At 37.5% G+C, this 247,201-nt stretch overlaps 16 protein-coding genes across 23 annotated transcripts; 7 read left to right on the top strand and 9 right to left on the bottom strand.

Moving 5' to 3' along the window:
- Nucleotides 1-8,644: 8,644 nt before the first annotated feature.
- On the bottom strand, nucleotides 8,645-62,683 carry LOC131949799 (mRNA-decapping enzyme 1A). The gene is made up of 14 exons (XM_059311761.1): nucleotides 62,559-62,683; nucleotides 61,820-62,008; nucleotides 53,802-53,842; nucleotides 27,502-27,644; nucleotides 25,984-26,047; nucleotides 25,453-25,594; nucleotides 24,285-24,342; nucleotides 23,202-23,325; nucleotides 20,458-20,587; nucleotides 20,053-20,257; nucleotides 19,740-19,930; nucleotides 18,849-18,891; nucleotides 9,907-10,004; nucleotides 8,645-9,681 (listed from the first exon to the last, which is right to left on the bottom strand). The coding sequence occupies exons 2-14, from the start codon at nucleotides 61,940-61,942 to the stop codon at nucleotides 9,604-9,606; spliced, it is 1,440 nt and encodes a 479-aa protein (XP_059167744.1). The 5' UTR covers nucleotides 61,943-62,008; nucleotides 62,559-62,683; the 3' UTR covers nucleotides 8,645-9,603.
- Nucleotides 62,191-144,534, top strand: LOC131949797 (muscle calcium channel subunit alpha-1). 7 transcript variants are annotated; one of them, XM_059311756.1, is made up of 47 exons: nucleotides 62,191-62,535; nucleotides 65,123-65,534; nucleotides 65,953-66,058; nucleotides 68,576-68,715; nucleotides 94,935-95,041; nucleotides 97,285-97,455; nucleotides 97,963-98,153; nucleotides 100,776-100,879; nucleotides 101,723-101,838; nucleotides 103,030-103,086; nucleotides 105,386-105,473; nucleotides 106,365-106,525; nucleotides 106,711-106,936; nucleotides 107,316-107,523; nucleotides 107,978-108,098; nucleotides 108,207-108,358; nucleotides 109,006-109,097; nucleotides 109,176-109,273; nucleotides 109,709-109,913; nucleotides 110,167-110,356; nucleotides 110,602-110,708; nucleotides 110,860-110,947; nucleotides 111,158-111,265; nucleotides 111,579-111,631; nucleotides 111,831-111,977; nucleotides 112,277-112,478; nucleotides 112,853-113,011; nucleotides 113,756-113,866; nucleotides 114,131-114,214; nucleotides 116,179-116,193; nucleotides 118,758-118,880; nucleotides 119,377-119,442; nucleotides 119,879-120,157; nucleotides 120,412-120,539; nucleotides 120,762-120,858; nucleotides 121,516-121,720; nucleotides 122,970-123,100; nucleotides 123,365-123,475; nucleotides 133,751-133,915; nucleotides 134,559-134,665; nucleotides 134,952-135,215; nucleotides 136,493-136,670; nucleotides 137,141-137,201; nucleotides 137,581-137,631; nucleotides 139,292-139,461; nucleotides 139,917-140,186; nucleotides 143,494-144,534. In XM_059311756.1, the coding sequence occupies exons 1-47, from the start codon at nucleotides 62,517-62,519 to the stop codon at nucleotides 143,497-143,499; spliced, it is 6,450 nt and encodes a 2,149-aa protein (XP_059167739.1). In that variant the 5' UTR covers nucleotides 62,191-62,516; the 3' UTR covers nucleotides 143,500-144,534. The 7 variants fall into 7 exon arrangements, with proteins under 7 accessions (XP_059167739.1, XP_059167740.1, XP_059167736.1 ...); XM_059311757.1 differs by lacking the exon at nucleotides 143,494-144,534 and adding an exon at nucleotides 140,626-142,410; XM_059311753.1 differs by lacking the exon at nucleotides 143,494-144,534 and having other exon boundaries at nucleotides 139,917-142,410.
- Nucleotides 144,535-147,723: 3,189 nt separating this feature from the next.
- On the bottom strand, nucleotides 147,724-149,953 carry LOC131949806 (serine/threonine-protein kinase Nek1-like). Its single transcript, XM_059311788.1, has 4 exons — nucleotides 149,864-149,953; nucleotides 149,531-149,626; nucleotides 148,482-148,595; nucleotides 147,724-148,175 (listed from the first exon to the last, which is right to left on the bottom strand). Exons 1-4 carry the CDS (start codon nucleotides 149,903-149,905, stop codon nucleotides 147,966-147,968), a joined length of 462 nt encoding a protein of 153 aa, XP_059167771.1. The 5' UTR covers nucleotides 149,906-149,953; the 3' UTR covers nucleotides 147,724-147,965.
- LOC131949780 (uncharacterized) lies at nucleotides 149,954-151,935 on the bottom strand. The gene is made up of 5 exons (XM_059311728.1): nucleotides 151,847-151,935; nucleotides 151,457-151,550; nucleotides 150,507-150,755; nucleotides 150,321-150,421; nucleotides 149,954-149,960 (listed from the first exon to the last, which is right to left on the bottom strand). Exons 2-5 carry the CDS (start codon nucleotides 151,535-151,537, stop codon nucleotides 149,954-149,956), a joined length of 438 nt encoding a protein of 145 aa, XP_059167711.1. The 5' UTR covers nucleotides 151,538-151,550; nucleotides 151,847-151,935.
- Nucleotides 151,936-156,757: 4,822 nt separating this feature from the next.
- On the bottom strand, nucleotides 156,758-162,783 carry LOC131949801 (uncharacterized). The gene is made up of 8 exons (XM_059311763.1): nucleotides 162,747-162,783; nucleotides 162,285-162,377; nucleotides 160,663-160,950; nucleotides 160,324-160,424; nucleotides 160,004-160,109; nucleotides 158,533-158,628; nucleotides 157,340-157,453; nucleotides 156,758-157,260 (listed from the first exon to the last, which is right to left on the bottom strand). Exons 2-8 carry the CDS (start codon nucleotides 162,363-162,365, stop codon nucleotides 157,105-157,107), a joined length of 942 nt encoding a protein of 313 aa, XP_059167746.1. The 5' UTR covers nucleotides 162,366-162,377; nucleotides 162,747-162,783; the 3' UTR covers nucleotides 156,758-157,104.
- Nucleotides 162,784-166,510: 3,727 nt separating this feature from the next.
- LOC131949811 (serine/threonine-protein kinase PLK2) lies at nucleotides 166,511-171,490 on the bottom strand. Its single transcript, XM_059311795.1, has 8 exons — nucleotides 171,399-171,490; nucleotides 170,428-170,530; nucleotides 169,356-169,637; nucleotides 168,593-168,693; nucleotides 167,709-167,814; nucleotides 167,257-167,352; nucleotides 166,869-166,976; nucleotides 166,511-166,663 (listed from the first exon to the last, which is right to left on the bottom strand). Exons 2-8 carry the CDS (start codon nucleotides 170,506-170,508, stop codon nucleotides 166,511-166,513), a joined length of 927 nt encoding a protein of 308 aa, XP_059167778.1. The 5' UTR covers nucleotides 170,509-170,530; nucleotides 171,399-171,490.
- Nucleotides 171,491-173,574: 2,084 nt separating this feature from the next.
- On the bottom strand, nucleotides 173,575-182,125 carry LOC131949795 (serine/threonine-protein kinase Nek3). The gene is made up of 7 exons (XM_059311751.1): nucleotides 181,699-182,125; nucleotides 180,316-180,561; nucleotides 179,964-180,064; nucleotides 179,025-179,130; nucleotides 177,950-178,045; nucleotides 174,758-174,874; nucleotides 173,575-174,507 (listed from the first exon to the last, which is right to left on the bottom strand). The coding sequence occupies exons 1-7, from the start codon at nucleotides 181,783-181,785 to the stop codon at nucleotides 174,361-174,363; spliced, it is 900 nt and encodes a 299-aa protein (XP_059167734.1). The 5' UTR covers nucleotides 181,786-182,125; the 3' UTR covers nucleotides 173,575-174,360.
- Nucleotides 182,126-182,793: 668 nt separating this feature from the next.
- LOC131949813 (serine/threonine-protein kinase nekl-2) lies at nucleotides 182,794-189,230 on the bottom strand. Of its 2 annotated transcripts, XM_059311799.1 has the most exons (11): nucleotides 188,955-189,230; nucleotides 188,207-188,334; nucleotides 187,370-187,639; nucleotides 186,520-186,620; nucleotides 186,013-186,109; nucleotides 185,453-185,560; nucleotides 185,226-185,339; nucleotides 184,633-184,990; nucleotides 184,272-184,354; nucleotides 183,949-184,054; nucleotides 182,794-183,844 (listed from the first exon to the last, which is right to left on the bottom strand). In XM_059311799.1, the coding sequence occupies exons 2-10, from the start codon at nucleotides 188,285-188,287 to the stop codon at nucleotides 183,953-183,955; spliced, it is 1,314 nt and encodes a 437-aa protein (XP_059167782.1). In that variant the 5' UTR covers nucleotides 188,288-188,334; nucleotides 188,955-189,230; the 3' UTR covers nucleotides 182,794-183,844; nucleotides 183,949-183,952. The 2 variants fall into 2 exon arrangements, with proteins under 2 accessions (XP_059167782.1, XP_059167783.1); XM_059311800.1 differs by lacking the exon at nucleotides 188,955-189,230 and having other exon boundaries at nucleotides 188,207-188,362.
- Nucleotides 189,231-198,918: 9,688 nt separating this feature from the next.
- Nucleotides 198,919-200,379, bottom strand: LOC131949796 (caveolin-1-like). The gene is made up of 2 exons (XM_059311752.1): nucleotides 200,208-200,379; nucleotides 198,919-199,688 (listed from the first exon to the last, which is right to left on the bottom strand). Exons 1-2 carry the CDS (start codon nucleotides 200,265-200,267, stop codon nucleotides 199,350-199,352), a joined length of 399 nt encoding a protein of 132 aa, XP_059167735.1. The 5' UTR covers nucleotides 200,268-200,379; the 3' UTR covers nucleotides 198,919-199,349.
- A 1,604-nt stretch (nucleotides 200,380-201,983) lies between these two features.
- LOC131949794 (caveolin-1-like) lies at nucleotides 201,984-203,873 on the bottom strand. Its single transcript, XM_059311750.1, has 2 exons — nucleotides 203,727-203,873; nucleotides 201,984-202,744 (listed from the first exon to the last, which is right to left on the bottom strand). Exons 1-2 carry the CDS (start codon nucleotides 203,784-203,786, stop codon nucleotides 202,406-202,408), a joined length of 399 nt encoding a protein of 132 aa, XP_059167733.1. The 5' UTR covers nucleotides 203,787-203,873; the 3' UTR covers nucleotides 201,984-202,405.
- A 4,639-nt stretch (nucleotides 203,874-208,512) lies between these two features.
- On the top strand, nucleotides 208,513-212,441 carry LOC131949808 (caveolin-3). The gene is made up of 2 exons (XM_059311790.1): nucleotides 208,513-208,780; nucleotides 211,526-212,441. Exons 1-2 carry the CDS (start codon nucleotides 208,721-208,723, stop codon nucleotides 211,862-211,864), a joined length of 399 nt encoding a protein of 132 aa, XP_059167773.1. The 5' UTR covers nucleotides 208,513-208,720; the 3' UTR covers nucleotides 211,865-212,441.
- Nucleotides 212,442-214,962: 2,521 nt separating this feature from the next.
- LOC131949807 (caveolin-1) lies at nucleotides 214,963-218,022 on the top strand. The gene is made up of 2 exons (XM_059311789.1): nucleotides 214,963-215,187; nucleotides 217,139-218,022. The coding sequence occupies exons 1-2, from the start codon at nucleotides 215,128-215,130 to the stop codon at nucleotides 217,475-217,477; spliced, it is 399 nt and encodes a 132-aa protein (XP_059167772.1). The 5' UTR covers nucleotides 214,963-215,127; the 3' UTR covers nucleotides 217,478-218,022.
- A 3,641-nt stretch (nucleotides 218,023-221,663) lies between these two features.
- On the top strand, nucleotides 221,664-223,033 carry LOC131949802 (caveolin-1-like). Its single transcript, XM_059311764.1, has 2 exons — nucleotides 221,664-221,823; nucleotides 222,419-223,033. The coding sequence occupies exons 1-2, from the start codon at nucleotides 221,764-221,766 to the stop codon at nucleotides 222,755-222,757; spliced, it is 399 nt and encodes a 132-aa protein (XP_059167747.1). The 5' UTR covers nucleotides 221,664-221,763; the 3' UTR covers nucleotides 222,758-223,033.
- Nucleotides 223,034-229,028: 5,995 nt separating this feature from the next.
- LOC131949781 (caveolin-1) lies at nucleotides 229,029-231,154 on the top strand. Its single transcript, XM_059311729.1, has 2 exons — nucleotides 229,029-229,307; nucleotides 230,353-231,154. The coding sequence occupies exons 1-2, from the start codon at nucleotides 229,248-229,250 to the stop codon at nucleotides 230,689-230,691; spliced, it is 399 nt and encodes a 132-aa protein (XP_059167712.1). The 5' UTR covers nucleotides 229,029-229,247; the 3' UTR covers nucleotides 230,692-231,154.
- A 1,812-nt stretch (nucleotides 231,155-232,966) lies between these two features.
- On the top strand, nucleotides 232,967-235,873 carry LOC131949782 (caveolin-1). The gene is made up of 2 exons (XM_059311730.1): nucleotides 232,967-233,206; nucleotides 233,539-235,873. The coding sequence occupies exons 1-2, from the start codon at nucleotides 233,147-233,149 to the stop codon at nucleotides 233,875-233,877; spliced, it is 399 nt and encodes a 132-aa protein (XP_059167713.1). The 5' UTR covers nucleotides 232,967-233,146; the 3' UTR covers nucleotides 233,878-235,873.
- A 2,048-nt stretch (nucleotides 235,874-237,921) lies between these two features.
- On the top strand, nucleotides 237,922-240,030 carry LOC131949784 (caveolin-1-like). Its single transcript, XM_059311731.1, has 2 exons — nucleotides 237,922-238,071; nucleotides 238,674-240,030. Exons 1-2 carry the CDS (start codon nucleotides 238,009-238,011, stop codon nucleotides 239,010-239,012), a joined length of 402 nt encoding a protein of 133 aa, XP_059167714.1. The 5' UTR covers nucleotides 237,922-238,008; the 3' UTR covers nucleotides 239,013-240,030.
- The last annotated feature ends 7,171 nt before the right edge of the window (nucleotides 240,031-247,201 follow it).

A 247,201-nucleotide genomic window follows, 5' to 3' on the forward strand; every position in this document is an offset into this window, starting at 1 on the left:
AACGATATCGCGATTTCATAACATTGGCACATCATTACACACACATATTACAACAACTGACGTCACAAGCACATCATTACACATGTATTTTCTGGTATGGATTTATGAGCTGGAACTAGCCAGTGTAGCGAATCCGAGTACTATCTGCCGATGCTGAAAGATCAACAGTAATAAATCATTCTGTGGTATCGATTACAAATGCTGGCAGCATAAGAGTGGCGTCGATACCTACTTAATATTCAATGACGGTTTCTCCGTTCGTTTTTCGGTTAGTCTTGGGATTAGTGGGGGGGGGGGGGGGAAGGGGGCTGGTGTAGTGGATTTGTGAACTGGTGGAGTTGAGTGGTGGAGTGGTGGACTAGTTACTGAGGTCCTCAACATCGTCTTACAAAAAAGTGTTCAGATATAACCAAGTGACTTGACGGCAGACGTGAGAACTATCAGTTATCTCCCATCTTTTGTTACAGTTGTCTCGAATTTTATTTATTTATAGTGACATATTGAAAGTTCAAGTCAAATATCAGACAATTCTAAGATCTGCACGTGCGACAAACGGCCTTGAACTCTTACCCCTCATACTGTATTCTGCCATGCTTAATTCATAACAAAATGGCAGCCATGTCTTGGAGCAGGTCTGTCTTGTAGCAGGTCTGTCTTGTAGCAGGCGTGAGAGCAGGTTTGTTTTGTAGCAGGTCTGAGAGCAGGTCTGAGAGCAGGTCTGTCTTGTAGCAGGTCTGTCTTGGAGCAGGTCTGTCTTGGAGCAGGTCTGTCTTGTAGCAGGTCTGTCTTGGAGCAGGTCTATCTTGGAGCAGGTCTGTCTTGGAGCAGGTCTGTCTTGGAGCAGGTCTGTCTTGTAGCAAGTCTGTCTTGGAGCAGGTCTGTCTTGTAGCAGGTCTGTCTTGTAGCAGGTCTGTCTTGTAGCAGGTCTGTCTTGTAGCAGGTCTGTCTTGTAGCAGGTCTGTCTTGTAGCAGGTCTGTCTGAGGTTAAGTCGTGTTCTTAGCACCAAGACATCGCCATTCCTCGCACTGAATAAGCCGTGTAGGATGACATACTGGGGCAATCCATGTCTAGGCTTCACGTGTTCAATTGGCAATTATTGATATGACCTCCAAGGTCAGATGAATGACCCCTGGGTTAGATCTAGTACACTTGTTGACCTTGACCGTTAAATCACCCACAATTTTGTTTACCTCGATCTCTTCGAACACACACAAGCACACACACACACTGCCAACGTAACACAAGACCTCTTGTCTAGTTTTTGCCAGTTTGGCAACCAGCGCTTCTCTGTACACGAACTGCCTGGCATAATTGGCCAGAACTCTGGCGAAATGTCGGCCATGTTCTGTAGCGTCAGTTAATCAAGAAGTTACCCCGCCCCTTCTCAACAACGATACGACCAGTGGCTGGACTAACTGTCTAACATTGACATTATCTGTCTAGCATTGACAGTATCACTCTAACCTTGACAGTATCTGTCTAACCTTGACAGTACTTGTCTAACATGTGTCTATTGTTTAATTTCAAACTGAATTGATTAAACCAAAACTAATGATTTCTGTGACGTCTAGGATATGTTTTTACTTAAACTTTTTTATATACTTACCTACCCATTTAAAGGGTCAAACCTATAAGTCATATTATTGTTTGTATCGGGGGGGGGGGGGGGATACTCTATGGGTTTTGGTCGCTACATAAAGAGAAGGTACAACATAAAGAGATGGGTACAACATAAAGAGATGGGTACAACATAAAGAGAAGGTACAACATAAAGAGATGGTACATCATAAAGAGATGGCTGTGTACAACATAAAGAGATGGTACAACATAGAGAGATGGGTACAACATAAAGAGATGGGTACAACATAAAGAGATGGTACATCATAAAGAGATGGTACAACATAAAATAAGGTACAACATAAATAGATGGGTACAACATAAAGAGATGGGTACAACATAAAGAGAAGGTACAACATAAAGAGATGGTACAACATAAAGAGATGGTTGGGTACAACATAAAGAGATGGTTGGGTATAACATAAAGAGATGGTACAACATAAAGAGATGGTACATCATAAAGAGATGGTACATCATAAAGAGATGGTTGGGTACATCATAAAGAGATGGCTGTGTACAACATAAAGAGATGGTACAACATAAAGAGATGGTACAACATAAAGAGATGGTACAACATAAAGAGATGGTACAACATAAAGAGATGATGCAACATAAAGAGATGGTACATCATAAAGAGATGGTACAACATAAAGAGATGGTACAACATAAAGAGATGGTACAACATAAAGAGATGGTACAACATAAAGAGATGGTACAAAATAAAGAGATGGTACATCATAAAGAGATGGTACATCATAAAGAGATGGTTGTGTACAACATAAAGAGATAGGTACAACATAAAGAGATGGTACATCATAAAGAGATGGTACATCATAAAGAGATGGTTGGGTACAACATAAAGAGATGATACAACATAAAGAGATGGTTGGGTACAACATAAAGAGATGGTTGGGTACAACATAAAGAGATAGGTACAACATAAAGAGATGGTACAACATAAAGAGATGGTACAACATAGAGAGATGGTACAACATAAAGAGATGATACAACATAAAGAGATGGTACAACATAGAGAGATGGTACAACATAGAGAGATGGGTACAAGATATAGAGATGGTACAGCATAAAGAGATGGTACAAGATATAGAGATGGGTACAGCATGACAATAGGCTGACCTGTTAAATCACTCATCAGCTGTACACTGATTGTTTCCTGAAATTGCAATTAATTAGCCCTTATAATACCTAGCCCCACCCCTTTCAACCATACATACTTGTATATCCTGCCGTTAGCCCTTATAATACCTAGCCCCCCCCCCCCCTTTTTCAACCATACATACTTTTATATCCTGCCGTTAGCCCTTATAATACCTACCCCCCCCCCCCCTTTTTCAACCATACATACTTGTATATCCTGCCGTTAGCCCTTATAGCAATGCCCTGCCTGCACCTCCCCCCCGTATGTTTCTTGCCCTTTAACGGTGTTTTGTTAATGATCAAATTGGATGCAGGGCCAGTTGTTGAAACTATTTCCGTCACTTCTAATCAATAACAACAGGCCGACTACCCGCTGTTTCCTATTGTTGTTGCTCATTAGATGAACGCGAGGTGTGAGGGTGTGTAGGTGTGAGGGTGTGTAGGTGTGAAAGTGTGCGTGTACCCAACCTTTAGGTGACACTTCACCTCTTTGTGTGACTTACCTGCCACCAACAAACACCTCACCTTGTCCCTACCTTCTTACCTACCCATATACACCTGGACGCCTAACCGTGTCCCTACCTCCCCATGTAAACATCTGAACGCCTTACATTGTACCTACTTTCTTACCTCCCCGTGTAAACACCTCCATGTCTAGGATCTTATTTACCCCCCCCCCCCCCCACCCATCCCCCCCCCCCCCTTCCAAAAATCAATGTGTCGATCCGCACCAGCTAACGATGATGAACCTGTCTCAAGCTCGCGCCTTCAGGGTCACAGTGACCCCCCTTGACACAGCCGACTAAAAATGGAGGCTACAGAGATCCAAACGTTTGGTCTCAGTGGACCGAGTTTTTCTGTTTGTTTATCACGTTTGGCTTCTAATCTCCCAGGCTAAACCTAAAGCAGGTCTGTGGCTTTAGGCTAGCTAACTAGCCAGTGTATAGCTACCTGCAGCTAACTAGCCAGTTAGCCAGTGTATGGCTACCTGCAGCTAACTAGCCAGTTAGTTAGTGTATGACTACCTGCAGCTAACAAGCCAGTTAGCCAGTGTATGGCTACCTGCAGCTAACTAGCCAGTTAGCCAGTGTATAGCTACCTACAGCAGACAACATAAGCTAGAGCTAATTAGCGTAAGCTTGCTGAGAAAGCCAAGTCGCTGGCAAAACTTACTAATGGGTTAGAAAAGTTGAAACATTATTTTAAAACAACGGTTCAACAACAGAGAACAGTTCAAGCCAAAGGGGGTCTAGTATAAAAATGTCATCTGGATTTAAACTATCTTGGTGTAGGCAGGGAGGACACACACGCCGTCTCCTACATGATAAATCCTGACCTAATGGCTGTCACGATTTCTTTTCCTGGTCGGTAGGAATTAAGCATACCAATGTAGGAATCAAGCAGACCAATGTAGGGTAGGGATCAAGCAGACAAATGTAGGAATCAAGCAGACAAATGTAGGAATCAAGCAGACAAATGTAGGAATCAAGCAGACAAATGTAGGAATCAAGCAGACAAATGTAGGAATCAAGCAGACAAATGTAGGAATCAAGCGGATCTATGTAGGAATCAAGCAGACAAATGTAGGAATTAAGCAGACAAATGTAGGAATTAAGCATACCAATGTAGGAATCAAGCAGACAAATGTAGGAATCAAGCAGACAAATGTAGGAATCAAGCAGACAAATGTAGGAATCAAGCAGACAAATGTAGGAATCAAGCAGACAAATGTAGGAATCAAGCAGACAAATGTAGGAATCAAGCAGACCAATGTAGGAATCAAGCGGATCTATGTAGGAATCAAGCAGACATAAGGAGGAATCAAGCAGATCTATGTAGGAATCAAGCGGATCTATGTAGGAATCAAGCATACCAATGTAGGAATCAAGCATACCAATGTAGGAATCAAGCATACCAATGTAGGAATCAAGCATACCAATGTAGGAATCAAGCAGACATAAGGAGGAATCAAGCAGATCTATGTAGGAATCAAGCATACCAATGTAGGAATAAAGCAGTTCTCTGTATGAATTAAGCATACCTATGTAGGAATTAAGCATACCTATGTAGGAATCAAGCAGACCTATGAGGAAACCTTCATGTCTCCAGATAGGTGTGAAAACGTAGTCTTGTTGAGACTGATGTGTGGTGTGGATTGATTACCATGAGACATATATACGCGGCTAATGCTATAGTTATAGTATTGTGGTAAAACAAACTATTTGGAAGAAACGTAAATCCCAGTGACTGCGGTGTGCTAATAATATAACCCAACCAATGCAATCGTCTGGTAAACAGCATCATACACTAGTCTGACCTACAACAAACGGCGTTCAACAATTGGGTGTATTGTTTGGTTGTCGGCCTCTAGTGGGTCAACCTTTTCCTACCCCCCCCCCCCCCCTTTACTATTAGCCTTTTATCCATGTCGGCTGATCTTGTGGGTAGTGAAGAGATTAGTGAGGTTTCAACTTGGTGGAAATACTGCGACGTGTTGTGGAGATCAAAGGCAGACAATTTCAATGGCCGTTTAGCGCTACAGCGGAATGAAATAATAACAAGACTGTAGAACACAATCTGTATATTGTAAGATTGAACTGGACAGAACATAGCATATAAACCGGCAGAAGATTTAACATAACAACACAGTCTGGCTTGCAAGATTTAACATAACAACACAGTCTGGCTTGCAAGATTTAACATTAAACAAATGTTAACTACATCCTCAATTTATGTGTGGTTTGTGTTTATTTTTTACAACTGACATTTCTCCCAACAATCGTATAAGTAAGAGACAAAAAATGACGTTTTGTCTAACAACAAACGATAAAAATTGACGTTTTTGTCAACAATGTCCCAGTCTGTAAAATACTCCCTTCTCTTATCACCAATGAAAACTTATAAAATCTCGGACCACACGGTAGATTTACAAAAACCCAAGTACGTTAGGACAGCTATCAAGGCTTCCATTTCTTCTGTCAATTACAAAGTGTCACATGACAGCTCAGTGTAATGAAAAAGTAAGAACTGCACATGGACGTGAGGCACCATGTAGAGAAAAGTAGGCCAGGCAGGTCATGTCATCAAAATGTAGGGCAGTTCCTGACTTGGCTCTTATCGAATAGAGCTCAGAACATTTATTTTAGTGACATGTCATTTCGTTCAATAAAAACGCCCTCATCCACTTTTTGAATACATCGATCAAAGGGAGGCTACTCTCAGAAATACAAACAATAGAAGCTCCAAAGTTATTTTCCATTTATGTTGGACATTTTAAATTATTTTTAAGGTAGATTCTATATAGATCTAGATCTTTAATTCTATATGTAAAAATTCAAAAGGTAATTATTTAATTTCAGTTTTTAAAAAAATCAGGGTTACCAAAATCAGAAATTACGAATTATAAGTGAGTTTACACGGAGATTAGCGAGATTTAGATAAATTATATATAGCATAGGCCTAATTTTTTTTTTTAAATTTTACTATTTTTCTTTATTATTTAATGATATAATAAATTATTGCAAGATTTTTTGACCAGAATTGAGTCACTCAATACTTTTATAGAGAGGGCATTATTAATAAAAAAAACCCCACCTGAACAATTATTTAAAAATGCACTTAACTATAAAAAGAAATAGAACAATCAAAATCTAATGTAATAAATTCTAATAGTAATATAATTAATTTGTCAATAAAAATGTTCTAAAAAAATTAATAAGAGATCACCCAGACCTAATTATAATCTTTATAAGTTTATTCTTATAAATAAATTGATTCTATAGTTTTAGTTCTTTTAAAAGCTTATAATATAATTTATATAGATTCTATTGGTTTTTATAATTTTTTCCTACCTACTTTACAATATCTAAGAATTGCAAAGTGTAATAAGTAATAGATCTAGATCTAGCTTCTAGTACCTACCATTTTGATTCTCTCCTTTCAGAGCTTTCTGATGTAAGCTGGACACCCTGACTAATTGCTTTAAATTTACTTTAACCCTTTATTTACGGAATTATGTTCTGAATGAGATTTTTACTTAAACAATGTGTTACTATATTGCTTTTGGCACATTCAAAGCATGTATCGAAGGAAATTTCGTTTCATAAATTTTTAATGGCCCAAACAGATATTGGTACTTATAAGTACCGTCAGTAAACTAGGACATTTTTTTTTCAAAAATTTTTTTTTTACAAAACAGGAACAAACGATACAATTTATTAACTAATAACATGGCAATCATTATAACAATCACTTTTTGTAATTTTCACACATAAATACAGCACAAAAGTATATTTTGAGTACGATTTTTACTGGATTTTCTATCGGAACACATCTTAGACCTCAAACACAGCAAAAGTAGTCGTCATGTCATGCTCCCTCAATCTTGTCTGTGGTCTTTCTAGTGTTGCAACGGTTGCCGGAATGAATATGCTTTTGCTGGAAGCTTCCAATAACTAGTACAATCAGCCGCATAAACAAACAAAAGCCTAGTCATTCAGCACACAACTACTAGAAATACTAATATAATTATAGCCTACTATAATGTTATGACAAGTCTACACTACAGTGCAAAGTTCATAAATAGAATTGAGCTCAATGTGTTTTGGAAGAAGTAGTGGATTACTCTTTTCTGTTTACTGATTAAAATTTACCTTATAGATCTATACTATATGCAGAAGTATGGACTATTACTAGTCTACAGGTTTACATTATGTAAATGCTAGTTGTTGTAGGCAAGACAGTTTATTGCAGTAAATATAACTAACAAATTAAATCTTACAACCTGAACTAGGCTTTGGTATACAAATGAAGTATACTAAACCTTATAAACGAGCCTGCAACTGATATCTTTATTTTTGTTATTTTTTTACTACTAGCAATGAACATGTAATTACAATATTTCTTAGGTAAACCATATGCAAACCTTCTTATAAATGTGTAAATATCATTTTTGAGTACATTTCGATAAGTAATTATCAAGACAATATTTATGTAACTCCACCTAACAAATCTGCAATTTTCAAAAAATCCTAAAAAAAATGACCGTGTGCCCTGACGGTACTTATAAGTCCACTTGTAAACATCGATCTAATACAAAGACAATTTGATTAAAATTGTATAACTAGAAGTTAAACGCGTTTGCCTGACTATTGAAGGTGCCAATAAAAAATATTTGGGGTTGAAAACTTGAAAAAAAGGTAAAACAAAGGGAAATCAAGAACGTATGTGAGAAATGTACAGAAAAATTGTGAACTACCGATATAGCAAGACATTGAAAATAGCGCCACACCAGTAATTTTCAAAAAAACACTGATACCTCCGACTACCGGCGACTCAGGGGAGATAATACTATAAAATACATCAATAATTTTTAAAATTCGTATTTAATTTAATATAATACAGGCACTTAATTAAAGTGGTACTTATAAGTACCGTCAGTAGATAAAGGGTTAAAACCAATCAGTGGCCTATGGTAGCTTTAGTCAACAGCTTTATCTACCTCCTCTCACAGAAGATGGTAAACATTCTTGTATACCAGCTTCCACAGCCAACCACTTATTAAATAATAGTTTACTTTACAGTAGTTTACTTTATTAACAGCAATGTCTGTTTACTTAAAAACCAGATTACACTGAATTATAAGAGACACACTTATTATAAGAAGTCACTCCACTAGAAATAAGTGAACAGTGGGCTAAAAGATTAGACAGTTATCCCATAAATAAATCATGTGTTATCTAGTTTTAATGCAAATCCTATATTAAGACTGATGTTGAATTCTTGCTCTATTACTGCTATTCAAACATTTTTCTCAAAACTTTCCTGAGATTTGAGAAAACAAAATAAAATTCCACAAAAACACAGATAGAAATTGACTACATGACATTTATTGGCACAAATCACAACATGGTAAACATTTGTAAAATTTAATTCCGCAACTTTACATTCATATAAATAATATTCTCCCCATGAAGACTGTGCTTAACATTGATGAACCTTTCAACAATATCACAGAGCCAGAAGGGGTTAAGCTCAAGACCCTTACACTGAATAGCAGTAGGTTTCAACAGCAACAAATGCATTAGTTACACATCAATGTTGATATTGTAACACCAGTTTAAAAAAATTTCATTGACGTTAACCCAGTACCATGCACCAATCACACAGAACTTGTAGCACCAATCACACAAAAAGAACTTGTTGCACTAATCACACAGAGCATGTAGCAACAATCACACACCAAACAGAACTTGTAGCACAAATCACACACCAAACAGAACTTGTAGCACAAATCATACACCAAACAGAACTTATAGCACAAATCACACAGAACCTGTTGCACCAATAGTCACACATTATGTGTTGCATTAATCACTCACATGAATGGCATAAGTTGCACCAATCACTCACAGTCAGAATTACTTGCACCATCACTCACAAAGACAGAAATAATTGCACTAATCACTCACATGACTGACAAAATGAACTTATCTTACACAGGTATCCCGACAATTCCATGAAAACACATTTGTTATTCTATTGTTCTATGCAAGGGTAAAATGGCACCTCTTTAGTGTTTGTATAAAAAGTGTTCCAGCTGTGACAATAAAAATGTTGCGTGAGCCCAGGCAACCTGACCACACCACTGAATGCTGTATGGCACCTGAACACAACTGTGGTACTGAGACTGCTAGTCCAATAAATTAAAGATGGAGCTCTACCAATTTAGTCCTGATCACCAGCTGGGTGACCAGTGTGATGACCCAACAGTGAAGGTAGGTTGACCAGATGGTGATGTAGGCCTATATGTTGCAACCTGACCTGTGCTACAACTTGTTGCCAGTGGCAGCATGAAAACTCTCTAAGTACGCAGCATGTAGTGTGCTCACAAAATTACTATCATTCTGTGGAGGAGTAAAATGTCAGTTGCTGCAGAACAGGCTGTAAATTATCAAATTAATTTTTAATATTTTTTTTTAAAAGTCAATTTTCTATCTAGAAGTAATATACTACAGTTGTAAGATGCAACACTATTAAATTGTTGATTGTTTTAAAATGAGCAAACTGTAAATTACTTTGATAAGATGTAACATAGCCTGTTGTTTTAAAATGAGCAAACTGTAAATTACTTTAATAAGATGTAACATAGCCTGTTGGAGCTGGTCTCTAGTGAGTGGAGCTAGACCTGACGAGGGTGGTGGAGTCATGGCATCTTGGAAAGGGCGATCTAAGACATACAACAGTTGAAGTCATCAAAGCTTTCAAATAATGGTCAACTTGGATTAAAGCTTTAACAATGTTTCATGTCTGACTCCTATCAATAAAATCTAAGTTACTAAGATAAGGGAGATAACACCTAGCAACCTTAATTTGAAAATTTGTAACAATATGTTTATTGCTTGCAAATTTATTAAAAATCACAAAATGTACTTGAGAAAAATTAAGATATTAAACTTAAATAAAAAATATAGTTTGATATGTTGTTACGGGCTTAATCAGTGGTGTAATTACAACTCAGCAAATCTATGGGTGACATCATGTACCTACCAAAGTTAAATCTATGGGTGGCATCATGTACCTACCAAAGTTAAATCTATGGGTGGCATCATATACCTACCAAAGTTAAATCTATGTGTGTCATCATGTACCTACCAAAGTTAAATCTATGGGTGGCATCATGTACCTACCAAAGTTAAATCTATGGGTGGCATCATGTACCTACCAAAGTTAAATCTATGGGTGGCATCATCTACCTAGTCTACCACAGACAGCCTAAGTAACCAAAGTTAAATCTACGGGTGGCATCATATACCTACAAAAGTTAAATCTATGGGTGGCATCATGTACCTACCACAGTTAAATCTATGGGTGGCATCATGTACCTACCAAAGTTAAATCTATGGGTGGCATCATGTACCAAAGTTAAATCTATGGCTGTCATCATGTACCTACCAAAGTTAAATCTATGGGTGGCATCATGTACCTACCAAAGTTAAATCTATGGGTGGCATCATGTACCTACCACAGTTAAATCTACGGGTGGCATCATGTACCTACCAAAGTTAAATCTATGGGTGTCATCATCTACCTACCAAAGTTAAATCTATGGGTGGCATCATATACCTACAAAAGTTAAATCTATGGGTGGCATCATGTACCTACCAAAGTTAAATCTATGGGTGGCATCATGTACCTACCAAAGTTAAATCTATGGGTGGCATCATGTACCAAAGTTAAATCTATGGGTGGCATCATATACCTACCAAAGTTAAATCTATGGGTGGCACCATGTACCTACCAAAGTTAAATCTATGGGTGGCATCATGTACCTACCAAAGTTAAATCTATGGGTGGCATCATGTACCTACCAAAGTTAAATCTATGGGTGACATCATATACCTACCAAAGTTAAATCTATGGGTGGCATCATATACCTACCAAAGTTAAATCTATGGGTGGCATCATGTACCTACCAAAGTTAAATCTATGGGTGGCATCATGTACCTACCAAAGTTAAATCTATGGGTGGCATCATGTACCTACCAAAGTTAAATCTATGGGTGGCATCATGTACCTACCAAAGTTAAATCTATGGGTGGCATCATGTACCTACCAAAGTTAAATCTATGGGTGACATCATATACCTACCAAAGTTAAATCTATGGGTGGCATCATATACCTACCAAAGTTAAATCTATGGGTGGCATCATGTACCTACCAAAGTTAAATCTATGGGTGGCATCATGTACCTACCAAAGTTAAATCTATGGGTGGCATCATGTACCTACCAAAGTTAAATCTATGGGTGGCATCATGTACCTACCAAAGTTAAATCTATGGGTGGCATCATGTACCAACCAAAGTTAAATCTATGGGTGGCATCATGTACCTACCAAAGTTAAATCTATGGGTGGCATCATGTACCTACCAAAGTTAAATCTATGGGTGGCATCATGTACCTACCAAAGTTAAATCTATGGGTGGCATCATGTACCTACCAAAGTTAAATCTATGGCTGTCATCATGTACCTACCAAAGTTAAATCTATGGGTGGCATCATGTACCTACGAAAGTTAAATCTATGGGTGGCATCATGTACCTACCAAAGTTAAATCTATGGGTGGCATCATGTACCTACCAAAGTTAAATCTATGGGTGGCATCATGTACCTACCAAAGTTAAATCTATGGGTGGCATCATATACCTACCAAAGTTAAATCTATGGGTGGCATCATGTACCTACCAAAGTTAAATCTATGGGTGGCATCATGTACCAACCAAAGTTAAATCTATGGGTGGCATCATGTACCTACCAAAGTTAAATCTATGGGTGGCATCATGTACCTACCAAAGTTAAATCTATGGGTGGCATCATATACCTACCAAAGTTAAATCTATGGGTGGCATCATGTACCTACCAAAGTTAAATCTATGGGTGGCATCATGTACCTACCAAAGTTAAATCTATGGGTGGCATCATATACCTACCAAAGTTAAATCTATGGGTGGCATCATGTACCTACCAAAGTTAAATCTATGGGTGGCATCATGTACCAACCAAAGTTAAATCTATGGGTGGCATCATGTACCAACCAAAGTTAAATCTATGGGTGGCATCATGTACCTACCAAAGTTAAATCTATGGGTGGCATCATGTACCTACCAAAGTTAAATCTATGGGTGGCATCATGTACCAACCAAAGTTAAATCTATGGGTGGCATCATCTACCTAGTCTACCACAGACAGCCTAAGTAACCAAAGTTAAATCTACGGGTGGCATCATATACCTACAAAAGTTAAATCTATGGGTGGCATCATGTACCTACCACAGTTAAATCTACGGGTGGCATCATGTACCTACCAAAGTTAAATCTATGGGTGGCATCATGTACCAAAGTTAAATCTATGGCTGTCATCATGTACCTACCAAAGTTAAATCTATGGGTGGCATCATGTACCTACCAAAGTTAAATCTATGGGTGGCATCATGTACCTACCAAAGTTAAATCTATGGGTGGCATCATGTACCTACCAAAGATAAATCTATGGGTGGCATCATATACCTACCAAAGTTAAATCTATGGGTGGCATCATGTACCTACCAAAGTTAAATCTATGGGTGGCATCATGTACCTACCAAAGTTAAATCTATGGGTGGCATCATATACCTACCAAAGTTAAATCTATGGGTGGCATCATATACCTACCAAAGTTAAATCTATGGGTGGCATCATGTACCTACCAAAGTTAAATCTATGGGTGGCATCATGTACCAAAGTTAAATCTATGGCTGTCATCATGTACCTACCAAAGTTAAATCTATGGGTGGCATCATGTACCTACCAAAGTTAAATCTATGGGTGGCATCATGTACCTACCAAAGTTAAATCTATGGGTGGCATCATATACCTACCAAAGTTAAATCTATGGGTGGCATCATGTACCTACCAAAGTTAAATCTATGGGTGGCATCATGTACCTACCAAAGTTAAATCTATGGGTGGCATCATATACCTACCAAAGTTAAATCTATGGGTGGCATCATGTACCTACCAAAGTTAAATCTATGGGTGACATCATGTACCTACCAAAGTTAAATCTATGGGTGGCATCATGTACCAAAGTTAAATCTATGGGTGGCATCATGTACCTACCAAAGTTAAATCTATGGGTGGCATCATGTACCTACCAAAGTTAAATCTATGGGTGGCATCATGTACCAAAGTTAAATCTATGGGTGGCATCATGTACCTACCAAAGTTAAATCTATGGGTGGCATCATGTACCTACCAAAGTTAAATCTATGGGTGGCATCATGTACCTACCAAAGTTAAATCTATGGGTGGCATCATGTACCTACCAAAGTTAAATCTATGGGTGGCATCATATACCTACCAAAGTTAAATCTATGGGTGGCATCATATACCTACCAAAGTTAAATCTATGGGTGGCATCATGTACCTACCAAAGTTAAATCTATGGGTGGCATCATGTACCTACCAAAGTTAAATCTATGGGTGGCATCATGTACCTACCAAAGTTAAATCTATGGGTGGCATCATCTACCTACCAAAGTTAAATCTATGGGTGGCATCATGTACCTACCAAAGTTAAATCTATGGGTGGCATCATGTGCCTACCAAAGTTAAATCTATGGGTGGCATCATGTACCTACCAAAGTTAAATCTATGGGTGGCACCATGTACCTACCAAAGTTAAATCTATGGGTGGCACCATGTACCTACCAAAGTTAAATCTATGGGTGGCATCATGTACCTACCAAAGTTAAATCTATGGGTGGCATCATGTACCTACCAAAGTTAAATCTATGGGTGGCATCATGTACCTACCAAAGTTAAATCTATGGGTGGCATCATGTACCTACCAAAGTTAAATCTATGGGTGGCATCATGTACCAACCAAAGTTAAATCTATGGGTGGCATCATGTACCTACCAAAGTTAAATCTATGGGTGGCATCATGTACCTACCAAAGTTAAATCTATGGGTGACATCATATACCTACCAAAGTTAAATCTATGGGTGGCATCATATACCTACCAAAGTTAAATCTATGGGTGGCATCATGTACCTACCAAAGTTAAATCTATGGGTGGCATCATGTACCTACCAAAGTTAAATCTATGGGTGGCATCATGTACCTACCAAAGTTAAATCTATGGGTGGCATCATGTACCTACCAAAGTTAAATCTATGGGTGGCATCATGTACCAACCAAAGTTAAATCTATGGGTGGCATCATGTACCTACCAAAGTTAAATCTATGGGTGGCATCATGTACCTACCAAAGTTAAATCTATGGGTGGCATCATGTACCTACCAAAGTTAAATCTATGGGTGGCATCATGTACCTACCAAAGTTAAATCTATGGCTGTCATCATGTACCTACCAAAGTTAAATCTATGGGTGGCATCATGTACCTACGAAAGTTAAATCTATGGGTGGCATCATGTACCTACCAAAGTTAAATCTATGGGTGGCATCATGTACCTACCAAAGTTAAATCTATGGGTGGCATCATGTACCTACCAAAGTTAAATCTATGGGTGGCATCATATACCTACCAAAGTTAAATCTATGGGTGGCATCATGTACCTACCAAAGTTAAATCTATGGGTGGCATCATGTACCAACCAAAGTTAAATCTATGGGTGGCATCATGTACCTACCAAAGTTAAATCTATGGGTGGCATCATGTACCTACCAAAGTTAAATCTATGGGTGGCATCATATACCTACCAAAGTTAAATCTATGGGTGGCATCATGTACCTACCAAAGTTAAATCTATGGGTGGCATCATGTACCTACCAAAGTTAAATCTATGGGTGGCATCATATACCTACCAAAGTTAAATCTATGGGTGGCATCATGTACCTACCAAAGTTAAATCTATGGGTGGCATCATGTACCAACCAAAGTTAAATCTATGGGTGGCATCATGTACCAACCAAAGTTAAATCTATGGGTGGCATCATGTACCTACCAAAGTTAAATCTATGGGTGGCATCATGTACCTACCAAAGTTAAATCTATGGGTGGCATCATGTACCAACCAAAGTTAAATCTATGGGTGGCATCATCTACCTAGTCTACCACAGACAGCCTAAGTAACCAAAGTTAAATCTACGGGTGGCATCATATACCTACAAAAGTTAAATCTATGGGTGGCATCATGTACCTACCACAGTTAAATCTACGGGTGGCATCATGTACCTACCAAAGTTAAATCTATGGGTGGCATCATGTACCAAAGTTAAATCTATGGCTGTCATCATGTACCTACCAAAGTTAAATCTATGGGTGGCATCATGTACCTACCAAAGTTAAATCTATGGGTGGCATCATGTACCTACCAAAGTTAAATCTATGGGTGGCATCATGTACCTACCAAAGATAAATCTATGGGTGGCATCATATACCTACCAAAGTTAAATCTATGGGTGGCATCATGTACCTACCAAAGTTAAATCTATGGGTGGCATCATGTACCTACCAAAGTTAAATCTATGGGTGGCATCATATACCTACCAAAGTTAAATCTATGGGTGGCATCATATACCTACCAAAGTTAAATCTATGGGTGGCATCATGTACCTACCAAAGTTAAATCTATGGGTGGCATCATGTACCAAAGTTAAATCTATGGCTGTCATCATGTACCTACCAAAGTTAAATCTATGGGTGGCATCATGTACCTACCAAAGTTAAATCTATGGGTGGCATCATGTACCTACCAAAGTTAAATCTATGGGTGGCATCATATACCTACCAAAGTTAAATCTATGGGTGGCATCATGTACCTACCAAAGTTAAATCTATGGGTGGCATCATGTACCTACCAAAGTTAAATCTATGGGTGGCATCATATACCTACCAAAGTTAAATCTATGGGTGGCATCATGTACCTACCAAAGTTAAATCTATGGGTGACATCATGTACCTACCAAAGTTAAATCTATGGGTGGCATCATGTACCAAAGTTAAATCTATGGGTGGCATCATGTACCTACCAAAGTTAAATCTATGGGTGGCATCATGTACCTACCAAAGTTAAATCTATGGGTGGCATCATGTACCAAAGTTAAATCTATGGGTGGCATCATGTACCTACCAAAGTTAAATCTATGGGTGGCATCATGTACCTACCAAAGTTAAATCTATGGGTGGCATCATGTACCTACCAAAGTTAAATCTATGGGTGGCATCATGTACCTACCAAAGTTAAATCTATGGGTGGCATCATATACCTACCAAAGTTAAATCTATGGGTGGCATCATATACCTACCAAAGTTAAATCTATGGGTGGCATCATGTACCTACCAAAGTTAAATCTATGGGTGGCATCATGTACCTACCAAAGTTAAATCTATGGGTGGCATCATGTACCTACCAAAGTTAAATCTATGGGTGGCATCATCTACCTACCAAAGTTAAATCTATGGGTGGCATCATGTACCTACCAAAGTTAAATCTATGGGTGGCATCATGTGCCTACCAAAGTTAAATCTATGGGTGGCATCATGTACCTACCAAAGTTAAATCTATGGGTGGCACCATGTACCTACCAAAGTTAAATCTATGGGTGGCACCATGTACCTACCAAAGTTAAATCTATGGGTGGCATCATGTACCTACCAAAGTTAAATCTATGGGTGGCATCATGTACCTACCAAAGTTAAATCTATGGGTGGCATCATGTACCTACCAAAGTTAAATCTATGGGTGGCATCATGTACCAACCAAAGTTAAATCTATGGGTGGCATCATGTACCTACCAAAGTTAAATCTATGGCTGTCATCATGTACCTACCAAAGTTAAATCTATGGGTGGCATCATGTACCTACCAAAGTTAAATCTATGGGTGGCATCATATACCTACCAAAGTTAAATCTATGGGTGGCATCATGTACCTACCAAAGTTAAATCTATGGGTGACATCATGTACCTACCAAAGTTAAATCTATGGGTGGCATCATATACCTACCAAAGTTAAATCTATGGGTGGCATCATATACCTACCAAAGTTAAATCTATGGGTGGCATCATGTACCTACCAAAGTTAAATCTATGGGTGGCATCATGTACCTACCAAAGTTAAATCTATGGGTGGCATCATGTACCTACCAAAGTTAAATCTATGGGTGGCATCATGTACCTACCAAAGTTAAATCTATGGGTGGCATCATGTACCTACCAAAGTTAAATCTATGGGTGGCATCATGTACCTACCAAAGTTAAATCTATGGGTGGCATCATGTACCTACCAAAGTTAAATCTATGGGTGGCACCATGTACCTACCAAAGTTAAATCTATGGGTGGCATCATATACCTACCAAAGTTAAATCTATGGGTGGCATCATGTACCTATCAAAGTTAAATCTATGGGTGGCATCATGTACCTACCAAAGTTAAATCTATGGGTGGCATCATGTACCTACCAAAGTTAAATCTACGGGTGGCATCATGTACCTACCAAAGTTAAATCTATGGGTGGCATCATGTACCTACCAAAGTTAAATCTACGGGTGGCATCATGTACCTACCAAAGTTAAATCTATGGGTGGCATCATGTACCTACCAAAGTTAAATCTATGGGTGGCATCATGTACCTACCAAAGTTAAATCTATGGGTGGCATCATGTACCTACCAAAGTTAAATCTATGGGTGACATCATGTACCTACCAAAGTTAAATCTATGGGTGGCATCATGTACCAAAGTTAAATCTATGGGTTGTATCATGTACCTACCAAAGTTAAATCTATGGGTGGCATCATGTACCTACCAAAGTTAAATCTATGGGTGGCATCATGTACCAACCAAAGTTAAATCTATGGGTGGCATCATCTACCTAGTCTACCACAGACAGCCTAAGTAACCAAAGTTAAATCTACGGGTGGCATCATATACCTACAAAAGTTAAATCTATGGGTGGCATCATGTACCTACCACAGTTAAATCTACGGGTGGCATCATGTACCTACCAAAGTTAAATCTATGGCTGTCATCATGTACCTACCAAAGTTAAATCTATGGGTGGCATCATGTACCTACCAAAGTTAAATCTATGGGTGGCATCATGTACCTACCACAGTTAAATCTACGGGTGGCATCATGTACCTACCAAAGTTAAATCTATGGGTGTCAATATCTACCTACCAAAGTTAAATCTATGGGTGGCATCATATACCTACCAAAGTTAAATCTATGGGTGGCATCATGTACCTACCAAAGTTAAATCTATGGGTGGCATCATGTACCTACAAAAGTTAAATCTATGGGTGGCATCATGTACCTACCAAAGTTAAATCTATGGCTGTCATCATGTACCTACCAAAGTTAAATCTATGGGTGGCATCATGTACCTACCAAAGTTAAATCTATGGGTGGCATCATATACCTACCAAAGTTAAATCTATGGGTGGCATCATGTACCTACCAAAGTTAAATCTATGGGTGGCATCATGTACCTACCAAAGTTAAATCTATGGGTGGCATCATGTACCTACCAAAGTTAAATCTATGGGTGACATCATGTAGACTTACCTAAAAAAGCTTGTGGGGTCAGCAGGGCTGTAAAGGCTGGAGGCTGTAACAAATAGGATTTGTTGAGTAATTTTAACACAACTAGCTATAGCACAATTTTAACACAACTAGTTAGTGTACAATTTTAACACAACTAGCTAGTGTACAATTTTAACACAACTAGCTATAGCACAATTTTAACACAACTAGCTATAGCACAATTTTAACACAAATAGCTTTAGCACAATTTTAACACAACTAGCTATAGCACAATTTTAACACCACTAGCTAGTGTACAATTTTAACACAACTAGCTATAGCACAATTTTAACACAACTAGCTATAGCACAATTGTAACACAACGAGCTATTGTACAGTTTTAACACTACCATATATAGCACAATTTTAACACAACTAGCTATTGTATAATTTCAACACTATCAAATATTGCACACCTTTAACACAAGTACATAGTGTAATAGTTTAACACAACTAGCTATTGAAAAATGTTAACAGAATAATTTAAGACCTAGGACTACACTTTTAACTTTTTAGCTTTTATAATTCTTAACTTCTAATTTTTGAGACACTTAGAACAATTATAAACATTACAGAAGATAATAAGTTCTCCATGTAGAAATAATAAGTTAGGTGAAAACTAGACATTCATAAAACTTTAACTATTTCCCCCATTAAATTTATTATGTACTCATGTTGATGAATGTTTAACAGCTTTTATAACTAGTATACTGTTTATAATTGTAGAATCAATGGCACCCAGTCATTACTTCCCTTAGTCTTTGCCCTTACATTTTTTAAATTGGCCAAGTCTAGCTAAGTCAAGTTTGTAAACAACTCCAATAAGACCTAACAATGTAGCAGCTAAACTAATGGTCTAATGTGGGTGAGTACCGATTTAGATTTTCCAAGACTTGGATCCAGGTCGCTGGGTTTGAGCATGATAGGAAATAAAGCAGAGTTGTCTTTCTTCTTGTCTCCATGGATGTCCTCAGCCAATGGGGCGTCTGGCATGGCAGGGTAGCTCTCACACTGGCTGGCTGCGGCCACTGGTATAAATCCTCTGTTGGTGCCAAATTTGGGGTCTTCAGATTCAACAACAGTTCAATTAGTTTCATCTACTTGGTCAGTTCAATGTAAAGGAGTTATAGATATACTATGGCATCAACTAGACAACATGACCGGTCAATATGTGGTTACCTCTCACCTTGCATGTTAATGAGTTTTTTCACAGCCGCTGCCCCATCTGATGTCAGACTGCTGCCCTTATCCCCACTGTCCCCTTCAACACCCAGTGACTTGATGGACTGCTTGGCTGCACCTTGCCGCAAGAGCTGCATCAGATCAATGCCACCTTCAGTCTGGTGTCCACCTGGTGAGTGGCCAGAGTTACCAGCACTTCCTCCACCTCCCTGGGGAGGTTACAAGGTTCTCACATTGTCTCTCTATACATCAAGACATTCATCAGAGGTACAGTTCACATCAAATACCCAATAGGACACAGTGTAATGCTAGTTAAGTAAAAGGATGTTGATGCTCACACATAAAACCAACTTAGGGCTGCAAGTAAAAGCCAAAGGTTAAACATGAACAAATACAAATGTAGATGTACCTTTAATCTCTTGTGCTCCTCCTCTATATGCTGTTTCTCTATTTCCTCCACTGTTTTAGATGAAATCAGTTTGAGTATTGGATGTCTGTTATCTACAGGCTGGGCCTCAACCTCTGCTACTGACAAGGATCTGAGAAAAGGCATCACTTAAGTTTAAACTAGACAGGCAGTCAGGACATTTGCAGGAGTTTAAACTAGACAGGCAGTCAGGACATTTGTAGGAGTTTAAACTAGACAGGCAGTCAGGACATTTGTAGGAGTTTAAACTAGACAGGCAGTCAGGACATTTGTAGGAGTTTAAACTAGACAGGCAGTCAGGACATTTGTAGGAGTTTAAACTAGGCATACAGCAATGAGTTTGGTGGTGTGTGACCTGTACTAATACAAGACATTCATCCATCTGGATAAGTCCATTAACATTTTGTGTGGCTGTCATTGGTTGACAGCCCCCCCCCCCCCCATTTCTGACAAGTCATGACTTACAAAGGTGTGTTATTTAAACTGTTATTTATGGTGGCTTATGTTTCTTTAGAATTAGATCACACATTTTCCACCAAATAAAATAAATGTGCAAAGATCCTTAAATTATTATGCTTTTATTCAATAGCAAGAACAAACAATTTTTTCCCTTAGTAAAGCATACCTAAATGTGCATGTATTAGATACAGACTTGCCTAAATGTGCATGTATTAGATATAGACTTGCAGTATTTAGGATGGTTGAACAACCAGCCACTCACTAGACCTACTTTTCTTTCTATATATTTCTAGAAACAGACTAGGCACCAAGTTCATTGATTTAAATCATTAGTAGTATGTGGTTGCAATCTTGTCATTTTTTGTTATTTAGTCTGATAGTAGTGATAGGCTGGGTAGATATTGGAGCAGAAAGCTACACATCACAAGTTTAATTATAAAACTGTTGTGTTACAACAAGGGTCTCCAAACTTTTCAGCCCGAGGGCCGCATTATTTAACTATCAAATATCAGTTCAGGGGCCAGAGTCTCTTCAAGACATCTCTTCGGGGTGTACCGTTCCCCCCTTAACGAAATATAATTTATATAGAAATATATAAAAATTTCAAGTGTCGTTGCCCCCCCCCCCCCCGAGGAAAAAGTCTGAAAGAAGCACTGTCGGTGGCCAAAATCACACTCGAGGTCCAAGTTTGCTCTCAAATTGTTCTTCGCATATTTCAATCTTGAAAATATTTGTTCACACAGGTATCTTGTTCCAAAATTTGAAAGGTACTTTGATGTGAAAGTTTTAATATTAGGAAAATCTTGCTTTTGCAAAAACTTATAAAAACCTTCCCTTCTTTGACCATGTCTCTAATGACGTCCAGCTGCAGTTCATCTGGGCAGCAGGCCACATTTGCTTCAAATGCGTTTTGAAACAGTCTCACTTTTTTCTGCCTTTGAATCCAAGTCAAAAAACCACTACTGAAACTGCAGCTTAAAGTCTTTGATGAGCTCGTATGCAAATGACTTTGGGAACAGTGGTTGCTTCAGCCTAAAGACCTTGCACTACTGAGAGTGTGTAAGTTGTTGGCTTGTACTTGTTCCAAAAACATGACAATTTGAGATCTGAAAGCCTTTGGGTGGTTGTATAGATCAGAAACTAAATTTCCATCTCTTGTAGTTTTAGGTTCAGAAAATTTAAATGACTAGTTATGTTTGCAGCAGAGGCCAATTTTTATACCCACTCTTCATCAGACATTAAGTACATCAGCTTGTGGCTTGCCTTTACTTTCAAGGAAGTCCCTTATTTCCTTTCTTAACTCAAATACTCTGCTCAGAAAAATTTCTCGCAAATTAGCCATCTTACTGCTGTGAAATATGGTAAATTTTGCGATTCTGTGTTTCTATCTTTTAACATGTCTCTGAACTATCAATATTCTCTCCGGTAACAGTGCCATACATTCTATGTAGTGAAGCCAGCTCTTGTGTTATGTTTATGTCTTCATCCACACCTCTAATGAACATAAGCAGTTGAGATGTGGAACAGCTGTCCAGCATCTGATCCATTACAATTAAAAAATTGCCAAACTTGCTTGTATTTTCGCTATTTGAGTCACGATGTTTTCACAGTTGTCTGCAACCCGGCGGGCAATGATATTTGCACCCAAAGCCACATTTTCAAATTGTTTTGAATTTTCTGGGCATAGTTTCTCAGCCACCTCTAACAAACATTTATTCAGCGACAAAAAGATCGCCGCGGACCGGATTAGAGGACCTCTCTGGCCTCATCTGGCCCGCGGTTTGGAGACCCCTGTGTTACACCAAAAGCTCAAGTTCAAAGAAAAATAATTCTTCAAACAAAACTAATTTTCACCAGTAAGAAAAAGAAACAGATTTAAATATTATAAAACTAGTGACTAGCTTGAGATGAAGACCAATTAAGGCCACTTCCCATTGTCCACCATGCATTTAAATGGAAGGAAATACAGCAAATGACATTCCATGAGAGCTATGTTTGACTAATAATTACAGTTAGCATTGCTCGCTTCAGGAACAGAGCTTTATACTGATATCCATTTAATAACAAACAGTTTTCATAAAATGGCATTTTTTGGGTACAAATTAAGATAATTGAGCTTGGTATCACAACAATATCAACAAAAAAAAACAAACAAACAACAAATATTGTTTTTTAATTATTCATGCTTTTGAACAATTAATGAAAACAACTAAAATCACATGTAAATCCTTACTAAAAACTACGCAGTATAATAAAACAACAGCTACCTTCCAAATACAGGATGTTTAGGTGTGTCTGTTGCAGTATCCACCATTCCAGCTTTGGCACTGTGTAGATTAACTGTTCGGAACAAGTCAGCTAAGGAGATCTGTGACATACCCGAGGCATCGCCTAAAACAGAGCACATTTCTAGACACCATTACAACAGAGCACATTTCTAGACACCATTACAACAGAGCACATTTCTAGACACCATTACAACAGAGCACATTTCTAGACACCATTAAAACTGAGCACATTTCTAGACACCATTACAACAGAGCACATTTCTAGACACCATTACAACAGAGCACATTTCTAGACACCATTACAACAGAGCACATTTCTAGACACCATTAAAACAGAGCACATTTCTAGACACCATTACACCAGAGCACATTTCTAGACACCATTAAAACAGAGCACATTTCTAGACACCATTACAACAGAGCACATTTCTAGACACCATTACAACAGAGCACATTTCTAGACACCATTACAACAGAGCACATTTCTAGACACCATTAAAACTGAGCACATTTCTAGACACCATTACAACAGAGCACATTTCTAGACACCATTACAACAGAGCACATTTCTAGACACCATTACAACAGAGCACATTTCTAGACACCATTAAAACAGAGCACATTTCTAGACACCATTACACCAGAGCACATTTCTAGACACCATTAAAACAGAGCACATTTCTAGACACCATTACAACAGAGCACATTTCTAGACACCATTACAACAGAGCACATTTCTAGACACCATTAAATTGAAAGCAGTATACTTTATTCATGAAACAAGTTAAATTTACAAATAGAAAGATGTGATTTTGCTATTAAGTGGCCAGTCTAATGTGACATTTTGTCAATCTATGTAATTGTACACACTATTTTTAAAATTAGATTCATTAATATCTTAGTCATAAAAATCTGGAGAAGCAATGAATGCACTGGTAGTGGGTAATGTAATGTACCTCTCACGACTGGTTGTGGGCAATGTAAGGTATCACCAATGGTGGTGGGTAATGTAATGTATCACCACTGGTAGTGAGAATGTAAGAACAAATATTAAGGTCTCACCACTAGGATGCTTGATAGGCCTAGGATCTGTCTGTTCGTATGTGGCCCCATGTTCTTGCTGCAGACAATCAAGGAATAAATCACCTATCACAAGCATTGATAAGACTGTTATACAACACACACAGGTAACCTAGAGCAATGGGAGATAGCCCAGCAGATCAAAGCCCACAAGATATAAGACTGTCATACAACACACACAGGTAACCTATGGCAATGGGAGATAGCCCAGCAGATCAAAGCCCACAAGATATAAGACTGTCATACAACACACACAGGTAACCTAGAGCACGGGGAGATAGCCCAGCAGATCAAAGCCCACAAGATATAAGACTGTCATACAACACACACACAGGTAACCTAGGGCAATGGGAGATAGCCCAGCAGATCAAAGCCCACAAGATATAAGACTGTCATACAACACACACAGGTAACCTAGAGCACGGGGAGATAGCCCAGCAGATCAAAGCCCACAAGATATAAGACTGTCATACAACACACACACAGGTAACCTATGGCAATGGGAGATAGCCCAGCAGATCAAAGCCCACAAGATATAAGACTGTCATACAACACACACAGGTAACCTAGAGCAATGGGAGATAGCCCAGCAGATCAAAGCCCACAAGATATAAGACTGTCATACAACACACACAGGTAACCTAGAGCAATGGGAGATAGCCCAGCAGATCAAAGCCCACAAGATATAAGACTGTCATACAACCCACACAGGTAACCTAGAGCAATGGGAGATAGCCCAGCAGATCAAAGCCCGCAAGATATAAGACTGTCATACAACACACACAGGTAACCTAGAGCACGGGGAGATAGCCCAGCAGATCAAAGCCCGCAAGATATAAGACTGTCATACAACACACACAGGTAACCTAGAGCAATGGGAGATAGCCCAGCAGATCAAAGCCCACAAGATATAAGACTGTCATACAACCCACACAGGTAACCTAGAGCAATGGGAGATAGCCCAGCAGATCAAAGCCCACAAGACAGACAGCCCATGACAAACTATTACAATTAAACGACACTTATGATAGAACTACACTCAAGTTCTTTTCCATTCATACTTAATAAGTTAATAACTGTTCTTTTCTTCCATTATTTCAAGAATAGCTTGATCCTACTGTACATATTTCATACAACACACTTGACTTACATCATATGTTTTTTGAGCATTTGTTAATAAACTTAAAATATTTTGACCAGCTTCAACAGATTTGCCTTCCAGGCACCGGGCAGACACTCCATCCATGTTAGAACATTTTTCTTCACCTCGACCAGACACCTCACGCAGAATTCTAAACACCAATACAGATGTTTTAGCACAATTTGATTACACTTATTTGTTACAGGGTTAGTATTGAACAATTTTGTAGTAAGATCTATCAAAAATCTACTGCAGCATGTAGCAATGACTTCATTAAATGACTTTATCAAATGACTTCAGCTAATGCAGCAATTATAAAATGGAGAAAACAACAGCAGGAGGAATATATGTAATTAAAGAAGTCATTGGGAAAACCAAACTTTGAATTTTTTCTGTCAGCCTTAAACTAAAAGAAGTCATTGAGAAGCCAACCTTTACATTTTTTTCTGTCAGCCTTAAACTAAAAGAAGTCATTGAGAAACCAACCTTTACATTTTTTTCTGTCAGCCTTATACAAAAATATGTCATTAAGAAACCCACCTTTGAATTTTTTCAGTCAGCCTTATACATTCTCCAGTATCAACAAACCAAATGCCTAAAATAGCTGTGGAAGAAAAATGAACATTTTTAATATAAAAACGATTGAAAGCAAGCTTGAAAAATGAACACCTCTAAACAAGTGTGAACTGTTTGTTAGCTTTGTGCCATTGGCAAGTTGCCTTGGTTAGAGCTTAGAGTGGCAGAAAACATGTCATGTTAGCAGCTAGCACTAGAACAGTCTTGATCATTTTACACTGGATAAACTGGGGGAAACCTTCAGCTGGTCAACATATGACTGGCAAAAAGTATAGACAACAGAGAAACATTTAAACAAATGGGTTAATAGGAAAATATGTCTTCATCAGTAACTACAACAAGTAGTATTTACAATAGGCAGACAAAACAGTATTTTTAATAGACACGGTAGTTAACAGGATTAATATTTAACTGACCAAGGATGAAAGCTGTTCTTCTGAGCGTGTACAAGCTAGAAGCAACTCATTGTTGAAAGAGTGAAATACTTTGAAACACAAGGGATCACCATCTGGCAGGCGGGTGACTTCTATACAGCAACTAAATGTATTGTTAATTCAAGCCACTCAGGTCTACCTGGTCTACAAGAGTGGCGGCCTGGCACACATTAGCATCTGTAGGGTGCACTACACAAGTTACTGGGTGCTACTACACTAGACTACAGGCTAACACAGGATACAATGGCCACATCTAACAACACTTTATACTGTTTGATACACACATGAATATTCTTTTTTTTTTTTTAAATAAAAAATAATTGTGTGTGTTTGATAAAAGATATATTGTGTACCTATTCAGTACTTTATATTTGCAAGTACTCTGTGTTTGAATTATATATAGTTACACTATTTAAATTAATGGTCACATCTTAATACTATACTTGTCTAATACATGTTTTGAACATTAAATATGGCACCTCACACCATGACATATATGACACCACACACCAATTCATGTATGACACCACATCATGACATGTATGAAAGCAGACACTATATCATGACATGTATGACACCACACATCACTTCATGCAGAGGCATAGCAAGAGGGGGCAGAGCGTGTGGACAGCACAGCGTGACACCATTTAGGGGGATGACACCACGAAGTGCTGCACTGGGCGACACCCGACATAGCGACACCACTGACTTCATGTATGATGCCACACACCATGACATGCATGAAAGCACACAGCAATACAACCACACCTTTACATGTTTGGCACCACAAACCACTGCATGACACCACACACCACTGCATGACATCACACACCACTGCATGACACCACTAAAGCACACCCCTGCATGACACCACACACCACTGCATGACACCATTAAAGCACACCACTGCGTGACACCACTAAAGCACACCACTAAAGCACACCACTGCATGACACCACTGCAAGACACCACTAAAGCACACCACTGCATGACACCACTAAAGCACACCACTGCATGACACCAGTAAAGCACAATACATATGACTTACCATCTTCCAGATCATCTGAGAGTTTCTTAAAGAGGAGGAATGGAGTATTGAGATGGAATTCAACCTGGTTGGTCAAAGGTTGAACAAGGTTATTTAGATCTTTCCTATTGAGTATCATCAAACCATAGGAGGGGCTTGCTGATCTAAAGGAAAAAAAACATCAATCATTTATGTGTGTTGACAAAACTTAACAGTATGTGATGAAGACCACACACTAGTGTTTAGAAGATCCATCTTAAAAATGTTTGATAAGTTTATTTGTGTATCACTTATCTACTTCTTTCATATGTTCAGTGTATTAACCTGTCTTTAATTTATTGTTATTCTAAGTTAATGGACAGTCATAGCTTAAGTTTAGTACCGGCTATATAATTTCAAGCTTTCAGAGAGTCTAGAATTCTTTGATTAAAGTTTGTTTCCTACATCTAAACTTTGTTTTTGACTGTCTAACAATAACAAAACAATTTTGTTTATTTCTGCCACTTGCCTATGTGCTAAACTACACACATGTCTAGCAATGTGAAGGTTGCTGGTTGCCAACATAAAGTTATTATGTTGAGCTAAGAGATTAAATACACAATATAGTTGGTAATTTGTATCTGTATATATAAAATAAGATGCTTACAGATATGCAACAAGCTTTAAGATAATATCTCCTTCAACGGAATTGAAACCAATCTAGTTTTTTTGAGGTAATCAGTAAACTAACATTTTGTCTTACATGGGGTGATAGTTATAGTTAGCAAGAGTAAAAAATGTAGAACAGTCAACATCAGGTAGATTGCTATCTGGTAGAGTGGTGCTACTTGTCATGTGGCTATATGGTGTGTGGTGCTACTTGTCATGTGGCTATGTGGTAGAGTGGTGCTACTTGTCATGTGGCTATATGGTGTGTGGTGCTACTTGTCATGTGGCTATATGGTGTGTGGTGCTACTTGTCATGTGGCTACCTGGTGTGTGGTGCATGATGCTACCTGGTGTGTGGTGCTACTTGTCATGTGGCTACCTGGTGTGTGGTGCTACTTGTCATGTGGCTACCTGGTGTGTGGTGCTACTTGTCATGTGGCTACCTGGTGTGTGGTGCTACTTGTCATGTGGCTACCTGGTGTGTGGTGCTACTTGTCATGTGGCTACATGGTGTGTGGTGCTACTTGTCATGTGGCTACCTGGTGTGTGGTGCATGATGCTACCTGGTGTGTGGTGCTACTTGTCATGTGGCTACCTGGTGTGTGGTGCTACTTGTCATGTGGCTACCTGGTGTGTGGTGCTACTTGTCATGTGGCTACCTGGTGTGTGGTGCTACTTGTCATGTGGCTATGTGGTAGAGTAGTGCTACTTGTCATGTGGCTACCTGGTGTGTGGTGCTACTTGTCATGTGGCTATGTGGTAGAGTAGTGCTACTTGTCATGTGGCTATATGGTGTGTGGTGCTACTTGTCATGTGGCTACATGGTGTGTGGTGCTACTTGTCATGTGGCTACCTGGTGTGTGGTGCTACTTGTCATGTGGCTACCTGGTGTGTGGTGCTACTTGTCATGTGGCTACCTGGTGTGTGGTGCTACTTGTCATGTGGCTACCTGGTGTGTGGTGCTACTTGTCATGTGGCTACCTGGTGTGTGGTGCTACTTCATGTGGCTACATGGTGTGTGGTGCTACTTGTCATGTGGCCACCTGGTGTGTGGTGCTACTTGTCATGTGGCCACCTGGTGTGTGGTGCTACTTGTCATGTGGCTACCTGGTGTGTGGTGCATGATGCTACCTGGTGTGTGGTGCTACTTGTCATGTGGCTACCTGGTGTGTGGTGCTACTTGTCATGTGGCTACCTGGTGTGTGGTGCTACTTGTCATGTGGCTACCTGGTGTGTGGTGCTACTTGTCATGTGGCTATGTGGTAGAGTAGTGCTACTTGTCATGTGGCTACCTGGTGTGTGGTGCTACTTGTCATGTGGCTATGTGGTAGAGTAGTGCTACTTGTCATGTGGCTATATGGTGTGTGGTGCTACTTGTCATGTGGCTATATGGTGTGTGGTGCTACTTGTCATGTGGCTACCTGGTGTGTGGTGCTACTTGTCATGAGGCTACCTGGTGTGTGGTGCTACCTGGCATGTGGCTACCCATGTCTTAAATCTAGACCACTCTGTGTAGCTGTAGATCAAGCAGTATGGTTTGTCAGTTCAACAAAAGGTCACAGATTACAACAGTAGAAAATAGCTCCAGTTGTAGAGTTGGAGGAATGGAGCTCAACCAAAGTGTGAGCTAACCAACCCATGTGTGAGCGAACCAACCAAGCACCAGTGTGAGCTAACCAACCAAACACAAGTGTGAGCTATCCTACCCAACCCAAGTAAGGGATAAACAACCTGAAAGTGGGCTAACCAACACAACACACTTGTGAGCTAACCAACCAAACACAAGTGTGAGCTAACCAACCCAACACAAGTGTGAGCTAACCAACACAAGTGTGAGCTAACCAACCCAACCCAAGTGTGAGCTAACCAACCCAACCCAAGTGTGAGCTAACCAACACAAGTGTGAGCTAACCAACCCAAGTGTGAGCTAACCAACCCAAGTGTGAGCTAACCAACTCAAGTGTGAGCTAACCAACCCAACCCAAGTGTGAGCTAACCAACACAAGTGTGAGCTAACCAACCCAACCCAAGAGTGAGCTAACCAACACAAGTGTGAGCTAACCAACCCAACCCAAGTGTGAGCTAACCAACACAAGTGTGAGCTAACCAACCCAAGTGTGAGCTAACCAACCCAACTCAAGTGTGAGCTAACCAACCCAACCCAAGTGTGAGCTAACCAACACAACTCAAGTGTGAGCTAACCAACCCAAGTGTGAGCTAACCAACCCAACCCAAGTGTGAGCTAACCAACACAAGTGTGAGCTAACCAACCCAAGTGTGAGCTAACCAACCCAACTCAAGTGTGAGCTAACCAACCCAACCCAAGTGTGAGCTAACCAACCCAACTCAAGTGTGAGCTAACCAACCCAAGTGTGAGCTAACCAACCCAACCCAAGTGTGAGCTAACCAACCCAACCCAAGTGTGAGCTAACCAACCCAACCCAAGTGTGAGCTAACCAACCCAACCCAAGTGTGAGCTAACCAACCCAACCCAAGTGTGAGCTAACCAACCCAACCCAAGTGTGAGCTAAACAACTAGTTGGGTGGCACTGTGAACTAACCAAAGCAATGTAAGCCTTTAATTCCTAGTTGGGTGTCAAGAAAATAAACCCACAGATGGTTACAGGTGGTACAGGTATATGTTTGGTGCACTGCTCAGTCTGTTGGGTGCTGGTACATGGCCCAGTCTATTGGGTGCTTGTACATGGTCTAGTGGGTGCTGGTACATGGCCCAGTCTATTGGGTGCTGGTACATGGTCTATTGGGTGCTGGTACATGGCCCAGTCTATTGGGTGCTGGTACATGGTCTATTGGGTGCTGGTACATGGCTCAGTCTATAGGGTGCTGGTACATGGCCCAGTCTATAGGGTGCTGGTACATGGCCCAGTCTATCGGGTGCTGGTACATGGCCCAGTCTATTGGGTGCTGGTACATGGTCTATTGGGTGCTGGTACATGGTCTATTGGGTGCTGGTACATGGCTCAGTCTATAGGGTGCTGGTACATGGCCCAGTCTATAGGGTGCTGGTACATGGCCCAGTCTATTGGGTGCTGGTACATGGCCCAGTCTATTGGGTGCTGGTACATGGCCCAGTCTATTGGGTGCTGGTACATGGCCCAGTCTATTGGGTGCTGGTACATGGCCCAGTCTATTGGGTGCTGGTACATGGCCCAGTCTATTGGGTGCTGGTACATGGCCCAGTCTATTGGGTGCTGGTACATGGTCTATTGGGTGCTGGTACATGGCCCAGTCTATTGGGTGCTGGTACATGGTCTATTGGGTGCTGGTACATGGCCCAGTCTAATGGGTGCTGGTACATGGCCCAGTCTATTGGGTGCTGGTACATGGCCCAGTCTATTGGGTGCTGGTACATGGTCTATTGGGTGCTGGTACATGGACCAGTCTATTGGGTGCTGGTACATGGCCCAGTCTATTGGGTGCTGGTACATGGCCCAGTCTATTGGGTGCTGGTACATGGTCTAGTGGGTGCTGGTACATGGCCCAGTCTAATGGGTGCTGGTACATGGCCCAGTCTATTGGGTGCTGGTACATGGTCTAGTGGGTGCTGGTACATGGCCCAGTCTAATGGGTGCTGGTACATGGCCCAGTCTATTGGGTGCTGGTACATGGTCTAGTGGGTGCTGGTACATGGCCTATTGGGTGCTGGTACATGGCCCAGTCTAATGGGTGCTGGTACATGGCCCAGTCTATTGGGTGCTGGTACATGGCCCAGTCTATTGGGTGCTGGTACATGGCCCAGTCTATTGGGTGCTGGTACATGGTCTAGTGGGTGCTGGTACATGGCCCAGTCTAATGGGTGCTGGTACATGGCCCAGTCTAATGGGTGCTGGTACATGGCCCAGTCTATTGGGTGCTGGTACATGGCCCAGTCTATTGGGTGCTGGTACATGGCCCAGTCTATTGGGTGCTGGTACATGGTCTATTGGGTGCTGGTACATGGCCCAGTCTAATGGGTGCTGGTACATGGCCCAGTCTATTGGGTGCTGGTACATGGCCCAGTCTATTGGGTGCTGGTACATGGCCCAGTCTATTGGGTGCTGGTACATGGTCTATTGGGTGCTGGTACACGGTCTATTGGGTGCTGGTACATGGCCCAGTCTATTGGGTGCTGGTACATGGCCCAGTCTATTGGGTGCTGGTACATGGTCTAGTGGGTGCTGGTACATGGCCCAGTCTAATGGGTGCTGGTACATGGCCCAGTCTAATGGGTGCTGGTACATGGCCCAGTCTAGTGGGTGCTGGTACATGGCCCAGTCTATTGGGTGCTGGTACATGGCCCAGTCTATTGGGTGCTGGTACATGGCCTATTGGGTGCTGGTACATGGCCCAGTCTAGTGGGTGCTGGTACATGGCCCAGTCTAGTGGGTGCTGGTACATGGCCCAGTCTATTGGGTGCTGGTACATGGCCCAGTCTATTGGGTGCTGGTACATGGTCTATTGGGTGCTGGTACATGGCCCAGTCTATTGGGTGCTGGTACATGGTCTAGTGGGTGCTGGTACATGGCCCAGTCTAATGGGTGCTGGTACATGGCCCAGTCTAGTGGGTGCTGGTACATGGCCCAGTCTAGTGGGTGCTGGTACATGGTCTATTGGGTGCTGGTACACGGTCTATTGGGTGCTGGTACATGGTCTATTGGGTGCTGGTACATGGCCCAGTCTATTGGGTGCTGGTACATGGCCCAGTCTATTGGGTGCTGATTCATGGGCTATTGGGTGCTGGTACATGGCCCAGTCTATTGGGTGCTGGTACATGGTCTATTGGGTGCTGGTACATGGTCTATTGGGTGCTGGTACATGGTCTATTGGGTGCTGGTACATGGACCAGTCTAATGGGTGCTGGTACATGGTCTATTGGGTGCTGGTACATGGCCCAGTCTAATGGGTGCTGGTACATGGCCCAGTCTATTGGGTGCTGGTACATGGCCCAGTCTATTGGGTGCTGGTACATGGTCTATTGGGTGCTGGTACATGGTCTATTGGGTGCTGGTACATGGACCAGTCTAATGGGTGCTGGTACATGGTCTATTGGGTGCTGGTACATGGTCTATTGGGTGCTGGTACATGGTCTATTGGGTGCTGGTACATGGTCTATTGGGTGCTGGTACATGGACCAGTCTAATGGGTGCTGGTACATGGTCTATTGGGTGCTGGTACATGGTCTATTGGGTGCTGGTACATGGTCTATTGGGTGCTGGTACATGGTCTATTGGGTGCTGGTACATGGTCTATTGGGTGCTGGTACATGGGCTATTGGGTGCTGGTACATGGTCTATTGGGTGCTGGTACATGGTCTATTGGGTGCTGGTACATGGACCAGTCTAATGGGTGCTGGTACATGGTCTATTGGGTGCTGGTACATGGCCCAGTCTAATGGGTGCTGGTACATGGCCCAGTCTATTGGGTGCTGGTACATGGCCCAGTCTAATGGGTGCTGGTACATGGCCCAGTCTATTGGGTGCTGGTACATGGCCCAGTCTATTGGGTGCTGGTACATGGCCCAGTCTATTGGGTGCTGGTACATGGTCTATTGGGTACACTAAACCATGTACACAAGCCACGTGAAGAACCCACTATCCCGACAAGCACACATTACTTTCTGCCCACAACCCTGTTTCTTTAACAGAATTGAACCCGTGATGTCCACCAACCTTGAGACCTAACCTTCCATTGATTTAATAAACTGTACACGTGTAGTTGAATTGTTTGAGCAGCCAATGAGAAAAAAACTAAAGCTTGTTTGAACGAACCGATAGGTTTCGAGAGACAGAGATGACATGCACACATCAGGCAGCAGCTGATGAACCGGTGAAAGCAAAGGTAGCAACGGGCGAGTGAGCGCAGGGGAAAAACTTGGGACGACGTAAACAATTGTTGGCCCAGAAACCCGCCCAGAGTTGCCAACGTTTGAGGCCACTTAGGTAGAGCTTCACTTAGGCAAGTGCTGCTAGAGACAAACTATCCTAGTCAACAATTAACAAAGATAAACAGGTCCAAACAGACCAGCAACCTTAAGGTATCCGTTACTTCAGGCGCTTGTCTCCGTTACTTTACTTGACTGTCTCCGTTACTTTACTTTAGCCGACTGTCTCCGTTACTTTACTTTAGCCGACTGTCTCCGTTACTTTACATTAGCCGACTGTCTCCGTTATTGTCAAATGCGTGCAGCAGTTTTTCCTTGGAAATGAAACCCTTCAATCAGTGTTCGTGTATGATCGTCACGCTTGTGAGGGTACGACAATTGAACTTGTGACAACCACTAACGCAAGCTTCTTCAGCCTGTAAGGCAGCCGTTGACTCACTCACTCACACACACTGCTAAAATCGTCTAGGTCTGGCCACAGGAAGAAAACGAGTGTACGCTTCCAATCCAAACTCTGAATACAGCCAGCAAGTACAGACAGACGGCACGCAGCCCCACCAAAGATGTGGATTATTTCAAACAGAAACTCAGCCTTGTTGTTGTTTATGCTGAAGCGTTCAACGATCAGCAAACATTTCTAGCAGACGCTCGTCAGCTGGGGCCACACTTTTCACTCATTTATTCCAACGGCTCATATTTTATTCATATTTCACCAAGAGCCACTCTGTCTGTTGATGTTGTGGTCAGATTTTGTCATTTCATTTGGACCTACTTAAATACAGCATTTTCGTTTTAACTTTCTAAATAAATCACTTCCTATTTTTAATGTAATTAAATATTAAACAGTTTAGGATAACTAAATTCAATAACAAAATGGAAGATCACTATTAGTCTGGTGGCGGTGTTGTCTTGACGATGTTTCACACCTGAAAGTCGGCCACAAACTTTTATATTGGGCAAAAAATGCTTAACTTTGCGGGCTACCTAGAGAACCATGAAGCAAATGTTTTAGTTATGTGGGGGGTATTAACTTAATGTAAAATATAAGAATGTCTCTAATCGTTCATTAAATATTAAAACTATAGTGTGCAATGTTTTTGCCAGCTTCTATTTAATGCACACACGCAACCTTGAGGTGGAGGTTTGGGTAAGGGTTAAAGGTACCAAAATACAGACCTACACTCTTGTGACCAGTAAATGGTCAGATGGTTGTCAGCTGTGGTCACCACTAAATGGTCAGATGGTTGTCAGCTGTGGTCACCACTAAATGGTCAGATGGTTGTCAGCTATTGTCACCACTAAATGGTCAGATGGTTGTCAGCTATTGTCACCACTAAATGGTCAGATGGTTGTCAGCTATTGTCACCACTAAATGGTCAGATGGTTGTCAGCTATTGTCACCACTAAATGGTCAGATGGTTGTCAGCTATTGTCACCACTAAATGGTCAGATGGTTGACCACCACTAAAGCTACCCAGTAAATACACACTTTATTGGCAGGGTCATCAGTGCAGAGATCACGTGATGAGCACATGGAAGTACACTTCTATAGCCCGGAGACATGGCCAAGTCATGGTGGCCCGTCTTAAGGAGGCATGGCCAACGCGTGGTGGCCCACCTTAAGAAGGCATGGCCAAGTCATGGTGGCCCGTCTTAAGGAGACATGGCCAAGTCATGGTGGCCCACCTTAAGGAGACATGGCCAAGTCATGGTGGCCCACCTTAAGGAGACATGACCTAGTCACAGTGGCCCGCCTTAAGGAGACATGGCCAAGTCATGGTGGCCCGCCTTAAGGAGACATGACCTAGTCACAGTGGCCCGTTTTAAGCCATGTTCTAGCCACAGTTGACGACGGCGCTAAGCCTGAAACTATAACTTTGAGTTGTCTGTTGAGCTCCCAGTAAATCAAATCTCCCCACACACTACAGGCGAACACAAGGTCTCAACTAAGTGTATTGAGCAAATGCCACTACAGCAACATGTGGCAGTATTGACGCCCAAAGAAAAGTACTGACAACCTGGGCTTTAGTGTGTGAGTTGATTTTAAATAAAATGTTTGCATTAAGACACCACCCAGTTGTATACATTAAATATGTGTGTATACATACACATACTCACAAGTATATACTTATATACACAGAAAAATAAAATAAATGTATAAATTTACACACAGAAAAATATACACACACAAACATAAACACACACACATGCATATATATATATATATATATATATATATATATATATATATATATATATATATATATATATATATATATATATATATAAGCATACACACGCATATAAGCATACAAACAGACAAATTAAAAACACAGAAATGTAAAAACGTTCAACACTAGCTTACATGAAGTTATCATTTGATACCGATAATTTAAAAAAAAAAAGATTCCTAAAAGTGTAAAGGGAAGGGGAGGCCGGCGATCTGTGCTGTGCTATATGTGTCGAGAAAAGCGCAGAACGTAGAGGTGTGTTTTGTGTGAGTAGGTAGGTAGGGAACAAGTGGCTTACCAAGTTAGACAATACATGTGCTGCATTCATTCATCTATTCGTCCTTTTATTCGTTAGTCTCTCACTAGTGCAGTTGGAATATAACCATTTATCTTTAAAATTAATTGTGGACTATTCTATTGTGCATTTCTTAATCATCAGCCGTAACAGGATAATTAATCCGGACTAATTTGTGGGGGTAAGAAACGTTTTCTTCTCTACAACTGTAACACACCTGCTCATATTCTTGTCGCAGACACCGGCCACATCAATATGATAATAGGTAGCAGGTATACATTTTTATATAAGAAACATTATTGCACTATTTTAATTATTAGGTGCTACACAGTTTAAAGATGCACGTTTCACAAACATGACAGTACTGTAATGCTCCACGTATTACAATTTAGCAGTTTAATGCTCCTTGTTCAACAATTTTGACACAGTAGTGAACCATGGTAATGAGCCGTGATGTAATGTACAGGTAGACATTTTAATTAGCCGTACCCTTCCAGGAGAGGGTCAGATCAATTGACCCCAGTACCAGATGATTGAGCTACACGCCAATATGAGAGCTCGGGTCAGTCTATCGGGCGATAGAGAACAATCAGCGCCAAATCCAGGCTACGCTTATTGAAGAGAGCAACAGAGTTGTGCATTATTGAAGAGCCGAGTGTGATTCTTCGTGCCACGCCGGCCACACGTCCAAGCACACCTTTGACCAGCCACTGAATTAATCATACACACAGCAGGCCGACTCAATCAAGTCCTCCCCAACCAATCCTTACACCTGAGTTTACTCAACCACATTCAGACACCCCTAGCACCATTATGGGTCATTTACAAAACGATTTCGCTAGGAAGTCAAGCAAATAATTGGGCGAGTAAAAATATAAGTGTCAGAAACAATATCCAAGTGTGAGATATACAATAACCCCCCCCCCCCCCCCCGATGTAAGCTTAACAGCACACAAGTCCTAAAGACAAGGGGAGCTAAACAAAAATCCCAGTACTCAATTATTACAAAAATATGTTCAATTATTAGATCTGTCATCAATGGGTTCTTAAACAAACTATTCATATATATATATATATATATATATATATATATATATATATATATATATATATATATATATATATATATATATATGCATGCAACAATAGCTGTATCAGCAGCACGTCGAGAGCGTATCTTACAATTGGTCTAGATCTGTCAGGCTTCTAATGTCTGCGTACTGTCACCTCTCACGGTGGGCAGCTAAAAGATTGCACTTGATGAGAACAAAGACACGAAACATTCATGATACGAAGCACACGGACCTTTGGTATCTCCAGTTGGACGATCATGTACGCCAGTTGTGTCATGATAAAACTGCCGTTAGACACTAGTTGGTTTCTGGGGTACCAGTGTATAAAGTGGCCAAAGAAGAACCAACATGACCAGTCATAGACGGCAACATCACAACAATGTTTCTACACCTGAGCTACACTGGTCCACCGGTCCGAAGACTTTGGAAAGGGCCTACTAGAGCACAATGTTAGCATAGGCTAACTCAATGACCGGATGGAAGTACAGCCTTGTTTTGTACCTGCAACAGCTGTATTTAAGCGTACAAGCATTACAGCACTATTTCAAGAGACGTGTTAGATATGTAAAGAGATGTGTTAGATATGTAAAGAGACGTGTTAGATGTGTAAAGAGACATGTTAGATATGTAAAGAGACATGTTAGATGTGTAAAGAGACATATAAGATGTGTAAAGAGACGTGTTAGATATGTAAAGAGACATGTTAGATGTGTAAAGAGACGTGTTAGATGTGTAAAGTGACGTGTTAGATATGTAGAGAGACATGTTAGATATGTAAAGAGACATGTTAGATTTGTAAAGAGACGTGTTAGATATGTAAAGAGACGTGTTAGATATGTAAAGAGACGTGTCAGATATGTAAAGAGACGTGTTAGATATGTAAAAAGACATGTTAGATATGTAAAGAGACATGTTAGACATGTAAAGAGACATGATAGATATGTAAAGAGACGTGTTAGATATGTAAAGAAACGTGTTAGATATGTAAAGAGACATGTTAGACATGTAAAGAGACGTGCTAGATATGTAAAGAGACGTGTTAGTTATGTAGAGAAACAACACTGTTATGTTACGACTGTTAATACAGCCGCAAGATGCTAAGAGATGTTTTACATAGCCTATGTATAAAAAAACAGCGTCAAATACTAAGTAGCTATATCCAAGATCCAGCAAAGCCCAGCTAAATTAGAATTGGCACTGCACATACAACAAAACTTTAAAAACAAACTAATGCATAAAAATATTAAATAGGCCAATAAGTATAAATGCCTACGAATACAGCAGAGCAATCAATAAAAAGCCCACTAAAATCAATAATACGCCACAATAGAGAAAACCTATATCAATCTACATGTAATTCTACGCCGCCACAAGGAAAAGCTTAACAAAATTCATGTTTCAATATCATGAAATGAGAACAAAAGCATGGGAAACTTGCAGCTATTAGCTTGTTGTAAGATACAATATGAGAACAGGAGCATGGGAAACTTGCAGCTATTAGCTTGTTGTAAGATACAATATGAGAACAGGAGCATGGGAAACTTGCAGCTATTAGCTTGTTGTAAGATACAATATAAAAACACCGTGACCAGGTGGAGGAGCTAAGTATAGCTCACGGGCCAGTTGTTGAAGTGATACATTTAGATATGTAAAGCCAGTTGTTGAGGTGATAAATTTAGATATGTAAAGCCAGTTGTTGAGTTGATACATTTAGATATGTAAAGCCAGTTGTTGAGGTGATACATTTAGATATGTAAAGCCAGTTGTTGAGGTGATACATTTAGATATGTAAAGCCAGTTGTTGAGGTGATACATTTAGATACGTAAAGCCAGTTGTTGAGGTGATACATTTAGATATGTAAAGCCAGATGAGGTGATTTTTATTTATGTAATTCATTTAAAAAGGCTAGACAGAAGTGTCATTGTTTGTGTCTAAGCTACGTCTGGAGAACCTCTGTTAACTATCTACACCCCACCATGCTACACTCACTGTACTACTCCCTGCTATGCTACACCCCACGGCACTACTCCCTGCTATGCTACACCCCACGGCACTACTCCCTGCTATGCTACACCCCACGGCACTACTCCCTGCTATGCTACACCCCACGGCACTAGACCCCAATATGCTACACCCCGCTATGCTACACCCCACAGCGCTAGACCTCGCTATGCTACACCCCACGGCACTAGACCCCAATATGCTACACCCCGCTATGCTACACCCCACAGCGCTAGACCTCGCTATGCTACACCCCACAGCGCTAGACCTCGCTATGCTACACCCCACGGCACTAGACCCCAATATGCTACACCACACTATGCTACACCTCGCTATGCTACACCCCACTATGCTACACCCCACGGCACTAGACCCCAATATGCTACACCACACTATGCTACACCTCGCTATGCTACACCCCACAGCGCTAGACCTCGCTATGCTACACCCCACAGCGCTACACCTCGCTATGCTACACCCCACAGCGCTAGACCTCGCTATGCTACACCCCACTCTAATACATGTAGGTAGGCTAGCAACAACAGAATGATACCATTTGCTAGGGTAAGATAAAACGATACGATAGTCTGTCTTCGCCTTGGTAATTGTACAGCTTGACCTTGCGATAGTTTGTTGCTAACTACAGCCTTCATTTCCAGGCGGGGAGATAGGTCATTAATGTTTGTGCTTATTTTCCCCATCAACACAGCCAGTAAGGTTAACAACCATTTTTTTCTTATGTAGGTTAGAATCTAGGAGCACACGCCGCTCAACGTTGGCAGCTTATGCTAACACAAAGTTGAGCATCCACAATACAGCTGTATATGCCGGTGGGAGGGGGCTCGCCACTTTTTACTGGTGGGGGGGGGGGGGGGGGGGGCTCGCCACTTTTTACTGGGGGGGGGGGGGTAGGCTTGGGGTGGGGGTGTGACTTAAGCTTTAAACAAGATGTGGGTGACTAAGCTTCATTCGGGATCTGGGCTCCAAGCTTTACGGGGGACCAGGGCACCCGAGTTGTATACAGGGCGCCAATACTTTCAGCAAAGTATCAAACGATTGCACACAGCAAAACAGTAAAACTCGGTAAATGCTATGCTTACAACAGGTAAAATCAAATTAAACCCCCACCCCAAGAAAAACTCGCGGCTGTAAAATGAATATTCATAGTGTTAATAAAAAGCTGTAAGAAGTAGAACACTATGAAATGTACGGCAATAATGGGCGGCACCCCACAAGCGGGATGAACATACCGCACCACTTAGTACACTTCTTTAATCCACTTGATAACCTCCAATAGATTTTTAATGGGCACGTGGCCCTCGTGGTTGTAGTCAGCGTGGTCTACCTACAGGCATGGGCTGACGAAACGTTTACAACCAAACAACACCTGTATTACACAAGACACCAAGGTGCTTATCTGGGCTTGTACAACACAGAGGTGCCTATCTGGGCTTGTACAACACCATGGTGCCTATCTGGGCTTGTACAACACCATGGTGCCTATCTGGGCTTGTACAACACCATGGTGCCTATATGGGCTTGTACGACACCATGGTGCCTATCTGGGCTAGTACAACACCATGGTGCCTATCTGGGCTTGTACAACACCATGGTGCCTATCTGGGCTTGCACGACACCATGGTGCCTATCTGGGCTTGTACAACACCATGGTGCCTATATGGGCTTGTACAACACAGAGGTGCCTATCTGGGCTTGTACAATACCATAGTGCCTATCTGGGCTTGTACAATACCATGGTGCCTATCTGGGCTTGTACAACACAGAGGTGCCTATCTGGGCTTGTACAACACAGAGGTGCCTATCTGGGCTTGTACAACACAGAGGTGCCTATCTGGGCTTGTACAATACCATAGTGCCTATCTGGGCTTGTACAACACCATGGTGCCTATCTGGGCTTGTACAATACCATAGTGCCTATCTGGGCTTGTACAACACAGAGGTGCCTATCTGGGCTTGTACAACACCATAGTGCCTATCTGGGCTTGTACGACACCATGGTGCCTATCTGGGCTTGTACAACACCAAGGTGCATATCTGGGCTTGTACAACACCATGGTGCCTATCTGGGCTTGTACAACACCAAGGTGCCTATCTGGGCTTGTACCACACAGAGGTGCCTATCTGGGCTTGTACAATACCATAGTGCCTATCTGGGCTTGTACAACACCATGGTGCCTATCTGGGCTTGTACAATACCATAGTGCCTATCTGGGCTTGTACAACACAGAGGTGCCTATCTGGGCTTGTACAACACCATAGTGCCTATCTGGGCTTGTACGACACCATGGTGCCTATCTGGGCTTGTACAACACCATGGTGCCTATCTGGGCTTGTACAACACCAAGGGGCCTATCTGGGCTTGTACAACACCATGGTGCCTATCTGGGCTTGTACAACACAGAGGTGCCTATCTGGGCTTGTACAATACCATGGTGCCTATCTGGGCTTGTACAATACCATAGTGCCTATCTGGGCTTGTACAATACCATGGTGCCTATCTGGGCTTGTACAACACCAAGGTGCCTATCTGGGCTTGTACAACACCATGGTGCCTATATGGGCTTGTACAACACCAAGGTGCCTATCTGGGCTTGTACAACACCAAGGTGCCTATCTGGGCTTGTACAACACCATGGTGCCTATATGGGCTTGTACAACACCAAGGTGCCTATCTGGGCTTGTACAACACAGAGGTGCCTATCTGGGCTTGTACAACACAGAGGTGCCTATCTGGGCTTGTACAATACCATAGTGCCTATCTGGGCTTGTACAATACCATAGTGCCTATCTGGGCTTGTACAACACCAAGGTGCCTATCTGGGCTTGTACAACACCATGGTGCCTATCTGGGCTTGTATAACACCATGGTGCCTATCTGGGCTTGTTCAAGAAATACCGAATCGCCTATCAGGGCTTAAACAAATAAAAAAATCAAGGGGCCCATGAATCCGTTATCTACCTACCTGTCTATGAATAAACATTTACATATACAGAGATATGGGGGGGGGGGGGGGAGAATGGGAGCCTGGTAATGCTCACGTATATATATATATATATATATATATATATATATATATATACCTCCACACACACATACCATCATATGTATTATTTGTCTAAAATGACACAACTTTCAACGTTAAATGAGATTACTCAGGTAACTAATTTAACCTCTAACCCAGTGCTCAAAATGTGTGCATTTATTTAACAAAAAGCAGATGAAGTTCGGCTGCTTAGCGAGCTACTTGTGTTTTGTTTGGAGAAAGCCACTGCATAACGCTTATACCGTAGGTAGAGCCGTACAGCTTTATGCCGAATGGACAGTATTCCCCCTTCGGACTTGGGCAAAATGTAAAAGTTTAATGTTAAAGGTAGAATGCTATGATTACTATGAACAAGATGCAAGCATAAGCGTATCACGTTTTGACCGATCAAATCGAACGACCCAAGCAAGGGTCATCCAGTTATGACTTTCACAAAAGTGTGGGTTTTTAAACCCCACCCCCATGTGGACGTCCAAAAAAACCTTGTAAACCTGTCAAAATCTTCCATGTACTCATTCATTTATTGTATATATTATAACCATCGAAATGCTAGACATGGTTATTCAATATAGGGAATTTTTTTTTTCGGTAATGTCTATTATCATGTCTAAATGATTTTAAGTAGAACAGAGAATATGTTGATAAAATAAATAGTAGGTTTTATAAGCGCTTGATTTATTTTAATATTTTCTTATCACAAAAAAAAAAGCAAAATATTATTTAACATTTATTTTTGCATGAAGAGAAAAGTGGGTGGACGTATATTTGTGCACTTGCACTACTTGTAGGATGTATATTAACAATTATACCATTTAGGAAGCGTGGCCTACAGGTAGAGCGCTATACTGCTAACCCGAAAGTCTTGAGTTCGAACCCGGGTTCAAGTCAATAAAACCTCACTGGATCCACCCAGCTCTGACATGTACCTAACTCACATTAAGCAAACCAAAGGCGGCTGGGCATAGTGCCGACCACACTGCCCCTTTCATCCACCCAGCTCTGATGGGTACCTAACTCACATTAGGCAAACCAAAGGCGGCTGGGCATAGTGCTGACCACACTGCCCCTTTCATACGCCGAGGTCACAGAAACAGGTGAACATGTGCCCCATGGACTGTCAGGTTAGAAAAGGGAACTGCACTTAGTTTGAGTCGCGAGGCCAACTAAGGTCCCTGACCTCTACTTCTATTTACTTAGTTCTACATGACTCTTCCAGAAATGTCACGTCACACTCCTGGAGGGGGGAGAGAAGGTTCCAACTTTTGTAACGTGTGACGAGATGGGGGGGGGGGGGTACGGAAAGTGTAACGACACTTTAGCAACAATGGTAGAATTCCACGTTGTTTAACTCTTTATGTATTGTGTAATGCAAATTGATCAGCATTATTTTAGAAACAAAATCTATGTTTAAAAACAACAAAAAAAGTATAATTTGTGGGGTGATGTCTGATGTTAGCAGGTGGAGTTCTCGCTTTTTGTACCAATGGAGAGAGTAGTGACATCTCGTCAAAGGATGATCCAAGTGTACCGTTAAACAGGATTTTTTTTTTAACACGAGCATTACGAGTTCTAATTTTGTTTTAGAAAATATAAGAATAACATTTAAAACTGCAGACGTCCACTTAGACCGACCACTCCGCCTCCCCCATTTCAGTCCATACGTCTCCACAAAAAGCGATTCTCCCCACCCCCTCTATCATAATTGGATAACATCAAAGAATACGTATAGCTGTATATTCTGGATGCAAATACAATACAAAATTTAGGCATAAACGTAACGTGATTTAACGATCGAATCGCAGCTAACGACCCTAAAAGAATACGCGTGGTTATGTATTCTACCACTCAGGGGATTATTCCAAATGCCAGGGACGGGCACAGACTGCTCATCTCCACAGTGCGTCCATTATCATGAGACTGAATTCTAGCAGTCACACGCAGGACAATGGCGCCAAGCTGCGCAGTCAATGCCCGAATGATAGGTAGATAAACCATGGTATTAGTTCCACTGAGATGACATAGTTCCACTGAGATGACGTGTGCACCAAACTATGTTACAGCAAGCTGCTAAATGTAGTGTGACTGTAAAATGTAGTGTGACGGTAACATGTAGTGTGACTGTAAGTTGTAACATGTAGTGTGACTGTAACATGTAGTGTGACTATAAAATGTAGTGTGACTGTAGCAAGTAATGTGAGTGTAGCATCTGTGACGGCAAATGTAGTGTGACTGTAGCATCTAATGTGACGGCAAATGTAGTGTGACTGTAGCAACTAATGTGACTGTAGCAACTAATGTGACTGTAGCATCTAATGTGACTGAGATCAAGTTGAAATGTTTGATCACCCCACGATGAAGTGATTGGTCTGTGTGATTAACAATACACGAGTGCACTTTCCGGCGCTGGTCTTTCACTCTACACAGCAAAAAACTTTGACGACTTTCTAAAGGGGGAGGCTAACGGTGGGTGGGGTGGATACAATCACAATGGGTAGTCCATGTGTCAAAAAATTCATTAACACCCCCTCTTGTGGCATTAAATTCACCCCCACCCCCTCACAAAACTAAATGACCACATATAAACATTGACTATTAGCTTAAATACTTAACACTAACATGAACCTAGTAAGATAAACGTTTGATGATGTAACTACTAAAATGTTTATGCCTGTTTGAGTTGAAATTTGAATAAAATAATGGGGGGGGGGGGGGGAAGAGATATGAACGGTGGGGGATTGGAAGCTGTGGGACGGGACTTAGATGAGGCATCAGAAAAAAAAACATGAACAGTTGGCTAGGCAATGAGCAACACCTAGCTGCCCTGAGAAAACCCAAAACTTATTTAAGTAGGGCTGCACGCCGCAACTGCCACATGTAACATTTCATTAATTCATACAGCTCAAAATAAAATAAACGATCATAAAAATGTACTTGAAATTGGGTATGACGACAAACGAGAGACCAGATGTTACATAATTAATTCAACATAACGAAGCCAGCGTCAAGCGTGTAGCTCGCGTGTGTACACGGCCCGCGCATGCCGGGTTGAGACCTACACCTCTCGAGAGGTTTTATGTCATATGTTTACAACTAGCTTTAACCCTCTCAACCCCCCGGCACATTTTTTGTTTCCGTCGTCCCCCTCTAGGTTGGCTAATACTTGTATATCCAGCGGCTCGACTTCTTCACGCCACTATCATATAGGTAGAGACAACAAGCTAGAGTAGATATAGTGTTCTAATCGAGTGTGCGATGGTTGCCTTATTACCTGTGCCATGGTTCCAATATTAATAGGTAAAAAGTATGGAAGAGATGTTACGTGGGCACACGTTTGTGCACAGAGACGTCTAGACCTGTGCTATTATAGGCTGGAGTAGTACTCGGCTCATTCTGTGGCTTCAAGCTAACGGCTCACATAGAAAGATATGGTCCCGGTAAAACTCAAGTGTAATCATCTTAACGATTACCGCCTCGCCATGTCGCAAATTAAAGATAACCCCGCAGCCTCCCTAAACTTTCACAGCGATATACGTTTTATTGCACTTTTTAAACTAGCATCTCTTCTCAAGCTTTTAAATCACACACGCAGTTAACATAAACAATAGGAACTTACCAACATGGCAGATGATGAACGCCAAAAACTTCAAGCAACCACTTGAGGCGTTTGAAAGTTTAAAAATCTATAGCCCTATTAGGAAGGATGGCTGAGTAAAACGCCAACCAAGTGTAGCGACCAACCAACACCGTGACTATTGATTTACAAATCCCCCTGTGCGGCTCTAAGGCCTGTTCTCCATGTGGCTATAAGGTAGATTTCCGATCTGATAGAGAAATGTATTGGAGGAGTTGATCAAACATAAGGTCACCATCAGCTTGAGGAGAGCAAGGGAAAGCTGCAGCTAGCCCCGGATAACATTGGGCACATGCAACTACTTCCTCTACACATCAAACACATCGCTATCAATCTAACACTTGTTTTTAATTTCCAGGACTCAGGGAGAGTAGTGTGCATTTCTTACAACAATCAGTAGTGGACTTGAACAGTAAACAAGTACAAGAATGGATTTAACTCTTTTGCGGTAAGTCCGTTCTTCAGTAGATGACAAAATCCTATACATTACAATAATCTAACAAACACGTTGAATGTCAAACCGCTCTTAAGATGAACGTGGGAGCATGTGTGCGACGGGAACATTTGTACTAAAATAAAATGTATTTAAAAATCACGTTTTATATCAAAGCTCAGGAACTAAATAAAGCCATTTTAACCCTCTTTAAGGATTTGTTAAAGACACGATGTAACCCACAGAAAGGAGTTGCGAGTCTCATTAAAAGCCCCCCCCCCCCCACCCCACAATACACACATTTAAAACAAAGTGATACGTTCTCTACCGGTTTGTTTGTTAAATTAACCATCAACGTATTACTAAAACAAAATGGCTTCAGTTTTAGACCACCCATTGGCAAACGCATTAAACTAGATTAAAAAAACAACAACAATTAAACAACATGTAGCGACCTGGGCTATGTTAAACAAAACACGAAGTCACACGTGGCCATCATAGATCAGATATGTGCGCAATAGATTTAAATAACATTAGATTGTCTTGTATATGAAAATTGTGGGCCCGTTATTTAACGGGCCTTCATACTACTTTTCAACTAGTACGCACTGTTTTTTTAACTAACACGCGAGCCTTTAAAATAATGGGCGCTAGATAAAAAATTCATGTGTGAATAAAAGATAAAGGCAAGGCAATACTTCTATGCAACATCAAACAACTCATTTACTTTCTGTTTGACACCGTACTTGAATATTTGTCTATTTGTGTCTCGAATGGCTGCAAAGTAAAAAAAAAAAAAACAACTCACGGATACATTTAATATCTGCCTTTCTGCTCTGTATAATAAAGCTGAATATAATAAAAACCAGTTACTTTAATATTAAGGCCATTAATTGTTACAACTGTCGCAGTCATCACCGTATGCAGATATACGGGAGTTGATATTGGACTTTCCGAACAAATAAACAACCCACATCGACAAATAGTGATCGTCTTACAAACTGGGGGAGAAAAGATTGTTTGGTTTTTTAACATATCCCATTGAGAGATTTGACTGAATTAACCTGGATAAAAATTACACGCACCAAGTGTCGAAGAGGGGACGTCCTTCTTTAAGCAGTATTTGCTTTTGGCTAAAAACTCACAATGTATTGCTGTACGATGGAGGCTATCTATAGTATATTATCATCGATTATGATTAGCAGTCAGTCGGTCGGATCGAGGTAGCATATGGTGCAGATGGCAACAGTAAGTGAATGCATCATAGCTTTCAAGACGGCCAGCTAACTCAAGTGTTTTCTAGGCCAGAGCGAAAATAGTTATTTAAAAACCCAAACTGGCAATTAATGAACCTATACATGTATAAGGAGTGCAGTCTTAGATGGCAAAGATCTTTTAAACAAGCCAGTGGAGGAACAGTCCAAACTGGCAAAGATCTTTTAGACGTGCCAGGGGAACAGTCCATTCTTCTTCTTCTTCGTTCTTAATTTTTAGTGTTGGAAGGGATCGAGCCTTATCTGCCAGAGGGTTTGAACTCGCGACTTTTTTTTCGAATTTATCAACCATGAGCTTTTTGCCGACTCGACCACGCCTCCATCACAATTAAGGATAAGTGTCAACTGGTTATGCGCCATTGAGGCCATTGACTCCGATTTCAGCCAGCTTTTCTTTTTGGATTTGCTTCCATAGCCTTTGTCCAACCAAGAACAAACTACAAGGCAGCCGTTGTTTGATTTTGGAGTTGTCTCTCCTAGAAGAGTGGCTGTCCCCAGCTAACGAGCCTCATCTGCCCGATGGTTCGAACTCGAGACTTTTCGGTTTAGCAACCATGAGCTTCACCGACTCGACCGAGCCGGACCCTGGAACAGTCCAGACTTGTAAAGATCTTTTAGACGTACCAGGGGAACAGTCCAAACTGGCAAAGATAATTTAGGTGTGCCATGGGGAGGAACAGTCCAAACTGGCAATGTTTTAAAAAAAATAGATTTAAAAGGCTGTATGAACTAATTATCAGTTATCATGTTAAAGTATAGGGGGATAGCACCAACTGCACACAAAAAACATGGCACTTCAGTCTTTTTTTTTCTACTAAACAAAATAGCTGAACACTACTTTAAAAAAAAATACCAACTCGACATAGTATAAATATTTGATTAATTGGAAATATAAAAAAATATTATTTGTGTAGTGTATGACTTACACATTTTTGAGGTGCATAAAAATTATAAACTAGCAAAAATCTTAACAACTCTTGACTGCATTATTAATGTGACAGCAACATCTAATATGACTATATCATCTAATGTGACTATAACATGTAGTGTTATTATAACATGTAGTGTTATTATAACATGTAGTGTGATTATAACATGAAACGTGACTATAGCATCTAATATGACTGTAGCATCTAATATGACTTAAGATGTGTGACTAACATGTGTGACTATACCATCTAATATGACAGTAGCATCTAATATGACAGTAGCATCTAGTATGACTGTAACATGTAGTGTGACTGCAACATGTAGTCCTACAGTACACATACTCCTCTAATGGAGCCCTCTATCACAGCTTCGTGGTATTGTACTGACCATAATTTTAGTTAACAGGCAACTAATCTAAAACAAGTGTAGCTCTTACAAACAAAAGTTAGTGTAACAGGCTAAATTTGTAGTGAATTTGTAGTGAATGACTAACCAAGGTAACAGACAAAAGCTGTAGTGAATGACTAACTAGACTAAGTTAGAGTGCATGACTCACAAAGGTAACAGGCTAAAGTAGAGAAAAAGGCCAGAGAAAAAGCATGATTAATAAAGGTCAGAAGCCAAAGTAATAGAGAAGGACTACAACAGGCAATGTGTTTAAGCTGAAGAGACTAACCAACAGATATCAATCAATGCAATAAGCCTGCAAATTCAGACACAGGGTCAACTTTCTCAAACTGGACTCATAACCCACCAAAGGTCAAAAAGCACCCTTCCCCAATCCCTAAAACCTGTCTGAACTAAAGTGCACAAGTTTACCACAACATTAATGTCATATGTCCTAAATGGAAAAGTATCATTCAAAATCAACTACGATGGAAGTGAAATATCTTTCATAAACATTTCCTATATTAAAAAAATGCAGATTTCTTTTAATTTTTACACCTTAGGCACCCCTCTACCTGAACAGGTGATAGATATGTAGGTCGTGTATGGGGAAAACACAGCGCTAATAGGTTATCATGCACCGGCAATCAGTTGATGCATGCATTGGTGTTATACATCTACAGTAGGCAAGTGTAGACATACATCTACAGTAGGCAAGGCTAGACATACATCTACAGTAAGCAAATGTAAACATGCATCTACAGTAGGCAAATGTAGACATGCATCTACAGTAGGCAAATGTAGACATGCATCTACAGTAGGCAAGTGTAGACATACATCTACAGTAGGCAAGGCTAGACATACATCTACAGTAAGCAAATGTAAACATGCATCTACAGTAGGCAAATGTAGACATGCATCTACAGTAGGCAAATGTAGACATGCATCTACAGTAGGCAAATGTAAAATTACATCTACAGTAGGCCACAGAAGACATGTTATGTATCTAGGGAAGGCCACTTTATACATGTAATACAACTACAGGCCACTGTAGACATACATCTTCAGTAGGCCAGTGTAGCCATTTATCTCCAGTAGGCCACAGTAGATATGTTATATATCTACAGTAGGCCAGTGTAGACAGTTTAGAATGTATCTGATGGATAGGTCCAGTAGATCCATATCCTGATTTGATCTATGGAAAAGATGTAAGACACTGACTGATTTTACTTTAGCACAAAACATGTCTAAAACAAAGTCAGGTGGCATCCATGTTAGTTTTCCTCCCTGTCTGATGTACAGACAAGACATGATATATATATATCTGGAAATAATCATTTTAATTATCGGGGCCCATTTTTACGAGGGCAATAAGTATTTATGTATTAATATAGCTAGTTCCAAATATAAATTAAAGCTAAAAATCAATAACTCTTACAACAAAAAAAATAACAACTGGGCAGAACAACCATAAATCAAACCCCAATCTGTTTAACTTTATAGTGGGTTACCTGCATACACCTTATACACCTGTACTCAGCAAGCTACCTGCTCTAAAAATATTAGCCACCAGGACTTTGCTCACCCCTAGCCATAGGGATGGCATTTATCACATTTTGAAACAGCAGGGACCAAAGCTACATGTAGCTGTCAGCTAACATTTACCACATGTATGTATCGATGTCAGTTAACATGTAACTCAAAAAAAAAATGTTCACATCTAGTAATTAGTTGCTTTATAAATTATATCCTTACCACCCTTAATGCATGGCAGAAGTAAACTTAAGTTTATACTTACAATTAAACTTCCACTATTGATCCTAATTGATTAGTGGCAATCTGTTACACTTTACAGGAAACTACACTATACACAAGTTCATAATCTATTAATGCCATACTTCCCTTGGTAGAAATTAGTCTTCTTTTATAATATTTTCTTTGTTTACAATTTTTGTTTCCAATTTATTTAAAAATGACAACGCCAAACAAAAAATCTAACCAACTGACAGTTTTCAAAGTTTGTTACTGATTGCATCTGTCAAACAAATCCTCTAACTTGAAAAGTATAAATACTTTTTTTCAAGCTTCAGAGGAAAACAGAACAAATTTTGATTTGCATAAAACTTAGTTATGGCAAAGCACCTGCCATATAGGTAGCTAGTTCAGATTTTCAGTAGTTTACTTGACAATACAGATTTCCAAGATTTCCATAGGAAAACGGACTGTCTACAACACAAACCAATCTCTCACTAAGCCCAGCAACCTCCATTTAACCACTAATGCATCTCTTCACCACAAATGACAGCCTCTTCTCACACCACAAATCATGCCCATTCCCTCTAGGTCACCTATTTATGACATCCATGCAAGAAGGAGTGCACCATCTGCATCCCCTGAATATTTACATTAGTCAACAAAACACCAAAATAATTCAGTTTATTGGTTGTTGTTTTTTGTTGTTTAAACTAAAATTTGTTTTATATTTTGGCTGACAATATAATGTGAAAATATTTTAGGTAGTCCATGCTGATAAATGAATAAAATAATGAACTTCAAATCTAGTTTTGGAAGATTTGCCTAACATATCCAATTAAAAAATTGACAAGATTGTTGGAATCTAATTCTAATAGAAATAGCGAATATATTGTTAAAGCTAAAGACCATTGAAAATAATGCATTATAATGCATTAAACTTTTCAATCTAATATATAAAGCTCAATTCTGTATGTAAAAATACATGTTTGTCGTTGACATACTTAGATGGATTAAAGTGTTAGACTATTATCGTGCGCATTTGTCTAAATTTATGAGTTAAAAAATTACTATTGAAAGTGTTGGGAAATAATTTTCATTTTTCAAACTGATAGTAATAATTGTCGGCATGTTCATTAAACACAATTTAAAAAAAATATCATCTTTTACAAAAATTCTAATTATGTCTTTATTTAGTCCTATAGCACTTACTTCCCTTTGATAAATTAGGAAAACACAATTACTTCCCTTTATAAAACCATTGCATTAGTGGAAAAGAATTTACTTTTTATTACTTTGTTTTTGTGTTTTGGGAAAAAAAATAATTACATAATTAGCGGGGATTGATCAAGTGCAAATGTTGTAGGTATTTTACGGATAAGCTTGGAGTATTATAATTGTTCATTAAATTGAAACAGGCGCGTTCGTTTAAGTGAGTTCAAAAGACTATGAATAAGTTGGGGTACAATAGTCGTTCATTAAGCTAAAACAGGTGATTTCGCCCCGGGCGTTTATGTTCGCGTTAGTGTTTTCTTTGTGTTTAGGTGGGTTTGCGTTAGTGGTTGCGTTTTGATTTGGTTCGTTTTTGTTCTTTCTTTTTTCGTTTTTGTTTGTGTTTTTTTCTTTGGGTTTGTATTTGTGTTTTTGGTTGGTTTTGCGTTTGGATTTGGTTGGTTTTCATTTGCTTTTTCGTTGTTTTGTTTGTGTTGGTATTGGTGTTTGTGGTTGGGTTTGTTGTTAAGTTTTTGTTTTCGTTTGCTTTTTTGTTTGTTTTTTCTTTGTGTTTGTATTGGTGTTTGTGGTTGTGGTTGGGTTTGTTGTTAGGTTTTTGTTTTCGTTTGTATTTGTAATTATGTTAGCGTTATGTTTGCGTTTTGTTTGGTTGTGGTTTGGGTGGGCAATGCCGGGTTTATGATGATTACTAAACACACAATGAGTGGCTATTTTTTTTTACAGTGAAAGCTAAAGGTAAAGTACTCTGATTTAATTGTTAATGTGCCTTTTTAAATTCAAATACGTCTTGTATTTTTAGCACCATTTTTAAATAACAAATTACATTAAATTTATACATTTTTCTCTCTGAATAAACAGTTTAAAAATCTACACATATTGCAGAATATCTGATCTTGACTTGTGATATTGACAACTATGTGTGCATAAATAAATATACACACACACACACAGGCCTATGAATGTGTCAGTGTCACAGGAAGGTCCAGTGAGTTTTAGTAGAATAGAGATAAGGTGTGTGCCAAACTTTTATATTTTACAAGCACAATATAAATCAAAGAAAAACTAAATCTTATTTAAAGACTGCAGCTTGCACAAAATAATTCACTCAAATAATTGGAGCACACATGAATATTTTTGCAGCATTGTTATCATAAACAACAGAAAATTTTTAACAATTTGTTTCATTTCAACTCCATTACTTTTTCTTATTACTAGTTATTGTTACTAGTTATTATATTACAAAGCCACTAGCTTTGTAAAATAACATGTTAACAAATTAGATATTCAATATTATTTAATTTAAAAACTAAAATGTATTTATTTAACTAAAGACAGAAATATCAGTTTCCATAAAGATGTAACTATACAAACACATCATGTGTATGCTCAAAGGAAACCATCCACAAAATGTTATACTTGATTTATTCTACAGATAGCCTCCCTTGTGAAGAAACTATTGCACACACAAAAGAATTTCTAAACTTACCTTCTATACACAAACAGAGAGCCTTCAATATCAGTAACACTCTGGGGAAAAAAGGATTTTTAAATTTAATACATATTTGACAGCCAATGTTGGTTTAAAATTAGTCAACTTTACATGTGTAGTAGAAAAAAGTATCTAATTAAATACATTAAAATGCATAACCATTGGAGCATAAATAAATTACATTTTATTTTACTTTTCTAAAAAAAAAGGTATTTATTTTCTAATGTATGTTTGAAAATGAATCCAGTCTAAATAAGCCAAAAAGGTAAAACTACAAAAGACATAACATGATACAGTAGTGATCTGATAATTTGTTCAGTATTCACTAAGTGTATCCTTTACACAGAGAGGCTTATTAATAAACTTAGTTGTTTATTTTTAGTCAGAGCTTTTATACACTGCTGTACATTGTCAATAATAGGAAACAGATTTCTCTTAATGATTGAAACAGTTGAATGTTACAAATCAAGATTTTAGGATAATATAGCAAAGAAAGATAACCCATGATAAAATTATCTTGTGTAGTAGCTAATTGCTTATCCTTGCATTGCAAAGAAATAATAAATTCTTTAAATATATTTTGTAAATCAAGAAACATATCTTATTACAAACAGTATCACTATTATTATTAAATACCTTATATAATTATTATGATTATGAATTTTCATAATTTAGTAATTTTAAAATATCAATCTATAAGATAATAGAGCAAGCAGAATTCAGTTCAGTAATAACAAAAAATAAACGTTCTCGAATATTCTTATATGAAACAACAGGGGATGACAACTCGGGATATAGACATGATTTTTAATCTATTTTAAATACTTAAACTTTTTAAAAATAGAATAAAATCTCGTAGAAAAAAGAATTGCACACCAAGTAAATACCAAACAAAATGTGCATAATAGTGCGGAATATTAAAGTACTTTATAAATTCACACGCGTTTTTGAGAAATCAGAAATAGCGTAAATTACTACTTTCGGTAAGCAGAAGTTACTCAAAATTTGATAGATGGCAGAGAATTAGATCTTTTGTATGTGAAATTTCATTTATATATCTGAAATAGTGCTCAAGTTATAGGCGTTTGAAAAATACAAAGTAGTAAAAGTCCCACTTCTGGTTATGGGAAATCGCTCAAAAGTTTATATGGATTTACGATTTTGATATAATACTTATATATGAAGTTTCATTAACCTAGCTGTATCGGTACTCAAGTTATTGTGTTAACACACACACAGACAAGATTGCAAAACTATCTTTTTCTGAATGAAACGGAATTTATATAGAAAATATATACTTAACAGTGCTGTCGTCCCCCCACCCCCCCCCCCCAAAAAAAAAATTCAAGTGCACCCACAGAGAAAAAATGTTTGGAAGAAACACTGGACGTGTGGACGTGAAACAATTTAGACATGCACTGATGTAATGAAATCAAATTAGTTTTTTATGGTTTTGAGATAAGTGACTTTTTAAATTATACAGGTATTATGTAATTCATTTTTATTTTTACTTTTGGTCATCAAGTCAGTAGAATATATTTAGCATTTGTTTTAAATCCAAAACCCCAGATCTACCAAATGATAAAAGTTAAGTATATATATATTATATACACAAAGAGACAAAGTGTAAGTATAGCATATAAATAGATTATAACTTAGTTTATGTGCACTGCATCAATCATTTAAAATTTCTTTAAAACACTTAACACACCTGAAAAATTGAACATTAACCTCAGAGTTAAAATATATGTTACGAGCCGGCCCGCGGCGTAACATACGCCGCTATTTAGTTGTTTCTAATTTTCAATAATTCATAATTTGTGAATTCGACAGTACCAACGCTGACACTGAAAATATTTCTTTAAAACACTATAAGTAGCTCGTTAAGGACCATAACCCCCCCCCCTCCCCCCCCTACGTTTAAAATCGTTGGCTCTGCTTGTAAACATTTAGAGTGAACACAGCTCACTAAAACCATGTAGGGGTGGGGAGGTAGGGAGAGCGTTTGCAGCTTGTTTTCTAACGGCTCGAAGAGGAGAATTATATATATATAGATTCCAATAACTTATTATTTAAATTGAAAGAAAAGAAAACCATGAAATGCCTAAAAGGAACAATATTTAAGTTGTGTCCCTTTAAAAATCAGATTACAAGCAGTAATAGGAAATACAATAAATTATGCTACATCTTGAATAAAGATAAAAAACAACTTAAAATATTTCTGTTTTATATTTTAAGTAGTTTTTGTATTAGTGCTGTTGATTAATTTAATTTTAAAATTTTAATTTATACAGAAGTGATTTGGTGATGTCTTATTTGATTACCTGATCCACACACGTTGCGAAAATGCCCCAAAAAAAAACCCATCAGTTTTCAAAATTTCAATTCAAACATAACCAGTGAATAATAGACCCATACTTAAACCACCAGCTACCAATTTAGAGGACTTTAGCTTGTTTTAGACTAAATTAATAATTTATTATTACTCAAAGCCATGGCACTGCACACATTTCCATTACAACCCTATTATATCACCCTTATGGTATCATGGAATAAAAAAAAAGGTTTTGGTGACGGTCTTATAAAAAAACAGCTGATATTTTTTTCTTTTTTTTGAGACTGATAAACCTGATAATGCTCCACTTACTCGCTTATTTTTGTACCTACTCTGTTGATATTTTAAAAGTTCTATTATTTTAAATGTAACCTCATTAATTAAGCCTTCATACTCCAAAGCAAATTTTAAAATTTCCCAACCCTGCCACCTATAGTTTGTTTTGATAACATGTAAAAACCTCAGTTTTGTTAGGTGTTGGTAAATTGAGAGACGCAAAATGGCGAGGCAGTAGTAAATTGCAAGAAGGGTGCGAAAACCGCCTGTCACATAACATTTTTGTCGCACATCCTACCACCACCCGATACTTACAATGGGTCAGGGTAAAATGCAAACGTGTAAAAGTTCCCTTCTCAAACCTGAAGTGAAGTAGAGTTCACTTGTTTCTGTGACCTTTGCTTACGAAGAGATGGTGTGGTCAGCATCATGCCCAGCCGCCTTTACTTTCCCTAATGTGAGTTAGGTACCCATCAGAGTTGGGTGGACTCAGGGACAGTCTACTGACTTGAACCCGGATTCTAACTCGAGACTTACGAGTTAGCAGTCCAGCTCTCTACCCCTCTCTAAAACACACCCAATTTATAACAAACTTTGATTCATATTTCAAAGAAGTTTAGTTTGTACTGTTTTAACCTCAAATATTCTGTCGCTAGACATGCTGATGATTTATCAACTTCTTTTATGTGGAACACTGAAGCCACCCAATATATCACCTTAGATAGATTCGCTGCAGCTGCAAACATAATGTATTGTTCCAAAGAAATTTTGTATTATTACCACCGCCCATGAATAATTTTTTCATCATATAAATATCAATTTTGTTGATTTTTATAATTGTTTATAATGACTTTCAAAAATTTGTAATGCGTCGTCTGTTTAAAGACGCCGATTCGAAGCACAGCAGAGCGGTTCAGTCGGACAGTGGTGGGTGCGCCATGTTTAGATTTGCGGATCACTTCAAAATCAAAGTCTATAGACGTCCTTATTATAGGGCCTTATAGGACATATCATACATATAAATAAACGTTGAGATTTCAGGATTACAGTTCAGGATTCAAATTAAAAATTGGTCCATAAACAGCCCAAATAACTTAGTTTAACTTTGCAGTCCGATATCTTTGAAAGTATCTTTGAAAGTATTCAACCTAGTTTGACCATGAACCCTGAGCATTATACGAGTACATTTAATAAATTTTTCTACCAGCATTTGCCGTTCTAGTACAAAAATTCGAAGAGTCCATAGACTCAAAATAACACCCTCCTTTTAAAAAGGCGAGAAAGCCTCCGCCCTAACTGGCACGTCACCATGAAGTGCGGCGAAGGGTAAAATTCAATCTGAGATTTCTTCTACGTCTAAAATAATACAGAAATCAAACTTATACAGTTTAAAGGTTGTTCAATTATGAGACAAATGATGCATAACATATTAACATAAACAAAAAAAATCATGCAAAAATAATGTTGAACATGCAGGGGGCAGGGAAAAGCGATTTGTCCCATTTTTTCGACAGCCGCACTGGCTTGGCTAATGCATAGCATTTTGTTCTTGCAATTTCGGGTTTAGCAATTTACCAACACCCCATATTGCCAGTGGAAAAAGTATAGTATATCTAAGAAAGTCCCTGAAACTGAAACTAAGTAGAAAATCTTTGAAAGTCATTTGTCCCGTGTGTAAACAGTAAAGTTGTTATAAATGGGCCCCACCTCCAGGTTTGTGAGGGATACTAGATCTAGTCTACTAATTTTTTTAGTTTTTGAATGGTAGATTTTCCTGAGCTAATTCTGTGTAAATTTTTACCAAAATGCCTTACAAAACGACTGACATGGGCTAGATTCAAATATAATCTAGAGTGAAGTTCCACGCGCTGTAAAAACCATGATGCTGCTATCGTCTGTTAATGGCTTCGTATAATATTTGTTCTGATGTTTTATACAAAACTACCAATATCTGCTGTACACATGTCCATTTCTAAATATCTCCAGGTCAATGTCTTTTGTTTTTGTGATGACTCAAGGGACGCAACTATAATAATCATAACACAAGGGACGGTACAATCACTAACAAGACATAACGTAACATTTGCTTATACATGCTTGTATGTAGTGACACAAACTAGATCTAGAAGAAGTGAATGATCGAAATAATTTATAACAACAGAAAAATTTAGAAACTATTTAGATTCTAGACTTAGCTTCAAGCTTGAAATATAGAGCATCTAGTCTAGCCCAAGTCGTTGGTGAAGCAGTGAGGGTAAACCACCCTAATCCTTACCCAAACTGCGGCCACCCCAATTTCACCTCTCAGGTTGCTTTAATAGTAGTATTTCTCTCTAACTTGGATGCGTGGTCGGTTGCTAACAACAATATGGCGCCCGGACCGGCCGGCTGATTTCCGGTGATTTTTCGGCCAAATTCCAGAGACCTTCAACTAATTACATTTAAAAATGTTTACCACGCGCAAAATGGCGGGATTTCCGTGTCATAACAACAAACCATAAGTGGCAGGGTTAGATATGCCAGAAAAGCATTTTAAAATTTGGTTTGGAGAACGGAGGCTAAATTCAAAAGTTGGTTTCATTAAAATTAATAGAATTTAAAAAATATCAACAGTGTAGGTACAGAAATGAGCGAGAACGTAAAGCATTATTAGTTTTATCAGTCTATGAAAAAAGAAATCAAATATTGTGAGCTGTTTTTTTATAAGACCGGCGTCCATATCACAACCAATTTATTTTTATTTTTTAAAAACCACGTGACCGCTATTTGGTGATCACTAGTGAGGAACTCTTGTGCATGGAGTCTAACCTGATTTGTGGTTTTCTTTAGCTTCAAGCTTAAGAAGAGTTGTCATGGAGAGATGTGTTGGACATGGTAGTGATTGACAATAAATATTAAATTAACTAATTTAGTTCAAAACGAACTAAAAACTCCAAAGTTAGTGCCTAATGGATTAAATATGGATGTCTATTATTCAGTGGTCATGTTTAAATTGATAATTGCGTAAATTCTAGATTTAGTGAGAAAAACTATTTAATAGCCTTAGCTATAGTATTTACAGGGTCCCGCACATATGTAGAAGCTATTTACTAGTCTGGCGCATTGCTTAGATGGCAGGATTGACCTCTGACCCTGAAACGTCACGCATCGTTTTCTGACGGTTTTTCCGTTTATTTTAGGGGTCCCATCCACGACAAATGAAAAAACTGTTTATATCGCAAATTCTCATCATTATTTTAATGCAAATTGCTAATAAAATGGATAATATGCCTTAGAATGCCAGAAAAAATCGCAAGATTCGTGTTTGTAAATAATGAGAGGATTTCTAGTGGAGCACTCTCCGTAAAAACTGAACCGCCGCCAAAAACGACCGACTAACGGGGAAAACGGCTCGACTAACTGTACATTAATATATAATTGATATATTTATCATGTATATTTACAGTATTTTTGATTACTTTTTCTAAAATCTTCCTCGAGGATGAGGTACCCACGCTGACATTTCTATCCGCTATTTTAAGTATCATGACGTCATTGTTACGCTAGTTGCCAGACTGAAACAACTAGTTTTTGTTTTTTACGGAATGAACTGTTAAGTCTAGTATTTTAATTATAAATCAATTGTAGCATGTGTGGAAAAAGTAAAATTATAGACATTATTATTGTATTAGTAATTTTATTAGTATATTGATTTTTCCTTCACTGTGGGCCGACCGTTGCTGCATTCGTGACCGGTGGTTGACCTCGTCAACGCCGCGTGGCCTATTCGTTTATATAATCAGTGTTGCTCGTTCAGTGGCCTTTTTCATAGCTAGGCCTAATTACGGGCGATTTTTAGACTTAATTGATTGGCCGTTAGCCTTTTTCATTGCTGCGTATTGTAAAAAATGCTCGTTCAGCGGCCTTTTTTTTGGCGCTAAATAATCTGTTTACGGGCATTTTAAGCGTTTATTTATTTATTTTTTTAAGCTAGACGTAGATCTAGTTTAAAAAATATTTTTTTTATACAGCTGGCTGTCTAGCATGCCTGATATCCGAACTTAAAAAAAAAATGACCGAACTAAAAAAAATGACCAGAAGTAGGGAAGTAGGTCACTTTTTCAATTTGCTTGAAGAAGAGGGGGGGGGGGGGGGAGAGAGAAGTGAAGACACCGACCATCTCGTGTACGCGTGTTCATTCTATGACGTGTACTGTAGGCCTGCTGAAGTCACGGTGACCCCGCGATCGTGGTGGGATTTTTCATCCACAGGATAGTAAACATAAGCAAGCAATCACGCGAGTGACGATGTTTGGAGATTTTATTTTTTAAAAAAAATCACATACGTCATGTTTTCAAGATGAAAAAAATGTAATGTAAAAAAAAAAAGACACTAATACCATGTATGAACCTCAGCTGCCACACTGTTGACTCAATATAATGTGATTGAGTGTAAAATGTATTTGCATTTATAAACTATCTTAACTATTACTATCATATTATTTTATGCATATTTATTATTTAAAATTAGAATTTGAAATAAAAATATTTATTATGGTCGTTTGATTTATGTAGGTGTTCATTATTTCTTAAAATGGTATGAATAAAATGTAGAGTAGAATTTAATAAATAATAAAATAACTAGATCTAAGTTTTATTATCAACCAGTTGCTTTTTGTTATTTTCCGGTGAGTAAATGACCTAAGCTGACGCAATTACCATGGCGGGAATTAAAAGCTCGTGCACACAAGTTCACGGCGTCATGTTATGCCGGTCCAGGAGCAAGATTCTTGTTTTGTCATTCATTTTCCATTCTAGCTAAATTTTCAAATTCTCTTTTTTCTCGTCAACCGAATAAGCTAGATATTTAAATGTGGTGTCAAATGTTCTCTTAAGGGGTAAGGAACTTAATGGTGTATTTGAAATAACAGAATATTTTATTTTAAAAAATCCATAATTCAACCTACTATTTACAGTTAACCTAATTATAAAAAGCTTTGATTGGTTGGTTTTATTCGTCTCATCCCGGACCTAGTGTTTGCATCCGGGGAACTGGGATCACCGGCTGTCGTCATACCTCAACTTAAAAATTTAAAAACTTGTCTTCCAGAAGGAGAAAACAAAAGAATTTGACCTGGATAGATTTAGAAATGGACATGCGGACAGCAGATACCGGTAGTTTGTAATAAAACATCCAAACAATTATTATACAAAGCAATGAACAGACGATGACCGCTTCGTGGCTTGACCGCGCAGATGAAATCTACTCTAGATAAGATCGAGATTTACTCACAGTTACAGACAGTAGCATAGCCTGCTGCTAGCCAGCTAACAACTCGAATTCTGATCTCTAGCTAGCCCAAACGTCCAGTCTAATGAAAATGATTTTTTTCAAAAGCAGGTTTAATTACATAAAAATATTTTACCCATTTCGACATCTGTTGTGAAAACTTGTAGAGAGTAACTTTCACAGCTTTGTCGATAATTTCCGTTATGTACGGATCTCTTTGCTGTAATGCAGCTAGATTCATACGGCTTTCTTCCGCCATGTTGGCTTCTATACATGGCGCAGCAAATTCTGAGCGGGCTGCTATTTCCTCTTGCCTTGCAAAACCCTAAACAAAAATTAAAACAAGTACCCAAAAATTTCCATTTTAATTTTACATTGTTTTAATTACAAAACCTGCCTTATAATCAATCGTTATATAATTTACATTTTACCGTAAACACTAAAGAAAATGCCTTCCAAAACGTACCGCTAATCTATTTAAATCGTTTTTATTATGCGGCTAGGCTGCAATAAAGGACGGGCGTGCGGTTAATCCCGTATCAAATCTAGTTACATTCACTATTTATTTTAAGTGTGCAGTTGTGTTATTAAAATCTTGTTTTGTAATAAACATGAAGTGATTTTCCAAAGCTTACGAGACATTGTATCGATCGCATCAGAAACTTTGATAAAATAAAACTTATTGAAGAACGAGTCGGAATAGTGATGCCCGGATGCAAGATGGAATATATTCTTCGTCAATTTATTTAAGATTTTATCTTTGTGAAAATGGATGAAATAATGAGATAAAAATAAATTCTGTTTAGGAACAACCCCTTATCTGGTTCCTAATAATGGCGAATTCGCCAACAGGTTTGTATAATTAATACACTTACTATGTTTAGATATGGTCAAGTTACACGGGTCTGCTTGTTCTCGACGTGAGTACCGATACACATGAACATACCAAACGTGAGTCGAGTGACCCTCGGCTCACAAGTTAGCGAGCCAGTTTGACAGCAATTTAAAGTATGGAATTTAAAAGTACGTTTTGAAATATGAAAAATTAACTTCACGTGTGTCTTTTGTAATTTAAAAGGACCTGTAGTTATTTTATGGAATGAGGTTAAACGTGTATTTTTAAATATTGATTTTGATTTATTAATGGCGTTGGCTAGGCAGACGTGTGGTTTTCTAGACCAACTAGGTCAGTCACCTTTTTAACGTATTTCAAAAATAATGTGTATCCGAACTTTTTTTCCCTCTCAATTGTTTAAAAACCTATCACTAGATCCATGTGCTTTTGTTTAGCACTGGTTTAGTTTACATTTCATTAAAATTAAAATGTAACTAAGCACGGTCAACCTTATAAATGGAAGAAAATCATCCAAGCTGGCATTGTGATTGTTCTATAAAAAAGGGACCATGACAATACAACACAACACAAATGGGGTGGGTTGGTGGTTTATCCTTTTGTTTTATTTTAGGCCTATATATATATATATATATATATATATATATATATATATATATAGGCCTATATATATATATATATATATATATATATATATGGGGTGTAGTCCTGGTATAGGAGCATTGTCTTAGACCCTATAGCACTTTATTTTCTTTATCTTTATTTTTGTAAACATTTTGCCTTCTAGAATGAGTAGATGAACAGTTCAAGACACATACATATTTTAAAGATGTCATGAATGATTTTCCCCTAAAACTACATGTGATTATCCTGTGTGTGTGAGGGGAGAGGGGTTATGATAGCGGTGGTTTAAGAAATGAAAATGGTTTGGGAGAAGGGCATGATTTCTATCAAGCATCTCTCCAGGGCACTGCTTCCTCCCCTAAACAAAATAAAAAAAATACATAGGCCTCCTTTATCCTGTGATTTTATAAAGTGTGTCATCTTCGCCCCCATCCCCCCCCCCCCCCACCCCCGTTTCATATGCCAAAAGATATGATCTAAGGAATTGTTTTAGGCCCATATAAAACAATTAATTGCTGTTGTGGTGACCAGATGACTTTGTTTACTGAGTGGTGACCAGATGACTTTGTTCACTAAGTGGTGACCAGATGACTTTGTTCACTGAGTGGTGACCAGATGACTTTGTTCACTGAGTGGTGACCAGATGACTTTGTTCACTGAGTGGTGATCATATGACTTTGTTCACTGAGTGGTGACCAGATGACTTTGTTCACTGAGTGGTGACCAGATGACTTTGTTCACTGAGTGGTGACCATATGACTTTGTTCACTGAGTGGTGACCAGATGACTTTGTTCACTGTGTGGTGACCAGATGACTTTGTTCACTGAGTGGTGACCAGATGACTTTGTTCACTAAGTGGTGACCAGATGACTTTGTTCACTAAGTGGTGACAAGATGACTTTGTTCACTGAGTGGTGCCACAATTTTCTGCTGTGAAACAGTTAATCTACGTAGGTCAGACTTATCCTTTTTCAAAAATGCTCAAAAGTGTGCATTGTTTGACCAAAAATAAATCTACATAACTATCCAAATAGGATACATTTTATTTATTCAAAACTGATTATTTTTATATTGTAATTTTATAAAGTTGTTTTTTACTTTCATAATAGCTGGAGTATTTAAGGTTTCCCAATACAACAAAATATAGTTGTATCTAAAAGCACATTGCTTTTGTATTGTATTGACAAAAAATGATAGTTAATGTTTTATAATGTTATTCTCCCGTACATAATATTTTATTAAATACAAAGTAATCTAAAATTGCTTTCTCATAGAAACACAGCAAATATATCCTTTTAAGTTAAAAAAAAAGTATTTTAAAACTAAAACTGTAGAATCATCATATTATATCTGTTAAGTTATATTAAGTTAAGTTAAGATCATGTTTGTACAATTTTTAATACAAAAATCAATGCTTTATAATGAAACATTATTTAACCTGGGTCCCAACAATTTCCAAAAGGCCTCTATTTTATATATATATATATATATATATATATATATATATATATATATATATATATATATATATATATATATGTATGTATATATATGTATATTTATATTTTAATTATTTAATAAAGCTGATTTTTGTGATTAAGATTCATTAGAAAATGGTGTTTACATTTAATTCCAATATATCAGAGTTAGCTGTTTTACAAGATGTGAGAATAGAAAAATAAAAGAGATGAAAGTAAACGTTTGAGCTGTTATAAAATAATTATTTTAATTTAATTGTTGTTACCATCGTTTAAATATAATTTTTTCAGTAGTATGAATTTGTTCTGATTGAACTCAAGCTTAGTATTGTTTTTGCTTAAGGATTTGAAACTTATGTTGACTTGATATAAGAGCTAGTCTGAGAATAAAGATATGCACTATATGCACTAAATATAAGAAGACCTATGTTACGATTAGCTTCTTCATCATGGAAATACTTAATTTTTCCGTCTCTTTCTCAGGGGTCAACCATGATCAGCCACCTGGTCCCAAACGAGAGATTGGTGGAGGAGGGGGACACAGTCCAAGTAGATCTGTCAACTCACCTCCAAAGCCAGTTGGTGGTGGGGGAGGTGGTGAAGACCCTGGGGGAGGAGCTGGAGGCGGCTCTGGATATAAACCTCTTGGTCCCCAGAATACATCAGCGGTCGCTAGTGTTGTTGGTGGCCTTGCTTTGAATACAACAGACTCAGGTAGAGCTTTAAGCACCGGCTGGAGTACAGCCCTTGCTGCAGCTCAAGGAGCGGCCACTGTACGAAAGCGAGCCAACATGAGGAAACAACAAAACCAAAATGTTCGCCCTGCGCGGGCGCTCTTTTGTATGACTTTGAAAAATCCTATACGCAAATTTTGTATACAAGTTGCAGAATACAAATATCCTTTTTTTTAAAAAATAGAGATTTTATCAAATCCAGAATTTTAAAAGCATTTAAATTTTATTGTTTGTGGTTATTTAAGCATATCTGTTGATGTTTCTTTTTAAATTTTATTGTTTGTGGTTATTTAGGCATATCTGTTGATGTTTCTTTTTAAATTTTATTGTTTGTGGTTATTTAGGCCTATCTGTTGATGTTTCTTTTTAAAAAAAAATTGTTTTATTGAGTTGTTATTGTGTTTTGTACACTACCATAATTACAGCTTCCGTTGTTTTTTTTTATGCTAGTGACAACTTATTTAATATGGCAATCTTCTATTAATTATCATCTGATATTTAGGTTTTACAATTACCAATTTAAAATGATTAATGACTTTACTAGACACATTCATACATCATTTCCTTAATTAAAATTACAGCATTTGAGTTTTTGGTATTGATCACCATTTTTTCTAATTGTGTTGCTCTTGCTATTTATACACCATACCCCCAAGGTGATTCTAATTATGTCAACTCTGCTCTAGTAAGTATTTTTGTAATAAATGCATGCCTCACATAGATTCATGCAACTGTATATCTTTATCTGTCTTACTGCACTTAGCATCTTTTTAGATCAGTGAAAGTTGTTTAAATTTGCTGATATCATAAGCTATGTTGAATTAGTGTTCAGATAATTAAAGTAATTAAAAAATTCAATGGGTTAATAACACAGCTTCTAATTGCACACATTTCTATGTGCATTATAAAGTCAGTATAATTTATTACATGATATCCCATAGTTTATTGATAAATCAGGCAGTACTCTGTGGCTAATGTAAGAGGATTAATTATATATCCAGAAGGAATCAGAAAGTTGTTTATTTAAAAAAATCATCAGGTATAAAAATGAGAAAAAAAATATTTGAAGACAGATTAATTATAGTTGCTGCTGAATAAATAAGAAAATAATTTTTCTCATGAGCTGATTCTTATGATTGTCCCATAAATAATTCTTACTCCTTTCCCCTATCAACTTATTTCTTCTTAGTTTCATGAACACATTTTGTTTGTCATTCAATGAACATATAATGTTTGCATTCTTCTCTGTCCCACCACCAAATTCTTCTCTGTCCCACCACCAAAATCTTCTCTGTCTCACCACCAAAATCTTCTTTGTCTCACCTTCCAAAATCTTCTCTGTCCCACCACCAAATTCTTCTCTGTCCCACCACCAAATTCTTCTCTGTCCCACCACCAAATTCTTCTGTCTCACCACCAAAATCTTCTCTGTCCCACCACCAAATTCTTCTGTCTCACCACCAAAATCTTCTCTGTCCCACCACCAAATTCCTCTCTGTCCCACCACCAAATTCTTCTCTATCCCAACAACTGTCTCACCACCAAAATCTTCTCTGTCCCACCACCAAAATCTTCTCTGTCTCACCACCAAAATCTTCTCTGTCCCACCACCAAATTCTTCTCTGTCCCAACAACTGTCCCACCACCAAATTCTTCTCTGTCTTACCACCAAATTCTTCTCTGTCCCAACAACTGTCCCACCACCAAAATCTTCTCTGTCCCACCACCAAAATCATCTCTGTCTCACCACCAAAATCTTCTCTGTCTCACCACCAAATTCTTCTCTGTCCCACCACCAAAATCTTCTCTGTCCCACCACCAAAATCTTCTCTGTCTCACCACCAAAATCTTCTCTGTCCCACCACCAAATTCTTCTCTGTCTCACCACCAAATTCTTCTCTGTCCCAACAACTGTCCCACCACCAAAATCTTCTCTGTCCCACTACCAAAATTTTCTCTGTCCCACTACCAAAATTTTCTCTGTCCCAACAACTGTCCCACCACCAAAATCCTCTCTGTCCCAACAACTGTCCCACCACCAAAATCTTCTCTGTCCCACCACCAAAATCTTCTCTGTCCCACCACCAAAATCTTCTCTGTCCCACCACCAAAATCTTCTCTGTCCCACCACCAAAATCTTCTCTGTCCCACCACCAAAATCTTCTCTGTCTCACCACCAAATTCTTCTCTGTCTCACCACCAAAATCTTCTCTGTCCCACCACTAAATTCTTCTCTGTCTGTGTGGGTGGGGTAGAAGAAACACCAGTTGTGAGGGTGCAAGTTGAAAAAACCGCTGCTCCACCAAATGTGATACTGGCAGTTTTACCACCAAATGTAATGCAGGGTTGTAGAAAGTTTGATTCTATACAATCAGTAATCGTAATGCTACGTAATGAGCATGCGGTATATATTCTTCCTTCGGGGGTCGCCTCGTCTTTTGTACGCATGGTACAGTGTGGAATCAACACAAAAGGTCCAATTCAATATTATACAGTTCTTTATTTACACATGGCATCGACTCGTACCCTAACTACGCCTGACTGTCTACTAACACTATCTAACTAATACTAACACTTGATTTCTCCCTACACACTTCAATGACAAACTCTGACACTATATTTAATTTCAACTTCTACGTCTCTCCCCTAGCGTTACCTCTGTCTGACTGCTGACCCACGCTTCAGTGGTCATCTGACCGTCCAACGTGACCGGTCGTCTCCTGTAATTCTATTGGTCTACCTAACTACTCTGTTTCTGCTAACTTCTGTGTGACCTATATGACGTAAACTTGCGTCATCACACTGTCCCAAAACCAAAATCTTCTGTCCCCACCCAGTGGCGTCGCTAGGTCGGGTGTTACCCAGTGCGGCACGTCGTGGTGTCACCCCCCCCCAAATAAACTATATATATATATATATATATATATATATATATATATATATATATATATATATATATTGTAATTTTTTGCCATGGGGTCACCCCCTAAATGGTGTCACCCGGTGCGGCCCGCACCCCTCGCCCCGCCCTCGCTACGCCTCTGGTCCCACCAACTGTCCCATCATCTGTTCCACCACCAATTCTTCTTTTTGCCGTATTAACATTCTAAAGAATAAGCTAAGACTAATTAATCTTTGTCCACACCGATTCATCCATCATCGCATAAACTGAAATAAAATGCTTACAATTTAACTTCCACAGGATGGCATTGAATATGTCTTCTTAGTGATATTCTTATTGGAGGGAATACTTAAAATTATTGCATACGGCTTTGTTATGCACCAAGGAGCATATCTACGAAATGGCTGGAATGCTTTAGATTTTACCATTGTTGTCATAGGGTAAGTATTAGCCCTGCTATTGTGTGTATTTCATTTTTTTTTTTTGAGAATGGACGTGTATATCCATAAATGACATTTCATTGAGTGTAAGAAAGTATGATGTTACACTATTACATTTTAAAACGTAATTTCTTTAACTGAATATTTGATATATAGCCTGTATAAAGATTGATCTATATACCTGTCTTGACCATTCTCCATTATTGTTGAGGGCTAAAGCTCTTTCACAAAAATATCCAAATTTGTATGTGGGGTCTGAAGCGTGACGTCAATTTTGGAGGGTATTTTGTAAGATGTTGGGGGGGGGGGGGGGGGTAAAAACGTGGAAAATACCCCCTAAAGATGGTCAGTTTATGTCAGTATCTGAGCTACAGCTAGTTTGTTACAGTGTGACTAACTAGCCCTGATGGCTTAAAAAAAAACCTGGCAAAGACATGGTGACCACAGGAAAAAAACTAAACATTCGTTCGTTGATCAGCGTGCTTTAATAATGATCATTGTGATGACAATTTATCGATTAGCGACAATGTTCTGATTTACTCCTTGTTTATTTAACTCTGCGCTTATTCATACTCTGTTCTCACACCTGTACAGTATCAGATTCTAGCATAATGGGCATTTTGAACAAAAAAAAACTTGGATTCATAACGTCAGTTAATGACTATCCCGTTACCCTACTATGCTATTGTTTCAGCTATTTGCACATCCCAGTTTTTATTTTCCGACTCCGTTTGCCTCTAGGCAGTTATCATGCTAGGAGCAAGTTATGCTTACTTGCATCTTCTGCCGGAAGTTTATAGGCCTATATTTCAGATCCCCCCACCTCTCTTTATATCTCAGGTCCAGAGGCGTAGCGACCCTTCCCGGCGCCCGGGGACAAACTTTCCATTTGCACCCCCCCCTCGAACTTTTCATTTGCACCCCCCTCACACTTTCAATTTGGCGCCCCCCTTAGGTCGGCGCCCGGGGACATATGTCCCCCCGCTCCCCTCGCTACGCCTTTGCTCAGGTCTCCCCCACCCCTCTTTATCGCAGATCTCCCCCACCCCTCTGTATATCTCAGGTCTCCCCCACCCCTCTATATCGCAGATCTCCTCCACCCCTCTGTATATCTCAGATCTCCCCCACCCTCTATATCGCAGATCATCCCACCCCTCTGTATATCTCAGGTCTCCCCCACCCCTCTATATCGCAGATCATCCCACCCCTCTGTATATCTCAGGTCTCCCCCACCCTCTATATCGCAGATCATCCCACCCCTCTGTATATCTCAGGTCTCCCCCACCCCTCTGTATATCAGATCTCCCCAACCCCTCCTACCTCTCAGATCTCCCCCAACCCTCTGTTTATCAGATCTCCCCCACCCCTCCAGCTCCGACGGCCCCCACCCCTGTGTATTGGTTGTATATCTGCCTGAAGATGAAGATAACCCACCGCTGTATTTGTTTATGTATGCGATGATACAGTTCACTTCTCAGATTCTGTTTTACAAAGTGGGGCAATTAAAGCCGACCTCAAGGAAAGCCAAGCGCTGTATTTGATAACATCCATGTTTTAGGGAACGTGAACGGAGGGTTGTACAGTTTGTTAGGGGGGGGGGGTCACCAAAGTAGTACGTGTCTAGACGGAAGGTGTGTGTGTGTGTGGTTTGCCACAGTAGTTCATGTTTAGACGTGGTAGTGTATGTTCAGATGTAGGGTGATGTCCACCATATGTCTTACATTTATTTTCCCCCAACAAGAAAATGAAAGGTAGCGAGTACACCAGCTACCATACTGCAGAAGTTCTAAGTATGGGCACCAATGTTGTGATTCCACGGCGGGCGGGTAGCGCGATCAAGCAGATAAAATCCTAATTGATTCTGTGTGTGGGAAGGTGGGAGGAAAACAATGCTCCTGATTTATCTGCTCTTGTGTGACAACCTGTCCGTAGTTATAAGTCCTGGTTTGGTTCGACTTCGGTCTTACATGGGTGTCAACGGGTTTGGAACCGGCGTAAAATATATACTGTAAAATCTAAAATCTGATACATTTTAAAGTTTGGCTATATTGTATGCTGAGGTTACTGATGTATTAAGTAAATCGATCAACGTGTGACTGTTCCTATACACCAGCACTATTCTACTTTATACTAAGGTCACGTTGAAGTTTTCGATGATGAAGCGTGTTGTATTGTGGACATGGAGAAATACGGGGCATGGTTGGGTGAGTTTATAACATGGGTGGGGGTGGGAGGGACATTACACGTGTGTGGCTATAGAAACTTGTATGTTTTAGTCTAACTCCTGAAAACAAACTGCTAAACAAGAACTAGGGCTGCTGTGTTTATTTAAAAAAAAAAATGTTTCACTTCTTAGCTGGTCTGACCTGATAGATTTTACACCTGATATAAAAGTGATCACCCAACAAACCTGATATAAAAGTGATCACACAACAAACAAAAAAGAATGTAATGGCAGTGTTTATTTAACACCCTGCATTAGATGGGCTTTTATAACTCTTCGTATGTTCGTGGTAAATTTGCAAACCCATTCAGTTGCGATTCTCTTTTGCTTTCATAGGCCACACAAACAGCTAAAATTTTATGTTTGAAAGTATTTTATGTAATCTCTGCTATTATACACACAACCAGATATACAAACCTACAGACACCCAGTTATACAAACCTACAGATACCCAGGTTTACAAACCTACAGATACCCAGGTTTACAAACCTACACACAGGTATACAAACCTACAGACACCCAGGTTTACAAACCTACAGACACCCAGGTTTACAAACCTACAGACACCCAGGTTTACAAACCTACAGACACCCAGGTTTACAAACCTACAGATACCCAGGTTTACAAACCTACACACAGGTACACAAACCTACAGACACCCAGGTTTACAAACCTACAGACACCCAGGTACACAAACCTACACACACCCAGGTATACAAACCTACACACACCCAGGTATACAAACCTACAGACACCCAGGTATACAAACCTACAGACACACAGTTATACAAACCTACAAACACCCAGGTACACAAACCTACAGACACCCAGGTATACAAACCTACAGACACCCAGATATACAAACCTGCAGACACCCAGATATACAAACCTACAGACACCCAGATATACAAACCTACAGACACACAGGTACACAAACCTACAGACACCCAGGTACACAAACCTACAGACACACAGGTACACAAACCTACACACACCCAGGTACACAAACCTACACACACCCAGGTATACAAACCTACAGACACCCAGGTATACAAACCTACAGACACCCAGGTATACAAACCTACAGACACCCAGGTACACAAACCTACACACACACAGGTATACAAACCTACAGACACCCAGGTTTACAAACCTAGAGACGCCCAGGTACACAAACCTACAGACACCCAGTTATACAAACCTACAGACACCCAGGTATACAAACCTACAGATACCCAGGTTTACAAACCTACAGACACCCAGGTTTACAAACCTACAGACACCCAGGTTTACAAACCTACAGACACCCAGGTATACAAACCTACAGACACCCAGGTACATAAACCTACAGACACCCAGATATACAAACCTAGAGACGCCCAGGTACACAAGCCGACAGACACCCAGGTGCCAGGTATACAAACCTGCAATTACCTAGGTACACATACACTTGAGCATTCAACTTTATTTTGGCGTGTTTTTTTTTCTCAACAACTTTTTAACCAGGTTTGACGCGCACTCGAACTCTCCACTACTGCGGCAGCTAATGACTAAAGCATTCAGGCCTTGCTGTTTCTGGCCTTGTTCTTATCGGTAATCACGTCTGGTATGGCCTTTACAGCGTACAGGGGAGCGGGTGTTGGTTTTGTGATTAAACTAAACATTGGCTTGGTGAAACTTGGCAATTACGGATTAACTATTTGCTTTTCGTTTATCAACACAAACAACAGTTTTATTTTTACATTGGAACAGCTGAACAGATTTACTCGAAACGATTACTGTCAAACTGTCTTTATTTGTATTGGTAAATGTTGCTTTTATTAGGCGTACACCATAATTATAGCCTGCACATCCACACAAGGGATGGGGTATGGAATGGGATGCGAAATTTCCTGGTGACACCTTGCAAGGGGTGACACCAAAACAAAATATAGAAAATTTATCTGTGTAACATTTTAAAGTTATATTTACAATAACATAAATAGGCGCAGTGTGACACCATCTGGAATAGCCGTGGCACTATATTGCCCAGATGCAGTAAATCACAAACATAATGGTTCCCAGTTTATCTCAGCGGGTGTCTACCTACCAGGGGACACTACTGCTGAGATGCACTATATATCCCAATCACATACAAAACGTAGCTCGACAGACTCGTCCGAAACTTGAATCGAACTGGGAAGAAGAAAGACACAGATGCCGGAAGTAAAATATTGGTGATAAAAAAGGGCATCTTTTATACTCTCTAGCTGTGTTTCTGTCGACTTTTTTCTCCGGAAGGGGGGGGGGGGGAAGCAGACACGGGTAGAAGTATGTATTTTCGATATTAATTCTATTTCGTTCGGGAATTGGTGAGTGGGGGGCGGTAGTCGTGCTTCGTGGTCGGGGGGGGGGGGGGGGGGGGTGGAGGTGCCACCCACGAAGAGATGCCTGAAAGAAACACTGTTCTCCAGTACATAAAAAAAACCGCATATTAAATACATTTTAATCTTCATTGCTGTGAGTTTAAAAATGTGTTTGGATAATCCTCTCGATGTAAGCCAGCACGAACCCATAAGATTGTGTCGTTTCGATTTCCGTTGGGAAGGGGGGGGGGCAAACATTTAACCTACACCTTATGCGATACTTGCATTCTACACTACGGCGTCTGGTGACCGGTGAAACGGGTGGGGCCGGGCAGTACATATGGAACCATTACATCACAGTTGACTTTTGATGGAACCATTACATCACAGTTGACTTTTGATGGAACCATTACATCACAGTTGACTTTTAGTGGAACCATTACATTACAGTTGACTTTTGATGGAACCATTACATTACAGTTGAAAACATTGCAGATTAAAACATAAAGCATCTCAAATTTTAAGTAAAAAATTTCCCTAGTTTGTAGACAATTTAAAAATAAATCATGTGTATAATAGTGACATTTGGAGTTTCAACTTAACAGAAATTATTACGTAAAATTAACGTTAATTAAACGAATGACAGTTAGTATTAATTATTCAGAAAATTAATGTTTTTAACGATTTCCTAAGAATATACTGTCCTTAGTAAATGCTGCGTGAGTCTCCCTAAGACGATATCATTGTGCTGAGAATAAAGAGAAGCTGAGACTCTAGATCACAACATCTTGCTGTTCACGCAACTTTATTCTTCGGTTTACCTGGAAAAAATTCTAACGTCTCCTGTGATCCATTTATAAGTCTACCCCCACCACACCCCCTTTTTTTTTTCTTTCTTTTCCTTTCTCCTTCCCCTGACAATAAATCACACGTATAGATGGACTCACTACAGAGTAAATACGGTAAATCTTGTTGGGCGGGCATAACTGAAATCCATGGTTAATGGTTTTTTTTTATACCGCTAACGATTACGCAACCTGTAAACGATCGCAGATTTGACACGTGGGTATTAATTGAGCCAAATTGACTCTGCGAGTCCCTACACAATGCTAGCTGTATAGACCGAACAAACTCTAATTGCTGGCAATACTGACTAAAGATAGGCTAAATACATTTGAACATGTTTATTTTCCATGAGTGCCAAACCATTCGAGCCTACTGCCTCAACTCCCAAGCCGTTGACCGCACCAACTGTCCACTCTGTTATTGACATCACCAACTGTCCACTCTGTTATTGACCGCACCAACTGTCCACTCTGTTATTGACCGCACCAACTGTCCACTCTGTTATTGACCGCACCAACTGTCCACTCTGTTATTGACCGCACCAACTGTCCACTCTGTTATTGACATCACCAACTGTCCACTCTGTTATTGACCGCACCAACTGTCCACTCTGTTATTGACCGCACCAACAGTCCACTCTGTTATTGACCGCACCAACTGTCCACTCTGTTATTGACAGCACCAACTGTCCACTCTGTTATTGACAGCACCAACTGTCCACTCTGTTATTGACCGCACCAACTGTCCACTCTGTTATTGACCGCACCAACTGTCCACTCTGTTATTGACCGCACTGTCCACTCTGTTATTGACCGCACCAACTGTCCACTCTGTTATTGACCGCACCAACTGTCCACTCTGTTATTGACCGCACCAACTGTCCACTCTGTTATTGACCGCACTGTCCACTCTGTTATTGACCGCACCAACTGTCCACTCTGTTATTGACCGCACCAACTGTCCACTCTGTTATTGACCGCACCAACTGTCCACTCTGTTATTGACCGCACCAACTGTCCACTCTGTTATTGACCGCACCAACTGTCCACTCTGTTATTGACAGCACCAACTGTCCACTCTGTTATTGACCGCACCAACTGTCCACTCTGTTATTGACCGCACCAACTGTCCACTCTGTTATTGACCGCACCAACTGTCCACTCTGTTATTGACCGCACCAACTGTCCACTCTGTTATTGACCGCACCAACTGTCCACTCTGTTATTGTCCGCACCAACTGTCCACTCTGTCCACTGGTGTCATGGTGTGGTGCTAGAATAAATCTTTGAGTTAACCAACACAAACTGGTGTCATGGTATGGTGCTAGAATAAATCGTTAACCAACACAAACTGGTGTCATGGTGTGGTGCTAGAATAAATCTTTGAGTTAACCAACACAAACTGGTGTCATGGTATGGTGCTAGAATAAATCGTTAACCAACACAAACTGGTGTCATGGTGTGGTGCTAGAATAAATCGTTAACCAACACAAACTGGTGTCATGGTGTGGTACTAGAATAAATCGTTAACCAACACAAACTGGTGTCATGGTGTGATGCTAGAATAAATCTTTAAGTTAACTAACACAAACTGGTGTCATGGTGTGGTACTAGAATAAATCGTTAACCAACACAAACTGGTGTCATGGTGTGGTGCTAGAATAAATCGTTAACCACCACAAACTGGTGTCATGGTGTGGTGCTAGAATAAATCGTTAACCAACACAAACTGGTGTCATGGTGTGGTGCTAGAATAAATCTTTGAGTTAACCAACACAAACTGGTGTCATGGTGTGGTGCTAGAATAAATCTTTAACCAACACAAACTGGTGTCATGGTGTGGTACTAGAATAAATCGTTAACCAACACAAACTGGTGTCATGGTGTGGTGCTAGAATAAATCTTTGAGTTAACCAACACAAACTGGTGTCATGGTGTGGTACTAGAATAAATCGTTAACCAACACAAACTGGTGTCATGGTGTGGTGCTAGAATAAATCGTTAACCAACACAAACTGGTGTCATGGTGTTGTGCTAGAATAAATCGTTAACCAACACAAACTGCAGCACTTGGCTGTTTCCCCGAAGCTCATGCCTCAATACGACGATGAATTATTTAGACTCAATTGAACGTGATTCAACAAGTTCGCTTGTCGGCCCTGTGTCATATCCCGGATTTATTGATTTCTCCATCGATACGTTTTTGTAGCAATAATTGTGTTTGAAGATAAAAATATTTTTAATTAACTTTTAATTGTATTAGTTAACATGTGTATGAAAGTCGCATTTTTTATCTTGTCAACAAAATAAATACCCCCACCCCCATCCTTATTACCCCCCCCCCCCCACATACAAAGTTTAATCTAAGGAAATACACATAGGTTTTTTTAAAACATCGCTACTTTATTTGTATTCAGTTTTAATTTCCAGAAAAAATAGTTATGTAATTGTGAACTCATTCCTGAATTTAAACTTCGCACACATCGCCCTTTAAAGTGGTTGTTGTTTATAGTTGTAGCGTAAAGTAAACGACAGTTTTTCTCGTTGTTCACGGGGACCGTTTTATTGCCGGCAACCGTCTGTACACGATGTAGGAATGGAGTTGATGATAACACAATAATTAGGCTGCTAATAATTTTCTCGTGCGGGGAAAAAAATACTCAATGTAGCCCGAGCAACGGGAAAACCCGCAGGGTGAATGTGTGGTGGGGGCGGAAGGAATGAGAATGTTGTCTTATTTTACCTGGCTTGCCCGAGATGTAGAAAAATGTGAACATCGTAACTCGTGCCGCTCCCCCCCCCCTACCTCACCTGAGTGTAGATACACGCATGTTTTCCTGCGCTCAAATCCTCCCGCTCCCCGCCTGTTATATAAGCCACGAATAAAACCTTTTGATAACCCTCAGTGCACGTTCATTTTAGAAGCCCGAAAGCCAATTAATAAGCCCACTAATGAGCCCAGTATTTTAGCGATAGGTCTTGTGTCCTGCTGTGTAAGCCCCTGTTGTTGCCAGACTACACAAGACGATCGTCTTGAGAGATAAACCCAAAATACTTTGTATAAACCTCACAGTCTCGTCTTATCTTAGATCCCTGTTAAAACAGTCACCCTTACCGTGCTCCACTATACCTCTGGTCCCTCTCCTATGTTCCAGTATATCTCCATGCCCGCTATGCCCTAGTATAAATGCATGCCCGATGCTTCTTTTACACACATGCCCCCATACCCCAGTATACCTACATGGCCCCCATACCCCAGTATACCAATATGTCCCCCATACCCCAGTATACCAATATGGCCCCCATACCCCAGTATACCAATATGTCCCCCATACCCCAGTATACCAATATGGCCCCCATACCCCAGTATACCAATATGGCCCCCTTACCCCAGTATACCCACACGCCCCGCCCCAGTATACTTTGATGCCCATTACCTGTAGGTATTTCCGTTGTGTCCACATAACTTCCGTGGTGAGCAGCACATTCTCTGTACACACGTTTGCACCTACATACCCCGTTTACTTTTTTATTCCTCCCGCATGTACCAACTTAGCCTCATATTAGCTCACGTTTTAGACGTTTTCTCCCTCTGTTTTATAAATACAGTATAGGCACACGTTTTAGACGTTTTCTCCCTCTGTTTTATAAATACAGTATAGACAAACGTTTTAGACGTTTTCTCCCCGTTTTATAAATACAGTATAGACAAACGTTTTAGACGTTTTCTCCCTCTGTTTTATAAATACAGTATAGACAAACCTTTAGACGTTTTCTCCCTCTGTTTTATAAATACAGTATAGACAAACCTTTAGATAGAGGGAGTTGTCTGGGATCTCTATCAGGGTTTTAACAGACTTTTTTTTTGGGGGGGGGGGGGGTGAGACACTGGTTATATATTTTCTATATAAATTATAAAATTATATATTTTTTAAATTTCGTCCTGAGGGGAGGGGGGGCGGTTGTCGTGCTCGGGGGGGGGGGGGGGGGGGAAGGGGGTGTAGTGCTCATTCCCTCACCCCCTGTCCCGAGAGAAACCAGAAACAAACTATGATCTCTACATGCCAACGCGCTAATTATTTTTATAACGCTGAAGCTTCCGGTTACACTTTTAAAAAAAACAACGCGGTATGGCTTGAGCACACAGAAAGTGAAAGTTGGTTTAAAACAAAAATAAAAACCGTTATGATAACAGACGTTAAATACTAACTGAAATAAAAAAAAAAATCTTTCTTTAAGTAAATATCCAGTCGTTACAATGTGTGATCTCATGATCGACCAACATGCATATTTTAAAAAAGAGAGTTTATTTTATTGTTTAATTTATAGTGCATTTAGAAACACGCTAATATGAAGGTTTTTAGATTTTCGTTCTTTCCTTCTATTTAGTTATGTGGATTTAAAAAAAGGAATGATAAGATAGAAATTCTTGCGTTGTCACCGGAAACGAATTTATGAGGGAAAAATGTGCTTGACCTTCAAACCCACAGACAGACTGACATTTTGCAAAAATCAGCATTTGAAGTGTAATAAGTATATATATATATATATATATATATATATATATATATATATATATATATATATATATATATATATATATATATATATATATATATATATATATATATATATATATATTATACATATAGTATGTGTGTGTATGTATAGTTAACCTTGGCTGCATGGGGGTAAAACTCGTCCTTAGAGTTGTAGATAAATGGCATCGACCGTGGTTTTGCCATTCAATGAACCAAAGACTTTTGTTTTTAACTTTATATTTAACTTGTTTTTCTCCTTTGTACTGGTTTAAAAGCCAGTAGTATAGAAAGCTAGGCTGTATTAGTGCTACCTTTCGTGGAAAGCGCTACTTGGTGTTAAGTGCTACCTCTCTTCTTGTGAATGACCACCACACTCAATGCCAAGTAAAGCAAATTGCTGGTTGTTTTTTTTAGCCATTCCAAATTTTTCTCAAGCATCCTGGAGGAACGAAGCAGAGTGGAAGAGAAAAAACGTGTTGGGAGAAAGCGTTGAAAGTGGTGATAGCTGGTAAACAAAGAGCACAACAGGAAACGCTGTTATCAATCAATAGGATTTCTTACACACTTAAACTTAAACAGGGCCTCTTTTGTTGGCGTACATCAAACACATTTAACCAAGTCAACACAACACCATATATATATATATATATATATATATATATATATATATATATATATATATATATATATATATATATATATATATATATATATATATATATATGAAATATATCACGATATCAGTTTTCTGGAGCTAACAAAATGAACTTATTATGCATGTGTGTTGAGTGTGTGTTGGAGACGTTACATCATTCTACTGTGCTCACCACAGTTGACGTGGATCACATTTTACAATGGAGTGGACGGATTAAGATTTCAGTGGAAAAATAAAACAACCCACACATCTTAAGTACGAGTATAAGGCCCGATACTATCATACCGTATCGTAAAGCCGAGTATCAACCCTTTCAATAGATGATCGTCGTATCACCATTAAATCACCAGTATCGTTCCTTCTACAAAACGATACCATCATATCGGGAGTGCCATAGAATGGACGATGCCAACCTTCTGGATTCTCCTGCCTGGACAGCGGCTAGCAGATGGACTAGGGACGGCAGCGCGGACATCAGTTAGGTCACGTGACAGGAAATAAATGTGCCGTGTCAATGTAAAGAAATCGATACCGATTTAACGTACCCACCATTCGATGACTGATAGCATCGTGAAGACGGCATAACGAGCAATTAACGGGGTTAATAGCCGCATTTAAACTGTAACGGTTAGCCGTAATGTTAAGTTGTAACGAGCACAGTTAATTAGATTGATTGTGTCTTTCAATGTTTCAATACGATTCTCCCTAAAGCTTTTACTTCAATTGATACTCCTGGGAAAATGGTAAAAAAAGTAAACAACAAAAGCCGGTGTATGTTTTCACCTCACCCCAACTATGCCTTGCCTCACGTGGCCGATGTTTACATTAAAATACCCAAGGCAGCCAACTGAAGATGTTTTGTGGTCGTCGTCTTACATCTTTCAGCCTACCCAGTCTGTTTTGTTTGCAGACTACCCACTCCTGCCGTGAGCTGATACATGGTTTTCATAAGCTCCCGCTGACGTCTGCCAGACTTGGATAGCGGGAAAAAATCGTCTGATCAGGCCTTATGTTACGTCTCGGGTCGTGTCCTCGAGGACCTTGCCGTATGTGCTGGTGCGCAGCTTGCCGAGAATAACGTTATTAATTTACAAGAAGGTGGCAGGATGTAGCGGTGTCGTCCTACCCTTGAGTCGAGCCGGGATGTTCGCATCCAGCTGTTCGTGTCTGCTCCTGAACCAACACGAGCCTATAATGTAGTGTTGGATAGGTAGGCCAAAACGAGCCTGTAGTGTTGGATAGGTAGGCTAACACGAGCCTATACCTGCTGTAGTGTTGGATAGGTCGGCTAACACGAACCTATCCTGTAGTGTTGGATACGTAGGCTGGATTCTACATGACAACACATTTTTTTGGCCGTGATACTGACCATAGCCGTAGACGTGGCTTGAAATGTTTGTATATATATATATATATATATATATATATATATATATATATATATATATATATATATATATATATATATATATATATATATATATATATATATATATATATATATATATATATATACCAATATTAATGTGTATACATGTGTGTTGATATACATAAACACATACGTACAATACACACATATATTCCATATTATTTTTGATAGCGCAAAAAATTTTATTATGATAATTACTCTTTTGAATAGAATAGAACTAGACTCGAGTGCACCCCGTCGTTGATTAGTGTGATTAATTAACGTGAAACAATTGTCATTTTGGGGGGTCAGTTGGAGATCCAAACCCCCTAACAACAATCACACATTTCCTATAGCACCCATTCACTGTACTACCATCCCTACCACCTTACATATTGCTACCGATTTCTACCAACTGCTAGCGATTGCTACCGACTAGCAACTAAGTTAAACCATGCTTTTTCTCAGGAACTTTTTAAAGGAGGTAAATGAAACAAGAAAAAAAAAACACGCTCGCTAATTTCTTTTAAGCTTAAATTATTGATTCAATTAGTTTCCCTGTAGGCTTTTACTCATTTCGATTCACTATTTAAGACCAGCGCAAACAGATAGACATTTGGAATGTGGGGTTCCATAGAACACACGACATTTGGAATGTGGGGTTCATTAGAACACACGACAGAAGACATTTGGAATGTGGGGTTCCATAGAACACACGACATTTGGAATGTGGGGTTCCATAGAACACACGACAGAAGACATTTGGAATGTGGGGTTCCATAGAACACAAGACATTTGGAATGTGGGGTTCCATAGAACACACGACAGAAGACATTTGGAATGTGGAGTTCCATAGAACACACGACAGAAGACATTTGGAATGTGGGGTTCCATAGAACACACGACACAAGACATTTGGAATGTGGGGTTCATTAGAACACACGACAGAAGACATTTGGAATGTGGAGTTCCATAGAACACACGACATTTGGAATGTGGGGTTCCATAGAACACACGACAGAAGACATTTGGAATGTGGGGTTCATTAGAACACACGACAGATAGACATTTGGAATGTGGGGTTCCATAGAACACACGACATTTGGAATGTGGGGTTCCATAGAACACACGACAGAAGACATTTGGAATGTGGGGTTCATTAGAACACACGACAGAAGACATTTGGAATGTGGGGTTCCATAGAACACACGACAGAAGACATTTGGAATGTGGGGTTCCATAGAACACACGACATTTGGAATGTGGGGTTCCATAGAACACACGACAGAAGACATTTGGAATGTGGGGTTCATTAGAACACACGACAGAAGACATTTGGAATGTGGGGTTCCATAGAACACACGACAGAAGACATTTGGAATGTGGGGTTCCATAGAACACAAGACATTTGGAATGTGGGGTTCCATAGAACACACGACAGAAGACATTTGGAATGTGGGGTTCATTAGAACACACGACACAAGACATTCGGAATGTGGGGCTTCATAGAACACACGACACAAGACATTTGGAATGTGGGGTTCCATAGAACACACGACAGAAGACATTTGGAATGTGGGGTTCCATAGAACACACGACAGAAGACATTTGGAATGTGGGGTTCCATAGAACACAAGACATTTGGAATGTGGGGTTCCATAGAACACACGACAGAAGACATTTGGAATGTGGGGTTCATTAGAACACACGACACAAGACATTTGGAATGTGGGGTTCCATAGAACACACGACACAAGACATTTGGAATGTGGGGTTCCATAGAACACAAGACATTTGGAATGTGGGGTTCCATAGAACACAAGACATTTGGAATGTGGGGTTCATTAGAACACACGACAGAAGACATTTGGAATGTGGGGTTCCATAGAACACACGACAGAAGACATTTGGAATGTGGGGTTCATTAGAACACACGACAGAAGACATTTGGAATGTGGGGTTCCATAGAACACACGACAGAAGACATTTGGAATGTGGGGTTCATTAGAACACACGACAGAAGACATTTGGAATGTGGGGTTCCATAGAACACACGACAGAAGACATTTGGAATGTGGGGTTCCATAGAACACACGACAGAAGACATTTGGAATGTGGGGTTCATTAGAACACACGACACAAGACATTTGGAATGTGGGGTTCCATAGAACACACGACAGAAGACATTTGGAATGTGGGGTTCCATAGAACACACGACAGAAGACATTTGGAATGTGGGGTTCCATAGAACACACGACAGAAGACATTTGGAATGTTTCATTCACTTTAATAAAATACACGCTAACAGACACACATTTAAAATGTTAAGTTTTTAGAACTCACGCTAACATATTTGGAATGTTTCATTTGATTTTGTGCTTTAAAAATCAACCCACCTGACCCAGCGATTTCTTCAGATTTTAAAATTTATTCTCAACTTCTGTCGTAACCAACATCAAGAGATTTGCTTAAGACGTTTCTAGCTACTGTTCCAGGCTGACCAAACCAATGTCACCATAATTAAACTGTACGGCATGCATAATTAGAGTGACCGGCATAAGCCACCTGTTTTGACACTAAAAACATGACGTGTGAGGATTAGGGCTACAGTTGCAGAGCTAGAGGTTCATTTTTTTAAAATTATTGCTAACTTTTCTTTATTGATAGAACCCGCCCAGAGACAGACAGACAGACACAGACATACCGACAGATTGTGACCTAAACAAAGGCCTGTAACAGAAATGAACACGGAGCTCTTTACGATCTGAAACATGCCAACGTGCAGGTCGGCTAATCCAACCTGTACGTGCCACCTTGCTCACACCATTTAAATTTACCTGCCATTTACCTGCCGTCTCTGGCAGGTCAGACGATCTCGTGTATCGATACGGCGGTCTAGGATAGATTGATATCGCTGTGATGGATTGGTCAAGTCATATCACGACTACTGCAGTGGTGGACGCTTGTTAGTCGCACCGGGTTGTATTGGTGCCACTAATTCAATACATTCACTCTCGCCTCATACACCAATATTTTTTGTATATATATATATATATATATATATATATATATATATATATATATATATATATATATATATATATATATATATATATATATATATAATATATATATATATGTGTGTGTGTATATATAAAATATATGTTAAAAAATTTATGACTGTATATCTTGAAGTGAGGTGATGGGGTATTTCTAAAAAAGCGTGACGTTACTGCGTTGGTTCATTAAACTGTAATTTGAAGTAAAAAAAATATTTGTAGAGGAAGTTGGGGAAAAATATTTTTGAACGAACTTCCCCCCTTGCTTAAAAAAGTACCGATTTTTAAAGTTGTGAAAAAGTTCCAGGAGAAGATAGGATGCGTTCAGGCAAAATTGTGCAGATGGGGTGTGTTCAAGTAACATTCCGGTGGAGGAGTGCTGTACGGGCAAGCATCTGGATATCGTTATCAAAGCCGCATCTTCCTGTGTGTCAGCCCTACACTCCCCATCTGATTAAAAGTTCAAAGTTTGTATAGTTGATCGAGTGTGCTGTTGGTAATGATGATCGAGTGTGCTGTTTGTAATGATGGTCGAGTGTAATGTTGGTAATGATGATCGAGTGTGCTGTTTGTAATGATGTTTTAGTGTGCCGTTTGCAATGATGATCGAGTGTAATGATTGTAATGATGTTTTAGTGTGCTGTTTGTAATGATGTTTTAGTGTGCTGTTTGTAATGATGATAGAGTGTAATGATTGTAATGATGTTTTAGTGTGCTGTTTGTAATGATGTTTTAGTGTGCTGTTTGTAATGATGATAGAGTGTGCTGTTTGTAATGATGATCGAGTGTAATGTTGGTAATGATGTTCTTTTGTGTTGTTTGTAATGATGATAGAGTGTGCTGCTTGTATTGATGTTTTAGGATGTTTGTTTATTTTGGTGTTCTATTGTGTTGTTTCTGTAGACGATCTAATGTATTGTTATTTTATAGGATTTAACGTTTGTTGGCTAAGAATGCATTAATGTAACGTATGTGATGAAAGGTTTATAAATGAGGTAGTATGGTAACGTATGTGATATGGTAATGGATGTGGCGAATGCACATATGGCCCACCAAAAAATAGCGTGGGGGGGGGTGCTAACATTAACCGCACGTGAAACAATAATCTATAACAGCAGTTATGGTTGAGGCTAATAGCATTGCTGGGGCTAATAGCTGGTAATTCTGTTTTATGTTTTGTTCACCTCGATTTTTAATGCCCGGAGTTCTGAGCTGTACACAAATTTCACCTGGATATAATGACGTCCCACCCATTGTACACTCCACCCATTGTACTGACACCCCACCCATTGTACAGACACCCCACCCATTGTACACCCCACCCATTGTACTGACACCCCACCCATTGTACTGACACCCCACCCATTGTACAGACACCCCACCCATTGTACAGACACCCCACCCATTGTACTGACACCCCACCCATTGTACACCCCACCCATTGTACACCCCTCCCATTGTACAGACACCCCACCCATTGTACAGACACCCCACCCATTGTACAGACACCCCACCCATTGTACAGACACCCCACCCATTGTACTGACACCCCACCCATTGTACAGACACCCCACCCATTGTACAGACACCCCACCCATTGTACTGACACCCCACCCATTGTACAGACACCCCACCCATTGTACTGACACCCCACCCATTGTACAGACACCCCACCCATTGTACAGACACCCCACCCATTGTACACCCCACCCATTGTACACCCCACCCATTGTACTGACACCCCACCCATTGTACAGACACCCCACCCATTGTACAGACAACCCACCCATTGTACAAACACCCCACCCATTGTACAGACACCCCACCCATTGTACAGACACCCCACCCATTGTACACCCCACCCATTGTACTGACACCCCACCCATTGTACTGACACCCCACCCATTGTACAGACACCCCACCCATTGTACTGACACCCCACCCATTGTACAGACACCCCACCCATTGTACAGACACCCCACCCATTGTACAGACACCCCACCCATTGTACACCCCACCCATTGTGCACCCCACCCATTGTACAGACACACCACCCATTGTACACTCCCCCCATTGTACACCCCACCCATTGTACACCCCACCCATTGTACACCCCACCCATTGTACACCCCACCCATTGTACACCCCACCCACTGTACACCACCCACCTACAGTCTCGAGTACGTAGACAGACAAGTCTCAGATATGCAGCCATGGGTACTCAAGAAAATTTCTTTCTTCTAAGAACTGGCACCACCACATTCTCAGACAGAAACGATGTCGGCGCCTGTGATCAATTTTTTATTTTAATTAGCCTTAATGAAGCCAGCTGAAATCTTTCACGTGCTATATATACACCGAGTAATTAATACAACGCATAAAAATATGCACCTGCTCAATCATCAAAGTGAAATCAGATTAAAATTAACTTTAACGTTCGGTTTTAGAGGAGCTGGCTCTAAGTAGGGGAGACAAGAAAACGTTCAGTGATAGATTCTGTGTAGGGGACGCTACTCTGCCTCGATAGAACCTTAATGCTCGCGTGATTTATCTCATCTAGTCATTTACATAATTCTCCATTCACATAATGCCATTACAGCTAAATGGAACTAAAGTAGTAAGAATATCGACTGAAAATACATTAAACTCTTACTCGTGACTCACACGGTTTTAAGGAGTAAGTCAAATAGAGGGTGACACACTAGGCAGGGAGTGACACACTAAGACAGGGGGTGACACACTAAGACAGGGGGTGCCACACTAATACAGGGGGTGACATACTAAGACAGGGGGTGACACACTAAGACAGGGGGTGACACACTAAGACAGGGGGTGACACACTAAGACAGGGGGTGACACACTAAGACAGAGGGTGACACACTAAGACAGAGGGTGACATACTCAGACATGGGGTGACATACCGTTATTTTGAGGTACACAGACTGTTATATTGCGGGTTATATTGATTTACTGGATCACATACCAGTTACAGAAACATTAACAAAACGTTATTATTATAATCTCTTAATTCCCTAATTTTCAATAATTTTGACCTTGCTATACTGTAGTAATTTTTATCTGGCAACTAGACGGTATCGACTTCTGGTGAATACATTGCAAGCTTCGTCATAGCTTAACAATAAAGGACTGACATCACAACAAGGGCCTGACATCACAATAAAAGCCTCACATCACAATAAAAGCCTGACATACAATAAAAGCCTGACATCACAATAAAAGCCTGACATCACAATAAAAGCCTGACATCACAATAAAAGCCTGACATCACAATAAAAGCCTGACATCACAATATGGCATGACATCACAATAAAAGCCTGACATCACAATAAAAGCCTGACATCACAATAAAAGCCTGACATCACAATAAAAGCCTGACTTCACAATATGGCATGACATCACAATAAAAGCCTGACATCACAATAATAGCCTGACATCACAACAAGGGCTGACATCACAATAAAAGCCTGACATCACAATAAAAGCCTGACATACAATAAAAGCCTGACATCACAATAATAGCCTGACATCACAACAAGGGCTGACATCACAATAAAAGCCTGACATCACAATAAAAGCCTGACATACAATAAAAGCCTGACATCACAATAAAAGCCTGACATCACAATAAAAGCCTGACATCACAATAAAAGCCTGACATCACAATAAAAGCCTGACATCACAATAAAAGCCTGACATCACAATAAAAGCCTGACATCACAATAAAAGCCTGACATCACAATAAAAGCCTGACATCACAATAAAAGCCTGACATCGCAATAAAAGCCTGACATCACAATAAAAGCCTGACATCACAATAAAGGCCTGACATCACAATAAAAGCCTGACATCACAATAAAAGCCTGACATCACAATAAAAGCCTGACATCACAATAAAAGCCTGACATCACAATAAAAGCCTGACATCACAACAAGGGCTGACATCACAATAAAAGCCTGACATCACAATAAAAGCCTGACATACAATAAGGGCATGACATACAACAAGGGCCTGAGTAGTTTGATCCCAAATTCAGCTTTATGCCTGACATCACAGTGAATCAATCCACTTTATTATTAATTCGACCAGAAATATTCCGTTGAATGTATTAGATAATCAAGTTTTTAATGGCCCCACTACGACGGAATGTTATACTGAACACGTCAACATAGAGGTTAAAACCTTCTGGCCTTTGATTATTCTGTTTCTTTCGCTTGTCTCAACAATTGAAGATTCAGTTAGCTTTTGTCAAGGAAAAGTTGGAGAGTAAATAAAAGTTGCTGGTGTCTGAGCCGTATTTACTCCCGCGGAAGCTGAGGGAAGCTAACGATAACTTGAAGCCTGGCTCTTTTGATCGATTTGACTCACCAAGTCTCCCAGACAAATCTTCGCACTCTCACATTAGTGCTGCTGTACCGGTGGGGGCGGCGCTGGTGGTGAGGGGTTTGGCCATTATTGGCTGGGGGAGATGGGGGGGGGGGGTGAAGAGTTAGGCTTTTATTGGATGTGGGGGAGTGGAGGGTTCGGCAATGATTAGGTGCGGGGGAGGGGAAGCCACTGCACTCACCCACTTGGGTATAGGTTCGAATATCAAACCGTCAGTGGCTGACGTAGTCACCAGACAGTTAACGCTGTGAGAAAGATCTCGATCTAACTGCGGTTAAACATATAGTGGCTGGTTTATTTCATTTGCAACACACATACAACACACATACCAGATGTATGGCTGAATCTTAGTGTCAGACTCTGTATCAACTTGGAGTCGGGAACCATGTTTGAACTTGTGTCTGACCAATGATATGACCCGTGTCTGACCCATTGACCCACGTTATGTCCCGTGTCTGACCCATTATACAACCCACGTTTTGACAAGTCTGATCCAGTATATGACCCACGTTATGACCCGTGTCTGACCCATTGTATAACCCACGTTATGACCCGTGTCTGATCCAGTATATGACCCACGTTATGACCCGTGTCTGACCCATTGTATAACCCACGTTATGACCCGTGTCTGACCCATTGTATAACCCACATTTGACGTGTCTGATCCAGTATATGACCCACGTTATGACCCGTGTCTGACCCATTGTATAACCCACGTTATGACCCGTGTCTGACCCATTGTATAACCCACATTTTGACCTGTTTGATCCAGTATATGACCCACGTTATGACCCGTGTCTGACCCATTGTATAACCCACGTTATGACCCGTGTCTGATCCAGTATATGACCCACGTTATGACCCGTGTCTGACCCATTGTATAACCCACGTTATGAACCGTGTCTGACCCATTGTATAACCCACATTTTGACCTGTTTGATCCAGTATATGACCCACGTTATGACCCGTGTCTGACCCATTGTATAACCCACGTTATGACCCGTGTCTGATCCAGTATATGACCCACGTTATGACCCGTGTCTGACCCATTGTATAACCCACGTTATGACCCGTGTCTGACCCATTGTATAACCCACATTTTGACCTGTTTGATCCAGTATATGACCCACGTTATGACCCGTGTCTGACCCATTGTATAACCCACGTTATGACCCGTGTCTGATCCAGTATATGACCCACGTTATGACCCGTGTCTGGCCCATTGACCCACGTTATGACCCGTGTCTGACCCATTGTATAACCCACGTTTTGACCAGTCTGATCCAGTATATGACCCACGTTATGACCCGTGTCTGACCCATCGTATGACCCACGTTTTGACCCGTCTGATCCAGTATATGACCCACATTTCGCCCATTGTCTGACTGTCTGACCCAGTTAGTGACGCACAAAGCCATTATAATCATTGGCTTTATTTAATGTAGAAAAATAACCGCCTGATTTTTAAAACCCCCCAAAACAATAAAAGGAATTTCATCAAAGCAAAATTATATTCGTTATAGACCTATTCTGTTTCATGGAAATGGTTTAGATTGCCATTCAATATAGCTTAACCGTATAGGCCTAAACATTTTGATGCAAAGTAAAAACAATTTTTTAAACACCTCGACGCGATCAAATGTATTTTGTTTGTATCGGCTTAAATTTTCAAAAATCTTTCGGCAAAATTACGAAAAATGTAGGGTTTTTTTTTAAATTATATACGGTAAAGAAAATAAATTCCGTTTCATTGGAGCAGAAGCAATTAACAAAAAAAAAAAATCTAATTTGACATGAAACAGTGATAAGGCGCACACCTTTCAAAGTGTGTATTTGAACTAAGCAACATGTGTTTTGGTACTTTATGTGGGAGTGTGTAGGAGTGAGTACTTTTTATGGTATGCGGGGGTCCTAGTGGTAAATGTGTATTCAGGGGTCCTGGTGGTAAATGTGTGGTATTCAGGGGTCCTGGTGGTAAATGTGTTGTATTCAGGGGTCCTAGTGGTAAATGTGGTGTATTCAGGGGTCCTAGTGGTAAATGTGTTGTATTCAGGGGTCCTAGTGGTAAATGTGGTGTATTCAGGGGTCCTAGTGGTAAATGTGGTGTATTCAGGGGTCCTAGTGGTAAATGTGGTGTATTCAGGGGTCCTAGTGGTAAATGTGTATTCAGGGGTCCTGGTGGTAAATGTGGTGTATTCAGGGGTCCTAGTGGTAAATGTGGTGTATTCAGGGGTCCTAGTGGTAAATGTGGTGTATTCAGGGGTCCTGGTGGTAAATGTGGTGTATTCAGGGGTCCTAGTGGTAAATGTGTATTCAGGGGTCCTGGTGGTAAATGTGGTGTATTCAGGGGTCCTAGTGGTAAATGTGTATTCAGGGGTCCTGGTGGTAAATGTGGTGTATTCAGGGGTCCTAGTGGTAAATTTGTTGTATACAGGGGTCCTGGTTGTAAATGTATGCGGGGGTCATGGTGGTAAATGTGGTACATTCAGGGGTCCTGGTGGTAAATGTGGTGCATTCAGGGGCCCTGGTGGTAAATGTGTTGTATTCAGGGGTCCTGGTGGTAAATGTATGCGGGGGTCATGGTGGTAAATGTGGTGCATTCAGGGGTCCTGGTGTCCTGTACCTAATCCTGTAACACTGAACCTAATCCTGTAACACTGAACCTAATCCTGTAACACTGAACCTAATCCTGTAACACTGAACCTAATCCTGTAACACTGAACCTAATCCTGTAACTCTGAACCTAATCCTTTAACACTGAACTTAATCCCGTAACACTGAACCTAATCCTAATCCTACCAGCCCTACCTGCAAAAAATACCACCCAAATAATACTAGATTAGATACCGATTCAACAAGTGGCACATTTTTGGCACACAACACGGTGCAGAGAGAAGTATTTCTAATGTTATAAATGTTGCTCAACATAAGGCTAAGAAGAAAAAAAAAGTGTCGAAGGGTCGGTCGACTGTCGCGAGCAGTACTTTAGCCAAATCTATCACTGGTCCAATGGTTCGCAATGTTTAGCTACGCCACAGGATGTTTAAGCTTGTGATTTCTCTGGGTGCTTGAATAATTAAACCGTTCTATAACTTTGAATTGTCAAAACCTCTACCTTGTAAGCCGGTCCAACGTCAAGCCGGTCAGAAAGCCCAACGTCAAGCCGGTCCAACGTCAAGCCGGTCAAGCCGGTCAAGCCGGTCCAACGTCAAGCCGGTTCAACGTCAAGCTGGTCAAACGTCAAGCCGGTCAACGTCAAGCCGGTTCAAACAATAATTCTTCGAGTTTTACTTCCTAACATTTTCCTCTAGACAAAAAGAATAACATGAACAATGAAACATTATTTACAAGATGTAACGTAACCGTAGGCATATGCTACCTCGGTGTTCAGTGTTTCTTCCAGACTTTTTTCTCGCGGGGGGGGGGGGGGACTTTTGAAATTTTCGGGAGGGGGGGGGGGGGGCGGTCAACATTTTTCGGGGGGGGGGGGGGGCAGTGTATGTTTACTATATAAAATCCATTTCCTTCGGGGGGGGGGGGGCGGTAGACTTTCTTCGGGATGCCTGGAAGAAACTCTGCAGATATACTCTTATTTCAGTAGGCTACCTTTCTGGGCGCATTGAAGCATGTAGAAATCTTTAATAAGTTACAGTCTTTACGTCCCGGAGAGCGATGGGGCGCGTATTACATCCTAATAGGTGGGGCGCTGAAATGTTACCGTTACACTCTAATCTTTGAGGGGTTAGAGTGGGGGGGGGGGGGTGGCAGAATGGTGTTACACTCTAACCTTTGAGGGTTTGAGGTGAGGGGGTGGCAGAATGGTGTTTGTAACCTTTGAGGGGTTGGGGTGAGTGGGGGGTGGCATAAAGTTGTATTGTTACAGCCTGATGGTTAATTCACAACGGTTGTTTTACAACCCGTTCGTTCAACACCGGATGGGTAATGTTTTCACAAACAGCATGCTAAAATAAATTGACGAGTACTTATGTTTGTACGACGAGAAGGTTTGCGTGGAAAGCTGGGTTTTTAAAAACTTAAAATATCTTTGTAAAACTTTTGACGAATTAATCTATAGAATATTAACAGTGGTATAATGTTTTATTAACGATACCATATATATATATATATATATATATATATATATATATATATATATATATATATATATATATATAGTCTTATGTCTCGCCAAAATATGAAGATGACTTTTAGCAAGAATTTGGACTGTTGCCTTCTGCGTCCTCTCCACAATACATTAACGCAACAATGCGGCACACGAACAGAGATTATCTGCTGCTCACCAGTGCACGTGCATTATTGTACGTGCTAACGTGAGCCAGGGGCGACCAAGACGCACTTGACAAGATATCAGCAACAAAGCGACGATCTAGTTTCACTGAGAGGTCTTTGCTTGTTCTGTCAAGCTATTTATAAATCTTCACCTGCCGTCTAACGCCATAAGACGTTACGTCACAATGTTCAAATGTGCCGGTTTATCAAGACTTTTTATGTATCAAGTTTTGACAACTGATGTCGTGAAACAGCAACAAATCTCACTGGGAAATGTCTTACTGTTCTCATGACTGACATTTATCAATTGTCCGTTGTCGCTGCACCACCGGTCTATTCTGTCAGATCTAAGGCGAGTCTATTCTGTCAGATCTAAGGCGAGTCTATTCTGTCAGATCTAAGGCGAGTCTAGTCTGTCAGATCTAAGGCGAGTCTAGTCTGTCAGATCTAAGGCAAGTCTATTCTGTCAGATCTAAGGCGAGTCTATTCTGTCAGATCTAAGGCGAGTCTATTCCGTCAGATCTAAGGCGAGTCTATTCCGTCAGATCTAAGGCGAGTCTATTCTGTCAGATCTTAGGCGAGTCTATTCTCTCAGCTAGCTCTAAGGCGAGTCTATTCTGTCAGATCTAAGGCGAGTCTATTCTGTCAGATCTAAGGCGAGTCTATTCTGTCAGATCTAAGGCGAGTCTATTCTGTCAGATCTAAGGCAAGTCTATTCTGTTATATCTAAGGCGAGTCTATTCTGTCAGCTAGCTATAAGACAAGTCTATTCTGTCAGATCTAAGGCAAGTCTATTCTGTCAGCTAGCTGTAAGGCAAGTCTATTCTGTCAGATCTAAGGCGAGTCTATTCTGTCAGATCTAAGGCGAGTCTATTCTGTCAGATCTAAGGCGAGTCTATTCTGTCAGATCTAAGGCGATTCTATTCTGTCAGATACATGACTAACAACAAACAGTACTGCGAGATAAACGGGGAAACTGGAAACAATGAATTGTCGGAGCCTTTTGTCGGGGCCTTTTGTCGGGGCCATTTGTCGGGGCCTTTTGTCGGGGCCGTTTTGTCACGAGCTGTATTGAGGTAGCAATTTAGTAGCGGGTCGTTTTGATAGGGTCGATTTCTTAAGTATATATCTTCAGTTCCCCATATTTATCCGCATTGTTTCCAAGTCTTGCACCATTTGTCTTTATTTTCTTTTTATCAACATTATTTTGACTAACCTCTCTAAGAGAAATAAAAGTATAGTGGTGGTGGTGTAGTGTTGGTAGAGTGGTGGTGGTGTAGTGTTGGTGGTGTAGTGTTGGTGGTGTAGTGTTGGTGGTGTAGTGGGGGTGGTGTAGTGCTTGTAGAGTGTTGGTGGTGTAGTGTTGTTAGAGTGGTGGTGGTATAGTGTTGGTAGAGTGGTGGTGGTGTAGTGGTGGTAGAGTGGTGGTGGTATAGTGGTGGTGGTGGTGTAGTGTTGGTAGAGTGGTGGTGGTGTAGTGGTGGTAGAGTGGTGGTGGTATAGTGGTGGTGGTGGTGTAGTGTTTGTGGTGTAGTGTTGGTGGTGTTGTGGTGGTTTAGTGATGGTTGGGTAGTGGTGGTGCTGTATTGGTGGTGGTGTGGTGGTGGTGTAGTGGTGGTGGTGTAATGGTAGTGCAGTGATGGTTGGGTAGTGGTTATTTGTGTAGTGGTGGACTAATGGTGGTGTAGTAGTGGTGGTGTAGTGATGGTGGTGTAGTGATGGTGGGGTATTGGTGGTGGTGTAGTGATGGTGGGGTAGCAGTAGTGTTGTGGTGGTATTGTAGTGGTGGTGTAGCAATGGTGTAGTGATGGTAGTGTAATGGTGGTTGTGTAGTGGTGGTGGTGTAGTGGTGGTGGTGTAGTGATGGTGGTGTAGTGGAGGTTTAGTAGTGGTGGGGTAATGGTTGTGGTGTAGTTGTGGTGCAGTGGTGGTGTAGTGATGGTGTAGTGGTGGTGGTGTAGTAATGGTGTTGTGTGATAGAAATCACATCAAATCCAGTGCAAACCTTAGAATCACATTAATCCAGTACAAACCTTAGAATCACATTAATCCAGTGTAAACCTTAGAATCACATTAATCCAGTGCAAACCTTAGAATCACATTAATCCAGTGCAAACCTTAGAATCACATTAATCCAGTGCAACCCTGAGAAGCACATTTATCATGTGCAACCAAAATTTATAAGCCTTCCTCTTCGTATACGCTGCTAAAATAAATGTAATAACACTGAAGTTATAATACAGTGATTTTTGAAGCTACGTTATCCCTTACATATGTAGCCATGCTGTAACATCATAAAATTGTCATTTTTTGCTGTGACAGAACTTGTGGTTTTTTTTTTTAAATTCATAATTTGTAAATGTCTTTAAAGATGTAATTCTAATGAGGTATATTATTTGCAAAAAAAAGGATGTCAATACTTAACATAATTTACCTTTTTTCCCCAGAATAATTAGTTCTGTTTTATCCCAACTTCAACTCAAGGGATTTGATGTGAAAGCTCTGAGAGCGTTCAGAGTATTGAGGCCTTTAAGACTGGTGTCTAGGGCACCAAGTAAGTTTGTTTAGTTTGTAGAGTATTGAGGCCTTTAAGACTGGTGTCTAGGGCACCAAGTAAGTTTGTTTAGTTTGTAGAGTAGGCCTTTAAGACTGGTGTCTAGGGCACCAAGTAAGTTTGTTAAGTTTGTAGAGTATTGAGGCCTTTAAGACTGGTGTCTAGGGCACCAAGTAAGTTTGTTTAGTTTGTAGAGTAGGCCTTTAAGACTGGTGTCTAGGGCACCAAGTAAGTTTGTTTAGTTTGTAGAGTATTGAGGCCTTTAAGACTGGTGTCTAGGGCACCAAGTAAGTTTGTTTAGTTTGTTTATTTTGTAGAGTATTGAGGCCTTTAAGACTGGTGTCTAGGGCACCAAGTAAGTTTGTTTAGTTTGTTTAGTTTGTAGAGTATTGAGGCCTTTAAGACTGGTGTCTAGGGCACCAAGTAAGTTTGTTTAGTTTGTTTAGTTTGTTTAGTTTGTAGAGTATTGAGGCCTTTAAGACTGGTGTCTAGGGCACCAAGTAAGTTTGTTTAGTTTGTAGAGTATTGAGGCCTTTAAGACTGGTGTCTAGGGCACCAAGTAAGTTTGTTTAGTTTGTAGAGTATTGAGGCCTTTAAGACTGGTGTCTAGGGCACCAAGTAAGTTTGTTAAGTTTGTAGAGTATTGAGGCCTTTAAGACTGGTGTCTAGGGCACCAAGTAAGTTTGTTTAGTTTGTAGAGTAGGCCTTTAAGACTGGTGTCTAGGGCACCAAGTAAGTTTGTTTAGTTTGTAGAGTATTGAGGCCTTTAAGACTGGTGTCTAGGGCACCAAGTAAGTTTGTTTAGTTTGTAGAGTAGGCCATTAAGACTGGTGTCTAGGGCACCAAGTAAGTTTGTTTAGTTTGTAGAGTATTGAGGCCTTTAAGACTGGTGTCTAGGGCACCAAGTAAGTTTGTTTAGTTTGTAGAGTATTGAGGCCTTTAAGACTGGTGTCTAGGGCACCAAGTAAGTTTGTTTAGTGTGTAGAGTAGGCCTTTAAGACTGGTGTCTAGGGCACCAAGTAAGTTTGTTTAGTTTGTAGAGTATTCAGGCCTTTAAGACTGGTGTCTAGGGCACCAAGTAAGTTTGTTTAGTTTGTAGAGTATTGAGGCCTTTAAGACTGGTGTCTAGGGCACCAAGTAAGTTTGTTTAGTTTGTAGAGTAGGCCTTTAAGACTGGTGTCTAGGGCACCAAGTAAGTTTGTTTAGTTTGTAGAGTATTGAGGCCTTTAAGACTGGTGTCTAGGGCACCAAGTAAGTTTGTTTAGTTTGTAGAGTATTGAGGCCTTTAAGACTGGTGTCTCGGGCACCAAGTAAGTTTGTTTAGTTTGTAGAGTATTGAGGCCTTTAAGACTGGTGTCTAGGGCACCAAGTAAGTTTGTTTAGTTTGTAGAGTATTGAGGCCTTTAAGACTGGTGTCTAGGGCACCAAGTAAGTTTGTTTAGTTTGTTTAGTTTGTAGAGTATTGAGGCCTTTAAGACTGATGTCTAGGGCACCAAGTAAGTTTGTTTAGTTTGTTTAGTTTGTAGAGTATTGAGGCCTTTAAGACTGGTGTCTAGGGCACCAAGTAAGTTTGTTTAGTTTGTAGAGTATTGAGGCCTTTAAGACTGGTGTCTAGGGCACCAAGTAAGTTTGTTAAGTTTGTAGAGTATTGAGGCCTTTAAGACTGGTGTCTAGGGCACCTAGTAAGTTTGTTTAGTTTGTTTAGTTTCTAGAGTATTGAGGCCTTTAAGACTGGTGTCTAGGGCACCAAGTAAGTTTGTTAAGTTTGTAGAGTATTGAGGCCTTTAAGACTGGTGTCTAGGGCACCAAGTAAGTTTCTTTAGTTTGTTTAGTTTGTTTAGTTTGTAGAGTATTGAGGCCTTTAAGACTGATGTCTAGGGCACCAAGTAAGTTTGTTTAGTTTGTTTAGTTTGTAGAGTATTGAGGCCTTTAAGACTGGTGTCTAGGGCACCAAGTAAGTTTGTTTAGTTTGTAGAGTATTGAGGCCTTTAAGACTGGTGTCTAGGGCACCAAGTAAGTTTGTTTAGTTTGTAGAGTATTGAGGCCTTTAAGACTGGTGTCTAGGGCACCCAGTAAGTTTGTTAGTTTGTAGAGTATTGAGGCCTTTAAGACTGGTGTCTAGGGCACCAAGTAAGTTTGTTAAGTTTGTAGATTATTGAGGCCTTTAAGATGGGTGTAAAGTATTGAGTTAAGTAAAAAGTGTCTAAGCAGGCAGTAAGTTTAAAGTATTGTTTCTATTCCAGGTCTCCAGGTGGTATTAAATTCCATTGTTCGTGCCATGGTTCCATTGTTACATATTGCCCTACTTGTAATATTTGTCATCATTATCTATGCTATCATTGGCCTGGAGATGTTTTATGGTAAACTGCACAAAGCTTGTTGTATAAACGAAAACATCAACATAACACATAAATGTAAGTTAAACTTCATTGTTTAGTATTTTTTTAACTCCTGGCATACATATCTTTGTTAAACTTGACCCACATGTGATATACCCTTGTTAAACTTGACCCACATGTGATATACCCTTGTTAAACTTGACCCACATGTGATAAACCCTTGTTAAACTTGACCCACATGTGATAAACCCTTGTTAAACTTGCCCCACATGTGATAAACAGTTGTTAAACTTGACCCACATGTGATAAACAGTTGTTAAACTTGACCCACATGTGATAAACCCTTGTTAAACTTGACCCACATGTGATATACCCTTGTTAAACTTGACCCACATGTGATAAACCCTTGTTAAACTTGACCCACATGTGATAAACCCTTGTTAAACTTGCCCCACATGTGATAAACAGTTGTTAAACTTGACCCACATGTGATAAACCATTGTTAAACTTGACCCACATGTGATATAATCCTTGTTAAACTTGACCCACATGTGATAAACCCTCGTTTAACTTGACCCACAGGTGAAGTAGTTGCAGAGGGCAATCGTGTGTGTGGTGGGGATTACATGTGTGAGCCTCAAGATGGAGAGACATGTGCTGATGGGTTTGAAGGGCCAAATTACGGAATCACAAACTTTGATAACTTTGGACTCTCTATGCTCACTGTCTTCCAATGTATAACAATGGAGGGCTGGACCACAGTAATGTATGATGTGAGTACATCTCTCATGATGTGAATACAACTCTCATGATGTGAGCACATCTCTCATGTTGTGAGAACATCTCTCATGATGTGAGAAGATATCTCATGATGTGAGAACATCTCTCATGTTGTGAGAGCATCTCTCATGATGTGAATACATCTCTCATGATGTGAGAACATCTCTCATGATGTGAGAAGATATCTAATGTTGTGAGAACATCTATGCTGATGTAAAAACATCTCTCATTTTGTGAGAACATCTCTCATGATGTGAGAACATCTCTCATGATGTGAGAACATCTCTCATGTTGTGAGAACATCTATCATGATGTGAGAACATCTCTCATGATGTGAGAACATCTCTCATGATGTGAATACATCTCTCATGATGTGAGAACATCTCTCATGATGTGAGAAGATATCTCATGTTGTGAGAACATCTATCCTGATGTAAGAACATCTCTCATGATGTGAGTACATCTCTCATGTTGTGAGAACATCTCTCATGTTGTGAGAACATCTCTCATGATGTGAGAACATCTCTCATTTTGTGAGAACATCTCTCATGATGTGAGAAGATATCTCATGATGTGAATACATCTCTCATGATGTGAGAACATCTCTCATGATGTGAGAAGATATCTCATGTTGTGAGAACATCTATCCTGATGTAAGAACATCTCTCATGATGTGAGTACATCTCTCATGTTGTGAGAACATCTATCATGATGTGAGAACATCTCTCATGTTGTGAGAACATCTCTCATGATGTAAGAACATCTCTCATGTTGTGAGAACATCTCTCATTATGTGAGAACATCTCTCATGATGTAAGAACATCTCTCATGTTGTGAGAAGATATCTCATGATGTAAGAACATCTATCATGATGTGAGAACATCTCTCATTTTGTGAGAACATCTCTCATGATGTAAGAACATCTCTCATGATGTAAGAACATCTATCCTGATGTAAGAAGATCTCTCGTGTTGTGAGAACATCTCTCCTGATGTAAGAACATCTATCATGATGTGAGTACATCTCTCATGATGTGAGTACATCTCTCATTATGTGAGTACATCTCTCATGATGTAAGAACATCTATCATGATGTGAGAACATCTCTCATTTTGTGAGAACATCTCTCATGATGTGAGAAGATATCTCATGTTGTGATAACATCTCTCATGATGTAAAAACATCTCTCATGATGTGAGAACATCTATCCTGATGTAAGAACATCTCTCATGATGTGAGTACATCTCTCATGATGTGAGTACATCTCTCATGTGAGAACATCTATCCTGATGTAAGAACATCTCTCATGATGTAAGAACATCTATCATGATGTGAGTACATCTCTCATGATGTGAGTACATCTCTCATTATGTGAGTACATCTCTCATGATGTATGAACATCTATCATGATGCGAGAACATCTCTCATTTTGTGAGAACATCTCTCATGATGTGAGAAGATATCTCATGTTGTGATAACATCTCTCATGATGTAAAAACATCTCTCATGATGTGAGAACATCTCTCATGATGTGAGTACATCTCTCATGTGAGAACATCTATCCTGATGTAAGAACATCTCTCATGATGTGAGATCATCTCTCATGTTTTGAGAACATCTCTCATGATGTGAGAACATCTCTCATGATGTGAGAACATCTCACATGATGTGAGAACATCTCTCATGATGTGAGAAGATATCGCATGTTGTGAGAACATCTCTCATGATGTGAGAACATCTCTCATGATGTGAAAACATCTCTCATGTTGTGAGAACATCTCTCATGATGTGACAACATCTCTCATGATGTGAGAAGATATCTCATGATGTGAGTACATCTCTCATGATGTGAGAACATCTCTCATGATGTGAGTACATCTCTCATGTTGTGAGAACATCTATCCTGATGTGAGAACATCTCTCATGATGTGACAACATCTCTCATGATGTGAGAAGATATCTCATGATGTGAGTACATCTCTCATGATGTGAGAACATCTCTCATGATGTGAGTACATCTCTCATGTGAGAACATCTATCCTGATGTAAGAACATCTCTCATGATGTGAGATCATCTCTCATGTTGTGAGAACATCTCTCATGATGTGAGAACATCTCTCATGATGTGAGAACATCTCTCATGATGTGAGAACATCTCTCATGGATGGGTTGTGTAAAGTGTTTTGGTGAATAATTATTACACTAAGCCAACTGGGTGGGCCTAAAAAACATTGTTTAGACGCTACATGAGGATTTTTGACTACTTTTCTTTCTGGAACTGCTTATCAAAATACTCAGATATGAAATTTATAAAAAAAAAACAACAACTTTGTCTTAAAGCTTTTAAATACTCCAGAAAATAAAAATTAGCATTCAATTTCCTGGTCTGTAAAGCTAAAAGCTTATGCTAATCTTGAAATATCATCTATACCCATTATTATCAACACTTATTAATATAGATTGATGAAAATAAAAGCCATGTTCCAAGATTTTTTTTACTATACAAATTTTTGCTTACAATCCTGATTATCACGAATACTTGTTGTTTTTTTTTTACGGATGCCTGCTAATTTGTTTTGTTATGTATTGATGTTTACAATTTTGTTTTTTTCATAGATAAATAATGCTATTAACAGTGACTGGCCCTGGATATATTTCATAAGTCTCATTATAATTGGCTCATTTTTTGTCCTAAACCTTGTGCTTGGTGTTCTCAGTGGGTAGGTATTTTACACTCCATAGTTAAATAAAAACTTAAGAAATATCAGTTCTCAGTGGGTAGGTATTTGACACTCCATAGTTAAATAAAAACTTAAGAAATATCCGTTCTCAGTGGGTAGGTATTTGACACTCCATAGTTAAATAAAAAATTAAGAAATATCAGTTCTCAGTGGGTAGGTATTTGACACTCCATAGTTAAATAAAAACTTAAGAAATATCCGTTCTCAGTGGGTAGGTATTTGACACTCCATAGTTAAATAAAAAATTAAGAAATATCAGTTCTCAGTGGGTAGGTATTTGACACTCCATAGTTAAATAAAAAATTAAGAAATATCAGTTCTCAGTGGGTAGGTATTTTACACTCCATAGTTAAATAAAAACTTAAGAAATATCCGTTCTCAGTGGGTAGGTATTTTACACTCCATAGTTAAATAAAAACTTAAGAAATATCAGTTCTCAGTGGGTAGGTATTTTACACTCCATACTTAAATAAAAACTTAAGAAATATCAGTTCTCAGTGGGTAGGTATTTGACACTCCATAGTTAAATAAAAACTTAAGAAATATCAGTTCTCAGTGGGTAGGTATTTGACACTCCATAGTTAAATAAAAAATTAAGAAATATCAGTTCTCAGTGGGTAGGTATTTGACACTCCATAGTTAAATAAAAAATTAAGAAATATCAGTTCTCAGTGGGTAGGTATTTTACACTCCATAGTTAAATAAAAACTTAAGAAATATCAGCAGTTTTCAATTAAAGCAGTCTTGATTCAGTGCTATTCTAATAATAAAATGTAATGAGTGATAGACTTTGTTCTGATGAAACATTTTTCTAAATGCCAGAGAGTTCTCTAAAGAAAGGGAGAAAGCAAAAGCCAGAGGTGACTTCCAGAAACTGAGGGAAAAACAGCAGTTGGAGGAAGACCTCAGGGGGTACCTGGACTGGATCACCCAAGCAGGTAAACAATTTTAGATCACTCAAGCAGGTAAACAATTTTAGATCACTCAAGCAGGTAAACAATTTTAGATCACTCAAGCAGGTAAACAATTTTAGATCACTCAAGCAGGTAAACAATTTTAGATCACTCAAGCAGGTAAACAATTTTAGATCACCCAAGCAGGTAAACAATTTTAGATCACCCAAGCAGGTAAACAATTTTAGATCACCCAAGCAGGTAAACAATTTTAGATCACCCAAGCAGGTAAACAATTTTAGATCACCCAAGCAGGTAAACAATTTTAGATCACCCAAGCAGGTAAACAATTTTAGATCACTCAAGCAGGTAAACAATTTTAGATCACCCAAGCAGGTAAACAATTTTAGATCACCCAAGCAGGTAAACAATTTTAGATCACCCAAGCAGGTAAACAATTTTAGATCACCCAAGCAGGTAAACAATTTTAGATCACCCAAGCAGGTAAACAATTTTAGATCACCCAAGCAGGTAAACAATTTTAGATCACCCAAGCAGGTAAACAATTTTAGATCACTCAAGCAGGTAAACAATTTTAGATCACCCAAGCAGGTAAACAATTTTTGATCACTCAAGCAGGTAAACAATTTTAGATCACCCAAGCAGGTAAACAATTTTAGATCACCCAAGCAGGTAAACAATTTTAGATCACCCAAGCAGGTAAACAATTTTAGATCACCCAAGCAGGTAAACAATTTTAGATCACTCAAGCAGGTAAACAATTTTAGATCACTCAAGCAGGTAAACAATTTTAGATCACCCAAGCAGGTAAACAATTTTAGATCACCCAAGCAGGTAAACAATTTTAGATCACCCAAGCAGGTAAACAATTTTAGATCACCCAAGCAGGTAAACAATTTTAGATCACCCAAGCAGGTAAACAATTTTAGATCACCCAAGCAGGTAAACAATTTTAGATCACTCAAGCAGGTAAACAATTTTAGATCACTCAAGCAGGTAAACACAAATTTAGATCAAACAGCTAAACAAACAATTTAGATCACTCAAGCAAGTGAATTAATATATGCTTGGTGTGACACATAAACAATTGAGTGATTTTAAAATTTGTTAATATGAACTTTGTGGTCAATGTTAACTAGAATGTTATTTGAACTTTAATGTCGATGTTAACTAGAATGTGAAACGAACTTTGATGTCTCACAACTTATTCTCCAGAGGATATAGATCCTGAAGTTGAAGAAGAAAATGAAGAGGGAGCAACACCGAGGCATTGTAAGTGTTTGAACATCTGACAGTATCATCGTACAAAATGGGCTCGCTAACTTCATGTACTTTACACATATCGATTACAGAACACAATTTTAAGTACTTTACAACTATTTGTAGTACACGATGGGCTCATTCATGTTAAGTACTTTACACCTATCAGTTGTAGGACACAATGGGTTCTGCCTAAGACATACAATGGGCTCTACTGCACACTTATATACTTTAGCAGTTATATACTTTAGCAAATGCCAAGATTTTCACCCATTTCATTGGTAGATAAAACTGCCAGGTAAAAATGTGCTCCTCTCATCTCATGTTATTTTAGCCAATATTTTTTTAGTTTATTCAAAGATCCTAACCCAAAACCGTGAGGTAAGCTCGCCGTGCCAACAGACAAAAGTGCTAGGAAAATAATTTGCTGAACTGCTCAGTTTATCATTTATTATCTCTCTTTTGCTTATTCTAAAGCCTGCTGGATTTTTTCCTTTGGTAAGTCTATTCTTTTCAGCTTAACTAGCTAGGTGGTTAGCACCGTGGAATGCATTGCCAGGTATACAATAGCAGCTGAGATAGCGGGCAATAATCAGTTTATATTATCAGCTATATACCTTCTCAAGTGTATTACCATATTCTTTACTATTAAAACTTATATTCATTTTATAATTCATACCTACATTTGGCATCTTTTCTATAACATTATTCTCACAAATTCTTCTAGGTGACAGCGCTAATTTTTTAAAACTTACCAAAGTGATATTTGTCACTATTCTCTTTTTATAGAACAAATGGATTTTCTTAAAACAGGTATATTTCTTTGCTATAGATATTGTAAATTAGAAACTGCTTAGAATTTAGTTTTTCCAAATGCCTAGGATAGTGTGCAAAACATCTGTTTGCAAGTCACTAAAGCTAATGAAAAAAAACAAGAAGAGGAAAAGTAATGATTTTCTCTGGTAGTTGTTTAAATCTGGATCAACAAAAATTATTTGAAAATAATGCAATTGTTGTAGTTAAAGTCAAAAGTTGAATGAGTCTTCTAGGAAGGGAAAAGGCTAGTAAGTTAATTACAGTTTCAAACAATAGATACTGCTTCATAAGTCAGATAAGAAAAATGTATTGTTAAAAGCCTTCAGTAAAGAACACAACAAAAAATGCTTAGATCTTCTGTGTTTTTAAAATATTATTACGCCCACAGTTAAATTAAAAACCTAATTCACTGATATTTCTGAGATTCTTCTGTTTTTAAAGTTGGAGCTAAGTTATTTGATCCAATTTTCAAGCCAAAGAAATACATTAGCGCTATTAGGTACCTACACCATTAAGCTATAGCTAGGCAGCGTCAAACAGTAATTTTATGAAACTCTACCTTGTGAAATCCCAAAGATTTCATTGGCATCATCTTTACTATGTAGAAAACCCACATTGTGGACCATCATTGCAATATTGCCTGAGAGATCATTCATTCATTTGCCTGGTTGTAACATATCTATTAGACTGTAACTTGTCTTACCATATCTATTAGACTGTAACTTGTCTTACCATATCTATTAGACTGTAACTTGTCCTACCATATCTATTAGACTGTATCTTGTCTTTTTCAGTTGATGAAAAGAAAAAAAAATGTAGATATTTTGTTGTAACTCTTTTTATTTTAGTTTTTAATGAAAGTTAGCAAGTTAGGAAGTCGCAGAAAGAAAGACTTGCTAGGACATGGTTAAAATGAGTTCAGCAAAACAAGTAGATTTTGTCTGTTGGCACACCTTGTATCTACTACTTTATTGACACCATTTATCAGCTATTTGACTTACTCCACACTGTACTTAACCTTTTATTTCTTTCAATTTTAATTTGAATGCTTGAATTTTATTTTAATTTCCAATGTGAACCTGTGTCATAGATTTGACTCTATGAAATAGATTGATGATCAGACTACTACTTTGTTGTTGTAATTTTTGTTTCTTAGAATCCCCCCTCCCTTTCCTTCCCTACTATAGTGAGAAGATAGTCTATGGGACCAATGTTAGCATGATCCTGGTGAATCTGGCTTACAAAAGCTGCTCAAATTTCTGCTCATCATATGGTCTTCCTGGTGTTTTTTTTTGTTGAGCTAACGAATTTCTTTTAAAAACTTTTTATTTATTTAATATTTTAAAATTTAAAACTAACAACAATTTTTTCCCTATTTTAAAATGATTTCAATGTATGCAAAGAGTGAGATGATCGTAGCGTTGTTTTTAAATAGTTTTAGAGTTTGACTGTGATACTTTAAAATAGTTTTAGAGTTTGACTGTGATACTTTCAGCTAAAATTGCAAGTGATATTGACTCAGTGGATAAGGTGGAAGAGGGAGAGAATGCTGAAGTTCAGCAGTCGTGGTTCCAGCAGAAAAGGCCAGTTATCTTAGCCTAATAACAGATACATTAAACCTACTTTAGTTATTAAAGGATACAGTTGTTATACAACTAGCTATTCATTATAAATATTAACTCTTAAAGACTGGAAGTATTTTCACATTTTACTGGAATTATTTTTTCCCTCAAGATTTTTTCATTACCTTACCACGAAACAACTTATATCTTTATATCCATTTATTTAAATCCCACACATTAGTGATATAAATTAATCATAACGAACACCCTACACACTAATACTAAATTTAGGGAACTATTTATTTATTGAAAAAGAAAATGACTAAGTTTTAAAGAAGAGAAAATTAAGTGTGGAAAAACATTCTGCTTCTATTGGGAAAATTATTGATAAAAATAATTTTTCATTAGTTCTTCTTCTCATAAAATGAAAGTATGTCTATTTTTCTGCCTGAAACATGGACTGGATAAGTATTAGAATAAATACAAAAATGTTTGGTAAATTTTGTCAATGGGCTTACGTAACTGTTTAGAGGTGGTAGCTGAATGGGATTCTGCAGTTTTAAAAAAACTTATTTTGCAAGTGCTTTTACCAAAACAATTATATAAAATACCAAATCAACCAAACTGGAAAATAATAAAAAGTAAAGACAACTGTCAATCACAGCTGGCGATAGCATGACCTAGATTTACAATTAAAAACTTAGATTGGGCAAAACAACAAATTAAATAGATAAAATGTAGTGGACACTGGGAGCATTGTTACAGTCTTAAAGAGTCAATATATAAATTTTTAAAAATTATAAATATTACTATATATACCATGACACACAAAACTGTTTAGATACCTATGTAGTTCTAGAATATCATTTAAAAAAACAACGTTTGATTACAATTTAAGATTTGTTATTGCAGGTTACATTTTCAAAAGTTGAACAGAAGATATAGGAGATTTTGTCGAAAGATAGTCAAATCACAAGCCTTTTATTGGGGAGTCATTATCCTGGTCTTTCTCAACACAGTGGTGCTCACATCAGAACACTATGGACAGCCTCCCTGGCTGGACGACTTCCAATGTGAGACTTGCTGCCTTAAAAACTTTGGTTCAACTGATGAAATATTCCCCTCCTTCCTCACCAATCACCAGCAAATTCCGTATCCGTTGGTTCTTCAGTTCTTTTTGTCCTTTTCTTCCTCACCAATCACCAACAAATTCCCTATCCCTTGGTTATTCAGTTCTTTTTGTCCTTTTCTTCCTCAGCTATAACCAACATGTTCTTCGTTGTCCTCTTCACTGCGGAGATGCTGGTCAAAATGTACAGCCTGGGTTTTCAGGGCTATTTTGTTTCACTCTTCAACCGGTTTGACAGCTTTGTAGTGGTGTGCAGCATCCTGGAGGTCATACTGCAGAAAACCGATGTCTTTCCACCACTGGGCATTTCTGTGCTCAGGTGTGCAAGGCTTCTGAGGGTATTCAAGGCCACAAGGTAGGCTGACCTCATGTTTGTCCTTGACCAGCAAATACTAAGAGTTTTAGTTTGGACCCTTCATTTATAATGTAATTCTTTTGAAATACTAAATTCTTGTAGGCCTATTTTAAAATTGACTTGACGTGGATTAAAAATAGTTCAACACCATTTTAATGTGAAATATTGATGTTTAAAAAATTAAAAGTAATAACATAAGGGGCAAGTAATTTAAATTTTGTGAATCTTTTAGCTACGATAATTGCTTATTGAAACACTCAACATTTAAAAAAAATGTAAATTATAAAAATTCAACATAAAATGTAATTATTTTCTTTTTAAATGTGCGTCTCTATTGACCCTCACCCCCAAGTTATAATAAATGAGATTTCTGCTTCAGGTACTGGTCATCCCTGAGAAATCTGGTAGCCTCCCTGTTGAACAGTATGAGATCCATTGCCAGCTTGCTGCTGCTCCTCTTCTTGTTTATTGTCATCTTTGCACTGCTGGGCATGCAACTGTTTGGTGGCAAGTTCAACTTTAAAGACAGCCCAAAGCCTCGCAGCAACTTTGACACATTCTGGCCCTCGCTGCTCACAGTCTTTCAGGTGGCTATTCACACATTCAAGACAACTATTTGTCTCTTACATACAGCAACTTTGACACATTCTGGCCCTCGCTGCTCACAGTCTTTCAGGTGGCTATTCACACATTCAAGACAACTATTTGTCTCTTACATACAGCAACTTTAACACATTCTGGCCCTCGCTGCTCACAGTCTTTCAGGTGGCTATTCACACATTCAAGACAACTATTTGTCTCTTACATACATGCTCCAAGTGGCTGCCTGTTAAGCATAAGTTATTCAAACATTATTTAACTTTTTTCTTTTATTTCTTACTTTCACAAAGGGTAGAATCATTTAAATTTTATTCTTGTTCTAAAATTATGAAAAATAAATGTGTAAGTGTAATTACATGAATTGTAAAATGTTTATTGTTTAAATAAATATTTTGTAAAATGAATATTATGTAAAATATATATTGTAAAATGAACTTGCAGATCCTTACTGGTGAAGACTGGAATGCTGTGATGTACGATGGGATTCGAGCTTATGAAGGTGTTAAATTCCCTGGAATATTAGTGTGTTTATATTTTGTTCTGCTGTTCATTATAGGTAACTGTATCCTTGACATACACACACTCACAAGTCAATTCTCTGAAATTTTTTGCATCAGCTAAGAAATGTGTAACAATTTTTTTTAGGTTTTTTTCCTTGACCAATGTCTAGATATTCTGCTAAATGTATTCTTGGCCATTGCTGTTGACAACTTGGCAGATGCTCAAAGCTTGACAGAAATTGAGGAGGAGAAAGAGGAAGAGAAGGAGAGGACCAGGTCATTAAGGCGGTCAAAGAGCAGAAGTCCAACTAAAGACCAGGAGGTAATTAACAATTAGTATCACTATGTGGATGTGGAGCGGTCTCCAACAGTAAGTGACATGGCGACCACGGATCCAGGCACGGATCAGTTACCCCCCAGTCATTACCCCCTAACCATTACTCCCTAAATAACCCCTGGATGAATTTCCATAACTCCCCCCTCCCCCACGCTATCAATCTACATATCCAGGTCATTTAGTAAGAATCTAAGAATTTTTTTTTTAAATTACGAGCAATACAATTAGTGAAATTAAAATTAATTAAATTAATTAATTTAATTAGGCTTTATTTATAATGTAACTGAAACAGTGATATTGAAAAAAAGTGGCTCCAGTGATTGTGCTGAATTTATTTTTTTCACATTTAAAATACATTTTTAATTGAAATAACTTTTGAAGTAGAATTTTGGTAACCTTTTTCTGTGATAAAAGTTGTTTGTTAATATTAGAAAACTATTATGCTATTTAATCTCATACATAATAAACTCAGACCAATTTTGTGTATATAATGCTTTTTTATAATTTTTTTTTAATCTATGTATGTATTTTAAAATAGGTGCCTTGGTTGAAAAAAGCGTCGTTCATTCGCCTAGTCATTGGAGAAGTAAAGTAGTTTTTATAGCATGGTAAATTAATTTTTTATCTTACAGGGAGGAGAAGAAGAAGGGCTGGATGTGAATGGAAATGATGAGGCTGGTGAACCCAACCACCTGAGTAGACAGCCTAGTTCAAGGAGCAGGAGGTAACTCTAGATTACTCTTGTTGATTTGGGTATCATTCTTGGAAAAATCTGGCACTCACAAGTAAAATATTCCTACAGGTCGTACAGGAAGGAGAGCACAAGCAGTGATCAGCGAAGTCACCTCAGCCCTGAGCACAATCTAAGTGGGGAGTACAGGGACACCCACACAGCCAGGGGTAAAATTCACATTCCCCAGGATTCTCATTGTTTGATACATAGTTTTATCAATACTTCGTTATAGATTCAATATTTTTTATATATGGTGTCTAAAGGTTTCATATTCTGAATTTCTGACACATGAAGAAGTACATTATTACCTACTGAACATTTTAATCTATTTCAATGACTAGATATATTATTACAGTGTTATCATTAAGAGAATTTTATAGTAATCCATGAAACTACTAATATATATATATATATAGGCCTATATATATATATATATATATATATATATATATATATATATATATATATATATATATATATATATATATATATATATATATATATATATATATATATATATATATATATATATATATATATATATTTGGAAAGTGAGTAGTAAATTATGTTACAATTTGTAATACATTTATCTGTGTTTACAGAAGATGATGAAGAGGAAAATGAAGAGGAAGTGGAAGAAGATGAAGGGACAGAGTGTACAGGTACAGAAGATGACCAAGGAGAAGAAGATGAAGATGAGTCCCCATCATCTGCCCGACCACGCAGGATGTCTGAGGTCCACATCTCCTCCCGTGTCAGGCCTATCCCACCATTCTCTTCACTCTTCATGTTTGCCCCAACCAACAAGTGAGTACTTCATTTATGTGGGACAAGGTCACATTTTATGTGGGACAAGGTCACAGAACAAGTACAACCTAAGCACAGCTGTTGTGAGATTTTATCAGTTCTACCAAATCCCCACTGAAACTCATTTTGTGCTGCACATCACACTCTCTTCTTACCTCCACACACAGAGATTTCTTACACTAAATATTAGCACTCTCCAACTACTATTTTTGTTGTAACGTTGTATACATAGAAATGTATTTTTGCTTTTCAGATTCCGAATCATCTGTCACAAAACATGTAACCATTCATATTTTGGTAATGTGGTCCTTGCCTGCATTCTGATCTCCAGTGCCATGTTAGCCGCTGAGGATCCTTTGAAAAGTGAATCGCCTAGAAATATAATTTTAAACAAATTTGATTACGTCTTTACTTCAATTTTTACCATTGAAATTATAATCAAAGTAAGCACACTTTGTTGTATTAATCATTGTTGTAAATGTTGTAAATGTTTAACTTATGACAAAAGTAATGAAAAAATGTCTAAAAAATCATTTTAACAAGTTTACATATAGCAGGGTGTTTATATTTCTCTGAACAAAAAACAAACTGGACATCAGTTACATTTTGTAGACCAGCATTTGTGTAAGATGTTATTGTCTGTACAACTGACATTGTCTCAAGTTGTGTTGAATTTTGTTTCAATTAGATCATCACCTATGGCCTTATGCTGCACAAAGGTGCATTCTGCCGCAGCTTATTCAATATTCTGGACTTACTAGTTGTGGCTGTGTCACTGATTTCCTTTCCTATAGAGTAAGTGGGTTTTCTTTTTTTAAACTTGTATAACCACAGTGCAACCTAGCCTTGTTAACTTATTTAATTCCTCTCATCACATAGTGACGTAACACTGTTAACAACTTTTGTTCATAAAATCACATAAGATTTAATTCCTCTTACCACACAGCAACCAAGCCATTTCTGTTGTGAAGATTCTCAGAGTGTTGCGAGTGTTGAGACCTCTGAGAGCTATCAACAGGGCCAAAGGACTTAAGGTTGGTACAGATCAGTTGTACAAAGGTTTAAATCCCAGAGAGAAAGTAGTTTCTTCACATGTCTAACCATGGCTTCCAGCAGCTAGATATAACAATTTTTTTCAATGTGTTCTATTAAATTACTGTTTACAATAGTTTGTGACCAAAGATTTTGTTAAAATTTTGTTTACAATAGGATGTGACCAACTGACCAAAATTTAATCTCCGCAGCATGTTGTCCAGTGTGTGATTGTGGCACTCAGGACCATCTACAACATCATGCTCGTCACATTTCTACTCAATTTCATGTTCTCTGTCATGGGGGTTCAGCTCTTTAAGGTAAATATTCTTTTATCATGTTCTCTGTCGTAAGGGTTCAGCTGTTTAAGGTAAATATTCTTTTATCATGTTCTCTGTCGTAAGAGTTCAGCTGTTTAAGGTAAATATTCTTTTATCATGTTCTCTGTCATGGGGGTTCAGCTGTTAAAAGTAAATATTCTTTTATCATAATCTCCGTCATGGGGGAACTATTTAAAGGAAATAGTTAACAAAAAACAATAGCTCCCATTAGATGCAGAAATTAACTGAGACTAGAACTTTAGATAGAACTCCTCACTTTCACCAGCTAAAATACAATTTTTTGACCTCTTAGGGCAAGTTTTATTTCTGTACAGATGAATCAAAACTAACAGAAGAGGAATGCCAGTAAGTTAAGTTTTCTACATAAGATCTGTCTCTTAAGTGGGCATTATATTATATATTTGAATGAACTTTGAAAAAGGTGATGAGTAGGTTAATGATTTGAAATAATGTTTTGCTAGTGTATCAATAAAAATTTGAAAGTTATTGAAACCTAATAAAAACATACCTGATTGCTAAATCAAAAAACCTCTTTATATTTCAGGGGTCAATTTATTAGCTTCAAAGGTGGAAATTATGATCAACCAGAGGAAAATAAGAGGGAGTGGGTTAAAAATGATTTTAACTTTGATGACGTGAGGAATGGAATGTTGACTTTGTTTACTGTTGCTACCTTTGAAGGATGGCCATCGTGAGTTTCTTTCATTGTTTTGTGTGTGCATTTGTTATTTATACCAACATTATAGTTGTATTGCTAATTTGTTATACCATTGTTTTAGTCATATTGCCAGTTTGTTATACCAATGTTTTAGTCATGTTGTCAGTTTGTTATACCAATGTTTTAGTCATATTGCCAGTTTATTATACCAATGTTTTAGTCATATTGCCAGTTTATTATACCAATGTTTAAGTCTTGTTGCCACTTTATTAAACCAATGTTTTAGTCATGTTCCCAGTTTGTTATACCAATGTTTTGATTTTTATATCCAGGTTGCTGTACAAGTCCATAGACTCCTATGATGAAGGCAAAGGTCCCATCCAGAACAACAAGCCAGCCCTAGCCATCTTTTATTTCATCTTTATCATTGTCATCGCCTTCTTCATGATGAACATATTCGTGGGTTTTGTCATTGTCACCTTCCAGAACGAGGGGGAGCAGGAGTACAAAAACTGTGAGCTGGACAAAAATCAGGTCAGTTGAGCCACATCCTTTTATAGAATAACTCTCCAGAATGAGGTGGAGCAGGAGTACAAAAACTGTGAGCCCCATTATTTTATAGAATAACTCTAGAATAACTAGAGAAAATTTTGATCAATTATAATAATAATTAAAAAAGTTATTTCAATGTTAAAAAGGTAAATAAAATCCAAGATGGCCACCACTCCCATGGCAATATTTTTTTGCCATTTTTTATTTTTCAGTTATAACTATATGCTAAGTATGATAGCATTAGGTTAAGAAATAAGCATTTTTGCTAATTTGGTACTGATCACCCGCCCATGACCTTAAAAGAGTCCAAAGTGTTTAGGATGATAACATAATAAATGTTTATTTTCTTCTTCTAGCGCAAGTGTATTGAGTTTGCTTTGAAAGTGAAACCAATCAGACGCTACATTCCAAAAGCAAGATGGCAGTACAAAATCTGGTGGTTTGTCACCTCACAAGCCTTTGAATATGGTATATTTGTGCTGATCATGACAAATACAATCACCCTCGCCATGAAGGTATTTCTATTCTCTAACCAGTTCTAATCTATGCTTTACTTATATCAAGTTTTTTACCCTAATTAGAGCCAAATGATAAATCCAAAATGCATTTATAATTTTTAAACACATGAGATATTTATCTTTATATTTTGAGATGTGAGTGTATTAGACTTGTATATAATATATACAGTTCCATAGATAGCACAACTTGCATGGTAGTGTGTCATTCACTTGTTGGTATAGACCACTTATCTTCATCTGTGAGGTTGGAGCAATTCGTGCTAAATTTCAGGAGGAAGATTTCAGCACTATCACCAGGGAAATACAATTGACAATTTCTAAGCAATGGAAAAATGTCTGTTGGCAGGGTAGCAACTGCAAGTTGAAAGCTCTACACAGAGATGTGGAATGTGTCCAAATTCTAGCTTAGATATATATAGATATAACAGAATTGTGGTGGCAGCTCCCCCTCAATTAGATCTTATGTTTGAGAGATCCACAGGATTATTACATAATCTGTCCATTTTTATTTCTTATTATGACTCAGACTGTAAAATGTAATTTTTGTGTGTTCTTATATTATAACTTTAATAAAATTATTTAAAACAAAATTCCACATGAAGACATAAAAAACAAAATAGCATAAGGCATTTACTGCAGTTTATATGATCCATTTCAAAGGTAGTTTCCAAGCTTTTTTCCTTATTGTAATGTTCTGGATTGTATCTGAAGCCTTCAGCTTATATTTGTTCTGTTCCACAGTACTATGGCCAAAGTGCAAGCTACTCAGCCGCTCTGGATTACCTTAATATTATATTCACTGGTGTTTTCACTGCAGAATTTATCCTCAAACTGGCAGCATTTAGATTCAAAGTAAGTTTACTTACAAGCAAAAGCCGAGGTGTACATTTTATCCAAATAATTGTCATAATAGATGGACCTTCTGCTCATTACACTTTACTTTGTTCTACTATTTAATTTAATACAGTTAATTTGTTCTTTATTTTAAAATATATTACATATAATGTCAAATATTTTATATTTAATAAGCCTATTTAGACATATCCTACATTAGTTGTATATACTGTTCATCATATTATAACATGAGAAACTAAAAAAAATACACTTATTCCCTAGAACTACTTTGGAGATGCTTGGAACGTTTTTGATTTCGTCATTGTGTTGGGTAGTTTTATTGACATTATCTACTCTGAACTTAGTGTAAGTATAGACAATTTTAAAAATGTCTGTGAATGTAGCTTCTGCCAACAGCAACACTATAACCCAAACATACAACCATAACATCAGGTATTGTTTTTCACCATTTGGGATCTGAAAATAACTTAAATAATAGCTTAAACAGCAACACATTGATACAGCTTTTTACTTGATCAAGCCAATCAAGAGCCTTGTAACAACTTCAAAAGAAGTTACAGAAACCTATTTTCAAATGTGACATTTGACCTGGATTTTACTCAAATAATTGGTATTAATTCGAGATACATAAAGTATTTTTAAAATATTTACATTAAATCATAACCAATGCAAGAAATGGCAAAAAAAACCCGTGTCTGTAACTAGACGTTTTCCATGTGGATACAAAGTTAGAGAAAAGAAAATTTGCAACATACAAAAGAAAACCCACATGATGTGCTTTATATAATTTTATATGCTGCTATTTGCATTTGTGGCTTCAGATACTCCAAATAAACTGTATTGAGACAACTCATGTTCACATCTGCATTATAGTCATGGCAGTAAAAAAAGACAAAAAACAATAGTAGAAAGTTTATAAACAAATCTCCAATATAACCCCAATGAAGGCAATTTTGGTCTTTGTATATGAATAAATTAAAAACATTTTAAAAACTACAATGCATACAGTTTTTAAATTATTTATATAATCAATTATTTAGTGTAACATACAGATTATTTACTAGTAATAATTATTGATAAATTCCAGAATGTTTTAAAAGCACATTACCAAATAAAAGCATTTGCATTAAAAAATCGCTTTATTTCTAAACAGGTCAATTTCATTTGTTTTATCTCCTAAAATTGTACTTATTTAGAATTTGTTTTATTACATGTGTTTTCTTTCTATCTATGACCTTTTTTGCCTGTATTCACTAATGGTTTGGTTTTATGTATGCTAACAGTTTAACCATTTTCAGCATAAATAGTTTGATCATTGTGTGCCAACAGTTTATATTCCAATGCTTGAGATTTGATACATTCTCTGCTTGTTTGTGACCGTTAATTTCAAATGCCATTTGGTCTGTGAAAAAAAACGATCCTAATTGTAACTTTATACAATGTCCATGTGTTTTCTTACAAAAATGTCTTCTTGCTGTGTTAGGTCACACCAAAATGTCTTCTTGCTGTGTTAGGTCACACCAAAATGTCTTCTTGCTGTGTTAGGTCACACCAAAATGTCTTCTTGCTGTGTTAGGTCACACCAAAATGTCTTCTTGCTGTGTTAGGTCACACCAAAATGTCTTCTTGCTGTGTTAGGTCACACCAAAATGTCTTCTTGCTGTGTAAAGTCACACAAAAATGTCTTCTTGCTGTATTAGGTCACACCAAAATGTCTTCTTGCTGTGTTAGGTCACACAAAAATGTCTTCTTGCTGTGTAAAGTCACACAAAAATGTCTTCTTGCTGTATTAAGTCCCAAAATGTCTTCTTGCTGTGTTAGGTCACACAAAAATGTCATGTAGTAGGCCACTCCAAAATGTCTTCTTGCTGTGTTAGGTCACACAAAAATGTCATGTGGTAGGTCACACCAAAATGTCTTCTTGCAGTGTTAAGTTATAAAAAAAGTGTTTTCCTACTGTTTCTTAAACAAAATTATTCTTGTCTATCCTTGTGTAACAATAATTATGATATAAAAACCATTCACCCAAACTTGATAATTTCGATTTCGTGTGCACTCATGTTTATGTGAATTGGAATGGCATTATTGAAGCTCCTATTTCATCACACCTGTCACAGTTATACAAAATAATTTTTTTTAAATTCATCCCTGTTATATAAAGGTATATGGTTTCAGAAATATTAAGTGTTTTTTAAAATCCACTTTAGACATTTTTTACTGTAATTACAGTAGCCCAAGGTAAAGGTCAGATAGGTATTGATATATCTTTAAGCCTGAAATGCTAAGCTACTCTATTCACACCCATGCAGCCAGACACTACAGCTGTAAGTAAAAAAAATACCCATCCGTCTTTGTTTACTGCTCTCATTACTTGTCCATTATTTGCTGCCTGTACAGTGTATGGTGGCATTTCTTCATCTATGGTGGAGAGAAAAAAACTATTTCAAAAGCAAGAGCTCTTTAGCCATGCATGCTGCCCTTTGACCCTCCAGACTTGCATGATTTATATTCTGCATGGGGATGGAAACTTGCTGCTAGACATTTTATTTTTCAATGTAGGACTATTTTTCTTACTGACATTTTTTTTTTTTTGCTTCATGCAAATTTAACAAATTGGAAGCTTCAAACATTTGTTTGCTTCAGCACATTGGAAGTTTTTAAATATTTTTTGCATACCTGCCTTATTAAATAGCAAAGTTAAATGATTCCCCATTTATGTATCATTCTTACTTTACTTCTATTTAGTTAGTTAAAGATCATTCAAAAGTTCCTTTGTTTTTTATTTAGAATATCTAGCAGTTTTCATCCCATGTAATTTTATTAGAGAAAATTAGCTAGTGAATTTAAAATTTCTAATTTCAAAATTCTTGTATGAAAAAAATGTGTTCAATCCACCTCTGGCTGTAAAAGTTATGGATGAAATATTTTTCTTTTTAGCTTTCCTTGTGCAACAAAGTTGTTCTTTAGTTCAAAATAAAATTCATTACATTTCAGCACCACTATTAGACAATTTATTTTGTTGAAAAATCTTTTATTTGAGCTTTGGAAGATGCTTTAGAAAGAAGCCCCCTAGAAAGAAGCATCAAAATAAAGCAAAAGACTATTTAAAATATAACATAGTCAAACTCTAAAGTATATATATCATGAAATTTTAAAATGTATTTGTCAAACCTCAGAATACAGTGCTGATATACAACAGACCAAATTTTGCTTCAATAACCAATACTATAAAAACAATAGATATAATCTATAGGAATGAAAAGGTTCATGTGAAGAGAGATGGAAATATTTCAACAAACCTGGAAAGAAGAAAGAGCAAGTTATTTTGGTCAGCTCAGCAATACATCATTAACACTTTAAGTTCCAGGTGAAAACCTGTGACATCACAAACTTGAAAACTGGTTCACTCAGCACATATTTAGTTAGAATATTTTGCTTGATTCCAAAGAAGTTGTACCAAGTTAAATCTTTATCAAAAAAACAAGTTTACATGAGTAGGCTATTAGGAGTTTTTATGTATTAAATTATTGTTTAGTTTTTAATTAATTATTTTGTAAATCTCTTGTATTTCTGTATCTTGTTTTGGTTTTCTATAGTAGTTCATCTAAATTAGTAGTTTTAGTATCTTTAACTATTCTGTCATTTATAAAGATCTAAAACAAACACAATTCTGAAGAAAACAAGTTTTGACTACAATCTAACTTCTAAAACACAGCAGCAAATAAAGCAGCGTACTCTTTACTGGTGTGAGTTGTGGAAAGGCTAAATAGAAGAGAATTGTTTAAAATTTAATTTAGTTACACGATTTACTATTTCATTTAGTAAAAAAAAAACAATAGAAACATTGATAAAAAGTATCATAGTATTTTCAAAATTGGATAATTCATGATTAGTTTAAGGTATTCTACTTATTAATAGTTAAACTCGATCTTGGCTAAAATAATTAGCATATTAATTTTTATTTGTAGTATCCCTGTCTAATTTTTTTTCAATGTATTGATGAGGCAGTTTAAATGTTGTGGGGAAAAAATTTAGTCTGTCTTTTAGGGCTACTTAGGTATAATTATTACTGTTAATGTTGTTGAAGAAATAAGCTAAAATTTAGCAGCTTATACAAAGACTGGAAACCAAATGTGGTATCTGATTCTTAACTGCTTAGAGAATAGCTTTTTCTAGCACTTTCAGAATGACATGCATGTAGCCTCCCTTTGTCATTTAGTACTAACTTAAATTGTATTGCAACATAAGCTTTGTTCAATTTCAACACTAGATCTTTATTACAATGATGCATTTTAAATACCTGGTATATATATATATATATATATATATATATATATATATATATATATATATATATATATATATATATATATATACATATATATATATTAATCACATTAAATTTATTATTTTCACCAACCTAATTTATTTTTGTAGAATATTTTGAGGAAATGTGTATGAAAAAGATACATTTTTTAAACATAATGCAATTTTTAAATGTAATAAGAGAAATTAATTAAATGAACAGTTATAATCCTCTCCAGATATTAAGCTTATAAATACAAAGAGCCATATCATTATTTTTTTCATGAAAAATATTTCAAATGTAAACTGGTGTAGAGCAATAGTACATTAATTTTTTTCTATGAAAGTAAAGTATTTTCCTAAACAAAATATCTAATGTTTTTATTGGATGCTTCATACAACTAGATCATCTAGCATAAGAATGCTTTGTTAACGTACTAAAATATTTGTTGAGTTGGAACTAATTTATTTTAAAGTTGATAGAAATGTGAATAGAAAGTTTGTTTATAACATGAGAGTTGTGTGTTTTATGCAGGTAAAATGTTTGACTTGTACTGAACGATTTGTGTCCCATTTATTTCAGCCTGGTAACAAGTTTATCAGCATTAACTTCTTCCGCCTGTTCCGTGTGATGAGGCTCATCAAGCTACTCAGTCGGGGTGAAGGGATCCGCACTCTTCTGTGGACATTCATCAAATCTTTCCAGGTAGCATCACATATGGAACTCAACACATATCTATGTAAAAAATGGGAGTTGGTTCAGGGAATTCCAATTTTTAAAATGTTCATCAATAAAATAACAGAGCAAAACAGATGTAAAAAAAAAATGCAAAAAAAGTGCTTTCAAAAATGATTCTGACTTCCTAGAAATTTCTCGGGAAAAAAGCAGAATAGAAACTTGAACCAAAACAGATTTTTATATTGGTTTTACAATCTATATATATATATATATATCAACTAATTAAACCACCTTAACAACTACAAATTGTATGATTTCTTTATAAGCTTTTGCACTGGATTTAAAAAAATAATCAGTAGCAATTTCTTTTGAGCATGAAGTAGTCCACTAGTTCTTAGTATAAAAATGAGTTCATTAAAAATAATTTAAACATTACAATTAAGAATTGCTATTTTGTTTTCACTATTCTTTGTGCTGACTTTTTGCTGAAGAAGTTTTTTTATAACTCTGTGATTTCTTACAGGCACTCCCATATGTAGCGTTACTGATTGTCATGTTGTTTTTCATCTATGCAGTTATTGGAATGCAGGTACACTAACTATATCATCTATAACATTATTTGGTGTAATTATTTTTCTTTTTTTATGTTATCTGTTTATAATGGGAGTATCACCAATTTAATTGTCACTCATGGTGAGACATTAAATTATTCAAGTGTTAAGTCCCATTATTGAAAGACAGTTCCTTCTAAATAAACTTAAAAAGTTTTTTTTTGTTTTTTATGAAAACAATTTTAATTGTAATTTTGTAATTTTGTTTTTTCTATTAATTTCATCTAATTTGTATCATTGTCTATAAACTTTCATTCAAGCTGAACAGAATGAATATTGTCAAATTTTCTATAACAGTAGATACACATTCTCTAAAAAAGTCTAAACAAAACTATTTTTATAATAACCTCATGCAGATGATTTTTCTGTTTTTATTACAATTTATTTTACTTATATCTTGTGTGTTATGTGCAGATGTTTGGCAAAATCAAGCTAGATTACAACACACAGATCCACAAAAACAACAACTTTCAAACTTTCCATCATGCTGTGCTTGTGCTGTTTCGCTCAGCAACTGGGGAATCCTGGCAGGAAATTATGCTGGCCTGCTCGGACAAGGACACCGTCTTGTGTGACCCTGGGGCAGACCAGCACAGCGAGGAGACCAACTCAACAATGAAAGTTACTCACACATGCGGGAATGACTTTGCTTATGTTTACTTCATCTCATTCTACATTCTCTGTTCTTTCTTGGTTAGTTTTTTTTTCAATTTGAGTTCAAATCAAACCTTAAAATTTCTGATGTAATTAGCTACTGTTCCTATTCAAATTTTAAAAAATCTCAAATTACTCTACACTGATAAAGTGACCATAACATCCCAGTGATAATTTGAAACACAATAATATTATCCCACTGATATTTTAGACCAGCGAAATTATCCCACTAATATTTTAAACTAACCACATTTACCAACTAGTTATTTTAAAGCTGCCAATATTTTGTGCAGATTATCAACTTGTTTGTCGCTGTCATCATGGATAACTTTGACTATTTAACTCGTGATTGGTCCATCCTCGGCCCGCACCATCTTGATGAATTTGTCCGTTTATGGTCGGAGTACGACCCTGAGGCTAAGTCAGTCAAACATTTTTTATGTGATTTTGTCAAGAAAATAAATAATTGCTTTGAGATTTTAAAATTTTACAAAAGATTAGGCCAATTATTAATTTAAGTAGATTAAAGTTTTGATACATTTGAATAACTTTCATACTTTAAAATAACTGTTGTATGTTAGAATAACTGTTGTATGTTAGAATAACTGTTGTACGTCAGAATAACTGTTGTACGTTTGAACAGAGGGAGGATCAAGCACTTGGATGTGGTGACTTTGCTAAGAAAAATATCTCCACCACTTGGCTTTGGTAAGCTCTGTCCCCACAGAGTAGCCTGTAAGGTGAGACCCTTCACTCTTTACTTTTTTTATTTATAATATTTTGTAACATGAGACCATTCACTCTTTACTTTTTTTATTTATAATATTTTGTAACATGAGACCATTCACTCTTTACTTTTTTTTATTTATAATATTTTGTAACATGAGACCATTCACTCTTTAATTTTTTTTATTTATAATATTTTGTAACATGAGACCATTCGCGCTTTACTTTTTTTTTATTTATAATATTTTGTAGCATGAGACCATTCACTCTTTACTTTTTTTTATTTATAATATTTTGTAACATGAGACCATTCGCGCTTTACTTTTTTTTATTTATAATATTTTGTAGCATGAGACCATTCTCTTTACTTTTTTTTCTTTGTAATATTTTGTAACATGAGACCATTCACTCTTTAAATTTTTAATTTATATTTTGTAGCATGCAACCATTCTCTCTTTACTTGTTTTATTTCCCAGTATTTGTAATGTTTTTATTGCTAATATTTTTCAATCAGTCACAAATCTTTAAATACATAACAATTTATTGGAAATAATATCTGAATCTAAATAATCATGCAAAATATTAAGGGTATCATCAATTAATTGCATTGCTATTGTAAATAATGAACTTGTGTGTTGTGTCCCTAACAAAGATGTCAATACATATTTCAGAGGCTGGTCAGCATGAACATGCCACTAAACAGTGACGGTACAGTGATGTTTAATGCCACCCTCTTTGCCCTGGTTAGAACCTCACTCAAAATCAAAACAGAAGGTAACATTGACACAGCCAATGAGGAGCTGAGGGCAGTCATCAAGAAAGTTTGGAAACGAACCAGTCCCAAGTTGTTAGATCAAGTTGTTCCGCCCGCAGGTAGTAAGTAGCTTAGTCAACGCATGGCAGCCTGGCACTTTGGTAGATGACTCACCCTTAGGTCACGCTGGAGCTCTCCATTAGGTCACACTGGTTTTTCAATAAACTTTAAAAAAAACCAATCAACTAGAAGTGATAAGTAAAACCAAAAAAAACCAAATTTGCTCCTATATTTATTTGCAATTAAAATGGGTGTATGTAAAAATCCTGATTGGCATTCCTCTGCAAGGGAATCCAACAGAAAATACTTAGAATATATATTTAAATATAAAGAAATTAAGTTTAAATACATTTTTAAAGAACATTGCATTGAACACATTATATTGCCATGTATTTCCAAAGGTAATGACAGAATAGTGATGGTAACCCTACATATGTAGCCAGCATTTTAACACAAAATTTTTTAGCCTCTAAATGTAGAAATGAAACAACTAGCGTGTGTGACTATGTTTTTACTTTGAGTAGATTAGCAGTGTGGTCAACACCTTCAGCCTGAACTTAACATTGAGAATGAAGTAGAAATAGAAATGTTTCCTAAATTATGTGTGGCTATGTATTTTAATCCCTCAACATTTTTTTTATATTTTTAGTTGCACTGATTTGAAATGAATTTTAGAAGTTTTATAAATTTTAACTGATGAAAAAAGATAATCTTAATTATATATTTATAATGGAATATTTTAGATTATGTAATAGGGACAGTGTAGCATATTCTTTTTTCTTTCAAATAACCCTTTTACAGTTTTTCATAAAAAAGTTTTTGCAACATTTTTTCTAATACCCACTTTTATGAAAATTAATGCATTAGATAAATTAGTAGATTTGTATTTTTTTTTACACAGTTTTACATTTGTATGAAATAGACTTATAGTTTGTTTACCTGATTATTTGAATGCACCACTGGAATGTTAGTAAAAGATACAACTGCACAATCCACTTGTTCACATTAGATTTTTAAAAAACATCTATTTTTTATTCCCTTTTAAAAAGAATGTGTAGTTGAGTTTTCAAATTTCTTTAAGTTTTTTGTAGTTTATAATTATTTGAATATTTTACATACATTGCTGTATTTAGAAACTATAAAACAATTTTAAGCATAATTAAATAATTATTAATTGTTAATAAAGCATTGATCATTAGTACATTGTAAACAATTGTGATGAGCCAAAAATTGCATTCAATCACATCTTAATGTAATTGAATGCAATTGTTCTGTGTATCTTTAACTAATAGTCGTTTGTTTGACCTGTAGGAGATGATGATGTAACAGTGGGTAAGTTCTACGCCACCTTCCTCATCCAGGACTACTTCAGACGTTTTAAGAAACGCAAGGAGCAGATGGTTAAAATACAGAAAGGTCAAGAGCATACAAATGCCTTACAGGTTAGTAGAGAAAATTTTTTTTGCATTGTCTATTTGTGCCTTTCATCTAGATTTGTATATCTGTTCATTGTCATTTGATTGTTATTTTTATAATCTACTTCCATTAGGTTTAAAAATGCATGTTTTTAAAAAAAAAAAACTATTTAGAAAGACTAAAGTTATCAGTATATATAAAAAAATGTATATTTAAAAAAATATTTTTTCTTATATGTATAAGTTGCAACCAAATATTGCTATAGTTAACTGACCTTATTTTTTGGGTAGGCTGGACTTCGAGCTGTCCATGACCTTGGCCCTGAGATCAGGCGAGCCATCTCTGGAAACCTGGACGAAGAAGAAACTCTGGACAAGGATGTGGAGGAACCCATGCACAGGGTAAATACATCATTGGGGGCTAGAGTACACCTCTATACATCATTGGGGGACTAGAGTACATCTCTATACATCATTGGGGGACTAGAGTACATCTCTATACATCATTGGGGGCTAGAGTACATCTCTATACATCATTGGGGGACTAGAGTACATCTCTATACATCATTGGGGGACTAGAGTACATCTCTATACATCATTGGGGGACTAGAGTACATCTCTATACATCATTGGGGGACTAGAGTACACCTCTATACATCATTGGGGGGCTAGGGTACATCTCTATACATCATTGGGGGACTAGAGTACATCTCTATACATCATTGGGGGCTAGAGTACACCTCTATACATCATTGGGGGACTAGAGTACATCTCTATACATCATTGGGGGACTAGAGTACATCTCTATACATCATTGGGGGCTAGAGTACATCTCTATACATCATTGGGGGACTAGAGTACATCTCTATACATCATTGGGGGACTAGAGTACATCTCTATACATCATTGGGGGACTAGAGTACATCTCTATACATCATTGGGGGACTAGAGTACACCTCTATACATCATTGGGGGACTAGAGTACATCTCTATACATCATTGGGGGGCTAGAGTACACCTCTATACATCATTGGGGGGCTAGAGTACATCTCTATACATCATTGGGGACTAGAGTACATCTCTATACATCATTGGGGGCTAGAGTACACCTCTATACATGACAGTACATCTCTATACATCATTGGGGGCTAGAGTACACCTCTATACATCATTGGGGGCTAGAGTACATCTCTATACATCATTGGGGGCTAGAGTACATCTCTATACATCATTGGGGGCTAGAGTACACCTCTATACATCATTGGGGGCTAGAGTACACCTCTATACATGACAGTACACCTCTATACATCATTGGGGGCTAGAGTACACCTCTATACATCATTGGGGGCTAGAGTACATCTCTATACATCATTGGGGGCTAGAGTACATCTCTATACATCATTGGGGGCTAGAGTACACCTCTATACATCATTGGGGGCTAGAGTACACCTCTATACATCATTGGGGGCTAGAGTACATCTCTATACATCATTGGGGGCTAGAGTACACCTCTATACATCATTGGGGGCTAGAGTACATCTCTATACATCATTGGGGGCTAGAGTACACCTCTATACATCATTGGGGGCTAGAGTACATCTCTATACATCATTGGGGGGCTAGAGTACACCTCTATACATCATTGAGGGCTAGAGTACACCTCTATACATCATTGGGGGCTAGAGTACATCTCTATACATCATTGGGGGCTAGAGTACATCTCTATACATCATTAGGGGCTAGAGTACACCTCTATACATCATTGGGGGCTAGAGTACATCTCTATACATCATTGGGGGCTAGAGTACACCTCTATACATCATTGGGGGCTAGAGTACATCTCTATACATCATTGGGGGGCTAGAGTACACCTCTATACATCATTGAGGGCTAGAGTACACCTCTATACATCATTGGGGGCTAGAGTACATCTCTATACATCATTGGGGGCTAGAGTACATCTCTATACATCATTAGGGGCTAGAGTACACCTCTATACATCATTGGGGGCTAGAGTACACCTCTATACATCATTGGGGGGCTAGAGTACACCTCTATACATCATTGGGGGCTAGAGTACATCTCTATACATCATTGGGGGGCTAGAGTACACCTCTATACATCATTGGGGGCTAGAGTACACCTCTATACATCATTGGGGGACTAGAGTACATCTCTATACATCATTGGGGGACTAGAGTACACCTCTATACATCATTGGGGGACTAGAGTACATCTCTATACATCATTGGGGGCTAGAGTACACCTCTATACATCGTTGGGGGCTAGAGTACACCTCTATACATCATTGGGGGCTAGAGTACATCTCTATACATCATTGGGGGACTAGAGTACATCTCTATACATCATTGGGGGCTAGAGTACACCTCTATACATCGTTGGGGGCTAGAGTACACCTCTATACATCATTGGGGGCTAGAGTACACCTCTATACATCATTGGGGGGTAGAGTACATCTCTATACATGACAGTACATCTCTATACATCATTGGGGGCTAGAGTACATCTCTATACATCATTGGGGGACTAGAGTACACCTCTATACATCATTGGGGGCTAGAGTACATCTCTATACATCATTGGGGGACTAGAGTACACCTCTATACATCATTGGGGGCTAGAGTACATCTCTATACATCATTGGGGGCTAGAGTACATCTCTATACATCATTGGGGGACTAGAGTACATCTCTATACATCATTGGGGGCTAGAGTACATCTCTATACATCATTGGGGGCTAGAGTACACCTCTATACATCATTGGGGGACTAGAGTACACCTCTATACATCATTAGGGGCTAGAGTACATCTCTATACATCATTGGGGGGCTAGAGTACACCTCTATACATCATTGGGGGCTAGAGTACACCTCTATACATCATTGGGGGACTAGAGTACATCTCTATACATCATTGGGGGACTAGAGTACACCTCTATACATCATTGGGGGACTAGAGTACATCTCTATACATCATTGGGGGCTAGAGTACACCTCTATACATCGTTGGGGGCTAGAGTACACCTCTATACATCATTGGGGGCTAGAGTACATCTCTATACATCATTGGGGGACTAGAGTACATCTCTATACATCATTGGGGGCTAGAGTACACCTCTATACATCGTTGGGGGCTAGAGTACACCTCTATACATCATTGGGGGCTAGAGTACACCTCTATACATCATTGGGGGGTAGAGTACATCTCTATACATGACAGTACATCTCTATACATCATTGGGGGCTAGAGTACATCTCTATACATCATTGGGGGACTAGAGTACACCTCTATACATCATTGGGGGCTAGAGTACATCTCTATACATCATTGGGGGACTAGAGTACACCTCTATACATCATTGGGGGCTAGAGTACATCTCTATACATCATTGGGGGCTAGAGTACATCTCTATACATCATTGGGGGCTAGAGTACATCTCTATACATCATTGGGGGCTAGAGTACATCTCTATACATCATTGGGGGCTAGAGTACATCTCTATACATCATTGGGGGACTAGAGTACACCTCTATACATCATTGGGGGACTAGAGTACACCTCTATACATCATTGGGGGCTAGAGTACACCTCTATACATCATTGGGGGACTAGAGTACACCTCTATACATCATTGGGGGACTAGAGTACACCTCTATACATCATTGGGGGACTAGAGTACACCTCTATACATCATTGGGGGACTAGAGTACACCTCTATACATCATTGGGGGCTAGAGTACACCTCTATACATCATTGGGGGCTAGAGTACATCTCTATACATCATTGGGGGCTAGAGTACACCTCTATACATCATTGGGGGCTAGAGTACATCTCTATACATCATTGGGGGACTAGAGTACACCTCTATACATCATTGGGGGCTAGAGTACACCTCTATACATCATTGGGGGACTAGAGTACACCTCTATACATCATTGGGGACTAGAGTACACCTCTATACATCATTGGGGGACTAGAGTACACCTCTATACATCATTGGGGGACTAGAGTACACCTCTATACATCATTGGGGGCTAGAGTACACCTCTATACATCATTGGGGGCTAGAGTACACCTCTATACATCATTGGGGGACTAGAGTACACCTCTATACATCATTGGGGGCTAGAGTACACCTCTATACATCATTGGGGGACTAGAGTACACCTCTATACATCATTGGGGGCTAGAGTACACCTCTATACATCATTGGGGGACTAGAGTACACCTCTATACATCATTGGGGGACTAGAGTACACCTCTATACATCATTGGGGGACTAGAGTACACCTCTATACATCATTGGGGACTAGAGTACACCTCTATACATCATTGGGGGACTAGAGTACATCTCTATACATCATTGGGGGCTAGAGTACACCTCTATACATCATTGGGGGACTAGAGTACACCTCTATACATCATTGGGGGACTAGAGTACACCTCTATACATCATTGGGGACTAGAGTACACCTCTATACATCATTGGGGGACTAGAGTACACCTCTATACATCATTGGGGGCTAGAGTACACCTCTATACATCATTGGGGGACTAGAGTACACCTCTATACATCATTGGGGGCTAGAGTACACCTCTATACATCATTGGGGGACTAGAGTACACCTCTATACATGACAGTACACCTCTATACATCATTGGGGGACTAGAGTACACCTCTATACATCATTGGGGGCTAGAGTACACCTCTATACATCATTGGGGACTAGAGTACACCTCTATACATCATTGGGGGCTAGAGTACATCTCTATACATCATTGGGGGCTAGAGTACATTTCTATACATCATTGGGGGCTAGAGTACATCTCTATACATCATTGGGGGCTAGAGTACACCTCTATACATGACAGTACACCTCTATACATCATTGGGGACTAGAGTACACCTCTATACATGACAGTACACCTCTATACATCATTGGGGGACTAGAGTACACCTCTATACATGACAGTACACCTCTTTACATCATTGGGGGACTAGAGTACACCTCTATACATGACAGTACACCTCTATACATCATTGGGGGACTAGAGTACACCTCTATACATGACAGTACACCTCTATACATGACAGTACATCTCTATACATCATTGGGGGGCTAGAGTACACCTCTATACATCATTGGGGGCTAGAGTACATCTCTATACATCATTGGGGGGCTAGAGTACACCTCTATACATCATTGGGGGCTAGAGTACACCTCTATACATCATTGGGGGACTAGAGTACATCTCTATACATCATTGGGGGACTAGAGTACACCTCTATACATCATTGGGGGACTAGAGTACATCTCTATACATCATTGGGGGCTAGAGTACACCTCTATACATCGTTGGGGGCTAGAGTACACCTCTATACATCATTGGGGGCTAGAGTACATCTCTATACATCATTGGGGGACTAGAGTACATCTCTATACATCATTGGGGGCTAGAGTACACCTCTATACATCGTTGGGGGCTAGAGTACACCTCTATACATCATTGGGGGCTAGAGTACACCTCTATACATCATTGGGGGGTAGAGTACATCTCTATACATGACAGTACATCTCTATACATCATTGGGGGCTAGAGTACATCTCTATACATCATTGGGGGACTAGAGTACACCTCTATACATCATTGGGGGCTAGAGTACATCTCTATACATCATTGGGGGACTAGAGTACACCTCTATACATCATTGGGGGCTAGAGTACATCTCTATACATCATTGGGGGCTAGAGTACATCTCTATACATCATTGGGGGACTAGAGTACATCTCTATACATCATTGGGGGCTAGAGTACATCTCTATACATCATTGGGGGCTAGAGTACACCTCTATACATCATTGGGGGACTAGAGTACACCTCTATACATCATTAGGGGCTAGAGTACATCTCTATACATCATTGGGGGGCTAGAGTACACCTCTATACATCATTGGGGGCTAGAGTACACCTCTATACATCATTGGGGGACTAGAGTACATCTCTATACATCATTGGGGGACTAGAGTACACCTCTATACATCATTGGGGGACTAGAGTACATCTCTATACATCATTGGGGGCTAGAGTACACCTCTATACATCGTTGGGGGCTAGAGTACACCTCTATACATCATTGGGGGCTAGAGTACATCTCTATACATCATTGGGGGACTAGAGTACATCTCTATACATCATTGGGGGCTAGAGTACACCTCTATACATCGTTGGGGGCTAGAGTACACCTCTATACATCATTGGGGGCTAGAGTACACCTCTATACATCATTGGGGGGTAGAGTACATCTCTATACATGACAGTACATCTCTATACATCATTGGGGGCTAGAGTACATCTCTATACATCATTGGGGGACTAGAGTACACCTCTATACATCATTGGGGGCTAGAGTACATCTCTATACATCATTGGGGACTAGAGTACACCTCTATACATCATTGGGGGCTAGAGTACATCTCTATACATCATTGGGGGCTAGAGTACATCTCTATACATCATTGGGGGCTAGAGTACATCTCTATACATCATTGGGGGCTAGAGTACATCTCTATACATCATTGGGGGACTAGAGTACATCTCTATACATCATTGGGGGACTAGAGTACACCTCTATACATCATTGGGGGCTAGAGTACATCTCTATACATCATTGGGGGCTAGAGTACATCTCTATACATCATTGGGGGACTAGAGTACATCTCTATACATCATTGGGGGCTAGAGTACATCTCTATACATCATTGGGGGCTAGAGTACACCTCTATACATCATTGGGGGACTAGAGTACACCTCTATACATCATTAGGGGCTAGAGTACATCTCTATACATCATTGGGGGGCTAGAGTACACCTCTATACATCATTGGGGGCTAGAGTACACCTCTATACATCATTGGGGGACTAGAGTACATCTCTATACATCATTGGGGGACTAGAGTACACCTCTATACATCATTGGGGGACTAGAGTACATCTCTATACATCATTGGGGGCTAGAGTACACCTCTATACATCGTTGGGGGCTAGAGTACACCTCTATACATCATTGGGGGCTAGAGTACATCTCTATACATCATTGGGGGACTAGAGTACATCTCTATACATCATTGGGGGCTAGAGTACACCTCTATACATCGTTGGGGGCTAGAGTACACCTCTATACATCATTGGGGGCTAGAGTACACCTCTATACATCATTGGGGGGTAGAGTACATCTCTATACATGACAGTACATCTCTATACATCATTGGGGGCTAGAGTACATCTCTATACATCATTGGGGGACTAGAGTACACCTCTATACATCATTGGGGGCTAGAGTACATCTCTATACATCATTGGGGACTAGAGTACACCTCTATACATCATTGGGGGCTAGAGTACATCTCTATACATCATTGGGGGCTAGAGTACATCTCTATACATCATTGGGGGCTAGAGTACATCTCTATACATCATTGGGGGCTAGAGTACATCTCTATACATCATTGGGGGACTAGAGTACACCTCTATACATCATTGGGGGACTAGAGTACACCTCTATACATCATTGGGGGCTAGAGTACACCTCTATACATCATTGGGGGACTAGAGTACACCTCTATACATCATTGGGGGACTAGAGTACACCTCTATACATCATTGGGGGACTAGAGTACACCTCTATACATCATTGGGGGACTAGAGTACACCTCTATACATCATTGGGGGCTAGAGTACACCTCTATACATCATTGGGGGCTAGAGTACATCTCTATACATCATTGGGGGCTAGAGTACATCTCTATACATCATTGGGGGCTAGAGTACATCTCTATACATCATTGGGGGACTAGAGTACACCTTTATACATCATTGGGGGCTAGAGTACACCTCTATACATCATTGGGGGACTAGAGTACACCTCTATACATCATTGGGGGCTAGAGTACACCTCTATACATCATTGGGGGACTAGAGTACACCTCTATACATCATTGGGGGACTAGAGTACACCTCTATACATCATTGGGGGACTAGAGTACACCTCTATACATCATTGGGGACTAGAGTACACCTCTATACATCATTGGGGGACTAGAGTACATCTCTATACATCATTGGGGGCTAGAGTACACCTCTATACATCATTGGGGGACTAGAGTACACCTCTATACATCATTGGGGGACTAGAGTACACCTCTATACATCATTGGGGACTAGAGTACACCTCTATACATCATTGGGGGACTAGAGTACACCTCTATACATCATTGGGGGCTAGAGTACACCTCTATACATCATTGGGGGCTAGAGTACACCTCTATACATCATTGGGGGACTAGAGTACACCTCTATACATCATTGGGGGCTAGAGTACACCTCTATACATCATTGGGGGACTAGAGTACACCTCTATACATCATTGGGGGCTAGAGTACACCTCTATACATCATTGGGGGACTAGAGTACACCTCTATACATCATTGGGGGACTAGAGTACACCTCTATACATCATTGGGGACTAGAGTACATCTCTATACATCATTGGGGGACTAGAGTACATCTCTATACATCATTGGGGGCTAGAGTACACCTCTATACATCATTGGGGGACTAGAGTACACCTCTATACATCATTGGGGGACTAGAGTACACCTCTATACATCATTGGGGACTAGAGTACACCTCTATACATCATTGGGGGCTAGAGTACACCTCTATACATCATTGGGGGACTAGAGTACACCTCTATACATCATTGGGGGCTAGAGTACACCTCTATACATCATTGGGGGACTAGAGTACACCTCTATACATCGTTGGGGGCTAGAGTACATTTCTATACATCATTGGGGGCTAGAGTACATCTCTATACATCATTGGGGGCTAGAGTACACCTCTATACATGACAGTACACCTCTATACATCATTGGGGACTAGAGTACACCTCTATACATGACAGTACACCTCTATACATCATTGGGGGACTAGAGTACACCTCTATACATCATTGGGGGCTAGAGTACACCTCTATACATCATTGGGGACTAGAGTACACCTCTATACATCATTGGGGGCTAGAGTACATCTCTATACATCATTGGGGGCTAGAGTACATTTCTATACATCATTGGGGGCTAGAGTACATCTCTATACATCATTGGGGGCTAGAGTACACCTCTATACATGACAGTACACCTCTATACATCATTGGGGACTAGAGTACACCTCTATACATGACAGTACACCTCTATACATCATTGGGGGACTAGAGTACACCTCTATACATGACAGTACACCTCTTTACATCATTGGGGGACTAGAGTACACCTCTATACATGACAGTACACCTCTATACATCATTGGGGGACTAGAGTACACCTCTATACATGACAGTACACCTCTATACATGACAGTACATCTCTATACATCATTGGGGGACTAGAGTACACCTTTATACATGACAGTACACCTCTATACATGACAGTACATCTCTATACATCATTGGGGGACTAGAGTACACCTCTATACATGACAGTACACCTCTATACATGACAGTACATCTCTATACATCATTGGGGGACTAGAGTACACCTCTATACATGACAGTACACCTCTATACATGACAGTACATCTCTATACATCATTGGGGGGCTAGAGTACATCTCTATACATCATTGGGGGAACTAGAGTACACCTCTATACATCATTGGGGGGCTAGAGTACACCTCTATACATCATTGGGGGGCTAGAGTACATCTCTATACATCATTGGGGGCTAGAGTACACCTCTATACATCATTGGGGGCTAGAGTACACCTCTATACATGACAGTACACCTCTATACATCATTGGGGGCTAGAGTACACCTCTATACATGACAGTACACCTCTAAACATGACAGTAAACCTCTATACATGACAGTAAAACATTACAGCACATCTCTAAACATGACAGTACACCTCTAAACATGACAGTAAACCTCTATACATGACAGTAAAACATTACAGCACATCTCTAAACATGACAGTACACCTCTAAACATGACAGTAAACCTCTATACATGACAGTAAAACATTACAGCACATCTCTAAACATGACAGTACACCTCTAAACATGACAGTAAACCTCTATACATGACAGTAAAACATTACAGCACATCTCTAAACATGACAGTACACCTCTAAACATGACAGTACATCTCTAAACATGTCAGTACACCTCCAGACATTACAGTACACCTCCAGACATTACAGTACACCTCCAGACATTACAGTACACCTCCAGACATTACAGTACACCTCCAAACATGACAGTACACCTCTATACATGACAGTACACCTCAAAACATTACAGTTCACTTCAAAATATTACAGTACACCTCAAAACATTACAGTTCACTTCAAAATATTACAGTACACCTCTAAACATTACAGTAAAGCATTACACTACACCTCTAAACATTACAGTACACCTCAAAATATTATCACACCTCTAAACATTACAGTAAAGCATTACACTACACCTCTAAAAATTACAGTACACCTCAAAATATTATCACACCTCTAAACATTACAGTTAAACATTACATTATACCTCTAAACATTACAGTACACTCTAAATTTTTTAATAAACCCTAATTTTTCCTCAGAGAAACCACTCACTCTTTGGTAGTGTTGTTAGCGCTATGGCCGGTGTGCGACCTATTCTACCCTTCTTAAACAGGACCCAGTCCTTGAAGGGTACCAAGGGACACAACACATCCAACTTGTCTCCAATCATAGCTGTCAGTACAGCAGCTACTAAAATGTTGGGGGTAGGTCATTTCATGCATTTGCTTTAGGATCTTTTGGTTTATAAATACTGTTGTTTTAGCTTGCATATTTTTAAATAGATTATTGTGTGGCCTCTTTTGTGTGAGAATGTGCAGCTTCTGGAGACATATTTTATCTATAGAAATTCAGCGTTGCCAGATTTATCATGAGTTTCAGAGAAGCAACTAATCTGACAGGACAAACAGGCTTTTTATCTCAGATTACATGAACTATTTAGTCTGAGATTGTTCATATTTTAAAACTATGAAAATGTCATCTTTTAATTTAATTTTATTTAATTTATCAATTTTTCTAAAAAAAGTGCCTTTATTTTGTATTTACACCTGTTGATGTCTATTGACAGATGAATGGCAACCTAGTCAAAAGAAAATGTGCTATGTTTTGTATTTGCAACTGTTGATGTCTATTGACAGATGGATGGCCACCTAGTCAAAAAAAAATGTGCCTTTATTTTGTATTTGCAACTGTTGATGTCTATTGACAGATGAATGGCAACCTAGTCAAAAGAAAATGTGCTATATTTTGTATTTGCAACTGTTGATGTCCATTGACAGATGAATGGCAACCTAGTCAAAAGAAAATGTGCTATATTTTGTAGTTGCAACTGTTGATGTCTATTGACAGATGAATGGCAACCTAGTCAGCTCCTGCAATCACCTGAATGAAGATTTGACTTCTCTACCCCAGACACTCATACCTAAGGCAGCTGAAGTGCCCCACAGTAAACCAGGGTACCACATGGGAATAGCTCTTCTTTTTATGGAGTTTTTATAACATCTTGACAATAAAATTTTATGTCCGTTAAAAAAATCTTTTTCATTTTTTACTTTTTGTAAAGTTTCAAAAGTTTTTTCTTGCAGTTATATTTTGATGCTTATCCTATTATCTCAGGCAAATTCTTTTAATTTTTTATATTGTTCAAATCATCAAAATTAATTATGTGTCATGTATTTTATAAATATACAAATGAAACATGTTTTTAAATCAACAATTTTGAATATTTAAAATTTTTGACAGTGAAACAACAATTAACCTTGACCTTCCTGGCGAGGGTGATAAAACTGAAGAGGAGGATGAGGATGATGACTTTGTTGATGTTGAGGAAGATCTGGCTGGAGAGGAAGTGAAGGAGCAGCGCAGGAGTGTGGTGGACACAGTTGGCTCTGGTCATCATGGGCAGTCCAATAGGATACTTGATGGTCAGCTGCCACAGTCTGTTATACCAGACAACACCAACCTCAGTCCTAGCACCAAACAGCATGGCATTTATGTGTATAGAGAGTAAGTGTTGATCTTTTTAGCTAGGTGTATAGAGAGTAAGTGTTGATCTTTTTAGCTAGGTGTATAGAGAGTAAGTCTTGATCTTTTTAGCTAGGTGTATAGAGAGTAAGTGTTGATCTTTTTAGCTAGGTGTATAGAGAGTAAGTCTTGATCTTTTTAGCTTGGTGTATAGAGAGTAAGTGTTGATCTTTTTAGCTAGTTGTATATAGAGTAAGTGTTTATCTTTTTAGCTGGGTGTGTAGAGAGTAAGTGTTGATCTTTTTAGCTGGGTGTATAGAGAGTAAGTGTTGATCTTTTTAGCTGGGTGTATAGAGTAAGTGTTGATCTTTTTAGCTAGGTGTATAGAGAGTAAGTGTTTATCTTTTTAGCTGGGTGTATAGAGAGTAAGTGTTGATCTTTTTAGCTGGGTGTATAGAGAGTAAATGTTGATCTTTTTAGCTGGGTGTATAGAGTAAGTGTTGATCTTTTTAGCTAGGTGTGTAGAGAGAAAGTGTTGATCTTTTTAGCTAGGTGTGTAGAGAGAAGTGTTTATCTTTTTAGCTAGGTGTATAGAGAGTAAGTGTTGATCTTTTTAGCTGGGTGTATAGAGAGTAAGTGTTGATCTTTTTAGCTGGGTGTATAGAGAGTAAGTGTTGATCTTTTTAGCTGGGTGTATAGAGTAAGTGTTGATCTTTTTAGCTAGGTGTGTAGAGAGAAGTGTTGATCTTTTTAGCTAGGTGTATAGAGAGTAAGTGTTGATCTTTTTAGCTAGGTGTGTAGAGAGTAAGTGTTGATCTTTTTAGCTAGGTGTGTAGAGAGTAAGTGTTGATCTTTTTAGCTAGGTTATAGAGAGTAAGTGTTGATCTTTTTAGCTAGGTGTGTAAAGAGAAGTGTTGATCTTTTTAGCTAGGTGTGTAGAGAGTAAGTGTTGATCTTTTTAGCTACGTGTGTAGAGAGTAAGTGTTTATCTTTTTAGCTAGGTTATAGAGAGTAAGTGTTGATCTTTTTAGCTAGGTGTGTATAGAGTAAGTGTTGCTCTTTTTAGCTGGGTGTATAGAGTAAGTGTTGATCTTTTTAGCTGGGTGTATAGAGTAAGTGTTGATCTTTTTAGCTTGGTTATAGAGAGTAAGTGTTGATCTTTTTAGCTAGGTGTGTAGAGAGTACATGTTGATCTTTTTAGATATGTATGTATATTTTTTTAAGGAACATTTTCTTGTATAGGCCCATTATATAAGGCAAATAAATTGAGCTAATGAGTCTGGAACAATTTACTGATGAAAATACTTGTGCTGTTGCAGTCTGCCTCAAGAAGACAGTGACTTTGAGAGGGAACACACCCCACCAACCCCACCACCACGAAGGCTGAGCAGGAAAGGCGCCTCATTCAAACTTGGGTGTATTGGTAAACAAGGAAGTGATGAAAATCCTTTGATGAGGCGGGCTGGTCAGCCCCTCAGATTTCCTAGCCAGCAACAGGTAAGGTGTTAGGTGTACACCTCCAGTGCAGGTGTGTTCTTACCTCATTAGATAACCGATTGGTTGACCTGCTTAGTTTTACCTAGCTTTGAGACCATCCAGCATGGTCCAATGGTAGCACGCTTGGCTGCTATCCCTAATCACTTGAGTTCAAACACCAGGCTAAAGTCTGTTGGACATCCCTGAGTCCACCCAGCTCTGATGGGTACCTGATATGTTATGGAAAGTAAAGGCAGCTGGGCATAGTACCAATCACACTATCACAGAAACAATGGAAATTTACTTCATCCGTCCCATGGACCCTCAGTTTTGAAAGGGCATCTTTATGATGCCTAGATAAAACTACAGTATCCTAACCCAGCTAGATAAAACTAGAAGATCACAGTGAGCTGAACGATCTAATAACGAGTGTATAAAACTAAGGAAGATCCAGCGAGATAAAACTAACTTGACTGTGTAAACATCCCCAGAGCATCACCCAGCCATCAGTGGACTCCCAGCTACCACAGCCAACAATTCATGTAACATCAGGTCAGTTCCCACACGGCTCTACTTCATTTGCTGCTCTCTTAAGATCACCAGGCCAAATTTTAGACTGAAAAATTAAAATGTTTTAAATTTCTTTGTACGCTGATTAGATCCAGGGTTTGTTATATATAGGCCTACATCTAAGATCATATACGCAGGTGATATTTTAAATCAAAGTTGTTTTTTAAATTTAGTCTTGTCATATTAAATAAAAAAAACTAATTTTATCTTAAAATGGGTAGTGTGTAAATTTTTGCTCGTAAAGATTTTTATCTTAAAATGCATAGCATTTAAATTTTTCGCTAATAACAAATTTGATCTTAAAATGGGTAGAGTAAATTATTGCTAGTAACAAATTTTGTCTGTCCATAACATGCTGCAGGTGGCCGATTGGTCAGTTTCCTGCGGAAGCTTGGCCATCGCTCCAACAGAGGTATAAATCACATGGCTGTCTATCATGTAGTCTTTGTGTGCTCTAGAGATTTTCTGTGTGTTCCGTCCATTAGAAACATCATTTATAGAGTACACATTTGGCTCACATTTTAGCATCTTTCAGATGTAACTGTTGTAGCTTGTGTTAGGACATGAGTAGGCTGCCTTTTGTATAGTATTCAAGTTTACTAAAGAAATATGCATATAGGCCAGTTAAAACTAACCAATACAATAAGAAGCAAAATAGCTTGTTAGACAAGGGTTTGGGTTATATCAGAGAGCAAGGGTTTGGGTTCTGGCAGATAGCAAGGGATTGGTTTCTGTGAGATAGGAAGGGTTTGGGTATTCACTGTTTGCAGGGTTGTTTTGTTTACACCCTGAGCTGTATTTTTAGCCGGTACCTGTGTTCTTAAATATTGTATTTGTTATGTTACACTTAACTTTTTATAAATTGGGATGAAAATGAGGTTTAAGCAGTGGATATTTTTTTTTATTAATCAGAGCTTTAATGTCACACTGGTTTGGTTTGATATTTATCATTTTCCTCCACTATTTATAAATATCCTTATATCCACCAAAATGTACTCAGATCCGCTTAAATTTTCTCAAAAGGAAAGTCAACTCATTTTCCATTAGGTAATTTCATTGTACAGCTTCCTTTGTTCAAAAAGATCTTTAAAACAAACAATAGTTGTTTTTGATTTACTCCAGATTATATTGTCATTGATAATATAATTGTAACTATAAATATACATTTTTTGCCCCTAAATTTCATGGCCCAAGATAAGGTTTTAACTACATAACAGTTTGATGGGAATCATTTTTAAGCCAGGTTCTATGGACATGTTAAACCACATATTATTTTGAATTTTGTCTTTCATGCAGCTTTTCTTATTTTCACATGAAAATGTGCTGCTAGAATTGTGTGTACATTTAGAAAACTGCTCCATCACACTGCATGCTTTGTTTACAAGTTGTGTTTAGTAATTAAACATTAGTCTAGATAAGAAATATGTTACACCAGCTACCCTAGTTGGTGTTTCACCCAAAATTTAAATATGGCATTTAAAAGCAAAACTATTAGTAGGGCTGTACTCATACTTTACTAATTTTTTATTTTAAAAATACAAAAATTAAGTTCATAAGAGCAATCTAGTTATAGAAATCAAGATGTAGTAAAACAAATCTGAATAAAATATCTGAATGTATATCATGCAGTATATAGCAGAACATTTTATTTGAGATAGCTGTCTAGAAAAATTCAGCTGGGGTTGACCATTGTCTCAATATTCAACAAATGAGCTGTTCTTGTGTTTTATATATATACTGCCATTTTTTGTTTGCTTTTCATTCAATGCAAATTATTTTATTTTTACCACAAATTGCTTGTTTTCTAAAACACCACAACACTAATTTTATGCTTAATCACTACAACATGTTTGAATACTAAATACCACAATCTCTAATCAACAATTATTACCAAAAAGCACTATATTAATTACCATAAAGTTATTTTTAAAAGCTGTTTACCCATTGTGAAAATATGTGTATCGATTAATTATGAATTGTGAATTTAGAAACTGACTAAAAAGTTTTCTAATTAACCACCCACTATGAATTGAGGAATGAAGTTAAAAATGTTCTTGTGTCTACTCCTGCAGCAGAGGAGGTGCCTCGCCACGTGGATGTCAGCTCTGACCACTCCAGTCAACCCCACCGCTCTGTTGGCCGAGGTCCCTTGATTATACCCAAAGCTGTCCAACAGCAGCACTCACTATCTCCACGACAGCTTGAGAACAGGAGAAGTAGTGCTGAAACTTTGGTAGCCAAGGTTCGTTTGATTTCACTGAAACTTTCATTCATTGGTTGGATCTTAGACCACCAGCTAATTCTTAAACAACCAACTTGATATTTGGTTTTTAAACATCATATTTACTTTTTACATAGACTAATCCAAACTTTTAAATGGATATTACCCCAAATCAGTTAAAATCAATGTAAGAAAACAACGGACTATATGTTTCATTCAGCTGTTAAAACCACACAAATAAAAAATAAATAAATTCATGCTTATTTACAAAGTTGCATTGCAGACTATTTACCTGTAACTTTGGCTCTTTGATTAAAAACTCAAGGTTAGCTCACGTTTCACAAATCAAACAACGATAATAAATCAAATATATTCATGAATCAATGACAAATTGATGGGATTAGATAATAACTGAGTTTTAAGAAAATTTTAGAAAATTGAAGTGCAGAGTTTACAATTTTTACTTGATCTCTCAGGTTCTGCAGGATGAAGGACTGAACCGCTATGTAGACCCCAAATGTTTACAACGTGAAATAGCCGAGGCCACCAACATGACAGCAGAAGAGATGAATGTAGCTGCTCGGGAGATCATCAGAAGGTCAAGGCACCTTGAGCCTGACTACTATGAATGTGAAGAAACCAGCAACGTTATACCTCGCTCTCGGCGCTCCCCTGCCAACAGACACGAGCTACAGGACAATGCTCGCTATTCCAGTCCTACCAATAACATAGACAAACATTCACTGGTAAATGTTACTTCTTTATAGCCTTGGCTGGGCAAACAGCTTGTTAGTTAAACTCTGTTGAAACAGCATTGTGTGGTGCATATTTTACAAGGCATTTGCGTGACTTACTCCTTAACACAGCATTGTGCGGCTTATGTTTAGTGCATACTTTTATCAGGATACTGCATTTACACTAATATTGGATAATTGAGTTGTTCAACTTTAATAAATACATCAACAAATGCATGAGCTATTCTTTAACCCACTTGAAATAAATTCTATTACATTTTATCATCAAACAAAAATTAAATCTATTTCTAATTGCTTGTAAATAAAGAACCATTTCATTTCTTTGTTTATAAATCTCCACAGGAGCAACCTTTTTCTTACTATCAACAAATTTTAATTTAACAAAATAGGCCCTTCTATAGAAATTGACTTGCTTACTATCCACTAACAGGCATGATACATAGAGAATGATTTGTGAGGTTCGAGAGGATTCCTGGAAACTGGTGCTACTGCTATTACTAACAGGAATGATAACTAGAGAGTGATTTGTAAGATATGAAAGGATTCCTGGAAACTGGTGCTGCTGCTATTACTACCCATACCATAGACACTTAAACAGTATTGGGTGTACCTTTCAAAGATTGTGTCACCACTCTGTACATTGTCAAATAGATTGTGTCACCATGTTCTATACAAAGTTTTATAGATTGTGTCAACCCATTTTTTGAAAGGTCAGGCAGATTGTGTTACCATACCCTGTTAAAATGACTGCAGTCTAATAAGAGTCAAGTAGCCTTGGTTAGGAGATGATTTTAATTATTGTACATACTTATCCTATTTGTTGCAATTTGTAAACAAAATAAATTGTCCCAAATTATTTTCAATGATTCAGATGATCTATCAACATTTGAAATATTCCTTGTATTTTAAAACTAAACTATTCATTTGTTGTATTTACAATCATTGATTGGCAAAATAATATACTTACCTACTATTAACTTACATTACTTAAGTTTTCTTAAAATTATTCTCATATCATTTAAAACATTTTACCTTTAAAAACATTCATGAAGATGGTTGAATGTGTTCTTTTTTTTCTGAGTTTGCTAAAAAAAAAATCTTCCAAGTTGTGATTAGCTTTCTTTGGCTCTTTCATTCCTTCAAGCCAATATAACTCATTCTTTCATTCCTTCATGCCAATATATAATTCGCCCATTCATTCTTTTGTACAAATATATATTTCACGCTTTGATTCTTTCATACATTTATATATATTTCACACTTTTATTCTCTCATGTCAATATATCTCACACACATCATTCAATACGTCAATATTCTACTTATAAATACCTTTTAAAACATTATTCTTAAAAGTTGTATATTTACTATTGCCTGGTAACCATTCATTAAAATCTGATACACTTTTCTTTTATAATTGTAAATATTTAACAGAATGAATTCTATTTTATTCTTACATTTGAATGCTCTCCCCTATTTCTCCATCTTGCGGTGATGGTATTGATGTAACACAGTATTTTATCAGTGTTGTCTTATCTTGATATCTAGTCATTTCAGTTTGGTTTATTGCTAGTATCTTTCATTGCTCATTGCTGAATCTTTTTTCTTCTTCAGCTTGCTTGATATATAAACCTAGCAGTAATAGGAAGAGCATTAGCCAATTGTAGAAGAATCTCAAGACTTTAGAGTAGTGCTAGCTATGTTCTAGAGAGTCAGGATACCTGCCCTCATTCATGTATCATTCAGTCTAAGCTTTAATTGGAAAACTGCTAACTAAATTGATTGGGTGATCCTGAGTTGACTCTAAATTAATGACATCTGGTCTTTCATGTGCATCATGGCACTTCCTGTCATGTGCATTGTGGCGCTTCCTGTTTGTGATTGTACAATACTTTAGTGCTCTAACACCAATTTTTTTAACACATAGACAACTTAGTTCTAAAGATGAAGTAGTTTTTAAATGTTATATAAGAAGATTAGTCCCCAATGTCCTGGACCAATGACTTGTATCATCTGGACACAACATGCTCCCTAGCTCCTTTGAAGCATTACCATCTCACTAATGTATGCACTTATTTTAAATGCTGTAATGTGCCTCTACCCAGCTGGACTGGGCATTTGTAGAGGTTAGAGCAGAAGTACCTGATGTACTCAGCAGACTATCATAGTACAATACATTGTTGGTCAGCTGCTAGTTCACCTGTCTTTTTGCATGTATATATATATATATATATATATATAAATATATATATATATATATATATATATATATATAAATATATATATATATATATATATATATATATATATATATATATATATATATATATATATATATATATATGTAATATTTTTCAAATTTTTCAATGCAAGCTCTATCCACTTGCCATGAATGTACCTTAAAGTTTCTGATTTGGTAATGGATGTTCCGTGTTGTACTCATCAGTCTCAGGCTGACCACCAGGCTGACCGCTGGGCGCCATTGTTTACAGTTAGTTCAAACTATTCTAATTGAATGATATTAAGATCATCATTTGCCATTTTATATCAATAATCAACAAAAATTGTTTGGTAGGTTAGCTAATTTTTGGGTTAGAGTTTTTTTAATTTAAATCTCCAAAATATTTCAGTGTAGTTTGACTGAAGTTGATAACCAATATTAACATTTGTAAGCAATCCTAGGTTTCAGTCTTCTTTTTCCTTAAAGCCTCTATATCTGGTATTTTTCTTCATCATGGACTAGATTGATCTGTGACCAAAGTGTGCATGTTAAAATTTAAGTTTTCCTAACAGATCACTACAGCATGTTGGCAACTAAACCTTTCAATGCTAGATCATGTATGCTGATGAGAGTGTATATACAATGTTGTACATATCTTACATATCTGTGTTTCTTGTGATAACCTCAGTAACATTCTGCATCTTGTGCCTTGACAGTTTTTCTACTTTACTAAACATGTACAGTTGTCCCATGGTGACAAACACTGGTTAACTCCCTTTTGTGATTGGATGATAATCTGATTCATTTCTTTAGATATGAACCCTCATATTAGGAGAAGAAACTTATTTAATGAATTACTGTAAAAGCTAAAGAATAAATAAATAATAACTTTAAATATAACACTTAATTAAAGCCAGTACAATATTGGCAGGATGTAATGAAAAAAGTTTAAGTTTGAACTTATCTTTTTCTGTGTATTCATTTTTACAGCTCAAATGAAAGTTATATTTTTGTTATGATTGTAATAGTTTGCTACAGTACACTTGATTTGAAATCCTTTCTTCTAATGACCCCATCTAGCGCTGAGCCCACAAGCTTTACCCCGAGGTTTTGATCTAGGACTTCCTGGTCCTGAATGCCAGTTGCTCAACTGGTCCTCTCTTATGGTGCACATTTGTGCAGACACACAAGATTTCAAGTTATAAACCTCCCCAATTTAAAAACAATTTTTAAAACATGTCACTCATTTAATATTGTCTTTTAAAAAAATCTAAACTTACTTTATTATGATGTAAAATACAGCATTTTTTCTTGTCAAAAACTGTTGAGTTATAGGTGAGGTTTGTCCTGGTCTAGATCCTTGTCCTAATCTAAAATGACAAGTTGTAAAGATAAGGTTGTCCTAATCTAGATGACAATTTGTGTTTGTCACATGACCAAGTCAAAATGGTCAAGTTTTTTCTGATCTAGATGGACAAGTTTTGTGCTAATCTGGATGGTCAAGTTTTGTGCTAATCTAGATGGTCAAGTTTTATGCTAATCTAGATGGACAGGTTGTGTTTGTTGTATATGGCCCTAAGTAAGGCATTAAATAGCTTTTTGAGCCTAGTTACCCTGAGACCATTATTCCCTTCTCATTAATTATTTATGCTGTTAATTTATTATTGTAGAGTGTTCTTGTGATGACGACATTGCATTTAAAAGACGATTGATAAATCTTTTCACCCACCCTAGCACTCACTTGGTGGCGCAGTATCTGCTACTTTTTTTAAAATCTCCAGCCACTGGGACCTTAGTGTTGGCCTCTGCTGTCATTTGTCTAATTACAATCTTACAATAGGAAGTTACTATAGGCCTACACTTCATACAATTGTGGACTTCAAATAATATAAATAAATTAAAATCTAGTAAATTATATCATTAGCTCCAATCAGGATGTATAAATTGGATGAAGCAGGTTTTTAAAATCTAAATTACCAATCTATTTATTTGATAATTGAGGAAGTGTGTTGAACTTGTCAAGTGATGTGTGCAATAATGTGTACAATGTGTACACAGACATCTGTTGTTGTTGGATGAGGCAATTCCATGGGAACTTGTAGGTTTACCCCCCCCCCCCCCCCCCCCATCATCAATTCCAAGGGAAGTTGTAGCTTAGCCCTCCCCCTACCGTTGTTTTTACTAGTTTGCTTTTCTTGTCAAAATATTTTTCAATTACACCAAATCTAAACAAAAACTTTTACGTAATGTATTCTATCTTATTTTAGGATATTAATTATTGTAAAAGGCATTTATGTAAATATTTTGTTTATCTGGTGGTCTCAAACTATTGAGACATTTCCAGCCAACAGAGACAAAAAATAGTGAGGGGATAAACTGCGCTTAGGCGATGTATTTTTAGTTCTTCACTGTTGTACTTGCTGTGGTTGGTTCAGACCCTAGATAGAAGGCTGTGCCTTAGATTTGTATCTATCTTGGTGGTTCTATTTTTAGTATCATGGTGATGCCAAAAGAAGAGCTCACTTTTTTATTATTTGTTGTTGTGAAAATTTATTTACACTGGAATCAATTCTTCAACTTTTGAAATGTATGTTGATTAAACTTGTGTCAACATGTTTCTTGACAAAAGAACTATTTTGTAAAAAAAACAAGTAGTATTTACCTTTTTACCCTCAATGTTTCATCTACACAATGTTTCCCTTACACAAACTGGAATAGTGCTATATTCAAATGAAATATATTTTTCCAACAAAGTGATTTCAGGATAAGTATTTAAATATAATAATATGATCTATTGTGATTATTATAAACAGAATAAATTCTAATTTTTATTTTTTAAGGAGTTCACTTTTACAAGGGGCTAAGTCAAATTTTCTTGATTGTTCTAATCAATATAAATAGATATACATTGACCGAGATATGCAGCAAGAAATCTTGTTAAAAAGACTAACCACCTTTTGCTGGTGAACTCCTGTACTCGTGGACTACCAAAACATGATATAATGATGTAGAACATTTTAATCTGTGATTTTTTTTATGCTGAAGTTTTATTCATTCTTCAGATACAATTGTGTATATTATTTAAAACAATTTTTAAAGATATTTAAACAAAGTGCAATACTGGGTATTTATTAACTTAATTTAACCCGTTTTTATACAAGTGATCTGTAGCGTTGCCAGATATTCTACTGGCTAACGGATGAAAGTGTACACATAACATTTTCAAAAAGTTTTCAATAACAATTGTGGATGCAGCTTTTCATAATAATTTAAACCCATAATATCGGACTATGTGTAGAAGTTCTGGCACAATCAATATCTATTTATAGACTAAGCTTTTGTTAAGAAACCTAACTTTAGTTTAGGATTAAGAATTTATTGCACCATAAATTGTTTATTTGGCCGGTCATTAGACAGCATATTTTTATGGTCCAGTAGTGCTGTAAGCTTTCTGTAAACATTCTACTTGCAGCACTCATATTTTTGTTTTAAAAATTGGAACTAGATTCTATCCACCAGATTTTATTCAACTGATTCTTTCTGTTTGTGCTGAGCAAACAAGTCCTTGATTATCTCCCTGTTTACCTTGAAAGTATAAACTAAACTGAGACATTGATTATCTCCCTGTTTACCTTGAAAGTATAAACTGAACTGAGAATCTGATTATCTCCGTTTACCTTGAAAGTATAAACTAAACTGAGAATCTGATTATCTCCCTGTTTACCTTGAAAGTATAAACTAAATTGAGACCTTGATTATCTCCCTGTTTACCTTGAAAGTATAAACTAAACTGAGACCTTGATCAGTCCTCCTCCCCTATTGTGGCAATATCTCTCTAACACATGGTGTTGAAACCGCCTTTTAAAACATTTTTGCACTTGAATGTTTATTATTTTACATTTAATTGCATTTCTTAAAGTGATATTGTAATCATAAATGTAGAATTTTTTTGTTTCTTCTTATTTTGTGCTTCAGATTTTTAATTATCTAGAGTGTTCAAACTTTCCAAATGAATTCTTGTCATGTATAGAAACCACTAACAATTCCTAGCCTGATTAGGTTATGCTTTAATGTCATTAGACTATTTATTTCATTTTTTATGTACATACATGAAGCTCTTGAGGATCATTTTAAATTAACAAATTTCAGAGTAACTGATTGATGAGTACACCATTTGTGTAGTCACCTTTTTATGTGCGTATGGTAGTAAACTTAATTCACGTGCCTCAAACTGACCATCTGTTTAACTTAAACTGAACTGGGTCTATTCAGAATGGACAGGTGTTCAATTCAAACTGAACAGGTGTTCACCAGGTGTGTCTGGTGTCTGGTCTGCAAGGTGTGTCTGGTCTGCCAGGTGTGTCTGGTCTGCCAGGTGTGTCTGGTCTGCCAGGTGTGTCTGGTCTGCCAGGTGTGTCTGGTCTACCAGGTGTGTCTGGTCTACCAGGTGTGTCTGGTCTGCCAGGTGTGTCTGGTCTACCAGGTGTGTCTGGTCTACCAGGTGTGTCTGGTCTGCCAGGTGTGTCTGGTCTACCAGGTGTGTCTGGTTGTGTCTGGTCTACCAGGTGTGTCTGGTTGTGTCTGGTCTACCAGGTGTGTCTGGTCTACCAGGTGTGTCTGGTCTACCAGGTGTGTCTGGTTGTGTCTGGTCTACCAGGTGTGTCTGGTTGTGTCTGGTCTACCAGGTGTGTCTGGTCTACCAGGTGTGTCTGGTTGTGTCTGGTCTACCAGGTGTGTCTGGTCTACCAGGTGTGTCTGGTTGTGTCTGGTCTACCAGGTGTGTCTGGTTTAGCTGCAGCACTCACCTGCTTTTACTTAACTGTTGTTTTAACCTCTTACTTTATTTCTCTATTATTTTAAGATGTTTAAAAATAATTTAATAATTTAATAATTTAAAATTATTAATTAATGAAACAAGTATTGCATCCAAAGCATCTCTGTGTAAATCTTGTGTTTAATAAAATAAAATTTAATTTGTATAGAATGAAAAAAATTCCAGTTTGGTGTAAAAGTAAAAATGGGACAAAACTTGCTGTGAGAATTTTTTCTTCTCTTTGCTTATCTCCCTTGCTCTCCCATGTTTTTTTTTTTTATCTACTGTCCTTGATGCCACTGGATTTGTTGACGTGCAATAAATATTTCAACAATAATATGCCCTGAACAGAATCAGAGTTTTGTCTTTCTTTATCGTTGTTCTTGTCTGATTACAAGATGTAAATTTTAAGACGAGGATGTTACATGTGAAAGTAGGCATGAACAACAAAGCATATCCAAATAAGAATAACTGGTACAAATCTGAGTCTAAGAAACGTTTTTACTACTTTCTTTTAATGTTTTATATTTAGTAGGAATTTGAAAATTAAATAAGAAGTATAATGACAAATGACCTAATGAAATAATGCACTTGTAAGTTGGCTGTTTCGTATATAGTTGTAACTGAAAGATAAAATGGCTGTGAATGAAATGACTAAAAATTATGATATGGCGATGAAGTCATCCAGTTATCGATACATTATTTGGGTTTGAAACGCCCTGCATATTTCCTGAAAGATTCACTGAATCGAACAACAACTCTTTTTGTTTTTATGTTTGCTGATGTATCTTGTAACTTCCATGCTGACTGCGTCCTCTGTTGGGACGAATGTAGCAGAACTCGTATATTCAGTCACAGCCTGACCCACAGCCTTGGCATCAATATTCAACCTTCCTATAGGTGAGTACAAATGTCGCTGATACCCTAGTCCCCTGTTGGCCAGCAAACCCTGGGAAGAATTAAAAGATTGTTATCTCGTAGACTTACAAAAAACTGCTAATTCTACAAGTTGCTTAGCGTGAAATGCGCACACACAACCCTGATAATGCTCTGCACTCAAAAACCAATGAACCTGGTGTTATCTCAAGTTTTATCTAGCAAGTTTAAATGTTAACAGACACCGCTGATGTGGTTGCCACTACAACAATATACCATCAAATACAAATAGCATAATTATGTTTTTGCCTTTGACGAAATCTGTATGAAAATTCCCCTTTAGTCAGATCAACTAAAACCTATTGAAATGTGTACTTACTAAAACACTCTGAAAGATCCACTGTGCATTAGGGCGGGTATCTTGGTTCCTGTCGAGCACGACGAATACAAGGTTTCTTGTATCGGTGCTGTAATTCACTGGCAGGCCAGGAGTCTGAGAAGGAGATAGTCAAAAGCTCTCATGTTTAACTCAAACATGAGGCATAAAATAGACATGTGTGAGGAACAAGGCATCTTTGCTACATATGAAAGCTGTCCATCGAATTGACAGGAAGAGTCAATGATTCAAGATTCTCAATAAAAATACCTTTTCCATTACGGGGTTGGCGTGGTCGAGTCGGTAAAGCTCATGGTTGCTAAACCGAAAAGTCTCGAGTTCGATCCCTCGGGCAGATGAGGCTCGTTAGCTGGGGACAGCCACTCTTCTAGGAGAGACAACTCCAAAATTAAACAACTGCTGCCTTGTAGTTTGTTCTTGGTTGGACAAAGGCTATGGAAGCAAATCCAAAAAGAAAAGCAGGCTGAAATCGGAGTCAATGGCCTCAATGGCGCATAACCAGTTGACACGTAACGCTTAATTGTGTTGGAGGCGTGGTCGAGTCGGCAAAAAGCTCATGGTTGATAAATTCGAAATAAGTCTCGAGTTCAACCCCACTGGCAGATAAATCTCGATCCCCTTCAACACTAATAATTAAGAACGAAGAAGAAGAAGACACAAAAACGAGATGTAACAACAACACAAAATAAAATAGTTCAAATAATATTTTCCAATTGTTTTATTGATAGGAACATTATGTAAACCTTGATAAAACATTGGAAATTTTAATATATAATATTTACATAAATCACCAGCCAAAATATTGAATGACATTCCTAGGTACCCTGAATGGGGGAAGGGGGGGGGGGTCTGATTTATGTGAGGAAGGGGAGGGGGTGGGGAGGTTAAAATTTAAAAAAAATTGCAATAAAAGTTGATCCTTAAGAGAATGCACGACGATGAGGTGGGAGGGAGGTGGAGGAACCAAACAAACGAAGCTGAGTTTACAACATATTCAAGTTTGGCCGTGTTTAACACAGAGAACGACTTACTGGCCCAGAAACTACTGCCAACAAATTGCCATATGTAAAGGGGGCTGTTCTGGAAAGCGTTTGATGAAACACACAGCCCAAGCTCCAGATGTCTGTCTGTAAAAACATTTACACCGTATCTATAGCTTTTAATAAGTTTATAAATAATGATGTATTTTTATTAACGTTTTCAACGATCTAATTCTAAGTTATATTACCGAGTATATTTCTTTTTAAATGTAGGTAGCTATAGTTACAAATAAATAACTCTCTTTTTACTGATCCGCGTTGCTTTAGTAATTTTTTGTCAATTTTAAAATTCTGACCTAAAGACTTGCAAAGAAGAGAGTTTACTTTTTCGTTATAGCGTTGCTCCTGCAGTACTTTTGGACTCATATAGCAAGGTGTTCCAGCAAATGTACCTCCACTCTGTGCTGTGAATTCCTACTCCCTGTCGATAAAACAAGATGTTTTCGTTACATAGCCAACTTTCTCACAATTTGTAATTTGCTATATGAGTTAGGGTTTAAAATTCTACTTATAGGCTTATACCTGAAGAAATGAAATCCGTTTGAGCATTGAGCATATGCAATAAAACATATGTAGAAAATGAGGAAGTAGGCAGTGGTTATAAAAAAAATGTTAAATTATGTCTTGGGCCACGCTTGATAATACACTGATTAGTCTATATAATCGCAATATTTTTTTAAATAGCTGAAAGTTAGCTCATGATATTGAACTTTAATGGGCCGTTTTATCTTTAACCATTGCTAGTCAGACAAGACTCACCACTTCGGTGTGAGACACTTACCTAGCAATGCCCAGATCACCAACTTTAATGTTGCTGTTTCCACCCAGGAGAATGTTGTCAGGTTTTATGTCACGGTGCATTATCTTCTCCCCGTGGAGATACTGGGGAGAGATTTGTATTTGACGATAACAATTGTAATACAGACCTCTATTAGGGAAACTAGATGTGGGATACTTAAATACACACCGTAATGGCATCAGCCATCTGGGCAAACCACAGCAGAGCCTGCTGCTCTGGTACAACACTGACGATTGCATTGGTGAGGTTGCCACGCCCACAGTACTCGAGTACCAGACACACCAAGTTGTCACCAACAAAAGCGTACTGCCCGCACTGTACGATGTAGGGATGTGACAGCCTCATCATGAGCTCAGCCTCAGCTTTCGCTTGGTTGTAATTCGTCTTTTCAGTCAGGGCAATTAGTTTAAGCGCATACTGGAAATACAATACAAAACTTCCGGTCATTAACTCGTCAGTTGTAAAGTAAGTATACAATTAAACGTAGAATTTGTATACATATGTTGGCTGGTTATTTTATTGTTATCTTTAAGTAAAATAGTTACTTCTACGGTCTAAGCATTGGATGGTGGCAGCCTTAAGGGTGGCCGCGAAAGCTGGCTTATTGTTGGCCCAGCCGATATTTTGTTTCTGTGGCCAGATGTTTATAACTGTAGCCCGAAATTTGCATCTGTGGCCTGATGTTTAAACACGTGGCCCGATGTGTGTACCAGTTGCCCGATGTTTTGTTTTCATGGCTAGGAATCTTCCGGCCGCTTGGGTGTCGAGCTAGATCGTTGTGAGTACTACTGAGTATTCATAAAAGGACTTAAACCATATTTGAATCAGTGCAAGTAGTGAAGCTAGAACTAGAAATGATAACATTTACACGTGTGATTCCGAGATTACATAGCAGTGCAAGTAGTTGTTAGAACTCACCCGGAGAAAAAAGTCTGAAAGAAACACTGATGCTGTATTGTATAATGGGTGAGAAGCGTAGTGGTGGGAGGTCTGCTTTAAGATTTATTTCTATACACACACAGAGGCACACACACACACACACATATATATATATATATATATATATATATATATATATATATATATATATATATATATATATATATAGTCAATCTTACCTCATTACCGTTCGGTACTCTTAAACGATAAACTTGTCCAAATGCACCACCGCCAAGCTTTGATAAAATTTGGTAGGACATTCTGATAGGACTACTGCAATTCAGAATTGGAAACATATAAGCCATTATAAGCCCTACTTGACCTAAGTAAAATACTTGTGTGTTTATCTATCATTTCCACGTCTATCTTATTCATTTAGCACATGCAAACATGTTACTTAACTGAAACATTAATTCGGTTATGCGTATGTAGGCTACACTTAGTATAAGTAGTTAAAGTATCGACTTTTCACTAATTTGAAAACACTGTAGGGATTGATCGATGATTCTTAATAACATGAAAAAAGTTTTTATGCTTCATTCTATTGGTTTAAAAAAAAAATAACTTACACATTAACAGCAAAACTGTGCCCGAACCTTTCCGAGTATTGTGGCTCAAACGTTCGTTATAGCCTTATTGTCTAATGCCTGAAATGGAAATGGAACAAGTATGGAAAATCTGCAGATTAACGCGGAGTCTTAAAATAGATTGTTGAGGAATTTCTTTGAACCTAAAAATAACCCAGAAACCGTGAAGTTCTGAGAAAAGAATCTATTCAACAAGGGCGGAGATGGAGGGGGGGGGGTATAATAATTCTGGCATATTTTAAATTATGATCAGACATGTTACCACAGCAAGGTGAAAAAAATGGGCTGTTAGTTATTTGCGCTATGTACTCTTAACACATTCTTAACTAATTTGGGCAGTGAGATCTTTCTTAGGTCAGATCTAAAAATAATTTCTTAAAATCCAATAATGAGTTATCTTCCGGTTAATGAAAATACCCATTAATCAACCCTTAGTCAGACATACAATAGTTACTATTATTATAGTATTGATCGCTTTAAAAAGCGTTCGACATATAGGAAATACCCGAAGCTATTAGATTTCATATAAACAATAAAATAGCCTAATTAAATAAAATGCATGAGAAAAATGTTACTAGAGGATTAAAGATCTCGGTTTTTTAATTTCGACAGATAAAATTTTGCGCATAATTAGCATAATTTTTGCCGAGACCCGTGGTCAAGAGGGTAACTAGCACCAGAAGCAGAAGTTTTCAAAACTGTTTGTAATTGTCCCTTAAGTTAAAACACCCGTGTCTTTGTTGGTGTCGATGTTGATGTCGATGTATGCACACACTTTTAAAGCACTTTTATTTGCCTACCATGTTTGTATTACATTGTGAATAGCAGTAGTAATCATGTTTAGCCTGTCGACTTAGTTGAATAAATACCTTTCACACGAACCGTGTATGCAACTATTTCAGGTTAGCCTGTCGTCATGGTTGGATAAATACCTCTGATACGAACCTTGTGTGCAACTCTGTCCAGAGTTAATCTCTCCCTTCTTTTCTATGTAACTTGCCTCATCGCGTCTACACATTTTTCTTGCACTGAGGATACCAGTTGAGGGTCTGTATTTCTCTATGGGTTTTCAGCTAAATAAATTTACGATCACACCTTTACTTTGGTGGATGTTGTCTTCAACAGTACGTTGGTATGTCCACTGCCACAGCGCTTCGTTGGTACTCGTTTGGACAGCAGATTAGTTCCGAGAAGTGTGTTGATAAGCACCTGCATTTTGATTTTGTTGGTGCAGTAGCTCTCCATATTATATCTGCACTACACAGCAAACTGGTTTTACTGTTGTGTGGAACAAGAACGGAAAAAAGTCACAGAAAAAAAGAAAAATAGTCGCTATTTTTGCTAGGAAAAAAAATCACAGAAAAAAGTCACATAGTAAAATTTTTATCGGAAAAAAAAGTCACAGAAAAAAGTTACAAAAGTGTTCTAAAAATAGTTTGATTTATTTGTTGAGAGTTGTTACATTTGGGTGGTTATAAATATAAGTGGTGATTTTTAGTAATATATCAATAAATCGTAAAAGCAATATGATTTTTAATAATAACCCGAGTTGGATTATCACAAAAAGTAAATACCTGGTAGAAAAACGAATTATTAAAAAAATGTATACACATGGTTGTGTTTTGTATGTGTTTTGCTTTTGCTGTAGGCCTTCCCTATGTCGACCTTGTCCGTCCACAGGTCCACATTGTGCATTGTTGATGTTTTACTTTAACGACATCCTTTGTACTGTGTCGACTTTTTTGCTTGATCCTGTGCTTTGTGATGTAATGACGGTGATAATTGTGGGAATTAAGGGTGGCTGAACTATTGTTGCGACCCGTTGAGGACAACAATTTAGATTAACTAGGCCTTCTTCCCATTTCACGCTGATTCAAAGTTTGTATTTTAAAAACACGATGAAAACTGAGTTGGTTGGAATATTCTACTTAATTCTATTCTATAACAGAATTAAAACCTCATTACTTCAGACTCAATAGTTTTTCGTTTGTTACCTTACAACTACAGCATTGGCACATTATATGACTAAAATATTTACATTTCATTAATTCATCGTATGTTGATTTGTACTTTCTGAAAACGCAAAGTATTAACAACTCCCATGAAAATACATATTTGTGACTTTTTTCCTTTGACTTTATTTTCTGTAACTTTTTTCCTGAGACTTTTTTACTTTCTCGTATATACGAAGTATAGAGAAAGTATTGTAATCGTGCACAAAAATCACTTGAAATTTTAACAATTTTCACCGTATTACACCTCAGTCCTTCATCACATCCGAAGTTTAGAGGACTTATTTTAATCGGGCAAAAATTATCAATCCAGATTTATCAAAACTAAGAGGTTTTATGTGTAATCCAGTCTGAAAAACCGGGCTTTGCAATTCTGTCCGTATGTCTGTGTGTGTGTGTGTGTGTGTGTCCGTGTGTAAACACGATAACTTGAGTACCGTTACAGCTAGGTTGATGAAATTTCATATATAAGTATTTTATCAAAATCGTAGATCCGTATCAACTTTTGAGCGATTTCCGATAACCGGAAGTGGTATTTTTTCTACTTTGAATTTTTCAAAAGCCTATAACTTGAGTACTATTTCAGATAGATAAATGAAATTTCACATGTAAGTATAAGATCTAATTCTCTACCTTCTGTTAAATTTTGAGTAACTTCCGTTGACCGGAAGTAGTAATTTACGCCACTTCCGATTTCTCAAAAAACTAATGTAAATTTTTAAAGTACTAATAATATTGCGCACTAGTATGCACTTTTTTATTTAGCGTTCACTTGGTGTGTAATTCTTTTGTCCACGAGATTTTATTCTATTTTTAAAACTTTAAGTATTTAAAATGGATTAAAAATCATGTCTATAGCCGAGTTCCCATCCCCTGTTATTTTATATAAAAATATTCGAGAAAGTTTAGGGGAGATCACTCCCGGTTTATTTCTTCCTGAAACCGTGTCTAAGACCCTTAAGTTAATCTACAATGAATGGTAGACCTAGACCATTGGAGCCCCCTTCCCCTTCCACTGTTTGTTGTCGACTGTTGAATCCGTTTTACCTTTTCTTTTTTATGTCTTACACCATTTATCCTTTTATATAAAACTTACCGTTCTTCTCTATATTCTCCAAATGTGTCAGATCCAGTGATCTTCTCACACATGCCAGCCCTCTTGTTGGTTAGTTCAAGCTTAAAAATCGTTGATATGAAAACTTTTAAATCCAACAACATTCTTAGGCGTGTTTGCCTGGGGTTATTTCCCGTTTCATCATTATATTTAGTAATCTTTTAAATGAAGTTGTAATAAATAGTGTATTAAGTGTATTTTAGATTAAAATTAGGTACTCTTGCGTTGTTATTTGAGACGAATGTAGCAAAAAAGTTTTAATAAAATCGATGAATTTAAAGTGGATTCAGTAAAAATCATGGCTGCCAAACCGAAAAGCCTCGAGTTCGATCCCCTGGCTAGATGAATCTCGATTACCGGGGACAGCTACTTATATAGGAGAGAAAACTCCAAAGTCAAACAACTGCTGCCTTGTAATTTGTTTTTGGAAGTAAAATCCAGAAAGAAAAGCAGGCTGAATATGGCGCATAACAGGTTCACACGAAATACTTGAATTTGTTCCGTCTAACACTGCAATTCAGAACGAACAAAAAGTAAAAAGTGGGTCAAAAACGAGTTGCAAAATTTGAGCATAAGACATGGAGTATATTTTTCCAGTTCATCTTGTTATACTACTAAGCAATTATCATTAAAATAAACTTTTCTTTTTTATCTTTCAATCGATGCTGTTTTAAAATTATTTAGTGCTTAATTATATGAGATTGTTGGGATAAATTAAAAGTATTTAAGTGTATTTTTTTTACTCCCACGTTTTCTTTAACTTGCTTTCGCGTCTGTTTGTTTGTTTGGCTCTCCAATCAAATATTGCGATCGAAATTTCGGGCACTTCCCAGTTAGCTAGCGCGCTGAAATTTTCAGGAAAGCTTTGTTTCCGATGACAATAGAATATTCAATTGTTATTATTACTAAATTGATCCATGGAAACATTTTATTGATCATTTTAGACCCCTATATATTTGTACAAAAAACGTGGGAAAAGGGACATAACCCAGTATATGTAATTTGATGAAAACAAGGTTCGGTACTTTCCCCCTTCAGGCTTACTGAGTAGTGGTCACGCGGTGTTTGTGTACAAACCTATGCAAATCTAACACAGAAGAAACGTCGATTGGAAAAGGCACGTGTTTTTTACGAGTTGTCTTCGTTTACCCAAAAAAAAGTGAATGCGAGAAGATCAAATCGATAGCAAGACAGACAAACAAACAGACAAAGACTAAAAAGTAGAAAATAATTATCATTAAAAAAGTTTTTAAAAACCCACGTTTTCTGATTGAACTAAAAAGTAGAAAATAAATGCTATACATCACAATAATGCAAGCGATCACTCTATTATAAGCGATGAAAAACGTGGGGCGCCGTGATTTTCTTACAGTTTCTAATACTGTTGACTCTCTACAAGCTCCCTAATATAAATCAATAGTATTATGTAATCAATAGTAATATAACTTTTACATCTTATATTAACAATGACCGATAAAATTTTTTTACTTCGGCGCCCCACGTTTTTCATCGCTTATAGTAGAGTGATCCCTTTCATTATTGTGATGTATAGCATTTATTTTCTACTTTTTAGTTCAATCAGAAAACGTGTTTTTTTTTAAAAACTTTTTTTAATGATAATTATAATGTGGTGAAATGGTGGGTAGATAAATACATTGTGTATAGTTTGCGATCATTTAACTTAGCTATACATTCAAACGACCAAAATGATTAACACGAATGAGATTTTAAAAATGTATTTCTACAATAACATTAGCAGGACTCCAATTTATCAACATTAAAATACCGGATAAGCCAGCACACTTTTTCCAATTCTACACGAAAATTGTGTTACATTCACCTCCCATCTTATCAATATTGTTTCCTGTTAGCTAGCCGATTTAACTCAAGTTTCTAAACTAAAATAGCTATTTATTATTTAAAAAAAAAGATTCAATTAAATATGCTAAGTTATCTGAGTCTAGGTTCCTTAAGTAATTAAAATATATTACAGTGACAATTAAAGAATTGCTTTTGATTAAATCTTCACGATAAATGGCGCAGGGCATGTGGTGTTGGGCTAACTATCGTTTGGGTTTTGTTTTTTAAAACGCCACCTCTCGTGGTGGTTTCACTTAGAGCAAGGTGCAGCGGCTGCTGTCATTCTGATGCTCTTTAGGCTCTGGGTTGTTGTATTTTTTAACAGTTTTTTTCACTTTCTCCCAGTCAACATTCGTTTCAATAAATGGCGAAAAGTTGTCCTGTGTCTCACTGTTTGTCTGCCTCATTTTCTGTAAATAATATTTAAAAGAATTTTTGTGCAAAGAATACAAAAATGATGAGCATTGAACCCAGTGTAGTTTTACTCACCCGAAGCTGAGTTAACACCTCGGTTGCACTGAGTCTTTTGGTACATTCGCTACACAACATCGATTCTATTAACTGACAGAGATCCTTATTTCCATAAACGACTGAACTCACTATCTGTCAGGATAAAATATAAAGATATTTTGGTAGACTAGATGAAAAAAATATGTTACTGTTCCACTACTAGGTAAAATTCCTTATTCCGTATGCTTTATTCAAACAGTTTAATTGACAAATAAAACTGCCATTGCGCAAAAAGCCAATTATTTTCTAAATAACAAGGTCGAGTGTTCTTGCCGATCCACTTCGCCTTTTTAAAATGACGTAAGTCTAAAATATAAATAAATCTCTCATGTATTTGAAGAACGCAGAAAACCAGATGCCACTGCAAATGAGCTAATCGCACTGACATTAGAATAATGAGAAATGCAAAAAATACAATTTCAAGACTAGGAAAACCATTAGCGTACTTGCTATATTGAATATGCACCTGCATGCAGAGGTGGATAACCTTGGTATTAAAAAAAAACAGGCACGGAATTTTTCAGTCAAGTATGATGAGATGTTGCCATTCAAATATCTGGTAATGTATTGACTTCATAATTTGAAACAATCGGTATTGGAAGCTAATATGTACAATTAAACGTAAAGATCACTTTCCTTATCAAATAAATACAGGAAATGTATTTACAAAAAGCAATGGCATTTTTTTTTCCAAAGCAGCGTCAGAACTGTGCGTGCGACTCTTGAATAACCACAATATTTTGGAGAATTTCTTACCAGGTGCATAGTAAGCGTCAGGGAAAGACCTACAAACGACTTCAGGTTTTGCTAGCCAGCGTACTATTATAATCAGCAATAATAATTCCCTTATTATAATTATTTTTCGGCTCTCTATTCTAATTTTACCCTTGTTTAATAGCGTCGTTAAATACACTTTAATTTATCGCGATTGTGTTGTACCATCTATCGCATTCAATGGTGTTTGTCTGAGCGGCTTTTCAGGATGTCTGATGAAACGTTCCAAACAGAGTGATACAGTGACACACTGAAACTGGTTGTAGATTTACTTAAAGTTATATACTTATAATTATACGAATTGTAAATTTCAAGAGTTTTCACATAACAAATAGCCCTTTAGACACATTAAAGAAATTCAGCATTTGAGAGATATATTAATTTCAGACAAAACTAACCTTTTTCTTATAAATCTTCCTAGCTTCACTGAACGTGAAAGCGGGTTCACGGTAGAAAACTTCGTAGAAAATACAACCTAAAGCCCAAATGTCAGTCTAGAATGTACAACAATTAACAAGAATTTATGATTTTATCATTAATTTGAATTTTGTTTTTACTTAACAAAGAATATTGTTGTCTTTATTTTGTTTATAAAATTACATAATCAAACTCAATTGATAGACGATAGGAAAATTGGAAATCAGCAGGATTGTATGCTTTCGCCAATTTCCTTTTGATCGCCATTAACTAGATTATGGGAATAACCGTAGACCAAACATTTGGAATTCAGTGGACCCTCACTAAACAGACAGAGGGCCTACTCATCATGTCTAGCACAAGTCAATCAAACTCTCTGAAGATGATCAGCGATTAAATCTTGGTAGAAAACACTGGTGATGAGAATTAACAACACATGGGAACTCGCACTTAAGATAAAAGGAAATGATATCGCTTCACATGGGGGGGGGGGGGGGGTAGATGCGGAAAACAAAAGCCGCATCAATAAGGCCAGGTCCGCATTCAATACCCTCGCACAACATGGACGTCAAGAGCAAAATACGATTTTTTAAATGCTAACGTGAAATTTGTTCTCTGTGGTTCTTAAAGTGAATAGAAACACAAACTAATAACAACAAGTTTCCATTAGCCGATCGCGTGAATGTCGAGTGGCCTGAGAAAATTACCAACACTATACTTTGGAAACAAATCAGTAATGTTAGTACCCTCACAGATTCAAGACAATGGACGTTTCGACCCAAGGTCTTCGTCAGCACACATGAAGACCTTGGGTAAAAACGCCCATTGTACATGAAATTGTCTTGAACTTCTGAGGATACTATCACTACCCGTTTTATTACTATTTACATAAACTTCACTGCAGCTAACCCCTGTATTTAAAAACAAAATATTGGAATAAACAAAAAAAAAACCCTATAGACAAGGGAATGTAAAAGCGCAAATGGGGAAGGATTGGGCACACAAACCAACAAACACCATCACCAGATAGAAATCCCTTAGGAAAGTAGATAGGCCAAAACCAACTTGGAAAAGATAAATTGTCAGTGCAGCACAATCAGCCAGAAAATTATGGACCTAACTTGGAGGAATCGTCCAAACCGAGCACAATAGAGAGGTGTTGTTGAGTCCTTATGCTCCACAGGAATGATAGTGACAAGGTAAAATGCCGACCACAAAATATACGCCAGCGATGTACAGACGCTGACTTAAAAATAGGCACCCCCATTTCACTTTTTCGTGGTCTTAGTTATTCATCACTTAATATCGTTGCTTGTTTTAATTAACCTCAAATTTCATTTCTGAACACGGCACCACTGTATAAAAAATGTTCGCAGGGGAAGCGGCCACCTGAATATGTCTATGCAGCCACAGGTACTGATTATAAAGGAAATATGTTTGGTACTTATGCACCTTTAAAGTGTAATCTACGTTGCTGAAAATTTCAGGTCCCATGTAACATGGCTCTTTCTGCAGACCGCCAAAAAATTTGAAAGTCCGAGCCTCGATTTCTTGTTTTCTGAGATAGAAATTTTAGAGTTTAGCAAAGTAAATATTGTACATCAATGTAATGAACATCGTTACCAACAGAATATAAAATGGTTCTGCATCAACATGATACACAAGTTTATTCACAATTTTGCGATGAAATTCATAAATTGCGATAAAATTTTGTCATTACATTACTTTTAATTTTCAATTATTTTTTTAAACGTTAAGGTTGAACAAGTTACTTTAAAACGCCAATGACTCCTAGTTTGATTTGATCAGCAGCGCTAACAAACACATTATCTGTTCGTAGGTCACGATGACAAATATTCTTTGAGTGAAGGAACTGAAAAAAAGTGATTGGTTCTAAGCTCCCTCACTGATGAAATTATTATAGTTCTTTAAGTTAATTATTTGAGTATGGGTTTGGGTTGTTGATTTATTAAATACACATGTCACGGTCTTTTACATATAGGTTTTTCACAAAAGCCAGTGCAGGGCCTGGCTGGGACGGCTAGTAAACTAAATGCTTAACTCTGTTCTTTGCTAACAGTCGAACAACACAAATTTTGAAATTGATTTACGTTTAGACCATCAGCCATTTGTGAAAACCATGACAGCATATCATTAATGTGTTTTGGTTGCAGCCGATCTTTTATTATGACTGGCAGATATGCATCGCTTATTTTATCCTTCAGAGTGCACTTGACGGGTTCCAGAAGTAGCATCAGACGCCGGTTGTCGTCAATGTGGTAACCTAGGCACCGCACGATGTGAGGGTGCTGGAGCCTGGCTATTGCCACTTCAACCCCGTCCCTGATATCACGCTCTGCCACCTCTGTCGTTGTTTTGTCCATCACCTTCAGTGTCAGCTGAAAGAAAACGAAGATAACAATTACATATACGTATCACTCACTTATAAAAAGTTAAATAATTTTTGTATCAAATTTAATACATTAACAATGATTCATGGGACCATATATATATATATATATATATATATATATATATATATATATATATATATATATATATATATATATATATATATATATATATATATATATATATATATATATATATGTGTGTGTGTGTGTGTGTGTGTGTTTGTGGCCATAGGTGTAAAAATGAATACTGCTAACTTTAGAAAATAGTGTGTCATGACAAGTTATTTAGCCACGAAAAGAAGCTACAGTAAAACCTATTTATAGAGACTATGTAAAGAAAAGTCGATCGCTTCTATAACCCATTGAAAATATTTTCACTGCCATCGTTTAAACAATTTGTAAAGGTTTTAAGAAATCCCTAAGTGGCTGTGTTCGATCTCTGCTAGGTACTGTAACTCTTTCGATAGATTAAGAGTTACACAGTTATGTTAAACTAAAATAGTCTAATCTTTTATTCTTATATGCACATGCAAGGCTGGTGATGTTGTGGGCGGGGGTGGGTTAGCTAGAAACTACAAATACTACCCCAATGTTATGAATTTGGAAGGTTTGCTTTACGTCTTAATTACAAACAACTCCAGGTTCTTAAAGTATTTTCGGAATATATAATTCTGGAGGTACTGAACTCTATTATTTTCATGCGCACTTTCACCGAACACTTCTTAATAGTTCTATCGTGAATCCTATGAATCGGTTGTGTCTTGACCGCCACCGAACCCACGAGACTGACTCGTCAAACCTCTGAGGTTTGATCGAACCCAGGTTAAGAATCACTGATATATATATATATATATATATATATATATATATATATATATATATATATATATATATATATATATATATATATATATATATATATATATATATATATATATATATATATATCACTGATATATATATATATATATATATATATATATATATATATATATATATATATATATATATATATATATATCAGTGATATATTATTTTAACCTCCTCATCACAGATTCTTCATGAACCTTATTTACTAATTTATTGATCTTTTTGCGAACGAATGATTAGCAAACTTGTTCATGGTGATTAGAAATTTCAATACAATTTAAAAGGGTTTCATTGATAAAGCATCTTTTTAATTTTTTTTATTTTATTAACACTTTATTTAATTATTTTTTTGAAGATTCAAAATACTACACAAAACCCATTGAGAAGATAGTTGTGTCGCTCAGCATTACGATTGTTGAGATACATGATGAGACATCGCTCAAACTCACCGTTCCGCTGGTGAGTGAATGCAGGTGATAAACAGATCCAAATCTACCAGCGACGAGAACTTTGTGAATCATGTAGCTCATGGTTGAATCAAGCTTCAAATGAAACAAGCAATAGGTAAGACATAATGAAGATCAATTAATAAAATGAATCCACTTTATAAATAAATAAATAAATAAATAAATGAATAAATAAATGAATATATATATATATATATATATATATATATATATATATATATATATATATATATATATATATATATATATATATATATATATATATATATATACTATATATATATATATATATATATATATATATATATATATATATATATATATATATATATATATATGTATATATATATATATGTATATATATATATATATATATATATATATATATATATATATATATATATACAAACACACACCCAAAATATTGTGGTATTTTTCACTTACCCTTTTAAGCTCAGTCAACTCAGTCAATAGGCAACGTATGTATCAAAAAAACTTGGTACTACTGGACAAACGACAGTGAAACCTAAATTGGTCTTGTTTCAATGCGATCTGCTCTTCCAGGAAAAGTCTATTCGATAAGTTATTTTTAGAGCATTACATCACAAATACTGGAAAACTAAAATAATTTTTGGGAAAATTATATTTTGATTGTAAATTATATGTATTAAATTATTACAAAAAAATACACATATTGTTTACTTTTTGTACTTTGTAATAATCAGACATTAACTTAGTCGACGCGTGAACTAGGACAAAAAGACGCTAAAAGCAAGGAGTTCTACAAGACAGTTGGCACTTGGTGATTTTAAAGCGACACACACACAGACACACACACTTACACACACTTACACTACACCACACTGCCAAACATGTACACAGACACATCATACTGACAAATACTACATTGACATACACACACACTCATATATATATATATATATATATATATATATATATATATATATATATATATATATATATATATATATATATATATATATATATATATATATACATACCCATGTACTAACTTGACACACCAGTGGCGTGACTATGCAGTAGCTCCGAGCGTCTACTCTCACAACTGTTGTGTAATGAAACTGTTATCGCTTTAAAATATAACACTTTTGCTCGCTGTCTAACCCCCCTCCCCAGTTCGCCCACCACTGCCACAGGTTGATTTCTGTTTTTAATGATGCATATAACGTCCATATGAGAAAGAAGATTTCGTTCATACTTAGTCAACACAAGAAATTAAATAGTTAGAATATTACTTTTCTTGCTTACAAATTACATTTGAATAAAATATTTACAATATTACATTTTTATTGTTTACAAATTACACTGGAATAAAATATGTTTAAAACATCATCCTCGTTTACATTAGATATTAAAACATTTTTAAAAATTTAAACCCTTTTTCGGTTGACATCTCCTGATAGTCAAAACTGTTGTGATTACATGTATATCTAAAGAAAGAACAAAGTGCATTTAAAAGCTGGTTATTGTGACGGTTTTATTTTTATATAGATCTATTTTATCTGTTTCTACATTTATTTTTTTTACTCTTTAGTATCAAGGAATTATTTTAAAAATAATACTAGGCTCGTATTTAAGTGTTAAAATCATTAAGTAGTGTTTCCATACTTATTCTTTTCATTCAGTCAATTTTAAGTCAACATTCTACACGAGCAAAAATTTGCTTTAAAACCCGATCAGTGGCTTGCTATACAATAGCTCAAAACAACAGCCATCTGCCACTAATGGGTGTCTCAGATTTGTACACAAGTGCGATCAGCTGCTCACCCAGTCTACTGAGTGATTTGGTTGCATACTTACAGCAGTGGCGTCGCTAGGTCGGGTGTCATCCGGTGCGGCACTCCATCCCGGTCGTTGACTGACTAATAATTATTGAAATATTCAACTAAACTTTTATTTCCTCTATAAATTTAGCAGTTGATTTCACCCGATATTTATCCAGAGTCGGTTATTAAAGCTGGATGTAGCATTGTGTTTTCTTTTTAGTAAGCATGTTTACGTCATAGTGTCACCCCCCTCTTGTCGTGATCGTTGATTTGTAATTAACATACTTTTTAACTCTAATAATTATCAATTTAACTAGCAAAAAGCATTTTCTTCTATTTATTTAAATTTATGGCTTAGAGTAGTCTTAATATTCATTTCTCGAGACTAATATATAATAACTTGAAAGTTTGTAATAAAACGCTCCATTTTTTGGTCAAGACTGAGTTAAAAGATTTGACTAAAAAAATTACCAAAAATATACTAACAAAAAAAACAACATCTTTAACCTAAAGAAAAGCTTGGAAAAAATGTTTGAGGTTTTTCTACTTTTAGAAATAAAGTCACAAATTTGAACACTATTTCTTCAAAAATACATCTAATCTTTTAGAAATACATTCACGATTTTGAACAATATTTACGTATCAGTACAAAAGATCTTTTAGAAAAAAATTTCACAATTTTGAACAATATTTGCGTTCAAATAATTATTACTTTTTCCTTTATATACGAAGTATAGAGAAAGTCTTGTAATCGTGCAAAAAAAAAAAATCGAGATTTTTGCAAATCTCGACGTTCTACACCTCCCTGAGTTGGAAAAACATAATTTTGCAATCTTGTCCGTATGTCTGTGTGTGTGAGTGTGTCTGTGTGTGTGTCTGTAAACACGAATAATTTGAGTACCGTTACAGCTAGGTTGATGAAATTTCACATATAAGTATCGTAGATCCGTTTCAACTTTTGAGCGATTTCCGATAACCGAAAGTGGAAATTTTTCTACTTTCAATTTTTCAAAACCTATAATTTGAGTACTATTTCAGATAGATATATGAAATTGACATGTAAGTAAAAGATCTAATTCTCCGCCTTTTGTCAAATTTTGAGTAATTTCCGTTGACCGAAAGTAGTAATGTTCGCTGTTTCCGATTTTTCAAAAAACGCATGCGAATTTATAAAGTACTAATAATATTCCACACAATTATACACATTTTGTTTTGCATTCACTTGGTGTGCAATTCTATTATCTACAAGATTCTTTTCTATTTTAAAAAGTTTAAGTAATTAAAACTGGATTAAAAATCATGTCTATTTCCCGAGTTACCATCCCCTGTTGTTTTATATGAGAATATTCGAGAAAGTTTAGGGGGAGATCACTCCCGGTTTATTTAAGTTATTGTGTAGGTCGTTCTATTGCAGCTCCCTGCCGATTGCTGTCTAGACAGGGGCGGAACTATAGTGCCGCCAGACCCCGCAATGCCCAGGCCGTTTAGGGGCCCAAAGCCGACCGTAATCAATTTTTTTTAATAGTTAAAAAATAATTTTCTTGTTAAAAAAAAACAACAGATATACTACATTAGTGATGTTCTACAGTAGCTAACAAACGCTGTTTCGTTTTAATTAAAAATAAAACATTTTCGAATTTCGAACAAGGCTGTATTGAGTATTCCATGTACGTATTTGATATATATATATATATATATATATATATATATATATATATATATATATATATATATATATATATATATATATATATATATATATATATATATATATATATATATATATATATATATGGGGCCCAAAAATATTTTTTGCGGGGTGGCCCTTTTTTTCTAGTTCCGCCACTGTGTCTAGATGTAAGTTATGTTGTAGTTCCCTGCCGATTGCTGTCTAGATTTAAGTTGTTATGTTGTAGTTCCCTGCCTCCTGCCGTCTAGATGTAAGTTATGTTGTAGTTCCCTGCCGATTGCTGTCTAGATATAAGTTGTTATGTTGTAGTTCCCTGCCGATTGCTGTCTAGATATAAGTTGTTATGTTGTAGTTCCCTGCCGATTGCTGTCTAGTTATAAGTTGTTATGTTGTAGTTCCCTGCCGATTGCTGTCTAGATATAAGTTGTTATGTTGTAGTTCCCTGCCGATTGCTGTCTAGATATAAGTTGTTATGTTGTAGTTCCCTGCCGATTGCTGTCTAGTTGTAAGTTGTTCTGTTGTAGTTCCCTGCTGATGATACACGGAAGGTGAAAGCATGTTGCAGGAAAATGTTGTAGACGGACGTATAAATCCCCTTAGATTGATGTTGTATATTATAAGATTGATGTTGTATATTATAAGATTGATGTTGTATCCTCCAAGATTGATGATGTACCTCTGTACATCCCTGACCTCCACATCTCTGAGGACTATGATATAGAGCAGCCACCTCTTTCATCCGCTCCTCTAGCAGGCCGAGGGTTGTTGTGTTTTTTCACAGCTTTCGTCACCTTCTCCCATTCAATGCTCACCTCCGAAAACGGCATGAAATCTGGTTTTTCGTATTCTGCACCTCTAAGGGACTGCAAAATAATAAGAATAATTTTCGCTCAAAGTTACTCTTTATTTATGTTTTTATTACGTGTAGAAATAAATAGGCACAACGTAAATAAATCTAAGGTCATCTGCACATCTCGTTTTCTTAAAGATGTTTTACAACAGATTTTGAATCAAATCGCTCATCACTGGTTCAACACCCCCCACCCCATCTCAGCCCAGTCTGCTTACATTAACATGTTTTACAACAGATTTGGCATCGATTCGTTGTTCCCTGTCTATCTCCAACATCTGCCCTATCAGCACGTAAACATCTCTGTAGCGGAATGCAGGCATTTTCTGGTGGGGAAACAAACAATTTTATTGGATAGTTTTTATTAACGATTTTAAAAATCAACTAAAGCACAACTACATTCAATATTATAACAAAAGAGCAAATATATTTTGAATATGTTTTATTTTGAAAGAATTGGTCGTATTCTGATATATATATATATATATATATATATATATATATATATATATATATATATATATATATATATATATATATTCTGCTATTTTAGGTGTTTAGAATTGACCTTTTTCTGCCATATTTAAATATTTTGATAGAACTGACCTTTTTCACAAAGATTTGCTTGGCCTCGCTGTAGACAAAAGCTGGTTTACCGTAAAAAACTTCGTAGAAAACACAGCCCAGACTCCAGATATCTGTCTAGACATTTAATTCTCACATTCATTCGGTGTAAAAACAATACTCTAAATTAGAATTTATTGAGACATTTTTCGGTGTGCATTATTTTGGACTTAACACAATATAGGCTGTCTTCTTAAAGTTGGTTATAATTCAAATACCATGTTATTGAAAACACCAAAAATCTTGGCTATAGTCCTGATCAGGTGGAACGGTATTATGTTATGCTTGTACAGCAAATCATTAGCCAACTTATTTATACACTGCATGGCAATATGGGCTAACCGACTCTTGTAAGGATCGGTAAGGAAAATTCCATTGTTGCTTTTGTTTGTAAATCAAAATAAACGGATAGAAGTTGTAGCTTTCAGTCTCACCTTGGACGTGTATTTTTCATTGTTAAACATCTCCGGGCCCATATAACAGGGTTCATTGAAAACTCCACCGAAAAAGTTGAAGCTTTTAGCTCGCGTTTCTTGCTTGCTGAAAATTTAAATAGATGGTTTCTAGAATTTGGGGTCTTTAGTTCGTCTTCTTCGTTCTTAATTTTAGTGTTGGAAGGGATCCCCCTCCAACGCACTTAAGGGTACGTGTCAACTGGTTAGGCACCATTGAGGCCATTGACTCCGATTTCAGCCCAAGAACAAACTAGAAGGCAGCAGTTGTTTGATTTTGGAGTTGTCTCTCCTAGAAGAGTGGCTGTCCCCAGCTAACTAGCCTCATCTGCCCGAGGGTTCGAACTCGAGACTTTTCGGTTTTTCGCAACCATGAGCTTTACCGACTGAGTGGAAAAATTAACATGACTTTACACAGGTATAAAAATGCAGATAATTTGTTTGTAAGGCAGATCTAGCCTTTGAGTTCTTTTGTTAAATAGAATATAAATTTGGGTACGGTGGAACTGTCACACAAAGCTGTGTCTAAAGTTGTGTCGTACAACATTGTGTCTCAAAATTAAGCGACACTGATATTACATCCGTTCTCCATAGTCTAACATTCATCACAACAGATTAGTCTTCAGTAATGTAAGATTACACACAATAAATTACTCTTCAGTAATGTAAGATTACACACAACAAATTACTCTTCAGTAATGTAAGATTACACACAATAAATTACTCTTCAGTAATGTAAGATCACACACAACAAATTACTCTTCAGTAATGTAAGATCACACACAACAAATTACTCTTCAGTAATGTAAGATTACACACAACAAATTACTCTTCAGTAATGTAAGATTACAAACATAACAAATTACTTAAGGAGTCCAAGATCTCCAAGTTTGACGTCATCATTCTCATCAAGAAACACGTGATCGGTACGAAGGTCACGATGACATATATTCTGCGCGTGCAAATACTGCGAAAAAAGATTATAAGCTGTATTGGGCTCCATTTGAAAGCTAGCGTTACAAGTAAGGATTATTTGAATATACATTAAATTTTAAACACAGTGGCGTCACAAGGTGGGGTGTGCGGACCACATTGAGTGACACCATCCGAGACGGTGATGACACCAAATGCCCTAAACTGTTAGTATATCATAGTCGTTGGTGGAGGGGTGACACCCTCGCATACCACACCGGGTGTCACCCGACCTAGTGACGCCCCTGATATGTGTTTGAAATAGGTTTTCGTTAGTTGAGTAAATAAATTAAATTTATCCTGCAAATTCATTCTGTTATCGCTGGGTTTTATGGGACTTATGACCTCACCTTGAATGAACACCCAGGCAATGCTACAGCTACAGGTGTTTGTGAGCACACAGGCAATGCTACAGCTACAGGTGTATGTGAGCACCCAGGCAATGCTACAGCTACAGGTGTATGTGAGCACACAGGCAATGCTACAGCTACAGGTGTATGTGAGCACACAGGCAATGCTACAGCTACAGGTGTATGTGAGCACCCAGGCAATGCTACAGCTACAGGTGTATGTGAGCACCCAGGCAATGCTACAGCTACAGGTGTATGTGAGCACCTCACCTACAGAACTAGCCACCCTAAACTCACGATGTTTTACCTGTACACCATCCGCCATCTGTGCAAACCAAAGCAGGCTCTGGTCGCGATGGGCTTGACGGAGGAGATAAAAATGGTGAAACGGCTTCTGCCTGATGGCATCTAGCAGAGAATGTTTCACTGGCTCCAGAAGTAGCAGCAGACGTCTGTGCTCGTCTATGTGGTAGGCGAAGCAGTGCTGGATGTGGATGTGGCGGAGTTTGTCGATGGCGGCCTCCACCCCGTCCCTGATGTCACGTTCACTGACATCCGTCGTCGTCTTGTCTGTGATCTTCAGAGTGTACTGCAAACATGTGCGCATGTCAATACATGTGCGCATGTCAATACATGTGCGCATGTCAATACATGTGCGCATGTCAATACATGTGCGCATGTCAATACATGTGCGTATGTCAATGGATTTGCGCATGTCAATACATGAGTATGTTAATACAAGTCCAGAGATTTGTAAAAAAAATACAGGCCATTAGCTTAGTAAAATATGGATTTATTTGTGAAGTTTTAGCAGGCGTAGCGACCCTTCCCGGCGCCCGGGGATAAACTTTCAGTTAGCATCCCCCCTCAAACTTTCGATTTGCACCCCCCTCCTCAAACTTTCGATCTGCACCCCCCCCCCTCAAACTTTCAATTTGTTTTTCCAACCCATTTTGGCGCCCCCCTAAGGTCGGCTCCCCCCCCCCCCCCCCACAAATCCATAAACAAACAAACAGACGTTGCGAACTAAATGAAAGCTTGGAACAAATGGCAGCAATCAAACTCTACACGACAGTTATCTGCTCCTTATGCCGTGTTTGATCAAGGATTTTTATTCAGTATACGTGAACATCTAAGGTGATCGTTGCCACTTAGCTATTAGCTTTGGTAATATTTAAATTTACTTTAACAACTCATTTTATATAATGTTGAGTATCTGGTATCCTTTGTGGGATTAATACTGATTTATTACAACGGAAAACGTGTTTAGTTGATCAACATGATAAAATAATCAAACACTTGGTAGCTAGGCCTACGCACACCAAAAGCGAAACTACAGTAAATATTCTATTATTCTAGGAATAAAACAACGAACTTACCAATCCGTTTCGCGGTACACCTAACTGATAGGCAGCCACAAATCTGCCTGTCCCTATAGTTTTGTGTATAATGTAGTCCATGATTTGATATGTTATATCAAGTCTGAAATTAAAATCAAGGAAAGTTACTAGACTTAAATTCGTTCAAAAGAGCATCTTACTTCAATAAAAAATAAAATTGAATTTAATAATCTTTCAAGTCAATTGCTAATTTCTAATTAGATTAAAAATTAGATTTTCTTAAGTTGTTATCGAAGAACAATATACATGCAAGGTTTGAGCGAAAGCGCTCATTAAAATTGAGTAACAATATTTGCCACAAACCAACATTGTAAAACATTCCAAATCTTATAACAAACAGACATTTTAAACTAAATAAAAGCTTATAAAAAAACAGCATTGTAAAGTAAATAAAAGCTTATAACAAACAAACAGACAATGCAAACTAAACAAAATCTTATAACAAACAGACAGTGTAAAGTAAATAAAAGCCCATTCTCAAATGGGCTTTGGCCTACTTTGTGTGATTAGAGGAAGTAAAACAAAACCCCTGTAGGAACTAACAATAGATCTGGCAAATTCTCGGTAAACTCGAGAAACAGAAACCAGTGCAAATTTACAAGCTCAAACTTGGAGAAGGGATATACTATAAGCCTACCATAACAGAATTTAACACAAAACTAAAACTTGCTTTAACTCTTGTCATAACCAAATCCACAATCCATAATCTAACCCTAAATTTAAGACTAAGCCATTACATTTATTGTAACTGGCCTAAACAAAGACATAACAGCATTGTATGTCTATAGGTAGATCTAGTAAGGCCTAGCTATAGTTTCGCGAGTGTAAAGCAACGAGAATAGCTTGGCAGTAGAAAAAAAAATAAACATTTGAAAACAAAACGAAACTAACTGTAGACAGCGACTTTGTCATAAAATTTGTAACACTAAAGTTGTAACAATTAAAATTACCGTACAGATTAGAGGCGATGTGAGTATTATACAGCTAGTTACATCAATTAGCCTAAAGCTAGCTTCAGCAATAAGTCAATGCTGCCTGTTTTCATAGTTCTTGGAAATTGGATTTCGCACATTTATTTTTAACACCTGACTAGTCATGATGACCTCTTGCCGTTAAACACACTCATGCAAGTCGAGCCCTTGTACTGTTTTGTAAAGCAGGGGGGGGGGGGTGCGGTACTGCTTGGTAAACCTCCACGGAAAGCCTCCCCCTCCCCTACCCACCACACCGGCCGAGTTCCTCACACACATAGGCCGGGGCGTAGGCAGGATTTTGTCATCTTATATATATATATATATATATATATATATATATATATATATATATATATATATATATATATATAGTTTTTCGATTTGCACAATTTTAAAATTGAATGCGACACTTGTGTACTGCTGCATATAGAGGTAACAGCGTGAGGTATCCGACATTTAAACTTTTTAAAACTAGAATAGAATCTCATAGAAAAAAAAGACTTGCGCACCAAGTGAACGGCAAACAATATGTGTATAATAATTACGGAATACTAGTACTTTGTAAATTCATATGCGTTTTTTTTAGAAAGCGGAAATAGCGTAAAGTACTACTTCCGGCCAACGGAAATAATCAAATTTGAAAGAAGGCAGAGAATTAGATCTTTTACTTACTTGTCAAATTTCATTTATCTATCTACAATAATACTTAAGTTATAGGCATTTGAGAAGTTGAAAGTAGAGTAAGTTCCACTTCCGGCTACCGGAAATTGCTGAAAAGTTGATACAGAAATACACATTTGATATAACACTTATATATGAAATTTCATCAAACTAGCTGTAATGGTACTCAAGTTATCCTGTTCACAGACATACAGACACACACAGACATACGGACAAAATTACAAAACTATGTTTTCCGACTCAGGGAGGTGTAAAACGTCAAGAATTATGAAAATCTCGATTTCGTTTTTTTTTTGCACGATTACAATTCCCCTCTATACTTCTTATAAGAGAAAAAAAAACATGTCTATCTCCCTATAGTGTAATATCTAACATGTAAAGCTCAAACGGATTCTATAGCTCTGTATGTATGTGGAAGACGGACTGACATGGGTTAGACACGTGTTATTATTTTAAATCAGTAACAGTTTAGAAGCCGCTCTTAAATGTCCTCTATGTTTACTTCTATCTTTCCGTTTGCTGACAAGTTGGGTTTATTATAATCGTATAACGGCCGTCTCTCCGGCCGGGAAGCGTTTGCTACCCTGGCTATCCTGTGAGCTTTAAAGTTTGTTTTAAACATTGCGAAAGACTATGGATAAGAAGGGTTACTATAGTCCTTCACTAAATCAAATCCAGGGCTTCCTCCGGTGCCCCGCCAGGGTGCTATTTAGCGCCCCGGTCCTTCTCGTGAGCGCAATGGCAACTAAGTTCGGTTTAAACTGTGCAATAGAATATGGATAAAAAGGGGTATTATAGTTGTTTACTAAGTTAAATCAGGTGGTTCCGCCGGCGTCCCGGTAGGCTGCGATTCTGCGCCCCGGGCAATAATGTGAGCACTATGCTTTTATGTTTGCACTTAAGTTTATGTTTATATTCTTTGCGTTTAGGTTTGTGTTAGTGTTTGCTTTTGTAATTGCGTTAGTGTTTGAATTTTCGTTTATGTTTACGTTTGCGTTTTTGTTTGCGTTAGTGTTTGCGTTTGTGTTAGTGTCTGCTTTTGTAATTGCGTTAGTGTTTGAATTTTCGTTTATGTTTACGTTTGTGTTTATTTTTATGTTTGCGTTTTTGTTTGCGTATGTGTTTGCGTTTGTTTTTGGGTTTCTGTTTTCGTTTGTGTTTGTGTTTTGGTTGTGATAGGTTTTTCAAAAAGACCAGTGCAGAGCCTGGCCGGGACGGCTGGTAAGAATATACGAAAAAGTTTAGGGGAGGTCACTCCCTCTTTATTACAGTAGTATCCAGGGGCGAAGTGGGTTACAAGAAAAATTCCCCAAGGGAAGCTATGATTGGTGGTGCAATAAGTCTATTAGTGCTTTGATTGATAAAGTTTGAGATTGAGAAATGCAAAAAAAAAAAAAAAAACAAAAAAAAAAAAAAAAAAAAAAAAACAACCTTGTATAAAAGCATTGAACGCGCTGAGACTGAAAACAGTTTTAATAGCATTGTACACTTTCTGGTTGTAATGTGGAGCTTTAGCAAGAATAAGACTTTACAGTACATATTCTAATTGTTATATAGTAATAATAACAGTGTACATTTTCTGGTTGATATGTGGAGCTTTAGCAAGAATAACATTGTACATTTTCTAATTGTTATATGGAGCTTTAGCAAGAATAACATAGTGCATTTTCTGGTTGTTATGTGATGTGGAGCTTTGGTGGCATTAGTATATTTTCATAACAAAGTAAAATAGCACACATCAGAAAAAAAAATAATAAAAATAATAGTCAAACCATCTTTTATTGCCAGTTAGATGACTAAGGTTGCTTTTTGATAACTCTTAAAGGCAAATATTTATATATCAGCTTCATGAAATCACAGCGTTTATTTTCAATTATATGACAGGAGCCATTACATGATAGGATAAGGGCCATTACATGATTGGACAAGGGGCCATTTCATGATGGAACAAGGGACATTACATCAGGGGGACAGGGGCATTACATCAGGGGACATTACATAAAATAACAGGGGGCATTACATGATGTGACAGGAGCCAATACATCAGGGGCGGGGACATTACATCAGGAGACTGGGGCTATTACATCAGGGGCCATTACATCAGGAGACAGGGGCCATTACATCAGGAGACAGGGGCCATTACATCAGGGGTCATTACATCAGGAGACAGGGGGCATTACATGATGGTACAGGAACCATTACATCAGGAGACAGGAGCCATTACATCAGGGACCATTACATCAGGAGACAGGGCCCGCTACAATAAGGAGCAACACGTTGACTTTGTCCCCACAATAACATCGTGCCTGTACTTGGCGAGGGCAGCATACACCTTCCCCCAGTCCAGGTACAGCCTGGGCAGGAATGTCACGTCTGCTGATACCACTTCCATTCCTCGGATATCCTGAAATTAGGACAAGTCGTTCACAGACACAGTGGTAATGGAAAAATGTTGAAAAATAGTTACATCCCATTTAAAATAGTTTTAAATATTTTTTTTTCCTTTTTGTCTTTACTGAAAATAAATTATTTCTATTTTAGAATTTATAAACAGATTTAGGTCTAGTAAACCAGATATATATTTAACATGAAGGTGCTCTAATCAAAACAGAATGTATAAAAACGAAACTGGCCATCTGATTTCAAAAACAAACCTTCAATGTGTCACACACTTCCGCCGCTGTACTGCGCATGCTCGGCTCAACTGCCAACATCTTGTCGATCAAATTTGATAGAGGTAAGCCATGCCGTAATGTGGATATTTTTGGATGCTGAAAAACAAAATTAAGCAATCAGCCGTTTTATTTCGTCACCCAAGGTGATAAACCAATCAACTTCAAAGTACGACAATCAATTTCTTTGAACAGTTTTACTTCTACTGTACACATCGATAAAATGTTCAGATGTTTTTCACGCTCTATTTGATGATTTTACCCCCCCCTCCCCCCGTCACACATTGTCACAAAAAGACAGATTCCCCCACCCCCAAATAACGTCACACCTCAGCCTACAACCCCCCCCCCCCCCCTCCTAAATCTTGTCTGAACTCTGTCAACATGGAGTATTTTAATCAATTTCTATCCGAATTTATTAAAACAGTTTTCTGAATGGCGAAATAACGGCTAAAATTCGTTTTCTAACACAGCTTTTTTATAAAGCAAAAGTGTGACGTCAAAGCATCTGAGCCTCCCCCCTTTATCCACACACCGTCAATAAATTACGGACTCCCCTCCCCAGAGGCGTATCCAGGTTTTCGTTGTAGGGGGAGCGAAAAGAGCAAAAAAAGGCGCCGAATTTTTACCACGTTCTATATACGTATATATATATATATATATATATATATATATATATATATATATATATATATATATATATATATATATATATAATATATATATATATATATAATTACTAGCTGTATGGCATTACTTCGCTATGATGTAAAATAAATTGAAAGTATCACTCTGAAGAAATAAGAAAAAACACACAATGTAGGCCGACAAAACAAAAATTGTATCAATCTAAACAATATATATATATATATATATATATATATATATATATATATATATATATATATATATATATATATATATATATATATATATATATATATATATATATACCAGTACATAGTACAACCAAAAACAATGAACGTAACACAATCTGTTTTGTAATTCTTGTAAAACAAGTTAATTAAAAAAGTCTAGTGACATTTATGCGCAATTTCCTTATGTTATCTAAAAATAGCTCTGACGTATAATGCTGGGGTGTGTTCAAGCTAGAAGAACGATCGGTTTGTAGGTGTTTATGTAATTTTAAAATTTGTGACCGAACGAGAGGATATTTTTGAAAACTTTTTTCGGCAATATTGTTCTAAATTACGACAGGAATCGATTGGTACATGTTTCAAGTCGCTAAGTGGTCTGGTTGCCGAGATATGGGCCAAAAACTGCATTTTTTCGAGGTTTTTTTGCTTTTCCGGGAAATACATGAAAGAAACCCGGAATTTTTATGGCCTATGCTCATTCTCGTAACTTGCTTAACATAATTGCTTTTGGAACTAGTCATCGATATTGGTTCGTTGAGGAGGAGATACGACTTAAAGCCCGGACACACATTCATCCATACATTCATTCATCCATCCATTCCCAGAAATGACGAGTTAATAAACGCAATTCTCCAGAATGGAAATTGCGCTAAAAACTCTTACATAATAATTCCTTGGAAATAATTTAAGACAAGTGAAATAGGGGAAATAATCACTCTCTTAATATAAATATGTATATATCTACACATTTAATTATAAATGTCAAAACAAATAAATAATTACTTTAGAATATAACGAAATTGTTTAACACTATTCATGTTTACAAAATGTTTTTGTCTATAAACAGAATTTAATATATCGTCATCATAAATGCTAAAGTATTACAGCATAATAAAAGTTTTTAAAATCAGAGTTGGTATAAAATCACGCTTTTCGATATAATAGAAAAACATTCGGAATAACAGCCTACATATAATTAAATATCGGTCATTTAGTTCAGATCATATATTTTAATTAACTACTGCTTCTTTGTGTTCTTTAAAGATCATTTTTTAACATAGTGATAAGTATGGGTTAGATCACTGTATTGATCACACACATTTTTACAGGTAATTGCAAAAACAATATTCATAGAGTTTTACGTTTAAAAAGCTAATTTTCCGGCGGCATGGTACTTTGGTACATTATTACGTTACATGTACTTAACAGATCAGTTCTGGGTGGGTTGAGGGGGTGGGTTCAACTTCATTCACCACTGTCCGTTTAACTTAGGTCAATTATCCAACCCAGTGTATACCTAGTTGTGACATTAATGTCGCTCTACACAATTGTGGTGGTGAGGTGTGGGGGGGGGGGGGGGAGATAACCAACTCAGAGTGAACATAGCGTCAGTTTTTAGATGGCTGTTCTAAACATACATATATATTACACAAATATATATTACACAAATATATATTACAGAAATAGATTTAAATAAGTAGAAGTGGTATTATGACAAAAATTTTTTTACAGAGGGGTCCATGGGGAGGGGGGTTGTAACTGTTTCATATAATTTGTGATCGTAATTACTATCGCCCATACTGTATGAATACTACTACTTCATCGTGATGACGTTGTTGACCTTGTCAAAATTTCCCCACCATTACGCAGTTTGCTCATAAGTAAATTTAAATAGAGGTGCCACATCAGTTGTATTTGTTTCTGTATTATATTTTTTTTTAAATTAATCACACGATTCAAACTGTATATATAAAGTAATTATGTGTGAATATTTATGTATAACATTTTCTAATTCAATTATTCGTAAGAAAATATATTATACAGTTACCTTAAACTTAACACCCCTCTTGCCAAGTGGTACTAACGTAGAGGTTTTTCTAAACATTGCAATGCATCGTGATGGTTATTTTTAGAATGGCAAACTGATGCAGCTGTTAATACGTGTTGTAAACGTAGACACTACTAGACTAGTACAATAATGCTTAATTGGTGCTTGAAAAGAAATCTTGTGATTTACATAGATGTGCCGACTAAAAATATTTTTTTAACAAATATCATTGTTTAAAACTTAGAGTTTAAAAAGTTTCCAAAAAGGCGCCACTTTGCTGAAAATGGCCAGAGGGGGAGCGGCCGCTCCCCCTGCTCCCCCCCCCCCTGCGTACGCTACTGCCCCTCCTCCCTACGAGGATGACGTCATTTATGGACGACCCCTGTCTTATTTTCAGCACGTTTCTAATTTAAAAAAAAAATTAAACATAACTTTAAGGACAACACATTGAACGTTCTTGGGACTTACGACGCCGCTTGTGATGCCTGCCAGATTGCCGTAGATAAAAGGCGCCTTTTGGCTCAAGATTTCCAGGAATATGCAGCCCAGGCTCCAGACATCTGTCTTTAATTGAAAACAAAAAGTGATGTCAACATGTAGCCTTTATGTAACATAAAATGTGACGCGAGGTAACAATTTCTAATGAGGTAGGCAACAATTTCTCATGAGGTGGGTAACAATTTCTCATGAGGTAGGTAACAGAGAGATAACACGGAACTCAAATATACACAGATCGTGTTTAAATGAGCAACATCAGAAAACTTCAAGCTGTCTGGGTGAGCTTGAGATGATACTACTACTAGTGGTCAGTACCAGTAAGATTCTTATAGTGGTTAGTATCATAAAGATTCTTACAGTGGTCATTACCACTTCGATTCTTACAGTGGTCAGTAGCACTTATCTTATTATAGTGGTCAGTATCACTGCGATTCTTACAGTGGTCAGTCACTAAGATTCTTACAGTGGTCAGTATCACTAAGATTCTTACAGTGGTCAGTAACACTATCATTCTTACATTGGTCAGTATCACTAAGATTCTTACAGTGGTCAGTATCACTGCGATTCTTACAGTGGTCAGTCACTAAGATTCTTATAGTGGTCAGTCACTAATATTCTTATAGTGGTTAGTATCACAAAGATTCTTACAGTGGTCAGTACCACCAAGATTCTTATAGTGGTCAGTATCACTAAGATTCTTACAGTGGTCAGTCACTAAGATTCTTACAGTGGTCAGTCACTAAGATTCTTACAGTGGTCAGTATCACCAAGATTCTTACAGTGGTCAGTATCACTAAGATTCTTACAGTGGTCAGTACCACTAAGATTCTTACAGTGGTCAGTCACTAAGATTCTTACAGTGGTCAGTATCACTAAGATTCTTACAGTGGTCAGTATCACTAAGATTCTTACAGTGGTCAGTACCACTAAGATTCTTACAGTGGTCAGTCACTAATATTCTTACAGTGGTCAGTCACTAAGATGCTACTAGTGCTTAGACTGACCTGCTGATCTGGACTGAAACTGAATATTATTCAAACCTTACTTTGGTTGTGTAGGGCTTGTGGTCAATGACCTCTGGCCCCAGGTAGCACGGTCTGCCGGCATTCAGTTCATAGAACATGACGGGCTTGGTCAAGTTGTCCGGTTTTCTGTGGCACGAGATTATGACGGTGTTACATACATCAACACATTCGGCCATGTTACATACATCAACACATTCGGCCATGTTACATACATCAACACATTCGGCCATGTTACATACATCAACAAATGTGGCCATGTTACATACATCAACAAATGTGGCCATGTTACATACGTCAACAAATGTGGCCATGTTACATACATCAACACATTCGGCCATGTTACATACATCAACAAATGTGGCCATGTTACATACATCAACAAATGTGGCCATGTTACATACATCAACACATTCGGCCATGTTACATACATCAACACATTCGGCCATGTTACATACATCAACACATTCGGCCATGTTACATACATCAACACATTCGGCCATGTTACATACATCAACAAATGTGGCCATGTTACATACATCAACAAATGTGGCCATGTTACATACGTCAACAAATGTGGCCATGTTACATACATCAACACATTCGGCCATGTTACATACATCAACAAATGTGGCCATGTTACATACATCAACAAATGTGGCCATGTTACATACATCAACACATTCGGCCATGTTACATACATCAACACATTCGGCCATGTTACATACATCAACACATTCGGCCATGTTACATACATCAACACATTCGGCCATGTTACATACATCAACACATTCGGCCATGTTACATACATCAACAAATGTGGCCATGTTACATACATCAACAAATGTGGCCATGTTACATACATCAACAAATGTGGCTATGTTACCAACTGTTTTACCAACACAGATAAACAAACATCGAAGCAATGAAATTGACAAGGTAGAATCAGTTGTGGCATTTACCTGACAATGGCCACTTCTCCCAACTTGATATTTCTGTCCATGTCTAGGTACACGTGATCAGTCCTAAGATGGCCGTGACATACATTCTTGGAATGTAGGAACTGGCAATATCATAGCGGTGACATGGTTTTAAGTGTATATATATATATATATATATATATATATATATATATATATATATATATATATATATATATATATTTATATATGTATATATACATATATAGACGTGTGCCCACACATGCAAATGTTGTCTACGTAGATAGTCTTGTATCGACAAATATATATTCTATTAAAGTTGTCTACACAGACAGACATTGTCTACATAAACAAAACTTGTCTGCAGGCGCACCTTGAGGCCATCGGCCATCTGAGCCAGCAGTTTAAAATCGTCGTTCCACTTAAAATTTCGTTTCTCCAGCTCATGTTGTAGTGACCACTTGACCTCCTGAAGCAGCAAGTACAACTTCCGGTCAGAGTCGAAACTGTACGAGCAACACTGCTGGACGTGGGGGTGTTTCAGGTCAAGGACAGACTCGACTTCCGCTTTCGTTTTCTCGGCGTCTGCTGTAGAGGTGTCCAGTATCTTAAGGATAAACTGGGATAAAAACAAAAAATAGTGGTTGACCAGTATCTGACAAACTGGAATAAAAGACAAAATTATCAGTGTCCAGAGTTTCTTCTAGGCATCTCTTCGAAAAAGTCTACCTCCCCCCCCCCCCCGAAATGTGGAAAAAATACTGCCAGTATCTTACGGTGTAGGCTAAAAGAGCTGATACTAAATTAAAATGCAGAGGCGTCGCGAGGGCGGGGGGGGGGGCGGACCGCACTGGGTGACACCATTTATGGGGTGACACCAAGGCAAAAAATAGCAAAATTTATAGAGAAAAATGATAATTGCGCTTAATTAAATGATAAATTCGAGCGTTAAATAGTCCTGTTAGAGGTGCAAATCGAAAGTTTTAGGGGGGTGTGCAAATCGAAAGTTTGAGGGGGGGGGGTGCAAATCGAAAATTGAAAGTTTGTCCCCGGGAAGGGTTGCTACGTCTCTGGGGGTGTGGGGGGGGGGGGGGTGACACCATTAAGTCCCGCACCGGGTGACACCCGACCTCGCTACGCCACTGACTAAATGTACAACCATTGTTAGCTCTAGGAATCTGTTCAATACACTTTGCGACCAACGTGTTTACCTATACTCTGATCGCTAAGACAAAATAATGAATATCTCCTGATTATTTTAATGCATTTAAAAGCTTGTATTTTAAAGATATAAACGTTAGTCGATACACTATTTTTTAGACTATCTGTACAATATTTAATCTTTCCAGGCCGATTGTTCCTGAATCTATTCCCCTTATGACTATACGTATAACAAGTTCGCTTAATACTCAGGCCATTAAATGTCGCTTACATTTACATCCCCTTATAAAAATCACTGTCTACGAGTGTTATCTGCCCCTGATTAACACCCGGCTGGTCTCCAACACATGTAAACAATATTCAACACTAGCTCACCTGACGGATAGAGTTATCTTTTCCTTGTTGAACAAAGTCATTTTAATACCTAACGTATTTAATATCTGAATTGATTGCACATTATTCTTGCTTTGTCATTAGAAATAAAGTTAAATGGAAAGAAATCATCCCTTTTGAAATGGGTCGAAATTAAACTTGAAGACTTGACTATAAAAAGACATCTAAGAAAACACTTGTAAAAACACCTTTAGAGACTTACCGTTCCCTGATCGTGTGTACCCAGCTGGTAAACATTGACGAACCGCCCAGTGGCCAGTTGTTTGTGAATCACGAATGGTGACGTCATATTAATCTTCTCTAGCCAACAACAACAATTATTTTAATAAAAAAAAATGAAATGTGGTCACAGGCGACCTGACGATGTGCTGGTGGCAGTGCTAGAGTTAGTCATTGCTGCAATCTTTTGGTGTCACGTGTCAAAACAAATATTTCGTCCGGCAAACTTCAATCGTAATACAAATATCAAGCTAAGTAATCACGGCGGTATACAACACAAATCATCACATCCACTAACTTATACCGACCTATCAAGTGTTCGTGTTTACTTAGAGCTATAAATAGAGCTTTATGTCGGATCGATTTGCGATCATATCGATTTATGGACGGCACTGACGTCGGCTAAATCCAATAGTTCAATGCATCATCGATAGGCCATTTAAAATAGGTTTTACTCCAACACTTTCTACACACACAGGGCCTACACAGCTCCGTCTTCTCGCCCTGCTGGATTCCATGCCATTCAGTGTTTCTTCCAGACTTTTTTCTCCCGGGGGGGGGGGGGGGGGGGGGGGTTTGGCGGACACTGTTAAAAGTATATATTTTCTACATAAATTCCATTTTCGTTCGGGGGGGGGGGGGGGAATCTCTCGAAGAGATGCCTGGAAGAAACTCTGATGCCATTTGGTGTTGATGTTCTATCCAATCTAAACAAACCGACTACAAAATACTGTAATCATAAAAAACACTAGTCTTGAATTTAATAGAATATCCTATAAGCCACTGCACATAAATGTTCTATTATAGCCCTCCAATTTTCTAGCCTATTCTTACTTTAGCAAACTGTGGGATATGTTACAGCTGTACAGTTGTGTACAATTTATTAAGTGAATAGACAGCAGGCATGCAGATTCTTTGCAGTTTTTTACTTAATGAATATGTAAATGTAATAAAGAATATGCTGTTAATATAAATGGAACTATTTTCACATTTATTTTTACTATTGTAAGTTTTGACAAAAGTAGTGAAATTGTTCTTATTGTTAGTGTAGTAAATAACAATCTCAAATGTCAACAAATGACATCAATAACAGATTTTATTTGCGAACAATTTTTATGACAATACTTAACATTTGCTACTAATACTACATAACACTTAACAAAAGAATAGTCAACAATGTTGAAGTGGTTAGATCATTCAGCTAGGACTGGCTTTGAATTGTTTGGCCATCTAATTGTATGGCCATGTAGAGCCATCTTACCTTGACCTTAGTGTGCTGCCCTATCACAAGCAGTGAGATCCCTTACTTTGGATTTAAGACAAGTTTCACTATAATAAAATTATCACAAAATTCATTCATATTTAATAGAATTGAATGATAAAAATAATTATATTTTCTTTACAAATACATTTGAAATGAGATACAAAAGGTATATTGTGTAAAATAAAAAAAATACTTTGTATAATTCCAAAAATATATCATGAAAATAAATGTTGATGTAAAAATACACCATTTGCAAGTAAACAAAACAATATTCAGATCTATTGTACTGAATCAGCATTGTATGATAACACATAAAACAGTATTTTATGATGAACATTTACATCCCATAAATCAATACCTTATGACAAACTTTTATTTGCCATCAATCAATATTTTACAATGAACTTTAATATCCCATTAATTAATATTTTGTGACAAATTTTAATATCCCATAAATCAATATTTTATGATGAACTTTTATATCCCATCAATCAATATTTTATGAAGAACTTTTATATCCCATTAATAAAACCATCTTCACCTGCGTCATGACAACTTCACTCATCTGTGTACAAGCAATGTGTGTGGTCAGTGGTCAGCACTACAACAGTATCTCAGACTGGACATCTTCATTGATCTATTTAAAGCTTTCACTTGGCAACATATTCAGCATAAATAACAAGTCAAAAAATAAATGTGTATGTCGGCTAGTTTCCCTATGACTGAAAACTTTATTCAGCATAAATTAATTAACCAGTCAAAAAATAAATGTGTATGTTGGCAAGTTTCCCTACAGCTGTAATCTTTATGCTGCTGCCAGCATACGTCAAAACACAATGTGACAATCTGTGGTACAGTTCATCATCTATAACATAAACACAATTTATTTTTACTTCTAATGGAGTTATTCAAATATTATTAAAAACAAAACAACAAATATTTCATTTTGTCATAAAATGCAGAGACTACCTGGTCACTCATTGACTCTTTTACTGAACTTGACCTTTTGGGCTCGTGTGTACAAGGTCACCAAACTCTCAGACTCAGATGTTGAATAGTTCTTCAATGATTTGTTCTAAAATAAAATTGAGATAATCATTAATCAAATGTAAAGTTCAACTAAATTAAATTTTAAAACATATAAGCCTATGTGCCACATTACTAAAAACCTAAAGAACAAAATAAATGACTCAATCATCAAATGACTGCATGTCTTGAATGTAAATAAATGCCTGAGTCATAAAATAAGTGCATGTAATGTAGACAAACATCTGTGTTCAGACTGGACTTACATTGCTGCTGTTGTTTAGAGGTTGGTGAATGTCAACATTGGGTATGGAAGCCCCAACAGTGGCCCTGTCAATTTCTGTCTTTTCTAGAAAGAAATAACAAAACATGACATTTACCCCCAAGTACCACCCCTTGCAATATTCACATCTTTTAGAATGGTTATCAAATTTATTTTTGTCAGGAAAAAAGTATATTTTTCTGGCCAAATTCAGTGAAAAATGAAATTGTTGTTACCAGGTACTCTGCTGACCAATAATTACAAACTGTTGTTTTTAGATTTTATAGTTGAATAAAATGTCAGATAAACACAATAGAAGAGTGGAAATGCAATTTTTTTGGATTGGTTCATGTAAATTACTTTACCTTTTAATTTTGTCTGTGGCAAGTCTGTTGTGTAGGAGGGAATGGTATCAGAAGTTTCTAAACTTTCAGAACTGTTTGCCTCATTTGGCTGGAAGTTTGGATAAGATTTTGATTTCTCTGCTCTGTGTTTTGAATGTTTTGGAACAGTTGACCTGGGTCTGGGCTGTGGAAGAGGCCGTGGTGCTCTTCTTACAACATTTGTGTCAGGCTGGCTTGGGAAGTTTAAAAAAGGTTGAAGGTCGTCACCCCCTGGTGAGTTCTCAAAGTCCTGCACAGCTTTACAGACCTGCATCTGGTCAATCTCAATTTTAGGGATGTCTCTGTGTGGGCCTGGGGTGTAGGCTTGGCCTTTTATTTGCTGATAGATATATATCAGATTTATTTACTTTAATTCTATTTTTTTTCTTTATAAATAGATATTTCTGATAATTTTATGTAAAAAAAGTGGGAAAAAACATTCACATTGATATACTGTTTTGTAATACATTCTAAATATGCAAGGTTAAATTTAGATTTTAAATGAAGTTATTTTAAATGCTGTAAAACTTTTGTGTGTGTAAAGAATCTAGAATGGATGTTACAGTGTAACTTACACAAACATAATATAAAACATCTGTGGCATCTGGACGTTTCTTCGGGTTTACATTTAAGATGGTTCCAACCAGCTGCCGCAGTATTGGGCTGTAAAAATCTGGCATGGCTGGAAACTGGGCCAGGAGAGAAAAATTAAGTTTGTTACTTGGTGGTAGGCTTTGGTTAGCCAGATAAAATGCAAGAATTTCATTTTAAAAAAGACAACCAAATTTTGAATCAACTTTACCTTTCCCCGAGTAATTTTGCCCATGACTTGAACCAAACTGTCTCCTTTAAATGTGGGGCTGAGGGTCATGACCTCATGGATACAGCAACCCAAGCTCCAGATATCTGTCTAAACACAAACATCAAATTGGCTTGATTTCTTTATGTTTACAGTTCCTATAACTTAGATGCCAAAAGCATGAATGATAAAATTCTATGAGGAAGAGTGACTACAGGTAGTGATTTCTTCAAGAACCAGAGTATAAAGTGGATGTCATGTATTGGGTGACTGTGACATTGTTGTTTAAGGCTATTATGGCTGATTCATGCAAATAGTAGATGTCCAACAAAATTTGATTGAGTCTCCGAACACAGAAAAAAACACAACATTAATAAAAAAATTTAAAAAGTTTATAATAAAAACTGGACTGAAACTTTTACTCTGGGGAATGTTCCTACGCTAATAAATAGATGAACTTTTTTTCACCCTAAATCTAACCTTAGAAGAATAGACAGTCAAAATCTTACCTTACAAGAATAGACAGATAAAATCTCATCTCAGAAGACTAGCCAAAATCTCACCTTAGAAGAATAGACAGAGGTCTTGAAAATCTCAGGACTCATATACAGGTAGGTGCCAATAAAGGTGTTGGCCACGGCAGCTGTGTGGGTCATCTCCCTGGGAATGTTGAAAACACCTGGCATGTTAAAGGACTGCTAGTAGCCACCCACATAAAGCACTTTACTCACAAGTCAGCAGTTAGTTAAGTGATGTATGACAAAAGTCACACAACATTAGCAAACATCAGCTGTTATAAAGGTCTCACACAACATTAGCAGAAGTCAGCTGTTATAAACATCACATACAAGATTAGCAAAAGTCAGCTGTTATAAAAGTCCCATACAACATTAGCAGAAGTAAGCTGTTATAAAAGTCACATACAAGATTAGCAGAAGTAAGCTGTTATATAAGTCACAAACAATATTAGCAAAAGTCAGCTGTTATAAAAGTCACATACAACATTAGTAAAAGTCAGCTATTATAAAAGTCACATACAACATTAGCAACAAAAGACAGCTTTTGACTACCTGGCTATTCCTAGATCCCCCAGTTTACAATTCTGCTTGTCATCCAAGTAGATATTATCTGTCTTTATGTCTCTGTGGATAACTTTACTGGCATGCAGGTACTGAAACAGTGCAAGTGGTCAATCCTAACCACAAACTTAGTGGGAATACATAGACATGCAGTTAATTGGATTACAGGGACTAATTGCATAAATAAATTGCACAGCATGTTAGTCTTCATGGCAGTTAATGGAGGATTAGTTTATTAAGCTCAACAGGATTTGCTTTATGGAATTTGTAAGACTGCCTCCACCATCATTTAAATTTGTCACAAACATGGTTATTTTATAGCAACCCCAACACAATACATTAACACTTTAGTTCTTACACATTAGAAACTAGATATAGAATATGTTGTAGGGAAATGGTATAAATATTAAAATGTTTGTAATTTGGCTTGTGTTAGATTTTAAGTAAGTATTGATTCAATCAATAAAATCTGCTGACAGTATTAATATAATCATACAAAACAATCTGCTTCAGCTTGGATTGTTTCATTGCTTGTAAATGCTCAAAGCTTTTCGCAACTAATTTATCAACTAACTGGCTGATCCATTTACTGTAAGAACATCAACTAACTGGCAGATCAACTTACTCTAAGAACATCAGCTAACTGGTAGATCAACTTAATCTAAGAACATCAGCTAACTGGCAGAACAACTTACTCTAAGAACATCAGCTAACTGGCAGAACAACTTACTCTAAGAACATCAGCTAACTGGCAGAACAACTTACTCTAAGAACATCAGCTAACTGGTAGATCAACTTACTCTAAGAACATCAACTAACTGGCAGAACAAGAACAACTTACTCTAAGAACATCAGCTAACTGACTGAGCCACATGAGAACTTTCTCCTCTGGAACATGCTCACCAAGGCTGGAGCTGTTGTTTAAATAGTTTTTCAAGGAGCCGTAACGACAAAACTCTGTGAGCAGGTACAGGTGTTTGTTGCAAAGGAAATAGGCACAGCACTGGACCAGGTGGGCGTGGCATAGTTTCATCATCAGCCTGGCCTCAGCATCAACAGACTTGTCCTCCACTTGTACAAGTTTGGTGGTGTCCACAACTTTTAAGGCATACTGTTAGACAAATCATCACCAAGAGAAGTTACAGTTTTCATTTATAGTAATATTTATGGAAAATACAAAACACATATTTAGATCCCATATAAAACTTTTTTCCAAAAACTCTGGTTCTAATTTGTGGAACAATCTTCCTAATAAAATAAACTATCTAGATCTGAAAATATATTCAAAACTAAACTTAAACAACAATTATTTAATTACCTCCCTAACTGACTGATTGCAACATTTCCCATTCATCTATTATATTCCTATTTTATCTCATTTTGTATTATAACTATGTAATATTATTTCTTTATTCCACATTTTTTAGTGCTATCTTACTACACAATTGCTTTTTTAAATGCTGTTATTACGTTGTTGTTTTGTTTATTTTAAACGGCCAATGTGAAAAAAGGCCTCAGTGCCTACTATTGTTACCGTTATTGAATAAATTCGATTACATTAAATTGAATTGATTAACTAAAAACTATTTTAAAAAGTGTAAACAAAATCATTAAATACTAATCAGGTTATTCTGATATTAAGTTATGGAGGAGCTCACAAGGCATCCACCATACTCACTTCATCACCATTTTCAACTCTTAGAAGATAAACATCACCAAAAGATCCATGGCCTAGTCTTTTTAAAATGTTGTACGTCATCAGCAACTGGCGTAAGGCCGGACCAGTGAAAAACTGAGACAAGGTTGCTGTCAACACACAAAAGTGAAAAAATAAAATAATTAAATCATTGGGATATAGGCCCCTATTCTAAATTAAAATTATCATATCTCATTACAGTAATCCGTAAGTGAATCATATTTTAATTTTATTATTTAGAGTTTTTTAAGATAGTTTTTGGATTGAGAGCAGTGTGGTTTAGTTGTATGATGCATGCTTGTAGCCCACAAGAGTACTGCATGCACGTTTGAGACTTGATGTTGTCTGCTGCCCATCAATCCCAAACCAGGGAAAGGAAGCAAAAGCCTGCCATAAGCCCAAGCCAAAGGTCTAGACCAGGGGTCGGCAACCTTTTGAAGTGGAAGAGCCAAAAGTTACAATTTTCAAAATTTCCCTGGTTTTAAAGAGCCACTAACATTTATTTATATCAAATATTTTATTTTATTATTAAGATTAGTAGTATTTGTGCAAGGAGCTGGAGAGCCGCACCTTGATATCAAAAGAGCCGCATGCGGCTCGCGAGCCGCAGGTTGCCGACCCCTGGTCTAGACTCTATTCACTATTGTAGCAGCTGGCAACTTAGGTGTTGGTAATGCTTATTTCTTCATTCCTTAAGTGACTTAAGTCATAGTGTATAGTGTATACTCACTGTGTATACTTAGTTCTAGTGGTAGATCTAGCCTCTCCTAAACTGTGACCTAAACTTACTAAACTACTAAACTAGAACTAGATCTAGATCTAGATCTATCTAGATTATTCTAGATGTCTAGAGCTCTAGCTAGTAGCTAGACTCACTAGACTAATACTACTAACTTGACTAGGTACGTAAAAGTAAAATCGTCTAAGAATAGTATTGTGAAAAAAGATGACTCCTTAAATTTTAGTAATTATTCTAGATCTCTTAGTTATAGATCTAGACTCTAGATCTAGATCTATATTAGATTACTAAGATTAGTAAAAAAAAAACCTGTGAAAAATTTAATAGATTTTCCCAAAACTAGATCTACTATGCCAGATCAAGATTTGAAAAAAACGTCAAATAACTATTTCAAATTGATTATGAACATTGATGATAGCCTACATTCAAATCATAAATACTTTTTTTTTCTCTTCTGCTAGACTAGATCTAGACTAGATCTAAAATATAACAGACCCCTTAAAAAATGCAAATTTTTAATAAGGCTAAAATATATATTGGCTAGATCTAGATCTGGACTATAACTGGTATAGCAAACTGATAGAAAAGGTACACTTAAAAAAGTATTTTAAAAAATATCGTGAATTGAAGAAGTATACTATTTGTCATTTACTATTGAATAGTTCTTATGAGTCTTTTATGACGGACAAAAATACGATATAAAGTAATTTTTATTGACTATGAAAAGTAAATTTTGGATCAATAAGAATTTGTCGAAATCTTTTAAAAAATGATTCAAGGGACACAAATCGTTATTACAAAAACAAAATTTAATGAATTATTTCCCTTACATCATATAGTGATAGTCTTACTTTCCTAGGATTTTGCGATGTAAGCTAAATGAACTAGCTTTTTTTCAGGGACATGCAGACCCTAGGTTTAAATATATATATATATATATATATATATATATATATATATATATATATATATATATATATATATATATATATATATATATATATATATATATACATATATATATACACACACACACATACTAGCGTACCTGTTCCCGTCCCCGCGCGTTGCCGCGAGAATAGAAGAATGTCCGACGAAATATATAAGAAGGGGTTCATCCATGCGTTACAAATCGTATATTCTTAGACGCGCGACCTTGTTTTCTAAAAGTGAGTTATTTAATGTAAACAATGCCTGTGCTTGGATCATAAATATCGGGACACGGGTTTCCCTACACTAACGCATGAAAACCTTGAGTGTACGTTAATCACTAACCGAAATAATGAGGTAGAACACACTTCGCTTTCCGCCCATCTGTCAGTGACGTATAGGGGCGCTCTCTGTAGCCCCCGATTACACTACAGCATAGGCTCCGCATACGGCCCCTGGGTACTTAAAACAAACATAGGCGCCATGGTGGTCACAGGATAACCCTGAGCGCCACATAGCATCCTGAAACAATGATGCAGATTGCGTCAGTCGCTAAAGTTACACACATCAACAACGTTTTTTCTTTAACACGTAGATATAGTCTACATGTGTGGGGATAAAGTCATATTTATGTGCTCAATAAAACAATCGCGTGACCTGTTCTGATCATATTCTTTGAACCTATGTTCAAGAAAAAACAACTCTTTATTATAAATTGAGCAGCAAGATTTCATGGATTATATCCCCTACATCAATACCCCTGCTCACTCTGTGTTATGTTCTGAAAATAAATAAATATATCACATTTTATAATTAGATGAATCTTTTAAAATAAAAAGTCTCATCTATTTGTCGGGCCCTATATATTTAAAAATTGATCATATGTTATGGCCAAAAGGCTGTATAACGTCCCGGTCAGAGTGATGTAAGTAATGATGGATGGGCAGTCGCCTGACAACACTATATTTATTTTTTGTTTTTGCAGGGGTACCCGGGGTATCACTTCGTGTGCGAGGGTAGGGGATGTGGGTTACGTCCACCACCCCTTCCCCGGGCAAATGATATAAATTTATAATTTATTTAGAAAAAAAGTATAATCTAAGCAGTCTACTCCCCCCCCCCTGCAAGTTTCACGTGTATTCACAGAGACAAATGTCTGAAAGAAACCATGTAGCAGTCGGGTGTGGACGAGAACTGTAGGTACAGTAGATCTAGAAGTGTAGATCTAGAAGTGTAGATCTAGAAGTGTAGATCTAGAAGTGTAGATCTAGAACTGTAGATCTAGAAGTGTAGATCTAGAAGTGTAGATCTAGAACTGTAGATCTAGAACTGTAGATCTAGAACTGTAGATCTAGAACTGTAGATCTAGAACTGTAAATCTAGAACTGTAAATCTAGAACTGTAGATCTAGAAGTGTAGATCTAGAAGTGTAGATCTAGAACTGTAGATCTAGAACTGTAGATCTAGAACTGTAGATCTAGAACTGTAAATCTAGAACTGTAAATCTAGAACTGTAGATCTAGAACTGTAGATCTAGAAGTGTAGATCTAGAACTGTAGATCTAGAAGTGTAGATCTAGAACTGTAGATCTAGAACAGTAGATCTAGAACTGTAGATCTAGAACTGTAGATCTAGAACTCAGAGTTGCCCCCCCCCCCCCCACCCCCCCGAAAAAAGTCTACCGCCCCCCCCCCCCCCCGAACGAAATGAAATTTATATAATTTATATAGAAAATATATACTTTTAAAAGTGTCCACCCCCCCCCCCCCCGAAGAAAGTCTACCGCCCCCCCCCCCCCTCCCCCCGGAAATTTCTAGTGCCCCACCCCCGGAGAAAAAAGTCTGAAAGAAACACTGCTAGAACTGTAGATCTAGAACTGTAGTAGAATCAGTAGCGTAGCGGGGGGGGGGGGGGGGGTGGGCGGGGGGTGGGCGGGGGGGGACTTATGTCCCCGGGCGCCGACCTTAGGGGCGCCAAAATGGGTTGGAAAAATAAAATGAAAGGTTGAGGGGGGTGCAAATTGAAAGTTTGAGGGGGGGGGGTGCAAATCGAAATCTTGAGGGGGGGGGTGCAAATCGAAAGTTTGAGGGAAGGGGGGGTGCAAAGTGTAGAAGTGTAGATCTATTGCTCTAGATCTCGAACTGTAGATCTAGAACTGTAGATCTAGAACTGTAGATCTAGAACTGTAGATCTAGAACTGTAGATCTAGAACTGTGGATCTAGAACTGTAGATCTAGAACTGTAGATCTAGAACAGTAGATCTAGAACTGTAGATCTAGAACTGTAGATAATAGAACTGTTGATCTAGAACTGTAAATCTAGAACAGTAGATCTAGAACTGTAGATCTAGAACTGTAGATAATAGAACTGTTGATCTAGAACTGTAGATCTAGAACTGTAGATAATAGAACTGTAGATTTAGAACTGTAGATAATAGAACTGTAGATCTAGAACTGTAGATCTAGAACTGTAGATCTAGAACTGTAGATCTAGAACTGTAGATCTATTGCTGTAGATCTCGAACTGTAGATCTCGAACTGTAGATCTCGAACTGTAGATCTAGAACTGTAGATCTTGAACTGTCAAACACAACACTTATTGAAAGGATTTCTAACACAATTGGAGATATATATACAGACACAAGAAATAAACATTTACCACTTTAAATCAAATCAAATATACAGACACAACAAATATACATTTACCTCTTTAATTAAATATAAATACAACTTTTGTCATTTAAATAATAACAAAACCACATTAATGGAACGAAACAAACAGAGATGTGCGACGGTTACACACCTTGTTCTATACTTTTATTTTATAGTTAAAAAAATTTCTAAAGGGAGATAGCTCTACAAGCCTTGCTTTACGGTAAATTTCATTTCGTTGTTTTGGGGTTAAACTCCTTTTTCATATGTGAATCGAAATATTTGAGATTTTAAATATTTTATGTTCAGTATTGATTCATTAAAAAAAAAAAAATTATGTGTGTGTGTGTGTTTAAATTTTTTTTAATAGTCTTAAGGTGTGACTCAGATTTAAGCTACATTATGATTGCTCTTTGGTACTTAAACTAATTTTGAATTTCTGTATTTCATATTTATTTTTCTAAAAAAAAAAAGTTAATAAAAAAGGGAAGTAGCCACTTGAATGTTTTTTAAAATATACATTATAAACTATCAAAAGCGTGAACACCCCCCCCCCCCCCCCACACCATGTTTGTTTTAGACGGGGGCAAAAGTATGTTCGGTTTATTGATGAAAAATTTAACAGGTTTTTACAAAAAAAATATAGTTGAAATTTTTAACAGTTCAAGTAACCCCCCCCCCCCCGGTCGTTATTTAAACAAAAATTGTTTCTTTGAAAAATGGAAGTGACGTATGGGCAAACTTGAAGCTAGCAGGTCAAATATAAACGAGACAATAAAATATTAGACGAGAATTCACCGACATTATGTAAATATAGTTTCAACATTCTTAAATGTAAGGAATATTTCTCATGTTGTTTTATTCACTCAAGCAAATATGATGTGTGTGTGTGGGGGGGGGGGGGGGTGGCTGCAGAAAGCCGAGGCCTTGGATCGAACTATGTGGTGGGGGGGGGCTTGGATCGAACTATGTGGCACAGCTAATAGCAACATAAAAACATTGGCCTTGTTATGACGACCGCTAGCAAGGTACACAAAATGGGTTCTTGCAAAATTAAAGGTAGGGCACTGGTGACGCCCGATCGCTTGCGTGAATTAGTAATACAAGTGTTTTAACTTTAGGTGGGTGAATTAGTAATACAAGTGTTTTAACTTTAGGTGGGTGAATTCATAATACACGTGTTTTAACTTTAGGTGGGTGAATTAGTAATACAAGTGTTTTAACTTTAGGTGGGTGAATTCATAATACACGTGTTTTACCTTTAGGTGGGTGAATTAGTAATACAAGTGTTTTAACTTTAGGTGGGTGAATTCATAATACACGTGTTTTACCTTTAGGTGGGTGAATTAGTAATACAAGTGTTTTAACTTTAGGTGGGTGAATTCATAATACACGTGTTTTAACTTTAGGTGGGTGAATTAGTAATACAAGTGTTTTAACTTTAGGTGGGTGAATTCATAATACACGTGTTTTAACTTTAGGTGGGTGAATTAGTAATACAAGTGTTTTAACTTTAGGTGGGTGAATTTATAAAACAAGTGTTTTAACTTTAGGTGGGTGAATTCATAATACACGTGTTTTAACTTTAGGTGGGTGAATTAGTAATACAAGGGTTTTAACTTTAGGTGGGTGAATTTATAAAACAAGTGTTTTAACTTTAGGTGGGTGTATTTATAATACACGTGTTTTAACTTTAGGTGGGTGAATTAGTAATACAAGGGTTTTAACTTTAGGTGGGTGAATTAGTAATACAAGGGTTTTAACTTTAGGTGGGTGAATTTAGAATACACGTGTTTTAACTTTAGGTGGGTGAATTTATAAAACAAGTTTTTTAACTTTAGGTGGGTGTATTCATAATACATGTGTTTTAACTTTAGGTGGGTGAATTTAGAATGCAAGTGTTTTACCTTTAGGTGGGTGAATTAGTAATATAAGTGTTTTAACTTTAGGTGGGTGAATTCAAAATACAAGTGCTTTCAAAAGCTTATAACTTGAGTAATGTTTCAGATAGATAAACGAAACTTCACAAATAAGTAAAGGATCTAACTCTCAGCTTTTGGTCGAATTTCGATTAATTTCCGTAGATTGGAAATAGTATTTTACGTTATTTCCGATTTCTCTCAAACTTGGTGCACCATTTTTTTTTTCAATGAGTTTCTATTCTATTTTAAAAAGTTTAAGTATTTAAAAATTGATTAAAAATCATGTCTATATCCACAGTTGCCATTCCCGGGTGTATTATATTAGAGTATTCGAGAAAGTTTAAGGGAGATCACTCCTTCTTTATTGCTATTGCCTAAAGTCATCTTATTTTTAGCACCAGTGTTTCTTCCAGACTTTTTTCTCCCGGGGGGGGGGGGGGGGGGCGGACACTTTCAAAAGTATATATTTTTTATATAGAAATTAGAAATTCCATTTTGTTCTGGGGGGCGGTAAACTTTGCGGGGGGGGGGGGGGGGGGGTAGGTGGTGCCTGAAGAAAACTCTGTTTAGCACTTGATGCGCTCACCACATAACTAATATATTTCACAACAATTTTAGCACATAATTCAACGATTTCTTTCTACTTATGTACTCAAACTTTAAACAGGAGAAAACCAAACTGAACAACTGGGAGGTTTATTAAACAACAACTAAAGCTTAAGGGTGTCTTGTGTACACAATTTGTACCTAACACCAGGAGCATGTTCTGATTGGCTAGCGAAAGCAGACATGATAATACAAATAGCGACACCAAATGAACACCAATAATAAAAATAGCGACACCAAATGAACACCAATAATAAAAATAGTGACACATAATGAACACCAATAATAAAAATAGCGACACCAAATGAACACCAAATGAAATAGTGAGAAGTTGGAACATCGTGCCCAATTCATAGATGGGCGATAAGTGCTAATGGATTGTTGAAGAAGTCAACTATCTATATTTGTTTTTAAGCTTCTTCATGAAAGTCAACAAAAAGTCAACACTTTTTATGTTTGTTCAGGAAAATGAACAAAAAGTTCACTGATTTTTTTCATTCTTAAAGTTAACATTTATTTTTTCATTTGTACCGCCGTCCTATTAATCACATTAGATGAAGTGGCCAATGAAATGACACCCGAGCCTGCCGTTGTTTTTCGACATAGATAAGAGGGTGGGGGAGGGGGCTAGGCAACTTGGCTGTATGTGACCAAACGCGCCGTGAATGGGCCTTACGTGTGTGAATGGGTTTTACTGCAAGTAATTAAAGAAAAATTATTTTGTCCAATTACCACCCCTGGAGCGTGACGTCAGCACCACACAGGAACGAGCCTCTGCAGTAATAGACCAATACGTCAGCAACCTTTCAACCAATTCCCCCTTCTCACCCCCTCCCCCCTTTACATTTCATATACAATAACGACTGCTGGTACTGAATACCGTTGCCACAACTCGATGACGTCACATCATAGCGACGGAACTGCAAGTGACGTCATAAATCACCTGGTTGGGTTCGGGGCCTGCTAGATAAAAAAAAATATGTTCATTACAAACTTTAAGGCACGGCGGTTTTAAACGCCAGTTAAATAATGGTTCTGTAGGCTAGTTGGATTGGTGATTGTAGACACACGTTGCTTGTAGGTAGCTAGAACCTACCACAGGTGGAGAATAACAACATGTGGGGGACTTATTTGGACCGGTGACATGGGGGGGGACTAATAAAGTACCAACCTTATGTTGGGACGTATCATAGCACCAATCTCATGTTGGAACCTATCATAGCACCAATCTCATGTTGAGACCTATCATAGCACCAACAACACTAATGGTGAATTACGTCTAGACGAATGCTTAGTTCAACCATACCATGGCGTATGACGTCGAGTATAATACTCTCGTTGTGAAAAGTCTGAACGTGGAATATTTAAAACCCTATTTATAATTTACTTGCTGTGGTTCAATAACTAGTCTTTATAACTCGCTAACTAGCTACATAATAATTGTCTGAAAAAAAAAATAAGATAAAAAGCAATAATTCTTATAGCGAATTGATGACGTTATATTGCTTTCCCAAGTGGTACAATTGGTCGGAAATGTGCAATGTGGCAACTCAAGAAAACCCATCCTAGCTTGGCTAATAAATATTTGCCTGGCAGTTCCTGGCTGGTGCGAAAATGGGTGAATATCTACAGGTTTACTAAACCAAACGTCACTCAACACTAAGCACGTGGTGATCAAACAAATGTGTATTTTAAAATATAAACTTACTAGATCTAATTATATATGTTCTCATATGTAAATTTGTGTACATTTTAAAAGTAAAATTATTAATGTATTAGAATATATTACATATAAAATCTGCGTAGACCTACTTTTTGTTTGTTAATTTCTGTAAATTTAAAAAGCAAAATGGGTGTTTGTATCAATTTTGGAGCATGGTCGATATCTTCAACGATTATCTGTATGTAATCAATTTCACATCACATTCAAGTGATTTATGATTGCTAAATTTGAAGTAATCGTCGATTTCTTACTTTCGACTGAATCGATACCAGACGAACCAAAAAATCAAAGAATCGATACGAATTCGAGCTGTTCAACTACGTCATCGCTGCCAAACATGCGCGTTTCCATGGGTGGGTCAAGGTCGTTACTATTTCGTGTGATGTGTTTGTGTTTTACAGTAACTCTCTGAAAATAGAAAAACAAACCACGACAGAAGATTTTTGTGCCAACTGTAGCAGTGGTCGATAGGAGCTGGAGTGGTATGACAACAGACAGCATGTCAGTAGTGGTATGACAACAGACAGCATGTCAGTAGTGGTATGACAACAGACAGCATGTCAGTAGTTGTATGACAACAGACAGCATGTCAGTAGTGGTATGACAACAGACAGCATGTCAGTAGTGGTATGACAACAGACAGCATGTCAGTAGTTGTATGACAACAGACAGCATGTCAGTAGTGGTATGACAACAGACAGCATGTCAGTAGTTGTATGACAACAGACAGCATGTCAGTAGTGGTATGACAACAGACAGCATGTCAGTAGTTGTATGACAACAGACAGCATGTCAGTAGTGGTATGACAACAGACAGCATGTCAGTAGTTGTATGACAACAGACAGCATGTCAGTAGTTGTATGACAACAGTCAGCATGTCATCATGCCTCCCCCCTACAACCTCCCCCATAAACCCCACTACACTCTCCCCAATAAACCCCCATAAACCCCAATACACCCTCCCGCATAAACCCTGCTACACCCTCCCCCATAAACCCCAATACAACCTCCCCCATAAACCCTACACCCTCCCCCATAAACCCCAATACACCCTCCCCCATAAACCCTACACCCTACACCCTCCCCCATAAACCCCAATACACCCTCCCCCATAAACCCCATTACACCCTCCCGCATAAACCCGCTACACCCTCCCGCATAAAATCCGCTACACCCTCCCCCATAAACCCCAATACACCCTCCCCCATAAACCCCATACACCCTCCCCCATACACCCTAATACAGCCTCCTCCATAAACCCCCTACACCCTACACCCTCCCCCATAAACCCCAATACACCTCCCCCATAAACCCCAATACACCTCCCCAATACACCCTTTAAACCACGCCGACCCTCCTAGTCGTCTTGCTTGACTGCATTCCCAGGTCAACATGGGAGTTAATTAGGGCGTGACATTTGTGGGTGGGGTCATTACCCCGGCCCTTTAATCCAGCAGCCTTTGTCTGTATCGATTGCTTTGTTCTACCTGACAGGGCAGAGGTTTTGTTTTCCTTGCTAGGTGTAACTGAAGAAGTGTTTACCATTGTATGTCTGTCTCAAGAATTTTTAAAATTGTAGGTGTGTCTCAAGAATTTTTTTACCTTAACGCGAGTCTGAATAATTTTTACTCTGTAGGTGTGTCTGAAGTGTTTTTACTTTATTGGTGTGTCTGAAGAATTTTTTACTTTGTTGGTGTGTCTGAAGAATTTTTACATTGTTGGTGTGTCTCAAGAATTTTTACATTGTATGTGTATCTGAAGAATTTTTACATTGTTGGTGTGTCTCAAGAATTTTTACATTGTATGTGTATCTGAAGATTTTTTTTTACCTTTACGCGAGTCTGAAGAATTTTTACTTTGTAGGTGTGTCTGAAGAATTTTATTTTTACCTGGTAGATGTGTTTGAAATATTTCTTAGCCGGTAGAATTGTCTGTACTTATAGTAGTTATAGTTAGGTATTTAGAGTCTTACCAACAATATAATTATTGGTTTGGTACTTGGTGGAGAGCAGTCACATAAAGCTATAGTTATAGCTCGGTATTTAGACTGAAATCTGACTGAGGACATAACGAACACTACCTATAAACATTAATTATCAAATCAAGTAAAAAGCAACATAGGTTACACAATAAAATATTATTTTAATATCACAGCCAGAATTATCTACTTATTTTGTTGAGTAGACTTTTTAAAGTCTAATACAAAAATACAAAAGTTAATACAAACATTAACATAAGGCCTTCGTGGTGGGGTGTCGTTGGTAATCACAAATTTACTTGGAAGATTTCAAATGTAAATGTTCAAAAGCGAAGAGAATATATACCAGTGTAACTGCTTTTAATATGCAATTGAAAAATATTTCTATTGGTGGAAAAAACTTTCTAAATCGATTCAGCCTGTTTAAAATTGTGTCTGTGTGTTGAAGGAATTTAGTTATTTTATATATTTATATACACTTGATATTACGTTGTACTGTTTTAAGCAAATTATAAGATAAACAGACACTTTGTTTGAATCCCTGCATCTTGTGTTCAGTATGGTCAAGGTTTTGATTATCCTGTAAGGGTAGTGACCCGGATATTGCTGAAGCAATAGCTCATGGCTTCGTAGACTGGCTGCATGTAGCATTGTATGCAGGCACTGTAGAACTTCTGGCAGCAGCCGCAGTTGATGATGTAGATCCTCATGCATGGGGTGATGAGCCAGACTTGGTAGAAGTTGACAAACGCGTATATGATGCCCCAGACCATGGCCATGGGAAGGCCACCAATGATGGCGAACAGGTTGTAGTAGAATCTCTTGCAGGTGCAGAAGCAGCAGTAGGCGCCTTTCCAGACACAGCTGAATGAGTGTCCACCATCAGGCTCTGCCAGCACGTCTTCAAAAGCAACCTGGAACCAGTTTCAGATTTTAGTAATGACAGAACCACCAACATTTAAGTCTTCCAAAAAAGCCTCGTTTCGATACAATAGGATAGGTTTTCAAGGGGTCCAATTATCTGATCAGTTTTGCGATACTAAAGGTAGTAGACCTGACCTTGAACTTGGGGCATATTTGATATGGTGTCTGCGGTCAAACATCATAGTTGTACAATAATGTTAAACCGCTTAAACTATGACATTTATCTTGAATATAATTTGACAGCTTTCTTTTTAAAATATACGTCAGGTGAATTTTATGGAACTATATCCCAAACCGTTTTTTTTTTACTTTAATATGCTCAGTTTTCTCAAATCAAAAAAAAAATATTGTACATGAATAATTTAAAGATTGAAATTTAAAAAAAAAAGTTTAAAATTAAAATAATAGAACAACAACAACAAATAAAGTATATAACCATATAACCTGTGTTTTTATTTTAAAAAATTTTGAAGTTAAGATCTGCTAGAGTTTGCAGGCAGACGACTTACCTTAACATGATCGTTGATGCTGTTCGGGTCACGGTTGATCACATCTATATCCAGCTTCATCGTGGAAGTTTAGGAGCTGTCCTAGGTTTAGAAATCTACAAGTCTGGTCTGTTCAATATCTATCCACAGTCTGGTCAATGCAAGATCTGCCTTCAGTGGATGCTGTGTTGGTTACCAGAGCTTTATATACCACTGTGTACTCTTGGCTCACCCAATCAAAAATTAAGCTAATTAAAAACATTATTTCAACAAACATAGAGACATCCCTGCCCACCCTCTCTCTTCCAACTTTAAATATAAAGCTCCACCCAGTTGTAAAAATACAATATAAAGGTGCATTGTCTTTGTGAAATTCCTGGTCATAAAAATAGAGCGGGCGTAAGGTTCTAGGTGTTGAAGACCTTAATTTTAAAAACGGGGAGTTGACGGGATTGGGTAACTTCGGCCATCAAGTCTCCCTGTATTGGTTGGATAATAACACGCGATTGGTTGGATAATTACACGCGTGGTTGGATAATTACACGTTATTACACGAACTGTTTCGCCAAAAAATGTGGGGTTGTTTTAAAAATGGCTGACACTATCTGACCATCTACAAACAATAAGGGACGCCTGATACGCACAGTGTAACTGTCTTCAATGGGGGTCGGGACAGCAGCTTATGGGGGGGGGGGGGGTAAATTAATGTATTCAACCAATATTTGGAGATTCGAACTCATTAGGCGGTAGATGTTTGAAGTAGGGGTGGTAGATATGTTTGGGGCGATCCGCTTTACCCCCCCCCCTCCCCCCCTCACGTAAAAGATCGTAATCACCCAGTGCCTCGTTAACCAGCCAATTAAGGTTTGTGGTCGTGTCATAGGACCTGTCGTTAGGGGCAAACTTGACTATGTTGATCAGTTCTTGATGCGTGTCAGCAGGCCATTTGTTTATGCATGACTTACGGCCCCTTTGCTTGCTGTTCCACAACACCATATATTAATCATGAAGACTGTGATATTAGTTATTTCTAGATTTCTTTTAGATATAGGGTATAATTCACTTTAAAAAATTAGTGGAATTAAGCATATTTCCTTTTACAGTAGTATAGATTCTCTACTTGTCTTAAAACTTTAAATTCTATAATGAAATGAAATGTTTTGAAAACAATGACTGCTGGTAGACAGAAACACGTTCTTACTGGTTGCAGTGTAAACGAAGGCCCACTACAATATATTTATTGGTTTGGTATTTAAGCATGCCCACTACAATATATTTATTGGCACGGTATTTAGGTTTGCTCCTAACAATAAGTTTATGTGTTCGGTATTTAGTCTTACCAACAATATAGTTATTGGTTCGGTATTTAGTCTTACCTTCTTCTTCTTTGTTCTAAATTTTAGTGTTGGAAAGGATCCCCTTCAACACAATTAAATATACGTGTCAACTGCTTATGCGCCATTGAGGCCATTGACTCCGATTTCAGCCTGCTTTTTCTTTTTTGATTTGCTTCCATAGTCTTTGTCCAACCAAGAACAAACTACAAGGCAGCAGTTGTTTGATTTTGGAGTTGTCTCTCATAGAAGAGTGGCTGTCCCCAGCTAATGAGCCTTATGAGCTTTACCGACCACGCCGACCCCTAGTCTTACCAACAATATAATTATTGGTTTGGTACTTGGCAGAGAGCAGTCACACAAAACTATAGTTATAGCTCGGTATTTAGACTGAAATCTGATTGAGGACATAACGAACACTACCTATAAACATTAATTACCAAATCAAGTAAAAAACAACATATGTAACACAATTAAATATTATTTTAATATCACAGCCAGACTTATCTACTTTTGTTGAGTAGATATTTTTTTAAAAGACTAAAAAGAAAAGTACAAACATAAGGTATTTGTGGTGGAGGTATCGTTGGTAATCACATTTTACTTGGTTTTTTTTTTAAATGTTCATAAGCCAAGAGAATATATACCAGTGTAACTGCTTTTAATATGCAATTGAAAAATATTTCTATTAGTGGAAAAAAACTTTCTAAATCGATTTAGTCTGTTTAAAATTGTGTCTGTGTGTTGAAGGAATTTAGTTATTATATCTATTTATTTACACTTGATATTATGTTGTACTGTTTTAACTATTTTAAGCAAATTGTAAGATAAACAGACACTTTGGTTGAGTCCCTTAGCTTGTGTTAAGTAGGGTCAAGGTTTTGTTTATCCTGTAAGGGAAGTGACCCGGATATTGCTGAAGCAATAGCTCACGGCTTCGAAGATTGGCTGCATGTAGCATTGTATGCAGGCACTGTAGAACTTCTGGCAGCAGCCGCAGTTGATGATGTAGATCCTCATGCAGGGGGTGATGATCCAGACTTGGTAGAAGTTGACCAACGAGTACATGATGCCCCAGGCCATGGCCAGCGGAAGACCAACGATAATGGCCATCAGGTTGTAGTAGAATCTCTTGCAGGTGCAGAAGCAGCAGTAGGCGCCTTTCCAGACACAGCTAAATGAGTGTCCGCCATCAGGCTCTGCCAGCACGTCTTCAAAAGCAACCTGGAACCAGTTTAAGATTTTAGTACTGATAAAACCATCAAACTATTTTTGTTAAAGACAGAACCACCAAACTATTTTTGTTAAAGACAGAACCACCCAACTTTTTTTTTGTTAAAGACAGAACAACCAAACTATTTTTGTTAAAGACAGAACCACCAAAGTATTTTGGTTAAAGACAGAACCACCAAACTTGTTTTTTGTTAAAGACAGAACCACCAAACTATTTTTGTTAAAGACAGAACCACCAAACTGTTTTTGTTAAAGACAGAACCACCAAACAGTTTTTGTTAAAGACAGAACCCCCAAAGTGTTTTTGTTAAGACAGAACCACCAAAGTATTTTTTATTAAAGACAGAACCCCCAAAGTGTTTTTGTTACCTACAGAACGATCAAATCAGTTTTTAAAATTACTGACAGAATCACCAAATTCTAACATGACCGTGCTACCAGTAAAAGAGAATGAGAAACATTTAAGTCTTCAAACAATGCCCCATTTTGATACAATAGGACAGGATGTCATAGAATTACATTATCTGATCAATTTTACGATACCAAAGGTTGTAGACCTGACCCCGACCTTGGGGCATATCTGATATATCGTCTGTGATCGTAGCTGTTGCAACACATGATAGTTGACAATATTTTTAAACCGCTTAAGTTATCGCATTTATTTTTAATATAATTTGACAGCTATTTAAAATATACGTCAGGTGAATTTTATGGAAGAAAATCCCAACCGTTATATGTTTATACGCTGAGTTTTCTCCACACAAAAAAAAAATAATCTTCTTGTACAGGAATAATAAAAAAATTGAAATGGAAAAAAGTAAAAGTTTAAAATAATAGAACAACAACAACAAACAAAAAAAAAAAAAAAAAAAAAAAAAAAAAACAAACATCAACAACACAACAAAAAGAATATAACTTTTTGTTTTTTATTTTGAAGTTAAGATCTGTTAGAGGTTGCAGGCAGACGACTTACCTTAACATGATCGTTGATGCTGTTGGGGTCACGGTTGACCAGATCTATATCCAGCTTCATCTTGGAAGATTAAGAACTTACTGTCCTAGGTTTAGAAATCTACAAGTCTGGTCAATGCAAGATCTCCCCTCAGTGGATGCTGTGTTGGTTACCAGAGCTTTATATACCACTGTTTCCTCTTGGCTCACCCAATCAAAAATTAAGCTAATTAAAAACCTCATCTCAACAGAGACATCCCTGCCCACTCCCTTCTTTTCCAACTTTAAATATAAAGCTCCACCCAGTTGTAAAAATACAAAAGAAAATTACATTGCATTTATGAAATTCCTGGCCTCAGAACAGAGGGGGTGTCGGGTCGAGGGGTTGAGGACCATAATTTTAAAAAATTGGGAGTCGAGGGGATTGGATATCTTCCGCCATCAAGTCTCCCTGTATTGGTTATTACACGAACTGTTTCGCCAAAAAAATGCGCGGGTGTCTTAAAAATGATTGACACTATCCCACCATCTACAAACAATAAAAGACGGCTGATACACACAGTGTAACTGTCTTCTATAGGAATCGTGACAGCAGCTTAAAGGGCGGGGGGTGGGGGGGGGGGGGTGGGGGTAAATTAATGTATGCAACCAATATTTGGAGACTCAAACTCATTAGGTGGTAGATGTTTGGAGTAGGGGGGGGGTAGAGATATTTGGGGCGATCCGCTTTATCTGGATACAAAGAACTTGATCACTCAACAGTGTCTGCTTAAGTGGTTTGGTCTGTCGTTAGGGTAGACTCGACTTTGTTGATTAGTTCATGATGCGTGACGGATAGCCTCTAACCAGCTGTTCCTCAATACGTTATATTAATTATCAGGGCGTAGGCGGGGGGGGGGGGGGTTGTAACCTCCCCCCCCCCCCCCATGGCCCCTCTGTAAAAAAAATGTATTGTCATAATACCACTGTTACTTATTTAAATCTATTTCTGAATAAGTATTATTGTATATGTATGTTTATGTTTATAACAGTCATCTAAAAACTGACGCTATGCGCTATGTTCACTCTGAGTTGCTTATTCCCCCCTCCCCCTTTAACCTAACCACCAGAACGGAACTGGCCGTAATTGTGTAGAGCGACATTAATGTCACACCTAGGTATACGCTAGGTAAGATAATAGACTTAAAGTGACCGGACAGTGGTGAATGAAGTTGAACCCCCCCCCCCCACCCGAACTGTAATGAGGTACCAAAGTACCATGCCGCCAGAATTATAGCTTGCGAAACAGGTAAAACTCAGTCAATATTGTTTTTGCATTTACCAGTAAAGAGGTGTGTGATCAATACAGTGATCCAACCCATACCTTATCATTATGTTACAAAATCATCTTTAAAGAACACACAAAGCAGTAGTTATTTAAAAATGTATGATCTGAACCGCAAGACCAATATTTTAATTATATGTAGGCTATTATTCACATTTTTCCACCTATTAGATGTAATGATTCTATTAAATTGAAAACTGGTTTTTACAAGCTTTAATTTCAAAATTTTCATAGACATATGTGAATATTTCCCATAGCTCGCTTGACTTAATTAATATTCCAGGAATTATTATGTCAAATTCCTTTTTTTTACAAGGATTACAAAACAGATTGTGTTGCATTCATTGTTTTTGATTGTATTGTGTGTATATTTTGTTTGTTTTTTGTTTAGAGTAATACATTGTTTTGTTTTATCGGCCTACATTATGTGTTCTTATTTCTTCAGAGTACTACTTTCAATTTATTTTACATCATAGCGAAGCAATGACATACATCTAATATATATATATATATATATATATATATATATATATATATATATATATATATATATATATATATATATATATAATCAATAGATAAATATACCACAAGTAAAAACCAAAAAAACGAAACAACAAACACACCAAATGAAACACACAACAAGCATCAAATAAACATTAAAACAGAACGCTCAACAAAACAACCTAAATGGAAAAGAAAAAAAGAAATCATGATTTATAAGAAATATATATATATATATATATATATATATATATATATATATATATATATATATATATATATATATATATATACTTGTTTAAAAAGACGTTTAAGAACTAATACTAACTACTACTAATGAAAACTAGCTAAGGTTTCGAGTAAAACACAAATTATTTACGATACTACTTCTACAATCTAAAATACTAAAATCAGTTCCTATCACTAATCTAATCCAGTGTTACCAAAAACACACATGGTACCCAACAGGGTTAAATATAGCTACAAGGAGCAATTATAGCACAACCGTGTAACAAAAACACTGTAGAGCCAACTTATCCTTCACAAAGGAATTAGCCCCCAGTCATAGGCCTACACAATCAGCGAACTAAACATATGGCATGAATAAACATACGCATTCATCTAAAGCATCAATGAAAGGAGTAACTAAGAAAATATTATCAATAAATACTTAGGTTCAATGGATGTAAAAATACATTAGTTTTAAAGTAACTAAAACTCGAAGCTCTAAAATAAACACAGAAAACTAAACCAGCTATAGTTGGGTAGGGGTCATCTATAAATCACGTCACGCTTTTATTGACGATTTTTACCTCCCCCTCCCCTCCGTCACACATCGTCACAAAAAGCCAGCCAACCTCCCCCCGTCACACATCGTCACAAAAGCCAGACCCCCCCCCCCCCCCCCCGCGAAAATGACGTCAAACCTCAACCTGCAACCACGCCCCCCTCAAAATATAAAATACGATATTTTTTGTTCCAAAAAACTGTGTCAACATAGAGTGTTTTAATCAATTCATATTACGATTTATTAGAACAGTTTTTAAAAAGGTAAATAATGGCTAAAATTTGTTTTCTAACATTGCTTTTTTATAATACAAGAGTGTGACATCTCACCATCTAAACCTCCCCCCTCCCTCACCCTCATCACACACCGTCGCAAAATTACGGACCCCCTTCCCCCTACGAGTGTGACGTCCTTTATGGACGACCCCAAACCCACAATATCAATAATAATAAAAAAATAATGATAAAATAAAACAATCACAAACACACACACACATTCACCAAAATCTAATGGCTTTTAACCCTGCCTTGGATTTAGGAACCCGACCGATCAAAATCCACATTCTCGTATGGTCAAAAAATAGTTTTAAATTTGGCCAAAAAGCGGCCACTGTTTCTTAAGGGTATGTGTTTTACAGTTACATAACCAAAGTAGAAAACAGTTAAAACAGTATGTATAGTGATGTTGCCATTAAATTTCTTAACTTTGTTTATAATTCAAAACTGCAGCTTAAAGTGAGCTTTGAAATTTTATCAACCTCTGTGTCGCCCCCGTAGGGTCGGCGCCCAGGGCGGCCACCCTCCACGCCCCCCTAGCTACGCCTCTGGTCGACAGTAGATCCACAAGCGTTCAAACAAACAATCAGGTCGTGGTGTACAACGCAGATACGTGTTACAACCAGACCACGCTACATGGGCTTCTTTTGTTTTAGTTTTAACGGTCAAATGGTATAATTTGGTACCACTTGAAGATTAGGTCCCTGCAATAATTCGGGGACAATCAGATATCAAGAGAAAACACTATCTGAACGGCTTTAATTGACACCAGATTAAAAGATCTATTGTTGCAAATGGATTTCTAAATGCTCGCTGTTTTGATAACTTTGAGGGCACATTACTTCCTTCACTGTCACTGGTTTGACAAGACACACAATGGGCAGTGGCGTCGCTAGGTCGGGTGTCGCCCGATGCGGTACCTCACTGTGTCCCCCCCCCCCCCTTTTTTTTATTCACTGGGAATTTTGCAGTTGTTTTAACCCCTTACCTCCCACCCCCCGGGGGGGGGGGGGGGCAAAAGTTTTAGAGTGTTTACATGTAATACTAATGATGTTTATCTATAGTCGGTTGTTAAACAGCTGGATATAACATTGCTTTTTCTATAGTTTGCATGTTTTCTCATAAGCCCCCCCCCCCTGTCAAGATCTTGGTGTCACCCCCCTAAATGGTGTCACCCTGTGCGGCCCGCACCCCCGCCCCCTACTCGCAAAGCCTCTGACAATGGTCTATGTTGGACGTTTCACGGAGCTACTATGGGTTTTGAAAAGGTGACAGGCCTTTTGTGGAGGTGTATACATTACTTGGAGGCGCGATGTATTTTGTGTGGTGCTGTGAATTTTTTGGATATACTATGAGTAAAATGAAGTGCTCTTTGTTATTTGGAGGTGCTATGAGTTTTGCGTGTATATATATATATATATATATATATATATATATATATATATATATATATATATATATATATATATATATATATATATATATACATATATATACATATATATATATATATTGTTGGAGGAGAGGTGTGGGTGACATCATAATGTACTATCTACACTGGGCGACACCCGACTTAGAGACGCCACAGGAATGAAGGCACCAGCAAACGGCAACACGTTGTCCCAGCCTTATCTAAGTCACATACTACCATGTTCTGACCTTTGGTGCAGCTACATGTCACAGGAGCTAGTTCTAGTCATGTAACAGGAGCTAATTTTAGACTGATACAGATCATCAAGATGTAAATAAAGTGTAGATTGGCATATTTTGAGCTGTGGCCACCCGACCACGCAACCACGCCCTGTGTAAATTTTGGTGCTAAAACCAAATGTCCACACAAACATGTTTTGTCCGGGCACCATGTGGCAACTGGTGTTTGATTAAAATCTGGCACTTGTGAGTTATCTATCAAGTCCTTATCTCTGGGTGGACGGTTCCAGTTATTAGACCAGTCTTATCTTGGTGTATGTTGGTAGGGTCTGGCATACTCTGGTGGCAGAAGGTACCTGGTGTCTACTGGTCTAGTAGGTAGAGTTCTGTCAGTCAGTGTTGGTTGAGTTCTGTCAGTCGGTGTTGGTTGAGTTCTGTCAGTCGGTGTTTGGTCGAGCTACAAGCAACAGGATACCATGGGCGTGGAACTGGATATGGTGAACCGTGACCCTAACGGTCTCAACGATCACGTCAGGGTAAGGTTTAGCTAGTTTTCTATCTGTTAAACGCACGGCTGTCGACTCTGTTTGAAAGAAATGTAAGAAAGATCTTAGGAGTTTAAAGAGTTTTAATACGTACTCTGGTAAAACATGACACGATAAGACATACAAATTGTTGCAATAATCAGATGAAATGATGGCCAGTGTTGTGCAATAGTCATGCTAGCTTTCTGATACGACATTGTTTGGTGGCTTTTTACTAGGGAATGGTCAACTTTCGGTGTGAGTTTGTCGAAAAGGACAGATGCCCGAATGGGACAAATGCCCGAATGGGACAAATGCCTGAAATGAACTAATGCCCGAGTGAACATTCACTCGAATGCAACGATTGGCCGAATGTTGACGTTTCCTAAAAGCTACATGCCCGAAGATCTATTAAAGATCAAATTTTGTGTACAGTTTATTGAAAACCTGAGTACCCATCATGCATCTTTGCGATTTCATAAGAAATAATATCCCAACGGATAAAAAATATTAAGGGGGTTTCATTAACGCGATATCAAATTGTGTGTTTTTAGACGATGAATCAGTTATTTAAATGTAATCAATGCCGGCATTTGTTTTTGTGTGGGTCAGTCGTTGGGCGTGAGTTTGTCCACACTACTGTCCAGACGCCCTCCCCAGTGTACATTGACCCCCTCATCAATATAGAACTAGAACACCCAATCGTCGACTGCCCAGGTGTCTGGGCTCTTTTGGCAGCCACCGGTAAGGCTCCGGATGCGACCCCTGGTTTAGTGGTAGTCCACCTTATTTCTGGTATTGGATTCTCTTTAAAACGAATGTTTAGCCAAGTAGAAACCCTGGGCCAAATTCAAATTTCAAATTTATTCAAACAACGGCTACAATTGTAGGCACAAAGGCCTTTTTCACATTGGCCGTTTAAACAAATAAAACAATTCAATAACACATAGCAGTAACATAGCACTAAAAATGTGGAATAAAGAAACAATGGTACATAGCTATCATACATAATGAGATAAAAAAGAGAATATAATAGATGAATGAGAAATGTTACAATGAGTCAGTTAGGTCATTAAATAATTTTAGTTTTAGTTTAGATTTGAATATATTTTCAGATCTAGATAGCTTTATTTTATTAGGAAGATTGTTCCACAAATTAGAACCAGAGTAGGCGAAGCTATGTTTTTGGAAAAAGGTTGAATAAGGGAATGGTAAATTAAGACGACGATTAAATTTTATGTTAAAAGAAAATAGATCTGACAAGTAAGAGGGGGCTGTTTCGTGGAATATTTTATATAAGAAAATTGATTTAGTATATATTATCTTTTTATTTAATGGAAGTATTTTAGTTGTAAGAAAAGAATTCAGACTACTAGACAAGCCAGTAACCAGTTTTATAGCCCTTTTTTGTAAAGAAAGAAGAGGACGCTGCTTAGTTATAAAGCTGCCGCTCCACACTACAGAAGCATAATCCAACCTGGATTGAATAAAAGCTTCATAAAAAACTGGCCACGACAACCAACCAGCCGTCCCTAGGTGCTAAGATGGGGAACTCGGGGCGCCAAACGTACTCTACTACCGAGGTGCCAAAAAAAAACAACCTTGGTTCATGTAGTCGTCGAATTAGTATCCCACCGTATTCCTACTTAAGATCACGCTAATAACCTTGACCCAATCAGTGGACCCCTTTGTGCCATAATAGCCGCTGGACAACTTCTGGTGCCAAGAGCTATTGACCTCTGGGGCGTTAAGAGACTACACATTTTTGGCATTAATAATAAATAAACAAAACAAAATTCAAGACTAATTAACAAAAATATTTTGAATAAAGTTTATTTTTAATTAAAAATTGAAAGAAAGAAAAAGTGTATGGAAAAATTAAAAGGCTTATGAATTGATGTGAATCGATGAGTTAATTAAACCACATTAATGATAAAAAGGAGTGAAACATTTTTTTTATAATAGTGATTAGGTTATCTAGATCCAATAATGTGCCACCTACGTAAGGTTGTGACTTCTTATGATACGTGTTTGATGTTGTATGGTCCATGTGGAGCGCTTGTTTTTTGTCTTAGGGCCTGTTTCCTCTGTCAAAGGGGGCGGTTACCTCTAATTTATTGAACAGATAAAGCACGAACATGTGTTCACTGTCATCCTTTGTATTCAGTTTTGTCCAACAGAGGTGGTAGCGCGAACAAATAATGAGTTTCAATCTAATTATCCACTTTTTTGTCTGAAATAATTTATCCTGGGAGAATTCGTTCTAATAATATTTTGTCCTTGAGATACATTGTCTTGAATATTTTGTCTGAGATCAGTTGTCCTGTCACCCCACTATTAGACTAATATTTAGAACCGCCTACCACCAATCGCTCCTGAACCAAACAGTTTAGAGTTGTCGATAGAGCACAAGTTATATGAAGTTCAGATTGTTCAAATTACAAGTTTGAACTACTAATTCTAGCTTTCACCGTCTTAGACTGGAGCAATTAGCTTGACGCAGAAATAGTACACAGCTTAGTGCCTCAGGTCTTTGGGGTGGCTGTGTGCTATATATGCATAGTCAGACGTTTCTATGGTTGGTTAGTGGTTAAGACATTACTCCCCTAAAGCACTGGCACGACTTTAGCGCGTTGTTTTTGTATCAGCCTCCTCCATCTTTACGCTTGCTACAATCATGTTTGTATGACTACCACCCATGTTTGTATGTATGATCACCACCTATTATTGTATGACCACCCATGTTTATATTTGCAGGTCCTATTTGACGAGGTAATCGCAGAGCCTGATGGTGCCCACTCCATCAACTGTGTCTGGACCTGTGCCTACCGCTGCTTCGAGTGCTGCAAGGGCTGCTGCTACAAGCTGCTCACCCTGCTGTGCGGCTGTCCCCTGGCCATGTGCTGGGGCTGCCAGTTTGGCTGCATCACCTTCTCGCATATCTGGCACATCACCCCCTGCATGCGGATGTTCATGATCAACTGTGGCTGTCTGCAGAAGTTCTACGGCACCTGTCTACAATGTTACCTCCAGCCTCTCTGTGAGGCTTTCAGCTTCCTGTTTAGTAACATCCGGGTCTCCAATGTCTCCGGTTAGCTTAGATCTGAAGAACTTCAAGCAGTTACTTATTAATTAAACACTGGAAGGATGCTTGTATTTTGTAATGTCTATTTACCAGATATTAGTTTTGAAAATTGCCTTTGAGTATAAACACATTTTTCATAGGTTAATGTTTGACCAAAAACCATTTTTATTTGATGGGAATAGTACAAGATCTAGTGTTAAAAAAATGGCATAAAACATTTATTTGATATGGAAAAGAATAAAAACAAAATCTTTATTTATTCTTTATTTCAAATCATGATTACAAGTATAACATAATAAATGCTAAAAGTATTGTTATAAAGTACACATCCAATAAACTAGATCTAACAAGATATATTTGATAGACACAAGTGATCTTTTAAGGTGAAGGTCTATTTCAGTCTGGTTAAGTTTTGAATCCATCAGGGTAGACATTTTCTTCTCTAAGAGATTTTTTTCCCACACTTTTTGTGTAAAAGATTGATTGTGATAATTTTATGAAAATTTGTAAATTTACATATAATACAATTTTCAACTTTACATTTAGTAAAATCTCCAACTACATGTAATAAATACATTTTATTTTGTAGTAGCCTTTCTTTTCTTTTAACTATAGACGGTAAAAATGAACATTTAAATGCCGAATACTCAGCTAAGTAACCACAAAAGTAACAACAACAGAAACATAGGGTCGTATGGACAAAACCCCAAACAGAACATCATGAGATCACACGGATCCCCAAATAGAACATCATAATTTCACACGGATCCCCACATAGAACATCGTGATATCACACGGAAGCTGCATACCCGTGCTGCACCACGATGAATCTTTTTAAATATACCAACTTGGGATCAGAACAAAATTAAACACAAACGCAAAGACAAACTCAAACACAACGCAAACACAAAAGAAAACGCAAACACAACACACATAAAAAACGAAAACACAAAAACAATGCAAACGCAAAAAAAACGATAATACAAACACAAACGCAACACGCAAACATAAAGAAAAAGAAAACACAAACACGATGCAAATGCAAACGCAAACACAAAAAACACAAACGAAAGCGCTAACGCAAACGCATAACATATACACAACTTAAATATCAAATCCATGCTAATTATAATATTCCAACAATAGTGTCGTCTTGCACGTTCGCGTAATTTGCATTCATATTTTTATTATTAGCGTGAGTTGAATTTTTAATAAATTACCTCCCCTGGCAGAATTATTAAATATTTTGATTAATTAGTTTTTTCGACCCTACTGTTATTAAAATGTATCCCATTTTCAAAGAATATAAGCTATAATATCATTTGACATTGATCCGTATAATATTTTTTTAGCAATGTGCGTGTATTTAATATTTGTTTACGTTATGCGAAAGAGTAGAAACTATGGCAACTATAAAATAAATTTAAGTCGTTATATAAACAAACCCAACTCTAATTTTACAATTAGACAATGCGATGCAATTTAAAAGCACTGATTGGTTCGATGTTTACTTTTATGGTTCCAAAATCTATAGCGATGACGGAATGAAGGACTGACACACTACCACCAGCGTTATATTATAGATAGATAGATTCATCGAGTTTACCTTTAGTTACTTTTGTTATCTCTGCACTCCAATAATCTTAGCTCACATTTAATTAGCTCTCATTGGCTTGGTGCTCATTGTTGTAGCTTCCACTGTCTTAGCTCCTACCGTTTTAGCTGATACAAACTGTATCGAAGCTAAAATATGACAGTTTCTATTTCTGTGTGAAGGTAACTCACACGTTTAACCTTCCTATGAAGGTAACTCACACGTTTAACCTTCCTGTGAAGGTAACTCACACTTTTTACCTTCCTGTGAAGGTAACTCACACTTTTAACCTTCCTGTGAAGGTAACTCACACTTTTAACCTTCCTGTGAAGGTCACTCACACTTTTAACCTTCCTGTGAAGGTAACTCACACTTTTAACCTTCATGTGAAGGTCACTCACACTTTTAACCTTCCTGTGAAGGTCACTCACACTTTTAACCTTCCTGTGAAGGTCACTCACACTTTTAACCTTCCTGTGAAGGTAACTCACACTTTTAACCTTCCTGTGAAGGTAACTCACACTTTTAACCTTCCTGTGAAGGTAACTCACACTTTTAACCTTCCTGTGAAGGTAACTCACACTTTTAACCTTCCTGTGAAGGTAACTCACACTTTTAACCTTCCTGTGAAGGTAACTCACACTTTTAACCTTCCTTTGAAGGTCACATACACTTTTAACCTTCCTTTCTTCATGTTTTCGACAGCAGTTCCCCATTAGCCCGATCTAGCAAACGGCATTGACAACTTTTATTACTTGCAAAGTGGCTTTAGCACAATAAACATAACGCCGTCAGCGGCTTTCGTGAATAGCATTAAACGATATAGAATAAAAGCTGGTTATATAAGTATACAGCCTGGCTGAATAGAAGAAATCAATACCGAAAGGGCGGAAAATATCTTGAATAAGAGAGACTGAATCTATAGTGGAAGTGGTAAACACTTTACATATATATAGGACACACACACACTCTTTCTCTCTCACATGCACACACACACACACACACACACATATATATATATATATATATATATATATATATATATATATATATATATATATATATATATATATATATATATATATATGAGTGATATGAAGATTATGGCTCAGTTGCTCAACTTAGCTCAATCACATGCTTGATGATTGAACTCACATAGATCATTGATTATTTTTAGATGAATATTAGAATTATTGATTATTATCTGATGTTATGTTAACTAAACAAAATGCAACAAAAGTTTTGTCCAATGCCACGACTTTGAATAACGTTGATATTATTCTCTCTTAGCTACCTGAAACTGAAAAAAACAAAATAGCTCCTTATTTATTGCTTGCCTGATCTATATATTCAATGTATTGGCTGAGAAGTGCTGGCCTAATCGATCGGGGTGTTTTCACTTCGATATTCAAACAGACAAGGGAGTGTGTCCTCTTTGATTATACTCCCCCCTTCCCACCCCTCGGAATGTTTAACTCAGCTCAACATTTGAGCTCGGCTTTCTCTTGCTTGAGCCAGCCTTCATGTAAGAAGGTGAGAGGTCACACCTACGTCATCACTGCCGGCACTATAGTTACATTTATGCTGGTCAACGTCTAGTGACGGTTCAGTCTGACTTGAGCAGTTGGAGGTGATCCATCCAGTTGTCTACACACTCTCACCAGTCCAGCACCTGACAAGATGGGCAAGGAAATCGACTTTGTCAACAGGGACCCCAACGGTCTTAACGACCACGTCAGAGTGAGTACTGTTAGCTCGTGTGTTTAGCCACTGACCAACTGACCAGTCACGATTTAAATTAGTTTATCCATAAAAATGTTCTTGATGAAAGAGATTTTTAAAATCCTCCCATGGAAAGTAAACTCTTTATTGTTTCTTCAATGCGTTGCTATTGCTAATATTCGAAAACAAGAGCATGCTAGTGCAGTGCATTGATCAGCCAGTAGTTTGAGTGTTTTATTGTTGCATACATTGGGTGTTATGATATCTCCTGCTGTATTCCATATTGATGTAGTTTTATTATGAATTATGAGCAGTTCTTGCATTTATAAGCGTCACAAAATGCTTATCGCTTTTGATGTCACGCTGGTTTTGTCACGATTGTTTGTGCCAAGTCAGTTGTTGTCATGTTGAATGTTGACACGCCTTTAAGATTTTAATTGCCACGTTGATTTAATAAAAGTCTTGTTTTCAAGGATTAAAAAATAAAGCGATCAAAGACATTTTCTTCAGAACAAAAATCAATTATCCCTGCTCCATTTTTTAATTTAACCTTAGCTGCACAATTTAATCACCCAATACTACTCAAATCAATCACTACCATCTCCATAAATAAATCGTGTTTGCAACATAAATTACCCCAATGCACCTTAAATAAATCGCCTATTGCAACATAAATCAAGCACTACCGGCTCCATAAATCAATCACTACCGGCTCCTTAAATCAATCGCCTATTGCTAAATAAATCGCACACTCCCTGCTCCTTAAATCAATCACTCCCTGCTCCTTAGGTTAATTGCCTATTGATACATAAATCAATCGCCCATAGCTACATAAATCAATCATCCCCTGCTCCTAAATCAATCGCCCTCTGCGACGGAATCCGATAAAAACATTAGTGTTTCATATTTCGCTGTTATATGTATTGACGCTAAGCCTGCTTATATTTGCACAGAAGTAAGATTAATAAAGTGGGCTTAAGTCTTGATGTTTTTTGTAAGGTAATTTGAGTCATGATGTTTTTTAAAAGCGTGTATTTAGTTCGCAACGTCTGTTTGTTTGTGGGTTTGTGGCAAATATTGTGACTCAATTTTGACCCACTTTTAATGAATCGGTTTCTTTCAAACCTTCCAGATACGTTACGATTTGATGACAATACAAGTTTATCTATTTGTTAATTTCGTTAGACGTTGAATTAGTCAATAAAAAAATTAAACAGTTTTAAAACTAAAGGTTGATAACAAAATGATATCACTAAATAGATTACTATATTCAGCAACATAATGGGAGATCACTAGCTAGACGCGATCACCTTAACTGTCTGGTGAGCTGTGGTTCACGAGAATGTTTACAATCGTAGAGCAGGTAGATCTAGTGCAGACTATTAGGGGTAGGGAATAAAGTTATTAAACGATTTTAAACTAAGTGGAGGTAACAAGATTAAGAAATTGCTGTTGTCTGTGACATATTGTAACGAACGGCTGCCTTCATTGTACTGAAGGTGTTTTAAAGCAAATATTTTGAGTCGTGTTGAGTTCATAAATTAGGAATAATTAAAAAGTAGAAAATAAAACCATTATAAATAAACCTTTACAACAATAAGCTTTTAAATGCACTGAAAATAAGAAAATAAAATTAATTTGCTTTCATTAATAACATTTTTGGTAGCTCATAAGATCTTTTACATATTTTAGCGACAAAAGCTTTTATAAACGAAAGCAAATTAATTTTATTTTATTATTTTCAGTGTATTTAAGAGCTTGTTGCTATAACGTTTTTTTTATAATTAAGTTTTCTCATGGTCTTATAATCTGGTTGAGATCATCAAAATCTTGGATCTCCAAACTTTTTTGTTGAATTCATCAAAACCTTGATCTCCTAATGTTTTGGCTTCAGCCCCAAATGCCTAAGTCTCCTGATGTTTTAGGTTAGTCATCTAAGTCCTAAATCTCCATTATTTTCCATCTTCAGGTTTTGTTCGATGAAGTTCTGGGCGAGCCTGACGGTGCTCACTCCATCAACTGCTTGTGGAGCTGTGCCTACAAATGCTTCAACTGCTGGAAGGGCTGTTGCTACAAAACCTTGACCCTGATCTGTGGTATCCCGCTTGCCATCTGCTGGGGATGTGAGTTCGCCTACATCACCTTCTGGCACGTGTGGTACATCACCCCCTGTATGAGGGCCTACATGATCAACTGCGGCTGCATGCAGAAGTTCTACGGCACTTGTCTACAATGTTACCTTCAGCCCCTTTGTGAAGCCTACAGCTTCTTGTTTAGCAACATCCGGGTAACCAACTATTCGGGATAATCCAGGCGTGTGAAGAACAAAACCAACTTAAAACAAGAGTGGCTGCACTAGCCTGGAGAGTTAGTTTAGTGTGGAAGAGGCTACAAAAATATTTTTGAAAAACCTGAAAATGAAATCAAAAGGAAACGTTTTTATAGTTTAAAAATCTATTTGGAGAATTTAAAAAAAAAACTTTTTTCAAGACATTTCGAACAATTTGAAACGGGTCTTCCGCACATATCTACAGCTTGAAACTTTCTGTGATATTATTTATTTTAACATCTAAAAATATTTTCAAGTTTCTTGGGGATAAAATGATTTATTGTATTTGCTCAAAAATATTAATTTTTATTTATTTGATTTTTAATTAGTACAGTATGTGTTTTAATTGCTAAATTTATTGGATAATTGACTTATGAAAAGTTAAATTTACAAAAGCTACTGTAAAACAATGAGATACCAGCTTACATCTTAATGTAAGAGAAAATTCGTAGTGTACATAGCTTTGTTCATTGTTGCTGAACTTTAAACCTCCACAACATTCCAATAAATTTTATATTATTTTTTGGTTTGTTTTTAACAGTGTAGCAGCTTGTCACTTTGGTCACTTGTGTTTGTGTTATCTATGTTTTCATTGAAATATTGAGTTTAAAGCTAACAATCAGTGAACTTTGAAATTTTGTGGTTAAATGACTTTAATAATTGAAAAACATCGTTTGAGATTATTTCACATGTTTAATGTAAAACAAAAAGTCAACTAGATTCAGATATATTAATAAATCTCAAAGGTGCAAAAATATCATCTATTTTACTAGATATATTAACAAATATCAAGAGTCAAAGGTACAAATAAAATAAATAGTCACTGTATAAAAATAAAAAGATTTTCGAAACAGAACCACGAAATAAAATAACATCCAATCTGTGATTTTATTCAGTAGAAATAAGCCTCACAAGATAAAGAATAGCCCTTCATCCTATCCTAATACATAGAACTCCAGGTGCGCAACCTCCCTTCCCCCCCCCCCCCCCCCCCCGTCAAAATCTGTCACATTTTTCCGTGTCTGTGAGACAGTGTCTTCAGCAATATGTGTAGACTTTAAAGATACATATTTGTTCAGTAAAATAATCTGATTTTAGTGAATGTATCAACTTAGTTTTATTAAAAGTCAATAATAATAAAAAAAACATATTCAAATTTAAAAACACTTTCAGTTATGCAACCGCATAAGTAGTGCTATATTTTTGGGGAGGTTTCTGTGAAAATAAACTTTTAATTTCGCAGGGGCGATTTTTCTCTATATACTCAGTTCATCCAAGTGCCATGACACCAGAGGCGTAGCGACCCTCAACTTTCAATTTTTGTGCCCCCCCCCCCCCCGTATACAAAAAAGTCATGAAGTAAATCGTTTGAAATAGAGATGAAGCAAATCGTTTGAAATAGGCTTGTTTATAAGGGTTCGATCTTCAAAAAATCAAATGTGCTGACAAAGTGTTGCCTACCCTATTCTCCTTAGGATAACGAAACAAATAAAAAGAAGAAAATCAAAATAGCTTAGAGTAGTGGTTCTTAACCTGGGTTCAATCGAATCCAAGAGGCTCGGTAAGTCTTCGGCGGAGGTCAAGAAAATGCCCGACTCTTATGATTCACGATCGGATTTTGTCAGTGTGGACAATGCAACTATTAGGAAGGGTTGGGTAAATACGCATATGAAGCTAGTGGGGTGCGTTACCTTTAAAAAGATTAAGAACCACTGCTTTAGAGTGTAGTTTATAGAAGATGCAAGTCTATACTGTTATGGTCTAGTTTTGGTCGTGTCTTTAGAACAATTTCGATAATAGCGTATTACAGTTTTAAATCATCGCTTAGGTTGAACAAAGTAACAAAGCATTAGCAGTCGTTGTGTTGTTTCATTTTTACATCGCTTAGTAGGTCTACTGGCCTTTACTGTATGAAAATTGCAGTATTATGACTTGTTATGAAACTAGCAATCAAAAGATTATCTATTCGGTACAACATACTAAATTTTAGCTCTTAAAATTTTGGCAAGAGTATCACCTTCCACCCACCAGCTCCAATCGTATGCTATTTTACTATTTGGACATCGATTCAAGAATCCGTGATATTTATTTCCCTTTTAATACAGTGATCCAGGCAAGATGTAATGCAATCAAGTAAAAGTATCTGATCTCTCACATTGAAGTTGAGATAATCTTAAGAATTCTACAAAGAACTAGTCGCGTCATTTCTTAACAAAACTGGATAGCAAAATCGTCCATTACGCGTTAATACAATTGGTTTGTACTCTGTTAAACAATTTATCTACTCACCGTTCCGGTGTAAATCATTTTCCATTTACCTTGCGCCCCACCCACCATCTTTGTCTTATTTTATTGTTCCACTATACGCTTTATTACAATTGGTTTCTTTTCACAGAGTGTTAAAAGAGTTAGCTACTCACCAGTCCAGCAAAAAAGCTTGCAATTTCTTTTTGGAAAAAAATCGCCCCCCCCCCCCCACACACACACCTCCCCACCATCCTGGACAAAGTTAGTAGAGCGGATTTTAAAGTAACTAACTTTTAAAAAAATGTTACCCAAGCGATACGCTTTAGCACAATTAGTTTACTTTCTAATGGATAGAGGTTATGTACTGACCAACCAAGTATAAATCCTGACAATACTACTTGGCGAAAAACGCCCCCCTTCCTTCCCTACACCATCTTGATAAAAGGCACTACATTTTTTATTACAGTTACACAAACGTACAATACGCTTTAATACACTTGGTTTCTTTTATAAGTGAAAACGTTTATCAACTCAACTATCTAGTAAATTCTCCCCATTTTGGTCGGCGAAAAAACGCCCCCCCCCCCAACTACGAGAGCTGGAAAGCGGTTTATGCCGGCCACTGTTTCTTAAGGGTATATGTTTTACAGTTGCACAATAAAGGTAGAAAACATCTAAATCAGTATGTAAAACCATTAACTTTCTTACCGTAGACCTGTCTAAAAAAAACAGCGACATAAAATCTGCTTTTACATTTTTTCCACCACTTTTTGCGCCCCCCCCCCTTAGAGTCAGCGCCTGGAGTAGCCGCCCCCCCCCATCCTAGCTACGCCTTTGCATGAAACGATAAGAAGTTAATCAGAATACTCTCGAGGTTTCTGCCGGGGAAAAAAGAAATTTCAGAGGGGCTGCGATTTGGCGTCCCGGGCCTCTCGTTAGCACTATTGGGTCTACGTTTGTTTTAAAGAGCATTCTACAACAGGGACACGGGGGCACACGCAAATAAATGTTTAAACCGAGCCAGTGGCGGTACCCGCCTCCATTGTGGTAATGTTACATGGGGCTCACGAGAGAGCACAGCTACGCACCTGATATCTGGGCGGTCGCCGAAGTGTTCTACTTCACTATTGCGGAGTGTGAATAATGGTGTGAGCTGGGTGTTTGTGTGCACACATCTGTGCCTAGTAAAATATGATCCAGAAAGATAGCGCCGGCATTGTTTTATTTTATAACTCAGATTTTTAGAAAACAGTGTCATCTGTCTCAAAATTTAGGATTGGTAACGCATGGATGAAACACTCTTAAAATAATACGTCAGCCTTTCTTCTGAGACGGCAACAACGCGCGGGACGGCATCAATTGTATATATGCAAATATGTGTGTGTGTGCGCGCGTATATATTATTGAAATATAATATAATCTAATTATTTTAATATTTTAAAAACTTTTGATCAGAAACAAGTTCTTTCAAGGACAAAATATATAAGAACATATAATCTTAGACAAGATATCCCAAGCATGGAATTCCAGGCAAGATATCTAAGACAACGTCTCTCAAGGACAAAATATAAAGAAAACGCGACCACAGACAAAATATCCCAGTTATAATAAATGAAAACATTCATTATGGACATAATAAACTAAATATTTGAGGGTCAGTAGTCGTTCTGATCGATCTAACTAAAAAAACATTTATACAAGTCACCTGCCTGTCAAACTGGAAACAAACTGTTAAGATTTTTTTCTAAACCTTTGTGTACTTACGGAAGCGGTGGTGGCCTTTCACAGCTCTCCTAACAGTTTTCCATTTCAATAGGGGAAAGTATTGAAAGCGTTATTTAGAAGGTGAAATCATAAAGCTATTTTTATGTTGTATCACGTCAGATCCCTAACAACGTCATCACCAGGTCTCTAGTTAAGTTAAGCCAAACGTCTAGTGACGGTTCAGTCTGACTTGAGCAGTTGGAGGTGATCCATCCAGTTGTCTACACACTCTCACCAGTCCAGCACCTGACAAGATGGGCAAGGAAATCGACTTTGTCAACAGGGACCCCAACGGTCTTAACGACCACGTCAGAGTGAGTACTGTTTCTTGGTTGGATTAAAACGAAAACTTGCTTAGAGAAAGTATGAGGTTTCGGCATTACGCCTTCGCCAGATTTGCATAGAACATACATGGACAATTGTATTTTACTTTTAAGGACACACCAAAGTGGTAGATGTAATGAGCGGTTATAATAGTAGAGGACGGTAAATTGTGCTGAAATTTTACACGTTGTTAATTTAATAAGATTAATTATCTCGACTTTATTATTTTATGGCAAGCTTTCTCTATTAAAGCTCAATTCTAACTTTTGCCTCCATGTATCGGCACTCATGTTAATGTTTGCACATTACAATTCACATCATTTTTCAATCCAATGGGTGAAATTGATTGTCTGAAAAGTCATATTTCCACATCTTTAATTAACAAGTTGATTGTGGAGTTCAACAACTTTTCTCTGTCTAGCACATTTCAATAACTTCCGGTTAAATGTGCAAGTCAACGTCAAGTAGGTGTCACACCTTCTTCTTCTGCTACATGTGCAAATGTCTTGAGTTACTTGGCGTTTTAGAGATGAAGAAAAATAGAAAAAACATCACATCGCCATTAACCATGTCCTGTTGTTTCAGGTTTTGTTCGATGAAGTTCTGGGCGAGCCTGACGGTGCCCACTCCATCAAATGTGTCTGGAACTGTGCCTACAAGTGCTTCAACTGCTGTAAAGGCTGCTGCTACAAGTTTCTTACCCTGCTGTGTGGTATCCCCTTGGCTCTCTGCTGGGGATGTGAGTTTGCCTACATCACCTTCTGGCACGTGTGGTACGTCACCCCCTGTATGAGATTGTACATGATCAACTGCGGCTGCATGCAGAAGTTCTACGGCACCTGCCTACAATGTTATCTCCAGCCTCTATGTGAGGCCTACAGCTTCCTGTTTAGCAACATCCGGGTCACCAACTACTCAGGATAATCTAGGCTTGTGAAGAACAAAACCAACTTAAAACAAGAGTGGCCGCACTTGCCTGGTGAATGAATCAGCCTAGTGTGGAAGATAGTACAAAAATATTTTAGAAAAACCGAAAAATGTAACCAAAAAGTAAACAAAAATATTTATGATTTAAAAATCTTGAGGAATTTAACAATCGTTTTCAGACATTTCAAATCAGGAGAAACCTTCCACACATATCAACAGCCAGAAGCATTCTGTGATATTATTTATTTATTTAAAATTAAATTATTTTCTGTAGTTTTTTGTTGAAATCTTTTATTTTTTTCGTTCACAAATATAACATTTGAAAATAGTATAATAAGTGGGGTTTTTAATAGTTAATTTTTAAATGTCAAGATATCAAAAGTAACCATAAAATATGTACATGAAAAGAGACACCAGCCTACATCATTATGTACAACGAAATTGGAGTGTATAGAGCTTAAAATCCCAAAGCAATCAAATAAATCTAAGTTAATTTAATTTGTTAGGTTGATTGTCTTCCAACACTAGAATTAAAAACAAAGAAAAAGAAAGAATTTTAATTTCAGTAGCGTATTATATATTACAAGCTTTTATTTAACTTGCTTCCTCTGTCGTTAGTCTAGATCGAAACGCCCGAGCAAACATTCGGGCACTTTTAACTGACAGATACGGTTCAAAGTTGGCAAGTGGGTCAAGACATGAAGACAACGCAACATGACATTAAATTTGACGTAATTGGTTGCCTAATAATTTTAATTAATAATATGTTGACCAAATAAGTAGGCAGTCTTACCCAAAAATTCTGCCAATTATACACGCGTTATCATGTTCAGTAGGTGCGCAATGGTTTTTAGTCATGCAACTCTATGGTAAATTTTTTAAATTTAAAGCATTGAATTTTTTTTTCATAAAAAACGTTTTGATAACAAGCTTTTATGTAATAATGCACTAAAACGTAGAAAATAAATTATACACTACTATTTAAATAACCATAAAGAAAAGCGTGGGTCACTTTAGTATCTATTAGATACCTTTACTAAAATTTAGAAGAGATACACGCTTTTCTTTATTGTTAGACTAAAAACCATTTGAACATGATAAAGCACTTATAATAATGATGAATAGTTGAATACGTACTTATTTCAGAAACTGTTAATTTATTCATTAAAAATTAATTAATCATCCAATGAAGTCAAATGTAATGTCATATTGCATTGTCATTGAGCCTTGACACATGTGCCAAATTTCAAAGAATTCGATTTGTTAGAAGTGCCCGAAATTTCGCTCTCCCGTTTTGATCTAGACAGACGGACAGGATTAAGACTGAGGAAGCAAGTTAAATAAAAGCTTGTAATACAATATTGTAATAAGTAAAATACACAAGTAAGTAAAAATATAAATTTCTAGGCATCCTATAATCCGAATGACGATGTAGATCTAGCTTTAGAAATCCCGGCACTGTTTCAATGCCCTGTAAACAAAGAAATTGACAAACATTGTGCGTTTGTTTGTTTGCTCGTTTGGACTCTATACTTACCTCTCTCTATCAAGAAATGGAACTCTTTCTCCTTGGTCGTTTTGTCCAGTTTAGCTAAATAAATTAGCAATATAAACAAAATAAATTACCAGCCTTGCTTTCTTCTGACGAGTGGTTGGTAGAAAAACAGACGAGTTTTATTCAGTCTTGCACAACCATTTTCACTAAATCCTTTAAATATTCGACGCTTTTGATACCAAATAAATTTAGCAATGGTATGTTTAAGGGAACAAGATACCCATGTTTTCGATAAAATGTTAATTTTGCTACCCAAAATTTTTATTTCTTAATTCGATACTAATACCTTTTATCTATCTAACCCGAACATTTCGGACTTCTACAGCTTACGGTTATCCGTTTATTGCGATGTGAAACATGGTACCCCCCGGCAAGTTTTCACACTACTACGCGGACAGCGGCTATCTTCGAGCGGGTATTACATCATTTATTGCCCGCGAGGCACCATAAACTTTACAGCAATCTAAGGGCCAAGCACTCGTGTACCCGCTGGTGTAGTGACCTTTTCTTTTGTTCTAAAAATAATTAGGATAGAAGTTGTTTTCTACAAAGTAAATTTTTATATTAAACTCCATATAAGGGCATGCGCGTAAAATTTATGAATGGGAAGAGGTTCATTGATACGCTTGACCAATCATATTATAGTACAGAAAATCAAAATAATTCACGATAGGCTGCAACTAACCACGTGTGCTAGGCAGCCATCTTGTTTCTAGATAAACAAAACAATCGCCTGTCTCGTTTGTTTACCTCATTTGCGTATACTCTTCTATTTGTTGTTTTAAAGTTATACAACAACATTAAGTTTAATAATTGAAACTTTGCCTAGAAATGTACTGTTGATTATCACTGGAACAATATTAAACACTGTTGCGTACGCTTTAAAATTATACTAAGCTGAAACAATGCGTCATGGACATGACTATCAGTTTGAAGAATGTACTGTCCATCCCCTTTACCCCCTTCATTCCCTTCTCGCCATTCAACCAACGGCCGGTTTATAATCTTGTTACGGCATGCTGTGATAGGCTTGAACGCGTTCATCAGGCTTTACACCGGACTGTATACGACACATGTGTTAATGTGTATGCCCATCTCTCCGTATAGGGTGTGCTAGCAACGAATGTAAATACTAGATAGTAGTAGATAGGATAGCTGGGAAGCATTCACTTAGGCCCTGTACTTGACCCTATCTACACAGATGTGTTATTCACGGTTGAATGAACATTGGTAATCTATGGCTCATCGGTTCCTCACGCACTATCCAGCGGTGGGATGGGGTGGAGGGGCGTGTCTAGCCTCAAGCGTTGTACCCAGTGTTGTGTTGTAGGCTATTATCATAAGGAAATAAACTTGTGTAAGCTACAATTTGAGTAGAGAAAGACATTGTTTTGAAGTGAGAAGACCGGCTAACAAACAAAACTTTATCTGGTTTGATGATAGCTGTTCTGAGAATACCGCTAGATTGATAGGATGTGTAATACTTAATAGTCATACATTCATTACCTGTTGTATACATATTTTCTGCTTACATAGAAAAAATCTATCTAAAGCTTACAACATAAATCAAAGCGTATTTTATTAGACAAATGGTTCTTCCACATATAACAAGACGTTTTTTTCTGTTTTCTATAAGAGAAAACGCACCGCGCCTTTTCCCGCTCTTCTTTTCACGTTTTCTCAACTTTGCATTTTTACTCAAAATTCGACATTCAAATCGCTAAGGCTTTGGAACCCTTTGTCATACAAGAATAAAACATTCCACTTGCGTTCAGCATTATACCATCTACAAAACTACGTTTGTACATTAAGTTTACTACAATACTTAAGGAAATATTGATATTTTTGTAACACCACCCCCTAATTTTTGTACATAAATTTACGTAAAAATTTGTATAAAAAATTGAGTACAAGCTATCGCAATGAGTAAACGTAGAAATGTATAGTTTGGTTTGAGAAATCTAAATCTTTCATCCGTTTTTAAAAATCTCTTATGGGAACAAAGCCTTAGCGATTTGAAAAGGTGTTAGTTTTCACACCTTTTCGCTGTTTCCATGGCAACCAGTACTGCTATTGACGGCTATATATTATTTTTGTCTATAGTTTAACAACTATAATTATATGAACTTATTAAACATCCAGAAATGTGTTAAATAAAAAAAAAAATTTTATCCGTGGTGCCTATCCTTAAGGCTTTTATTTTAGATTAGAATTGAGATATCTGGTTGATAAAAGATAACAACTTCAATTTATTTAGGTCTTTTGTGAATATACAAAGGATCTAAAGACAATTGATCTCAGACAAAATATTTCAAGGACAAAATATCTCAAAAATTATTTTTTTCACTCAGTTTTCATAAAACATTTTATTCAAGAAAACCGGATTTAACACGGTTTTTTTTCGGGCAAACAATGTTTGTGTGTGTTGACGTTGTCGAGTCGTAGCACATACAGGCCAAAGTAAAAACCTCGAGTTCCACTGGACGTCACAGAGACCAATGGATACCTAATGGAACAGGAAGGGTAGGGGGCACATACAGACTAAATTAAGAACATCGAGTTCCACCGGACCTCACTGAGGTCAATGGACACCTAATGGAACGAGAAGGGTAGAGGGGGGTAGAGGGCGGCACTAGACACATCTGGTTTAAGATATAGACAACTTACTGCAGCTATCCACACCTAGTTGCAGCTGTACACACATGGCTGCAGCTATACACGTCTGGCTGCAGCTAGACACACAGGTATGCCCAAAAGCAATAAATTAATATATCATGAGGGTCTTGGACTTTGTCCCGACCCCTCTTCTCCCCCCCCCCCCCCCCGTCGATTGTCCCGGGTCATTTCCCCCTTACCGTGTCTCTGCCCGCCGGATTAATTACTCTCCCCCATTTGAAATACACACCTTCCTATTCCTATCCAGCTTCCTATTCCTAACTCTAACCTTACTCGTTACTAAAATTATCCCATCCCTATCCATAAATATTACCCTAATCCTAAAACTGTCCCTTTGTATTTCCACAAACTTTCCGTAGCGCAGCTCCTATTAACAAACCTAACCCTAACACTAGCACTAAGCCTAACCCAAACTTTAAAAGTAACTTATCCATAACCTATTCTTTTTGGAAGTGGGAGTTAGGGGCATACAAGGGGTAAATTGGCAGTACTTGGGGGCGGAAGGGGGGTGGGGGGGGGGGGGGGGAAGATATGTGTTCTGTTCTCGTACTACGATTGGTTTACACTGAGCAATGTGTTCCTTACTTTTTCTTGTACCATTTTTGGAGTGTTATTTGAGAGCCTTACGAGATATAACAACACACTGTTTAGCAACAAAAGAAGACAGCTCAATCTAAAGTAAACAAAGATAGGTATGGGGGATCTGGGTTGTTTGCTAGCCAACATGTATGTAGGCAACGTGAACATGCTATAGTTTTACTATTTACTTTTAGCGACTACATCATTATACTACTAAAACTCAAGTTTTTTTACATGTTTGAATATTTATTTGTTTTTTTTTGTCTGATTGGCTACAGTAGAGAATCTGTGTAGAGCTGTAAAATAGTATGTTAGTAGAGAACAATTTTTGTTTCCAGACAGACCGTTAATCACTAATTTATTTAAAGACGTTAATTTATTTATTTATTTATTCATTGGTAGATTAACCACATTAATTTTAAAAGTTTAGAAAAATGATTTTACTTTGAGTGAAAAGTGACATCACATGATTTGTTTACTTTTTACATCAACAATGGCGGCTTCTATCGAAGAAGATTGTGTTCCCATTCCAATGTTTAACGCGTTATAAAGCTAATTTTCTGTCGGCTATAACTTTAACAATACGTCCATTTGCTGTATTTATTACATTCCAACACTTATATCAATTTTCAACTGTCTTTTTCATTTAGTTTTACAATAAATTTTTCTAGATCTACAGATCAGTTGTAGAAGGATGAAAAAGTTATGAATCTAGATCTAGGTCACTAGACTTAACGTAAATTTCATATATAAGTATTTTATCAAAATCGTAGATCCGTATCAACTTTTGAGCGATTCCTGATAACCGGAAGTGGTACTTTTTCTACTTTGAATTTTTCAAAAGCTTATAACTTGAGTACTATTTCAGATAGATAAATGAAATTTCACATGTAAGTAAAAGATCTAGTTCTCTACCTTCTGTCAAACTTTGAGTAGTTTTCGTTGACCAGAAGTACTAATTTACGCTATTTCCGATTTCTCAAAAAACGCTTGTAAATTTATAAAGTACTAATAATATTGCGCACTATTATAAACATCTTTATTTGGCGTTCGCTTGGTGCGCAATTCATTTTTCTATGAGATTCTATTCTATTTTAAAAAGTTTAAGTATTTAAAATGGATTAAAAACCATAACTATATCCCGAGTTCCCATCCCCTGTTGTTTTATGTAAGAATATTCGAGAAAGTTTAGGGGAGATCACTCCCGGTTTATTTAACCACTGGTTTTCGTCAGGTATTAGCAAGGATGAAAACGAGGGGCGAGGGGGAGGGTAAATTGAGCAAGGGGAGGAGTTATTACATTTATCCTTAGAGCACCCAGCTTAATGAACAATAACCGTCTGAGAGCAATCCCCCCCCCCCCCCCCACCTGTCAATCAAATATCGAGCTTTAGGAGTTTTGTGAAACTTTTGTGTACTGAGTGAAGCGGTGTCGCTTTTCAGAGCACTCCTTACAGTTTTCCCTTTCAATAGGGGAGTTTTTCTTTCAGCCAGTGAAATTGTAAGCCTGAGTTTTTGATGTTGTGAGGGGAAAACACGTCAGATCCCTAACAACGTCATCACCAGGTCTCTAGTTGATTTAAGCCAAATCTCTGGTGACGGTTCAGTCTGACTTGAGCAGTTGGAGGTGATCCATCCAGTTGTCTACACATTCTCACCAGTCCAGCACCTGACAAGATGGGCAAAGAAATCGACTTTGTCAACAGGGACCCCAACGGTCTTAACGACCACGTCAGAGTGAGTACTTTTTGTTAATTTATTAATTTATAGCAGAGTTTGTCGTTGTGGACGTTCTGTTTTAACTTTTGTCTTATGTTTCGAGGTTTAATTGAATGTTTGCCAATAAAGGTTTACATCGACTATCAACTGATAAGGTGAAAGTTTTATTTTCACTTTGTTTAACAAGTTGATTGGGATTCTGTTTAATTTGTGGAGTTCAAGAACATTTCTCTGTCTAGCACATTTCATTAACTTCCGGTTAAATGTGCAAGTCAATGTCAAGTATGTGCCACACCTACTTCTGCTACATGTGCAAATGTCTTGAGTTACTTGGCGTTTTAGAGATTAAGAAAAAATTCATAAAAAACGTTTTAATAACAAGCTTTTATGTAATGATGCACTAAAAAGTAGAAAATAAATTATAGACTACTATTTAAATAACTATAAAGAAAAGCGTGGGTCACTTTAGTATCTATTGGATACCTTTACTAATGTTATGGAAGACACCCACGCTTTTCTTTATAGTTATTTAAATAGTAGTCTATAATTTATTTTCTACTTTTTAGTGCATCATTACATAAAAGCTTGTTATTAAAACGTTTTTTATGAATTTTTTTTTTCAGTACTTTACATGTTTTATCTACAATAGAGTTACATGACTAAAAACCATTGCGCGCCTACTGAATATCACGTTCAGTAGGCGCGCAATGGTTTTTGAACGCAGCCATTACGTGGTCGTGATGGCGCAGCTATTGATGACGCGTGTGGTGTGGTTGGCTAGACATGCCTACTAATTCGGTCCAAATTTTAATTAATTCATAAAAAATCAATTAGGCATCCAATTAAGTCAAATTTAGTTTCAGATTGCATTGTCTTCATGTCTTGACCCACGTGCCAACTGTGAATCGTGTCGGTCAAGTAGAACTGTCCGAATTTTCACTCCTGCGTTTCCGTCTAGACAGACTGACGACTGACGACAGACTGACGAGGAAGTGAGTTAAATAAAAGCTTGTAAAAATAGAAAAACTTCGCATCGCCATTAACCATTGTCCTGTTGTTTCAGGTTTTGTTCGATGAAGTTCTGGGTGAGCCTGACGGTGCCCACTCCATCAAATGTGTCTGGAACTGTGCCTATAAATGCTTCAACTGCTGTAAAGGCTGCTGCTACAAGCTGCTTACCCTGTTGTGTGGTATTCCCTTGGCTTTGTGCTGGGGATGTGAGTTCGCCTACATCACCTTCTGGCACGTGTGGTACGTCACCCCCTGCATGAGATTGTACATGATCAACTGCGGCTGCATGCAGAAGTTCTATGGCACCTGTCTACAATGTTACCTCCAGCCTCTCTGTGAGGCGTACAGCTACTTCTTCAGCAACATCCGGGTCACCAACTACTCGGGCTAATTTTAGCTCACTCGCCAGACAGCTCGTCTTTTGAAGTCGGCTGTATTTTCGTGATTACAAGTACCTAGGTGTCATCTCCTTCAATACAGAAGCTCAAAAGCTTTTTAAAAATCGTTATAAAACAACACTGAAATGGTAATTTTTCAAAAGACTATTAATCTTTCGACCATTTTAAGGATATATTTTGGCATTAGTCTGACTTATCAGGTCTTCCAAGGATATTGTAACAACAGTCACTCGCCTGTGATATTATACTCTGTGGTAAAACAGAGACAATATATAAACATATTTATGTATCTGTGATATTGTTTGTCAAAACTAGATTTTAAACCAATTATTTTTTAAAAATCAACATTTGATTACACAATTTAAAAACAATGTACTTTCGTTTTCTCATTGTAACTTTTCAATTGTTTGAAATGTGTAACTTGTTGATTGGTTTGAATAAATTATTTACAAGAATTGAAGTAGTTTTACTTATTTTGTATGTGGTTGTTACCTTTTTATAATATCAAGTAGCAGAAACACACATTAAGGTGTAAATGCGTTGGTTTGCCATTAGACTTGGAACAGTCTGGACCAGCAACCTAGATCGTGTGGTGTATTAAATTTTTTGAAATGAAAATATTGTTTGTCTTTTGTTTGAAGAACTTGAATTATGGAAACAATTTGTTGACCTTCTTCAGCTTTAACCTTGACCTTCGTCAACTTTAACCTACATCTTCTTTAGACTTAGATCTACTTCAGCTTTAGACATAGATCTACTTTAACTGTAGACCTAGAACAAGTTAAACTGTAGACACAACTTTAAAAAGTAGACATAAAGTTTAGCGTCCTCTAACTGGCATGGGTGGGGCAGTCATAGATGTGATGTAGTGGTGGGAGGGGGTCGGTACACGTGTATTACCTCCCAGTGTTTGCCTGAAACCAGAATACCTTCAACGCCTCTAATCTTTTAATGTCTTCCTGTAAAGCTGAAAGAAAAACCAGTCAGCCGTGACCGATGCCACTTCAGGTTGTCTTTGAGAAGTAGAGTAAACCAACTCTCTGACGTCGGCTATTTTCCAGTCACCGAATCTTGAACAAATACATTAAATATTATTATTCGATAAAACCAACCGGGTTAAAGCAAATACCCAAGATAAGGAGATATCGATACCGACAGGTACTAACAATGACTTGCCGGGTGGTATCGCTGATAAGATAAAACGTTGTAAATATGACAGACTAAGTGCCTTTGTAATACCCTAGCTTTCCGTGTTTTGTGAATATGATAATCTAACTGCCTTTGTACTGTATTAATTTTACTGGGTTTTTTTAAAATATGGTATTCTAAACGTGTCAATATTATTTAGATCACTATTTTTTAAACAAATTTTACTTAAAAAACTAAAACAACGACACAAACTGCTGAAGAGTCAAAAACATTGTGTGCCAATGGTAGAAAGAAATATAAAGAAAAGCTAAGCAAGTCTAAGGCACTCTGGTGAGCACCACGAGCCTATGTAAGTTTGATATCTTGTATAGGACGAGGGTTAAAACACACAGATTTTTTGAACACTTATACCACATACATAAACACACGCTTGCAATTACTTTCGCTCACATATATAAACACACTCCCACAAATATAAACACCTACGCAAAAATCCCGAAGAACAGATATGAATTGCAAATTTTCTTATTCTGTTGTCCCTGGTGAACAGTGACTTAAGTATCTGTATTTTTTGAAGACTGTCGTCTCTCTCCTTAAAGATGAACCCCACTAGACCCGGCACACACTCCCTCATGTTCAGTCTCTCAGACAGACGCGAGGTGATTGGTCGAACTGACCAGTAGGATGCCCGGTCTGAAGTTTGGATGAGATCTGATACCAAAGGCGGAACCTCCCTAAAGTTTCAGCACAAAATGTGCACATACAATATTGATCTCTTGACCAGAGTGACGTCAGACTGACCGGCACATGTAAGAGAATTCATAGACTGCAGGCTACAGTTTTACTCGGACGATTACATCAGCATATTGGTGTAGGTTACATTGCCAGACGCAGGAATCTGAAACTTTGACCAACTGTTATTTAAATCTTTGATCATCTAATGTAAACTGTGTGTTTTGTGTTGACGTCTTTGTTGGTCTAATGTAAACGGTATGGTGCGCCACTCAAGTCCTTGTTGGTTCACTCAATTCCCCCCCCCCCCTTCAAGTCACATGACCGGCTTTCACTGTATTGCTCAAGTATTGTTTAGATAGTGACACCATAAACCAGTACCAAGGGCCCCACAAATGTTGAAGATCTTAACAACGGATTTGTGCCAACAACATCTGGATCCCACGTCGTCACTAAGCAGTCAGTTAATATAAGCCAAATCTCTGGTGACGGTTCAGTCTGACTTGAGCAGTTGGAGGTGATCCATCCAGTTGTCTACACACTCTCACCAGTCCAGCACCTGACAAGATGGGCAAGGAAATCGACTTTGTCAACAGGGACCCCAACAATTTGAACGACCATGTCAGGGTAAGTACAATCTTGTTAACATGTACACGATATGTGGAGCGTTTTATGTTTATAAGAGTTAGTAGTTTACGCTTTAATTTTCGTTTAAATATTGAAATGTTAAAACTTGGAATTTAAAAAAAAATATAAGTGCTAGAGTATCCAGTTAAATATTTTTAAGTGTTAAACTATTGGCTTCTATCCTACAACTCTTGATTAATTTTTTTTCATGTTCTATAACTTTTTGTTATAAAGTTCAACAATTATTGTTTCGTGTTTAACTATGTTTGTACGTTGTCTGTTTACAAAATGACCACGCTAGAGTTAATATTATTATAATCTTGCCATTTCAGGTTATGTTTGAAGAAGTTCTGGGAGAGCCTGACGGTGCCCACTCCATCAAATGTGTCTGGAGCTGTGCCTATAAGTGCTTCGAATGCTGTAAAGGCTGCTGCTACAAGTTACTGACCCTGCTGTGTGGTATTCCCTTGGCTTTGTGCTGGGGATGTGAGTTCGCCTACATCACCTTCTGGCACGTGTGGTACGTCACCCCCTGTATGAGGGCCTACATGATCAACTGCGGCTGCATGCAGAAGTTCTACGGCACCTGTCTACAATGTTACCTCCAGCCGCTATGTGAGGCCTACAGTTTCCTGTTTAGCAACATCCGGGTCACCAACTACTCAGGATAATCGTTCGGATCGTTTAAGGATTATTCACATCATTGTTTCACTTGGCAAAATTTGATTTTACGACATCAGCAGAAACTACAAACAATGAACTAAAATCTTCACAAATTAGAACAAATTATAGAAAGAACTTTCACGACACCATCACCGTTTTCTGAAACATTGGACGTGACCACACGCCCAGACCTGTGATAGATATTTAATATAATCTCAAAACGACATCTGTGATATAGATTTTTTTCTACATGTTGCTATCTAAGTACAACGTTACAAAATGTTCATTAACTGATGAGAAATTTTATAAATCTGTGATATGAAGTATTATATTTTTTCAGTGAGTCCTACACATTTATTTTATCTATACACAAATTGCACCTTTCTACACCTTTTGTAACAACCAGTTACATACTTGTGATTTTAAATGCTAATTGTCAACAATCTGACAACACAATTAAATAATTTACCTTTCTTTGATGATTTCTGTAAAATGTAGTTTGGGCTACATCCACTGTTTAAAATAAAGGAAAGTTTTATAAATACAATATTTTTTTTCAAAATTGTTACCATGGCAAATTTCAGTCATCATAAATGTAATAGTCATCTTACATATCCCCTTACCAATCCCACTCCCCTCTCCTTACCAGCTTTCTTCACTCTCTTACCATACCCATTACCTATTCCAATCCACTCCCTTTACCAAACCCACGGAACTCCCAACCAAAATTACTCATGAGATCGTTTACATATTTCAGCGACCATAGTGTTTATGAAAGAAAGCAGATTGGTTTTATTTTCTTACTAGACTACACGTCATCCCTTGGATAACTGTGGGTTTCGGGGGTCATCCACGAAAAACACCACGTCTGTCACTTATCGTCACAACAAAAAAAAAAAACAGACCCCACATTAAAAAAGACGTCACACCTCAGACGTTTTTGTCTTTTAAAAACATCGATTTTGGCTGAGCATGGATCTGACAACACAATCTCTTCATATGTTGAGGTCACAAAAACAGGTCAACTCTACTTCACCTTACCAGTGTCCTCCCAACTCAGACATGTTTTTGTCTTTGAAAAAACAGTTTTCGGGTGAGCATGGGTCTGATAACAATGTCTCAGACAACATGTTTTATCGTTTAAAAAATAGATTCCGGCCGAGCATGACTCTGACCACACTATCATGAGGACAAAGAAACAGGTGAACTCTACTTCACCTGCCAAGTTCTGATAGGCAACTTTATCATTCACATCTATAAAAAAAAATGAATTTTTAAATTGAATTTTAACATTTACATGAAGCCTATTACAGTAAAACCTAGATCTAGTATCTTTCAAACTAAATGCATTTTAAATTAGCCAATTCCATAGACAAACAAAGATTTATATAAAATAATGGTCTAAAACTCATTATTATCTAGAAATAGATAGAATTATCTAGATTCTACGACTGGTTTGGTTAAGTCTAGTTTTTGCCGTAACTCTTGCTAGATCTAGATCTAGTACCTTGCATTCTTGAATTAGATGATCCGTGAAGCTAAAAAGCAAAGATTTATATCAAATATATAAGGACTAAAATAGTTTAATATAGAAACTCAAAAATTTATTCTGATTTTAAAATGTTTTTTTTTTATTTTTAACTAATTAATTTTCGTTTGACCTAGATTCTAGATCTATAAATAACTTCCTTAGACAGCTGATCTTTAGATTCTAGATCTAGAGAAATTTATTGTATACTTAAATGAAAAGGACTGCTGAAAATTGATATAAGTGTTGAAACATAATTAAAATAGCAAACGGACGTATCGTTAAAGATATAGCGGACAGAAAATTAGCTATATAATGTGTTATACTTTTGAATGGGAAACAAAATTTTGTATGGAAGCCGCCGTTATTGTTGTAAAAAGTAAATAAATCATGTGACGTCACTATAAAATAATTGTTCTGAACTTTTACAATGAATGTGGTTAATCTATCAATGAATAAATCAATAAAGTAATTAACGTCTTTTAATTAATTTGTGATTAACAGTCTGTTTAAAAAAGAAAATTGTTCTCTACCTAAATTCTATTTTACATCTCTACACATAGTGCAGATTCTCTCCTGTAACCAAACGGACAAAAAAACAAAACAAAAATAAATTCAAACATAAACAAACTTGAGTTTCAGTAGAATACTAGACTACCCGGTTATTCCTTGGATCATTGTGGGTTTTGGGGGTCATCCATAAATGACATCACGTCTGTCACTTATCATCACAAAATAACCAGACCCCACATTCAAAAAGACGTTTTTTATCTTTAAAAAACACCGATTTCGGCTGAGCATAGGTCTGACCACACTATCCCTTTATATATGACGTCACAGGTGACCTACTTAACTCAACTTTAACTGCCCTATGTCACGCCAAGTATCAGACATGTTTTTATCGTTTAAAAAAAAACGATTCCGGCCGAGCATGTCCTTGACCACACTATCCCTTCATATGCTTAGGACAAAGAAACAGATGAACTCTACTCGCCAAGTTCAGATAGTCAAATTTATCATTCACATCTAAAAAAAATGAAAAAAAAAATTAACATTGACGTGATATGTCTAGAACAGTGCCACCCGCATGAAAGCCTATTACACTAACAACTTAGCTGTCTAGACTGGTGACATCACTGAGGTTTTTTGTGGTAAAACTTGGCCACGAAATATTGTATTGAAGCCACCATTTATTGTACTGAAAAGTAAACAAATCATGTGACGTCACTATTCCCTCAAAGTAAACCCAATGTTTTAAACTTTTATAATTTTTATAAACAAAAATTGTTCTCTACCTACATACTATTTTACAGCTCTACACATAGTGCAGATTCTCTCCAGTAGCCAATCAGACAAACAAAAAAAAAAAACAAATAAATATTCAAACATGAAAACAAAGTTGTGTTTTAGTAGTATAAAGATAGATTTTCAGTGCTTGTTGTTATAAGGGATTTTTTTTATATTAGTTTATTTTATAGGCCTACTTTTTAAATGGTTCTTAATGTATGAAGTCAACGATAATAAACCAGGAGTGATCTCCAATAAACTTTCTCGAATATTCTTATATAACACTATGGGGGATGGTAACTCGGGATATAGACAATATTTTTAATCCATTTTTACTTTCTCGTATATACGAAGTATAGAGAAAGTCTTGTCATCGTGCAAAAAAAAATCGAGATTTTTGTAAATCTCGACGAGATACAAGATTTGCCACAAGCCCACAAACAGGCGTTGCGAATTAAATACAAGTTTGTAAAATAGAAACCAGCGTTAACATAGCATCAATTATCCTCATTATTTCTTTTCATCGTTTCTCCTCAACATTTCTCCTTATCATTTCCCCTCTTCATTTCTCCCCAATATGCCCACTTTGCACCAAAGAAACCAGGTTCGCTACACACACCTCTGACTTCAGCCAATCAGACAAGTCCAGCTGTTTCTGTTTATTAAGTCTGCTGGCCGGAAACATGTTGCTATCGTAAACCAAGATGGCGGTTTTATCGATGCAAGGCTAGTAACTCCGGAGGTCTACAGCAAGGATACGTGTTTCAAGGAACGTAACGCACCAATTTTTCATAATTTATGCCACCAGTAAAGCGACCTGATTGGTCACTTTTTTTGTTCGTATGCACGTAGTGAGTTGCAGTGTGTCCCAGTTTCTGACCGTGTCAGTCTGCTGCCAGAGGAAGTGATCAGATCAATCGTTGCAGGATCGATTCTTTGATCAGATCGCTAGAGGGGAGATTATCTGGATATGGAGGCGGGGGGTGAATGGCATGGATGGGAAGGGTGGGGTGGGGGCTGAGTAATGGAGTGTGAGGTGATAGAAAGTGAAGCTTATTGAGGTAGCGTGTGATGGGGTGGGGTGAAGGGTGTCGTGATGGGGGTTGGATGATGAGGGATGCTTGGCTTACATCACGTGACGTCAGACAGTGGTTGAGATGGAGGACGAAGAATAGATTTTTGTAGCGGCTCTGTTGTCCTGTTGACATAGTGACCAGCGACATCAGTCGTTAGGGGCAGCTGGTATAAAACCACGGTCCAGCTGTGACGCCACGCAGAGCCTGGTGCAGCATCGTTCGTGGTCAAGTCAGCTCAGTCCAGCAACATGTCGTCCAGCGATTTGGATATGGTCAACAGGGACCCAAACAACCTCAATGACCACGTCAGGGTAGGTGCCAGGGTTTTCGCATTTTGTGTGTGTGTGGTACTTCTTGGATTTTCTTGGTGAATTTTGGCGTCTTTGCGTAATTTTCGGTATTTGAAAGTACTTTAGGGAACTTTGTGTATTTTTCGGGTGTTTAGGGATATATTGGGGTACTTTTTGGAATGCATGTTCTTAGGTGCAAACAATTTTGTATTTCTTAAAGCAAAGTAAGATAACACAAGTTGTGTTTAGTGGGAGGGAGGGGAGAGGAAGTGATTTTCAAGAAAAAAATTATTGTTATAGTTTAATACCTTCAGTCCTAACTCATTCATCAACGATCCACTTGGACGGTTAATGTCTATTCGCTCTATGGTCTATATAGAAATAAAAATAAGCCAAATCTGATCTCAAGATAATGGTGCCCTAAATTAACAAAACGTTTTGAAAATCTTAAAACTCTTACTAACGTTACAAGGATCAGTTTAATATTTTACAATGGACGTTTGAAAAGAGATGCAGTAACATTTTTATAAGCACCTTTCTTTATGTGTATTTACGAGTGTGCGTGTGTGTGTTGTTTATTATGTTGTGTACATACATTAACTTGGTATATCATGACATTGCAGGTGCTGTTTGAGGAGGTTATCGGTGAACCAGAGGGCGCCCACTCCATGAAATGTGTCTGGAAAAACTCCTACAAGTGCTTCAACTGCTGTAAAGGCTGCTGCTACAAGTTCCTGACCCTTATCTGTGGCATCCCGCTTGCCATCTGCTGGGGATGTGAGTTCGCCTACATCACCTTCTGGCACGTGTGGTACGTCACCCCCTGCATGAGGGCCTACATGATCAACTGCGGCTGTCTGCAGAAGTTCTATGGCACCTGTCTACAATGTTACCTCCAACCGCTATGTGAGGCCTACAGCTTCCTGTTTAGCAACATCCGGGTCACCAACTACACGGGATAAACCCCAAACAAACACAAGCACTTTGTTGAGCTAGGAAGACAAGGACACAGCACTATAGTACCCAGACCACACCGCCTTCCGTCATCAAACACTCGTATTTCGTTGTTTTCGAACCATTTGCCTCCTGTAATTTGGACTCACTGAATACATCTGCTAACAGTTTTAAAAATTCAACTATTTTTATGTGAAGATCTAGATCAGCAATTAGCACCAGTCCAACGGCATACATGCTGTCTAAGACTGACCAGCACAGTGCCACAATGCTGTTTATCACTGACCAATGAGTACTATAGTGCTGTGTCCAGTTAGTGAGGCTACCTGTGATACCTACTATGTTATGTTTGCACACACCTTCAAGTTGCTCACTCTAAACATTCATTATTGTAAATTTGTTTAAAGATGTGTGTCCAATTGTAAATCATTTTAAATAACTGCTGATATAAATCGAATATTCCTCTCGGCAGGCACAGATAAAAAAAACATTGACTTTTTTTACTCTAACATTAATTATCACGTTTTGGCAAATGCAGCAAGAGAAAAAAATTAAATAATTATTACAAGCTACTTCTTTAGTTGGCTCGTTTTTTAAATTAAAAAAAAAATATTTTTATGTATTTATTTACCTACTTTTGGCATAAAGTAACGCTACATTATACATTGAATAATAATAGTAGATACTTTAGACAAAGTATATTTATAGATCTCATAACAAACGATAGTTTGTATTTTTTAAGATTTATTTTTTAATGTATTAGATGTTCTATTCATCGGATAATGTTGGGAACAATTAAGCGTTGGATGTTTTGAGAGTTTGTATGACATACGACGTGTGAGCGAGAGTGTGAGTTGTGTTGGTGTACATAAACTGTTGAAAAAAAAACAACTAACGATTGACTTGATCAGTATTGACATGCCTTCAGGTCCCTGTGAGACTGACACGCAAGTTTTGGTTCTTGTATAAAAATGAAAGTTTGGAACTAAATTTTCATACACGTTTTAATAAAAGTATTTAAATGTATGCGAGTTTCTTTTAATTTTATAAACAAATAATCGTTAATTAATTTTTTTTTAACTTCGACAAAATGTAATACGTTCTGCTTAGTGTGCTGGCTATGTAATTGTGGTTGGAGTTTGTTGTTGTTGGTGGTGGTGGTGATAGTTGTGGTGGAGATTGTGGTTGGCCTTTGTTGTTGGCGGTGGTGTTTGGTGGTGGGCTTAGTGGAAATTCCCTAACTTGAAGTTGATGGTGACTGCCACATGTGGCTGGCTAGCTCTGGTGGATGGCTACCCTGATGGATGGCTACCTCTGGTGGATTGCACCTCTGGTGGATGGCACCTCTGGTGGATGGCACCTCTGGTGGATGGCACCTCTGGTGGATGGCACCTCTGGTGGATGGCACCTCTGGTGGATGGTTACCTTTGGTGGATGGCTACCTCTGGTGGATACGCAAACCTTCAAACCTATGCCATGTCTTTTTACTCCTTTTTAAATAGTCTAATAATGGTGACTATAAAGCTAATTTAAATAATTTTGTTCTAAGCATATTTTTAAAAGCATTTTCTTCTCTTAAGTATTATTAAAATAAGGCATGTTGAAACATAAAATAGCTATAAAAGAAATTTATTTAAACTCAATAGCAAAAATAACCATAAACGCAAACATAAATGGAAAAATGTACGCCAAAATAAACGCAAACGTAAACATAACCGCAAATGCAAACAGCAACGTAGAAAATAATACAAAATATTAAACGCAGACATAAAAACAAAATTTAAACACAAAAGCAAAATGGAAACACAGACGCAAACATAAACACAAACGCAAACACAAATACAAAAACAAATTCAAACCTAAACGCAATAAACGCAAACATTAATGCAGAAAATAAAGCAAAATTAAAAGCGAACATAAACATAAACACATAGTGCACACAGTATAGCCCGGGGCGCCAGATCGCACTCTGTCGGAGCGCCGGCAGACCCACTAAATTCAGCATACTAAATTAATATAATCGCCAACTTATCCATAGTCTACTGCATTCACTAAAACGAAAGTAGACGCCGTAGCGCTAATGGGAAGGCCCCGGGCGCCAAATAGCACCCTGTCTGGGTGCCAGAGGACGCACTGGATTTGATTTAGCGAACAACTATAATAACCTTTTTTATCGATAGCCTATCGCACTCTTTAAAATAAACGTATGCACCCTAGCGCTCACATGATAGCCCGGGGCTATCCTAGTTCCACCACTGCACCTTTGGCTGGATACCTCTAATGGCTGGCTAACTCTGATTGTTGTCTACCTATTAGAACATATTATCTTTGACAAGGAAAGAACATTGTAAAACTCGAAGAAAATACTTTTGTTAGCTGAGAACATGGGGATGGGGGTTGATATGTTTAAAATCTGTTCTTCTAATCATTAAAACATAACAGAAAATGGTGGGACTTATCGTCTCTTTAATGTCTTGTCCCCCCTCTACTACATCTTTTAATGTAATGCCTTTGTAACTACACTTTGCCAACAAACTCTGGTCGAGGCATCTCTTTAGCTGGGCCCATGTAATTCCGGCATCATTTGCTTCACTTTTTATAGTCCTCCCCAGGATGCTCTTGGTCTGGCCACTTTCCTTGACCATGTCCAGTGCTAGTTTGGTTATGTTTTCTTCAGCTTTCCCCAGTGTGTACCCAACCTACTCCACACAATGATACAGGATGCTGCCATACATGTTCACATGCGATTCTTTCCAGCCGTCTTGTTTTGAGGATGAGTCGTGGGCCTTTGGTTGTGAAGATTTGTAGCCTATTGACGTTTAAATTTTGTAACCCTCCGGGTCACTGAGCTATGTAGCAGTACTGCTTTAACTTTTGTGTTGGAGATTCTAACCTTACCAATGGGTTGTAGCGAGTTAAAGGCACACCTGGCCCCTAATTATGACTTCATCAACTCCCTCGAGTTTGATTGCCATTCTACCACGCTCGTCTATCTTCCCAGTGGCGTAGCCAGGATTTGGTTCAAATATTTTTCCATATGTATAAAATCATATATATATATATATATATATATATATATATATATATATATATATATATATATATATATATATATATATATATATGGGTGTGAGTCCATGGGAGGGGTTATACTTCCTAACCCCCCACCTTGTCTACGCCACTGTATCTTCCCCAATTATCTTTAATTAAACGCAAAACATTCAGTTTTAACCCCGACTGGTAGAAGACTGATCTTAATGAGACAGCGGAGACAAGTTTGTCTTAACACTGTCTTAGGGTGGTCAGGTTTAGGTTTATGGTGAAGGCTAGATGTTCTGGCTAGGGTTAACCAATGTTTACCGGTATAGTTAGGTTCGGGGTTATAGAGTAAAATATTTGACTCGAATATGTCAAAAAGCATGATTGCCTTAGCCCCTGTCCATTCATTCTCCTTTTAACATAACTGTCTTAAAATGTCTGCTTTAACGAGTTTGTCTTTACATAATTCTAAGCGTCTCTGCCTTAAAATGTCAGATTTTTCTTTCTATAATTGATTTGATAAGACTCCCTTAATGTTGCTAAAAATAGATTTGAACCGAAGGATTACAGCCTTGTGAAACGGGCTAAAGGTAGCCTAAATATAGCACACTCCGCATAACCTCATTTATCCAACAGTGTACGCTGAGTTCAATATTCGGTTAACTGATCTATTCACAATACTAATTCTACTCTTTGTAGAAAATAATATTTACTTTACACACATTCCCTCTAAAGGAATGTTTGTCTTAACATCTGCTTAAATGTTATTATTCGACTTCAGTTTTTTTTTTTTTTTTTAGGATTTTATGAGGCTTAAAGTGGGGTTTACAGGGCTTAAAGAGGGCGGTGTGTGTGTGTGGGGGGGGGGGGGGTCAAGTTTCCAGAGTTATGTGACGTCATGCTGAGGCTACCTGTTAGGCTTTAATATACGTGCCTGGTTATACATGTGATCTGGTTATAAATGTGAGCTGATTATAAATGTAACCTGGTTATACGTGTAACCTGGTTATACATGTAATCTGGTTTAACGTGTGATCTGGTTATACGTGTAACCTGATTAAACGTGTGATCTGGTTATACGTGTAACCTGATTAAACGTGTGATCTGGTTATACGTGTAACCTGGTTATACGTGTGATCTGGTTATACGTGATCTGGTAAACGTGTGATCTGGTTAAACGTGTAACCTGGTTAAACGTGTGATCTGGTTATAAATGTGATCTGTTTACGTGTGATCTGGTTATACATGTGATCTGGTTATACATGTGATCTGGTTATACGAGTAACCCGGTTAAACATGTAACCTGGTTATATGTGTAACCTGGTTATATATGTGATCTGGTTACACGTGGGATCTGGTTATACGTCGAAGGTGAACTATTAGTTAGGACTGAGAGCCAACCATGAAATCAGACGGATGAGAGAATTGTCTTTAAGAGAGTTTAAGATAGGGTTTTAGTCCTCGCCTAATATTGTGGTGTCAACTTCATATAGTACGAATGACAATTACGTGGAAAATGGATCAAATAGTGTGAAAAAAACTTTTATAATCATAGGCTTTTTTATATGCATTGAAAAAAAAAAACAGAAATAAAACAAACTTGTTTATTTAATACAAAGTATTGATCGTTTGTGAGATCTCTAAAGAAAGGAATTTTGTGTTATTTATTTTATTTTCAGTTCATATAAAAGATTATTATTATAAAGTTTGTTTTTTATTATTTGTTTTATTTATAAATGTGGCGATTACGAAATCTGATTATAAAGGAGATCGATTCTACGGTATCGATATCTGGTTATAAATGTGATTAATTTGATAATATCGATACTTAGTAATACACGTTGCGTATAATAATATAACGTTTTACCTCCCGAAGTCTAACCCTTACTCGGGACTTAACCAAACCTCCCGAAGTCTAACCCTAACTCGGGACTTCCCGAAGCCTAATCTGCCCTATAAGCAAGTATGACGTCACACAGCCAGATCCTCTAACCGACTTCATTAATCAAGTTTGGTTAAATAAAAACAAGTTTGGGTTAAATAAAAACAAGTTTGGGTTAAATAAAAACAAGTTTGGGTTAAATAAAAACAAGTTTGGGTTAAATAAAAGCAAGTTTGGGTTAAATAAAAACAAGTTTGGGTTAAACAAAAACAAGTTTGGGTTAAATAAAAACGAGTTTGGGTTAAATAAAAACAAGCTGAACACACTGATTAACTAGCCAGAAAACAGATCAACAAGAAACACAAAAACTAACACAACAGAATATGAAATCCGTAAACAAGTGAGGGCTAAGGACTAAACTGATGACTTTTATAGCCTGCCTTCAAACTTTTTTCGAGATTTTCCCCGGAAAAGAACAATCTGTTGCATTGTGTTTGATAAGATTTATAACAATAAGATTCCCGAGAAAATATTAGGCAAATGAGAATTGTATTGATCAGCTATTTAGCTAGATCTTTAATTTTGATTTATGTATGAAGAACATTTTGTCTTTGATTTTGCTTTATGTCCGCTAGAAAATGAAATATTTTATTTTCTGTGCTTGAAGCTTAGACCTTTGATTTTGTTTTATGTATACAAGAGCATCTGTGCAAAACTATTTGAGAATGATGTCTGTGAACATTTAGAGTGAGACTGGTCCTGAATCATGGCTATTTTTAGATTAACTATTCTGTAGCTCTTAAAATATTCTATTAACAGTATGACTTTTTCCTACGGTACCGGATACTAGACTGCAGATTATACGCGTTTTTTTACCTGTACAACTACCCGTCTGGGTTCATATACAAATATTTCAAAGACTCGATAAAAGTAGCTTAAACAACGCTGGTGATACGAATACCTAGGCCTACATTCAACCCATTCGCTTGATCTCAGCATTCCTTTATAAGTGATAGGCAAAACTTCAGACAAACTCTACTTCTACTGCGCTAAGCAAGGACTTCAATACCAGAATAGAAAAACTTCATTTTAATTTAAATATTTGAAAAAGAAACGGGCACATAAAAGCCAGGAGTGAAACTATGTCGCATATGAAATAATAGACCCCTAGTCGCATTTGAAGCTCAGGCCTTAGAGGTTCTATTGATTTTTTAAATCGATTATAAATAATCAATAAATCGGCCAACTACTGGGATAAAGCGTTGGAAAAAAGCCCAGTTAATATTGTATGGGGGTGTATTGATCATGTATCGACCCGAGTAATATCTGATTGCACGCTTGGGTGAACAGCGGGCCCACAGAGAATGGGCCCGTCGTGCCCGTCGTTAGGCTGGTGTTTGGTGCGGTCTCAACAACAGACGGGAGCTCAAGTGGTAGTCAAGTGCTCCAACCTTTCATTACTCCTATTTACAGAAAATACATACGTGTATATATATATATATATATATATATATATATATATATATATATATATATATATATATATATATATGTGTGTGTGTGTGTGTGTGTGTGTGTGTAGATTTGAAGCGATATATATAGTATATATATATATATATATATATATATATATATATATATATATATATATATATATATATATATATATATATATATATATATATATATATAAGCATGTGTATGTGCGTGTGTATGTGCGTACCTGTGAGTGTTCAGACACCAAAGAGTAAACTGTAGTTCTAAACGTCTGTAAAAACAAATAGTCGTGAGGAGAGAACAATCTCTCTACAATCTGTTCTAAACCGACCCGCTTTACTGGGTGGGCATTGTGCTGGGCAGTGTAGGCACCACACAGCCGGGCAGTTTGGGCACCACACAGCTGGGCAGTTTGGGCACCACACAGCTGGGCAGAGTGCTAACCTCACAGCTGGCCAATGTGCTAACCTCACAGCTGGCCAATGTGCTAACCTCACAGCTGGCCAATGTGCTAACGTCACGGCTGGCCAATGTGCTAACGTCACGGCTGGCCAATGTGCTAACGTCACAGCTAGCCAATGTGCTAATGTCACAGCTGGCCAATGTGCTAACCTCACGGCTAGAAAACAGCTACCTGGCCTTACTTCTATGTTTAAACTAGAGACATTTGGTCTACAAAGTCTTGGCTTTTAATGCCACATGGCTTTTTGCCATTTTCGACTTTATTATTTCCCAATTATTGAAATTATTGAACTTGTTTTTAGCTGTTTCAACAAGTGGGATCTACGGACTTCATCGATTGATTGATTAATTGATTACCTGATCAAAAGGAATAGATCGATTGGTTATAAAGATTCAAATACATTACGGTCTTCGGCAAATTTTTTTACTTGAATTCCCATGATGCAACATGCCTTGTGTTTGTTGTCGCGTCGTCCTTGGCAACACAGTGACGCCATGGTGCAATAAGGTTTAACGGTCACCGTTCGTTCATTAGTCCATCTATTCTATCATCCATTTATCTTACTTTAGTCCATCTATTCTATCATCAATTTATATTAATTTAGTCCATCTATTAAATTATCCATTTACCTTAATTTAGTCCATCTATTCAATCATTCATTTATTTTAATTTAGTCCATCTATTCTATCATCAATTTATATTAATTTAGTCCATCTATTAAATTATCCATTTACCTTAATTTAGTCCAGCTATTCAATCATTCATTTATTTTAATTTAGTCCATCTATTTTACCTAACTTTATCTATTAAATCATCCATTTATCTTGCTTTACTCTATCCATTTCGATAGCCGTCTTATCTAAGTCCGACTATTTCTAATCTGTATGTAAGTTATTTTCGTCCTTCCAGCCATCCATCCATCCATCCTACTATTAGACAAAAAGAAAGAGAAAGACTATGACAGACAGACAGACAGACAGACAGACAGACAGACAGACAGACAGACAGACAGACAGACAGACAGACAGACAGACAGACAGACAGACAGACAGACAGACAGACAGACAGACAGACAGACAGACAGACAGACAGACAGACAGACAGACAGACAGACAGACAGACAGACAGACAGACAGACAGACAGACAGACAGACAGACAGACAGACAGACAGACAGACAGACAGACAGACAGACAGACAGACAGACAGGACAGACAGAAAGACAGACAGACAGACAGACAGACAGACAGACAGGCAGGCAGGCAGGCAGGCAGGCAGAAAGAAAGAAAGAAAGAAAGAAAGAAAGAAAGAAGTTTG

The sequence above is a fragment of the Physella acuta genome, unplaced genomic scaffold (assembly GCF_028476545.2).
Source record: "Physella acuta isolate Inbredline_101_S28 unplaced genomic scaffold, ASM2847654v3 ptg000714l, whole genome shotgun sequence".
NCBI lineage: Eukaryota > Metazoa > Mollusca > Gastropoda > Physidae > Physella > Physella acuta.

Excerpts from the sequence above, each read along its gene's own strand:
- LOC131949799 (XM_059311761.1), bottom strand. The coding sequence starts at position 61,942 with ATGGCGGAAGAAAGCCGTATGAATCTAGCTGCATTACAGCAAAGAGAT. Across the intron at positions 26,048-27,501 it reads CTCAGATGATCTGGAAGATG|CTATTTTAGGCATTTGGTTT; the intron begins GTAAGTCATATG and ends TTTCTTCCACAG. Across the intron at positions 24,343-25,452 it reads ATGCTCAAAAAACATATGAT|CAAGAACATGGGGCCACATA; the intron begins GTAAGTCAAGTG and ends GATTGTCTGCAG.
- LOC131949797 (XM_059311753.1), top strand. Across the intron at positions 110,709-110,859 it reads CTGATTTCCTTTCCTATAGA|CAACCAAGCCATTTCTGTTG; the intron begins GTAAGTGGGTTT and ends CTTACCACACAG. Across the intron at positions 113,012-113,755 it reads CAATCACCCTCGCCATGAAG|TACTATGGCCAAAGTGCAAG; the intron begins GTATTTCTATTC and ends TCTGTTCCACAG.
- LOC131949806 (XM_059311788.1), bottom strand. The coding sequence starts at position 149,905 with ATGAGTCCAAAAGTACTGCAGGAGCAACGCTATAACGAAAAA. Across the intron at positions 149,627-149,863 it reads AGCAACGCTATAACGAAAAA|ACAGACATCTGGAGCTTGGG; the intron begins GTAAACTCTCTT and ends ATGTTTTTACAG. Across the intron at positions 148,596-149,530 it reads TGGCAGTAGTTTCTGGGCCA|ACTCCTGGCCTGCCAGTGAA; the intron begins GTAAGTCGTTCT and ends TCTCCTTCTCAG.
- LOC131949780 (XM_059311728.1), bottom strand. The coding sequence starts at position 151,537 with ATGTCCTACCAAATTTTATCAAAGCTTGGCGGTGGTGCATTTGGACAA. Across the intron at positions 150,756-151,456 it reads GAGTACCGAACGGTAATGAG|TATGCGCTTAAACTAATTGC; the intron begins GTAAGATTGACT and ends TTGTATTTCCAG. Across the intron at positions 150,422-150,506 it reads AGATGGCTGATGCCATTACG|TATCTCCACGGGGAGAAGAT; the intron begins GTGTGTATTTAA and ends ATCTCTCCCCAG.
- LOC131949801 (XM_059311763.1), bottom strand. The coding sequence starts at position 162,365 with ATGAGCTACATGATTCACAAAGTTCTCGTCGCTGGTAGATTTGGATCT. Across the intron at positions 160,951-162,284 it reads ATTCACTCACCAGCGGAACG|CTGACACTGAAGGTGATGGA; the intron begins GTGAGTTTGAGC and ends GTTTTCTTTCAG. Across the intron at positions 160,425-160,662 it reads AAATGGCTGATGGTCTAAAC|TTCCTTCACTCAAAGAATAT; the intron begins GTAAATCAATTT and ends ACTTTTTTTCAG.
- LOC131949811 (XM_059311795.1), bottom strand. The coding sequence starts at position 170,508 with ATGGACTACATTATACACAAAACTATAGGGACAGGCAGATTTGTGGCT. Across the intron at positions 169,638-170,427 it reads GTGTACCGCGAAACGGATTG|TACACTCTGAAGATCACAGA; the intron begins GTAAGTTCGTTG and ends ACATGTTTGCAG. Across the intron at positions 167,815-168,592 it reads GGAGATCTTGGACTCCTTAA|CAAGCAAGAAACGCGAGCTA; the intron begins GTAATTTGTTAT and ends TTAAATTTTCAG.
- LOC131949795 (XM_059311751.1), bottom strand. The coding sequence starts at position 181,785 with ATGACGTCACCATTCGTGATTCACAAACAACTGGCCACTGGGCGGTTC. Across the intron at positions 180,065-180,315 it reads AGATGGCCGATGGCCTCAAG|TTCCTACATTCCAAGAATGT; the intron begins GTGCGCCTGCAG and ends TGATATTGCCAG. Across the intron at positions 174,508-174,757 it reads AAGTGTGTGACACATTGAAG|GATATCCGAGGAATGGAAGT; the intron begins GTTTGTTTTTGA and ends TCCTAATTTCAG.
- LOC131949813 (XM_059311799.1), bottom strand. The coding sequence starts at position 188,287 with ATGACGTACAACATTTTAAAAAGACTAGGCCATGGATCTTTTGGTGAT. Across the intron at positions 187,640-188,206 it reads GAGTTGAAAATGGTGATGAA|TATGCCTTAAAAGTTGTGGA; the intron begins GTGAGTATGGTG and ends TTTGTCTAACAG. Across the intron at positions 184,355-184,632 it reads GCCACAGACAAAATTAAAAG|AAAAGACAGAAATTGACAGG; the intron begins GTAAAGTAATTT and ends ATTTCTTTCTAG.
- LOC131949796 (XM_059311752.1), bottom strand. The coding sequence starts at position 200,267 with ATGAAGCTGGATATAGATGTGATCAACCGTGACCCGAACAGCATCAAC. Across the intron at positions 199,689-200,207 it reads GCATCAACGATCATGTTAAG|GTTGCTTTTGAAGACGTGCT; the intron begins GTAAGTCGTCTG and ends AACTGGTTCCAG.
- LOC131949794 (XM_059311750.1), bottom strand. The coding sequence starts at position 203,786 with ATGAAGCTGGATATAGATCTGGTCAACCGTGACCCCAACAGCATCAAC. Across the intron at positions 202,745-203,726 it reads GCATCAACGATCATGTTAAG|GTTGCTTTTGAAGACGTGCT; the intron begins GTAAGTCGTCTG and ends AACTGGTTCCAG.
- LOC131949808 (XM_059311790.1), top strand. The coding sequence starts at position 208,721 with ATGGGCGTGGAACTGGATATGGTGAACCGTGACCCTAACGGTCTCAAC. Across the intron at positions 208,781-211,525 it reads GTCTCAACGATCACGTCAGG|GTCCTATTTGACGAGGTAAT; the intron begins GTAAGGTTTAGC and ends TTATATTTGCAG.
- LOC131949807 (XM_059311789.1), top strand. The coding sequence starts at position 215,128 with ATGGGCAAGGAAATCGACTTTGTCAACAGGGACCCCAACGGTCTTAAC. Across the intron at positions 215,188-217,138 it reads GTCTTAACGACCACGTCAGA|GTTTTGTTCGATGAAGTTCT; the intron begins GTGAGTACTGTT and ends TTCCATCTTCAG.
- LOC131949802 (XM_059311764.1), top strand. The coding sequence starts at position 221,764 with ATGGGCAAGGAAATCGACTTTGTCAACAGGGACCCCAACGGTCTTAAC. Across the intron at positions 221,824-222,418 it reads GTCTTAACGACCACGTCAGA|GTTTTGTTCGATGAAGTTCT; the intron begins GTGAGTACTGTT and ends CTGTTGTTTCAG.
- LOC131949781 (XM_059311729.1), top strand. The coding sequence starts at position 229,248 with ATGGGCAAAGAAATCGACTTTGTCAACAGGGACCCCAACGGTCTTAAC. Across the intron at positions 229,308-230,352 it reads GTCTTAACGACCACGTCAGA|GTTTTGTTCGATGAAGTTCT; the intron begins GTGAGTACTTTT and ends CTGTTGTTTCAG.
- LOC131949782 (XM_059311730.1), top strand. The coding sequence starts at position 233,147 with ATGGGCAAGGAAATCGACTTTGTCAACAGGGACCCCAACAATTTGAAC. Across the intron at positions 233,207-233,538 it reads ATTTGAACGACCATGTCAGG|GTTATGTTTGAAGAAGTTCT; the intron begins GTAAGTACAATC and ends TTGCCATTTCAG.
- LOC131949784 (XM_059311731.1), top strand. The coding sequence starts at position 238,009 with ATGTCGTCCAGCGATTTGGATATGGTCAACAGGGACCCAAACAACCTC. Across the intron at positions 238,072-238,673 it reads ACCTCAATGACCACGTCAGG|GTGCTGTTTGAGGAGGTTAT; the intron begins GTAGGTGCCAGG and ends ATGACATTGCAG.